Source organism: Delphinus delphis, chromosome 3 (genome assembly GCF_949987515.2).
Source record: "Delphinus delphis chromosome 3, mDelDel1.2, whole genome shotgun sequence".
Classification (NCBI taxonomy): Eukaryota; Metazoa; Chordata; class Mammalia; order Artiodactyla; family Delphinidae; genus Delphinus; species Delphinus delphis.
The window spans coordinates 6,848,314-7,118,335 of NC_082685.1; the positions used below are offsets into that span (position 1 = coordinate 6,848,314).

The 270,022-nt window shown below is 44.9% G+C and overlaps 4 protein-coding genes across 7 annotated transcripts; 2 read left to right on the forward strand and 2 right to left on the reverse strand.

Annotated features, from left to right (window-relative positions):
• The first annotated feature begins 1,216 nt into the window (after window positions 1–1,216).
• Window positions 1,217–50,153, forward strand: ADGRE1 (adhesion G protein-coupled receptor E1). The gene is made up of 22 exons (XM_060006566.1): window positions 1,217–1,247; window positions 6,237–6,299; window positions 13,446–13,592; window positions 17,022–17,177; window positions 17,301–17,420; window positions 19,076–19,222; window positions 21,324–21,473; window positions 22,370–22,510; window positions 22,596–22,742; window positions 23,453–23,541; window positions 24,816–24,899; window positions 28,205–28,382; window positions 29,027–29,146; window positions 31,124–31,323; window positions 31,783–31,953; window positions 34,989–35,183; window positions 37,363–37,598; window positions 40,700–40,766; window positions 43,064–43,155; window positions 46,767–46,935; window positions 47,049–47,153; window positions 49,910–50,153. The coding sequence occupies exons 1-22, from the start codon at window positions 1,217–1,219 to the stop codon at window positions 49,913–49,915; spliced, it is 2,814 nt and encodes a 937-aa protein (XP_059862549.1). The 3' UTR covers window positions 49,916–50,153.
• Window positions 50,154–55,474: 5,321 nt separating this feature from the next.
• On the reverse strand, window positions 55,475–58,822 carry LOC132421654 (methyl-CpG-binding domain protein 3-like 2B). The gene is made up of 2 exons (XM_060006455.1): window positions 58,778–58,822; window positions 55,475–56,059 (listed from the first exon to the last, which is right to left on the reverse strand). The coding sequence occupies exons 1-2, from the start codon at window positions 58,820–58,822 to the stop codon at window positions 55,475–55,477; spliced, it is 630 nt and encodes a 209-aa protein (XP_059862438.1).
• Window positions 58,823–71,675: 12,853 nt separating this feature from the next.
• Window positions 71,676–78,545, forward strand: ZNF557 (zinc finger protein 557). Its single transcript, XM_069540509.1, is given in 10 exon segments — window positions 71,676–71,706; window positions 72,243–72,331; window positions 72,957–73,080; window positions 76,758–76,856; window positions 77,216–77,298; window positions 77,779–78,007; window positions 78,010–78,042; window positions 78,045–78,155; window positions 78,158–78,211; window positions 78,214–78,545. Coding segments are annotated over 10 exon segments (1,185 nt in total).
• Window positions 78,546–92,600: 14,055 nt separating this feature from the next.
• INSR (insulin receptor) lies at window positions 92,601–219,230 on the reverse strand. 4 transcript variants are annotated; one of them, XM_060007587.2, is made up of 22 exons: window positions 218,691–219,230; window positions 201,413–201,964; window positions 141,393–141,714; window positions 134,783–134,931; window positions 133,995–134,139; window positions 132,618–132,832; window positions 131,526–131,652; window positions 130,137–130,387; window positions 127,962–128,129; window positions 122,444–122,645; window positions 120,263–120,298; window positions 115,360–115,634; window positions 113,614–113,753; window positions 108,868–109,027; window positions 105,289–105,388; window positions 103,804–103,871; window positions 101,017–101,261; window positions 99,884–99,994; window positions 99,636–99,795; window positions 97,040–97,169; window positions 96,577–96,711; window positions 92,601–93,895 (listed from the first exon to the last, which is right to left on the reverse strand). In XM_060007587.2, exons 1-22 carry the CDS (start codon window positions 218,788–218,790, stop codon window positions 93,541–93,543), a joined length of 4,146 nt encoding a protein of 1,381 aa, XP_059863570.1. In that variant the 5' UTR covers window positions 218,791–219,230; the 3' UTR covers window positions 92,601–93,540. The 4 variants fall into 4 exon arrangements, with proteins under 4 accessions (XP_059863570.1, XP_059863569.1, XP_059863572.1 ...); XM_060007586.2 differs by having other exon boundaries at window positions 105,289–105,391; XM_060007589.2 differs by lacking the exon at window positions 120,263–120,298.
• Between the last annotated feature and the right edge of the window lie 50,792 nt (window positions 219,231–270,022).

Below are 270,022 nucleotides of genomic sequence, written 5' to 3' on the forward strand. Positions count from 1 at the left end.
GCCCGTCCACACCTATGACCTTCAACCCTTAAGGCACACTAGACTGACATGTGCCGGCCACTGCATTTTGTTATCAACAGGGTTATGAACTGGAGCCCATTCTATCTGCTTGGAGGCCAGGTCTTGGGTTGACACAAGCCTCAATCAGTGACTGACAGTAGCTGGTGGATAAATACCCCAACTCCCTCCCCTGACAGTTGGGATAACTCTGAAGAGCGTGCTCTAGGTTACCTTCCAGAGGTCCCCAGCCACATTAAGTTTCAGTTTCTTATTGGGTAACTTGCCTGATAAAATTCACTGCAGGCTCTTTCCCTTCCCTCTCTCACTTCCCCCATCCCCAGCTGGAGTTTTTTGGGGTCACCTCCCTGAAGAACTACCTTCACGAGAATCCTTGTCTGAGCATCTGCGACTGGGGGACCCTAACTAAGACATTCCTAGATGAGATGGCACGTGTGTGTATGTGTGTGTGTGTGTGTGTGTGTGTGTTGGGTTGGTTTGGGGGCAGTGCTGGGAATGGGGTGTGTCACTGTCCAGTGATCAGTTCTTGTGCGGAGCTAAAGGCAAATGAAATGGTGAAAGCTCTAGACTTCGGAGTCAGAGGGTTCCGGATTCAAAGCTCGGGTCCGGGGAATCTTGGACAAGTTGCATCTCCTCTCTCAACCTTGGTTTCCATTTTAATTGTATTTTTTTGGTGAAATAGGTGGGGGTAGGAATCCCTAGTATATGATGTTGACATGACGGTGAAATCAACTTTTATTGGAAACGTGTTTAGCACAGTGCCTGGTAGCTGAGGGCTCTGATGATGGTTTGTATGGGGGCAGGCTGGGAGGAGACCGTTGAGTTTGGGGCTTGCTCATTGGGTGGTGGAAGCTTATTTATTATTGGGTGCAATAAAATAAGGTGCTGAGAGACAGGAGATAGATGTTGCTGGGGGAAGAAAAAAGTGAGCAGGAAGGAAGGAGCGAGAGAGAGGGAGATAGACCCACACAGGGACCCATCAGCCAGACAAACTTCTCTTCACTGTGGAGAAAGGAGAGGATTAGAGGTTTGTCAGACTCTCCTTTATGAGTGGAGGCAACTCAGCAAAAAGGGCCATGATGCCTTGGGTGCATTGAGCAATGCTGGCTCTGCCCTTCCCCTCTCCCCACACCCTCTGTTACTGAAAACCCTGGGAACAGCGAGAAAGTACTCTTCATTCAATGACAGAACCTGCACGATGTGGAGCTTCAGTTTTCTCCTCTTTTGGGGTGAGTACGAGCCTGAATAGGGGGTCTGGGGAGAGCCTGCACTGGAACTAGACTGTAAGGAAAAGGGAGGGCCTCGACTGTCCAGACAAGAGATCATAATTCTAGGCTGGACACTGCAAACATCTTCACTGGGGAACCTTTGACCAAAATCAGTCGGTTCAGGGAATTCATCTGTCAAGGAAGAGTTTCGTTATAGTCATTCAGTTGACATGTATTTCCTGAGCACCTACTGTATGCTGGGTGCTGTTTTAGGCACTGAGAATAGAGCAGTGAACAAACAGACAAGGTTTCTGCCCTTGTGAGGCTGACATACCGGTGGGAGGAGATAGGAAGAAAGAAAGCCACTAACGGTAATAGCAACCTCCGAAGTAGCACCGTTCTAAGTTCCTCAAATAGAGAATGTATTCAATCTTCACTAAATGCCTCTGATATTGGGTCAATAATAGTCCCATTTTCTCAGGGTAGCGGGATTGCTGGGTCATATGGTAGTTCCATTTTTAGTTTTTTAAGGAACCTCCATACTGTTCTCCATAGTGGCTGTACCCACTTACATTCCCACCAACAGCGCAAGAGGGTTCCCTTTCCTCCACACCCTCTCCAGTATTTATTGTTTGTAGATTTTTTGACGATGGCCATTCTGACCGGTGTGAGGTGATACCTCACTGTAGTTTTGATTTGCATTTCTCTAATGATTAGTGATGTTGAGCATCTTTTCATGTGCCTGTTGGCCATCTGTATGTCTTCTTTGGAGAAATGTCTATTTAGGTCTTCCACCCATGTTTTGATTGGGTTGTTTGCTTTTTTGATATTGAGCTGTATGAGCTGTTTGTATATTTTGGAGATGAATCCCTTGTCAGCTTCTTCATTTGCAAATATTTTCTCTGATTCTGAGGGTTGTCTTTTGGTCTTGTTTATGGTGTCCTTTGCTGTGCAAAAGCTTTTAAGTTTCATTAGGTCCCATTTGTTTATTTTTGTTTTTATTTTCAAAATTGGGTCATTTGTAGAGACGTGGATGGACCTAGAGACTGTCCTACAGAGTGAAGTAAGTCAGAAAGAGAAAAACAAATATTGTATATTAGCGCATGTATGTGGAATCTACCAAAGTGGTAGAGATGAACCTATTCGCAAAGCAGAAATAGAGACGCAGATGTAGAGAACAAACGTATGGACACCAAGGGGCGGAAAGGGCGGGGATGGGATGAATACTGAGATTGGGATTGACAGATATACACTACTATGTATAAAATAGATAACTAATGAGAACCCTCTGCATAGCACAGGGAGCTCTACTCAATGCTCTGTGGCGCCCTAAATGGGAAGGAAATCCAAAAGAGAGGGGGTCTATGTATACACATAGCTGATTCACTTCGCTGTACAGCAGAAACTAACACAACATTGTAAAGCAGCTATACCCCGATTCCAATAAAATAGTCCCATTTTACAAAGGAGAAAAATGAGGCCAAAGAGATTAAATAACTTGCCCAAGACCATTTAGCTAGTGAGGGGTAGAGCTAGGATTTAGAAACAGGCATCCTGGATCCAGAGTCTGTACGTCTCTAAGCTATGCCACTCCAAAGAACAAATAAACAAAGCATTTCAGGGAGCGACAAGCGCTCTGAAAGAAATTGTCATAGAGCGTGACTGGGGCTTACATAGAAGAGGGAAGTCAGGGGAAGGTATTTCTGCAGAAGTGATGTTCGTGCTGAGGCCTGAACAATGAGATGGAGCCGGGTTTTTTTCTTCAGCTGTCAGTTTTTCTGGGTCTTGCTTATCTTTCATGTCATGGTTTCCTTCACGGGTCTTGTGAGTTTTGGTTTCTGGTTCAAATCTAAGAATGGGAGACCTTATCTAAGCAACAAGTGTGGGTTTTCTCTGTGTTGTACATTGGATCCGTTTCCCTTATTTCACTGAGGAGAAAATTTGGTCACAAAGAGATTAGGTAACTTTCCCAAGGCCACGTAGTCTGTAATTGGTGAAGCCAGAGTTTTAAGCCCAAGCATTTTGACCCTAGCGCTGGTATGCTTAAACACGATGTTCTGTTGCCTTTAAAATAAGTAAAGAGCAAGAGAATTTCAGTTAGTGAAAATAAGAAAGTTGGGAGTTTGGGTCTGTGGGACTTGTCGACTGGCAGGTTTCATTAGAAGGAGCAGGTAATTTGTGGACCTCAAATGCTAAGATGCAGACTTGTTTCTTTGGGGTAGCAGCTATACCCCGATTCCAATAAAATAGTCCCATTTTACAAAGGAGAAAAATGAGGCCAAAGAGATTAAATAACTTGCCCAAGACCATTTAGCTAGTGAGGGGTAGAGCTAGGATTTAGAAACAGGCATCCTGGATCCAGAGTCTGTACGTCTCTAAGCTATGCCACTCCAAAGAACAAATAAACAAAGCATTTCAGGGAGCGACAAGCGCTCTGAAAGAAATTGTCATAGAGCGTGACTGGGGCTTACATAGAAGAGGGAAGTCAGGGGAAGGTATTTCTGCAGAAGTGATGTTCGTGCTGAGGCCTGAACAATGAGATGGAGCCGGGTTTTTTTCTTCAGCTGTCAGTTTTTCTGGGTCTTGCTTATCTTTCATGTCATGGTTTCCTTCACGGGTCTTGTGAGTTTTGGTCTCTGGTTCAAATCTAAGAATGGGAGACCTTATCTAAGCAACAAGTGTGGGTTTTCTCTGTGTTGTACATTGGATCCGTTTCCCTTATTTCACTGAGGAGAAAATTTGGTCACAAAGAGATTAGGTAACTTTCCCAAGGCCACGTAGTCTGTAATTGGTGAAGCCAGAGTTTTAAGCCCAAGCATTTTGACCCTAGCGCTGGTATGCTTAAACACGATGTTCTGTTGCCTTTAAAATAAGTAAAGAGCAAGAGAATTTCAGTTAGTGAAAATAAGAAAGTTGGGAGTTTGGGTCTGTGGGACTTGTCGACTGGCAGGTTTCATTAGAAGGAGCAGGTAATTTGTGGACCTCAAATGCTAAGATGCAGACTTGTTTCTTTGGGGTAGCAGCTATACCCCGATTCCAATAAAATAGTCCCATTTTACAAAGGAGAAAAATGAGGCCAAAGAGATTAAATAACTTGCCCAAGACCATTTAGCTAGTGAGGGGTAGAGCTAGGATTTAGAAACAGGCATCCTGGATCCAGAGTCTGTACGTCTCTAAGCTATGCCACTCCAAAGAACAAATAAACAAAGCATTTCAGGGAGCGAAAAGCGCTCTGAAAGAAATTGTCATAGAGCGTGACTGGGGCTTACGAAGAAGAGGGAAGTCAGGGGAAGGTATTTCTGCAGAAGTGATGTTCGTGCTGAGGCCTGAACAATGAGATGGAGCCGGGTTTTTTTCTTCAGCTGTCAGTTTTTCTGGGTCTTGCTTATCTTTCATGTCATGGTTTCCTTCACGGGTCTTGTGAGTTTTGGTCTCTGGTTCAAATCTAAGAATGGGAGACCTTATCTAAGCAACAAGTGTGGGTTTTCTCTGTGTTGTACATTGGATCCGTTTCCCTTATTTCACTGAGGAGAAAATTTGGTCACAAAGAGATTAGGTAACTTTCCCAAGGCCACGTAGTCTGTAATTGGTGAAGCCAGAGTTTTAAGCCCAAGCATTTTGACCCTAGCGCTGGTATGCTTAAACACGATGTTCTGTTGCCTTTAAAATAAGTAAAGAGCAAGAGAATTTCAGTTAGTGAAAATAAGAAAGTTGGGAGTTTGGGTCTGTGGGACTTGTCGACTGGCAGGTTTCATTAGAAGGAGCAGGTAATTTGTGGACCTCAAATGCTAAGATGCAGACTTGTTTCTTTGGGGTGTCAGCACTGGTGTTGGCCCTTAGCACTCTATTCTGCCCTTAATAAGCAAAGAGTGGTGATGTTGACATTGATGATGGTGGTGATGGTGTTGGTGATGCTGAAGATGATGATAATGATGATGATGGTGATGATGATATGATGTGATGATGGAGAGGAGCTAAATGTTGGGGGGCTGCGCTGCCTTTTAGATGTTAAAAAAATTGTCTTACCCTCCCATTAAAATTTAATACTACAGATATACTATATACTTATTTATATATTATATGTATATCTGTATGTGTCTTATACATGAAGAGTAAGATTTTTTTGTTTCTCCCCAAGAACCAAGTTTTGCTCTTGGGGGCAGATATCATTTCTTTTGAGAATGCATGTTTCAATGTATGGGGATTTTTTTTCTTCTAATTTTTATTGGGGTAGAGTTGATTTACAATGTAGTGTTAATTTCAGGTGTACAGCAAAGTGAATCTGTTATACATATACATATATCCACTCGTTTTTAGATTCTTTTCCAATATAGGTCATTACAAAATATTGAGTAGAGTTCCCTGGGCTATACAGTAGGTTCTTATTAGTTTTTTTTTTTTTTTTTTTTCTTTTTGGACGTGCTGCACGGCTTGTGGGATCTTAGCTCCCCAATGAGGGATCGAACCCATGTTACCTGCAGTGGAAGTGCGGAGTCCTAACCACCGGACCTCCAGGGAATTTCTTCAATGTATGTTTTTGAAAATCATCTGGAACTCTTTGTAAATGAAAAAAAAATGAAGATAATACAAACAAAATGAAAATGAAGTGCAGAAAAGCAGGAATGGTGGCTGTGAATGTTATATAAAATAATGTATGCTTGTCATTCACTTGGGGCTTTCGTCTAAGCTCATCAAACCCGTTTCTATGAGGCTACACCAAGAGCAGTTTTTCAGGTTGAGTCCGAAGAGCTTCTTTTTTTTTTTTTTTTTTTGCGGTACGCGGGCCTCTCACCGCTGTGGCCTCTCCCGTTGCGGAGCACAGGCTCCGGACGCACAGGCTCAGCGGCCATGGCTCACGGGCCCAGCCGCTCCACGGCATGTGGGATCTTCCCGGACCGGGGCACGAACCCGTGTCCCCTGCATCGGCAGGCGGACTCTCAACCACTGCGCCACCAGGGAAGCCCAAAGAGCTTCTTGATGGGTCATGGTGTTTTTCTTTTTTTTTCACAGGGTGTTGTGGTATATACACCTGGGGAATGTTCACATTACCCTCACTGGAATCAATGGCAAGACGTAAGTTGGGGAATCTATATGCCCAGTGTGGCGGGGAGGAGAATCTTCTGACCCAGGAGGCTGAGACACAGCTGGACACTTGCCACAAGCTAGTCCGTGGCTGAGAAGGGATAACATCCAGGTCTCCCGGTTCCCACCCAAGCTTTTTCTCTTGTGCCTTAAACTTGCTGTGTGACCTCAGGCCGGTCACTCGACCTCTTTGATCTTCAGTTTCCTCAGCTGCGAGACACAGGTAACGAGGGTTCTTGTGTCACAGGGATGTTGTGAAGCTTAAAACCAAAGAGGTAATGTTGTATACTACCTGGCATGTGTGAGAAGAGCTTCATGAATGATGGGGCAGTGGGGATGGGGATGGGATTTATTTAAACTACAACTCAACGTGGGGAAAAAAAGTGCATTTTTAGGTGTTTTGTTCAGTATTCTGATCTTCCACACAAGCTCCTGCTGGATCCAGGAGGAGAAACATGGCCAGTTCTGTGTTCTCAGTGTCTCAGTTTCCTGGCCCCGCCTTATTTGGGAAACTCAGCCTTTATGGTACGAAGAGTTAATCTTTCAAATCTCCTCACCCTCCTCTCGTTCCTCCCGAGATGGTGTGTGGGTGTTGGCATAGGGATAGCTTATGGCATCTTGCAGCAGTGAAGTGTGGACTCTGAATGGGGTGTTTTGTCCGCTGGGGAAAAAAACATGGTAACAACTTGGAATAAACTAAATGTATGCTTACACCAGGGGACTGGCTGGATAAATCGTTGCATTTGTGAGACCAGCTCAAGCTACTGTAACAAATAAACTCCAAACTGTCAGTGGCTTAAGAAGAAGAAATTTCATTCTTGTTTGTTTAAGAGTCCAATGAGGATATTTCTGGCTGGTGGGTGGTTTTCCTACATGTAGTGATTCGGGGACCCAGCTGCTTTCTGTTTTGTGGCTCAGCCATCCTAGTATCTCAGAGACTCTGCAGACAGTGGCGAAGCCACATTATCAAAACTCAGGCTCTGCAGTGACACACGTCAACGGCCGTTCATGGTCACGTGACCATACCTGGGTGCAAGGTGAGCTGGGAAATGTAGTCCATGGCAGGGTAGTTGCCTCCTACTGTCAATTCTACACCACGGAAAGGAGAGTGTGAAGTTTTTGTTTGATCTTGGGCTACCTAGCTATCTCTGGCACAGTTAGAGCCCATGGATATAATGGAATGCTGTACAGCTGATAAAAAGCTTAAGTTTGGTCGTGGGAACTGACTCGGAAAATTGCCCCAAACATTATTTTCTTAATTTTTTTAACTATAGAAATATTTAACCGTTCAAAGGTAGGAAAAATAGTATAACAAACTCCCATGTACCCATTGCTCAACTTCAACACTTGGCAAATTTTGCTGCTCTTGGTTACATGAAAAAGAAAGGAATAGTAGAATAGAGCTGTCCAAAAGAACTTTCTATGACAATGAACATGTTCTAGATCTACAGTAGTCACCAGTCAATGGAGCTACTGAGAACTTAAATGAGGCTGGTGCGACTGAAGAATCAATGCTTCATTTTATTTGATTTTAATAGATTTCAGTGTAAACAGCCATATATGATTAGTAGCTACTGTGTTGGACAGCACAGTGGACTGTATGTTGAGTGATACCATTTGTGTTCAAAAAATTGTGTGAATTTATAAATTCAATCATATTTAATGTTATATTTACATGACTGAGCTTGTGAATAGGACCTAGCCTTAAAGGATGCACTCTAAGCTTTTGACAGTGGTGACCCCTGAGAATAACGATGGGGCACAGGGAAATCTTCACTTTTAATTTTATATACTTCGGCATTGTTTGAATTTTTTTACTATAAGTAATTATTACCTTCTTTTTTTTTTTTTTTTTTTTTTTTTTTTTTTGCGGTATGCGGGCCTCTCACTGTTGTGGCCTCTCTCTTGAGGAGCACAGGCTCCGGACGCGCAGGCTCAGCGGCCATGGCTCACGGGCCCAGCTGCTCCGAGGCATGTGGGATCTTCCCGGACCGGGGCACGAACCCGCGTCCCCTGCATCGGCAGGCGGACTCTCAACCACTGCGCCACCAGGGAAGCCCAATTATTACCTTCTTAAAAAAAGATAAAGACAAATGAAACAACAGATACACAGCACTGTATATAAAATAGATAAGCAACAAGGTCCTACTGTATAGCATGGGGAACTGTATTCAATATCTTGGAATAACCTATAATGGAAAAGAATCTGAAAAAGAATATATATATATATGTATATGAACTGAAAGAATATATATATATAAAAGAATATATATATATATGTATATGAACTGAATCACTTTGCTGTACACCCGAAACTAATACAACATTGTAAATCAACTATACCTCAATAAAAAATTTTTTTTAAAAACCCAAAGAAACAAAAATAAGGATCACCACCTGCTTTTGGTTAATTTCTATAGAAGCAGAGTCTGAGGTGAGGATTCTTGTGTGAGTAATTTATTAAGGAAGGGCTCTCAGGAGACACTTGTAGGGGAGGGAGGGAAGCAGGATTGGATAGGGGAAGAACTAGCCACTCAGAAAGTGTTTCAGGAGCGTTTCAGCCACAGCCTGATCCCAGGAGGAGCTCTGGAGTGTGAATTACATCACAGAGGTTCACCTGCTCAGAGACCGTTACACTCCTGCATCTGTCAGGCAATACTTCTAGGCCAGCGAGACAGTGGCGGGGATGCGATGCCAATCAGGTAAATTGGATGGGGGTAGGGCCGAGAGCCGCTGCTATCCCCCCACCCATATTTTTAAAACTTTTTTTTTTTTGACCTCACCGCGCAGCATGCGGGATCTTAATTCCCCCACCAGGGATTAAACCCATGGCCCCTGCAGTGGAAGCACAGAGTCCTAACCACTGGACTGCCAGAGAATTCCCCCCACCTCCTTTTTTTAAACTGTTTTTAAAAATTGAAGTATAGTTAATATTCAATGTTGTGTTAGTTTCAGGTGTCCAGCAAAGTGATTCATTTTACACACACACACACACACACACACACACACGTGTATATATATTCCTTTTCAGATTCTTTTCCATTATAGGTTATTACAAGAAATTGAACGTAGTTCCCTGTGCTATACAGTAGGTCCTCGTTTACCTGTTTTATATATAGTAGTGTGTATCTGTTAATCCCAAACTCCTAATGTACCTCTCCCCACCGCCCGCTATCCCCTTTGGTAACCATAAGTCTGTTTTCTATGTCTGTGAGTCTATTTCTGTTTTGTAAGTAAGTTCATTTGTATCATTTTTTAAAAATTCCACATATAAGTGCTTACTTCACTTAATATGATAATCTCTAGGTCCATCCATGTTGCTGCAAATGACATTATTTCATTCTTTTTTATAACTGAGAAATAGTCCATTGTATGTGTATGTGTGTATATATATATCTCACATCTTCTTTATCCATTCATCTGTCCGTGGACATTAGGTTGCTTCCATGTCTTGGCTCTTATAAAAAGTGCTTCCATGAACATTGGAATCCCATCCTTTCTTACTTGGCAAGGTGTGAAGGACTCGTGAGCTGACGGTGGTAAATCCCCAGGAAGAGGCTGGGTTTTCCTCTTCACATCCTCACTCCCTCTTAACACCCGTCCACTCTGCTTGGCTCTTCTCTTGCATCCTGACTCGTGGTGTGACCTGGGAACGGTTTTACAAACTCTCTTGGGCCTCCCTTTCCACATCTGTAGAAAGGAGTTCTAACGTTTACCTTGAAGTAGGGTGACCCACTATCCTGGCTTGACCCAGACTGGAGGGAAGGGGTGTTTCCCAGGATGCTGGACTTTGAGTGCTAACACCGGGAAAGTCCTGGGAAAACCAGGATGGCTTGGTCATCTCTCCTCAAAGTATTATCGTGAGGACTGCAGAACATCTAAGGAAGGGGCTAGGCAGGTGGAAGACACCTAGGAAATGGTAGTTCTAGTTATATTTTTAAAAGTCTCTTTGCCTCCTTGAGTCTCATTTTCTATGTTCGTCAATTAAGTGACCATCTATTAAGTTGTTGTGCTCACGGTTGAGGATCATGTGCATGTCTCGGTTGGATTGTTGAAGTGGCTTCTGCCCCGGTCTCCTGTTTCCTTGCCCTTCTAAGAATGTCCAGAGGGCGCCTGTGAGCCCCTGAGTCAGGTCCTGCCCCACCTCTGCCCACAGCCCTCCAGGGTTCCCTCCTCCCTCAGGGCAAAAGTCTGAGTCCTCCCTGCTGCCCACAAAGTCCTGCACGACCTGCCCTGTCTCCTCCCTGCCCTCCCTTCCTCCCTCTCTCTCCCCCTCGCTCACTCTGCTCCAGCCACCTGGGTTTCTTTGCTCTTCCTGTAACACACCAGGCACTGTCCTGCCCCAGGGCCTTTGCATGTGCTGTTCCTTCTGCCCGGAATCTTTTGCTCCCTATATATACATGGCTCCCTCCCTCACCTTCTGTATGCTTCAGCTCATGAGTTATCTTCTCAGTGACTACCCTAGTTTTGACATTGTATGCCTCATCAGATTATCATCTCCGTGAAGGTGGGGAATTTTGTATGTCTTGTTCCTCTGCTGAATCCACAGGGCTTAGAATATTGCCTGGCATATAGTAGGTGTTTGTATTTGTCAGGGTTATCCAGCGAAACAGAATCAATAGAATGGATAGCTACATATAAGTATATGTTAATATTTATTGTAAGGAATTGGCTCACATGATTCTGGCACGTCTCAAGGTCTGCAGGCCAGAAAGAATTTGGAGAACTGAGCAGAGGTGAGTGTGGGTGGTGGGACCAGGTAGAAGATGAGCCAGAGAAGCTAGCAGGTGGCCGGTCACACAGGACCGTGTTGCTATTCTGGTTTGGGGTGGATTTGAGTCCTGAGAGATTGGGCTAGAGGAAGAAAGGAAGTAATGGGAAACTCAGAGTTGAGAGATCACAAGTGGTAATACACAGTAAATCTGCAAAAAGAAATGTTGCCTTTGCAGATGAAAGAGGAAGCTGGAAATGAGAAGAGAGATAAAACCGGAGGCATAGTGCAGGGAAGGGAAATAAACAAGGCAGTGTGCAGGCAGCAAAGAGTCTGGCTTTCAAGACCTTAGTAATGAAAATCTGTCCCTTTTGTTTTTGCAGCACTTTATAAATCTGACTAATTGTTGGGGTCACTTCTGTTGACTTCTCTCTTTCTATTACATCCCACATCCAATCCATCGGCAAATCCCATTAGCATTACCTTCTGAATAAACCCAGAATCTTATGTGCGCCCCTGTTCCCACCCGGGCTGTATCCACCATCATCGCTCACCTGGACAAGTGCAGTTGCCTCCTACCTGGTCATCCTACCTCTGCTCCGATACAGTTCATCCTCCAACCAGTGGCCAGAAGGATCATGTGAAAACCCAAGTGATGCTGTATTCCTCCTCTGCTCAAACTCTCCCATGGCTCCCATCCGTCTCTGATAAAAAGCTGAAACCTTACAATGGTCCAGCAGATCCTACGTGATTTTGTCATATCACCTCCTCCCATGGACCTGTCATCCACTCTGCTCCAACCACACCCATCTTGTAATTCCATGACATCACTAGGCATGGTCCTGCCACAGGACCTTTGCACTTGCTGTTTCCTCTGCCTTAAATAGTTTCATAGCTCACTCACTCAGCTCCCTTAGGTCTTTGCTCAAATGTTACCTTCTCAGTGAGGTCTTCATGACCGAGCACCCACTATGCACTCGGGACACAGCAGTAAATGAGACAGACACAACCCCCTGCCTTCTGGGAGCTTACAGTCCATCAAGACAAAAGACTTGAAACAACCAATTGAAAAAGTTTTTGCATAGAATTGTCTTAGAAATTGCCTGAAGATTTATTCCGTTTCCAGCCAGACCCACCTCTTCTTGCCTAGCAGTAGTGAAAACCACGCACTTTGGATTTTGACAGGCCTGCTGCCGCCTCTCACCAGCTGTGTGTCCTCGGGCAAGTCACTGAACGTCTCTGACCCTCAGTTTTCCACAGCTGTATAATGGGATCTGGATTTGTTTTCTGTGGGTGCTGTAACAAATTCCCATAGACTTGGTGGATTAAAATAACAAAAACCTTATCTTATGGCTCTGGAGGTCAGAAGTCCGAAATGGGTCCTACTGGGCTAAAATCAAGATGTCAGCAGGTGGGCTTCCCTGGTGGCGCAGGGGTTGAGAGTCCGCCTGCTGATGCAAGGGACACGGGTTCGTGCCCCAGTCCAGGAAGATCCCACATGCCACGGAGCGGCTGGGCCCGTGAGCCATGGCCGCTGAGCCTGCGCGTCCGGAGCCTGTGCTCTGCAGCGGGAGAGGACACGACAGTCAGAGGCCCGTGTACCGCAAAAAAAAAAAAAAAAAAAAAAAAGATGTCAGCAGGGGCTGCAATAAAATCAGTTGCAGGGCTGTAATGTTCGCTCATAACTCTTCTGTCTAGAGCTCTGATGCTCTTTCAGGGACTTGTTAACAATGCAGAATCTTAGGTCCATCCCGAGACCCGAATCAGCATCTGATTTCCCAAGATCTCTTGGGGATCCCAGATGAGGCAGATGCTACTGGTCTGTGGACCACACTTGGAGCAGCAAGGGTCTGGGGTCTATAAGGTCCTTCACTGAGCTCCCTTGGTGGCTGTATCAGTTTCCCAGGGCTGCTGAAATTACCACAAACCAGGTGGCTCAAAACAACAGAAATGTATCCTCGCACAGTTCTGGAGACCAGAAGTCTGAAATCGAGGTGCTTTCTCTCAAGGCTGTAGGGGAGAATCTGTTCCGAGCTCTCCTAGCTTCGGGCGTTGCTGGTCATGCTTGGTGGTCCTTAGCTTGTAGATGCGCCCTTCTGATCTCTGCCTCCATCATCACGTGCTGTTCTCCCTGTCTCTGTGCCTCGCCTCTTGTTCTTAGAAGGACACCAATCATATCAGGTTAAAGGACCACCCTGCTCCAGTATAATCTCATCTTAATTTAGGTCTTAATTACATTTACAAAGACTCTATTTCCAAATAAGGTCACATTCTCAGGGACCAGCGTTTAGGACTTCAATAACTTCAACATTTGGGGGAGGGGGGACCCAATTCAACTCATAACAGTCACCTTCCTTCTCTTGCGCTGGCTTCCCTTGCAGCCCACTCGGTGCTCTAACCCAAATCCTTTCTTCTCCATTGCCTAGATATGAATGGGTGTACAGACACCACCATGTGTCCGGCGTACGCAACCTGCACCAACACTTCAACAAGTTACTACTGTACTTGCAAAAAAGGCTTCCTGTCCAGCAATGGACAGACGAAGTTCAGGGACCCACAAGTGAAATGCAAAGGTGAGTTCATGCCCCCTCAAAATCCGCTAGCATTCAGTTGGAAAATCAGGTGGAAGCTGGTTGGGCCGCAGATGTAGGTACTTTTTCTTTTTTCCCAAGCGTTATTTCCTCCCTCCTTCCCTCCCTGTCTCTCCCTTTCTTCCTTCCTTCCTTCCTTCCTTCCTTCCTTCCTTCCTTCCTTCCTTCCTTCCTTCTTTCCTTTCTTTCTTTCTTTCTTTCTTTCCTTCTTTCTTTCTTTCTTTCTTTCTTTCTTTCTTTCTTTCTTTCTTTCTTTCTTTCTTTCTTTCTCTTTCTTTCTTTCTTAATCCCTTCCTTCCTTCCTTCCTCCCTCCCTCGCTCCCTCTCCCTCTCTCTCTCCCCCCTCTCTTTCTCTCTTTCCTTCCTCCCTCCCTCCCTCCCCCTCACCCCCTCTTTCTTTCTTTCTGTTCCTGGTCACAAAAACCTCCAATGATTAGAGACAAGTGTTAGAATAAAAAGAAACAAAATTATGCTGTTTGTCAATATCTGGAAATAACCACTGATTTCCTTCTGGTCGCCTCTCTATGCAAATCACAAGATTTTCCGCATGTATTGAGAGCCAGGCCCTGTGTGAGGGGCTTTACGTGCATTTTCACATTACGTCAAGGGTAGTCGTTGTGATGATCTCCACCGTACAGATGAGAAGACCGAGGCTTGGAGAACTGAAACGACTTCTTTAGGATCAGTCAAACTGGAATTCAAACCCAGGTCTTTTTGAGTGTAACAGCGATCTCTCAACCACTTACCTATTTGCCACAGTCCAGCTGTGAAGCGTTGGGAAATTGTATTTAATCTCTCTCAGCCTCACTATTTCCATCTGTAGAATGGGAGTATAAGAGTACCTACATTAAAGGATATTTGAGATTATATGCAGTAGTGTATGCAGTGTGTTAGACACGTGTACCGTCCCAAGAGCTACTATCAACATAAATAATAGAAACTAAAATAATTCCCAGAATAAGCTAAGTTTTTGGTTTGTAGCCCTTATATTTAGACCCAAACTCTCCTCTTGACTGTAAAGGTCCGACTATGCCTCTGACGTAGTTTGCAGGGGTCTGCAAACTTTTTCTGTAAGGGGCCGGATGGTAAATATTTTGGAGGTTGCTGGCTGAATGATCTCTCTTGACTACTTAGTACTCCAGGGGTACTGCAAAAGCAGCCACAGATGATACAGAAATAAATGAGTGGGGCTGTGTTCTAATAAAACTTTATTTACACAAACAGGGAGCAGGCTGGATTTGACTTATGGGCTGTAAATCACTTGCTGAGCTCTGAACAAGATAACTGATTTGTATTATTATAGTTCCCAGGGAACCCCAAACATACTTTCTTAAAACATTATTTTTTATTGAAGTATAGTTGATTTACAATGTTGTGTTAATTTCTGCTATACAGCAAAATGATTCAGCTATATATATATGTATATGTGTGTCTGTGTATGTGTGTGTGTGTGTATATATTTTCTTTTTCAGATTCCTTTCCATTATGGTTTATTACAGGATATTGAATATAGTTCCCTGTGCTGTACAGTAGGACCTTGTTGTTTATCCATTCTAAATGTAATACTTTGCATCTGCTAACCCCAAACTCACATTCCATCCTCCCCTCCACTCCCTTGGCAATGACAAGTCTGTTCTCTATGTCTGGGAGTCTATTTCTGGCTTGCAAATAGATTCATTTGTGTCATATTTTAGATTCCACATACAGGTGGTATCATACGGTATTTGTCTTTCTCTGTCTGACTTCACATAGTATGATAATCTCTAGGTACATCCACATTGCTGCAAATGGCATTATTTCATTCATTGTCATGACTGAGTAATATTCCATTGTACATATGGACCACATCTTCTTTATCCATTCAACTGTTTATGGACATTTTGGTTGCCTCCATGTCTTGGCTATTGTAAATAGTGCTGCTATGAATATTGTGGTGCATGTATCTTTTCAAATTATGGTTTTGTCCGGATATATGCCCAGGAGTGGGATTGCAGGATCATATGGTAGCTCTATTTTTAGTTGTTTAAGGAACCTCCATACTGTTCTCCATAGTGACTGCACCAATTTACATTCCCACCAACAGTGTTAGGAGGGTTCCCTTTTCTCCACACCCTCTCCAGCCTTTGTTATTTGTAGACTTTTTAATGATGGCCACTCTGACTGGTGTGAGGTGATACCTCATTGTAGTTTTGGTTTGCATTTCTCAAATAATTAGTGATCTTTTCATTGGTCATCTGTACAAACATACTTTTTAAAATCTTTAGGCTACAGTTCGTGGGTTATTCAGTAAGCACAGTAGTCTTGTTGGTCCCTTGTTTTTAAATAATGGGTGAGGGCAACATTCCCCATCTACAAAATGGTCTACAGCAAGGATCTTGTCCACTCTATGTCTTTGACCTGTGGTACCTAACACATTGTGAATATTTGATAGATATTTGTCAAATGAAGGACTATGCTACCTTATTCTTTATGTCAACTCCAGACCTAATCACCCTGCAATTGATGGACACTAGGTCTTTCTAATGTTTCATGACTTAAAGCTGGAATGAACATTCCTGTGATCTTATCTTGATATATAGTGGCAGGTACAGATTTCTCTCTAGGAGAGGCACAGTTTGCTGGGAGGGAGCTGTAGGGTACTTGCCTTTAAGTTCTATTTGCACGACAAGTGCATCGTAAGTGTTTATTCAGGGTGACTTGACAGAGTAGGGCTGAAGGAGATTAGGGGAGGACCACCCCATGGTACCATGACTGCACAATTCTATGGGTGCTTCAATGAGTAAATTCCTAGAGGTGGGTTTGGAAACTGTTCTGGTTATCTATTGCTGGGGAGCAGCCAACTTTGTGTATTAAAACACCAGCAATCATTTATTTTGCTCATGAATGAATCTTCCATTTGGACTGTTTTGCTGAGGATGACTTGACTTTGTTCTACACATTGTTAGTTGAGTCGGCTTAGCTTGGGGCTGGAGGATCCAGTTTGCAGGGGGCTCACTCAGAAGGCTGCAAGCTGGTGCTGGCTGTTGGCTGGCTGCTCTGCCAGGGCTGTGGGCTGGAGGTCTTAGTTCTTCTCCACGTGGGCTGCTTTCTCATGGCTGGTTGAGCTTCCTCACAGTGTGGCGGCTGAGTCAAGCACCAGCTTCTCAAGAGAGCAAGGTGGAAGTGTGTGACATTTTTATGACTTGCATGGTATATTTAGGACCTAGTGTCACCACCACCATAGTCACAAGCATGGTCAGATTCAAGGGGAGGAAATGTAGACCCCAGGGCTCGATGGAAGGAATACCAATGAAAGGGCGTTGAATTAAGGGCATATGGGATGGAAGACATTGTTTCAACCAACTTTGGAAAATGCAAACTGTTTCACAAGATGAAGAAAATTTGTAACACTCCGACTCTTTTTCTCTCCAGATATAGATGAATGTTCTCAAAGCCACCCACCATGTGGTCCTAACTCAATCTGCGGAAACCTGCGGGGGAGGTATAAGTGCAATTGTTTGCCTGGTTTCTCTTCTCCCACTGGAAATAACTGGAACCCAGGAAAGCCAGGTCATTTCACCTGTACAGGTAATGCGCTCAGGCTCTCAGGCATGGGTCTTCAGTGGACAGCTCCTACTGAGTTGGGTACCTGTGTTTCTAACCATAGACACCTAATCTTTTGTCTTCCCGATGTCCTCCACTGCTCCTCAGACATTAATGAATGCCTCGACAGTGGGATCTGCCCAGAGCACTCTGAGTGTACCAACTCTTTGGGAAGCTACAGGTGCAGCTGTCAAGTTGGGTACACCTCTAAAAACTCGAGCTGTGAAGGTATAGAGAACCTGATCTTCTTTACCTACTCGATTAATTAAGAACTTCATATAGTGATCCTATGTGGTGGGGATTATGATCCTCATTTTAGAAATAATCCAGTCGAGGCTCAGAGAGGTAAATTCATTTGTTTAAGAATACACAGCTATTAAGTAGAAGAACCTGAATGTGAACTCCCGTTGAGGGTCTACTATGAGTTAAGCAGTGGGTCAGGCAGTACTTGAGAGTAACGGTGGGGGGGGGGGAGCTCGATCCTTAGAGTGATTCAGTGACCACCCTGTGGGGGGGGGAGATATTGACAATGTCTGGAGACATTTTTGGTTGTCACAACTGGTGGCGGAGGCGGGTGGTTTGTGTTACTGTCAACTGGTGGGTAGAGACCAGAGACCCTGCTAAACATCCTCCAATGCACAGAACAGCCTCCCCACAGCCAAGAATGATCTGGTCTGAAGTGTCAGTAGCACTGAGATAAGCTCTGTCCTGGGGAGAGCTCAGACCCAAACTTCAAAACTTTTCCCTGAAAGGTATTTGAATGAAGACCTGAGAGTTATTCTTGATCCTCCCTCCCCTTCCATATTAAATCAGTCATCATGTCATTGGGCAAAATGCCTGCTAAATATGTCTTGAATCTCTTCACTCTTTTCCATCCTTGGTTTAGGTTTCATCAGTATTGCAACAGCCTCCTCACTAGTCTCTCCCTTTTTCTAGTGTTGATCCCTTGAATCTATCCTCTGCACTGCAGCCAGAATATTCTCACCAAGAGACAAGGGCTCCATCTTCCTGAGTCTGCTGCAGCACTATTATTTATTTAAAGGGAGGGTGACTCTATCAAGCAAGGCATGGAGTGATCAAGCCCTCAACATACCCCCTTGACTTGGATTTAGAGATATTTGAAGTCATCTCTGACTTTTCTGATCTATTTGTAGCAGTTAGCTATTGCTGAGTAACAAATCACCCCAGAAGTTGGTGGTTAAAACAACCACCATTTGTCTAGTTCTGGATTCCACATGTTGGCAGTTTAGGTTGGGCTCTGCTGGTCATTTCTTTGAGTCTCCACTGGGCTTGTTCATGTGTTTGTGGACAGCTGTGGGTCTCACATATCTGGGGCTCATCTGGGATGATCCAACTCTCTTGCACTTTGTCTTTTTTTTTTTAAAATTAACCTGGGGTTTGTTCATATGGCAGAGGCAAGGGGTCCAAAGTGTGAGCAGAAGCAAGTAAGTTTCTTGAGGTCTAAGTTTGGAACTGGCGCCACATTGCTTCTGCCATATTTATTGACCAACGCAAGTCATAGAGCCAGCTACAGTCAAGGGCTGGGGAAACAAACTCATCTTAAAGAGAGGAGTGGCAATGTCGCATGGTACGGCACAAACCTCATCCCAAGTTGTGGACACAGGGAGGAGTAAAGGATGACAGCCATTTCTGCAATCTATGATCATTGTGACTTGAAACTATTTGCCACCCTTTTGCTTGCATACGGTTGGCCAGCATTATTCTCAAGACCATGCTTAGATGCAAGGACGTTAGAGAGAAGGGGAAAGTCTGGGCATTGGGGAGCATCAGGTGGAGAACAGGTGGAGTGAATCTCCTGATTGCAGTCTCCTGTCCTCACTGCTTCCTCTGCCTTGACCGGGGTTTCCATTTCCACTCACCAGATGTGGATGAATGTGCCGATCCCAGAACTTGCCCAGAGCATTCAACTTGCCACAATAGTCTTGGAAGCTACTCTTGTGCCTGCAACCCAGGATTTGAATCCAGCAGGGGAAAGATGAGTTTCCAGGGCCTGGGAGAGACTTGTGAAGGTAGGTTCGTGGGTCTCTTGGGGAATCAAGTCCAATCTGTTTGCAAAGACAGCGGTGGTGGGGGAGGATTTGAGGTGGGTCTCAGCTGAATTCAAAGCCCTCATCTGCAAAGCTGAAGCCAATAATCATTCATGCATTCATTCAACAAACACTTCCTGAACACCTACTACATGCCAAGCACTATTCTAGGGATGGAGGATACAGCAGTGTGTAATGCAGGCAAAAATACTTGTTGTCATGGAACTTATCATCCAGTGTGGGGAGAGATAGGGAACAAACAAAATACGTTCAGGGACATATTGTGTGTCAGGGATAGTTAAAGGAGATGAAGACAAAGAAGGCAGGACAGGTGGGTAGGGAATACTCAAGGGTGAAGTTGTAGTTTTAATAGCGTGGTAGGGGAAGGCCATGCTGAGAAGTTGATAATCGAGAAAAGACCTGAAGGGAGTGAGATACGGGTTATCTGGGGAAGGGTGTTCCAGGAGGGGGAAACAGCAGGTACACAGTGCTAAAGGCAGGATCCCAGCCAAGGCACTAAGCTCTTCCATATATGTGCTCATTCAGTCGTCCCAACAACCTGATGCTATTAGTGGTACTTTATACCCATATTATAGATGAGGAAACTGAGCCTCCATTGTGGTGGAATCACCTCTTCCAAGGTCAAGTAGAAAGGAAATAAGAGAGTCATGGTAGAACTATGCCTAGCGTGACTTCATACCTCAGCCACCATGATCTGCTGCCTCTGAATGAGGCTACACCTGCTGGTAACTCAGGGTGGGCTTGTGCAGGACAGATATCAATTCAATCACCAAATTTCCAGTCTCTGAGACTCAAGACAGCCTGGAAAGCTGTCATGTAAAAATTCCAGAGCCAGACAGAACTTGAATTTAAATCCCGGTTGTGCCTTTCACAAGCTATGTGACTTTGCACAATTTTGAAGCCTCAGTTTCCTCCTCTGAAAAATGGAAATATTAGTTTGCACCTCACAGGGCTGCTGGGAGCGTTTGTTGAGTGGATGCATGTAAAGGATCTTCCTCATTGCCTGCCACAAAGAAAGCTCAACACGTCTGCCATTAACTTTTTATTTTAGTTAACGAATACTTAACCTAGTACTTGCTCTGTCCCAGGTTCTGTTCTGAGTGTTTAAAGATAATGTATCATCTTACGTAATCCTCTGAACAACACTATGGGGTGGGTTCTATGATTACTTCCATTTCACAGATGAGGAAAAGGAGACACATGGAGATGAATTCTCTTGTCCAGTGTATTAGTCAGCTCAGGCTGCCATAACAAAGTACCGGAGACTGGGGGGGCTTTAACAACAGAGATTTATTATCTCACAGTTTTGGAGGCTGGAAGTCCAAGATCAAGGTGTCAGCATGGTAGGGTTCTGGAAACAGCTCTCTTCCTGGCTTGTACACAGCTGTCTTCTTGCTGTGTTCTCCCATGGCAGAGAGAGCTCTTGTGTTTCTTCTCCTTCTCCCTCATGAGGATCCCACCTTCATGACCTCATCTAAACCTAATTATTTTCCACATCCAAATACCATCCCACTGAGGGGTAGGGCTTCAACATATGAATTTGGGGGGAGGTGACGTAATTCACTCCGTAGCACCCAGTAACACCCAGATTATAAGGGGGCAGAGCCAGGTTTTGAACTCAAGATGTCCATGCTCTTTACCCCTCCACTCTGATATAGTGATTTCTTGGAGAGGAATTGAGATTCATCAACGGGTTTGAGGCTGAGGGAACACAGGTGAGAGACAATGAGCCTTTGTGCACCTACAGGTAATCGATGAATCCAGGTCATGAATTATGAAGGGATTAGAAGGAAAGGATGAGCTCAGCTGGGAACAGACTCTTAGGGTCTTATATGTTCTAATGAGGAGTATGGATTCTATCCTGAGCTGTGGGGAGCCTCATCAGAAGATTTGCATGGGTCATACACACGCCTCTAAATGTTTCCTTTTCATAGTGATGCAAATGTGTTTAAGAAGGTGAGCCCGGAGGAGCTGGGGAAACCCATTGGCTTTAGGTCAGTGGTAGGGCTATGAACTGCTGCTGTAGCCTCAGCCTCCTTCATCCTTTTGATTTTCTGCTTAGATGTGGATGAATGTTCCAGGAACTCCACACTTTGTGGTCCCAGTTCCGTCTGCACCAACATCCTGGGAAAATACAGTTGCTCCTGCCTGCCAGGGTTCTTTTCACCTGGTTTGTGGAGCCCTGAGAAACCTGAGGCTTTCAAGTGTACAGGTAACTCTTCCAGCCATTTTGGGGACTTCTCAGCGGAGGTCAAACTACCCTGAAAGGTAGTGGCTTATATCAACAATCAATTGTTCTTGCCCGTGATTCTGTGGGTTGACCATATGGTGTTTCTGGGGCAGTAGGATGGTTAGCAGGTGCAAAGTGACCTTGCTTACATGGCTGGTAGTTGGTACTGGTCTCTGACTGGAAGCTCAGTTGGCCCTTCAGTTTTCCTTATGAACTTTTCCTCATGGCTGCTTGGGCTTCCTCAGAGCATGGCAGCTGGTTCAGAAACCCTCTGAGGGAGATTAGTTGGGTCAGGGTTCCTCAACGTTGGTACTATTGACTTTTGGAGCTGGATAGCTCTTTGTTCTGGGGGACAGTCCTGCGCATTATAGGATCTTTTGCCTCGATCCATTGGATCCCAGCGACCAACAAAAATGTCTCCAGACATTGCCCAAGGTCCCCAGAGGGGCAAATCTCCCTCAGTTGAGAACCACTAGTTCAACATAATAGAAATTTCTTACTCTCAAATGAATCCAATATGGATATACTTGGCCAAAGGGCAGCTTCCCTCCACAAGGTGATATAGGTGTCCAGTCTCCTTGTATCTCTTGGTTCTTCTATCCCTTAGGGCATTAGAATTCCTGGTTCCAGTCAGGGGTGGGGAAAGAGAGAAAAGGCACACCCACTTCTTAACCACCTTGGCCCAGAAGTGACATATGTCATGTTCCCATAAGTGAAAGCTAGTCACATGATCCCATCTAGATGCAGAGGGTTCTGGGAAATGTAGTTCCTGTTTGGGATGCCATGTTTTAGTGACCACTCTCTGCTTTGGAAGGCGAAGCATGATTTTTGTTGGCTTGGTGGCCCACTCTGCCTCATGCCCATTCTCTACTCCACAGATATTGATGAGTGCCTTGATAAGTGCCTTTTCAACGCGACATGCACCAACACCCCCGGGAGCTACTTTTGTACCTGCCACCTTGGCTTTGCACCAAGCAATGGACAGCTCAACTCCATAGACCCAAAAGGGGACTGCATAGGTGAGTGGAGGGTTTGCTGGACGTCCCTGGAAAGAAGTATCTTCTTACTCCTCTGCGTTGTTTGATATTCTTGAGTTCTTCGCAGATATTGACGAATGCCTCCAGGATCCATCACCCTGTGGCCCAAATTCTGTCTGCACTAATACCCTGGGCTCCTACAGCTGTGGCTGCATGGTGGGCTTTCATCCCAATCCAGAAGTCTCGTGGAAATATGGCAACTTCAGCTGCAAAAGTAATAATCTCCTTGCATGTCTTGGCAATGGAATCTGTGTCTTGCTTTGGTTGTAGAATCCTCACTTTTCCCAACCTCTGTACCCTCTTCTTTTTGTACCTCGTCCACCTATTCTCTCTTTTTCTGTTCGTTTACTCATTCATTAATCACTCATTTGATAAAGTATTTTTGAAGCATCAATCCATGGAGAAGTTTGAAAGGTTTACATTTTTTTAAATTATGGATTATTTGATATATGAAAAGTATAGATAACTTATATGGAGGCAATGAAGTATAATAATAAGATGAGTATATCTGAGGCCCTTGGCAACATAAGAACGAGAAGATCATCAATGCCACTGAGTTTCCTACATGCGTCTTCCCTACTCCGTACCCCTGACTCCTCCCCAGAGGGAACCACATGGAACTTTTTAATTCCCCTACTTAAAATATTCCCCCTCTAAACATTCCTTCCTTAGTTTGGTTTGCTTTGGAACTTTATAACGATGGTATCATATTATGTATAGTCTTTTCTGATTTGCTTTTTTCACCTACCGTCATGCTTCTCAGAGTTGCTGACGTAGCATGTAGCTGTAGCTTGTTCATTTCCACTGTTGTATAATATGACCATGGATGGATTTCAAGCAGGGGGTGAAGAAATCAGACTTGCCTTTTAATCATATCTTGCTGTGCTTAAGTTTGATTTGGTTGTTTTTGTTTATTCTTCTCAGGGGTTCCCTTCAAGTGTAAAGAAGATGTGATACCCAACAATGAGTGGGCCCAGTTATGCCAAGTGGGAGCAGCAGTGGAGCCTGGATATGTAAGTTTTTTTGAAGGTTCTTAGTTCTTGAAGTTTTCCCAGAAGGCACTTAGGTAGAATGTTGCTGTGCAGCTTTAACAAAGTCAAAAAATACGGTGGCCTAGACCAGATATAAATTTATTTCTCTCTTTGGAACAGTCTGAGTATAAGCTGCTGAGAGCTGACATGATGGCTTCATAATACTCTGCCATCAGCCACACGAGTCTCCCTCATTTTAGTCCAAAATGGCTGCTCCAGCTCCTGACATCAAGTCTGCATTCCAGCTGGTGGGCAGAAGAGAAGGGGAAGTGAAAGGCACAGTCCTTCCCTTTAAGAGTATGACCCAGTATCACTTTGCTTACACATAGCTTCAAGGACAGCTGGAAGGGAAGGACATTTGTCTATCTAAAACTTGGGGATTCAGTTACTAAAAGAAGAAATGGTATTGGAGTCTCACTATTAGTGAAGGTGTATGTGCTGCATCTGTGTGATATGAGATGGGTGATAACGCAGCCTCCAGGCCAGGCAGAGGAATTTGGATGTCTTGATTCTCTAATGAAGTCGTTCTAGTAAGTAAAGACTCCAGAAGCATCTTCAGGTATTGATGTCACTATATTAAATATGAGTTTGTAAATTAGCTTTGGAATTCCCATGCACTTTGGTTCACTGTTGTTTTTTTTTTAATTGTGAAACGCACATAAAATTCACCATTTAAAGTGTACAATTCAGAGACATTTAGTACACTCACCATGGTGTGCAACCACCACCTCTGTCTCCAAAACATTGTCATCACCCCCAGAAGACGTCCTATGTACCCATTGACAGTTACTCTGTATTCCCCCCTGGCATCAGCCCCCGATAAACAGTAATCTAATCTCTATCTCCAATGATTTACCTATTCCGGATATTTCCTATAAATGGAATCACACACTATGTATCGTTCCGCGTCTGGCTTCTCTCACTGAGCATCATGTTTTCCAGGTCCGTCAGTGTTGTAGCTGTGTCAGTCCTTCAGTCCTTTTCATGGCTGAATTATATTCCACTTGGACCACTGGTCTTTTCCACCCCACTCAATAGTTTTACTGTTGGTTGATGTTTTCTTTTCTTATTTATGGAAGAGAAAGATGCTATGATTCCAATTCTGATCACAAGGTGAGTTTTCATCTCCCTGAGAATTCTAGAGACTTGTGACACCTCAGGAATCCAGGACCATCCCACGTGGTGGGCTCAATGGCCCAGTTTGTGCATGGCACACTTGATCGACGCTCACAAATGCTCTTCCCTCTGGGATGCAGGTTTCCTTCTGTGCACTGATGAACGCTACCCTCGGCATTCTGGATGGCGTCTGTAAAAACAAAACCACCGTCGTCTCTCTGAAGGTAACAGTGAAGTCTTCATAATCACGTTTCGAGTTTCAAACATATTGGGGGCACACTTCGGGTGCACGAAATCCCCTTTATCATGAATGGGTTGTGAGTTAACGTTTAATCTACTCCAGTTGTCAGGTCTGAAAAATTAACATGCAGGAATATTGCCCTTTTCTGTACAGTTTTGTGAGTTGTATTACCCGAGTGGGTTTGTGTAACTATCACCACAGTCGGACAACAGAACAGTTCCATCCCTCTCCCCTGACCCTCCTCTCCTCCCCCAAGCCCCACCAACTCCACTGGGCTTCCTCTTCTTTTTTTAACTTAATTTTTTTTTAACTTTTTGGCTGTGTAGCGGGGCATGCGGGATCTTATTTCCTTGACCAGGGATCAAACCCATGCCCCCTGCAGTGGAAGTACAGAGTCTTAACCACTGGACTGCCAGGGAAGTCCTGGACTTCCTCTTTATAGTCAGATATTCACTCCCTCTACCATTAGCTCCTGTGAATCCCTGATCTGTTCTCTGTCGTTACAGTTTTGTCTTTTCAAGAGTGTTTTGTAAATGGAATCACACAATAAGTGGCCCTTTGAGTCTAGCTTCTTTCACTGAGCACCATGTTTTCAAGTTTCATCCACATTGTAGCCTGTGTCAGTGCTTCAGTCCTTTTTATGGCTGAGTAGTGTCCCATTTTCTGGATGGACCACAGTTTGTTTATCCACTCATCTTTGAAGGATATTGGAGTTGTTTCCACTTGACCGAGATCTCTTCATTCCTCCATCCCCACCCCAGCTTTTTTTTTTTTTTTTGCGGTACGCGGGCCTCTCACTGTCGTGGCCTCTCCCGTTGCGGAGCACAGGCTCCGGACGCACAGGCTCAGCGGCCATGGCTCACGGGCCCAGCCGCTCCGCGGCACGTGGGATCCCCCCAGACCGGGGCACGAACCCGTGTCCCCTGCATCGGCAGGCGGACTCTCAACCACTGCGCCACCAGGGAAGCCCCCCACCCCAGCTTTTGGCGATTATAAATAGACCTACTATAAACATTTATCTGTGTGTGTGTGTGTGTGTGTGTGTGTGTGTACTTGAATTTTCATTTTTCTAGGGTAAATACCTAGGAGTGGGTCATTACAATTGCAGATTTAAAAAAATAGTTTCTCTTAAGACTTTAAGTTGCAACTTACGGATGTTGCTATGTCATTTATAAATCTGTATGAAAATAAGAAGAACACTTTCATTTGTATTCTGGTGAATTTGAAATTAATTTATTAGTATAACGTATTTATTCATGAAGTGTACACTTATTCATAGGGTTTTCAGATGAAATTTGTATAAACAATGAACCCTTTCAACAAATTTATTTAAATTCCCTCCAACATTTTCTACCATGTTTACAAATATTCTCATTTCTCCCCAGATTTTAAGTACTTAATGAGGAAGATTTACAAACCTAAAAGGCAAGGTCACTATGCCCTTAAGGGATTCATAAATCCAGTCAGTCACATGCGTAAATATAATAATTCAGAGTTTTTAAAAAATGCGTAATACGGTGTATCAACAGCCGTGTTCTCTTAAATTGTTCATATTAAAATCACGTCTAATAGCTTTTTGCCATGAAATCATGTGGTTAATTGGTCTCCTTTAATGTGTCGAAGTTTTCCAGCCCTTTAAACAATAGATTTCCAAATTATGCCAAAGATTACAAAACCTTGTAAAATTAACACAAAAGTATTACTACTATGGAGTTTTAGCTTGCTTGCTATTTTTTTTTCTTTCCTGAGGATATAAAATAAACTTCCTAGCTAAACAGAAGAGATTTAATGTCAAAGGGGATTTTGATGAGATTTCATCAGCCACAGAATTGAGAACCACAGTTTTTCAGGATGATTCTAGCTGAGATTTTTTGCTCTGTCGGTGGGGAGGGACCCCAAACTCATGCCTTTCATTTGGGATATGGTTACAAAACTCAGTGCATCCTGTTTTTCCCAGACAAACATCTCTCAAGTTTCACTCTGATCCAGTTTTTATTGAAATTCTTTTCATCTTCTTATCATCAAATTTGGATACATAGAAATTGGTTTCCCTGCTAAGATTTTAGTTAATTTCCTTCACCATTGGATTGGATTCAACTAATTTCTTCCTTTCATTTATTAGGTTGTGACCTTGTGAATTCTCTTCATATATTTTTGTTGGGATTACATTTTTATAGTCAGTTTATTAGCAATAATCAAGGACACAGTATCAGCATTAATATCAATATTATTATTGCTAGTCTTTCCTCAACTCTATTCCGTAGGCATAACCAATGTTAACATTTAGATGCATAGTTTTCCATATCTTTTTTTACTTTGTGAATGCTTATATAACACACACACACACACACACACACACACACACACACACACGTTGAAGCACACGTTGAGAACCTACCATGAGTGGTTTAGAGCAGTGATTCAGGATTCCACCTCTGATACCAGACTGCCAAAGTTCAAATCTTGCTTCTGCTACCTACTAGATATGCATCTTTGTTTTCTCATCCAAAATGGAAATAATAATAGCTTCTATCTCATAAGTATCTTCATAAAATTAAATAAATTAGTATATATAAGGCACTTAATACTTGGCTCATAATAAGTATTGATTATATTTATTTTAAAATCTCCATTAGTGACAGAAACTTAAATACCATAAATATAAAATTTTAAATTAAAGTACTTGTTCTTTTTAAACGAAAGGAGGTAATGTAACATGTGATTCTGTAATTTGCTTTACTTGATCGTAGCTCATGGACCTTTCTGCTTGTTCATATACATAGATATAAAGTCATTCTTTTGTTAACAGCGGTATACTATCCCATGATTTGACTTATCATCTTTTATTTAACCAATCATTTGGACATTCAGGCTTTCCGAATTCTTGCTATCACAAACCACACTGAAATGCACATCATTAGCCAAGATCCTTGCACAATTTTTAAGTATTTCTTGCAGGAGGGATTCCTGGAAGGGAAGTCGCTGAGTCAAAGGGGTATGTGCAATGTATGCTGTGACAAGTGCTGACTTACTGCACGCCACGAAGGCTACATCAATTTGCATTCCCAGTGGGGCTTCTCGAATCAGGAAAAGGAGGCTGAGTGAATGTCCTTTTACATTCTTCATTATCCTAGACTGTCAACCCATTCTCTTGATGAGAGAGGGGACAGCTGCTGTTTCACTGATAAGAGAAAGCGAGAGAGCGAGAGAGCGAGAGCGAGAGAGAGAGAGAGAGAGAGAGAGAGAGAGAGAGAGAGAGAGAGAGAGCAAACACACCTTTCCTTGCAGAGTACGGCTGAGAGCTTTGCCTCTGTGATTGAACAAACATCCGTGTGGTCCAACTTCACCAAAGAGAAGACATCTACCCTGGCCACAGTCTTACTGGAGAGCGTGGAAAGCGCCACTTTAGCAGCTCTTCTGAAACCCTCGGCGAATGTCAGTCAGACGATTCAGACGGACCACTTAGGTAGGACATAGCCTTAGCGTCAAGGTCACACCTGGGGGCTGATTTAGACGGGTGACTTTGGCCATGTGATTCTGCATGGCTTTCCCATATACCAGTTCCCCAGCTGTTTCAAACCTCTGAACGTACAGCAAAGCAAGTCCAATGATCGTAACAACGTCTCCCATTTATCGAGTGCCTGGCATTGTGTTAAGTCACTGGTCAAGTTTACACAGCTGGTGAGTGGCGGAGCCAGGCCTCCTAGTTAGTGACTGTGGAACCTGAACCCTTCTTGTCTACTCTGCTGGGCATGCTCCAGACTCTTTCAATTTCCTTTGGCTTTGGAAAACCTGTCTAAATTTGGAGCAGTCAGAGGGCCATGACTCTGCTGCTCTCCATCATTGTTGACTTCAAGCCCATGTTTCCCTGACGCATCCCCTGAGGATGTGAGCGCTCACTCCTAGAGTTCCAATTGGGTTTCTCATTTATTTGGCGCTGCCATCCTCCTGCCATTCATTGAGGGCCTCAGGATCTTTCCCGTGATCAATCGTTCTGTCTGTCCTTTCCTTCTCTTGCAACCAGGGATGCGTCCCTTTCTTGGCCAGAAACCAAATTCAAGACCCACTTTCTGGGTGACCTCCTGTAAATTCTCCCTTTCTCCCCTTTAGACATTGAGAGCAAAATTATCAACAAAGGATGCACTGAAGAGAATGAGGTCTTTAGTTTGAAAGCGAAAGGGGATGAGATGAAGATTCGGTGCTCCACGATCGAAGAATCTGAATCCACAGGTACAGACCCACTCCTGAGAATCAGAGAGGGTGGTTATTGGGCATTCAAGCAGCAAATATTTATTTATTACCTTTTAAAACTTTTTTAAATTAAAAAATTTTTTTTCTAGCAGTCCCTCGTTGGTTATCTATTCTAAATATAGCAGTGTGTTCATGTCAATCCCAAACTCCCAATCTATCCCTCTCCACCCTTCCCCCTACCCCGGTAACCATAAATTCATTCTCTAAGTCTGTGAGTCTGTTTCTGTTTTGTAAATAAGTTCATTTGTATCATTGTTTTTTAGATTCTGCCTATAAGGCGTATCATATGATATTTGTCTTTCACTGTCTGACTTACTTCACTTAGTATGATAATCTCCAGGTCCATCCATGTTTCTGCAAATGGCATTATTTCATTCTTTTTTATGGCTGAGTAATATTCCATCATATATGTGCACCACATCTTCTTTATCCATTCATCTGTCGATGGACATTTAGGTTGCTTCCATGTCTTGGCTATTGGAGACAGTGCTGCAATGAACACTGGGGTGCATGTATTTATTTTGTTTTTAACTTTAATTTCTTTAGCAAATATTTACTGATCACCTCCTAGGTGCCAAGACCTGTGCCAAGAAGTGAGGGAATCGATGACGGTAGAGGGGGACTTCCCTGACGGTCCAGTGGTTAAGACTCCACACTCCCAATGCAGGGGGCATGGGTTCAATCCCTGGTCGGGGAACTAAGATCCCACATGCCGCAAGGCGTGGCCAAAAAAAAAAAAAGTGATGGGAGAGGCAGAAATAGCCCATGCCCTCAGGGAGTTTTCCATCTGCTAGGGAAGTCAGACATTAACTAAATTATCTCTGGGAATGGAGTCTAGAAGAGAGTGGATCTGTGTATATGTATGTTTGGTTCACTTTGCTGTACAGCAGAAATGAACACAATATTGTAAATCCACTATACTCCAATAAAATATTAATTAAAAAAAATAATCTCACAGTACAGGAGTGTCAAGCCATTTCCTGTCCAATCCAGCAGCCATTGGTCATGTTTTATTACTGAGCACTTCAAGTGTGGTTAGGCTGTGAAGGTGACATACGTACTGGATTTCAAAGTCTTGGTGCCAAAGATGAAGGATGTAAACTATCTTATTAATATTTTTTATATTGACTACATGTTGAAATGGTAATATTTTGTAGGTATTGATTTAATATATAATTAAAATGACCTTTTTTTTTTTTTTACTGTTCTGAAATGTGGCTACTGGAAAATGTAAAATTGCATATGTGGTTTATGCGATATTTCTGGCAGACAGTGCTAATCTGTACGAGGGATTGGCAAACCTTTCCCGTAGAGCATGGTTTGTAAATATTTTAGGCTTTGAGGACAATACAATCTGTCGCAATGATTCAGCTCTACCGTCATAGTGCAAAGGCATTCATAAGCAATATGTAAATGAATGGGTGAGGCTGTGTGGCGATGAAACTTTTATTTACAAAAAACAGGCAATGGCCAGATTAGCTTGTAGGTCATTGTTCATCACTCCCTGATCTATATGCTCTCTGGAGGGCACAAGGAACAGGCTAGGACACATCCCTGGAGACCACCAACATTGAAAGCGGAAGCCCACCAAAGAGACTGAACAAGAATAACCATAAATGTGGGAGGGGAACTTATTTCCCACTGCTGAGTTGAATTGTTCCTTAAAAACACAAATTCAAATTTACTTTTAAATGTAGCCAAGATGTTTTCCAGGTGATAGCACCTCGAGATTTTTTTTTTTTTAAAGGTTATGATACCTTTGGTACCAGAGCCTCTGGTAGGTGAGGCTCACCTACCTGGAAGTCCACTGGTGTTTCAATTCTCAGAGCGAGCCAGCGGTGCAGAGATGCATGGGATATGAAAGTGTGGATGTGTGTGGATGGGCTGGGTCATCTATAATAACTACTGAGCAAATGATTCCCCCCCCTTTTTTTTTGCTTTTGGGGGAAATTGCAGGGGTCAGCGGGGTGGCTTTTGTCTCCTTTGCGGGTATGGAGTCCGTTTTGGATGAGCGCTTCTTCCAAGACCCTCAGACCCACTTGGCCAACTCCAAGAGGAAGTTGAAGTTGAATTCTCGCATTGCTGGGGGCATCATAACAGGAGAGAAGAAAGACGGGTTCTCTAAACCAGTCACCTACACCCTGGAGAACATTGAGGTTTGTGAAGAGGTTTCCATTGGACCCCCATCTGCATTCTGAGAATTCCCCATTCTCAAGTGAGCTTACCTCTCATTTTTGATGGGGACCCATTAAAGCAGCAAGCGTCCACAATTCCTGATAACTCAAGCCACTTCCCAAAAGCCACCACGAGAAAAATGAGCTCTCTTATTTCTATGTGGCATTTCCCCATTCATCAATGGGCAAGGTTTAGGTTAGATTAAGTCATGCCGATGCAGGAACATTTACACGGATATTTACATTAGCTATGACCAAGTTAGTGGTAGAGACAGGTCTGGCACCCGAGACATTTCTTTTCATTACTGCAATTGAAATGTCAGCATTTTTCTCCCTTCCCTACAGAACATACCCATGTCTTCGTGAGGTTGATCAAGTTGAATCCTGAATGGATTCTTGAATAGAGGGATTCTCAGGTAACCAAAGCCTTTGAATTTTCAGCCAAAGCGGAATTTTGAGAGTCCCATCTGCGTTTCCTGGAGCACAGATGTTGAAGGAGGTAGATGGACACCGTCTGGCTGTGCAGTCCTTGAAGTTTCTGAGACGCACACTGGCTGCAGCTGTAATCGAATGGTGAACTTGGCCATCATCATGGCTGCTGGGGAGCTCACGGTCAGTACTGATGCTCTGTACTCTAGCTCCCCAGATCCAGTGGGAAAACATTGACTAAACATCCGTGGTATGCCTCTCATGGCATTGGGTGTTGTGGGAAGGGGTTATGGGGGATAGAAGGGGTGTACTTCTGCCCTTAGAGAATTCATGGTCTGGTTGGGAAGCCATGACACTCGTATATAAAACGATAAATGACCCTAAACAGGTGCAGGCACGATGACAACCACGGACCCCACTTACTGAGCACCTCCTATGGGCTGGACCCTTTATTTATTTTTTATTTTTTTATATTTTTAAATTTTTATTTATTTATTTTTGGCTGCGTTGGATCTTCGTTGTTGCATGCGGGCTTCCTCTAGTTGCGGCGAGCGGGGGCTACTCTTCGTTGTGGCGCGCGGGCTTCTCATTGTGGTGGCTTCTCTTGTGACGGAGCACGGGCTCTAGGCGCGCGGGCTCAGTAGTGGTGGTACACGGGCTTAGTTGCTCTGCAGCCTGTGGGACCTTCCCGGACCAGGGCTCAAACCCGTGTCCCCTGCATTGGCAGGCGGATTCTTAATCACTGTACCACCAGGGAAGCCCTGGACCCTTTGTTTTAAGTGTTTTTAGACCCATTTTGCAGGATGGGAGACTGGAGCTCAGCAGCCAGTCTAGTCATGAAGCCAGTAATTAGTGGAATTGTGATTTGAACCCAGGATGGTCTGAGTCCAGAAGTCTCTTTCTACAGAATCATCTACAGGCATACCTCGTTTTATTGCACTTTGCAGATACTTGTTTTTTTGTTTTTTTTTTTTAACAAACTGAAGGTTTTGGGTAACCCTGTGTGCATTGAGCAAGTCTATTGGCACCATTTTTCCAGCAGCATTTGCTCACTTCACGCTCTGCATCATATTTCGGTAATTCTCACAATATTTCAAACCTTCCACCAGCAAAAAGATTGCGACTCACCGAAGGCTCATACGATGGTAGCATTTTTTAGCAGTAAAATATTTTTTAATTAAGGTATGTACATTTTTTTGACATACGCTATTGTACACTTAGTAGAATATGGTGTAGTGTAAACATAACTTTTATAAGCACTGGGTATAATAATTCGTGTGACTCGCTTTATTGCCAATATTTGCTTTATTGTGGTGGTCTGGAATTGAACCTCCAATATCTCTGAGGTCTGCCTGTAAATGGTGTAAGAATTTGTGCTGTAGGAACTGAGTGTTGTGTCAGTGAGAACTGGGGATAGATCAGGGAGGAGATGGAACCTGAACTAAGCCTTGATGAGGGGTTAGATTCGATAGAGAGAATAGACATTAGTGCTGTGGTGAGTATCCTTGTCTATATTACCAGGTGGGAGGTTCTATTCCTTGTCAGGGAGGTCCTAAATGCTATTGAGAGGAATGTAAGGCTTAGAACTTAAGAGTATTTGATCCAGAGCAAGACTAGTCTAGTTTCAAGCCCCATCTCTGTCACGTCCTAGCTGTGTTTCCATGGACAAGTCACTCAACCTCTCTGAGCTGAGCCCAGTTCTTTCACCTTAAAACTGAGAACAAGAAGGACTTCCCTGGTGCCGGAGTGGTTAAGAATCTGCCTGCCAATGTAGGTGACACTGGTTTAAGCCCTGGTCCAGGAAGATCCCACATGCCACGGAGCAACTAAGCCCGTGTGCCACAACTACTGAGCCTGCGCTCTAGAGCCCGTGTGCCATAACTACTGAAACCCGCGTGCCTGGAGCCCATGCTCTGCAACAAGAGAAGCCACCGCAATGAGAAGCCTGCGCACTGCAACGAAGAGTAGCCCCCGCTCACTGCAACTAGAGAAAGCCCACGTGCAGCAACAAAGACCCAATGCAGCCTAAATAAATAAATAAATGAGAACAAGTGAAAAATCATGATGTGAGAGCTCCCAGGCAGTCCACTGGTTAGGACTTGGCATTTTCACTACCACGGCCCAGGTTCAATCTCTGGTCAGGGAACTAAGATCCCACAAGATGCAGCCAAAAACCAAAACTAAAAAGCATCAACATTTCATTAAAAAAAAAGAAAAAAGAATGATGAAAATTAACACTTATATCATACATGTTTCCTGCACTGTTGTGAGTACTTTAAGTATTTTCACTGAATCCTCCTAGAACAATTCCATAAGGTAGTTACTGTTAGTATCCTCTTTTTAACAGATGAGGAAACTGAGACACAGAGCAGTTAAGTATCTTGCCCAAGCTCAAACAGCTAAAACTGTAGTCAGTTCTCTTAACTGCTACATCACAATATCATAGAGAAGAGCTCATGAGATGGTGCCTGGCATATCTTTAACACACAGAAAGTACCCAAATAAACTTAAAATTAATTACAAATTATGGCATAGAGAAGGACTCAACTTGTCATTTCTACTCCCGGAAGTTGGGGCATCTCTGGACACCTATTATCAGTCCTGGTTCAGAGCAGGAAACAGGAACCACTCAAGGTATTTCAAGCAGAAAAGTATTTAATACAGGGACTTGGATGCTCACAGAATCACAGGAAGGGATGGAGGACTTGAAATCAGGGGGCTGCCATTTGGATTTTTGGCTTCAAGATCACCCCTCTGCAGCCATAACGCAGAGGTCAAAAACTGCAGCTGTCCTTTCACCCCACATCCAGGAAATTAAAGATTAAAGATCGGATAGTCGGAAAGTGGAGTCCAGCCACAGCTCACTCCTGTCTGCAGAAGGCTGGTGTCTGCCTCCATCCTGCCTTTGAAAACCTTCATGCATACATCTCACTGGAGAACCTAAATGACGTTCAGGATCTTAACCCCCAAGAGATCATGGGAAATGTCATTTGTAAACGTCCTGCCCTCGCAGAACAGGGCATAGGACAGGGGTGAGAATGGGTGCTGATGGATGCCAAAGGGTGATGATGAACAATATCTAGTTCACGCTGAGTGTCAGAGGGAGAAAAGGCCTCCAAGCTCTATATATCCAAGCCAGGAGACTGGATAATTCATTTTCCTGCCTGGGGGGTATGTTGATCCTTCTCTGAGACCAACAGTTATCTCTTTCCTGACAGATGGAGTTCACTTTGTACATCATTAGCCACGTGGGCATGATCATCTCTTTGGTGTGTCTCACCGTGGCCATCATCACCTTCCTGCTGTGTCGTACCATCCAAAACCACAACACCTACCTCCACCTGCACCTCTGCGTGTGCCTCTTCTTGGCCAAGATTCTCTTCCTCACCGGTGTAGACAAGACCGACAATCAGGTCTCATATCCTTCAGACTGTGTCCCCATCCAGCCCCATCATCTCCGAATCTGCCTCTGCTCATCCTTACCCAACTCCCTCTATGCTACTTCCCACCTCAGGACCTTTGCATGTGCTGTGCCCTCTTTCAATACTCGTTCCCCAGCTTCTCACCTAGTTGACTCCATCTTGTGATAGGTCTCAGTTTAAAATCATTTCCCTGATCATGTTATATATTGTAGTGGTCCCTCCTACTACTCCTTAAGCCATTAGTGCTCACCTGGGATGATTCCATCCTCACTCAGGGGACACTTGGCAATATCTGGAGACGTTGTTAGTTGTCACCCCTGGGAGGGGATGCTGCTGGCAGCTAATGGGTGGAGGCCAGGGATGCTGCTAAACACATTACAATGCACAGGACAGCCGCCCCCCTTCCCCCAGCAGAAAATAATCTGGCAGTAGTGTTACAAATATCATTAATGCTACAGCGGAGAAATTCTTTTCTTTTATTGAAATGTAGTTGATTTACAATGTTGTGCCCATCTCTGCTGTACTGCAAAGTGACTCAGTTATACACGTATAGACATTCTTTTTTATAGTCTTTTCCATTATGGTTTATCACAGGATATTCAATATAGTTCCCTATGCTATACAGTAGGACCTTGTTGTTTATCCATTCTATCTTTAATAGTTTGTATCTACCACCCCCGAACTCCCAGTCCATCCCTCTCCCTCCCCTCTTCCCCCTTGGCAACCACCAGTCTGTTCTCTATGTCTGTGATTCCGTTTCTGTTCTGTAGATATGTTCATTTGTGTCATATTTTAGATTCCACATATAAGTGGTATCATATGTTATTTGCCTTTCTCTTTCTGACTTACTTCACTCAGTATGATAATCTCTAGTTGCATCCACAGCTGAGAAATTCTACTCCTTATCACTCTATTTTGCTTCCTTTCTCAGCACCTATTTGAAACCATATTGATATTTTGGGTTATTTTACTGATTGTGTATCTACCTCCCCCACGAGACCGTGTGCCCCGTGAGAACAAGAACTTTAGCCAATTTACCCCCAGTAACTGTGCCAGAAACAGTAGGCTCTCAGGGTTTTTCCAAAGGGAGCGCTACTGACATTTCAGGTGGGGTGATCATTCTTTTTTTTTTTTTTTTTTTTTTGCGTTACGCGAGCCTCTCGCTGTTGTGGCCTCTCCCGTTGCGGAGCACAGGCTCTGGACGCACAGGCTCAGCGGCCATGGCTCACGGGCCCAGCCGCTCTGCGGCATGTGGGATCTTCCCGGACCAGGGCACGAACCCGCGTCCCCTGCATCGGCAGGCGGACTCTCAGCCACTGCGCCACCAGGGAAGCCCGGGGGTGATCATTCTTGATGCAGAACTACCCCTCTCACTGCGGGATGTTTCGCTTTCCAGACCCCTTGAGAACTAAAGACTAGTAATGCGCTTCACTCTCATCACGTGACCAGGGGTGGGCAAACTTTTCCTGTAAAGAGGCAGATATAAATATCTTTGGCTTTGCAGCTACTATGGTCTCTGCTGTGACTATTCAACTCTGCTGTTTTAGTGTGAAAACAGCCATAGAGAATACATAAATGGGGGTGGCTGTATGTCAATGAAACGTTCTTTACAAAACAGGCAGCCGACCCATGGCTGTAGTTTGTGGACCCCTTCCCCTCCCCCATATCTTCAACCATCCCCTAAAGAAGGGTGATCGGGCTTCCCTGGTGGCGCAGTGGTTGAGAGTCCGCCTGCCGATGCAGGGGACACGGGTTCGTGCCCCGGTCCGGGAAGATCCCACATGCCGCGGAGCGGCTGGGCCCGTGAGCCATGGCCGCTGAGCCTGCGCGTCCGGAGCCTGTGCTCCGCGACGGGAGAGGCCACAACAGTGAGAGGCCCGCGTACCGCAAAAAAAAAAAAAAAGAAGGGTGATCATATATCTGTTTCCCCCCAAACTCTCCCAGTTTTAGCACTGAGAGTTATACGTCCTGAGAAAACCAGGCAAAGCTGGATAATCGGTTACCCTACCAAAAGGATGGAGCCATCCTTGGTGAAGAATAAGTACTTGTGGAATGAACGAAGGGGCCGTGTTTGGGGATCTCCAATCAAAGTAGCTTCTCCTTTGCCCTCTTCCTCTGAACCTGCTCTCTGGAGTAGGGGATCCTGAACGTGCCCGATTCTTCCCTGCAGATGGGCTGCGCCATCATCGCGGGCTTTCTGCACTACCTTTTCCTCGCTTGCTTCTTCTGGATGCTGGTGGAGGCTGTGATGCTCTTCCTTATGGCCAGGAACCTGAAAGTGGTGAATTACTTCAGCTCTCGAAACATCAAGATGAGGTATCTCTGTGCCTTTGGCTACGGGCTCCCGGCGCTGGTGGTGGCTGTCTCTGCCGTCATACAACCACAAGGTTATGGGATGTACAATCGGTAAGTGACATCCTTCTCTCTCCCTGAAAATCATTAACTTTATGTACTGTTGGTCTCAGGGCTGCCATATACAGTAGCACAGGTTGTGCACTGCACAAATCCAGGAGTCATTGTTTGCACTACAGTATCAGGGATGGTGGTGATGTAAACAATGAACTTGATGGCACAAGGTTTCAATTCGTGGACTCTGGAGCCAACCTGCTTGGGTCTGAATCCTGGCTCCACCACCGTGTTACCTTGGGCAAGTTACTTAAACTCTGTATGCTTTCATTTCATTATTTATTAAATGCAAGCTAATGACAATGCCTGTATCATAGTGTTGTTGTGAGTGTTAAGTGAGTTATTATCTGCAAAACATTTAGACCGTGTTGGGCACGGTGTAAAGCATTATATATGTTATTTTTACCACCATCATTATTGCCATGGACTGTTTTAAACATGATTCCATTGTATAGACATGATTCCATTGATTCAACTTTTTACTTAAAAAGTTGAGTCAATTTTGAGGGAAAAATTAGGTAAGTGACAGGACAAGTAGTATGTGGATAGGGTAGAGACTGTAATTCAGTGAGTTACTTCATTTCATCCTAGGATGGACCCTTGTTATTGTAATTTACAGATGAGGAAAGTGAGCCTCAGAAGGGTGAAAAGACTTTCTCACTATCACACAGTGAAAAAGTGGCAGGGTGAGGACTTGAATCTGGGTCTTTCCAATCCCAGGGCCCCTGTTTATCACCCTGGTGCTATAGGCATGTTGCTGAGCTGTATTTGGGGGATTAAATATCTAGGTTTCCTCCCTGCCTGCTGATGGCTTATACTTCAGGTGAGGTCATGAGATAAAGGCTGAGGGAATGGAATTCATGTTAAAGGAGTGCCCTTCATAATCTAAACCCTGTAAGCTTTACAAATATATATTATCTCTGGTATTTCTCAACAAAATTCCTATGTTTCCACTGCATACAGCAACACCATTCAATGACACTACAGTCTTAATACTGCCCTCTAGATTTGTGCGGTGCACAACCTGTGCTACGGTACATGGCGGCCCCAAGACCAACAGTGACTAAAGTAACCGCTTAATAAATGGTAGCTACAGAGGAAACTGAGGCTCAGCACAGTTGCAGGATTTGCCCAGGGTCACATACCTAGTAAGTGTCCAAGTTGAGTTCAGGTCTGACTGCCTTTTAAAAAAATATTCATTTATTTTTTTGAAGTATAATTGATTTACAATGATTCAGGTGTACAGCAAAGTGATTCAGTTATACATAAGAATATATACATATATTCTTTTTCAGATTCTTTTCATTATAGGTTATTACAAGATATTGAATATAGTTCCCTGTGCTATGCAGTAGGTCCTTGTTGGTTACCTATTTTATATATAGTAGTGTGTATCTGTTAATCCCAAATTCCAAATTTATCCCTCCCCCCTTTTCCCCTTTGGAAACCATAAGTTTGTTTTTTATGTCTGTGAGGTCTATCTTGTCAGGAGATAGTGGTGACAATGCAAGGGCACCATGATGAAGTGCCTGATGTTGATGTGGGTAGTATAAGCCCTGACACAGACCAGAGAGGGATGAGGGCATATGGGAGTTGGAAAGTTCACGGAAGCCTTCCTGGAGGAGGTAGATTTTGAATGAGCCTTGAAAGCTCTACTGAAATGTACACCTAAGTGAGGACAAATCTTGCCTAAGGGAGAGCTCAAGCTGTATTTGGAGAATAGATGGATTGGATTGGAAGAAGAGGAAATTGCAGCGGGGCATGGAATTTGGTGAATACCTTCTAGGTAGTAGGAACTACAGAAAGTTTTGGAAGAGAGGAGTAGCACTGGCAAGGATTTGAAATGATCTCAGGAGGCACTAGGGAGTGGGGAAGTGAGACAGGGAAGAGAAGGAGGAAATACAGGGTGCATTCCTGAGCAGGTCCTGCTGTAGGTAACTGGGACTCAATCCCATTAGGTACCTCTGGGGGACTATGTAGGGCACATACCACAGTTATCCCACCCACGAAGTGAGGGAGCTGGACTATTTATCCAGCTACTGCCCATCAGCCATTGGTTGAGGGCTGCTCCCTGGGGGAACAAATTTTCTAAAGCTTTTAGTCTGATGCCCTCAGGCAGAGATGCAGATGCTAATGAGGAAATTGGCCCGTATTTACTGAAGTAGTTGTCCTTGAAAGGATATGGGCAGCATTTTCTCATGGCGTAAACATTTTCTTGCCTTTTGATCACTCTACTACTGGTGACTTACATTCCAGGGAGAGAACATCTGGTTGGCCAAACTTGATTATTTCCTTCTCTTTCTGGGGAAGGCGCACTTCTGCTAAAGGAATATTGGGGTGCTGTTATGAAACATGGCAGAATAGTTGTCAGGTTGTGAAAACAGCCAATATCTACTAGAGGCATGATGGGAAAAGGCAATTAATTCCCCCTCCCTCCTTCCTTTCCCTTCCTCCCTCCCGTCCTTCCTTCCTTCCTTCCTTCCCTCCCTCCCTCCCTTCTTCCTTTCTTCCTTCTTTTTCTCCCTTCCCTCCTTCCCTCCCTCCCTTTATTGCTTCATTCCTATTAACAAATAATTATGGAATGCCTCTTCCATACCAGGATTTGCACTGAGTGCTGGGTATTCAGAGATGAATAAAACGTTCAAAGTCCAAATTCTCATGCAGCTCATAGTCTAGTAGGGGAAGATGGACAATTTACAATATATAAACAACTGAACAAGATAATTTATGATAGGTGCTATAAAAAAAAAGCAGCAAGTTCTGTTAGGAAAGGACCAGGGTAGTGGCTTTTCAGAGGAGGTGACGTTCGAGCTGAGACTTGAATGACAAGGTATACTAGTGGAGAGGTCTGGATAAAGGGGTTACAGAGGTTATGGATTGAGAAATGAGCTCTACACAAGGCATTAAGTGAATATTTCAGGAACATTCACCCAGGAAGAAGGTCTGAAAGAGGAAAACTGCAATGTGACCTGGTCCATCATGAAAATTTTCACGTCGGTCTCATCTGCCAATATTCTCTCCCATTAGCACGTCTGGCGGGGTGTGAGTAATTTTAGGGTCAGGACTCTGAGACAATCACTGACTCCTGTTTTTCTCCATAGCTGCTGGCTGAATACAGAGACAGGGTTTATCTGGAGTTTCCTGGGGCCAGTGTGCACAATTATAGTGGTAAGCTGATTGCTTGTTGCAGTGTGTTTTGGAGGAGGATCAAGGAGACCCAAGGGATCAAGCAGTGCCAGTGGATGTTGCAAAGCTCTGGTCACTTATTCCTCAAAAGCGTGCACCATTCTGACCCTTGATTTCTGAGATTTCCAAGTTAGAGTGTCATTCCTTTGATTTGTAATATATTTTTTTAATGCCAGCGTGCAAATCCCCTGGAAGGGACCACAATCTTATCAATCCTTTGTGTTTCAGTAAGAATGGGTCTATTGCTCTCATCTGAGTACAGATGTTGAATAAGAGAAAAGGTAGGAAGAAATTAAGAGCAATTGGTTGGTGGCGGGGGGAGGGTTGGAGAGGGAAATGGTGGGAAAGAGGCAAAGGGAAATCTGGAGGGTTTTTTTTTGTTTGTTTGGTTGGTTTTTTGCTGTGTTGGGTCTTTGTTGCTGCACGCAGGCTTTCTTTAGTTGTGGCGAGCGGGGGCTACTCTTCGTTGCGGTGCACGGGCTTCTCATTGCGGTGGCTTCTCATGTTGCAGAGCACGGGCTCTAGGCACACCGGCTTCAGTAGTTGTGGCACGCGGGCTCAGTAGTTGTGGCTCGCGGGCTCTAGAGCACAGGCTCTGTAGTTGTGGAGCATGGGCTTAGTTGCTCCGCGGCATGTGGGATTTTCCCGGACCAGGGCTCCTGTGTCCCCTGCAGACGGATTCTTAACCACTGCACCACCAGGGAAGCCCCATGGAGATTTAAAAAAAGTTTTATGGAGGTTTAATCGACAAAAACTATATATATTTAAGGTGTACAACTTGATGTTTTGACGTAGGTATACACTGTGAAATGATCACCGCAATCAACCTAATTAACAAATCCATCACCTCACATACTTACCATTTTTCCCCTTTTCTTTCTTTGTTGTGAGAACCCTTAAGAGCTACCCTTCTAGCAAATTTCAAGTATATACTACAGTATTGTAACAGAAGTCACCATGTTGTACATTACATCTCTAGAACTTACCTTGCATAACTGAAACTTTGTACCCTTAGACCAACACCTTCCCATCCCCTGGGAGCCACCCTTCTACTCTCTGGGAAGCCTGGGGAGGTTGAGTACCATCTCCTTGCTTCCTTGCCTCCAATCTAGATTCTACAGTCCTGCAAGTCTTCTGACTCTCACTCATGGTGGCTTGTTTCCTTGAGTCATTTGTAATTGTTAACTGTGAGTTCATATTTGACTGAGCTAAATCTTGGGAATTCTTGAGGTTTTATTCCTCCAGAGGGGTTTTGCTTACTTCTATCAGGTTTTGGGGGTCCATGTGTGAGTTTCCTAGGGCTGCCATAACAAAGTATCACAAACTGGGTAGCTTAGAACAACAGAATTTTATTGACTCACAGTTCTGGAGGCTAGAAGTCTGAAATCAAGGAGTCAGCAGGCCATGCTCCATCTGAATCTGTTTCTCCATCTGAATCTGATTCTTCTATAGGGAAGAATCTGTTCCCGTCTACTCTCCAAATTCTGGTAGCCTCAGGCATTCCTTGGCTCGTAGATGTCAGTCTTCTCCCTGTATCTCTTCACATTGTCTTCCTTCTGTGCATGTCTGTCTCTATGTCCAAATTTCCCCTTTTTATAAGGGCACCAGTCATATTGGATTAGGGCCCACCCTAACGACTTCATTTTAATTTGATCATCTCTGTAAAGACCCTATATCCAGATAAGGTAGCATTCTGAGGTCTTGGGGGTTAGGGCTTCAACATATCTTATTTTTTGTGGTGGGGGGACATAATTCAACCCATGATGGGGCACTGGTCTTGATACTAACTTCCCAGATGCATCCAGTGGAAATAAACCCAGGTCTTCCAAGAGCAAGCAAAGGCTGTTTATTAGGAGATTGCTATGGTAAGGGAGTCAACCACTTGCATTGTCAAAGCGCTTGCATTGGTCAGAGACTAAAAAACAGGCAGATGAGTGGGAAAGCTTTATAGAGGAAAAAAGGGAAGGTTTCATGTGTGCCCTGCTTGGAGGCTGTAGGCATGGGGACCCTATGGGCAGGCTAACTGAAAGCAAGGCATTCTATGTGATTGGTTAGGACTACGTACTGGCTTTCTCCTTTTGGCCCTAAATTGGAAGCAGGGGCAGAAATGAGGGAGGCTGTCAATTATTAGTCAAGTCCTGGTCATTTGGGGTCAGTTATTGTGTGGCTTCCTGCAGTGGTTACTGTAGACTGTGGGTCAGAGTTCTATTTTTATAGATGGTCTGGCCATTATCCTTTTGTATATCCAATCTCTCCATCCCTTCTGCTTGACTCTGTAGATCAATTCCATCCTCCTGACTGGGACACTGTGGATCCTGAGGCAGCAGATTTCTAGCGTCAGTACTGAAGTCTCCAAGCTCAAAGACACCAGGTACCGTCCATCCTTCCTTTCCCCTCCTCTTCTAGGCTCCTTTCCTTCTTTCCCCAAATGTTCACTGAGTACCTTTTGTAAGCCTGGTCCTGTGCCCCAAATGGAATAGCACAGTGTCTAGATCAGGCTGTCTCAAACCTCAGCACTGCCACTTAAAAGCTGTGTGACCTTAGGCAAGTTACATAACCTCTCTGAAACTCAGTTTCCTCATCTGTAGAACAGAGATGCTAACACTGCCCATTTCATGTGGCTTACGAAGCATTTAGTACAGTTCCTAGGAGGAGTGAGTGTTTCCTGTATTAGAACTATTAATATATTCTCTAATTCTTCTACTGTGCATACTTATATGTACATATTTACAAAACCAGAATCATACTATTTTATTTTTATAACCATTTTTCTCTTAACAACATGTAATGAATATTTTTCTATTTTATTAGAAATTGGTGACAATATCTTTTTTTTATATATAGTGTTTCAGTGTAAAGACCTAGCACAATTTATTTAAATCGTCCCTTATTTATAGACATTTAAGTTGTTTCTTTTTTTTTCTTTCTTTCTTTTTTTTACTATTATAAACCATCCTATCTTGAAATACCCTTGTAGGCAAATCTTCTTACACATCTGTTGTTATTAAATACAATAATAGTATGGAGAACAGTATGGAGGTCCCTTAAAAAACTAAGAATAGAAGTACCATATGACCCAGCAATCCCACTACTGGGCATATACCCAGAGAAGACCATAATTCAAAAAGACACATGCACCCCAATGTTCATTGCAGCACTATATACAATAGCCAGGTCACAGAAGCAACCTAAATGTCCATCGACAGATGAATGGATAAAGAAGATGTGGTACATATATACAACGAAATATTACTCAGCCATAAAAAGGAATGAAACTGGGTAATTTGTAGAGATGTGGATGGACCTAGAGACTGTCAGAGTGAAGTAAGACAGAAAGAGAAAAACAAATATCGTATATTAACGCATATATGTGGAATCTAGAAAAATGGTACAGATGAACCAGTTTGCAAGGCAGAAATAGAGACACAGATGTAGAGAACAAACATATGGACACCAAGGGTGGAAAGTGGGAGGGGGGATGGTGGTGGGATGAATTGGGAGATTGGGATTGACATGTATACACTGATGTGTATAAAATAGATAACTAATAAGAATCTGCTGTATAAAAATATAAATTAAATAAAATTCAAAAAAAATACAATAATAGGCATGAAATTGCCTGAGTCAGAGTAGGTTGGATTGTAACACTGTTAGTATATATTGCAAATCGTTTTCCAGAAAATGTTTCCATTTACAATAGTGCTTGTTTACCTGCAGCTTTGCCAACACTAGTGTTTATCATTTTTATTGTTTTCCTGAATTAATATATGAAATTTACAATCTCATTATTTTAGTTTCATATATATATATTTTATCTTACAGATGTGGGACTTTTTCATATTCTTATAGGCCATTCGTTTTCTTAACTTCATCATTCAACTAAAGTTCATTTTAAGAACCTACTCAAACCAAACATTGTCTAGCTTTTATCAACAGTAAACTGATGACGTCCTTTACATATTTTCCTGTCAGTGTCCAATCCCTCACTCCTCTTGAATATTTTTTTAAAGTTATTTTTTAAAAGTTAGTGCAAAAAGTTAAAACAAAGTTAATACATACAATGGTAAGAAAAATTAAGTAGTGAAAAAGGGAACACATACAAAGTCATTCTCTATCTCTCCCCTGACCCCCTGGGTCCCCAGATCCCTCCTACCCTAAGCAGCCATTATTACTTAAGTTGACCTTCCTTCCAGAACATTCTATACTTATATATCCATTACATAAATGGTAGGATACTGTACGTATTATTCTGCACTTTGTGTTTTCCACATATTATGTAGCTTACATCATATCAATACTTAAGGTTAAAAACAACTAACAAGGGGCTTCACTGGTAGCGCAGTGGTTGAGAGTCCACCTGCTGATGCAGGGGACACGGGTTCGTGCCCCGGTCCAGGAAGATCCCACGTGCCGCGGAGCGGCTGGGCCCGTGAGCCATGGCCGCTGAGCCTGCGCATCCGGAGCCTGTGCTCCGCGACGGGAGAGGCCACAGCAGTGAGAGGCCCGCGTACCGCAAAAAAAAAAAAAAAAAAAAAGTTTTTATAATCTACTCTTTATCTCTGTAGATTTGTCTATTCTGGACATTTCTTATCAATTGAATCATACCCTATGTGGCCTTTTGTGTCTGGCTTCTCTCACTGAGCAGCATGTTTTCAACGTTCATCCACGTTGTAGCGAGCGTCAGTGCTTCATTACTTTTTATGACTGAATAATATTCCAGTATACGGATGGACCACATTGTGTGCATCCGTTCATCTGTTGGTGGACATTTGGGTTGTTTTAGTTGGGGGATAAGTAAATAGGGAATGGCTGCTTGATAGGTACATGGTTTATTTTTGGGGTGATAAAAATGTCTTGGAACTGGATGGTGATGATGTTTGTACGTTGTGAATGTGCTCAATGCCACTGAGTTGCACACTTTCAGTGGCCAAAATGGTTAATCTTATGGTATGTGAGTTTTGTCTCCAATAAAAAGGAAGGCTTCATAGTATTTCATATGATGGCTTCACAGTTCACTTAATGTGTCCCAAATTCTTGGACAGGTAGGTCCTTCTAGCCTTTAAAATTTTTTTTATTGATGTATGGTTGATTTACAATGTTGTGTTAATTTCTGCTGTACAGCAAAGTGACTTAGTTTTATATATAGATAGATATATATATTCTTTTTTCATATTCTTTTACATTGTGGTTTATCACAGGATATTGAATATAGTTCCCTGTGCTATACAGTAGGACCTCGCTGTTTATCCATTCTGTATATAATAGTTTGCATCTGCTAATCCCAAACCCCAAATCCATCCCTCCCCCTCCCCCCACTTTGGCAACCACATGTCTGTTCTCTATGTCTGTGACTCTGTTTCTGTTTTGTAGATAAGTTCATCTGTGTCGTATTTTAGATTCCACATGTAAATGATATCATATGGTATTTGTCTTTCTCTTTCTGACTTACATACTTTATCATACTTAGTATGATAAAAATGGCATTATTTCATTCTTTTTAATGGTTGAGTAAATATTCCATTGTGTGTGTGTGTGTGTGTGTGTGTGTATATATATATATACATAGAAATGTACACATATATACACACATATATACATATATTTACAACATATATGTGAGATATATATATATATATACACAAACCACATCTTCTTTATCTGTTGATGGACATTTAGGTTGTTTCCATGTCTCGTCTATTGTAAATAGTGCCTTCTAGCCTTTTATTACTACAGACAATATTGCATTAAATACGTGTGTCCACACATCTTTGTGTCCATGTGTATCTGTAGGCCAATTGCCTTTTCAACGTCTGTAGGATTTGATTTTCCTACCTCTAGGCTTGGAGCCTCTGTTCCACGTTTATTCTCACCCAGGTGATGGGTCACATGGTGGTAGCCTCAGGCTAAACCTGGGAGAGTGGTGGCCCATGAGGACAACAGCCACCTCCTAGAACCTTATCCTCTGCAAATCTTTCCCTCCAGGTTACTGACATTCAAAGCCTTTGCTCAGATCTTCATCTTGGGGTGTTCCTGGGTGTTGGGCATTTTCCAGTTTGGACCCATGGCCAATATCATGGCTTACTTGTTCACCATCATCAACAGCCTGCAAGGAGCCTTCATCTTCCTCATTCATTGTCTGCTCAACCGCCAGGTAGGTAGCTGCCGCCTTCCCAGTCCCCTTCCTTCCAGGGCTCATGCCTCTGCCCACACATGCCCCTGCATCTAAGAGTGATTCAACTCCCCGTGATGTGTCTCCACCTTCAGGTACGGGAAGAATACAGAAGATGCATGACCAGGAAGACCAAACCCAGCTCCCGGTCCGAGACCTCAGGGATCGTACTGTCATCCGTTCCCTCCACTTCCAAAACGGTGAGAGTCTGCAGGTTCTAGACAGCACTGTATGTTGAGTACCTACTGTGAGCTAAACACGTACACGGGTATTAACTTATTTGATAAAGTTTGGGCTTTAAGGGTGGGGGTTTGGGAGCCAGACTGCCTGGGTTTAAATGCCAGCTCTGCCCCTCAGTAGCTATGCAAACTAAAAGAGACAAAATCATGACTCACAGATATAAAATAAGCATCTGTCAAGGATTTTATTCTGCTCATTAATCAGTGAGGGAAGCAGCAGGTATTATAACTGGTTCACAAGAGAACGCAAAGAACAGACGTGTATGTGTAGTACATCTTACATATAATGTGTCCAATGTACATAATGTACACATAATACATAGCACACATATAATGTACACAGTGTTCACAATGTATACATAACACATAATATCACTACTTTATATATATGTATGTTCTTTGTGTTCTCTTTTGAACCAATTATAACATCTGCCTGGTTTCCTCATTGATAATTATATGTAATATATAGAACATATATATTATATAATTATACATATATTGTAAATATACAGACATTATATATAATTATTCACATTATAATATGTAAATTTTATATTATATAAATATATAATATATAAAAATTTCATATATAATATCTATAAATTATACATAATTGTATTTTATACATAATTATAAATATAAAGCCATTATATATAATTATTAATATATAATATAATCATACATATAATTATAATTATACAGACATATATAATTATTAGTATTATATAATATATTTAAAATTCATAGATGTGTATTACTTATGTATTAATATATGTGAATTAAATACATATATAATCTCAATAATATTGAAATGAGAGTGCAAGTAAAGGAAAAACAGATTTTTCCATGAAATTATTTTCCATCACTGTCATAAATATTTTCCAAAATTTTAATTTTATTTAAAATTTACAGAATTGTAAACTAGCTCCACCATAGATCAGATAATACCCAAAGGGGTATCCTCTAACAATGCATCAGTTTTGTTCGAAGCGCAGATTTTCCTCTACACAATGGATCTCATCCAATCTCATGGCTACAAACACCATCTATTAGCAATGACCCCCAAATTATAAATAATGTGCAGTTTAGCCCCCTCTCCTGAATTCTAGACTCACATAACCTGCCACCTTCCAAATGCCCCCACTTAGATGTCTGATAGATGTCACAGATGTAACACGTTCCAAATGAGCTTCTGATTCCCCTACCTCTCGTTTCCACATAGGATCCTCTATTTTTCTATTGCTCGGGAGTGAAGGTGTGAAGTTAACCTTGACTCTGCTTTTCTTCTCACTCTCTTCCATCTCTGATTCATCAGCAAATCCTGATGACTTTTTCTCAAAATGGATCCAGAGTCTGATCGCTTCTCTTTCCCTTCATTCCTTCCACTGTGGTCCAAGTCCAAGTCTCTAGCCAGGATGATGGAAATAGCCTCAAAAGGGTTCTTCCTGCTGCCTCTCTTGCCTTTTCCCTGCCCTACCTTTGGTCTATTCTCCATACAGCAGCCAGAGGGCACTCGTGAACCCCTGAGTCAGGTCACATTCCTTCTCTGCCTACAACACTCCATGGCTCCCCCCTTAGAGTAAAAGCCAAAGTCCTCCTGGTGGCCCACAAGGCCTTGTTTGATCTGACTCTCTTTTCCTTTTTGACCTTGTCTTCTATTAATTGACCTCTCACTTCACTCTGCTCCACCCTCACTGGCCTGCTCAAGATTCTTCAAACATGGCAGGCTCATTTCCTCCTTAGGAACCTTGAACTGAATGCTCTTGAATGCCTTGAGTGTTTTTGTCCTGATACCCGCATGGACAACTCCCTCACTTCCCTCACGTCCTTCAAATCTTTGTTCCAGTCATTTCTTATCAATGAAATTTCCTCTGACAACTGTATTTTGTGCAGCCTCCTATTCCCCTACCCTGGTGTTCATGCTTCCTCCACGCACCTTGTCTTGATTTTCTTTTCCATGCTTTCCACTTTCTAACACTATAATTTCCTTATTCATCTCATTTAATTTTTATGGTCTTCCATCCCCCACTAGAAGGTTTTATTTTTTTTCACTGATGTATTCCAAGCACAAGTAACTAAGATCCAGTGGCTTAAATAAATATGAAATTCTTTTTCTTGCAAGAATAGAAGTCCAGAGTTAGGTGTTGCTGGTATTGGTTCTGTTGCTTAGTGGTGTTGTTAAGGATCTAAGCTCTCCCTAGATTTCCTTTCCACTGACAGCATGTTGACTTTTCATCAATTATTTTCATGGTTGCAAGATGCCTGCCATAGCTCCAGACATTGTGACCACGTTCAAGGCAGGAAGGAGAGGGATGGGGCAGAGTGGTAAACTCTCCTTTCAACCTTCTCCCTTTAACAGGAAATAATAGCTTTTCCAGAAGCCCCTTAGCAGATTTCCCTTTCACCTAATTGGTCAGAACTGCATCACATGACTACTCATAGTTACAAAGGAATTTGAAAAAACAAGTATTCTGCTTTCTAGCTTCTAGAATGGGAATATCAATAGTAAAGAGGTTGAGAATAGCTTTTGGGTCTGCCAACAGTGCCTGCCACACTAGGCGTAATCACTGTTAACATTTCAATGTTTATCCTTCTAGTTTTTATTGCCATATTTACCTCTGTCTGTATTTATAAGACCCATGCCCACATAGATCTGATCCCTGGACCCACATGTGTACTAATCCTGCCACTGTTTCTGATTCTAATTTCTCTCACAGGGTTAAAGTCCTTTCTTGCTTTCAAATACACTATGAAACAACATTTCAGGAAAGCAGGTGCCTGCAGGAGCCTTCTCTGAAATCTTTTCTTCTCGGCTTAATATGGAAATGCAGGATCCTGCCAGCCCCAGAACCCTCTGGGAAATTCGGATCATGGACGGATATGTGGGATGGTCTTCCCATGGCTTCATGCCCTGCTGAGAAACAAGAGTTCCTGTTCCAGCTTACCATTTTATCTTCTGTGTTCTGCAACTCTTTGACTTTCCAGAGTTTTGCGGAGATAACAGATCGCAGTGCAATGGCGGGACCAAGAACTTCTGGCTACCATTTTGTTTTGTCCTAAGTCCATGGATGTGTGGCTTCAAGAGTGCCTCTCCAGCATCTATCACATGCTTGACACAGAGAGTAGCCCTCAATAAATGATGTGTCTTCTGACTGACTGCCTTACCTTTCAACAAAGAACCCTCCTGCTTTTATAGAAATGGTCAGTAAAATTGTAAGGAGAGCCTCAGGGGATAAATAAAGCACACACACTTATAGGCAGAAACACTTAAAAGAGTTATGTTGGTAAGTAGGAGCAGTCAAAGGGAATTAAGAGGTACAAACTTCTAGGTGTAAAATAAATAAGTGACAAAAATGTAAGGTTCAGCAGAGTGAATATAGTCAATATTTTATGATAACTTTATATGGAGTATAATCTATAAAAATATCAAATTACCATGCTGTACACCTGAAAGTAACATAATACTGTAAGTCAACTATACTTCAATTGAAAAAAAAAGAAGGAAGTGAAAATTCAACAGGTAGATCTCCCCTCTGTGGCCACTTTAATAGCTCCCTAATCAAAGTGTAGTCTGTGGACCAGAAGAATCAGCCTCACCTTGTTAGAAAAGTAGGACATCAGGTGCCACCCCAGATCTGCTGAACCAGAGCCTGCATTTTTTTTTTTACTTTTTGTTTTGTTTTATTTATGTACTTTTTGGCTGCGTTGGGTCTTCGTTGCTGTGCACGGCCTTTCTCTTGTTGCAGTGAACGGGGGCTACTTTTCGTTGTGGTGCACAGGCTTCTCTTTGTGGTGGCTTCTCTTGTGGAGCATGGGCTCTAGGCATGCGGGCTTCAGTAGTTGCAGCACATGGACTCAGTAGTTGCGGCACGTGGGCTCTAGGGCACGTGGGCTTCAGTAGTTGTGGCGTGTGGGCTCAGCAGTTGTGGCTCGCGGGCTTTAGAGCACAGAGAGCCTGCATTTTAATGAGATCCCCAGGGGATTTGTGTTGTACTCATGAATGTTCTAGAATATTCTTCTGTTTTCCATGCCGATAGCTCAGCTTGTCTTTAAAGCCAGAAAGGAAACATTTATTTTGGGACTTTACACCTGCCATTCCCTCTTCCTATGACATTTTTCCTCAAAATCTGATTCATTGTTATCCTCTCTTTGAGTCTCAGCTTAGTCATCACTTCCACTAGGAAATATTCTTTGAATCTCTCTTTTTTAAAAAAGTGAAGTATAGTTGATTTACTATATTATATTATTCTTTGAATCTCTTGAAGTAGGATTAGATATCATCTCTGTGTGTCTCCTAAGGCTTTGTTGAGCTGAAACAAATAGACTGTCAGATATTTCTCCAGCAAAAATGGGTTTATTTGGTATCAGTGGAGAATTGCAATTCAGGGTCTGCAATATGCAACGTGCGGTGAGCCACATGCAAGTTCCTGTACAGCAAGGGAAAGAGAACTCTTTTAAAGAGAGGAAAAGGAAGTTAAGAGGGCTATAGTAAACAAAGAGTCCAAGGCTTTTATTGGCTGAGTCCTTGCCAGGAAAGAAGAGAAGTCTTTCTTTTTCTTGGGCTCTGCTATCGACACAGGACTTGAGAACTCCCTTTTATAACCTCCCAAATCTATTTACTTTAGCTCTCTGTTTATTAATTCTTTTTGTACAACTTCATGCTTTCTAGCCCTGTACTATAATTTCCCTTTTTTTGGGGGGGTGTCTCCAACAAACTCTGAACTCCATCTGTACAGAGAATTGTATTTAGTAGGTTCTCCATAAATACGTTGAATGAATGAGGGAATGAATGAATTCTCTCCTTTTTAAGCTGAGACCCAGAGAGCTTAAGTACCTTTCTCAGCATTACACAGCTGTAGGTGGCTGAGCTGGGCTTTGAGCTCTTGATAACAGAGCTCCTCTTCCAGACCCCTGGCCCCTTGCCTTCTCTTCCTTTGACCTCAGGAATTCTTGGGGACACAGAGAAGAGACTAAATATTTACTTTGAATCAACTTACCACTTAGGATTCAATTGGCTCAGTAATAATCATGTGTTGGACAATTTGATAGCAACATTAAACTTGGTTGTCAGAGGCTTGGTTTTTGTCATTTGTGGCAGCCACAACTTGGGAGGGGGTTGATACATGTTTACAAACAAGGGTTCATTTATGATAGGTGGGTCTTCAATGCTTGGCTTATCCAGAGTGTTCAGTACAGCGGTGACAGTTCTAAGGGATATTGAAATGAGATTGCACAGCTCTTACATTTAGCCAATATAGGTAGATTGATTGCATCAGTGGCCTCAAGACGTGTCTCCATGTCTCCACACCCCTTCCCCTGCAACTTTGTAACTCCTTCCCACTCTGACTCAGACTTGGCTTTGAGACTCGCTTTGGCCAAAGGAATATTAGCAAGTGTGACTCAGAGGTTTCAAAAGTGAGTGTGCCATTCTTTTTTCCCTTTACATGGTTAATCTTGCTTGATTTTGCATACCTGCCTCTGCCATGAGAATATGCCCAGGATAAACTGCTGGACATATGTGAGAAACATATGGAAGACAGTTTAGTAATCCTATTATACCAGCTGAGGTTTTCCATAATCAGCCACCTAGCCAACTTGTAGCTGACTGTGGTCATATGAGTGAGCCCAGCCAAGATCAGCACACTGCCCCAGCCAACCCACAGACTCAGCAGCAACAATCAAGCCTCATTTTTTTCAGACACTTAGTTTCATGAGTGGTTTGCTATGAAACATTACTTGTGGCAATTGCCCCATCTGACACAGTAGCCAATGGGTTGTCAACATTTTGTATTTGATTGCAACAACTTGAAATAGACAAAGAGAAAGGTTGGATCTCCATTTCCTCGTAGTTATTAGGACCTATAAATCTATAATGGTTGAATTAAAGTTCTTTCTGAAGAAGATCTGTGCAAGGCTTTATCTGTTTCTGCAACAGTGTTACATGTTGGTCTAAAATACAGTCACCTTCAGGAATCCTATATTTCTAAAGTAAGTGGGTAAAGTTGTGATCTCCACAATAGGATTTTTTCTTACTATAAACATCAAGCTTGGTGTATTTATTCACCCCCATGTCTCATATGCCTCCACTAGAGAGAGAAAAGAGACTTAGGATAAAACCTGCATAGTTTTTAAATCCCATAAAGTGCAATAACATTGTCCTCTTACAATCCAAATAATTTATGGCGTCCTCCCACTGCAAAATACAAATCCATCCAGTCAAGTAATATTTATTGACCACTGACAATGTGCCTTCCCATCCCAGATCATTAAAGTAGTTGAAAAAAATTGAAAAGTTGAAATGTAAGGATATTAGGATGTAAAATATTATTTTAAATTTAAATATTTTATTTATAACAACCAGAATTTATGAAAATTTTACTTTCTTTGTTTTACTAGAAGCAAACTCATCAATAATATTTTCAAAATCAAGTTCTAGGGAAAAAAATGAACCTTTAAAAAGTACATTTAAAAAGAGTATGTAAAAATGTTTGCAAATGAAGCAACTGACAAAGGATTAATCTCCAAAATTTACAAGCAGCTCATGCAGCTTAATATCAAAAAACCAAACAATCCAATCTAAAAATGGGCAGAAGACCTAAATAGACATTTTTCCAAAGAATATATACAGGTTGCCAACAAACACATGAAAGAATGCTCAACATCATTAATCATTAGAGAAATGCAAATCAAAACTGCAATGAGATATCATCTCACGCTGGTCAGAATGGCCATAATCAAAAACTCTACAAACAATAAATGCTGGAGAGGGTGTGGAGAAAAGGGAACCCTTTGCACTGCTGGTGGGAATGTGAATTGATACAGCCACTATGGAGAATAGTATGGAGGTTCCTTAAAAAACTAAAAATAGAGCTACCATACGACCCAGCAATCCCACTACTGGCCATATACCCTGAGAAAACCATAATTCAAAAAGCGTCATGGGGCTTCCCTGGTGGTGCAGTGGTTGAGAGTCCGCCTGCCAATGCAGGGGACACGGGTTCGTGCCCCGGTCCGGGAGGATCCCACATGCCACGGAGCGGCTGGGCCCGTGAGCCATGGCCGCTGAGCCTGCGCATCCGGAGCCTGTGCTCCGCAACGGGAGAGGCCACAACAGTGAGAGGCCCGCATACCGGAAAAAAAAAAAAAAAAGGCGTCATGTACCAAAATGTTCATTGCAGCTCAATTTACAATAGCCAGGACATGGAAGCAACCTAAGTGTCCATCGACAGATGAATGGATAAAGAAGATGTGGCACATATATACAATGGAATATTACTCAGCCATAAAAAGAAACGAAATTAAGTTATTTGTAGTGAGGTGGATGGACCTAGAGACTGTCATACAGAGTGAAGTAAGTCAGAAAGAGAAAGACAAATACCGTATGCTAACACATATATATAGAATCTAAAACAAACAAACAAACAAAAAAGTTGTTCATGAAGAACCTAGGGGCAAGACATGAATAAAGACACAGACCTACTAGAGAATGGACTTGAGGATATGGGGAAGGGGAAGGGGAAGCTGGGACAAAGTGAGAGAGTGGCATGGACATATATACACTACCAAACGTAAAATAGATAGCCAGTGGGAAGCAGCCGCATAGCACAGGGAGATCAGCTCGGTGCTTTGTGTCCACCTAGAGGGGTGGGATAGGGAGGGTAGGAGGGAGATGCAAGAGGAAGGGGATATGGGGATATATGTATGTGTATGGCTGATTCACTTTATTGTACAGCAGAAACTAACACACCATTGTAAAGCAATTATACTCCAATAAAGATGTTAAAAAAAAAAGTCATGTCTGATTTAGCATTTGACCCAATGACAAAAAAAGATGTTAAATGAGAAGTAAAAAGCAAGCTTAATAAAATTTTATAGCATTAATATTAAAAAATAATCTCTAGAGTAGGTATCATTTCTTGCCTAAGTGTAAGCAATGTAAGAAAATATTATAACCAAAAACATTAAATAATCCCCCCAGACTACATTACCTCTGTAGAATTCAATAGAGAAATCCTGACAGAGATTGAAGTGTACAAAGATAAGGAAAAATCATTTTTCTTGTCACATGAAACCCAATCTCTCACTCACAAAAACGTTTACTCTTGTCGTTTTTGTCTACCAAGAGTTTAACAGAGTACAATGTTCATCTAACAAAACATCTCAGTCCAGAAACACGGTTGACACTTAAAGAGGCAAGTAGAACGGAGGGCTGTCCTGCAGTGAACCACTTCCCAGGGGCCGCAGCACTCGGCTTCTTCAGGACAGTCTCGTCCATTTTTCACCTAGTTCTCAGGGCTCCTGGCTCTCTCTGTCTCCCTGGCAAGCCTGTCTGCCCTCAAGGCCATACCCAGTCTCTCCCTTGCTCTTTTCACTTTCCGAGCCTGTTGGCGAATATCTGCATATGTTACTCGTTGCCTGTAGAGGGTCTGTGGGAGGAAGAGACCCAATCCTGGGATCATCTCTGCCCCGTCTGAACACTGGGTAGTGATGGCTTCAGGGCTGGTGTGCAGAGACCCGGCACCAGCACGGCCCAGGGATTCACCAGCACCACGCAGGGCAATTACTCCGAAAATAATTGCGCTGTCCAACGTGCTGAAAGGTTCTCCTTCAGGGCTGTAGACCTGGAGCCCCTGCAGTCTCCTGAATGCACAGGCTTGCTGGGGCTTCTCCAAGGTCCCCTCGCATCGACGGCGCCTGACTGCATTGTCAGGATGAGAAGTTATCTTCGTGACTTGCCTCTTGAAAATGCAGCTGGTCAGCCTCATAGGAAGTGCAGTTCCTTCACGATGTCTCTGCTTGGCCTTGGCTAAATGATCTTGTCTTTTCTTCTCCAACGTCTCAGGCATCATATTTCTTTTGAGCTTCCCCTGTGAAAACAAAACGAAATGTACCATTTGAATAAAGTGGGGGATGAAACCACTGCCGGTCATGGAGAATGTCCTCAGCTCGTTTGGATAACCGCTCTCCTGTCTCCCTAGAGAAATGAATCTCAATTTACTCTGCGTCACAGTCTTTCAGAGGGTTGTTAGAACTCAGATTTCCAGATCTCAATGCAAGTCAGTCTGGGGTGGGGACAAGAAATTGCGTTTCTAGGTGATTCCAACTGACGCTGATGCTGCTAGTACCGGCACCACACATTGAGAACTGAAGCCTGGGACATCAAACAGATAGGAGTCAGGGACAGGAAGCTCCAGGTCATTGCCCAGTACCAATTCCAGACTTTCCCCTCCACCATCCTCCTTTGAGGATGTTTTCCTCTTACCACCCCTGTCACTGTCAACTCCGCACATGCTGGTACCCCCTAATCCAACACTATCTGGACAAAGAGATCACAGGGTTCTTTGAATACCAAGACATTAAACTTTTTTATATCTCTTTTTTACTTTGCTTTAAGACATGCAATCACCTCGTTTTCATAGTTCTTTAGTGCTTCATCTTCAGTGAGATCATGTACCTCTCAACACTCCAATACTTTTCTTTCAAACCCAAGTCCCATCTTCACTCAAATATCCTCCTGCTCATAACATAACTTAGAAAGGCCACATTCTCATCATAAAGTTCCTTTTTTCCACTGTAAATAACTTTTTTTTTTTTTTTTTTTTTTTTTTTTTTTTGGCGGTACGCGGGCCTCTCACTGTTGTGGCCTCTCCCGTTGCGGAGCACAGGCTCCGGACGTGCAGGCTCAGCGGCCATGGCTCACGGGCCCAGCCGCTCCGCGGCATGTGGGATCTTCCCGGACCGGGGCACGAACCCGTGTCCCCTGCATCGGCAGGCGGACTCTCCTCCACTGCGCCACCAGAGAAGCCCTGTAAATAACAATGTTTACTCCCTGACTCCCATCCTCCCCTCCTCCTACTCCTCTCTCTACTATCTCAACACAACAATTGATGCTTCTTAGAAGTCGGTCCTGCTCTCACATCTGTTCTACATCCAAACCTTCTTCTAGGCAATCCCATCCGTTCCCCTGCCTTCAAATACCATTAATGAACTAGAAATGCTCACAGATTCACCGATCTGGCTTCAACTCTAAGACCCAAATATCCATCTGCCTACCCACCAGATCAGTGATAATATCCATGACCCAACTCACTGTGACCAGGTCCCAAGTTGAACCAGCCAATTCCCCAAATAGTTCATCCTTATCTCAATGTCTCCACAAACTCACTTGTTGGAAGTAATATCGCATTTGCCCCTGAATGGCATTCTGGACGCCCTACCACCCCACATTCTCATACCAATTAGCCATCCATTTGCCCTCCTGAATCCACCTGAAGATTCCCAACTTTTGAATAATTCTTGAGCACCTTTCATTTGACCTACAAAATGCCACAGAATTACCTTTCCTGTTGCCATATCAAAATTAATCTTACATTTTCTCTGTGTAAATTTTTTTAATTTTATGTGGCATATTATGTACTTATTTGAGATTGCTTTTCTCACTAAGTTGGGTACTCAATGAAGAGAGGATAATAAGAATTTTAATGTTTCCACTGATACAGTCATTTAGTGCTTTGGCTTTCCAAGGTGCTCAGATATCTTTTTTTAAGAGAAGTTATGTAAACTCCAAAAACTACTTTCCAAATTTTTCTAATAAATGCACACAACTACAATGATAAAATGAGTTAGTCTGTTTTGGGGTGGACTGCAATCAAAGATTTCAATCCTTTCTCTCTGTGATCCATTCTAAGTCTCTTCACAATAATCTGTTTAAACTGTGAACCTAATCAGTGCACCTTTCCTTTTAAATCTCACACTTCTGTCTTCGAAGATATTTTTTTAAAGGGAAAACATAAAACTCACTTTATTCCTGTTGTCCTGACATTATAATTAATACTACCCCTTTCATTACTCAAAATGTAATGAAATGTTTGATAGAGAAATGTTTGATAGAAAAATGTTTGATAGAAAAATGATCTGCCTATTTATAGAGCAGCTGTTATATGCCAAGTTGTGTACTAAAACACACTACTCGGAATTTAACTTAACAAAGTCATTGCCCTAGATTATTTTAATCTTGGTGAGAGAAAAGGGTTATAGACTAAGGAATGTCTAGTAATAGCGTTAGGTATAATTAGGTGCTATGATCTATAGCAAGGCCAACACAAAGACAGAGAGGGAAGGAGCGGAATAGGGAGGAATAGAAGTAAGAAGGGAGAGTAGGAAAAAGAAATTAACTACAATGATGGATGACAAAGAAACTGGAGAGCCCTATTTGAAGCAGAGAACAGAATTTTTTTAAAAAGAAGAAAAAAAGACCAAACACATTGTGGGCAAATAATTGTCCATAGAGGAGAACGATTTAAACACTCTAGGGCCAAATACTACTTCCACTACCTAGTGATTTTGGTTAAAACACACACACACACACACACACGCACCACACATGTCATGTATTATCCAAAAAAACTTCATATACAAAAATATACACAATCTTGACTATTTCTTAAGAAACATTAACACCTGGGAAATAACTTTCAATGAGATACCTTCTTGCTTTTGGAGCTAAATTCTGCTAAATTAGATTTTACAGAAGAAAACAGCATCCTAATGTACACTCTTGCCATCGGTATGGATTCCACACTCACCAGAAGAGGCTGGCTTGGAAAACTGGTCCATTCAGGTTCCCCCATCTTCCGAGAGCTGTCCTTGGGCCCACCCTTGAGATGCAGACAGCCTGTGTCTTGCTGGAAAGTGCAGTGATTCTGCCTCTGATTCCCCCTTTTATAGGGGAAGAGGGTGGACAACCCAATCAGGAGACAACCCAATCGAGAGGACACACTCTATCTCAGATCAGAGGCATTGGAGAGATTCCCAAATCTCTCCACACAAACACAAGAATTTGGGGCTATTGACAATATTAGCCACTATTGAATAATATGAAATACTATATGAAAAAATTTAATACATTTGTGAATGGGGGTGCTGTTTGTACTTTCTATCAAAAATTTAATGTTTCCTTTTTCACTCAGTATGGATACCTTCTACAAAAAAAGTTATGGACGTTCCTACATGCTAAAATTTCCACACAACTTATGTTTTCATAAAAAAAACTACAGATTGTATAAATGTTTATCAATAAAAGAATGTCCAAAATATTTGGTCACAAGTCTATGAAGTCTGTATCACAGAATCATTGAAAAGAACTCAATATTTTGTACATTTACATTTCACCTAATTACTGGTAAATTCGAGATTATTTCAACCATCTTACTCCTTCCCTACCCTCTGACATAAACAGTCTCTTTACTGTCTTTATTTCACTATAATTTAATTCTTTTATTTTTACATTTTCTCTCTATAAACTTGCTAGTTGCAGTCACATACAGAACTTGTGAAGTTACTTTAGTGATAAAATTCTGACTCCTTTAACTAATATAGACTAATCCAGTTAATTGCTCTTACCACATCTCCCAAATGCTAATACCTTAGAACACTTTTAATTCCATTCAACTTTCCTGACTTTTCTGTTACTGTTGTCATGCATCTTAATTCTTACATGTATTTTAATCTCCATGAGAGAGTTCCAGAATTGCTTTATGAAACAAACTTCACTTATATTTATTTCTAAATTATTCTTTTCTTTTCTTTTCATTTCCTCCTGCATTCCTGGCTTTTGATCTGAGATATTTTCCTTTGGACTTCATAACTCATTCTAGTATTTTGTCCAATTCAAGACTACTAACCATGAAATGCTTTACTTTAAGTTTTCAAAGAATCTTAATTTGGGGCAATATCGATGCTGGGTATAGAATTCTGATTTGATATGACTTTTGACCAATTTAAAAATGGTGCTCTGGGCTTCCCTGGTGGCGCAGGGGTTGAGAGTCCGCCTGCCGATGCAGGGGACACGGATTCGTGCCCCGTTCCGGGAAGATCCCACATGCCGCGGAGCGGCTGGGCCCGTGAGCCATGGCCGCTGAGCCTGTGCATCCGGAGCCTGTGCTCCGCAACAGGAGAGGCCACAACAGTGAGAGACCCGCGTACCGCAAAAAAAAAAAAAAAAGAAAAAAAGAAAAAAATAGTGCTCTGTTGATCTATATCTTATTTATGTTTAGACATCCCCAATTAGCATTTTCTTGCTTATTTGGCCTTTGCATTTTCTAAAATCTTTGATATTCACTCTGATTTTTAGACCATAGTGTAGCTCATTATTGTTTCCCATGTATTTTCTTTGCTTAAAGAATGTTGAGTTAATTACATGTGTGGGTTGATGTCTTTCATCCGTTTGGAACATGCTTGTGTATATTTTCATTGTGATATCAATTCCTCATCAAATTCCCTCTGCTCCCCCTTTTAATCACATCCCACTTCTCTTTTAACTCTGTCCTGAGTTTTTCAATATTGTTCACACTGTGCTTTTGTTGGGATATTTACTCTTGAACTGTCTTGCAGTTTTAATCCAGTCTTTTGCTGGAATCAACACCTTCATAATCACTTAAATGCTTAATTTCACTCTAACAAAAACAAAATATATAGCTTTTTTTTTTTTTTTTTATTGCGGTACCCGGGCCTCTCACTGTTGTGGCCTCTCCCGTTGCGGAGCACAGGCTCCGGACGCGCAGGCTCAGCGGTCATGGCTCACGGGCCCAGCCACTCCGCGGCATGTGGGATCTTCCCGGACCGGGGCACGAACCCGTGTCCCCTGCATTGGCAGGCGGACTCTCAACCACTGCGCCACCAGGGAAGTCCTATAGCTTTATTTTTAAAGAAAAGAGAGAGCAGTTTTACAATGAGGGCGGAAATTATTCCTTTTGATACAATTAAACGCAAATAGATTTTAAAAAATTGTAACTTCCATCACGTTAAGCTATATTCGGAGTCAAAGTTCACCAAAATTCACTAGGAAGACAGAAGGGATGGAAACTATGAGTGGAAAAAAATTTTGAGTTATATACATCTGGAGAGTCACATTCTTTTTTTTTTTGGCCGCACTGTACGGCATGTGGTATCTTAGTTCCCCAGCCAGGGACTGATCCCATGCCCCCTTCAGTGGAAGGCAGAGTCTTAAGCACTGGACCGCCAGGAAAGTCTCTGGGTTACCCTCATCTGGTAAAGTACATCAAGACATTATATAAATATAGTAATTCTGTCATGAAACAATGCTAAAACTGGTCTAGAAAAATGAGTCAAACTCTAGAATAGACATCCATAAAAGAGGATTAAAAAATACTTTGTGGGCTTCCCTGGTGGCACAGTGGTTGGGAGTCCGCCTGCCGATGCAGGGGACACGGGTTCGTGCCCCAGTCCGGGAAGATCCCACATGCCGTGGAGCGGCTGGGCCCGTGAGCCATGGCTGCTGGGCCTGCGCGTCCGGAGCCTGTGCGCCGCAGCGGGAAAGGCCACAACAGTGAGAGGCCCACGTACCACCAAAAAAAAAAAAAAAAAAAAAAAAAAACTTTGTGTGAATCTTTCTTACTACTGGAAATCTTATAAAATTTAGATACAGATCAAATTTAACTTTTGAACTAGATGGGCTGTAATGTTAAAATACTATTTCAAGGCTCAGAAACAAGAAAAGGATATAACATATCTTGCACTTCATTCTGATGGGGCTACATTTTGAAATGATAATATTAAATTTCTTCGGTTAAATAAAAGGGTTAAAAAACAGTTTCCTCTATTCGTGTTTACTTTCCTTAATGTGTGTTCCACCAAATTTAAAATTATGTAGGCCACGTTGTTCTAATTCTATTGCTGTTGGCTGGATAAAACCTTGCGGTTCATCACAGAAGTTATTTCTATATAGCGTGTTATAAATTCTGCGCGCTCTTTATAACTCTTTCCTCTCAGTAAGGTTAACTTCAACAGGGGCAGTGAGTCTCTTTAGTTTATTTCTGGATCACAGATTTTACCCCAGAGTTTGCACATAATGTGTGTGCTCTATAAAAGGGGAGATCAAATAATTGTCCCTCTCAACTGGGATATATTGGGGAATGAAAAGGGCAATGTTAATAATTATGATAGGAAAACAGGGTAAATATCTGCTGAAGACATAAATGAAAGATTAAAAGTACCCTGCTATATTTAAAATGAATAACCAAAAAGGACTTACTGTATAGCACAGGGAACTCTGCTCAAATATTAGGTAACAACCTAAATGGGAAAAGAATTTGAAAAAGAATAGAAACATGTATATGTATAACTGAATCACTTTGCTGAAAGTGACTGAAACTAACACATCATTGAAACTAACTAACACATCATTGTTAATCAACTATACTGAAACTAACTAACCTGAAACTAACACATCATTGTTAATCAACTATACTCCAATGTATAGCTAAAAGTTTTTTAAAAAGATATTTAAGACTTTTTAAAAATAAGGTAACTGATCAGGTTTGCATTTTAGATTGATGATGGTGTCTAGAATCTCATGATTGGATTACGGAGGGAAAGTTTGGAATCTTAAGCTATAATTGCTCATTTATCGCAGTGTATCACTTAAAAGATGATACCTTGGAGACCCTCAAGATGGCGGAGGAGTAAGACACGGAGATCACCTTCCTCCCCACAGATACATCAGAAATACATCTACATGTGGAACAACTCCTATAGAACACCCACTGAACGCTGGCAGGAGACCTCAGACCTCCCAAAAGGCAAGAAACTCCCCACGTACCTGGGTAGGGCAAAAGAAAAAAGAAAAAACAGAGACAAAAGGATAGGGACAGGACCTGCACCAGTGGGAGGGAGCTGTGAAGGAGGAAAGGTTTTCACACACTAGGAAGCCCCTTGGCGGGCGGAGACGGGGAGTGGCGGAGGCGGGGGAGCTTCGAAGCCGCGGAGGAGAGCACAGCAACAGGGGTGCGGAGGGCAAAGCGGAGAGATTCCCGCACAGAGGATCGGTGCCGACCGGCACTCACCAGGCCGAGAGGCTTGTCTGCTCTCCCGCCGGGGCGGGCGGGGCTGGGAGCTGAGGCTCGGGCTTCCATCGGAGCGCAGGGAGAGGACTGGGGTTGGCGGCATGAACACAGCCTGAAGGGGGTTAGTGCGCCACGGCTAGTCGGGAGGGAGTCCGGGGGAAAGTCTGGACCTGCCAAAGAGGCAAGAGACTATTGTTTCGAGGTGCGCAAGGAGAGGGGATTCAGAGCACCGCCTAAACGAGCTCCAGAGATGGGCGCGAGCTGCGGCTAACAGCGCGGACCCCAGAGACGGGCATGAGACGCTAAGGCTGCTGCTGCCGCCACCAAGAAGCCTGTGTGCGAGCACAGGTCACTCTCCACACCTCCCTTCCGGAGAGCCTGTGCAGCCCGCCACCGCCAGGGTCCTGGGATCCAGGGACAACTTCCCCGGGAGAACGCACGGCGCGCCTCAGGCTGGTGCAACGTCACGCCGGCCTCTGCCGCCGCAGGCTCGCCCCGCACTCCGTGCCCCTCCCTCCCCCCGGCCTGAGTGAGCCAGAGCCCCCGAATCAGCCGCTACTTTAACCCCGTCCTGTCTGAGCAAAGAACAGATGCCCTCAGGCGACCTACACACAGAGGCGGGGCCAAATCCAAAGCTGAACCCCAGGAGCTGTGCGAACAAAGAAGAGGAAGGGAAATCTCTCCCAGCAGCCTCAGGAGCAGTGGATTAAATCTCCACAGTCAACTTGATGTACCTGCATCTGTGGAAAACCTGCATAGACAACGAATCATCCCAAAATTGAGGCAGTGGACTTTGGGAACAAGGATATATATATATTTTTTCCTTTTGCTCTTTCTGTGAGTGTGTATGTATATGCTTCTGTATGTAATTTTGTCTGTATAGCTTTGCTTTTACCATTTGTCTTAGGGTTCTGTCTGTCCTTTGTTTTTTTTAGTATAGTTTTTATTGCTTCTTATCATTGGTGGATTTGTTTTTTGTTTTGGTTGCTCTCTTCTTTTTTTTAATTACTTCTTAATTTTTTAATAACTATTTTTTATTTTAATAAGTTTATTTTATTTCTTTTTTGCTCTTTCTTTCTTTCTTTTTTTTCTCCATTTTCTTCTGAGCTGTGTGGCTGACAGGATCTTGGTGCTCTGACCAGGTGTCAGGCCTGTGCCTCTGAGGTGGGAGAGCCAAGTTCAGGACATTGGTCCACCAGAGACCTCCTGGCCCCACGAAATATCAAATGGTGAAAGCTTACCCAAGCTCTCCATCTCAACGCTAGGACCCAGCTCCACTCAACGACCAGCAAGCTCCAGTGCTGGACACCCCATGCCAAACAACTAACAAGACAGGAACACAACCCCCACCCATTAGCAGAGAGGCTGCTTAAAATCATAAGGTCACAGACACCCCAAAACACACCACCAGATGCAGTCCTGCCCACCAGAAAGACAAGATCCGGCCTCATCCACCAGAACACAGGCACTAGTCCCCTCCACCAGGAAGCCTACACAAGCCACTGAACCAACCTTAGCCACTGGGGTCAGACACCAAAAACACTGGGAACTACAAACCTGCAGCCTGCAAAAAGGAGACCCCAAACACAGTAAGTTAAGCAAAATGAGAAGACAGAGAAACACAAAGGAGATGAAGGGGCAAGGTAAAAACGCACCAGACCAAACAAATGAAGAGGAAATAGGTAGCCTACCTAAAAAAGAATTCCAAGTAATGACAGTAAAGATGATCCAAAATCTTGGAAATAGAATGGAGAAAATACAAGGGACGTTTTAACAAGGACTTAGAAGAACAGTGAACAAACAATGATGAACACACAATAAATGAAATTAAAAATTCTCTAGAAGGAATCAATAGCAGAATAACTGAGGCAGAAGAATGGAAAAGTGACCTGGAAGATAAAATAGTGGAAATAACTACTGCAGAGCAGAATAAAGAAAAAAGAATGAAAAGAATTGAGGACAATCTCAGAGACCTCTGGGACAACATTAAACACACCAACATTTGAATTATAGGGGTCCCAGAAGACGAAGAGAAAAAGTAAGGGACTGAGAAAATATTTGAAAAGATTATAGTTTAAAACGTCCCTAATATGGGAAAGGAAATAGTTAATAAGTCCAGGAAGCACAGAGAGTCCCATGCAGGATAAATGCAAGGAAGAACATGTCAAGACACATATTAATCAAACTATCAAAAATTAAATACAAAGAAAAAATATTAAAAGCAGCAAGGGAAGAACAACAAATAACATATAGGGGAATCCCCATACGGTTAACAGCTGACCTTTCAGCAGAAACTCTACAAGCCAGAAGGGAGTGGCAGGACATATTTAAAGTGATGAAAGGGAAAAACCTACAACCAAGATTACTCTATCTAGCAAGGATCTCATTCAGATTCGACAGAGAAATTAAAACCTTTACGGAAAAGCAAAAGCTAAGGGATTTCAGCACCACCAAACGAGCTTTACAACAAATGCTAAAGGAACTTCTCTAGGCAGGAAACATAAGAGAAGGAAAAGACCTACAAAAACAAACCCAAAACAATTAAGAAAATGGTAATAGGAACATACATATTGATAATTACCTTAAATGTAAATGGATTAAATGCTCCAACCAAAACACATAGACTGGTTGAATGCATACAAAAACAAGACCCATATATGCTGCCTACAAGAGCCCACCTCAGACCTAGGGACACATACAGACTGAAAGTAAGGGGATGGAAAAAGATATTCCATGCAAATGGAAATCAAAAGAAAGCTGGAGTAGCAATTCTCATATCAGACAAAATAAACTTTAAAATAAAGACTATTACAAGAGACAAAGAAGGACACTACATAATGATCAAGGGATCAATCCAAGAAGAAGATATAACAATTATAAATATTTATGCACCCAATATAGGAGCACCTCAATACATAAGGACAATGCTAACAGCCATAAAAGGGGAAATCAACAGTAACACAATCATAGTAGGGGACTTTTAACACCCCACTTTCACCAATGGACAGATATCCAAAATGAAAATAAGGAAACACAAGCTTTAAAAGATACATTAAACAAAATGGATTTAATTGATATTTATAGGACATTCCATCCAAAAACAACAGAATACACTTTCTTCTCACGTGCTTATGGAACATTCTCCAGGATAGATCACATCTTGGGTCACAAATCAAGCCTTGATAAATTTAAGAAAATTGAAATCGTATCAAGTATCTTTTCCGACCAAAACACTATGAGACTAAACATCAATTACAGGAAAAAAATCTGTAAAAAATACAAACACATGGAAGCTAAACAATACACTACTTAATAACCAATACTGAAGAAATCAAAGAGGAAATCGAAAAATACCTAGAAACAAATGACAATGAAAACACGATGCCCCAAAACCTATGGGATGCAGCAAGAGCAGTTCTAAGAGGGAAGTTTATACCAATACAATCCTACCTCAAGAAACAAGAAACCACTCAAATAAACAACCTAACCTTACACCTGAAGCAATTAGAGAAAGAAGAACAAAAAAACACCAAAGTTAGCAGAAGGAAAGAAATCATAAATATCAGATCAGAAATAAATGAAAAATAAATGAAGGAAACTATAGCAAAGATCAATAAAACTAAAAGCTGGTTCTTTGAGAAGATAAACAAAATTGATAAACCATTAGCCAGACTCATCAAGAAAAAAAGGGAGAAGATTCAAATAAATAGAATTAGAAATGAAAAAGGAGAAGTAACAACTGACCCTGTAGAAATACAAAGGACCATGAGAGATTGCTACAAACACCTATATGCCCATAAAATGGACAGCCTGGAAGATATGGACAAATTCTTAGAAAAGTAAAACCTTCCGAGACTGAACCAGGAAGAAACAGAAACTATAAACAGATCAACACAAGCACTGAAATCGAAACTGTGATTTTAAATCTTCCAACAAACAAAAGGTCAGGACAATATGCTTGACAGGCAAATTCTATCAAACATTTAGAGAAGAGCTAACACCTATCCTTCTCAAACTCTTCCAAAATATAGCAGAGGGAGGAACACTCCCAAACTCATTCTACGAGGCCGCCATCACCCTGATACCAAAACCAGACAAGGATGTCACAAAGAAAGAAAACTACAGGCCAATATCACTGATGAACATAGATGCAAAAATCCTCAACAAAATACTAGCAAACAGAATCCAACAGCACATTCAAAGGATCCTACACCATGATCAAATGGGGTTTATCCCAGGAATGCAAGGATTCTTCAGTATACACAAATCAATCAATGTGATACACCATATTCACAAATTGAACAATAAAAACCATATGATCATCTCCATAGATGCAGAAAAATCTTTCGACAAAATTCAACACACATTCATGATAAAAACCCTCCAGAAAGTAGGTCGAGGGAACTTATCTCAACATAAAAAAGGCCATATATGACAAACCCACAGCCAACATCATTCTCAATGGTGAAAAACTGAAACCATTTCCACTAAGATCAGGAGCAAGACAAGGTTGCCCACTCTCACCACTATTATTCAACATAGTTTTGGAAGTTTTAGCCACAGCAATCAGAGAAGAAAAGGAAATAAAAGGAATCCAAATAGGAAAAGAAGTAAATCTGTCACTGTTTGCAGATGACATGATACTATACATAGAGAATCCTAAAGATGCTACCAGAAAACTACTAGAGCTAATCAATGAATTTGGTAAAGTCGCAGGATACAAAATTAATGCACAGAAATCTCTGGCATTCCTATACACTAATGATGAAAACTCTGAAAGTGAAATCAAGAAAACATTCTCATTCACCATTGCAACAAAAAGAATAAAATATCTAGGAATAAACCTACCTAAGGAGACAAAAGACCTGTATGCAGAAAATTATAAGACACTGATGAAAGAAATTAAAGATGATACAAATAGATGGAGAGATATACCATGTTCTTGGATTGGAAGAATCAACATTGTGAAAATGATTCTACTACCCAAAGCAATCCACAGGTTCAATGCAATCCCTATCAAACTGCCACTGGCATTTTTCACAGAACTAGAACAAAAAATTTCACAATTTGTATGGAAACACAAAAGACCCCGAATAGCCAAAGCAATCTTGAGAATGAAAAACGGTGCTGGAGGAATCAGGCTCCCTGACTTCAGACTATACTACAAAGCTACAGTAATCAAGACAGTATGGTACTGGCACAAAAACAGAAAGATAGATCAATGGAACAGGATAGAAAGCCCAGAGATAAACCCATGCACATATGGTCACCTTATCTTTGATAAAGGAGGCAGGAATGTACAGTGGAGAAAGGACAGCCTCTTCAAAATGTGGTGCTGGGAAAACTGGACAGCTGCATGTAAAAGTATGAGATTAGATCACTCCCTAACACCATACACAAAAATAAACTCAAAATGGATTAAAGACCTAAATGTAAGGCCAGAAACTATCAAACTCTTAGAGGAAAACATAGGCAGAACACTCTACGACATAAATCACAGCAAGATCCTTTTTGACCCACCTCCTAGAGAAATGGAAATAAAAATTTTAAAATGGGACCTAATGAAACTTCAAAGCTTTTGCACAGCAAAGGAAACCATAAACAAGACCAAAAGACAACCTCAGAATGGGAGAAAATATTTGCAAATGAGGCAACTGACAAAGGATTAATTTCCAAACTTTACAAGCAGCTCATGCAGCTCAATAACAAAAAACCAAACAACCCAATCCAAAAATGGGCAAAAGACCTAAATAGACATTTCTCCAAAGAAGATATACAGACTGCCAACAAACACATGAAAGAATGGTCAACATAATTAATCATTAGAGAAATGCAAATCAAAACTACAATGAGATATCATCTCACACCAGTCAGAATGGCCATCATCAAAAATTCTAGAAACAATAAATGCTGGAGAGGGTGTGGAGAAAAGGGAACACTCTTGCACTGCTGGTGGGAATGTGAATTGGTACAGCCACTATGGAGAACAGTATGGAGGTTCCTGAAAAAACTACAAATAGAACTACCATATGACCCAGCAATCCCACTACTGGGCATATACCCTGAGAAAACCATAATTCAAAAAGAGTCATGTACCAAAATGTTCATTGCAACTCTATTTACAATAGCCCGGAGATGGAAACAACCTAAGTGCCCATCATCGGATGAACGGATAAAGAAGATATGGTACATATATACAATGGAATATTACTCAGCCATAAAAAGAAACGAAATTGAGCTTTGTAATGAGGTGGATAGACCTAGAGTCTGTCATACAGAGTAAAGTAAGTCAGAAGGAGAAAGACAAATACTGTATGCTAACACGTATATATGGAATTTAAGAAAAAATGTCATGAAGAACCTAGGGTAAGACAGGAATAAAGACACAGACCTACTAGAGAACGGACTTGAGGATATGGGGAGGGGGAAGGGTGAGCTGTGACAAAGCGAGAGAGAGGCATGGACATATATACACTACCAAACGTAAGGTAAGATAGCTAGTGGGAAGCAGCCGCATAGCACAGGGAGATCAGCTTGGTGCTTTGTGACCGCCTGGAGGGGTGGGATAGGGAGGGTGGAGGGAGGGAGACGCAAGAGGGAAGAGATATGGGAACATATGTATATGTATAACTGATTCATTTTGTTATAAAGCAGAAACTAACACACCATTGTAAAGCAATTATACCCCAATAAAGATGTTTTAAAAAATAAATTAATAAAAATTTTTAAAATAAAATTAATTAATAAAAATAACCACTGTGCCAGGGAAGCCCCCATAGTGATTTTTAAGTACAGACGCCTTATTATGTTGTTTAGTTGTTATTTGTTTATTTATAGGTTTCTCTCAATCCAGTGTATTTCTAATGCCACATACCTTGAGTCTCATAATTTAATGCAATAATAGAACAATAATGATGATAATAATAATAAACACTTCCCTGGACTCATCCTCCTTGGGACCCCCTGCCAAAAAATAAAAAATAAAATAAAATCTGTCTTTCCTAAACCCAAAGTCTTTCTCCATAGCTGTTTCCCCATTTCTCTGCTAATCTTCAAGGCAAACATTTGCAAGGATTGTTACTGTCCAAATATTCCTCTCTCCCACGCCCCATTCTTTTCTCAACCCACTGAAATCAGGTCTGTTCCAACTACACCACCCAATCCGTGCTGTCAAGGATGTCGACAATTTCTATTAAGCCAAATTCAACAGTTTTTCTTTTTAATCCTCATTTTACTTCACTGTGCAGTGAAGTACCATTTACATACGTTTGTTTTATCCTCTCAGCATGTCTTTTGCATCTACCTGTATAAGCAGGTAGGGGTGTGTGTGTGTGTGTGTGAGAGAGAGATATCTCCTGGCCTTTCCCTTCTTATAAAAAGGAAACATTCCATACAGTGTTTTGTACCTTGATTTTCCCCCCTTATATTTACTGGGGAAAATTATCTCTATGAATACCTAGAGATATGCTTATATTTTAATGGTCACATGATTCTTTATTATGTGGATATCCCATAGTTTATTCCACCAGTTCCCTATTGATGGTCATTTGTGTCATTTCTAGTCATTTGCTGTTACAAATAATGCCACATTAAATAGTCTTACACGTGTCTTTTACTATCTCTGTGTCTTTGAGATAAAGTCCTAGAAGTGGTATTGATGGAGAAAAAAGTAAAAGGTTTTGCAGTTTTTCTTGATGGTGACAAATTTCCTTCTGTAGGAGTTGTACCCCAGCTGGGTATGAGCGTGCCTTTCCAGACAGACTTTTCAATAAAGGATTTTTCTTGATCTGATAGATAAGAAATAGTATCAGTATAGTTGCAGTCTGCATCTGTGTTACTAGAATAATATCACCAGGGAGTCTACCAAGGACATTGTCGTTGGATTGTTGTTGGTAGAAACCAGAAAACCAGAATGTACTGTGTGGAGTGAGCAATAGGGGAGAAAATGAGATAAAGTGAAAAAAAACTTTGGCTGATGAGGGAGAGAGACTGGGTGGTAACTGGAAAGAAAACTGCTCTTAGGATAGATTTATTTCACTACCAAAAATACTTCATTGAGGGACTTCCGTGGTGGCACAGTCATTAAGAACCCACCTGCCAATGCAGGGGACACAGGTTCAAGCCCTGGTTTGAGATGCAGGATCACCTACTAAAAGTGAGGCTGTATTCATTATCTATTGCTGCATGAAAAATTATCCCAAACCTTAGTCACTCAAAACAAACACATGAGGGAGTGTAGCTGGGAGTGTGTTTGTGACAACCACGTAGATGGGAAGAATGTGCCCTGAGACACAGCACAGGTGAGGTTTTAAGGTGGACGGAGAAGTAGCTACCATTGTGGGCAGAGGCAGACGCGTTTTGCCATCACGTGATCCTGAGCTCATCACCTGCTAAGCAAAATAAAGACCCAGTATTAAAATATAGTAGTTTGAAGGAGGACATGACAGACAGGCTAAGAAAGATTCATCCTCAGTAAACTGGAGAGGAAGAGAGGCTGTGAAGACTTCATATTTTCCCGTTTATTCCAGAGCCCTGTCTTGAGTGCACTGTGGGGATAAGAGGAGGATCGTCCTTGTTCTGCTCCCTGTTGTTCAGGAAAACGTACTGTCTGAATCACAGGATGGCGACCATGGTTGTATCCCCCACTTGTGGTGAGTTGTGGGATCCTCACAGCCCAGGCGTTTAAGGCCCCTGCACCACAGAGCACATGCAGGGCAGGGGGCTGAGCAGGTGAGGTAGGAGTGGAGACTCAGGAGCCCTGAGGTCTCTGGTACCTGATTATGTGGTTCAGGGCTTTGGGACTTTGTGGTGATTTGAGTGTCTGTGGAGATGTCACCTTGGTGGTGAATGTGCAGAAGCTTTTGAATTGTACCTCTGATTCTTTCTATAAACTTGATAAAATAACAATGATATCCCTCGAACTTCAGTTTCTTCATCTGTGAAATGGGAATGATAATCTCTTCCTTGAGTGCATTAAGATGCTTGGCCCTCTCTTCTGGCTGTGGGTGAGGCAGGGCTGTGCTCTGGTTTCTTATGAAAGCTCTGTGTGTGTGTGTGTGTGTGTGTGTGTGTGTGTGTGTGTGTGTTGGGGATACAGTCAGTCACAAGTAGGTGAGGGAGCCTCCAGATTTGTGAGTGTGAGAACAGGGGGCAATCCTGGATTCTTGGGACATTTCTTCTTCTCCAGCTCAGTCTTCCCTATACCCAGCCTCTCACCAGAAAGGATGCACAGAGGAGGAAGGGTTGGCTAATGGCTTCCTGACAAACTGGTTACAGGTGAGTCAGATATTCCTGTTTCCAAATCATTATTCCTTTGACCAGAAGTTGGACTTGTTATCCTTCAATGACCTGCAGGATCAGAGCCAAATCAGGTCTTTGGGCATCTGATGGAGGGTTTGGGGCAACCCAAACAGTGTTAGCATATGTCAGCATTTACTGCAATGTAGAGCTTCCTCCAGGGTCACTGTCTACACCGTGTTCTGCTGAGAGTTTTGAAGCAAAGACTTGACTGTGTCCTAAACTCAAGAAATTGATGATGACTATTGAGAAATCATTCATTCATTTACCAAGTGTTTCTCTGATTTTGACAGTATCCCAGGCCTATGCTCAAACTTGAAGATTGAGGGAAATAAGATTGCAGGAGCTCACACATTTTTTTTCTCAAAGGAAATGAAAATCACCTGCATGTTAGAGATGCATTGAACCTCGGGAGTGGGCACAAGTAGACAGGAGGTGAGCGTTGAGGGCTGAGCTGAGAAGCAAATGAGAGCAGAGCTTAGAACCCAGTCTACACAACTTGTGCTTTGGGTTTCTCATCCCTAGTTCTGTCATCCTCGGCCCTTTTCCTCTCAACTTTGGTGAAGGTGGTCCTTGGCTAGCCATGATGTTAGTGATGGTTTAGCACTTTGTGACCTTCAAGGATGTGGCCAGACAGTTTACCCAGGAAGAGTGGGCACTGTTGGACCCTTCTCACAGAACACTGTATAAAGATGTGGTGCTGGAGAACTGCAGGAACCTGGCATCACTCGGTAAGCCTAACATCATTCCTGCATTTATTTAATGACTCAGGTAACAAGACTTTAAAAAAAATTCATATAACATTAACAGATCAGAAAAATTCACCATTTTACTATTTTTAAATGTACAATTCAATGACTTTTAGTAATGTCACAGTGTTGGGCAACCATCACTACTATCTAATTCCAGAACATTTTTATCACACCAGAAATAAACCCCATGATCATCGTGTCTAGCCCCAGCCACTGGCCACCATTTATTTACTCTCTGTCCCTATGGATTTTCCTTTTCTAGTCATTGCATCTAAATGGAATCATATAATACATGGCCTTTGTGTGTGGCTTCTTTTGCTTAGCATAATGTTTTCAAGATTCAGCCATCCTGTAGCATGGATTCATTCTTTGTTTTATGGTTGAATGTTATTCTGTTGTATATATAAACCACTTTTTGAGTATCCACTTATCAGCTGATGGACATCTGAGTTGTCTCTACCTTTTGGCTATTGTGAATAGGGCTGCTGCAAACATTCACGTATAAATTTTTGCTTGAACACTTGTTTTCAGTTCTCTTGAGCGTATACCTAGGAATGGAATTGCTGAATCATATGGTCATTCTGTTAACTTTTTGAGGACCCTCCAAACTGTTCTCCATAGTAGCTGCACCATTTACATTCCCACAACAATATATGAAAGTTTCAGTTCTCCACATCCTCACCAACACTTGTTTATTTTTCTTTTCTCTTCTTTCTTTCTTTTTTTTTTTTATTACTATAGTCATCCTTGTATGTGCAAAGTAGTATCTATCTCATTGTTGGTTTTATTTTCATTTCTTTAGAGAACAATGAGATCAATCATCTTTTCATATACTTGTTTGTCATTTGTATATCTTCTTTGGAGAAATATTTATTCAAGTCCTTTGCCCATTTTGGGAGGGATGGACTGATTTGTCTTTTTGTTGCTGAGTTGTAAGAGTTCTTTATATATTCTGAATACTGGACCCTTGTCAAATATACGGTCCACAAATATTTTTTCAGTTCTATGGATTGTCTTTTCATTTTCTTGAAGGATAGTTTTGCCAGAGATAGAGTTCTTGTGTGACAGGTTTTTTTTGTTTTGCTGAAAAAACAAAGTACTTTGAATATGTCGCTCCACTGCCTTATGGCCTTCATGATTTCTGATGAGAAATCAGCTGTTAATCTTATTGATTATCCCTTATACATGAAGAGTTTCTTCTCTCTAGCTGCTTTCAGGATACTCTTTTTGTCTTTGGCTTTCAACAGTTTGATTATTATATGTCTCAGTGTGGATCTCTTTGAGTTTATCCTGTTTGGAGTTTCTTAAGTTTCTTAGATATGTAGATTCATGACTTTCATCAATTGGGGAATTTTGGGGGCCGTTATTTTCTTCAAATACTGTTTCTTCCCCTTTCTCTGTCTCCTCTGTCTCTCCTGCATAAAAGGAATCCCATTATGCATATATTGGATGTCTGATGGTATCCCAAAGGTTTCTTATGCTCTGTTGTTTTTTCTTTTTTCTTTTTTTTTTTTTTTTTTGTCATCTTCAGATTTGGCAGTATCAATTAATCTATCTTCAGGTTCATTGATTCTTTCTCCTGCCAGATCAAGTCTGCTAATGAACTACTCTACTGAATTTTCATTTCAGTTGTTGTACTTGTCAACTCCCAAATTTATATTTGGCTCCTTTTTATAAATTTCTCTCTCTTTGTGATGGTGTATATTTGGTGAGAATTCAGTTTCCTTTAGTTCTTTGAATGTGGTTTCCTTTAACTCTTTGAGCATACTAGAAATAGCTGATCTGAAGTCTTTGTCTACTAAGTTCCTTCCTAGGGGACAGTTTCTATTAATTTTCTTTTCCTGTAATGGGCCATGCTTTTTTTGTTTCTTTGCATGCCTCATAATTATTTTATTGAAAACTGTACATTTGGAATATTATAATATGGCAATTCCATAAATCAAAGATTCCCCCATCCCCAAGGCTTGTTGTTACTTGTTGCTGTTGGTGTTGTTTGGTGACATTTCTGAACTAATTTTGTAATGTCTGTGTTTGTTGTGTGTGGCCACTGAAATCTCTATTCTGTTAGCTTAATGGTCAGCTAGTGATTTGTCATAGATTCCCTTAAACACCTGGAATCCCCAAACTCTCAGTCTTTTTAGATGGTCTCTGTGTGTATGTAGGACCATGCCTTCAAAACAGGCAGTTTACAACTCTACTTTAGCCTTTACTTCTTGCTTGTGCAGAGCCCGAAGGTCAATCAGAGGTGAGGTCTTAGTGCCTTCTCAGGTCTTTCCTGAACATGTACCCAACTGTACCCAGCTGTGGCTATGTGCATGGCCTTCTATATTCCTAGGAATATGTGAGAGCTTTTCAAAGCCCTTTTTCTCCAAAGCATCTAATTCCCTACTTTTGCTCCCAGACCTTTTGGTTAGTCTTACATTTGCTTCAATGATTTTCCCTTGCCCCAGGCAGCAGTGGCTGATATATTTAAATGTGTTCAGCCCATGCTCTGGTCCTCCATTCCCTGTTGCCACCTCAGCCCTGGGAGAGTTTGAAGTCAGACAAAATAAAAGCAAACCCTTTGAGCCAATCCTTCAGGAGCCACCAGATAGGTCAAAACAAACAACCACAATTCTTTGAGCACAAGATCCATTCTGCTCCCACCAATACTAGGAACGCAGACTGTTGATTTCAGTGTGGCTGCCAAAGTGAGGAGCAGGTGATGAGGCCAGGGTTAGTGAAAATGTCACAAAGCTCTCTTACCAGATTCACCTTTTGGTCTTGATTAAGTATTTTCCTGATTGCTGTAAACTTACGATAACTTCCAAGACTTTCAATAAAGTTGATGCTGACAGTTTTTGCCAGTTTATTTGCTGTTTTTCTGTGGTGTATTGGACTCTGGGGGTTCCCTGCTCCACCATTTTTACTGACATCACTTCTCACAAGTCTTTTTTTATTGAAGTATAGCTGATTTACAATGTTATGTTAATTACTGCTGTTGAGCAAAGTGATTCAATTATACACATATATACATTCTTTATATATATATATCCTTTTCCATTATGATTTATCATAGGATATTGAATATAGTTCTCTCTGCTGTACAGTAGGACCTTGTTGTTTATCCATTCTATATATAAAAGCTTACATCTGCTAACCCCAACCTCCCACTCCATTCCTCCCCCATCCCCATCCCCCTTGGCAGCCACCAGTCTGTTCTCTATGTCCATGATTCTGTTTCTGTTTCATAGATAGGTTCATTTCACAAGTCTTTTCTTAAGCACCTCTGTGTACATAGGTCTGTGCTAGGAATTAGGAATACAGTGGAGAATGAGACACATATGGTCCCTACCCGCATGGGTAATCTAATCTCTTCCCTATGAACTGAAGATCTATTCCATGCCCTGACTATGGATAAAAGTTTTGGGGCTTTTAAGTCTGCATTTGAATTTGTGCATGAGCTTCTGGAACCAGTTATCCCCAAATCACCCTAGATATATTGACTGAGGACACTTACATTTTTTTTATGAAAGATAAGTGGTTACTATATTATTCAAATTTAGGGATAAATATTCCATTGCTCCTGCCTGCTCATCTTCAGAAGTGTTGGCTTCAGTTTCACTGTTTTCCCCTGCATAGTCTCCCTATATCATGTATGCTTTCTCCATATATTGGTAATCAAATTGATAAACCCAGTCAGATCTCCAAATTGGAGCAAGAAGATAAAGTGATGACAGAGGAGAGAGGAATTACCCCAGACACCTGTCCAGGTGAGTACAAGGTAGATATGACTCCTTGTGAGGAATATCTCCCGTGGCTTGGGAGTTTAGTATTACATTAGGAAATGTCCTGGGAAACACTGTAAAATGCCCTTTTTTTCTGACAAGTCCAAGACCATTTGGTATGAGCTTCCTTGTGTACTTTCTTTTCCTTTCTCTTTAACTTTCTGTTCATCATCTCACACCTTATTTTGGCTTCAGATGAATACCTAAAACTTCATACCCATGTCCCTCTTATTGCAAACCTCCTAAAAAACCCTAATCCCTTAGTGAAGGGTCTGCCTTCACTAATATATGCTTTATACCTTTTCTTTTCTCATCAACTTAAATTTATTTTCAATTTTTTTCAGATTTGGAGGTTCTACTTAAAGCCAAAGGGTTAACTTCTAAGCAGCATGTTTTTAGAAAAGAGCAATCTAAAGGTATCACAATAGTAAGAGTTCTGATTTTCCACAGTGGAAAGATGCCATAAATTAGAAAAGCCACAAAGTTACCAAGAGAGTCATTTTCCCAAGAGAAAATGTTACCTCTGGAGAGATACCATGAAACTGTTGTGAATTTGGAGTAAAGTATAAGTTATCTCCAAAATTATTTTTTCTTTGAGCATTCCTACAAGTAATTGTTTGCATAAATGTGACTCAGATATTGAGTGTTTCAAACATAAATCAGTCTTAAACTTATCAGAAAATGCTCTGTGAATAGGATAAAGGCTTTGATGTGGCAAAACATCTATCTTTTTTAGCTTCTAAGAACTCAGACTAGCAGAAACCATATACAAGCACTCAGTGTAGCAAACACACAAATTATAATAATTTTATATATAACAGAGTCCCTGGGAGGGAGAATTCCTATGATAGCATTGAATATTAAAAGTACTGTAAATTATAGTTGTCATTCATCTCATAATCAACAGGAGAAACGTCTTCTTGGAGTGAAGCTCAAGGAATGTAATCAGTGTTTTAAAGTCTTCAGCATAAAATTAAACCTTACTCAGCAGAAGACAATTCATACTGGAGAAGAACCCTATCATTGTAATCAATGTGGCAAATCCTTCAGCAGCAGATCATACCTCACTGTTCATAAGAGAATACATAATGGGGAAAAACCCTATGGATGCAACAACTGTGGGAAAACCTTCAATAATCCCTCAGACTGCATGTGAGAACTCACACTGGAGAAACCCCTATTCATGTAACCAGTGTTTTCATGTTTTCCGCACCAGATGTATCCTCAAAAGGCACAGGAGAATTCATACAAGGGAGAATCATTATGAATGTAATCAGTGTGGAAAGCCTTCAGCATGAGGTCCTTCCTTACTGGGTACAATAGAATCCATATGGGGGAGAAATTTATGAATGCAGTGATTGTGGGAAAACCTTTAGGAAGAGCTCACATCTGATGCAGCATGTGAGAACTCATACTGGAGAAAAACCCTGTGAATTTAATGATTGTGGAAAATCCTGCAGCAGTAGCTTTTCTCTTACAGTGCACAAGAGAACACATAATAGAGAGAAACCCTATAAATGTAGTGACTGTGGGAAAGCCTTTAATAATCTCTCATCTGTTAAGAAACACATGAGAACTCGCACTGGAGAAAAACCCTATGGATGTAATCATTGTGGGAAATCTTTCAGTAGTAACTCCTACCTTTCTGTGCACAAGAGAATCCATAATAGGTAGATATGAATGCAGTGGCTCTGGGAAAGCGTTTGCTGACCTCTCATCCCTCAGACATCTTGGGAACTCTCGCTGGATGTGTAAATTATCTGTTGTGTAACAAATGAGCCCCAAAACTTATTGGTTTAAAACAACAGACATAATCTCACAATTTATGTAGACCAGAAGTTCAGAAACAGATGAGCTATGTAGTTCTAGCTCAGGCTCCCTCATGAAGTTGCAGTCAAGATGCAGCCAGGGGACTTCCCTGGTGGCACAGTGGTTAAGAATCCTCCTGCCAATGCAGGGGACGTGGGTTTGATCCCTGGTCCGGGACAATCCCACATGCTGCGGAGCAACTAAGCCTGCGCGCCACAACTACTGAAGCCCACGCGCCTCGAGCCTGTGCTCCACAACAAGAGAAGCCACCACAATGAGAAGCCCGCACACCACAACAAAGAGTAGTCTCTGCTCGCCACAACTAGAGAAAGCCCGCACGTATCAATGAAGACCCAACACAGCCATAAATAAACAAACAAAAAGATACAGCCAGAACTAGAGAAAGCCCGCATGCATCAATGAAGACCCAACACAGCCATAAATAAATAAATAAAACAAATAAAAAGATGCAGCCAGATGGAGGTCAGCAGGAAGCATAAAACATGAGTAAATATTGACCATATAAAACACCCTGTGTGGTTTTATAACTTCTTTGGAAATCTAAAATTTTTTAAAAGAATGTTCTAAAATCTCATTGAACCGACCCCCCAAAACTAGGGGTGTTGGAGGAGACACAGCAAGTGACCCCCCAGCTCACCCTCTAAGACTAGAGCTTATAGGAAGCCCACAAGGTGATGCTCAAAGTCTGCATCCAACTCTGGAGCTTACAGAAGCCCTATGAAGTGACCACCCGTCCCCTCCCAACACTAGAGGCAACAGGATCTCAGGTAGCAATCCCCCAGTCACCCCAAGCATAAAAGACAGGGTCCTAACAAGCAACACCTCTATTCCTTCAAAATGAGAGATGTTGGGAATTCCAACAAGCACCCCATAGTCACTTCAAATTCTAGAAATGACAGCAGCCCCAGAAGGGACTCCTTCAGCTTCCCTGCATCACTAGAGAATGGGCAACTCACTCCAGTAACCCACCCAACCTATACCAACAATACAGACAAGGGGAGTCCCAGAGAGTGACCCTTTCAGCCCCCCAACCAGAGATAAGTGGAGCCCCATCTAATGCCCCCAAACTTGTCCCCAAACTAGAGACAAGAGAATCTCCAGCCAGTAACTGTGTCAAGTCCACCCAACACTAGAAAAGATAAGAGCGCCAAGCAATAACCACCCCCCCCCAGATCTCCAGACCAGAAATGGCAGGAGCCTCAGCCTATGACACCCCACCCCCACTTATCCCAACATTAGAGACAGAAGAACTTCATCAAACGATCCATATGCATCCAACGTAAATGATGATGGAAACCCCCGAAAGGAACAACCAATCCCCTACACGCCAAAGAAGAAAGGACACCCAGGAAACACCACACCATCCTCACCCAAACCACACCCCAGCCTGCTTCTCTTGTCTTCCCAAGACAAGATGTGAGTATCCCCAGCGATGATCAGAATCTCAACAAGTGTTCAAGAGGCAACCCACTAGGTTCTCCAACCTAAGTGACAAACAGAGTCCCAGAATACTTCCTCTCTTTGTCCCAAAATAAGAATTGGTAGAAACACCAGCAACCAACACCCTCAACCAAACAAGAAGCCACAAGTTAAAAAGTAATAAATTTGTGTTCATTAAAACAAACAAACCAAAAAGACCCCACATGGCAAAGACAAAAGACAGAGGGAAATGCAACTCATCACAAAGGCTAATTTATTAAAATTAAAGAACTCCTACCAAGCAATAAGAAAAAGACCAAGAATCCATGAGAGAAAAGGGCGAATTTTAAGAACACACCGTTCACCAAAAAATTCAAATGGCTCTCATAAAAAGAAAACTATAAAGTGAAACACCAAAATTCCTTTCATCATTTATCAATGAGAATTTTTTTTTAAGTTTAATAAGATCATGTAATGGCCAAGATGTGGGGAAAATGGCAATCACATACCATAATAAGGGGGAAGTGAATTAATCCAGTTCCCCTCCACATGGACCTTTCCCTGGGGCTGCTTGAGTATCTTCATGGCATGGTGGATGGCTTCTAGAAAGGCAGCAACTTAGACCAAAGAGTAAGCTTCAGTGTTGTAATAGGGAAGAACCTTTGTATTCTATTACAAAGGGATGTTGCCTATAAGCTTAAATTATACATAATGGCCCATCTCTGGGAACCCTGCTTCCCAGGTGAAGAGCACGAAGCTAAACTATTATACCTCTTTTTTTAGCTCACAGGAAACCTCCTGACCAGCCCACCTGTGAATGGCTGCAGGAAGGAAGAAATTAACACATCCCCTCAAGAATCTGGCCAGAACCAAGAAATATTGATATTTGCAACAACTTACTGCCTTTTTTACTTTACCTCCTCACCTCCCACTCTTTGTTCTATAAAAGAAACTAGCATCCAAACCTGGGCAAGATGGTTCTTTGGGACCTAGCCCACCATCTTCTCGGTCTGCTGGCTTTCTGAATAAAGTCGCTATTCCTTGACCCAACAACTCATCTCTCGATATTTTGGCCTGCCATGCAGCGAGCAGTACGAGCTTGGACTCGGTAACACAAGAAATCAGCCAGGGGAATAACTACCCCGCCCTCCCTCTCCCCACTCTCCACCCTTCCAGGTCTCCACCTTGACAATGAAGAGCAACGTTACTGTCAGAACCCACTGAAGCCAGAGGGCAAGGGTGCCTGTTGCAGTCCACATAGGTCGGCCTTTGTGGGCAGAGAACATGGTGAAATAGCATGGAGAGTGGTCCTGGGGAGGGACAAACAGAAGCCATCAGCTTAGCATTTGATCCAAATCCAAACTCCCTTCCTGATAAACAAACAGTGAATAAAATAGGAATTTGCACTACTTCCCCAATGTGATAGAAAAGCATATAAATTCACACTTCAATCACCAGGCATTGTGCTAAGGGCTTTCAGGTATTAACTCATTTAACCCTCTCACCATCCCTATAAGGAAGATATCATTATCCCTTTTTTCAGCCGTCATGCGCTGCTCAGATCTCCCTTTTTGAGAACCTGTCATGGGGATACAATAAATTGACCACCTCCAGCTGCTGCACCTTCAGACCTGCTTCAGGGTTCACACCAAAGCCACGTTGTCCCTGGGCTGCTCCCAACTAATACCTGAGCCTGATGGATGGGAGGACCAGAGCCAGGTCATTTCTGCCCAATGCAGGACCCCTCTGACAGGCACTCTTTGCCCTGGGGCACCCCATTGGCCTTACAGAGACTTTCTCAGCACTGCGCTGAGAGCTCCTTTTCCCATTTATCCACACATCTGAGTCTGTTTTGGTGTCTGCTTTTCAGAGAACCTGAGTTACGATGCGATTTTTCAGATGAGGAAACCGAGACAGGGAGGCACAGAGGGATTAAATGACTTGCCCAAGGTCACGCAGCTCCTAAGAGATTAAAAATCTGACAATCTCACTCCAGAATCAGTACTCTTAAGCATTCTGCTAGAGAGACAGAGAGAGAAAGAGAGAGAGAGAAACAGAAGAGAAGCAAAACATCTGAAAGGATCCTTATCATCATGATTTTGTAATCTCTCTAGCCCATTTGAATTAGGATTTTCTGCTACTTTGATCCATTTTTCCAAAGGCTAAAAACAAAAACACCTGTAGAACACCCTTCTTTTAAATTCCCAAATACGCTCTGAAGATGGCAGTGTTTCACCACTCTAAACCCACAAACCAAAATGTTTCTAGAAACAAGGGTAGTAACCAGTGAGGCAGTACTTTGTTTTGTAACCTGCAGGTACTGATTGTAGAGTACACATTGGTTAACTAATCCAGAAAGGAATTTCTTTTTCTTTCAGCATATGTATCAACTAACCAGAGGACCCAAACCCAAAATAACAACAAAGTAAAAGCAAGAAATGGGAATGCTCTCTATAGTCATCAGTATGAGAGACGTTAATTCACATTTGTTTTGGTAACAGGTGGTCCCCATGGACATGGGGTGACTAAAAAGAAACTGGGATCCTAGTATGGTGTCAAACAGCCTGGTTACAATATATGAGAAGCATCTACATTTCAGGCTCATTTCTTTGTTCACAACCCAGATAACAGAGCAAAAACAGTTAATGATTGCAGTGAACTGTCTGTTGGCGCTGGCCAGCAGAATCATCTTTTCATCTCTTTGTGGCTTCAAGCTCTTGTTAAAATGCCTCGCCTGATGACCATCCTCTGAAACCCACCATCACCAATTAGACATTTAAGTCAATTAGCGCTTGATTTCTTTCATCCTCCCATTAAGAACCATAAATCGATCTTCTAGAATCCAACTACAAAATGATTCACTCAGAACAAGGGAAATTTCTTAAACATGATAGCCATGACATTTGTGAAAATCATGATCACTTGCCCAACAGTCACTGTTTCTGTGGTCATCTTATTTAAAAATGCAACCCCTCAGCCCCCCTGTAACGGACTGAATGTGTCCCCCCAGAATTCATATGTTGAAGCCCTAACACCCAGTGTGGCTGTATTTGGAGATGGTGCTTCTAAGGAAGTAATTAAAGTTAAATGAAGTCAGCAGGGGCCAAATCCAGTAGGATTTGTTTCCTTATAAGAGGAGACACCAGATAGCTCACTCTCTTTCCCACTGAAAGGCCATGTGAGGATGCAACAAGAAAGCAGCCATCTGCAAGCCAGAAAGAAAGCTCTCCCCAGGATCTGAATCAGCCAGCATCTGGATCTGGGACCTTCAGCCTCCAACACTGTGAGAAAAAAGATTTCTGTGGTTTAAACCACCCAGTCTGTGGTATTTTGTTAAGGCAGCCCTAGGAAACTAATACACTCCATACCCACTTTCTCTGTATTTTCCTCCTAGAACAGATCACTTCTAACATACTGTATATAACTTTCTTATTTCTGTTTTCATAGTCAGAAATGTACAACCTGAGATGCCTACAATTGAAAAGAAAAAAAAAAGCTGAAAACAAATGAGACCAATATCCAGCTTAAGAAATTATAAACAGAACAACACAATAAACAAGTAGAATGAGGGCAATAATAAAGACGACAAAGCAAAAAATTTAAAACAAAGATACAGGGAGAGATAAATTAGGAGTTTGGGATTAACATATACACACCACTATATATAAAATAGGTAGACAACAAGGACCTACTGTATAGCACAGTGGACTATATATATATATTTTGTTTGTTTGTTTGTTTGTTTTGTTTTGTTTTTGCGGTTCGCGGGCCTCTCACTGTTGTGGCCTCTCCCGTTGCGGAGCACAGGCTCCGGACGTGCAGGCTCAGCGGCCATGGCTCACGGGCCCAGCCGCTCCGCAGCATATGGGATCTTCCCAGACCAGGGCACGAACCCGTGTCCCCTGCATCGGCAGGCGGACTCTCAACCACTGCGCCACCAGGGAAGCCCCTCAATATTTTTTAATAACCTATAAAGGGGTGGGGGTGGGTGAAATGAGTGAAGGGGGTCACAAGGTACAGACTTATAGCTATAAAATAAATAATTCCTGGGGATGTAATGTACAGCATGGTGATACAGTTAATGATACTCTTGTATATTTGAACGTTGCTAAGACAGGAGATCTTAAAAGTCCTCATCACAAGAAAAAAAAATGTAACTATGTATGGTGACAGATGTTAACTAAATTTATCGTGGTGATAATTTCATAGTATATATAAATATTGAACCATTATGTTGTGCATCTGAAACTAACATAATGTATGTCAGTTATACATCAATTTAAAAGAAAATGAGGCTTCACATTTAAAAACAAAGACTGGCACATGAGGATGCCTTCTGCCAGGAGCATCTTGACAATATCAACGCTGGTGATGAGTATTAGCTAACACGTAGCAAGGACCCTCTATGCCCCATACACAAAATAACTCTTAATCTACAAGATATCTCGAATCGGGTAACTCTGCTATTGTATTAGTTTTCTACTTTTTTTCTCATGAAAATTTTTATTGAAATAGAGTTGATTTACAATGTTGTGTCAGTTTCAGGTGCACAGCAAAGTAATTCAGATAGATAGATAATAGATAGATAGATAGATAGATTCTTTTTAGACTCTCTTTCATTATAGGTTATTAGAAGATATTGAGTATATTTCCCTGTGCTATACAGTAGGTCCTTGTTGGTTATCTATTTTATACAGAATAGTGTGTATCTATGTATACACACTAGGAGTTAATCCCAAACTCCTAATTTGTATTAGTTTTCTATTGCTGTGTAACAAATTTAACAACTTGAAACAACACACACATTTATTGTTACACAATTTCTGTGGACCAGGCAGGAGTCTGGGCACCCCTTAGCTAGGTCTCATTGTCTCTCAAAACTGCAATCAGGCTGCATCCTCATACGGAGGCTCGACTGGGGAAGAATAGGCTCCCAAGTGCATTCAGACTGTTGGTAGAGTTCATTACCTCCAGGTTTGGGGACAGATGACACCAGCTTTGTACCAGCTATTCGTTGGAGGCCACTCTAAGGTCCTGGGGCTGCCACAGTTCCTTACAAGTAGTCCTTTTCATAGCCTTTTCAAGGCCACCAGTAAAATCTCTCTCTCCGACTTGCTAAGATTGGACTCATACAATGTTCCATAAACATGAGAGAGACATCTCATCATTTTTCCCACAGTTAATTAGTCATATATCTTGCCCATCCTCAGTGGGAGGAGATTATACAAACTGTGGATACCAGAAAGTGGGAATTATTGATCAGAGGTCACCTTAAAGTGTGTCCATCACAGCTATAATCCCCAACGTGACAGGACACAGAAAAGGGGTGTCCTGGTGATGCTCCTTCAACTCTCTGAGGCTGGGGTTCCCCATCTGTGGAACACAGGGTTGTCCTGAGCATTCCACCATGGGCGGTTCATGCAATGACACCACACACCATGGTACTCGTTCCCTGAGGCTTGAAAGTGTGTATTTATCAATGATAAAAATGTTCTTAAGGCCTTTTCAGTCTTATACAATTTAATCTCACAACAACCCTACAGTGGAGGTTCTATGATGACCTCCTTTTAAAACATGAGGAAACTGGGGCTGAGAGAGGTATAATGAGTTGTCTAAGATCACCTGGTGAAAAAAACAGGCAATTCACAGATCTCTGAGTTTAAAGACTTGTGGTGAACCAGTTCATACCCCTGTGATACCCTTAACCACGGGAACCCTTCCTTTCCCTTCCTCTACGGGTTACTGTTCAGCATTCTGTAATTTCCAGGACCTCCAGGGAGGGGCTATGTCAGAAATCTCACAAGGGTATCTCTTTGTCTCTCCCAATGCTGGAATGCCACGTTTACCCATAGGTGTATCAAACAGCCTAGTGTGAGACAGAGTAACTTGCTCTGTGACCTTTGGGAGTTCACTCTCCCTCTCTGTTTCAATTCCTGAATCTGCCAATGAGAAGAAGCTCCTTGAGGTCCCAACATCTCTGGTTGTGGTAGACTGGGTTCTCTGAGAAAAAGACTCTGAGATCTTTCAGCCTGCCATCATCTGACAGATGGGTAAACCATCTCAAATCATTCACCCAGCCAAGCCATCAGCTGACCCAAGAGATCACACATGGCAGCCTGGACTAAAAGAACTGCTTGGCTGGCTCATGGAGTAGTGAGAAATAATCACTGTTGCTTGTTTTAAGTCACTAAGTATTGGAGTGTTTGTTACACAGCAATAAACAGAGGTTTACATGGAGGAGGTTTGTCTGGGATAACGGGATCAACATAAGTAAGGGAAGTAAGTCTGAACGAGGGAAAGATGAAACTTCAAGCAGCTGCAACCAGCACCTTATACCTGATCCCCTGCGGAGCGTTAAAATGGTGGTGATTCAGCACAGTTGTCCCACATTGTACTAGTTTACCAGAGCTGCTGTAACAAAGCTCCACAGACCGGGGGACTTAACAGACATTTATTCTCTCACAGTTCTGGAGGCTGGAAGTCTGAGATCAAGGTGTCTGCAGGGTTGGTCCCTTCTGAGGGCTGTGAGAGGGAATCTGTTCCTTGCTTCTCTCCTAGCTTGTGCCTTTTTGCTGGCAATTTTTAGCATTCCTTGGCTTGCAGACCCATTACCCCAATCTCTGCCTTCATCTTCACATGATGTTCTCCCCGTGTGCATGGCTGTGTCCAAATTTCCCCCTTTCGTAAGGATGCCACTAATATCAGATTAGGGGCCCAGCCCACTCCAGGTCCACCTCACCTTAACCAAATGAATTACATCTGCAATGTAATTTCCCAGTAAGGTCACATTCTTTTTTTAAATTAATTTTTATTGGAGTATAGTTGCTTTACAATGTTGTATTAGTTTCTACTGTACAGCAAAGTGAATCAGCTATACATATACATATACATGTATCCCCTCTTCTTTGGATTTCCTTCCCATTTAGGTCACACAGTGCATTAAGTATAGTTCCCTGTGCTATACAGTAGGTTACCATCAGTTGTCTATTTTATACATAGTATCAGTAGTGTATATGTGTCAATCCCAATCTCCCAGTTCCTCCCACCTCTTTTCCCCTTGGTATCCATACATTTGTTCTCTACGTCTGTGTCTCTATTTCTGCTTTGCAGATAAGATCATCATTCTGAGGTACTGGAGATTAGGACTTAAATGTATCTTTTTGTGGGGTGGGGGGAGCAATTAAACCCATAACATGCATTTAGGCACAGGGGTCAGGCATTTGTACCCCTGGCCAGTTGTCAAATGTGGCTGCCCCTATGGAGGGGACATAACCTTGGACCAAGCAGCTCCCTTAAGCTGAGGAAAGTTCTGGCAAAAAGGACTCAGTTGTGAGCCCCCAGCAGACAACCTCCCTGGTAGCTGGAAGAGTGAGCCCCTGGGTTCCAAAGAGACGGCATGGGTGGTACAACATGGCATCAACTCCTGTGAGTCTCTGATTATAACGAGGACTTCTATTGAAGATTCTGGGTGAGTCACCTTGAGGACCCAATCCCAGGCAGAACAGTCAGCTTCATGGGGCGGGGGGAGGGGTGAAACCATGCCCCAGGGGGTTGGGTCACCAGCAGTCAAGGAGGTTGGAGATCAACAGCTAGAAAACTTGGATCTCATCACATCTCAGAGTCTAGACCACCCGCCAACCCTGTTATCCCTGATAAGAGAGTAGCACTTCTCTCTTCTGTTGAGTACTTCAGAGATACCAGAGCTTCCGTGTGCTTCCTTTTGCTTGTATACTAAGCTGGTGACAACTGTCTCATCTGTCATGCTGCTCACACTTGAGTCGGAGCCAGGGCCAGGGCCCCAGTGACCCTAATCTGCATTGTCATCACCTGGCCACAAGTTTGAGGAGTCTGCATGGCCCACCTGGGCAAAGAGACCACCCACCCACCTGCACACCTGAGGCTGAAGCATCCTTGAGATTCTTTCCTGAGGAGGAAAGCATTTTCCCTTTTCCACAAGGCTTCTATTGAATTTCACAAGCCCAGGGAGGCACAATTCAGGCTACCACCTAGCAGTGGCATCCATTTTTTGGAGGATGGGGAACCTGGAGGGATATGGGGGTGTGGGAAGGACACCCTGGAGGGAGCATGGAGGATAAACGTTACCTCACTTTATCCTCACTATGGTCACATGACGGAAGGTCTCTCATCCTCAATCATAGCAGGGTAAAGTGAGACATGTGGGCAATTGTTGCAGGATTGACTCGGTTCATTCACGCTTCCCCCACCTCCCCGAATGTAAACCCTCGGGCAGTCCTCCCCTCCCCCCGTGCTGACTCTGGGGTCATCTACGTGATTTCCTTCGGGCAACGGGACAGTAGCAAACACTGCACTGACCACTCACCCTGGGGGGCAGGTCCATGTTCCCAGGATGACATTTACAACACCTTAGCATCTAAGTCTCCAGCATGGTGCAATGGAGCAGTGTCTTGGGGGTCCCCTTGTATTCTTGTAGTGAACTGCTTAGTATTTGGATCCTGGGGAGGTCTGGGGTCCTTGAGGTAGCAGTACCTTACCAAATAGTATAGAAATAGTTCCATATTTAAAGCATTGGTTCAGCTCTACAGGTATGTGTCAGTGGATCATCAGCCCTGCTGCTAACAATATTTAACCTCCTGCTTCACTGATATGAAGAACCTGGAGGTTTGTTCCCTCTCAAAACAGATACCCACAACATCCCGGGAGATTTCCCTTCACCCACCCCCTAGCCACAACCCCACCCAGTTCATAGGTCCTCGCTTGGACACCACACAGAAACAAGAGTATTCTCAGATAATTTATTCTGAATTTTCATATAAACAGGTAATTATCCCATAGTTTACATGCAGAGCAATTTTGATATTCCAAGAAACAAAACAAAAAAAAAGGCAAATTCTGTACATGGTGCCACTTGGCTCTTGTAGGAAAACATTGAAAAAGTAAGAATTGATCTCCTGGTGGGTTTTGCGTCTCCGAGTTGGTTTCTGCATATGCCGAGGCACATTTGATCCTGCGTGGCTGACGTTGGATGGGAGGTGTCTGCCGCTCACACGCAGGGCCTGGGACCCCCAGGCCCACAAGGTAGAGAGTAAATAAGCCATTCCTGAATGTGTGTGGGTTGGGGGAGACAGTTCCTTTCTTCTCAAATGGGACCAAGAGCCCCAGATCCCTGGTCTGAGTTTGAACAAGGATTTTTAGGGCCCGCATCCAGATTAAAACGTGGCTGGAGGCTGGTTCTGGACCTTGACTGGTATGAGAAGTTGACAGTGAGCTCAAAAAAATCATTGTTTCCCTCTGTTTCTGGGAGACCCCTAAGGAAACATTCACTTCCAGGCGCAGCCTCTGAATGTCCATTGCATTCTCTCATGTCTTTGAAAGAACAAATGCCCATCTGTTCTTTCTCTCCAACCTCAACTCTGGTATAAATCAATATTCTGAAGAACATTCCAGAAGATTTTCTGAAGGGACACCATTCTACAGGTATCATTTATATACAATCAGCATGTCCATGTTCCCCACTCCCAACAAAACCATCATTTCTGAATCGCCTACGGTGCCAAGTGGCATCCGAACCTCAAACTTCCACCCACCACAAAGTAGAAAAAGATTGTCGTTTGGGGGACTACAGCACATCCCATCATGTACCCAGATGGCGAGCATGGGTTCCTGCTCACTGACCAATGTTATGACGGCTACAAATAAACACCTCCCAACCCAACAAGCACCTTTCATGGCAGACCATCCACTCTGGTTGGAGAGAGTGGAAGATCTGTCCATCAGTTACAGGCAGTCTCCAATGGTCTCGGCGTTGTTGGTGCAGATCTTTGCACCAATTCCCACATCTTCTTTCAGTTGTGCTCAACGTCTATCCAGAGAACCAGCAGCATTTCTTGCTTCTTACTAGCTTAAAAGGACAGAAAATCACCCAGAACAGCTCCCAGAATACAAACATTTCCAGACGTGTGTTTGACATCACTGGTCCAGAGAGAAACAACTATGTGGGTTTTGCCACATAAATGAAAAGGGGTTTTAAAATACTGAGACACCTTTCAAAACAAACAACAAAAAGTGTCATCCAAAGCTGGCTTTGTTGCTTTTTTTGTAACCCATCGCTACAATCCTCCAGGACATCCATCTCTAGGACTAAAGTTCTGTTGTGACAGAGTCAACATTATCTGATGCAAAAGGAGGCTGTGACCCAAGCCTGCTTCCTCTTTCACTGCAGCAGCAGAGACAGCTAAATGAAGTTAGGGAACTCCAGTTTACCAAGGGCGGGCCCAGCACTCTACAGTACCTCTGCAGGGAAAGTGGAAGAAAGGAGACTCTGCAGGGGTGGTGCCTATAGGTATGGGAAGGGCAGCGAGGTTTGGTGAGTATGACACCACTGCTGCTGGCCCTGCCCAGACTTACACACGGGTTATCAAAGTGCCCCAAGGTCAAACAGTATCAGCTTGAGGTCAACTGAACCAAAATACAGGGGGTCCAAGGTTTTGTTGCTAAAAGATGTGTTCAGCATCTTGGTGGGTTTGGGGTTGAGATTTCTCAGCATGCTCCCTTCCCACTCAGAAAATAAAAAGAGACTCTGCATTGGGTGTTTGTGTGTGAGGTGCCCATGACAGTGATTTTTTCCACCCCCAACCCCCCAAAAAAGCATCTCAATCTGAAAGGAGTGGAAATAAACCATGGAGAGCCCAGGGCACCTAGGTGCTCACACCAGGGGGATGCCATGGGACAATGGGGATGCTGGCTCTGTACCAAAGCCTGTCTTTGCCCCAACAGGGGAACTTCCCTCACCAAAGAAGGGTAACTCAGGACTGGATGCCCCCATACATCAGATACATCGTGATGGCCTGAAACTTGGTTCATTTCAAGGGCCACGGTATCAATGGATGGAGGATCAAAAAAAAAAAAAAAAAAAAAAAAGGAAGATTAAATTCAGAGGAGCATATTATCAGCCAGAAAAAGAATCTATGCTCACATGAAAGCCATACTTCAGCCCAACTCCCTCCCTCAAAATTCTTACTGGTCCCCGGCATTCAGAATCAGCTGATACAAATTTTCCCTGATTCAGATCGGATCCAGGAAGAATTCTGAAGTCTCAAAGATGTCCATTATTGAATCACATCCTAACAATACACTGAGGTAGATTGTGCTGGGAAAAAAAAAAAATCATTACCCCACATTCACCTGTTTATTTTTCTTTGAAAAAAAAATTTACATGCACTCCATTTCTTATGAAAGTGATTTTTTACAGTGATTTTTATATATTAAAATAAATAATTTTCCCCTAATATAAGAAAACCTTTCTGAATTAGAAAAATGTGAAAATTGCTGCTAGTGTAGTATACGGCCACTACAAATTTACTACGAAAAGAACAAAATACCTAGATCTACGTGTTTTGTCTTTTTAATTTACGTACAGACCCTCTTTTATGTACAAAATAAATTTGGCGAAAATAATTTCTGTGCTCCTTGTACCCAATCACTGAGGCTCCCCAGAAATATTTTGACATGCTGTCATTTCTCAAATCATATAAATAAGATAGCCAGAGGCAACTAGGATGTGTGTCTACCTGTGTTCTTCATCAAGAATTGAGAAGGTTCGGAGGTCACCATGGCATCTCTATCCTGTTCTTAAGCCCACAACTCTTAAGAGGAGAAGAGAAGAAGGAAGCAATCAAAAACTTGTGAGAAAATGCACTCAAGGGATAACCCATGGGTGATGATTTGGATGAACCAAAGTGATGAGTTCACCGTGTTCTTTATTTGAGCAGCTGTAGTTCTTTCCCCAAAGGGAAGCAACTGTGGCATCACGCTCCTTCGCAAGTTCTTGGTAGTGTGAAGGTCCTTAGCGGTCTCTCCTCCGGACTGTACTCTCTTAGGGACTGCAAGATCGTGAAGTACCTGAGAATTCAGCTCAGGCCCCACACCTGGCCCAGCTGAGGTCACTGGGCGCAAAGCAGCTTCTGGGAAGTCAGCTCTGAGGACAGACGGATGCCCTGAGGGCGGAGGGGACCAACAGGCACGTCTTCATATGGCTAGTGTTCTCAAAGTCCACCTGTGCTGTCCCACTTTGGGATGTGATTGTACTGTGTTTGCACAGTCCTCGTACGAGGTGCGCACACAGCTGAGGAAGCTCCAGAGGTACGTACAGGGAACCAGAAGATCCAAGGGCCACAAGTGTGTTCAAAGGCAGGGCTCAGCTTACCAGAAACCAAACTATCCATCATACACCATCACCCACATGCTCAGCGTGGCCTGATCACGACGTCCAGAAGGGTTAGCAGCTAACGTGGCTTTAGTCCCAGAAAAATGGATGCCTTGAAGACCAAGGAGAGAGGCCATTGGTGCCTGGGTCCCCCTCCCCACACACAGGCAGACAAACCCCCATGCCCTACCCGCCCCCCGGGAAATGGTCAATAACTTATGAGGCTGATGCTGGAGATTTTTTTTTTTAAATTAAATATGTTACAAATATATTCTCCAAACTCTTCATCATCTCAGTTCTTCTTCTTTTTTTTTTTTTTTTTTTTTTTTTTTTTAATGTCCTGGCTTTGTTTGGTCTTGAAAAGATCCATTATCACTCCAAACGACTCCCATGGCTCCCGGGAAACATTTTTCACCAAAGTTAAGGGAGAGAAGACTCCTGAGGCTAGACTCGGGACTGAAGGAGACTCTTGAGGGCACAGTGTCCCAGTAGATTAGAAGGAAGGGAGGTGGAGGGAGCAGATCAGGGGCTCACACACTCCAGAAGGGCAGAACCTTCCTGGGCTGATCCCCAAAGCGGCCACTCAGCACGCATGATTTGCACACACACACACACACACACACACACACGCACGAGTACACACGTGAGCCACACCCCAGGACTGCAACACTATATCCAAAATACAAAAGCAGCAGCTATTGGTCAATTTGAGGAACTGATTCTGTGAAGGAAAAAAAAAAACATCCTTCTGGATGAAAAAAACTTTCCTGAAGCCCACTCTGCAAAGTCTGGAATTCTACTAGGACAGGATTTTGATTTTTGTTTTTTTCTTTCTTTCTAACTTTTGTTCCACAAACAAGATTTATGTTTTACACCGTAGCTCAGACACCAGCGAAAAAAAAAAAAAAAAACTTTGTAAAAACAGGTGCTTTCTTTCAATCTGCTAGGAAAAAAAAAAAAAAAGTAACACCCGGGCTTGAAACCTCGGTGGTCCAAAAGGACAGCAGCCGTGGAAACCCCTCTCCCATCTAGGTTCACAGTTAAGTTCTCAGATGACCAGTCAAATTGGCAATCAAACCAATGTGTTTGAAGTCAGAAGAGGAACAGAAATGGATAGTCATGATCTCTGAGCTCCATTTGACACTGTGGCTGAGTTGTGTGAAAATCCTGAGTTTTCTGAAGGCCTTCAAACCAGAGGAAAGCGAAGACAGGAACCATTCCCCAGAGCAGGGGCCGTTAGGAAGGATTAGACCGGGGCAGAGTCAGAATGCGTCCGTTTTTCTTGCCCCCGTTCATGTGGGTGTAGGGGATGTGTTCCTGATAGTTTCTCTTTAGCCCCAGTGCGGACCCTCCATCCCGGCCCCCGGCCTCCTCCCTCTGCACATGTGAGGACCGGTCCAGGGGGACACTCTCCATGTCCTCAAATTCCATCTCCAGCTCCTCGCTCTCGGGCACCTTGTTCTCCTCGCTGTGGAAGAAGGAAACTTCGGGAAAACTGGGGTGCAGCTCGTCCTTGAGCAGGTCGACAATTTCCAGGAAGGTCGGCCGCATCTTGGGGTTGAACTGCCAACACATGCGCATCAGGTCGGTGCTGCAGGACAGAGGGCACGTGGAGGGTGAGGCGCGCGCCGCCCCGCCAATCGGCCCCCTCCCCACCCCTCGCCGGTGGCCCACACCCACGGGGACAAGTGCCGACACCGGAAAGGCGACAGTCAAGCAGAAACAGCGATTCTAGGGGCGCTGAAAGGTGGTTTTATAAAGAGCGTCAAGGGGGCTGTCTCCTCCCCAAACCAGATCCAGAAGGGCCTCTCCTGATGTTGCTACAGGCTGAAGACCCCAAACCAGATCCAGAAGGGCCTCTCCTGATGTTGCTACAGGCTGAAGACCCCAAACCAGATCCAGAAGGGCCTCTCCTGATGTTGCTACAGGCTGAAGACCATGGTTCACCGTTTTTTTTTCTTTTAACTTTTTAATTTGTATAATTTATTTATTTTTATGTTTTTGGCCGCGCCACCCGGCTTGCGGGATCTTTGTTCCCCGACCGGGAATCGAACCCATGCCGCCTGCAGTGGAGGCGTGGAGTCCTAACCACTGGACCGCCAGGGAAGTCCCCATCGTTTTTTAAAATATTGAAGTATGGTTGATTTACAATGATGTGTTAGTTTCAGGTGTACAGCAAAGTGATTCCGTTATATATATATATATGTATATACACACACACACACATATATATATTCTTTTATATATAAAAGAATATATATATTCTTTTTAAGATTATTTTCCCTTATAGATTATTACAAAATATTGAGTATAGTTCCCTGTGCTATACAGTAGGTCCTTGTTGTTTATCTATTTTATATATGGTAGTGTGTGTCTATTAATCCCAACCTCCTAATTTATCCCTCCTCCCCCTTTCCCCTTTGGTAACTGTAAGTTTGTTTTCTATGTCTGTGGGTCTATTTTCTGTCGGTTCCTCTCTCTGTATGTACATCCCTGCACCTGATGAGGGCAGCTGGGTGGACTGACCCTAGGGGGCTCGTTCTGAGTGGTTGTCCTGCAGGTCCAGCCCCCGCTCTCTGGAGGGTGCGGGGTGGCGGGCGGGTGGAGACTATGACTTTACCTAGGACAGGCCCAGCGGGCTTGGGATTTCCATTTTACCTCGTCCTTTCCCCACTGTAACTTCTTCTAGGGCAGGGGTTGGCAAACTTCAGCCCTGCACCAAATATGGCCCCGAGTGTTTTTGTAAATAAAGTTTTATTGGCACGCAGCCACACCCATCCAATTACGCATCATCCACGGCTGCTTCCAGCTACAAGGCAGAGAGCCACCCAGCCCACAAAGCTGAATATATTTACACTACGGCCCTTTAGAGAAAAAGTTTGCAGGCCCCCACCCTAGGGTCTACATGTAATTTCCCTGGTCCTGGAACTACACCTAGCTGCTAAATGGCTTGGCAAGGAAAGGCCCTTCATGAGGAGATGTTTAAAAATATTTTACTCAGAGTTTCTAAGTAACTCTGCTTCATATTTTTTTTTTTTTGCATATGATGTTTCTTCAAACTACGTTTTCTAAACAGCTATCTTATTCTTTTGAGGATGAGGCATCAAAATGGCCTCCCTCCATGGATTTTTTTTCAGGAGGGCAAAGTTTTTTCTTAAGAAACACTGATAAAAAATAAATAAAAAAATAAAAAAAATTAAAAAAAAAGAAACACTGATAAGGGAATTTATATGTAGTAAATGCTTATTGTAGAAAGTTAGAAAACACCCCAAAATATGGAGAAAATACACCTTGCGCACAACTCTCCTTCAGATATAACCTCTTGTCTTTTCTATCTGGATACATCTGGAAATGTAATTTACATACATTTATTACACTTATTTTAACATAAGCTAATCCACTGAGTTATAAAATATATCACAAGCATCATCTGAGATGTCAATTTCTGTTTCCTATTATTTTATCAATGTACTTGGCAATTCTCATATTGCTGGGTGTTTTGATCATTTTCTTTTTTGAGATTTAAATAACGTTGCTGTGAGTAGCTATGACAACAGGGTGATAAGAAAGATTAGCTAACCATACCATTGACAGAATTGAGTATTAAAAGTCTCCCTTCTTTCCTCCCTCCCTCCCTCCTTCCCTTCCTTCCTTTCTTCCTTCCTTCTGTTGCTAGTTTAGGAAGATAGTACTTTCTTTATTTTACCTCACATTTATTGGGCTAGTATGACACTGGATCATTTGGTAAGTGTTTAATGATGTGCATTTGGTGTTTGTGTTGTACAGTTGTTTCTACAACAAAAATTTAAGACAAATATTGGGAGAGGAATATGTCGTACATACCCCTGACAATTTTTTTTTTTTTTAGTGTTTATGCTCAGCGATTTCTTTTTTCCACTTTTAATGAGATACAATTGACATATACCATTGTATTACTTTCCTGACAAAAATGTTCAGTGTATAAAGAATAGGTAGTTAAACCTAAGCCTCCACTCCAGCTCCCCAGTTTCCTTCCCAAAGTAACAACTGCCATGCAATTTCCTGTACAGCCTTCCAAAAATATGAAACGCAATAGAGCATACATCTAAAGATACAATACACAAACACAAGCATGTATGTAGACACAATACGCAAACACAAATGTGCATGCAAAGAAAAAATCCGCAAACACAAAGACGTGTAGACATACGATACACAAACGTGAGTATCCCGGCAAAGGGCATAGACGTTTGAATGAGCACCTCACACACTGTACCCCGTTTCTACACTTACACTCTCTCAGGACAGTTGTCGGGTTGATCCAGAAACCCTCCATCCATGACAAATTTTAACACCTGCTCGTTTGATAGGCCTTGGTAAGGCTGTTCCGCCAAGCTGGTAATTTCCCAAAGGACCACGCCAAAGGACCTGCCAATGACAGTCGGGGATAGTAACAAAGAAGCCGTTAAAATACACGCAACGCGCGCACACACACCCCTTCTTGGTTTGCTAGAACCTGGTTGGCCAGTTCACTAAACGATTCATGCTGCAGCTCAGAAATGCCTATAAGATTAGTGTCCGTTGGAATGTCACAGTGGCTGTGCTAGGGTCCCCAGACATGCCATCCCTTCTTTTTCTAGACGGAGAAGCCCTGAGGAAGGCAGTTTTCAAGTGACCCCTCTCACACTGGTCATACTAGCAGAGCAACCTGGAATCCAAGTGCAGTGTTCTGTTCACCAACCCACACATGACTCACCACATGTCCGAAGAAGTGGTAAAGACCCCGTCCTTCAGCGATTCAGGTGCCATCCACCGCACGGGGAGCAGACCCTTTCCCCCTTTCCGGTAGTAATCCGTTTCGTAGATGTCTCTGGTCATTCCAAAGTCTGACAACAAACAGTAGTTCACATGCTCTTAGCCTTCAGCCTGTGGCCAGCTGTCTGCCATCTTTCCTGCCCCACCCCTGCTAGAGCCCTCAGATGAAGGCACCTGCCCCAGGTGTGAGCTCACCTGCCCCAGGTGTGTGCTCACCTGGGTCACAGCCAAATCCAGTGAGAATGGATTCTGAGGGTACTCATGAGGATGTGGAGGGAGAGGATGGGCCACCATTTAAAGGGATAGAAAAAGAACCACCAAGTAGCAAAGAAGTGATGTTCTGACCTGGAGCTTGGGAATCTCACCCTCAGCAATGCTTCCTTCCAACCCACACCTCTCAGGCATCCCAAACTGAACTTTTCATGCTCTGCAACCAACCTACTATTTGCCACTGGATCTGGCCCCACCACCCACCCAGCTGCCCAGTCAGAAACCCAGTGCTGGGTCTTCCCTTGGCCACCCCCTTTCCTCACACCCCACAGAAAAGACAGTGGCGAGTCCTGCCCCCTCGACCTCCACATCCCTCTCTAGTTTGTTCCTCTCCACAGCCCTGGATGTCCCCAGGCCCGCCACCATCTCTCACCTGCAGGACCCTCCCTCCATCCTGACCCTGACAGCCCACTGCCCAAGAGAAGCTACATAAATCGGATCGTGTCAATTCCTGCTTCACACTGGCTACGTAGAATAACATCGAGATGACCCACCATGATCAACAAGGACCTTCCCAGCCTGGTTCCCGCTTCTCTCCTCAACCTCACATCTCACACTGCTCTGCTCCCCTCTACGTTCACCTTATTCACACCACATCAGTCATCCTTCCAACCTCACAGCCTCTGCACGTGCTGTAGCTTCCCCTGAGACGCCATCTCTCAGGTCAGCTTCTAACCCTGCAAGTCTTGGTGAAAACGTCGCCTCCTTATGGAGAGAGAGGCCTTTCCTCCCCATCATGGAACTGAACTCTTTTTTTTTTTTTTTTTTTTTTTTTTTTTTGCGGTGCGCGGCCTCTCACTGTTGTGGCCTCTCCCCTTGTGGAGCACAGGCTCCGGATGCACAGGCTCAGCGGCCATGGCTCACGGGCCCAGCTGCTCCGTGGCATGTGGGATCCTCCCGAGCCGGGGCACGAACCCGTGTCCCCTGCATCGGCAGGCGGACTCTCAACTGCTGCGCCACCAGGGAAGTCTGAAACTGAACTCTTTACTTCCTTCAGCGCTCTCTTCCCAGTCTCCATCATCTTATTTACATGTCAACTATTTTACTGTTCATCTAGAACAGCTCTGCCCAGTAGAACTTTCTGTGATGATGAACGTGGTCTATACCGCACTGTCTAATATTGTTCAAGGTTCCCAGTTCGACCGATGGACTTAATATTTTATTTTATTTTACTGAATTTATTTTATTTTATTTTACTGAATTTAAATTAATGTAAATTAGTTCACTGAATTTTAGTTATTTTATTTTACTTTACTGAATTTATTTATTTATTTTACTTCATTTCATTTTATTTTACTATGTATGGAATCTAAAAAAAAAATCGTTCTGAAGAAGCTAGGGGCAGGAAAGGAATAAAGATGCAGACGTAGAGAATGGACTTGAGGACATGGGGAGGGGGAAGGGTAAGCTGGGATGAAGTGAGAGAGTGGCATGGACATATATACACTACCAAACGTAAAATAGATAGCTAGTGGGAAGCAGCCGCATAGCACGGGGAGATCGCTCGGTGCTTTGTGACCACCTAGAGGGGTGGGATAGGGAGGGTGGGAGGGAGACTCGAGAGGGAGGAGATATGGGGATATATGTATAGCTGATTCACTTTGTTATACAGCAGAAACTAACACACCATTATAAAGCAATTATGCTCCAATAAAGATGTTAAAAAATTAATTTATTTTACTGAATTCAAATGAATCTAAATTAGTTTACTGAATTTAAATCATTTTATTTATTTTTACTTAATTTCATTTTATTTTACTGAATTTAAACTCATTTAAATTAGTTTACTACATTTTAATTATTTTATTTTACTGAATTTATTTTATTTTACTGAATATATTTTATTTTACTGAATTTAAATTAGTTGAAATCAGTTTACTGAATTTATTTTATTTTACTAAATTTTATGTTATTTTACTGAATTTACATTAAACGCAGTGGCCAGTGGCTGCTGCGCTGGGTGGTGCAGATACAAATTGCAATGTGCAAATAATAACCTCAAGCTACACAAGAGCAGAAGAATCACGGCGACGCATTCAACCTCGCCCCTGTAACACCTCCTGCAGCGGCCGGCACAAATGCTACTTAAAGAAGTGAATGAGTGAATTAATGAACAAATGCAATTAAACTACAGCACGAGGACTAGGTCCCCGTCCAAACCCTGCCCCTTCCCAATATTAGAAAAGACGGAAGCACTTGCTATAGACAACTCCTCCTGAAATCAGAAGGCCTGGCCCATCCATTTCAAAGCAGAAAGCCAGACGCACCTCCGATTTTGACGGTAAAGTCGTGGGCAACCATGCAGTTTCGAGCTGCGAGGTCCCGGTGTACAAACTTCTTGGCGTTCAGGTACGCCATCCCGTCGGCGATCTCCGCAGCCATCTGAATCATCTCTTGCAGGGTAGGGGGAGGGCGGCCGGGGTTATTCTAAAGTCGAAACATGGGGTTGTGTTCAGCGACACCAGTGCCGGAGGCCGGGAGCGGGCACCCCACCGGGTACCTGGAGGCAGCTCACCTCGGCCTCAGGCCGCAGGGAACGGAGGTAGCTCTTCAAGTCCCCATGAGCCATCAGCTCCATCACCACCAGCGTCGGCTGGCCTTTGGATACCACCCCCAGGAGGCGGACCTGTGGAACAAGCATGGGGGAGGGGGCAGGGGGGCAGTTCTTGGATGAGGGTCTGCGGGAAGATGTCCACTCACCCGGGTCTCCCTGTCTGGTACCTACGTCACACACAGCACCCTGCTCCTGACTGGACTGTGGAAAGCCCTGGTCTGCCTGGCTGAAACACCAAGGTCAAGGTCTTGTTGGGTTGGGGAGTGGGAGAATTCAGAACTCACAGTCTGGTGGGAGGGGGGAAGCAGACAGACCTGCCCCCACACAGCAACATGTCAAGGCAAACCCTCGTATCTCTGAACACAAAGGCCCACTTCCAGGCCTTTGCATAGCTGTTCTCACTGCCTGACCCTCTGTTCCCTCGCCTGAGCTGACTGTCCTCAGCTGAGCTGTCCACACAGCTCGGTCCCTACACTCTGAAGTCTTTGCTCAAACGTACCTTTGCCACTGCTGCATTCCCAGTCCCCCAACTCTGCCCTCCTCTCCCTGTTGCCATAGCATCATCTCCTTGTGGACAACATCATTAATCTACTGGGTTTAGGTTCTGTCTTCACCCGCGGGACTGAGAGCTCCAGGAGGACAGACATCTGCTGCATCCCAGAGAGGAGAATGGAGCTCAGTACAGAGCAGGTGCTCCTTGAATATGTGTGGGGCAAGGATGAAAGGACACAGGCTCAAGGAGAAATTAAGGGGCCATGGTGGGAACAGAAAGGCAGGGAGAGTCTGTGCTGACTTGGGGGAGCAGGGAAGGGGTGGACCACTGTGTTTAAAGGTTACAAAGGAGCCAGGAAGAGGGAAGAGATGGAAGATTCTGGAAAGCAATGATACAGCGAAAAGGGTATTGCTCTGAGTGAGGTGGGAGAGGATGGGATTTGAGAAATGAGAAGGGAAGGGCCACCTTTATTTGGACATTCAGCAGAGTCGGGGCTGGGCAGGAGGTCCACACCCAGCATCCTCACTGCTCTGTGCAATAGGAGGAAGGACGGGTATTACAGGAAGACTTTTTCTGCTCCTGGAGCCAACTCGGGACTCACCACGTGGTGGCAGGTGAAGCCCTTCATGACTGAGGCCTCGTTGAGAAATTCGATCCGCTCTCGCAGGCTGGCAGACTCGTTCACCGTCTTCACCGCCACTCGGGTCTCCGCCTCGCCCTTGACGATGTCCCTGGCGTTGCCCTCGTACACCATGCCGAAGGAGCCCTGCCCCAGTTCTCGCAGGAGCGTGATCTTCTCTCGAGGCACCTCCCACTCATCCGCCACGTACACAGAGCAGGGAAACACTACACCTCACTTATCTACACAGCACCCTTGGAGGATCCCTCAGGGGTCCCTGGCCATCTCCCACCTGAGCTCCCCCTCCCCAACGTTCACTGACTCCTGTGGTCCAGACCCTGTGCCGGGCAGTGGGCACAGAGCCAGGAACAGGACAGGCAGAGACTGGGGAAGGAGTCCAGGGTTCTGGCCAGTGAATGCTGAGCTGAGCCTGCATCCCCATCCTTTCTGTCTGATTTCAGAGCCCTGTTACCAAAGGATGCTAATTCCCAACTGAGCCTGTTATTTCTGCAAAGTACCAAGGGGATGGGGGATGACCCTGTCTGACAGGTGAGTGAGCTCACCCAAGGCCACCCAGCGCCAGCGGATCTGCAGATGGGATGCAGCCACATAAGTGAGAACAGAAGAACCCAGGTGGCGAACCCACCAAATGGTGTTTGTTTTAAGCCACTAAGTTTGGGGTGGTTTGTTACGCAGCAAATAATCTGCAGACAAATACACATAGTCCTCATAAGAAAAGCCAAGATGTTGTCTGCCCCCCTCTGCACCTGTTATGGGCTGAATTGTGTCCTTAGCAAATTTATATGTTGACATCCTAACCCTGGTATCTCAGAATGTGACTGTATTTGGAGATGGAGTCTTTACAGAGGTGATCAAGGTAAAATGAGGTCATTAGGGTGGCCCTAATCCAGTCTGACTGGTGTCCTTGAAGAGGAGATCAGGACACAGACACACACGGAGGGAAGACCATGTGAGGACACAGGGAGAAGATGGCCGTCTACACACCAAGGAGAGAGGCCTCAGGAGAAACCAACCCTGCTGACCCCTTGATCTCAGACTTCCAGCCTCCAGGACTGTGAAGAAATCAAATTGTTCACTAAGCCACCCAGTCTGATCACAGCAGTCTGAGCAACACGATACGGTCACCAATGGCTCTTACAAGGACATTGGATCAGACAAGCGTTCTGCACCCAAATGAACTCACAGATGCTCACTGGGGGGCCCCTCAGGGTTCTGAGCTTGGACCTTTCCCTGTGTGTATCCCTTGGCCCAGAACTTCCTGGCCTTAAAGACCCATGAGCCCCAATTTCTAGCTTTCACTTAGTACCCCTGTGCTCTCAGCCATTGCTTCATGCCCGGAAGGAAACAGGACAGTAGGGTGGAGAGGTGGTCCTGAGGTTCAGCTTCCCCATCTCTGATACGGTTAACAATGCCAGTCGCAAACAGGCAGAGAGGCTCTGGGTTAACATTCACCCGCTCCTGCTCCTGGGCTCTGTGTATATTCCCACTTGGAATAAACTCCTTGTCTAGCTTCTCTATTCTGATGCTTTGAGGTCTTGCTGAACCTGCCAGGACTGCCCACCCCAGGGGTGGCCAATTCCTACCGACAGTAAATGACGTGCCTGTGAGTCCGCTTTTCATATGCAGACCAACCAATCCACAGCCCACACCCCAACCCCCTCCGTGATCAGGCTCTCACACTCTGGGCCACTATCCCCCCGCCCTGATCACACCAGGGCCAGTTTGCAGACAACCAAGGACAGCCCCTATGCCCCAGACCCTGCTGAAACAGTTCAAACTAGCTCATCCTATGTCTCACCCTGCCTGACCTCTCCTTTCCCATGGAAAAGACAATAAAGCCTCTTGCCGACGTTTTTCCATCACTCCCTCTGCCTCTTGGCCGACCCTGGTGCTTCCCCATGTGGCCCTGCCTCCTGTTTCTCCGGACTCTGTGAGTCTAAACTTCTTCCTCATGATAGTCACTTGCAGGTCTGCACGTCTCACCAGACTTATTTAAAACAAATCCCGGGTACCCTTAGAAACACCATCCCTGTACCCCAAGGCAGCATCCTGTCAGGCAACGGTGTTCGTGCCTTGAAAGTCGCTTTCTGAATTTGCTGCACGAAGCATTTTAGAAGCTTGTAGTGCAACAGCTGCGTTCACATCTGAAGGAAGAGCCACGCCTTTTCTTCAGGGGTCACTCACTGCCTTTTGGGACAATCCAGGGGAATATGGCCACTGATCCTGCCATATCAGCATCAGCATCACACCCATGTCAGCTGACAGCAATAGCAGATGTGTCCCTGGTACACACCCAGCCTCCCATCTTCCCCATGTTGTCCCTGCTTCTTGTCTGCCCCATCCCTGATCCCCAGTCTCTCACCTTGGCTTCTGATTCCCACCTCCGAGCCTGGATGGCCAGTTTGGTCACCACTTTCTGGCTCTGACCCTCGGCACTCTCTCTGGCACAGGATCCAAGCTCTATACCCCCACAGCTGGGGCACCAAGTTCATGGCCTCTTAGCCAAGCCCACACATGGGTCCCAGACCAGCTAGATCAGCCCATTCCCACAGGCGCCAGACAGCAGGTGTCCGACTGCTCCCGGTAACAGGGTTTCTGCAGCAAGGGGCAGGTCCGCAGACTCAACTGAACGAAAGGACTCTTCTCAGCCCCCCAGGGTATCAACCCTTGACTGTCGCTTGACAGTGATGGCAAAGGAAACTGAACAGCGGGATTCTGGTCACCCACAAAGGAGGGGATCATACTCACCATCGCTGGCACTGAGGTACTCGGGGTTTGAAGAAGCATACAGTGGTCCCAGTGGCCCATCCGGCTGCCTGGATGAGAAAAATGGAGACATTCCATCTTGATATCCTCACAGAACTCTGTGGGTGATTAGCGGGAGGTTACAGCCTCCCCAGTGCAAACAGCCACCCTTATTAGCGGCACGCACGTAATCCTGGATACAGTTTGGGGTGAGGATGGGGGACCCTTATCTTTTTAGCAGAAGCCCATCAGATGGCCACTTAAGTGCATCACCACGGAACCGCTCGCTCATAAGCTACAATTTATGGTCGTCGATATAACACCTAAAAACTGCTCATCCACTGCTGCTCCGGAACCATCTCATTCCAGCTCATAAGAAACAACTGTTGAATTTTCAGGAAATTTGCAAGCCAGTTGTTAAATACAATCACCATTTAAAATTAAATTACACGGGCTCACAGCTAAATACATTCTATTCAAAGCCAAGGTAATGAATATTCAAAACCAATTATCATGCTACCTCTTACTTGGACGGACTGGACACTCTTCAGCCCTTCTGTATTACCTTATTTATTTATACGATTGCAACCATATGGCAGAAATACTGCATATCTGTGATTGACTGCATATCTCTTCCCAACTCTGCGTTCAGTGACGTCATGTCTGTAGCTTGAAATTGGCCACGGTGGGAATATTCACAGCGGGTGTAAATAGGCAAATGCTACGTACCAAGACCGATTTATTGTTCTGTTGCACATCCAGGCTTGAGAAAGCGATGGCAAAAATGTCAGTAATGCGGATTAAGCTTAAATGTGTGTCATCTCTGTAGCCATGACATTGCCAATGGCACAAAAATTGAGGAAATATGCTTTCGGTATTTAAAAATTATTATCTGATTCTGCAAAAGTCACTCCTATTGTCGATGAACATATATGCCTTATTTCATTTTTATCTTGCTCTTAAATGTAAACAAAATATCAATCAAGATTCATCTTGGAACTACAGCCGTTCTTCACTTGCACTCACACGTTGGTTATAGATACAAAGGTTCAGGGGAGAAAAAAATTGACAGAAACATTTGGTGAGGATCAACTGGCTGTAGGGAGTTTATGATAGCGAGTACTGTATATTGTATTATGATAATTATCTGTAAGTTGCATGCTATGCATCCTTTAGATCAGTAAGATTTACAGTAAATTTATTTATTTAAAAAATAGTTATTTATTTTGTTGCGCCGGGTCTTAGTTGAGGCAGGCAGGCTCCTTAGTTGTGGCATGTGAACTCTTAGTTGCGGCATGCATGTGGGATCTAGTTCCCCAACCAGGGATCGAACCGGGGCCCCCTGCATTGGGAGCATGGAGTCTCAGCCACTAGTGCCACCAGGGAAGTCCCTACAGGAAATTTAGATATAACTCTATCTACATGTAGGCATACTTTTCCCCGAGAGAGCTGGTTGTTAAGCATTTACCAGAACACCTCTGTGCTCACCTCTTTCTCAGGAACAGATAAATACTCCCGATCACGACACTGAAGAGAAAGACAAAGATGAGGGGCCCGATGATGATTTTTGCAATATTTGATGGCATGTCTACTGAAATAGAATAAGAAAATATAGGTTTCACATCAAAATGTGTTCACATCAGAGGTCACACCGGAAAACACATCTACATGTCCAACGGGCCACACACACTTGTCCCCCTTCTCTAGTCCCTGAACCTCTCCTGCGGTGACCCCAGACCACTGCCCATCACCAGCTTTTCTCCCTTCACCATCGAAGGCCACCTTCACGGGCACACAACCCAAGCCGTCAGGCAGGTCCGCACACTCAGAAGGTTCTGCTCTCTGTTTAATGCTCTATTGTCCCTGTCTGGAAAGTCTTAATAAGTTTTAAAGAAGGAGCCCTGCATTTTCACTCTGCACTGGACCCTGTAAATTAAATAGCTTATTTAAATCCCAACAGCACCTCTGGCAGATGAAAAATTCACCAGAAGTGCCCTGTGTTTGCTGGGGGTCGCGTCCCAAAAAACGAAACCGACGGAAGACATGCTATGTAGCCTTAATTCTTTTTAATTCCCACACAAGGCTGAGTTGTCCATAATTACAAATGCAGCCACGTATTCAGATTCTTCCAAGCCAAGGAAGAAAGTGAGTTCTGGGAAGCCAGAGAAGGAACCTAGTCCTTCAGGTCTTTAATAATAGTAGTTTACTGAACACTTAGGAACACGCCAGGCACCGTTTGAAGTACTTTGCCTGGGAGATCTTAATTAATCATCCCAGAAGCCGAAGTGGGAGGTGCTATGATCAATGCCAGTTAACAGACTGGGAAACAGAGGCTCAGAGAGGTGAGGGGTCATGCCCAAGTCCAAGAGCTGATCCACGGTGGAGCAGGGATTTGAACTCGGGCCATCTGAGCAAGTTCTTGACCACCGTTCCATGGTGCCTTTGGTGGCCGTCTCTATCCAGAGACATCTCATCCTCCTGGACCTCCCTGAATTGACAGCAAACTTCCTCCTTCCACCTCTGGTGGCTCCTGGCATGGAGAAAGCCTCCCTAAATATTTGCTGATTGAATGGGACATGAAAAATGGAAACCGTCTGGTCACGTGCCGTGGTCGGCAATGTCTCTCTTCCCCATCCTTTGGCAGGGGAAGCTGGAGGCTACCGATTGCTCAGAACCCAACACATCTCACGGTAGAATCTGAGATCCATGCTGCCTGCCCCACCCCGTCTCTGTGTCCCAGAGCCCACAGTCCTCAGATTCCAGTGGCCACCAGAACTAGGGTGTGGGAAGGGAAGCACCCAGAGCGCAAAATTGGAGAGGAACTCGTGCGCGTGGCCACGCCAGGGCAGAGTCAGCCGCTGAGGGTGAGTGCCTCTTTAAATTTTGCACCCTAGGTGCCTTGCTTGCCTCCCTGTTATTTAAGAAAGAAGTTTTTAAAGTAATCTAATGTGTCAAACATTTAATTCTCCAGTTGTTTTGCTATTGTGAGTAAGCAGTGCTGGATTTCCTTGAACATTTATCTTTTCTGGACATCTCTGGTCATTTCCTTAGGATGAATGTCTAGAGCCAGCACTGCTGGTTGAAATAGTAAAAGCCTTCGTAAGCTTTTTTTTTTTTTTTTGCTGTACACGGACCTCTCACTGTTGTGGCCTCTCCCGTTGCGGAGCACAGGCTCCGGACGCGCAGGCTCAGCGGCCATGGCTCACGGGCCCAGCCACTCCGCGGCATGTGGGATCTTCCCGGACCGGGGCACGAACCCGTGTCCCCTGCATCGGCAGGCGGACTCTCAACCACTGCGCCACCAGGGAAGCCCCGTAAGCTTTTTTGATACATACTATTAAAGGACTACATTTTAGGACTTGTCTACCATGAAACAGAATGTCCGTGTGTCTGCACCCTTGGACAACACTAAGTACATACTTCAAAAACAGAAACAAACAAAAAACTTGCAAATTTGATAAGTTAACAATTCTATCTCACTTTGACTTGCTTTTCTTTCTTTTGGTGTGGTTTTGAGTGAGGCTGGACCTTTTCTTCCTTACGTATTCTATTTTTTCTATTTCTTTTTAAATAGGTTATTTATATCCTTTGCTTATTTTGTGTGAGGACATATATCTTTAACTCATAGGAGACATATATACGTACTCACTTTGTATGAAAGATATTAACTCTTTGTCGACGATGTTACAAATGTTTTTCCCACTTTGATATTTTCCTTTGAATTTTATTCATGGTGTCCCTCCAAATCCTTGAAAAATCCTGAGTCTTAGGAGTGTCTTTGTTTTTGATGATCCCCTTGAAACATACCTGAGTTTATGCTAAGACATGAGATGGTTCGGGATGGGGGCTGGTCACCAGAAAACCAAGTGTGTGATTAGAGGGGTGGGGTGGCCTCCAGACAGGGGGAGGGGCTGGAGGTGGAGTTCAATCATGTGGGCAGTGCTTCAACCAATCACATCTGTGTAGTGAAACCCCAATAAAAACTCAGTTCACCAGAGCTCAGAGGAGCTTCCTGGCTGGTGAACACATCAGTATACCAGGAGGTGATGTGATGTGTCCTGATTCCATGGGGAGAAGACACAGGAGCCGTGTCCAGGACCCTCCTAGCCTCCACCCTATGTGTCTCTTCATTTGGGCGGTCCTGAAGTACATCCTTTGTAATAAAGCTGTCATTGTCATATAGCATTTTCCTGAGTTCTGTGAGCCATTCTAGCAAATGATCAAATCTGATGGGGCTGTGATCACATCCAAATTTGCAGCCAGCCATTCAGAAGTGCAGGTGGCCTGGAGAACCCCCAAAACTTGCATCTGGCATTGAGGTGAGGGCAGTCTTGGTGGGAACAATGCTCTTTTTAATTTGTAGCGTCTGTGCTAACCCCAGTGGAAAGCATCAGAATTGTAGTGCTATATGTCCGGTTGGTGTCAGAACACTGACACCACCCAAGTTCCCACTCCTCCTGGTCTAGAATCTCCGTTCCTTCCAAGTGTCTGGGTTCCTACCACATGTCGGGCTGAACATCTTCCCCCCCAACTCATACATTCTTCCAGTTTCCGCCAAGATATCACCACTTCCAGGAAGTACTCCCTAACCAGCTCAGCTCTCCCCACCTGTCCTCACCCTACTGTCCATAGTGTATCCAGCTCACCCCACGGCAGCACTTCCTGCCTGCAGGCCAAGAGCACACCCAAGGCCGAGCAGATGAGCGCCCACATCCTCCCTTGGAGGGCATGGCCTATCTAAAAACAAAGATGAAGACACAAGTAACTGGAGCTAATGTGTTTATCAGATATGCCCTGTGCCAGCCACTTGACATTCGTGATGTCACTGAAACGTCCCTTCACTTCCAGGGGTGGTCCTAGTATTATATCCATGATCAGGTGGGGAAGTGCAGGCTCAGAGAGGGCATGCCTCTTGCCCTGGTCACACAGCAGCAGCCGTTGGACCCAGGAGTCAAGACAGAGCCAGTACCCACAGCCTCCATGCTTCCCCAACCATCCTTTGAAATGTTCTGCTGTGTTCAGCGCCAAGCACAGACCCTACCAGTCGAAGTGGCCGTGCAGACTTACAATAGTCTGTGACGTAGAAATAGGTGGCTTCCGTCCAGGAGCCATTGCCCGCCAGGGAGGTGGCCCGAACTCGCACACTGTAATTCCCGGGTGGCAGACCACGCAGCCTGCAGCCCCGCTCCAGAGCAAAATGCCTGCGGGAGACACAGAGGTGCAGCTCCTAGAAAACAAGGATCCCACTCAGAAATGACACGGACGGAGTTAGGCACAAACACTGCAACGGGCAAGCGACTTTGAGACTCGAGGAATTACAGAACCTTAGCTCTATGGATAAGGCACAGACAGAGAGGTTATCATTGATACACGATAACAGCCAATCTTCCTAAACCACAGCCAAGCCTGTGGCTCAGATCATGTCATTTAATTCTTATAACCACCTCATGCTTAGCCTCATGTTAGAAACAGGAAAACTGAGGCTTGGGGTGGAGGTCTGGCAAACGTTTGCTGTAAAGGGCCAGAGAGCAAATATTTTTGGCTTCAAGGGGGCCAGACGGTCACCGTCACCGACTCAACCCGGCCATCATAGCTGAAAAGCAGGCAGAGATGGATCCTGAATCCTGAATCTATAACATCCATAAACAACTGAACGTGGCTGTGTGCCCACAAAACACGGTGGACGCTGAAAGCTGAACTGCATAGAAATGTACACACGTCAAGAGATGCTATTCTCCTTTGGATTCTTTTCAACCATTTGAAGACGTGGAAGTGATTCTTAGCTCACGAGCTGCACAAAAACAGGTTTTACATAAATAGCTTGCCCTCCCCTGATTGGGGAGCTGAAATGATTTGTCCCAGATCTCATAGCTGGTAAGTGGCAAGGAAGCCCTTGAACCCAGAACCGTCTGTCTCCAAACCTCTCCTTGAAACCACCATGGGGTATTTTCACCAGGACTCCAGAAGGTCAGGAAAACAGGGACCCAGATCACCTAAATCACCTAAGAACCAACCGGTTACATGGGCTTAAGGACAAATTTTAAAACACCTTCCTTGCCTTTTGATTTCTTTTACCACCATTAAAAGAGTTGGGATCTACTTAAATGTCTGGCAAGAAGAGAGGAGTTAAGTAAAACATCCATGCCCCAGCAATAAACATGTAAAAAGAAAGAAACCCAGAGCTTATTAGGGAAGGCGTGAGGCTTACTGGGAAATACACCACGAAACCTGCAAACGTTGGCCAAATTTTGAAAACTTTCCAAAACAGCTCCAGGCTAATAGTGCATGCAGAGAACCGGACTGGAAAATTTCAGGAAGGAGTGGAGAGAGAGAGAGAAACATAAAAACTCCCCGGCTTATCATGTGACAATAACAGCAAGAAAACAGATCGGGCTGGCGGCAGGGGTGGGGAAGTCTAGTCCAAAGGTTCTTCCAAGTAAAATGAGTCACCAAGTGGAAAGGGACAAATAAGCAAATATAGAAACGAAAGGTAGCTGCTATCCGGGAAAAAGGGGAAATACATCCTACAGTGCTGGCCATGTACCTCGAGGGGTGGGCATGGAGAAGGGAGCATGTTGGAAGGAACTAGAGGCAGCTCTCTCCATAGACACCAAAAAAGCAAAACAAAAAAGAAGCAAATCTGATGAAGAGTGACAAAGCCAATTACAGAAGTTTGTGCAAACAAGAGAAAAAAAAAACAGCTAAAACTGCAAAAACGTACTGAAGCAAAGGATATAAGGGCACAAAAACTGAAAATCGATGCTCTTTCCAGGATGGGGGTGGTCCCTGGTACCAGGATCCCCCGAGGTGGGAAGGGAAGTGGTGAGGGGAAAAATGACTCTAATGCAAGGTTCAAGGAGAGGCAGAATCAAAAACAATGCAGCTAGAGGTGATTTTGGCTGTTAAACTAGCAAATAAGGGGGAAAAATGACCTCCCACCAAATGCTGGAGAGAATTTTGTAAAACTAGCAAAATCATATCCCAACAGCACAAACGGTATAAAAATAGTTTTTTTATATTACTTTTTACTTTACCAAAGCGATGCTAGACAATTATGGAAAATGGAGATAATCGCCCAGTTTTGCTTATAAGTTTTTTTTTTTCTTTTAACGTATTGTAACCTCTCACTCCTAATTTTCCCTCTATCCCCCTGTTCCCCTAAAGAGCAAATAGGGCTCGTCTGTCTAGGATCAGGGTCCACGCAGGTCCCAGGGCTATGCAGGGCAGAGGTTATGGTGGAGATTGGTGGTGAGAATTCCTACTGGCAACACCTGGGCTCCAGGAACGAGAGAGGCAGGCCAGTGAAGGCGGCTGCGAGAAGTTAGGGTTGGGTCCAATGCCAGTAGGGTAACAACTGTCCCAGTTTACCCAGATTATCTCGGGATGCAGGACTTCAATGCTCAAACCTGGGAAATTCCAGGCAAATGGGGATGAGTTGGCCTCAGGAGCAGAGACCTGTCTCCATGGAGACAGAAGGCAGATTAGTGATTGCCAGGGGCTGGAGGAGGAGGGAGCAGGGAAGATTGGGGGTTGATGGTTAAGGAGGTGGGCTTTCTTCGCTGGGTGACGAAAATATTCTGAAATTGTGGTGATGGTTGCGGAACTGTGACTGTATTAAAAATCATTGAATTGTATGTGTTAAATGGGTATATTTTATGGTACGTGAAGGTACCTCAATTAAGCTGTTATTTTAAAACCCTCATGCCTGAGCCAATCAGCACACAGCACTGTCATGGTCATACGATTGGGTGTCACGTGACCTCAGCATGGCTGGAAATGCTGGGACACAGACTCTCTCTCCCTCTAGGCTTGGCACTGAGAGGATATGAAGATTGGAACCACTAAAATCACAGGACGATCAGGAGCTGCTGGGATCACTGCAAGGACCCCTTGAGGTGCAACAGATTCAAAGGAATTCTGGATCCAGCTGTGCCTGATCTCCTTCGACTGTTCAGTTATGGGAGCTAATAAGCTTCCCTTTTGTCATAAGCTACTTTGGATGGGGTCGGGGGGTGTTTCTTGGCTGCTGGTGGAAGATGAAGAATAACAGCTTGGAAGATCTGAAATCCAGAGCCTGTCATCTCAACGTCTACATTATACTGGACAACGGTCACCCCCAACCTCATTGTAAAGGGCTGTACATCCGCGAGTTTTGTGGATATACCATCCTCTATGTATCCATTCTCCAATGGACAGACATCTAGTGGCTTGTACTTTTTGCTACTGGTGAAAATCCTATGCAGAAAGCTTTACCACCACCCCAAATTTGAATTCTTTCCTTAGAACAGGGATTGGGATAAGATATTAAATCAAATCTGCAATAACGGCTCCCTATGAATCATGCCTCTCTTTATACACCCCTGAGGGATCCCCTCCTATACTGATGCTGGGCTTGGCCACTGGACTCACACTGGTGCACAGTTTTCCTTGTTTCTTTTGACAACGCTCTGCAGGACATATAAAAACAGGCCGAGGGTCAGATTTGGTCCACAGATGATAGTTTGCAGATTTCAGTTCTAAATCATCATCAAAGCTGAATATTTGGACATCAAGAGATGTGGTCCCAGGAAGGATCAACAGAGAGAGGTCCATCTGTCCTCTCTGGCTTGCGGAAGCCAAGCTCTGCCCACCTGGTTACAGGATGACTCTCCCTCAAAGTTCCAAGAAGTCGGACAGTTTTGCTACAATTTCTGTTAGGGGTTGGCAAACTAGGGCCCGCAGGCTGAATCCGGTCCACTGCTTGATTTTGTAAATAAAGTTTTATTAGCACACAACTACTCCCATTCATTGTTGTATTGTCTGTGTCTGCTTTGGAGCTCTAACAGCGGAGTTGAGCAATTGATCCAAGACTGTATGGTTCCCAAAGCTGAAAGTATTAACTCCCTGGCCCTTTACAGAAAATGACCTCTGATCCACCTAATCACCCTTAATTACCGACGTCAGGCACCAGAGCCCAAGGATCTGCGTTTGAGTGTTGGGTGTATGACCTTGAGAAAGTCTCTTCAGCTCCCCAAATTTCCATTCTCTCAGCCATAAATGGAGACACTAGCAGATTTTCCCTTAGAGGGTCATTGTGAGGTATAAATGGATCATTGCAAAGGGCTCAACTGATGGCAGGGTACACCCTCCGGGTCAAACTCAGGTAGGTAACTTGACATCTGCCTGAAGTCACCCAGTAAAGGGGAGAAATATCCTTAATCAGGTCCACGCCCCAGCAGTGCCTCTCTTGACAGGTGTAGACCCCAAGCCCTTTCTGGGGATAGAGATCCGCCCCACAGTGGTTACAGGCTTAAGAGTAGGGACCAGCGAATCCCAGCCTGCTTGCTGCCTGTTTTTGCAAATAAAGTTTTATTGGCACACAACCACACCCCTTCATTTACGTATTGTCTACACGGCAGCTTACACAATGCACAGGCAGAGTTGAGTATTTGCATCAGACACCATCGCACCGCAAAGCCAAACGTGTTTCCTATCTGGCCCTTTACAGAAAAGAATTGCCGACCCCTGGATTAGAACATCAGAGAGTCTTGGGTTTGAATCCTGACTCTATTCTTATAAACCTTGGATGCCTCATGTTTAAATTCTGGGTGCTTCAGTCAGTACCAAGCTCATCTGGGTTATTCTGAGGATGTATTGCCCTTCATTGGTCCCGAGAGACATATTATTTTCACATTTTGACATTTCTGACCCATCTCCCTGGAAAGTCACATATCAAGGCTTTGGTCCTCATGACAAAGCACCTAATGAGAGAAGCACTAGAGCCAGCATTTAAGAAGAAGAAGGAGGTACATCCCCAGGCGTCAAGGATCTTACCTCTTCGCCGTATCGTCGATAACTCACTTCGTACAGCACGATCAGACCGTTGGGTTCCTTGGGCTCCTGCCACATCAAGTGAACGACGTTGTTCTCGAAGATTTCGTGGGTCACGGGGCCAACAATATCATCTGCCTTGGCTGTAAGGGGCAGTGGTTAGAGGCAGGGACCCGATCCCTGGATCAAATCCCACCTCCACCACTTAGCAGCTGAGTGACCTTAAACTGGGTACGTAACTTTCTTGTGTTCCATTTCCCATATTGGAGAATGGACATATAGAGCTCGTCTCATGGGATTCTCTACATATTTATGTCTGTCTGTCTATCAATCGATTGATCTATGTCACATCCTGTTGAAATGGAGCAGGGGCCCTATGGTCTGTGTCCCCCATGTCCTCCGCCTGCCTTTTGTCTGTGGAAAAACTGTAGCCAAAGAATAAGTTCAATCAGAGAAGGGAGAAAATGCAGAAACAAAGGAAAACAGTCAAAGGAGACCAAATAATAATAATTTAGTCATTAAGCAAAGTCAGGGACCTTGAGTTCCTTCTCAAGGGCTATAGATAATATTCTGAGCCCTATCCTGTGAGCTGTCTTATAGATACTGAAACCCTCGCCAGGTGGACACGTTAACTACATGATGACCAGACTGTACCCATGACATAAGCTGCCACAATTCCAAGAATTGGCCTCAAAATAATGGAAACAAACCAACCCTGGAACTAAAGACTAACCAGACTTAAAACAATCAAGATGACGCTGGTCAGACCACTGATGACCAATTTCAAGATGACTGTCAGAGCTGACTGTGCTGTTTCTGCATGTAGCCCCCTCCTTCCGTCTAGAAAAGCTCTTGCCTACTGACTGTCGTTGGGAGGGAGTTGGCCTTTGGACAAGTGTCCGCCCTCCCCTCACCCCCCAGTTGCCACCATCCAAAATAAAGCAAATTTTCCTTTCCACCCACCTTGCCCCTTTATTGGCTTTTGAACAGCAAGCAGCCGGACCCCACTTTCAGTTACACTGTTGGTTCTGTTTCTCTGGAGAACCCTAATACACTGTATAAGTATTCCTTAATTTTACTTTATTTTTCTTATGGCCCGTGTGTACTTTCTAAAGTTTATATAATGGCTATGATGACTCATATAATTACAAAATAATATAGGTTAACATGGATGGACCTTGAGGGCATTATGTTAAGGGAAAAAGCCAGACAGAGAAAGACACATAGTGTATGATCTAACTTATATGTGGATGATAAAAAAGCTGAACTCGTAGAAACAGAGAGTAGAATGGTGGTTCCCAGGGGCGGGGGGGCGGGTGGTGAGGGAAATGGGGGGATGTTGGTCAAAGGGTACAAACTTCCATTGATAAGCTGAATAAGTTCTGAGGATCTAATGTACAGCATGGTGGTTATAGTTAACAATATTCTGTTGTATACTTGAAAGCTGCTAAGAGAGTAGATCTTAAATGTTCTCACCACAGAAAAGAAATGGTACTTATGTGCCCTGACGGAGATGTTAGCTAACGCTACTGCGAGAATGCTTTTGCAATATGTAAGTGCATCAAACCGACACATTGTACACCTTAAATTTACACAATGTTATACATCAATTACATCTCAATAAAGCTGGGGGAAAATGAAAAATGATTGAGGCGAATAAGTTAAAATCACGTATACGCTGCCTAGAGGGCGGAAGGCTTTTCCTTGGTCAGCCTGGGGCTCTTGGCCCCACGATGCGAGCTGACCCACCTTCGGGCATGGTCCTGGCACTGACATAGGCAGCCACGCTGCACCTCTCCTCGGGGGAATCCTGGTTGCAAGCCTGCAGCTCAATGCGGTAGCCAGTAAAGTGACGCAGGCCAGAGATGACCAGAGACTCCTTGTTCACCACTTTCTCGAATGGTCTGTGCTCCTCTGAGCTCGTAGGTGCGCTGGTTGAGGATGTATTGGGGAATCCCGGAATGGTGGGCACGGCCGCTGTCACATTCCCCACATCACCAAGGGCCCTGCGTTTCCTCGACGGCCTGTCACGACAGTAGGACACACCCGGTCAGGCAATCACCATCTTTTAAAAAACGTTGCCGGAGAATAAAAGGCTTAAAACCAAAGACTGCGGGTGCAGTGAGATTCCAGGGGGAGTGTGGATTACAATGTTAATTTCCAGGAATTACAACCCAGAGCAGTTTTCAGGATGCCCTCATAGGCATCATGTCGGGCAGGTGCACCCCAAGAGGGAAGTAGGGGGGGAAAGGGCTCCAGGACCATCCGTAGGAGACACACCAATATTCCCCTCAACATGCTTGATTTCATATTCTCATTTTGCAGGTTAATAGCCCAGCCAGGGTCAGTGTTAAGATGCCGAAAGCGTGTAAGAGTCTAGCTTTTCAGGAAGCCCTGGCAAATGGTCCAAGCTGCTTGACAACATCACCAGTTTCATCAGGAGAAATGCTTCTGGTCCTATGACCCTTTAGGACACCTGCATAATCTAAGTGATTATACTTCAGTTCTTGGGAAGAGAATCTTATCACTCAGGTTGCTAACGGTAACTCAAAAAATGTCTGCGATTGGCACATTTTCCTCCTTAAAAAGATAGATGAAGAAAAACGTTAATAGCCTAAAAAATATATAAATCCAAAAAAACGGTATCAAGAAAGTTTGAATTTACTCATTATTCTGCTGGCCACTGTGTCCTTTGGGCAATTTTTTTATTATGTATGGGTATGATGGGGACCAAGCTAGTTTTATAATACACTTTGTTCACTTGTATTAGAAGCATTCTCAGATATTTCCCTGAAAACATAATGTTTGAAGTAGGACAGAATTTACATTTTTTCTTTTTCAATGTAAAGGTTCTCCCTCCTCGTTATGAAAGTACCACGTGCTCATTGCAGAAAACCTGGAAAACTGTAGAATATTCCATTTCATACGTGAGCCATAATTTACTCAGTCATCTTCTTATTTTTTAATGTAAGCATATTCTTAATTTTTTGTTATTATAAATATTAATTTGATCATCATCTGATTGTCTTATTAGTTCCTAGAAGTAGATTCTGAGAAGAGCAATCACTAGGTTATGCCTCTTTGCACGTATGGCTAAACTTCTATCCTCCAGACCCTTTGTACTGACTGTGGTCTCACCAGTAACGCATGAAAACTACACATCAGGATAATCTCGGCAACGTTGAGGGTTAAAAGGAATTTTTGTTTTGTTTTGATTTTTCTTTTTCAGATTTTCAACCTCAGGAAAGAAATTTTTTAAGCATTACTCTACTGCTTTGTATGCACCTCTGTGTCCTGCTGAATGTAAAGTGTTCTGTCCTTCATTGATTCTTTTGTGTTTCACTAAGGATTTGTCCACCCTTTGCCCATCCTTTCTATGAAGTTCTAGGGCCTTCCTCATTCCTATTCCTGAGCTGTTCATTCACAAAGGACATTAATCTTTTATCGATTCACCCTGGTTTGCTGTGTGCCAGTGAGTTTTCTTGAAATGATTTGAAAGAATCTTTCACATTTATCTACGTAAGTTTATATCTCAGCAATTTAAATAATTTTTTTTCCTTTACAGCTAATTTTAGATGGGATTACTAAGGTTTTAGGGCAATCATGCAAGGGACCTTTCGCCTGATTTATGTTTTAATTGTTGCTAGTATATCTACTGCATTTTTTTTCTTTCTATTGTACCTACTTTCCCAAACTCTCATTCTAAGAGTCTCAGGGTTGATTTTCTTAGGTTTTCAAGGAACATACTTGAAAAAGGGTCAGCAAACTTTTCCCATACGTGCTAGATAGTAAATATTTAGGGTTTTGCGGGACATGTGATTTTTGTCACAACTATTCAACTTCCAGTGGCTTTCAAGCCATGGCAGCTTGAAAACAGCCACTGACACAATGTAGACAAATGGGCGTGGCTACATTCCGATAAAACTCATTGACAAAACCAGGTAGTCTGCTTACCCTTGCACTAGAATACCTGAAAATATCAATGATTTTATTTCCCACAATCCATTCCTTACAATTCTAATTTCTGTATCACTGCATTGGCTAGATACCCAGAGAAATGTTCCTTAGTAATGATGAGATTGGCTTCCTTCCAAAGCTAACAGGAATAGTTTTAAGAAAGATGTTAGCTCAGCTGTTGGTTTCATCTAGGTAATATTTATCTTGTTGCAGAAGTTTTCTATTCCTAGTTTTATAAAAGGCCTCTCCCCCTCCCTTTCTCTAAATTAATAATTTTTAATAAATGTTATTGAATGAGATTATTGTGATTTTCCTCACTGCACCTCTTAATGAATTAGATTCTATTAGCAGAATGCCTGATCTTGAACCATCCTTGCATTGTGAGATAAATGATATTGCCAGCACAGTGTTTTATTTAGGACATGTGGATCTAAAATCCCATATTAGCTGGTTCTGGGTTTTCTTTCAACATAGCATCTTTGTCAGGTTCTGCTAAGGGGTTCTATGTTAGTTTTATCAAATGAACTGGGAAGATTTTCCATAGATTTCTATGCTCTGGAAAAGTTTCTGTATTACAGAAAATAGTTGCTCTTTGAGAGTGTGAAAGAACTCAACTAGAAAACTCTCCAAGCCTGAGGTCTTGTTTTTTTTTTTTTTTTTTGAAGAAATTAATTGACACTTTTTTTTAAAGTCTTTTCCCAAGGTTATTAGGATATCTTTCTGCTGCTTCTTGCATTAGCTTGGACAAGTTAAAATTTCTCAACTCTCTGAAAGTTTCAAATCTAATAGCTCATGATTATCCATAGACTGCAACACAGTAAAATCTTTGTCAGACTTCAGTTTTACATCACCTTCTTCTAGTTATTTGTGGGTATCTCCCTTTGATTACATTTACCACAAGTTAAGCTATATTGATTTTCCCCTCCCTTCCTAATACATTATATCTTACATTTTAAAGCTTTTTCTTAATTTACCATTTAAGTCTACTAATTTGCAACAAAGTCCAGCTTTGGCAATATTCTACAAGTGAAGGTATGTGACGTTCACGTCTCCGTTATTTTCCAAACGGTTTTTAATGAAAGTTTCCATTTCGACTTTCACCCAACAGAAGTCTAAGTGATCCACTTTTAATCACCAGGAAGTAGAGTTTTCTGTTCAATCTTTTGAAGTTTACCTTCAGTTTTTATTGCGCTGTAGTCAGAAATCAAACCCTACTTCGGGAGTACTCACTAAGATTTTCTTTGTGGTCTTTTTTGTGTGAAAAGACCAGTGACATTCTTGAATGGAAACCAAAGCTATTAAACCAAAGATGCACGCATATTAGCAAGGTTCAGAACATTTCTGTGCAAGCACAGATGGGTCTTCCAAATAGGACAGAGACACTGGGGCCTCGTGAATAACCACTGAGAAGTTGATATCTGAACAAAGGGAAACATAAATGGCCTCAAACAGGCTAACTATGCATACACCAGAAGGATTATACCCAAAAAGACCACGTGGTCATGAAAGACACCCCCATGACAAAGCATCAGCTGACTTCTCTCTCTCCCTACATACGCAGCACTTTATTATCCCACAGTCTCACAGTAGACCAGTGGTTCTCAACCAGGAGTGACTCTGCTCATGGTCCTACCACCAAGGGGACATTTGGCCTGTCTGGAGACAGTTTTGGTCGTCACTATTTGGGGTATGGTGTGACACTGGCTTCAAAGCGGTAGAGACCAAGGATACAGCGCATGATTCTACAATACACGGGGCAGTCCCCACAACTGAGAACGATCTGGCCCCAAATGTCAAAAGGTCTGACATTGATAAACTCTCGTCTGGATCAAGGCCTCAAATTTCTAGACCTTTCTTTACTACAGATTATATGCCTAATGACCACTAGAGGGCAGATCGGGACCGCACGCGGCCTAAAAATAAATAAATAAACCCTCTGCTGGAAGAATAAAGTCCCTCCGCATGGCCCCTACCCTGCCTTTCCAGTCTCTCCTGTTCTTCCCAAGAGTCCAGGATTCTTTCCACCGACTTGCCTTTCCCCAAGTTCTCTCTGCCTGTACTCTCCTCCAGGACACGCCCCCTGCTTAATTCTTTTTTTCTTTTCTTTTCTTTCTTTTTTCTTTCTTTTTTTTTTTTAATATTGAAGCATAGTTGATTCTTTAAGACACACGTCAAAGGCGAGCATCCTTGACTATCCTCAGTGGAATTGAGGGACTCGGCACACCTGTGCTCACTCACACCTGTCATCCCGCCCTTGTCACCCCCAATAAAAATGTTCCGCTCCCGGATCAGCCTTCCCCACTACCTGCCGCTAAGTGGTTTCGACTCTGGGCGCCGGGCACAGTTCTGCAGCTAGATAAATTAATGTGTAGTTAGTAAATGCATGGAGGAAAAAATGGGCGGCACCTAGGAGGTGCCCAGAAAGTACGCCCTCAATTCTATGTTTTAGTAAGAGTGTGTTAGTTAGGATTTTTCCCCCCACCTTCACGCCCAGATCCCATTTCAGGGTGAAGGCACTTAACGTGTGAATTTGTGAAGCGCCTGGTCGCGGCAGAGCAGAGCGGTGCATGCGTCAAACCACAGAAGCCCCCTGGGGTCTCAAAGGGGCCCAACATGCTTCCTGACCCGTTGGCCCACTGGCCCCGCGCTGTGCAGCCACCACGGGCCACGCCTACGTCCCACAGGTGAGTCGTACCTAGTGTCCTCGGCAACAGGGCCTGAAGAGGATTTTCTGTGAAAATAAAACCAGCCGCTTTGAGGACAGCCCTGGACCATGGACCACTTGTTCCCATCACTTGAACCACACCTTCCCCAGCAGATGCGGAGAACACAGCCAGGGGCTGGGGGGCAGGGGGGAAGCAGAGAAAACACCCCGCAGAGACCTGGTCATCTGGGGTTCCCATGGGATGTCAAACTTAACACCACTTTTAAACCTCACAACTGACTCAGCCATTATCCTAAAGTCAGTGTTTTAACAGGTAAAACAGTAACTACCTCCAGGCCTGGGCTGTGTCATTTAGTGGTCTTTTGGACTCAGGGTCAGATAAGAATGCAAGAAAGAGAAAAGAAGAAATGTTATATATTGATGGTTCTGGGGAAACCTCTCCCAGGAGCATTGCTGGGTCTTTGAAGAGACGCATTTTAGAATCTTGTTTTATCCTGATGTAAATGTGGGAGTGGGGGGGTGTCGATATACTTTGGAAATGACCAATTGTATTGGACATTTCTGAGTAGCCTGGTGAAGTCCATGGCGGGAGGGGGAGGTCAAGTGTGGAGAGGGAGGGGCAGCTGAAAGTCCTCAGCACACATTTGATTAAAAACCTGGGCAGGGCTTCCCTGGTGGCGCAGTGGTTGGGAGTCCGCCCGCCGATGCAGGGGGCGCGGGTTCGTGCCCCGGTCCGGGAAGATCCCACGTGCCGCGGAGCGGCTGGGCCCGTGAGCCATGGCTGCTGAGCCTGCGCGTCCGGAGCCTGTGCTCCGCGGCTGGAGAGTGGCCCGCGTACCACAAACAAACAAACAAACAAACAAAAAACCCTGGGCAGAGTCATTCATAAGCAAAAACAAACAAAACCACAGGCTTTGGACCCCTAAAAAGGAGATGGCAAGTGCTTCAGTGGGTTACTGTAAAAATTCATGAACTCATAAGATGCAGTGCTACTGGCATCTAGTGGGTGGAGGCCAGGGACGCTGCTCAACATCCTACAACGCACAGGACGGTCCCACCCCAGAGAATGGTCTGGCTCCAAATGTCAATAGCGCCAAGGTTGAGAATCCCCGTATCACTCGTATAATCCCACAATCCTAAAAAGCAGGAACCACTTTTCTCTCCACTCCTCAGATGAATAAACTGAGGAACCGAGAGAGGTAAACTAACCCGCGACCCACAGAAATTTGCATTCTACCTAAGTGTCTCTGCTTGCAGGAAAGGTAAAGCAGTATGAAAAAAACAGCATCATTTTTAAGGCAAGCCCTCTCTGTAGATCAGATGTGCATCAGCAAGCAAGCCCCTTCGCTCACTAAAGGAAAAATATTTAAATAGGAGAAGCTCCGGAGTTTTTAAGAGGTCATGGAAAGTTCTGGAAGGGTAAGAAGGTTACATAGATTTTAAAAAGAGAATGCACTGAGCTTGAGACTCATCCACAAACCAAGCATGGGGCCAGACAGGCACTTCTCGGTCATCTAATCTAATAATTGAATCTATTGATTCTTGATTATTATCTATAATCATCTATTAGATAATAATCAATTGTTGGGAATCTAATGGAGATCGTTTCAGAACTCAGAATGAGGCCAGAGGCTGGGGTAAAGAGTCCATGAGACATCAGAAAGAAATGTCTTCAGGGACTTCCCTGGCGGTCCAGTGGTAAAGAATCCGCTTTACAATGCAGGGGACACGGGTTCGATCCCTAGTCAGGGAACTAAGATCCCACATGCCGTGGCACAACTAAGCCCGTGCGCCACAACTACTGAGCTCACGCGCCTCAACTAGAGATCCCGCTTGCCACAAACTACAGAGCCCACGTGCTCTGGACCCCGTGCACCATAACTGCAGAGCCCACACGCCCTGGAGCCTGCATGCTACAACTACAGAGAAGCCCACATGCCTCAACAAAGATCCCATGTGCTGCAACTAAGACCCAACGCAGCCAAAAATAAATGAAAGAAAGCAAAGGTTGAGTTTTTTAAAAACACCCCCCACCACCACCTTTTTTGGCGATTATTCACTCTTCCTGGTACGGTAGTTGTTGAAATCGCAAGATCTCTCCCTCCCTCCAGGGAAGTGGCTCAGCGTGGACTCTGCCCACTCTCTGCGTCTGCACTTCATCTTGTTCCCTAAATAAGGACCCCAGACCCCAAGCCAATGACAAATGCTGACCTGGGGATGAAAACGACATTGTGCAGGTAATCTTCGAATGTTTTCCTGAATGAGGACTCCTCCAACTCCTTGAGGATCTGAGAGTCGGTCTTCGGGCAGGAACAGCATTCACCGGCAGACTCTTCGTACTCACTCTGATTGTGCTTCTGGGACCCCTCAGACTCGAACGGTGGAGACCAGGTCCGGGAGGGCAGCTTCAACCCTGGAGAAAGCCAGAGCGGGGCTCAAGTTCCACCCCACTGCACACATACATACACGCAGAGCAAAGGGGGCCTTCTCAGAGCTGCTGGGCACAGGGGACAGAGCTCGGGGCCAGGGTCTTTGTTCAAGGTCTACTGGGAAAAATAAGATCTCTCACTGGAGGGTCCTGACAACTGAGAAGGCACCTGTGGATGTGCAGCAGGAAAATGTCAGACACCACAACCCCATAGGGCTAGATGCTGAAGGTGACGAGGTACGTCCCTGCCATCACAGAACCTACATTCCAGGGGACAAGGTACGTGGGGGTGGGAGGAATACACAATAAACTAATAAATACATATGCCATGGGTCCGATGGTGGGGTGAAAGGACAGAGGGTGTCTGGGGGGGGGAATGTCTCTGAGAAAGTGACCACTAAGCAGTCCCCAAGGAAGTAAAAGAATGAGCCATGCACATATCTTGGTGTAAAGCAATTCAGACAGCAAAGAGTGAGTGCAAAGGCCCTGAGGTAGGAATTTCCTTGGCATGTCAGAAGATGCCAAGGACCCAGTGTAGCTGGAAGGGGATAAGGGAGAGAATGATGGGAGGTGGCATTAGAAAAGGACTGGGGACCAAGTCACAGTTGAATGAATGAATCATCAATCAACCAGGTAACTATAAAGGGATAAGAGGACAGAGCAGAATTCCAATGGAATTCTAAGGGGTCAGACTTACAGACCCAGAGTTTATACTGAGCAACCAAACTTTGCAGCACAAATGAAAGAATCTACAATCCGTTCAGGAAAACGGAAGTCAGAGCAGAGCAGTGGTTCTCACCAGGGCAGGGGTGATTCAGCACTGCCCCCCACCCCCCTCGGCAGGACAACGGGCTTGGTCTGGTGACATTTTGGTGTTCACCAGGGATGCCGCTCAACATCTTACCTGACACAAGACAGCCCCCACCTCAAAGAATTATCTGGCCCCCAATGTCAACAGTGATGGATGAAAGACATGAAAGGAAATCGGGGGAAGAACTTTTTCCAAGAAGCACAGAAAAGAGAATTTTTTATAAAGGGAAAAAAGAACAACTGCTCAAGGTCATGCTCTTAAAAATACCACACTGTTTTTTTAAGTAACACAGCTGGTGTGTCTTGACCCCTGAGGTCCAGTCCCGGGGATGCCCGCTGCCTGTCACTTCTGGTACAACCTGGAGGAGGTAGGTTACTCCTTAAGGGCAAAAAGCACGCCCCTGATCCTGGGTGCCTACTCGAATCTATTGAGCAAGGGAAATTCCATCTCTTCCTCTCCCTTTCAATGGCTCTGCTAGACAATGAGTTCAAAGTATCTTCCTGTGAATGGTGAGTACCCACTCGGAAGCTTTGCAAAATCCTTAAAAAATACTTCTTCTTAACGTTTATTAATAGACATGGAATCACCTGTGTGGGTTAGCTGTTAGAGGGGCTATTGATGGCATTATGGATAAAAAAAAAAAAAAAAAACCTTCAGATTTCCTTAGTAAAAGGTTGGGGTGGGGTCCTGATCTTTTTCTGGGGAGGAAGGGACTTTTGATCAGGCATGGACATAGCTCCTGACACCTGTCACCCCTTCTGCATGACACTTGGTGCCCCGTGGATTTTCTGTGACTATATAGTGAGGTATCTAGGACAGTCAAATGCATAGAGCCAAAGTAGAAAGGCGGGCACCAGGGGATGGGGGAGGGGGTGGGGAGTCAGTGTTTAATGGGGACAAAGTTTGCAGTTTGGGAAAACAAGAAAGTTCTGGAGATGGACGCTGGGGACGGTTGCACAAGAGTGTGAATATATTTAATGCCGCTGAACTGTATACTTAAAAGTAGTTCAAATGGTAAATTCTATGTTATATATATTCCACAATAAAAAGCCATATAGTTGATAAGACTGTACTGTATAAATGAAATAAACAATTCGATATCAGAGGAGAAGCTAAAAGTTCTCACCAAAGAAAGAGATAAATATATCAGGTGATAGATGTATTAATTAACTCGATGGGAAGGATCCTTTCAAAATCTGTATGTATATAAAATCATCACAATTTACACGTTAAATATCTTGCCATTTACTTATCAAGTACACCTCAATAAAGCTGGGAAAAAAACCACTTGTGATACTAAAGGAAGCTACTACTGGGCACGGTTAGTAAATTCTCGATCTTGCGTGTGTTAGAAAGCTTATTAATTTGTGTGTGTATTTGGGTTTTTTAATTGTGGCAAAATGTACATGACAAAAAAGTTACCACCCTAATCATTTTTAAGTGCACAGCTCAGTGGCATTAAGGACATTCGCATTATTGTGCAACCATCCCCACTCTCCCTTTCCAGAACTTTCTCATCTTCCCAAACTGAAACTCTGTCCCCATGAAACACTCACTCCCCAGCCCCTCCCCCAGCCCCTGGCACCCACCATCCGGCTTCCTGTCTCTGTGGATTTGACTCCTCTAGGGACCTCCTAAGAGTTGCATCATACGATATCCATCCTTGGTAAGTTTATTTTTTAATTACATAAACTTTGGCATCATTACAAATAAAACCATGTCAAATTGTCATATGGTAATGAGAGATTCAGACTTCCAGAATAAAAGTTGTTGCTCTAAAAAAGAAAGAAAGAAAGAGAAAAAGAAAACATGGCCTATCCTGATGCTGCTGGCAGTTCTAGCTGGCGGTTTCGGTTACTCACATGCAGGGCCGACAGCTGACAGCTGAGCCTATGACTTTGCTTGCTCTCAAGTTATATAAAGCATCCAAGGAGATAAATCACGTTTGCAACCCTCTGCTCAGGCGGGGGATGAGGTCACACGCATACATATAGCACATGATCTTAGAGCTGGGACAGCGTCCAGAGATTATCTGGCCTCCCGCCCCTTCTCCCCAAAAGGAGGCAGCCAGTGACAAGCTCAGTGACTTGCCCAAAGCCCTACAGCAGGTCAGAGAAGACCTCAGGCTCCCGACCTCAGCCACGTCTCATCAGCGGCCCCAAGGTCTGAGGATACCAGTAACTCAAAACCTCTAAAGAAAAAGAAATACAGGCCAACCAATCAACAACAACAAGACAACTAAGGGATAAATCAGGAGCTTGGGATGAACATACACACACTATTGTATATAAGATAGATAACCAACAAGGATCTACTGTATAGCGCACTGTACTCGGTATCCTGTGATAACCTCTATGAGAAAAGAATCTGAAAAAGAATGAATCTAGGTATATGTATAACTTAATCCCTTTGCTGTACACCTGAAACTAACACAACATTGTACATCAACTATACTCCAATCAAATTTTTACAAAATAAAAATAAAAAAGAGTCTAGGGATTGGGGGAAAAATACTTTATATAGACTCAAACAAAACAAAGCCACTAACGAAAAAACAAGACTTCTGTTTCTCCAGTTTGATGGGCTTTTTTAAAACCCACTTTTAAAATAATCTTAAACTAATTTATACACACTAGCTTGAGGCTTCAAATATTTTTCCCTTTTCCTGTAGATGGATGGAAGCCCATTAAGTAAATGAGATTAAAGACTGGAAAAAAATGTGTCATTAGTATAAATTTTGAATGGAAAGCCCAGGAGGGAAGAGATGACCACTCTTTGCTTTCTCTGGTCCTTACAACTTAAGGGTCTAAAATTAGGGGCGAAAATTCTTCCCTGACTTTGCCAATCACCACTCCACACATCGGCTGTGTTTCTAGCTTCGGAGGGAAGTCTTGCGTGGGTTAACACAGCTACACCCCTACCAGGGGAGGTGGATAAGGAAGGGAAGGAGGAGAAACTTCCAGAGGGAAATGATGCCAAGACATGGGGAGTGTCTGTTTTTGACAGGAGTCTTCAGAGCGTGTCCTCACGCTGTGATGTTTAGAAATGCGAACAGGCAGGCAGACCTCCTCCTCTTATTGTGTTTTTCTTACAAATCGAAAGTTTGCGGCAACCCTGCGCTGAACAAGTCTATTGGTGCCATTTTCCCAACAGCGTCTGCTCACTTCGTATGTCTGTGTCACGCTTTGGTAATTCTCACAATATTTCAAACTTCTTCATTTTTATTATATTTGTCATGGTGATCTGAGATCAGTGGTCTTGGATGTTACTATTGTAATTGGGCATTTTTTTTTAGCAATAAAGTATTCTTTAATTAAGGTATGTGCATTGTTTGGGTTGTTTTTTTTTTTTTAGTCTCGATTTCTTCTTTGTTAAATTTTTATTGAAATAGAGTTGATTTACAATGTTGTGTTAGTTTCAGGTGTACAGCAAACTGATTCAGTATTTTCTTTTCAGATTCTTTTCCATTATAGGTTATTACAAGATACTGAGTGTAGTTCCCTGTGCTATACACTAGGTCCTTGTTGGTTACGTTACCTATTTTATATACAGCAGTATGTATATTTTTAATCATTTTTTAATTGGTGTATAATTGCTTTACAATGTTGTGTTAGCTTCCGCTGTACAATTAAGTGAATCAGCTCTATGTATATCTATATCCCCTCCCTCTTGGACCTCCCTCCCACCCTCCCCGCCATCCCACCCACCTAGGTCATCACAGGGCATGAGCTTCCTATGAGCTTCCTATCCTTCACAGCATGTTCCCACTAGCTATCTATTTTATGCATGGTAGTGTATATATGTCAACCTTAATCTCCCAATTCGTCCCACTCCCCGCTTCCCCTCTGCGTCCTCATGTCTGTTCTCTACGTCTACATCTCTATTCCTGCCCCGCAAATAGGTTCATCTGCATCATTTTTCTAGATTCCACATATAGGCCAGAAAGAGAAATACAGTAATATGTAGATTTTAAGTATATTTTTTCTTAAACATAATGCTATCGCACACTTACAGTATAGTGTGGACATAACTTTTATAGGCACTGGAAACCAAAAAATTCACGTGACTCAATTTATTGCAATATTCACCTCCTTGCGGGAGTCTGGAACCGAACCCGCAGTATCTCTGAGGTCTGCCTGTATGCGTGTTTTTGTCAGAGATCAAATGGAGTGTGTGTACCCATATGCACATGCTGGGAAGTGGAAGGGGAGAGATGCTTCCCCAAAAGGAGAACAAAGTGGATCAGATGTTATACACACTACTATGTATAAAATAGATAACAAGAACCTACTGTATAGCACAGGGAATTCTACTCAACATTTTGTAATAGCCTATAAGGGAAAAGAATCTGAAAAAGAATATATATGTATAACGGAATCACTGCATTATACACCTGAAACTAACACAACAGTTTAAATCAACTATACTTCAATTTAAAAAAAAAAATTGAAAAAAACCCAGGCCCCTCCCCCGCCTCTGCCTGCACTCACCTTTGAGGCAATAATCCAATTCATACAGTTCACCGTCTTCCTCCTGTCTCTCCCAGAATACCAAGTAGTGTGTGATGTTGCCATTGGGGTCAGAGGGAGGCTTCCACTTCAGAATAATCTGAGACGAAGAATTAGACACCGAGATGGGATCCAGGGGGACAGAAGGATCTGCCAAGGAGAAAGGAGACAGGTCCACTGTGAGGAGGAGGAGGAGGGTGCAAGCCATCGGGTGGGCATGAGGGGGAAAACCCAAGTTCGAGAAATCATGAGGATGTCCTCTGCAGTGTTATTTAACATCAGAGAAAACTGGCAACATGTGGAATGCTTGCCCAGTGAAAGCATGGGTTACAAAATTACAATCCATGGGTACCACAGACTATGTAGATATCACGTTCCACCATTCTTGCAACAAACATTTACGGCAGCAGTCCCCCACCTTTTTGACACCAGGGATCAGTTTCGTTGGAGACAATTTTTCCACGGACTAGAGACGGGGATGCTTTCGGGATGATTCAAGCACATTACATTTATTGTGCACTTTATTTCTATTATTATTACATTGTAACATATCATGAAATAATTATACAACTCACCAGAATGCAGAAACAGTGGGAGCCCTGAGCTTGTTCTCCTGCAACTAGATGGTCCCATCTGGGGGTGATGGGAGACAGTGACACCGACGTGTGTTGCTTATGTCCAGTCTACTCTGTAAGATGCAGCTTAAGTGTCACTTGCCACTCACTGAGAGAGTTTTGATAGGAGTCTGCAAGCAGTTGATTTATTATGGCCTCTGTGCAGTCAGACCTCTCTGCTAATGATAATCTGTATTTGCAGCCGCTCCCCAGCTCTAGCATCACTGCCTCAGCTCCACCTCAGATCATGAGGCATTAGATTCTCATAAGGAGCGTGCAACCCAGATCCCCGAGTGCACAGTTCAGAGTAGGGCTCATGCTCCTATGAGAATCTAATGCCACCGCTGACCTGGCAGGAGGCGGAGCTCAGGTGGTAATGCGAGGGATGGGGAGCGGCTGTAAATATAGATGAAGCTTTGCTCGCTCGCCGCTCACCTCCTGCTGTGCGGCCTGGTTCCTAACAGGCGGCAGACTGGTACCGGTCTGCGGCCCAGAGGTCGGGGACCCCTGATTTACAGAGCTCCAACGACGTGCCGAGCTTTCTCTGTTCTGGGCACTGAAAAGGCGCTGGGGAAAAGGAGGATCGTGGGAATAGACAAAGCCACATCTTCTAGATAACATTAGCCCCAATTGAACCCAGTCCTGGGGCAAATTTCGGCAGTGGGATACCATTCAATCTTATCCCTGAGCTGGCAGCCCATCTAACATTCCCCCCAAAAGCACCACCTTTGGGCTCCACAAAAGCCTCCCCTCAAGAACGGAGGTGGCTGAGGGAGTCAGTGAGGGGTGGGAGTGGGGGGCTCAAGGCAGAGGACACAGTGTGTACAAAAGCCTGGAAGCTGGAAGTTTCCAGAAACTATAAGTCCTGCTGGAGGTATTGCTGGAGGATACAGGACGAGAGGGCGGTAGTCAATAAAGCTGGGGCTGGTTCATAAAGTTTGGACTCGATCCTACGGGACAGGATTTCTCAACTACTGACTTGCGGGGGCTAGATAATGCTTTGCCGGGGGGCGCTGTCCTGTGCATGTGATATGTTGAGCAGCATCCCAGGTCCCCAACCCCGCCTCCCCAGTCATGCCAACCAAAAATATCTCCAGGTATCACCAAATGTCTCCTAACCCAGTGGTTGGAGAGGGCTTATGATTTATGAAAATACAGCTAAATTGCTATGAAATACTCGTCAAAAAATGGAGATGGGGGAAAAGGCATAGTGATGAAACAAAAATGGCAAAATATTGATCATTGTTGAAGCTGAGAGATGGTTACAAGGTGGCGGTGGGGGGAATCTTTTTATTTTTTTTCCTACTTTTGTAAATATTTGAAAATTTTCCATAATGGGAAGAAGAAATGTATGTTCCCCTCTGAGGTCTTGTTGCTACTGCCTCATCTTCTGAAATGATAAACCTCAGTGCCCGGCTCTTTTAGAAGCCAATAACCATGCAAAAAAAAAAAAAATGGCATTTCATATGACATCACCAGGTCAGCCTGTTAAACGCAAGACGTCTGATTCACGCACAAATTCATATCCACAAGAAATGCTTACTAGTGGCATCTGTCTGGACATAGATGATGTCGCTCTTGGCCCCGTATGTGCGGCGTTCATCAGAAAAAGTGACCAAGGTCTTGACAAAGATGGCGTACTGGGTCCAGGGCTTGAGACCACGCATTAGCCACCCGGGGTGGTTCTGTGACTTGGGGTCGTTGGACCTCATAGGCGGGTCAATATCTACCACGGTCCAGCTGTTGGAACCACAGGCATCCTGCCCATCAAACTCCGTCACGTTCTGATAAGGGCTTTCAAGACGAAATAGGAAAAGTTGATTACCATTTCTCAACTATAGCTCTAAAGACCAAAGAGATGTGGCCGGGCGAAGTCACCTCCTATAGGCTTGCACCCTGTTCACCAACAATCTTCTACCACAAGGAAAAAAGACACAGGAATAGTCAAAGAGAAAGGGACCGCTTCCCTTATGCCTCAATTTCCCAACAACAATAATAACAGTGATCAGGATGATGATACTACCTACCAGAGTTACTGATAAGATTACACAAGAGGATGTGTGTTCACTTTGCCACACACAACCTGGCACATAGTAAATTTTGAGGGATGGGGACTTCCCTCGTGGTCCAGTGGTTAAGAATCCTCCTTCCAATGCAGAGGACACGGGTTCAATCCCTGGTTGGGGAACTAAGACCCCACGTGCCGCGGGGCAACTAAGCCCACGCACTCTACAGCCTGTGGGCCACAACTAGGGAGCCTGGGCACCGCAACTAGAGAGAATCCCACGTGCCACAACTAAGACCCTATGTAGGCAAATAAATAAATAAGTAAATAAATATTTTAAAAAATATGGAGGGATGGAACAATTATTCCTATTAACACAATCACCACTTCCATTGTCTTCCTTTAAAATTTCAGCACAGTCCTATACTCAAAACGACTAGGTGTTATTGAAAGGCGACAGAGTTTCAGCGTGAGATGATGAATAAACTGTGGAGAGCGATGCTGATGATGGTCACACGATGTCATGAATGTACTTAATGCCACGGAGCGGTACACTTACATGTCATTAAGATGGTCAATTTCATGTATGTTTTACCACGATGCTTCAAATGTTGGAAAAAATATAAAATAGATAAAAAATAAACTTTAAGGCACCTACTAAGTAGACTAAGTGACTTTTTGTGGAGGATGTCTGGTGAGATGTACATATAAGAAGTAAAATGGAATATTGCCCAATCTGGACCTCCAAAAGAAACCTGCCTGCTTCAGTTTCTGGCTTTTGACAATAGGGAATGTTATTGACGTCATACACCATCAACTGGTGAGATCTATGATATTTATTCCACAAGTAAGGAGATAGAAGGGAACCTCAGAGGGGAGCCTCTGAGAACACATGCAACAAACACACCTCTTTATCCTTCTACTTACGCCTCTTTGTAGAAGAGCATGAATCCCAGGAGGTCTCGGAAGTCGGGGGGCCAATACGGCTCCCATTTCAGCAAGATCTTGTCATAAGACGTCCGAATGTAAGAAAATTTAAGTAACTCATTTTCACCTAGAAAGGTTAAAAAAAAAACAAAACCAGTATCAGAATTAAATAATTTATTTCAACCCAAAGCAGATGATCCCATATTTTCAAGAGTATCCACGAGAAGGAAGATGGCAACATGCTGTTCCTCTGAGAAGTCTTATTTCCACATGCCTCTCCTGTGTTCAGAGTCAAGAACAGGTCATGCGAGTTGGCCCTGACCGCAAGTCAGGTACTTGGCCAGATGTGCTCAACCAAAGAACCACGGTCGGCACCAACAGGACAAGTGGCTAATCGCTACTGGAAAAAGGGACTTTCAAGAATAGCGTTGATTCTGACACAATTCTGTCTTGCGTGTGAATTTTCATGCCCGACATGTCAGAACACGTAACTCCAGTGCAAATGGACACATGCCAAGTGGGTTTAGGGAGCATGCAGACCATCATACCTTGGAGTGTCAATTCCTTGGAATGACAATGCCTTGGAGAGAGTAATTCCCTCTGCCTAGATTGCAAGCCCTCCCTTAAGCTCTACCCCTTAAGTTCCAACCTTACTCTCTCCCTCCCCTGAATTCTCACAGCTTCTGCCATAAGGAACCAACTTCGCATGAGGGCATGATGGAAGCCTTGGCACCTCAATGCTTCAAGAGAAAACCTGTCAGAGGAGGGCAGTCAGCTGACAGTCTCCAGCTGTAGCAACTGTAGACCCTGCTGTAGCATTCGAGCCAAGGCCATATGTAAGATAAGTGACATTCATTCATTCATTCATTCAATGTTTATGTGGCATCTTCCAGTATCAGGCACTGTGTTTAATATTTGGCAAAGAGATAACATGTATACATTCTTCCTCAGTATTTCAGAGAGCCTATCACACACATAGTTGTTTTAGCTCATTGGGGGGAAGTGACACTCCCCCGGGGGCCAGTGTGGTGGGGGAGGGGGAAGGCAGCCACGTTATCTGGTCCGTGGAAGGACAAGGGCATCACCACTTACAGGACGCCTGGTCCCCATTGGTCTTCAGGGCAATGTCGTTTCTCTCCTGGCGCCCCTTGGTTCCTGAAACTTCCTCCATCTTGTGAATTTCTGACAAGCAGAGTTTGGGATTATAGTGGAAGAAGAGTTTCCCCTGAGTGATGGTGAGGTTGTGTTTGCTCCAGTCCCACAGCTGCCTTAGGTTCTGGTTGTCCAAGGCATAGAAAGAGTAGTTCCTATGGAAACACACACATGCCTAATCATTCATCAGCTTGTCGTCTCCAACTCCAAGATGGCGGGGCCATGGCTGGAGTTGACCTTGTTCAGTGCTCCGTCCCCAGTCCTAACCACTTGCTTGACACATACTCATTACATGTTGAAAGGAGGGTTAGATGGACACGGGAAGTTGAGGAAGTCTTCAGGGCCAGGAAGGTATGTGAGATCAGTCTTGTGGGGGAGGAGGGTAAGACTGTGATGGATTGAGATATGGGTTTTGAAAAGGGGAAAGACTGAAGACACAGAGGCACGTGAACTGGGCCCAGGGAAGAGCAAAATAGCCTGTTCTGGCCAACAGGTGACAGGCAAGACCAAAGAGATGCCATGGGCCAAACCCTCTAGTATACTGCATGCCAGACCAAGACCAAGAATATGTGACCTTCCTTGGTAGGCAGAGGGGGACCACTGAAGGTTTTATAACAACTCAGTAACCCAATTAGACCTGTGCCTTAGAACTAGGAGTGGGCCACCAGTACATAATGAATGGGAAAAGGGCAGCACCTAGATCTGTGTTATCCAACACTGAAACCACCAGCCACATCTGGCTATTAAGTACCTGAAATTTGGCCATTCTGAACTGTACCAGAAGTAAAAAACCACAGATTTCAATGACTTTGCATTAAAAAAAAAAAAGGATATAAAAGATCTTCTTTATAATTTTTTGTATTGAGTCCATGTCAAAATAACAGCTTCAATGTAATGGGTTCAGTAAAATACATTATTAAAATTCATTTCACCTATGTCTTTTAAAGTGTTTTAAATGTGGCTACTAGCACATTTAAAGTCTCATATGTGACCTGTATTATATTTCTGTTGGATGGCCCTGGTAGTTCTAGAACCAGCAAGAAAGTCATTGGAACGATCCAAATGAAAGGTGTGAGCTTCGGCAAAAAGATAGTTTTATGGCGAAATAATATTCCACTGTATATATATATATGTACACACACACACACACACACACACACACACACACACACACACACACACCACATTTCCTTTATCCATGCAACCATCAGTGGACACTTAAGTTGTTTTCATGTCTCGGCAAAAAAACCTAAGTTTCTCTACAATAACTCACAAACTTCCTAATGAGCCCACAGATACAGCAGCAGGCCCACATACCCGATTTCCAAGGTCTCCCCTCGAATCAGACGTAACTTCCGGAAGAAGGAAAGTGACACGAGGGCATAAGATCGGCGGATCTTCAGATACCCTGAAATTTCTTCAATGAGTCCAAGGTTGGCCTCTAGCTCAGCTGCCAGGTTGTCTAAGGAAAGGAGAGAATGAATATCCAGTGGGCTTCTACCAAAATATTTTAACCTTTCCAGAATTCCCCATAGTGAAGAGTTAACCTACAGGCTGAAAATGATTTTCACAAGCCCTGCTCAACATACATCTGCAAGGCAGAGTAGTTATGACAGAGATTGTCCTGCCTGCAGATCTGAATATATTTATTATATTAAGATGCCAACCCTTGCTCCCTCCATCACCCTGCTTTGCTTGCCTTCATAGCATGAACCACTGCCTGGGTTTACATTATACGTTAATTTGTTTATTTGCAATATGCACGACGCACGGACTTTGCCTTGTTCACTGTGATATTCAATAAATGTTCGCTGAATAAATAAACAGAGAAATGCCTTTTTGCCTGTGACAGAATTTCTGGAGACATGGTCCCCAGACCTGCAAAAGAGGGCATATTGCCTGCTTGTTAAAAATGCAAATTCCTGATGTCCCAACTCCCAGCTTTGAAAATCAGAATCTCGGGGGGGGGAGTGAGGCCAGGACTGAGCTGTGAACTCCAGGTTTGGAAACAGATTCCCTGCTTGAGTCTCTGGACTGTTTTCCTTCTGTGCTCGCAGGGAGAGTGGATCCCCGCAGACAGCAACCCCTCCCCCTAGAGCACTCACTGCCCCCTCGAATGTTGATGATTAAGCTTCCGTTGATGATGGTGCAGCCTCGGAGCTCCTGGGCAGATGTCACTGAGTCAATGGTCTTCTCGCCTTCCAGGAGGTGGCACACCTTGGGACAGGGGCCCAGGCATGGAGTACACATCAAGCTGCAGAAAGAGTGGAGAGAGAGAGAGAGGTCAGGGCACACAGGACCACACACACACACACACACACACACACACACACACACGCACACACAGCAGTGTGTTGCACAGGGTCCCAAGTGACCATAAGGCAGGATGCTTTACCCACAGAGCTGGTGACGTTGGGGACCGGAGAATTCTCTGTTGTGGGAGGCTGTCCAAACATGGTCCCCTGGGGGATGGAAGGGCAAATCACCCCCAGGTAAGAACAACTGCCTAAAGTGATAGGTTTAGGGTGTCTCTCCAGGGGGGCAGGTCCTACAGCATTACCCCAAGGTCAGGAGACTCATGCTTTTACTCCAAAATGATGGGGCTCCTGCCTTACCCCAAAGCGAGAGGATTCACACTGTACCCCATGGAGAACCACCTTCTACCCTGTGGAGACCGGACTCATGCCATTACATGGAACTGATGGGACTCCCGGCATTACCATGGTGACGGCAATGATGCAGAGCTGATGGGCCTTACGTAGGACTCATTTTGCCGCTATTCGAAAGTGGCTGAGCTGCTACTGCTACCCCAACTGGTGGAACTTAGGCTGCTGCTGCAAGGTGATGGGATGTTTGCTGTTCTGTGTGGGGTCTGACGTGACCAAACAACTGTATAGGACGTGACTCCGCAACCTATGGGCTACAGCACAACCTCACATTTGATAGTGGGTAACTGGAGGCAGACTTTGGCTTTGCCTTCCTGCAGCCTGATGTCCTCAAATTTATAGCCCCCAGGAGTCCTCTGGGAATCAGCCCTCCCCTACGCAGTGCCTCTGAGGTCAGTTCTTGGCTGGTACAGCCCTCCTACGTCCAAGCAGGACACAGGACCCAGGGCAGCCTGAGCACAATCTTCCATCCCGCTGGGAATTCAGAGGTGGGCACACCCCCAAGCCAACCCAGTGAGGGTTTTGCTAGAACTTTCTGGAAGGAAAAATTGTCTTCCTTCTGCAGTATCTAAGAGGGTACGGCTATATTGCTAGCATGGAGCAAGGGACAAGGGAGAGGCTGCTGCCTGAGACCAAAACTAACAGAGACAGAAATAAAGCTGGGGGTGGAAAGAAACTGATCATATACATCCCTTGAGCTCCTGGATACAGCTGTACCTAAAGCGATTCCCTGAACTTTTTGGTTACAGTCATCAGTAAACTCCTTTCATCTTGCTTGAGCCAGTTTGAATTGGGGTTCTGTCGTATGAAACCTCAAGATTCCCAACTGTTACATTCTCAAGGTCTGTGTCCTCATCTGTGAAACGGAGGCAATCTTCACGGGGCAGGTAGTGATAAGGACTGAATGATATATACCACCTAAAGCACTCGGCACAGAGAAACTAAAAAGCGTTGGTCCATTGCTATGATGATCACTTTTTATTAGTGGTATCATTGTTGCTACTGTTGTAAATAACAACAGTAATTGTTGTTACCACACCCTTGCATATTCGATTCTTCAGAAAGATCTTGGTCACGGGTGACCACCTAGAGGGGTGGGATAGGGAGGGTGGGAGGGAGATGCAAGAGGGAGGAGATATGGGGATATATGTATAGCTGATTCACTTTGTTATACAGCAGAAACTAACACACCATTGTAAAGCAATTATATTCCAATAAAGATGTTTAAAAAAAAAAAGAAAGAAAATTGAAAGAACAGAAAAAAAAAAAAAAAGAACACATCTGGTCTTTGTCCCAGGTCCTGGTGCAGAGCTTCAAAAGCCCTTGGAATTTCCTGAGTTATAGGAAGATCTTTGTTGTGCTAATGAGGTGACTTGTAGGGGCTGGTCACCAGAAAGACCAAATATGTGATTTGGAGGGTTGCATCAACCACTTGACCTCCAGAGAGAGAAGGGGGGCTGGAGATGGAGTTCAAACCCACGGCCAATGATTCAACCCATCACACCTATGTAGTACAACCCAGAGGAAAACTCTGGACACCAACTCAGTCCATTTTTCTGGCTGGTGAACACACAGCTATGCTGGAAGGGTGATATCTCTGATTCCACGAGGGGATAGGAGCCCTGCGTCTGGAACTCTCCCAGCCTCAGTGCATCCATAATAAGGCTGTAATTGCAATTGTAAGCCTGACATGAAGCTTTCTGACTGCTGAGGCATCTGTTTCAAAAGACATCTGTCAGGCTTCACTGGTGGCGCAGTGGTTGAGAGTCCGCCTGCCGATGCAGGGGACACGGGTTCGTGCCCTGGTCCGGGAAGATCCCACGTGCCGCGGAGCGGCTGGGCCCGTGAGCCATGGCCGCTGAGCCTGCGCGTCTGGAGCCTGTGCTCCGCAACGGGAGAGGCCACAACAGTGAGAGGCCCACATACCACAAAAAAAAAAAGACATCTGTCTTGAGTAAATGTAACACCGGGTCTATGACCCAGCCACTAGCAAAACAACCAGATAAGGAATTAGGCTGCCCCCACCCATGAAGGGGGCTCTTTCAGAAAGCCGTGGGGAACCTAGATAACTGACCACTTGACTGACCCTGCTTCCCCCTTCCTGTGCCCTAATTCCTGCTCTTAAGCTTTAAATTCACCATAGAGTGAACCCATAAAACCCTAGACACCCCACCCTCAGACCCTAATAAAAGCAAACCCCCCCAAGGATTCCTCTCTCTCTCTCCCTTCCTCCCTCCCACTCTTTTTCTCCCCTCTCTCCCTCTCCCCACCCCTGCTCCCCACGACTCTACTGTGTGGCCCTCCAGGACCTGTGAGTAACAAATCTTGTTCTTCGAGGTTCCCTGATGGTTTCTCACTGAAGTGCATCCTGGGATCATAATAGGAACCTCAGAGCTGGCCCAGCCATAAATAGGGGCCCCAAAGGGAGAGTGTCTGTAGAGCTCGCTATGAGTGATGCAGGCCCAGGTAAGCACTGCAAGCATCCCTAACCCAAGGTGCTACCATCAATAGGCTTGGACCAACACAATAGTATAGACTTTTTTTTTTTTCAGCTCTGTGAGTTGTCCTAGCAAATTATGGAACCCAGGGGGTTTGTGGGAGCCTCAAAATTTATAGCCAGCCAATCAGAAGTGTGGGTGACCTGGGGACTCCCAAATTGTGGCTGGCATGTGAAGTAAAGTTGGTCTGATGGAGAACCAAGGCTTTAACCTGTGGGTCTGATGCCAAGCCAGGTGGTTGAGGTTGAGCTCTATTGCAGTACACCCAGTTGGTGTCAGAGCAGCTGGGGTGGAAACAGAATAATGACCAAATGTTTGGGTTCTTTTGTTGGTTCTACAAATATTCACTGAGCATTTATCATGGGATAGATGATGCTCTAAGCCAAAGGCAAGCAAACTACAGCCCACAGGCCAACTCCAGCTGGCCACTGCTTGTGGTAAATAGAGCTATATTGGAACACACCCACAACCACTGGTTTGACTATCATCAATGGCTGCTATCACTCTATGAGGCCAGAGTAGAGTAGCTGCAACCGTACAGACCTCAGAGCTGAAAATATTTACTCTCTGGCCCTTTGCCAATAGCAGTTATAAACCACAGGTGCACAGAAGTGAACAAACAACCTACTTTCCCTGTGGGAAATCCACACGTTCTTTCCAGCCCTTCCCACCAAGAAGTGGAGTCTGCCTTCTCATCCATGGAATCTGGGCTTGGCCATATGAATTGCTTTGGCCAATGGGAGGTTAGCAAATGTGATACAGCAGTGGCTTAAGAAGTACTTACCCAGTAAAGCATGCCCTTCCTGGCTACACACGGAGAGAGGTCCCAACTGCCCATGCAGGATATGAGAGGTTAGCTTGTACCATCTCATCAGAGCTCACCCAGCCCTCCAGTCAATGCACAGACTCCTTAGAAATCATACATGAGTGTTGTTTTAAGTCACTAAGTGCTGGGGTGGTTTGTTACACAGCATAAGCTAGCTGATACACTTGTGAAGCGTATGGTCTCGTTGGGGAAGATTAATCAATTGACAATTAAAATATCAGCTAGTGGTAAATAGCATGAAAAGTGTTAAAATGGAGTGTTGTGCCCAAGAGCAACCAGATGGCTAGTTCAGAAAGAAGGTCATACAGGGAAGGCGTCTCAAAAGAAGTGACGTTTAAGCCTGTGACCTGGATGACAAGGAGAAACCAGCCATGCGAAGATCAAGAGGCAGAGAATTCTCCACACCCTTAATATGCACCCCAAATATCTAATCCTCCTCATCTCACTAAAGAGCACCCCACCACGTATCTGGGAACGACCATAGATGGTGACGCCTCTTAATGAACCCACATGGGTTCCCAGACGTCTGCTCTAATAATATCAAGAACTACTTCCCAGGGACTTCCCTGGCGGTCCAGTGGTTGGGACTCCACGCTCCCAGTGCAGGGGGTCTGAGTTTGATCCCTCGTCAAGGAACTAGATCCCGCATGATGCAACTAAAAGAGCCGCATGCCACGGCGAAGATCCCGTGTGCCGCAACTGAAGGATCCCGCATGCCACAACTAAGACCCAGTGCAGCCAAATAAGTAAATAAATAAATACATATTAAAAGAAAAAAAAAAGAACTAGTTCCCAGAGAAGCCAAAAGAATGGAAGAAAACATATCTGGCCCTTTTTAATAACAAACCACATTAGAAAACACGACAGCACTGAAGTCTTTCACAAAATAAAATAAAAGCTTCAGAAGGAAAAGAAAATTTTTTTTAACCTACAAAGTAAAATACTGCCATGATGGGTCATAATTAACATCCCTCACTATCCCCTCTTTCACTCAGTAAACGTCCCAAGCATCACAGGACAAGCTGTCAATTTCCTGGGGCTTCAATCCTGGGGTCACCGGCATCAGCAAAACATCAAAGGAAGCTGTTCTATTTTTCAGATCTTTGTTATGATCAAAAAAAAAAAAAAAAAAAAAACTTTAAAGCCAACGTCTTTTAGTGGAAGATGTTAATATCCATGCTTTATCTCAAACGTGAAAAAAAAAAAACAAATAAATCAAGAGGAATATGATAATTTTCCCAATCTTACTGATAAACTGGCCCCAAAGAAGGAAAAATAGCTCTGTCTGGCATGCAAAGGTGATTTATAGAAGCCTATTTTTGGTCAACAAAGCCACTTGATAGGTTTTATCAAAAATGAGTAAAACAAAACATACTGTACTTGCAGGTTTCACAAACACTCAAAGAGAGGCTCCTAGGAACCGGAATAAAGATTGTTTTCCTTCCCACCCTCCCCACTCAGGGAAATAAAATTTCCCACCAGAACCTGCTCACTTGGCTCATTTTCAAGTCTGAAGAGGAAGGTTTTTTACGTATGCAGGTCAGCTCAAGGCCCTTAGACGTACGTCTGTTTCTGATCTGTTTTTGGGTTGTTTTGTGGGTTGGTTTGTTTTTTTCAGACCCTCAACATAAAAATCAGGAAACAGATTTTTAAAACTCAGTTACAGCCCTGAGACACCAAAATAGCTCATCTGAGACGCTAACAGCATGAACAAAAAGTCTGAGATGTGGGTAGGAAATCTGACTCACCGTCGGGGAGAGAAAACCTTGCTTTTTCTCACCTAAATAGTAGGAAATGGTTTGATGGCATTGTCCTTCAAAAGACAACAAAGCCTTGAGAACAATCTAGAATTGAGTCCCTCTTCCTGGCACTCCAGGTTAATCTCAGGACACCACCCAGATCCAGCTTGGAGAAAACATTTAAAACATCTGAGTTCTGATCTTGATTGTGAGAGTCAGGCAGCTACATCAGTGGGAACAATCGGACCATCTCAAGGGCTGTATACAAAACCAAAGCTTCTATTTTCTTTCTTTTTTTTAAATTGTATTTATTTGTTGTTTCTGGCTGCGTTGGGTCTTTGTTGCTGCACACGGGCTTTTCTCTGGTTGCGGTGAGCGGGCGCTACTCTTCGTTGTGGTGCACGGGCTTCTCTTTGCGGTGGCTTCTCTTGCTGCGGAGCACGGGCTCTAGGCACACGGGCTTCAGTAACTGTGGCACGCGGGCTTCAGTAGTTGTGGCTCGCGGGCTCAGTAGTGGTGGCTCACGGGCTCTAGAGCGCAGGCTCAGTAGGTGTGGCGCACGGGCTTAGCTGCTCCGTGGCCTGTGGAATCTTCCCGGACCAGGGCTTGAACCCATGTCCCCTGCATTGGCAGGTGGATTCTCAACCACTGCGCCACCAGGGAAGCCCAAGACTTCTATTTTCAATGCTAAGCATAGAAAGCTTTACATTTTCGGTATGCAAGATGCAGAAAATATTTACCCTCTGGCCCTTTGCAAGAGAAAGTTTGTTGACTCCTGTTCCAAAGGCCAGCACCAAAACCAGGAAGCAGGGATGGCATCCGAGAGACCCACGCGTGTCACTAATCACCAGTAGCTTCCTCACTCACAGTCAATTAACTCTAGTTTTCCACACAGTTTTAATAGGCAGCATCACCAACACCAACCCCATGCCCCTTCCCCTCTTTACCACCTGCCCCCAACCCCGGAACCCGTACCCAGGACTCACTTGCTGGAATTCATCGTGTACCCGGAGGGGCACTCAGGGATGCACTTGTTATTGTGAATGACGTACTGGTGGCAGCCCTGCCTCCGAGAGTTCTTGCATTTGTTGTGCAGGTCCTGGCAGAAGCTGAAGTTCACACAGCGCCAGTCTTGGAAGTGGTAGTAGGGGGGCGGGCAGGTCTCCACGCACCTGCCATCCAGGTAGAAGTTGCGACAGGCCACACACTTGGTGGGGTCGTCAGGCTCAGAGCAGTTGCCCAAGCACTCACTGTGGCAACAGAGACCCTCAGCGGTGCAGCCGTGAGACTTACAGATGGTCGGACACACTGGAGAGAGAAAGAAAACAGCTGGTCAGTGGCTTTGCCCAATTCCTGTCTGCACGACAGCGAATCTGGATGAGGAAGTGCAAGCCAAACCAAATAGTAACAGTAACAGCTCACTTCTGCAGCACTTGCTACGTACCAGGCACAACTATTAACTCATTTCAGCCCCCAAGCCAGTGACGTGCTTGTAGACGCTTAACAGCTTCTTCAGGGAGCGGGGCAGAGATGCTCTGCTTTGTAGCGTTTGCCAATTTCCATGGTGTAAATACTCCCACTACGGTTCCTTTCAAGCTACCCCACCTAGAGTTACTGAACGTGGAGCCAGTAAGAGATACACAGTATCACAGCATTAAATAGCACATCTATGGTATAGATGCAATAGTAGCAAATAACCTCAAAAGCATAAATCGTAGGAAAATGTAGTGAGATGATTAGGAAGTGGTGAGTTTGGAGTATTTATTACCTTTGTTTTAAACATAATTTGTTTAATTGTAAGTTGATATCATTTAAATTTTAACAACAGCTTGTTGAAGAACCAGGTTTCCTGAAAATTACACAATTGGCTTTAGCAAGCCAGCTCCAGCACGCAGCTGCAGGACTGGTGTAAATAGATATATCTGGGGCTTCCCTGGTGGCGCAGTGGTTTAGAATCCGCCTGCCAATGCAGGGGACACGGGTTTGAGCCCTGGTCCGGGAAGATTCCACATGCCGCGGAGTAACTAAGCCCGTGCGCCACAATTACTGAGCCCACGTGCCTAGAGCCCGTGCTCCACAACAAGAGAAGCTGTGACAATGAGAAAACTGCGCACCGCAATGAAGAGTAGCCCTGGCTCACCGCAACTAGAGAAAGCCCACGCACAGCAATGAAGACCCGATGCAGCCAAAAATAAATTAATTAATTAAAAAAAAATTTTTTTAAGATAAGAACTCTTTAAAATAAATAAATAGATAATGATCTCCATTTTACAAATGGGGAAACTGAGGCACAAGGTGGTTAAGCAAATGGCCCAAAGGTCATTCATTGCTTCAACACACATTTGCTTGCACTGATCTAGATATTACAGCTGCTGCAGGAACATGGTGGCCACAGACCCTGCCTTTGGGACCACATGGTCCGATGGAGGAGACATATTCATTATTTAAAAGTATAACTGCATAAACAGCAGGCACCGTGCTGGAAGTAAGGAGGTGGCATTTCTGCTGTGACCTGCGGGAGATCATGAATGGGAAAGGAGGGGGCCCTGCGGATGGCGGGCAGAGGCTGTGCGTGGATTTTGCGGCTGGAGTTTCTTATTTGATGCAACCGAACATGTCCACTGAAGGCTGGACTCTTCCCTGGCTTCCTGCAGCAGCTTGGAACACATCCCCTCTCTCCCGATGTCTCACTACTCATGACTTCCTGATTCCCCTTAATATGGGTCCCTCAGCATCTGACCTGGGCTTCCATGACCAGCCCTCCCTTTCCAGGCTGCCAGCAAATTTGTCCCTGGACCGATGGCTTCCCTGAGGCTGGAAAGACCTCGGCCACAGCAGAGCCTGTTCCCTGGATGCCTTCTTTGCTCACTCCGTGCACACCTTGGAACGTGGTTTGGAAGCTGGGGAGTGTTCTTCACTCCAAATCCTCAGGCCCTTTGATTGCTGCAATGAACATTCCGGCCCACGTGGACCCCACCAACCAGACCCAGGGAACTGACGAGGCTTCTGAAGCCATACTCCCCCATGAGCATCGCTGTTGGATGCAACTTTCTGTGATGATGGAAATGGTCTCCCTTGGCACTGTCCAACACGGTAGCCACTTCCCCGCGGCTGTGGAGTGTGGTTAGTGCAACAAGGAACCAATTACTTTTATAATTGCAGCAAAATAGGCGTAAAACTGACCATCTTAACCATTTTTAAGCGCACAGCTCAGTGGCATTAAGGACATTCACATTGTTGTGCAACCATCCCCACGGTCCATCTCCAGAACTTTCTCATCTTCCCAAACTGAAATTCTGTCCCCGTGAAACACTGACTCCCCAGCCCCTCCCCCAGCCCCTGGCCCCCACCACCTACTTCCTGTCTCTATGGATTTGACTCTTCTAGGGACCTGCTGTGAGTGGAATCAGATCGTGTTTGTCCTTTCGTGTCTGGCTTATTTCACTGAGCATCATGTCCTCAAGGTTCATCCATGTTGTAGCATGTGTCAGAAGTTCCTTCCTTTTTAACAAAGGCAGAATTCTTGTTGACAACATCACCAGTGGGTGCTTGACTATATCTTGATAAGGAGGAAAACATCTATACACAGTAAGATGAGCTAGCTTGAATAACTGTAGCTGCTTACATTTATACAATGAAAATCAATCATGTATGTCAAAAAGGGGAGAATCCGGGGCTTCCCTGGTGGCGCAGTGGTTGAGAGCCCGCCTGCCGATGCAGGGAACACGGGTTCGTGCCCCGGTCCGGGAAGATCCCACATGCCGTGAAGCGGCTGGGCCCGTGAGCCATGGCCTCTGAGCCTGGGCGTCCGGAGCCTGCGCTCCGCAACGGGAGAGGCCACGACAGTGAGAGGCCCGTGTACCGCAAAAAAAAAAAAAAAAAAAAGGGGGGGGGGGAGGAGAATCCAAGCTTTGTATAGGTTCTTAGGCAAAATTTTCTGGAATTTTAATTCTCTCCAAGCTTGTCATGATCCAAAGGGGAAAAAAGAGTCATTGAATAAGAGATGTGGAATGTGCAAATCATGATTAATAAATAGAGCTGGTTTTGCCATAAAAAAAATAAAAGGTTCCTTCCTTTGTAAGGGTAATACTATTTCATTGTGTGTATATACCACATTTTGTTTATCCATTCATCTGTCAGTTGACTCTAGGGTTCCTTCGACCTTTTGCTCACTTCGAATCATGCTGCTGTGATAATGGGTGTACAAATATCTCTTCAAGACTCTACTTTCAGTTCTTTTATGTATATACCCAGAAGTGAATTGTTGAATCGTGTGGTACTTTTATTTTTAATGTTTTTATTGAAGTATAGTTGATTTACAATGTTGTGTTAGTTCCAGGTGTACAGCACAGTGATTCAGTTTTATATATATATACTTCTATTCTTTTTCAGATACTTTTCCTTTTAGGTTATTACAAAATATTGACGTAAACCACAGCAATATCTTTTTGGATCCGTCTCCTAGAGTCATGAAACAAAAATAAACAAATGGGACCTAATTACACTTAAAAGCTTTTGCACAGCAAAGGAAACCATAAACAAAATGAACACACAACCTACAAAATGGGAGAAAATATTTGCAAACAATGTGACTGACAAGGGATTAATTTCCAAAATACTTTTAATTTTTTGAGGAACCACCATACTACTTTGCACAGCGGCTGTACCATTTTACATTCCCACCAAGACTACACAGTAGAAGGTTCCAGCTTCTACTGAGGAACCAAACTTTTCATTGCATTTTAATTTTAAAATTTGGGGGGCTACTGGCTCTTGTATTGGACAGCAGAGTCTTAGCGAAAGAAACTCCTTGCCAAAGCCTACAGGTCTCATGTGGTCTAGTGCCTGCAGTCTCTCTGAGTCCTTCTCCCAAACCCAGGCAGTCGCCACTCCAGCATCCTTCCTGCCCCTCACACACCCAGGCTCAGCCCTACCACAGGACCTTTGCATCTGCTGCTCTGGCTGCAGCATCCTCCCCTTATCCTCCCATAACTAGCTCCTTCTCAACCTTCAGGTCTCAACCCCTTAGAAAGACCTTCCCTGACCTCCCCTCTGGAAGTCACTTTCTCCTTCTTGAACCACGTTCTAACACATGATCCTATGACATTTTTCTTACAGCACTTATCACTCTCGAAAATTATCTTGGGTGCTTGTTGACTGTCTGTCTGGAGGGGAGCTTAGGGGGCAGGGCCACTCCTGCTCCATTCACTGCACTGGATCCCACGACACCCACTCCTAGGACAGGGCCTTGCACCCAACAGGAGCTCAGTAGACCCAGGTCTGAAAAGACAGAAAGGAGGCAAAAGAAAGGCCTTTGGAGCAGTTCTAAGCCCCCAGTTTCTAGCCAGTGGCTCAGGAATTCATCCAAGAACTCCGAGTTGGAGGAGCGTCACAAAACACCATGAAAAATTACATGGAAAATCTGGAGCACCCATGCCTAGGCGCAGAGTCTGATTTTCTACGTGGATCAAGAAAGAATTAAGAAGCTGTACTAGGAGCAGGATGGAGTTAACCCCACCAATGTCTGTGTAGGATTTTCAGCGTTTACATACACGCCCCCATTGGATTCTTACTTAATTCTAACAAAGACCCCGGGAGGGAGGGGGGTAAGTAACATCGTCTCCATCTCACAGAGGAGAAAAGACTTGCTCAGCTGAGATGCAGCATGAACCCGACATTCCTGGGTCTCAAGAAGGACACGGCCACCCACAGGGTCCACCCAGTCCGGGGGAGGAGTGACACGCATACAGCTCTCCACCCACAGGCATGCCACAAAGCTTCCTCTAAAGAATCCATGACAGCCTCAGTTTTCTTGTCTGTCAAATGGGGATGATAAACCCTTAACTCCTTCTCACGCTTAAAAGAGGGGATGCGGGTAAGGAACTGGATTCTTTGATAGACACAGTGTAGGCTGGATATCAGTTAGCTACTCTGGGCATTATTATTATTTCCATTGTCATTAATAATCTGTCTACGAGGACCCAAGGAACTCCATGGCAGGAAGCAATATAGAAAGCAGACAACTATTTAGGACCCACAAAGACTCCACCCTCTGGGAAAGCACATGTGTGAGCAGGAAAGGGCCTGTTTCCTGGGCTGGGGCTGCATCTGAGGGTCAGCCCTTAAGTTCAAAAGAGGTGTCAGCAAAGACCTCACAAAAACTTCCCAAACACATAAGCTTTCCGGCCTAGACAATGCTAAGAAAAACGATCCAACACTCACAAACAAGGCCAGAGGTTAACCACAGGGCTATTCAATCTTCCTCTGGAGCCCTGCCTAAGAGGCCCATCTGAGAACAACTTCATTCTCCAGCAAAGGAGCTGGCAACGTTTTCCCATGGAGGGTCACAAAGCATATGTTCGGGGCTTATGTTCGGTGTCACAACTAGTCCACTCTGCCGCTGTGGCGTGAAAACAGCCCAGAGAAGGCTTATGGGGACAAACGCATTGTGTCCAATAAAACTTTATTTACAAAAGCAAGCAATGGGCTGGATCATTTGCCATCCCAGGCAAATGATCAGAGGTAAGTTTCAATACAGTGAAACTTACCTGTGATTGATTTATTTATTTTTTAATATTTATTTATTTATTTGGTTGTGCTGGGTCTTATTTGCAGCAGGCAGGCTCCTTACTTGAAGCTCGAGGGCTCCTTAGTTGCAGCATGCAAACTCTTGTTGCGGCACGCATGTGGGATCTAGTTCCCTGACCGGGGATTGAACCTGGGCCCCCTGCCTTGGGAGCACGGAGTCTTAACCACTGCGCTACCAGGGAAGTCCCTGATTCACTATTTCTATTAGCGCCTCAACTCCAGGAAGCCAGATGTCAACTTATAGATGGATACGTTGTAAATCATTTTTTATCCCATAGAAGAAATAACCTCCAAAAATGACAGGTTTATTGCCCCTGGGACATTAAGTGTCCCCATCTAACTTTGCAATCCTAGTTCAGTGACTATACATGTTTTGGCTTTACCGTCCAGCCGGTGCCCTCACTAAAGGGTTAAAAGTGTTGACAGGTGCTTTTTTTTGTGCTTTATTTTTTTCTTTGCATAAGAGTTGTGTATTTTAACTTTTGAAGACTATACTTTGATAATGATAAGTCTGCTCTGGGTGTCTCCCATTCCGTTTCCAAGTACTTTATCTTATTTAATAGAAATGCCACTGCGGGTGTCCCCCACCCAGGTTGAATTATGAAAACCACACATCTGGCAAGATGAAAATGGAGGAGGCGTCTGACTCTCCTCTCCCTGTGCACCTTGCCCTGCCCTTTTATAGACACCAAATGAGCCACAGCCACAGTCCCAGCAGCCCTGGCTCAGAGGGCCACCACACCCAGGCTGTTTCTGCCAGAGACGATGGCAGCCTTCTCAAGAAAATGCCCAGCAGTCCGGGAGCTATGGACCTTCCCAGGACAGGTACGTGATGTGTGTGTATGCAACGTCCACATGCCCAGACCTCCCTCCTCCAAACACACAAGTTCCTTGTTCATCCCTCTCCCATCCCCCACCCCCCACCCAAGCTGCCGTGGGCTGCTGGCCTCAATTTCCTCCCAATTCTCCCCTAAAGTTTCCAAAAGCCCCTGGTCTCCAGTTCCACTAGCAGAAGCAGCCACTACCCTCCTGAAACTCTCACCTCAAGTGGCTTTTTCACTACACCCCGCTGAGAAGATTGAAAACTGAACTCTAAGCAGACCGGCAGAGCGGGAAGGAGGGAGCAGAGTCAGCATCCTCTGGTTGGACCCTCTGAAATAAGTGGAAGGTTCTTCACCAAAGGACGCTTTCCCCAGAGAGAGATCTACAGAAATGCCAACTGGTTTAAGAGATGTGGTATAAAGCAAAGGAGACAGGTGCAATTTGACCTCGGTATTTCTACTGCTAGGAATTATCCTGCAGACAAGGACCATATGTGCACTTAGACACCTAGACAAGGATATTCTTTACCCTACAGGACATTAACCATTGGGGTTTATAACTGCAAAAGCCTGTAAACGATGTAAAAGTCCAAAGCAGGAGACTGTGTAAATAAATTAATGTGGATCAAGGAAGTAGAATAGTACGCAGCTGTGAAAATGGAAGTGGCTCTATGTATTTTGATGTTGGAGTCACTTCCAAGATAGCATTAAGGGGAAAAAAGTGTCTAAAGAACACAGCTTGTTCGTGGAAAAAGGAAAGAGATGTACATTGTGGGAATACAAAATGGACAGCTAGTGTGGGAGACAGTTTGGTCGTTTCTTATAACCTTAAACATATACTTCTGATCCTTACCACAGAACCTAGGGCTTTACCCGGGTGAAGTGAAGAACAAAACACTTATGTACACACAAAGACCTGTATTTGAATGTTTACAGTGGCTACATTTGTAATCACCCCAAACTGGAAACAAACTAAATATCCCTCAACTGGGGAATGGATAAACATTGTATCTGCATGCAACAAACTCTAGGGAGCCTTCAAGATAGAATGAAGGGCCGATTTCCACAACACAGGGATGAATTTCAAATGCAGGGTATTGAGTGTAAGAAGCCGGTCTCCAAAGCTACACATTCTAGGATCCCATTTTATATGACATCCTGGAAAAAGCAAAACTCTAGGGACAGTGAACACATTAGTGGTAACCAGGGGCTGGAACTGCAAATGACACACAGAAATTTGGAAGATGATGGAACGATTCCATATCTTGACTGTGGAAGTGGTTACATGACTATATAATCAGTGAAAACTCACAGAACATTACACCAAAACTGGTGAACTCTGCTGTACGGAAATTACATCTTAAAATGAGGGGGAAAGAAAAGGACAAATAGGACATATGTCCGTCTGGAAGGGACACAAGAAATGTGCCCCGTGACTGCCTGTGGGGAGGGGAATGTGGATGAAGTGGAGGGTGGGTAGCAACATCCTTGCATGTCAGCACAAGTTTTTAAATTTTTTCCTATGTATGTGTACGCCCTTCTAAAACTGACCTCTATTTAAAAATACATTTTTAATATAACTGAATCACTTTGCTGTACGCTTGAAACTAACACAACACTGTAAATAACTATACTTCAATAAAAATTTGAAAACTAAAAATACATTTTTAGAAACTCTGCTAGATGATTAAGAAATGTTTTTGATCCATTATACCATTCTACCCCCAAATATTCCTGTAGTGACTGTGTCAGAATAGCCACCAGGCATCAACGAGAGCTTTACAAAGTTTCTCTTAAGATCTTTTTTTGCCTTAGTACAAAATCAACAGTCAAAGCAACTAAACACCAAGTGTGCTCCGAGGTTGGAATCTGGACCAGGTAGAAATATTATTGATGATAGACAACACTGGGACAACAGATGAGATTTATATAACAGACTGTGGATTCAAATACTGCGTCGGTGTTAATGCCCTGTTTTTCAGCATCATACGGAGGTCGTGTAAGAGCATTTTCTTGTTCTTAGAAAATACCCCCGAAGAATTAAAGGCAAAGGAACACCAGATGCGCGCATCTGACTCTCCGATGATTCAGGGGGGAAAAAATTAATATGTATATAATGTGTACATAAATATATCAGAGAGATAATAAAACAAATGGGGTAAAACTAGTGAATTTAGATACAATTCTTGCAAGTTTTCTGTCAACTTGCAAACTACATCAAAATTAAACGTTACCAATTTATAACCAAGCAAGGTTAAAAGCTGCAATACTGGGAGAAAACAAAGGCCCTGCGGTAAATAACATGCTTATAAAAATACAGCCACTTTTGGTTTCTTTGCCTTTTTAAGTTCAAATCAATTTGGTTTTTCTCAGTTAAGTAGATATATGGTAAAAACAAAACAAAAACTTTTTTTTAAAAACCCCTTTTAAATGTTTCCATAGCACGACATATGTTAATAACATCTTGCTACATTCCTTTCCAAAGCCCGTGGTTAAAAAAAAAAGATTTATTATTCCAAAAATTACTGCTTTCCAGAAATTTCCAAACGGAACAGTTGCGTCATGGGCCTGCAGACACATTAACCACAGGGCCTCATGGCTCTCCCTGAAAGTGTGAATATTATAAACTCCATAAAGTAATTTACTTTGTTTCCATCCTAAGCCTTTCTCTGCCGCGCCCGCCCCAGACCCTGACAGACGAGGTTCGAATCCCCGGAGCCGCGGGGCGCGGGCAGCACTTAGTCGGGAAATTCCTCCCCTTGGAATCTAGTTGATTTAATGGTGGGATTGGGCGGGGGGAGCGCTAGGTGAACTTTTGACGGCTGGGTGGTCAACAAACGCCCTTTCGGGTATGCGCTCCCTGAGAAGCGGCGACCGCAGGAGGTCGCGTCCTTGAAGCTAGGAAGCTCCCCCTTTCCTCCCCAGACAATGCCACCCCCGCGGGCGCGAGTAGATTCGCTTCCCAGATGCGTTTGGAATCGAGTGGCGGAGCTCTTCGGAGAAATACGGCGTATGCAGGCCAGAAAGGAGGCGGAGCCCCGACGGGGTGGGGGCCTCCCCGCTAAGGCAGCCTCAGGATTGGTTGGTTCCAGGCATCTAAGAGTGTGTTCAGGAGGGGCGGACGCTGGGCAGGAGAAGCCCCGCCCCCGCGAGCTAGTGGCGGCCGCGAAGCACAAAGCCCGAGGCGCACTCCGCTCCTGGGAATCCAGGCCAGGCAGTGACGGCGGCCGCAGCACCGCCCTCGCGCTCAACCAATGGGCGGGCGTGCTGCCGGGGCGCTGGCCCCGCCCCCGGGCGCTCGGGGCTCCGCTCGTCCGACTGGCGCTCCGGCAGTGACCGCCGCCGGGCGGTCCGCGCTGGGGGCTCCGGGAGGGCCTCTCGAGGGTGCAGACCTTGAAGGGCGGGTCTGCGGAGGATGGAACTTTGGATAAAGTTAAAGAAAAGGTGAAACCGAGTGTGCGGGCCGCCTCAAGCAGCCACCGGGTGGCTTGGGCCGCGCGCGGAGCTGGGCTTGTGCCCGGGAGATCGGGCCACCGCGTGGCAGGCAGCGCCTGGGATGGCCGAGGGGGGCCCTGGCCCCAGGCCTCACTCGAGAGGGGCCCAGAGAGGGGCAGCGGCTCGCCAGGGGTCGCACAGCACAGTCTCCCAAATTGGGGGTGAGGGGGGCGTGGCAAGGGGAGAGTCCCACTCTGTCGGACCCTACCCACAAGGTTTCGACCCCTCACTCGCCCGGAATACCAAGGACCATACTCATAAATTACATTCTTAATAAAACTTACAAGGTTTCTTTTCGGGGTGCCCTCCGGCCACTGTTCCCCCAGCGTTTGAAGATGTCCACCTATACTTGCAATTCCAGGAGACCGAAGCAGCAAATGGGCATTCACTAACGCCCCCCACCCCATTCCACGTGAATACACTTTAAAATGTGTATTCCGTTTGCAGAATACAACATTCAGCCCATATCGGTTAATAAGCTTTTATTAACCCTATTATTCAAACAACCATCTCCATTACAGATGGAGAAACTTAAGCACAGAAGGCGGCTTTGCTGATGCCAGCTCAGCTAGCAAGCAGCAGGGCCAAACTGGAACCCAGCTCTCCCAGGGAGACTGGGACGGCGTGTGGCATCAGGGACTTGTGACACTGTGGGTTTCATTCACAGTGTTTCCCACTCTGACCCACCTGGATTTGGCACCTTCCTGGCATTGGGATTCAGAAAGGGATGGTGACCTTGACTCTACTCTCCCAGGATGCACAAAAGAGACAGACAGGTAGGGCCCATGAAGGGGAGGCTTATTACTGCATCTGTCTTCTTACTGCATCCCAGTGCCAGGCACACACAGCAGGAGCACAGTGAAGCTCATGGGGGGGGGGGGGGGAGTGGAGGAAATCAGGTGACTGGCTTTATCCCAGCAGGAGAGGGACAGTACATGCAAATGTGTGAATCATCAGGGCTGCCTTTAACTATAAACAGTTCAGAGTTGATGAAGGGCAAAGTACAGAGAAAAAGGTATGGGACATCAGGCCAGGCAGGACGGTTAGGGAGCCGAGGGGCTTGGACTTTGCATCACAGGAGGAGCCCAAGAAGGGCTTCAACCAGAAAAGACACCACCAGATCCACATTTGGGGCCAATTTTCTGGCTCTCTGGTGGGTGGCTGAAGAAGGCAAAAGGGAACAGGGAGGAATAGGCTGGCTTCTGAAGCCATCAGGGAGGTGGAGTCATCAGGACTTATCACATGGATGACTCCCAAGTTTCCACCTTGGGCAGGTGCACAAGACTCATAAGATGAACTAAGAAGAAAAACTAGGTGCTCAAACTTGGACCATCTGAGTTTGAGGTGTGGAGTCCAGGATGTCAGGGCTTCTGCAAATGATTGATTGTTTCCAGTTGCTAAGTCACACCTCAAACAACCCCAGCCTGCTCCTGAAAACCACTCTTGCTAAAGTGCCTGGGCCCTTGTTTGTTGTGGACATTTTAGAACTTCCCCCTCATTTATGTATGTAATACATACGCATTTTAGGCAATGAACTGTAGCAATGACTTCTTAAAAGCTGTTGCGTTTTAAGGGCTTCCTTGGTGGCACAGTGGTTGGGAATCTGCCTGCCAATACAGGGGACACGGGTTCGAGCCCTGGTCCGGGAAGATCCCACATGCCACAGAGCAACAAGCCCATGCACCACAACTACTGAGCCTGCGCTCTAGAGCCCACGAGCCACAACTACTGAGCCCACATGCCACAACTACTGAAGCCCACGTGCCTAGAGCTCATGCTCTGCAACAAAGAGAAGCCACCACAATGAGAAGCCTGCACACCGCAACAAAGAGTAGACCCCGCTCACCGCAACTAGAGAAAGCCCATGCGCAGCAATGAAGACCCAATGCAGCCAATAATTAATTAATTAATTATTTTAAAAATTGCTAATTTTTTTAAAAAAGTTGTTAAGTTTTAGCCTACTTGTGTTTTCTACTTCTTGAGCCAATGTAACTTTTACAGGATTTAGAAATTAATGGCAAGAGAGCACAACTTATGAGATGTGGGCATAGCTGTTCTCAGGGGCAAATTCAGAGCCTTAATTTCTTGCAAAAGGAAATGATTAACCTAAATAAAATAAGCACTTAAACCAGTAAATGAAGTTATTTTAATAATATTCCCCCAATTATTTATTACCAGAGCTGGCTTTATAATTTTTTCATGGATTTTAAGTTACATTTCCATTTTCCTTCTTTATTTTATGCACTTGTTCTTCCCACATCCTTTTTTTTTCTTAGTTACACTATATATATAGTGTAACTCTCTATATACAGAGTCTTCCTGCTAAAACAGCACTGTCCAATAAACAGTCTGCATTGACAGAAAAGTTCTGTATCTGTGCTGTGCAGATAGTAGTCACTAGCCACATGTAGACACTGGGTGTTGGAAATTGGCTAGTGTGACTGAGAAACTGAATTAATTTTCCTGTGGCTAATGGCTACCCTATTGCACATTGCAGCTGTAAAAGATCCAGCCCTTGAACTTGTCAGTTCTGTTTTTTTTCTAATCAGTTAGTCCCTGCTAATTTATTATTTCCTTCTTCCTGTGTAGATTTGTTTCATTATTCGTTGTCTCATTTTTGTGATTTCTCTATATAATTATTTAAGTCTGCATTCACATCTCCCCAGTCTTCTAAAGCATCTATCCTTGCAGTGCTGAGATCCACCTTTGACCAAAGTTAAGAGTTGTGTTTTGTTTTTAATTATCACATGGCGGGAGTTTGTCTTGCATGCTTGTTTGGTTAAGCTTTTAAAAATTAATTTCCAGTTACGTGTACTTGCAGCCAGAGATTAGGCAGTTCAACGTCTGCTTTTTGGAATGCGTTGGGTTTCATTTTTTTTGTTTTTGTTTTTATTTGAGATTTAACAGATGATTAGTTTTTCTAAATATTCCAAGAGCACTTTAAAATGTGTATTGTTTGCAGAATACAAAGTTCAGCCCATATCTTTTACCACGATCTTATTAACGGTATTATTCAAACTCCTTGTTGCCTAATTGAGGTTTATCTACGTAATCAAAGCTATGTTTGTGACTCCCCTGAGGTTTCTTTTTTTTTTTTAATTTATTTTTGGTTGCATTGGGTCTTCGTTGCTGTGTGCGGGCTTTCTCTAGTGCTGTGTGCGGGCTTTCTCTAGTCGTGGCGGGCAAGGTCTATTCTTCAGTGCGGTGCGCAGTCTTCTCATTGTGGTGGCTCCTCTTCATTGCGGTACGTGGGCTTCTCATTGTGGTGGCTTCTCTCTGGTGGAGCACAGGCTCAGTAGTTGTGGCACGTGGGCTCAGTAGTTGTGGCGCACAGGCTTAGTTGCTCCGCTGCACGTGGGATCTTCCCAGACCAGGGCTCGAACCTGTGTCCCCTGCATTGGCAGGCAGATTCTTAACCACTGCACCACCAGGGAAGTCCCTCCCCTGAGGTTTCTTAATTCTCCTTGTATTTCCTACAATTTGTTCTCTAAAGTTGGTTCTATGAATACTCTACCCTCATTAAAGACTGTCCCTTCACCAGTGGAAAACCTCTCTCCCCTTTCCTCCCGGATAATGCCTGCTGCCTTGAATTCTCTGCATATTTTCCTCGTTCATATTTGCCCACAGGTTTAAATTTTCCGTGTCATTTTTGGAATTAGGTATAACCATTTTCTTTTTTTCTTAATTGAAGTATAGTTGATTTACAATGTTGTGTTAATAGGTATAACCATATTCTAGTGGGGAGAGTTGAGAGAGAGAGAGAGAGAACCACAGCCTCCATGGGAACAAGGGAGTGGGAATGGGAAATGTCAGAGTCTGAAATCTGTCTCTGTGGAAGGTCTGCATTGCAAGAAGGGTTTCCCTGGGGACAATCTCAACCATAAAAAGGTCCACTCACATGACTGATGGCTTCTCATAACAAGTACACGGTGGTCTTGAATAGTGTACATGTCGACAGAAGCCAGTTTCCCTGAAGCTGCTACACCCACAGGCTGGCAGAGTTTAGGCACAGTGACAGGGAATGGAGAACATTTCCTCAACTCCTAAAGGACAAAAATAAACAGTACTGCCTCTCTGTGGAGACACCATGAGATGGAATCATCAGAATGAAAAAAACACCTATTTTAAATTCCATCGTGACCAAAAAGAGACAACGTTTGGCTTATTTCCTTATTGAGTTGGTTCCTAAAGCCAGTCTGGCTGCCTTCTTTTTCCATCTAGGAGAAATGAGAAGCTTGGTGTGGCGTGTCCATTCCAGGAGCCCCGTGGCTGTTCTTGGGACACTCCAGTGTGTACACTTCAGACACTGCTATTCTACTAGAAAAAGATGGAGTTCTCTGATGGGGGTGGGGGTACCCATTTGCTGCCCATGTTTATTTCGACTTAAGAAAAGAATGTGTTTGTCCCTTTGCCACTGGATCCTCAGACTTTTACTGGGTCTTTGGATCCACTTTGCAGCCCTCCATCTACCTGAGTAAACACCCTGTACACCTGGAACTTCCTGGCTCTGCTTCTATCTACGATGCCAAGCCCCAGCACACACTTGGGAGAAATGCATGAAGGAAATTAAAGCTGTGCGAATGCTTTCCCATCCGACTGAATGCAAGGTATCATCTAAGAAAGTTCTAAGAAAGATGGATAGCATTTCAACTCCCAAACCAAGTCACCTGATGGCGAGAAAGCTTACTGGTAAAAAACGCCTCTCTGGGCTTCCCTGGTGGCGCAGTGGTTGAGAGTCCGCCTGCCGATGCAGGGGACGCGGGTTCGTGCCCCGGTCCGGGAGGATCCCACATGTCGCGGAGCGGCTCGGCCCGTGAGCCATGGCCGCTGAGCCTGCGCGTCCGGAGCCTGTGCTCCGCAACGGGAGAGGCCACAACAGTGAGAGGCCCGCGTACCGCAAAAAAAAAAAAAAAAAAACAAATAAAACGCCTCTTTTACATGCATACTACGATCATGGAGGAATTTTCTTTCCCCACCCGAATCCACAATAGCCACTCCCTCACTCTCCCGCCAGTATTTATTCACAGGTGGATGTCTTCTGCACCATGGAGGTGCCCTAAAACCCTTTTGACCCCCTACAGACAGGTTCTCTGACTACTAACTTTTAGTTTCTTAATTAAAACGTTGACTAGGCAGCAAAACACACCCTGTTGCCAATCCCATCACCATCTTCCTTCTCGGTCCCTCAATCAACAGCTCTGAGCTCCTACTGAGTGGCAAGGCACCACCCTGGGCGCTGAACACAAACTGGTGAATAGAACAGACACAGTTCCACCGCCTCCTGGGGAGACAGAAATCGGTGCACCAGCACAAGAACATTTAGTTACAAATCAAGAACATTTTGTTACAAATCATACTCCAAGCAAGTTCACAGTGGGGCTGTAGCAGGCCTAACCTGTTCATTTCCTCAGATGGTTATTCTGTAAAAGCTAAAAGAGTTTCTTTCTTGCCTTGAACAGCCGGAGAGCCAAATGCCATCTACTGGCTGAACCCTCTGCCTTACCTTAGTCACGGAGTTGTTTTCCCCTCCATCTTTGCCATGTGATCAAGTTGATGGACAGACGGACAGTCAACCATGCTTCCCAGTCCCTCGGCCTCCAGGCCTGGGATGGGGAAGGTGTGACGGGCTCAGATCGTCCGAATGGGCTCTCTCGAGGCTCAGCCGTCACACCTGGGATCCACAGCTTCAAATCACTCACGGGTGGAGCGCAAAGAATTATGAAGCCCGGCAGACCTGGGCTTGGAGTGGATGCAGCCATTTCCTCATCACATGATGCCACTTTTTGTGCCTTGGTTTCCCCATGTGTACACGGGGACAGTAATAGTACCTTGGGCTGTCCTGAGCATCAGATGGGATAATGCCTGAAATGTGCCTGACACAGCATCTGGCCCCTTGCAGGGTTTGCAAAGGTGTCATCAGCAGCAGCAACAGTTTCAGACATCTCCTCTCTCAGTCTCCTCCATAAAATAGCTATAACAGTGTCCAACATCCTATGGGGGAGTTTGCGGTACGCGGGCCTCTCACTGTTGTGGCCTCTCCCGTTGCGGAGCACAGGCTCCGGACGCGCAGGCTCAGCGGCCATGGCTCACGGGCCCAGCCGCTCCGCGGCACGTGGGATCCTCCCGGACCGGGGCACGAACCCGTGTCCCCTGCATCGGCAGGCGGACCCTCAACCACCGCGCCACCATGGAAGCCCTAAATGACCAAATTTAAAGCGTGCCCCCAGAAACATTTGTTTCCTTCCCCTTGAGGTGTTCTTGGGGAAACTGTGTTCATCCTCACTTTTGCATGTCGCTCCACAAATCTGCCAGGTATGGGAGGAGGGACAGACTGAGACATGGTTTCGCTGGTGACCCTGGACTGACAGCTGATCCTGCAAATCCGGCTCGTTGCTGTGCTCCATCCAATTCAACAAATGTAAATATATACCTGTTCTGTGCCAGGCATGGGAGGCAGCAACGAATGGGCTGTCCCTGCCCTCCAGGACTCCCACGACTGAGCACAGAAAGGTCCCAGCTGGACACTTCTGTATGTCCGTCGGGACCTGAACCCACAGTCTCTGCACATTCCCATCAACCCCACACCGCCCTCTTCCTCAAAAGGAAATAGCCTAAAAGAAGTGCACAGGGGGACTTCTCTGGTGGCGCAGTGGTTGAGAATCCGCCTGCCAATGCAGGGGACAGGGGTTCAAGCCCTGGTCAGGGAAGATCCCACATACCGCGGAGCAGCTAAGCCCGTGCGCCACAGCTACTGAGCCTGTGCTCTAGACCTAGCGAGCCACAACTACTGAAGCCCACGTGCCACAACTGCTGAGGCCCTCGCGCCTAGAGCCCGTGCTCGGCAACGCGAGAAGCCACCGCAGTGAGAAGCCCGCACACCTCAACGAAGAGCAGCCCCCGCTCAGCACAACTAGAAGAAGCCCGCGCGCAGCAGCGAAGACCCAACACAGCCAAAAATAAATAAATAAATACATGTTTTAAAAAAAGAAGCGCCCAGGGCTCTAAATAAAACACACTGCATGCTCTTTCCAAAGCCCAGCTATGCCATAAAATAACTGCACTTCCCAGTGATATCACAGTGGCCTCTGAAACCACTTGGAAGTTTCTAGAAGGGCTCTCCCACAGTAGCAGAACACTGGGACTGAAAGGGAAAACACAAGATGCCCAATTTTCCTCTCAGAAATCAAGATTTAATAGCCTCCTAAGGAAACCATAATTGGAGGGCTACGGGGTGCATTCCTCCCCAAGGCCGGTGATTATGGAACGCCAGGAAAGGTTGGGAATTTGGACCGAGAGCAACTCTGGGCTCAGACTAAAATGAGTCTGACCCAAAGCAAGACGTGTAGCTAAGTCCCTTCACGCACACACACAGACACTGAAAGAGAGCTGGATGGGGGCACAAAGAGATTGGAAAGAAATTCTCATGCAGAGAAACAAAGCTACAGTCAATTAAAATATGGGTCCGGGGTGGGGGATGGCCAAGATAAGGACTGACCCACTGGTGCCAGAGTCAGCCACCCCTCCGAGAGAAAGCCAGGAGGCAGATGCTAAGCTGAGGGAGGGTGGTCTCATGGAGGGATGTGAGACAGGTGGTCCTTACACCCCACTTGGTATTTTATTTAGGGTAGGGTGTGCCAGTGGTTAGAAACGAAGGCCAGAGATTATAAGATCCAAGGTGGGCTCTGCCATTCCCTGATTCTGGGCTCTTGGGTAAGTGTCTTAGCTTCTCCAAACCTTGTTTGCAACCTCAGGGCCTTTGCACATGCTGTTCTGACCACCTAGAATTCGCTCTGCCCCCCACCCCACCCCATGCCGCCCATGGCAACTTCCCCTTCATCCTTCTGGTCTAAGCTCAAACCTTAGCCTCAGAGGGGCTCCCTCAACCTCTTTATCTAAAGGAGACCCCTCTCACCTCACCCCATCTTGTCACCCTGATGTAACTGCTTCCAGGATTTATTGCCACCTGAAATTATCTTGTCCATCTCTCTGTGAACATGTTTACTGCTGCCTGGCCCACTGGAACATGGGCTACAGGAGAGCAGACCCCCTGCATTTTTTAATTCACTGCCAGACCCCAGAGCCCAGCACAGATGGAGAGCCCCACAAACAGTAGGTGCTGCTTTTAATAATGTCCTCATGTGGGCTAAGGATTCTGCCAGCCCACGGTAAACAGGGGGGCCAGTCACAGACCTGAAGGCTGACAAAACTGAGGCTTCCCTAGCGATGGGTTGGGCCACAGGGCAATGCCACATCTCAGCTCCCTGTTACTATCTGAGAGGTGAATTACAGCCTTTTCTGCTCACCGTATTTATAGGGAAAACGGGGTTAGGTCCACAGCAGTCAAGCACATCGTCAGTGGCACATAATAAAACAAGAATCTAAGTTTAAAAAAAGAGTAACAGTTCTACACATGTTAAATGGTTAAGAAATACACAATCACGGCAAGATATAAGACACTTGATCTTGAAAGAGCCTGATGTTTGCTTGTACGGAAGTGGGTGTCAGAGGGTTGTAACCTGTGAGTGACGGTGAAAAGATGGAGAGGGAGGGCTGTCTGAAATCGGACGCAAAGTCAGAACCTCAGATGCAGACGGTGGTGGCTCGTAACCCACGAGGGGCGCTGAGGGGGCTGGTGGGTGTTTGAGGTGCGTGCCTGCGTTTTGTGTCACCTGGGTGGAGTTTTCAGAGTTCAGCTCCCCTGGTGTTTCTCGGAGATGAGATCGCACAGAAGCAAACTCAAGAAACAAAATTTTGTTTTAATGTCTTTAATGGAGTATAATTGCTTTACAATGGTGTGTTAGTTTCTGCTTTATAACAAAGTGAATCAGCTATACATATACATATGTCCTCATATCTCTTCCCTCTTGCGTCTCCCTCCCTCCCACCCTCCCTATCCCACCCCTCCAGGTGGTCACAAAGCACCGAGCTGATCTCCCTGTGCTATGCGGCTGCTTCCCACTAGCTATCTATTTTACGTTTGGTAGTGTATATATGTCCATGCCACTCTCTCACTTTGTCCCAGCTCACCCTTCCCCCTCCCCGTATCCTCAAGTCCATTCTCTAGTAGGTCTGTGTCTTTATTCCTGTCTTGCCCCTAGGTTCTTCATGACCTTTTTTTTTTTTTAGATTCCATATATATGTGTTAGCATACGGTATTTGTTTTTCTCTTTCTGACTTACTTCACTCTGTATGACAGACTCTAGGTCCATCCACCTCACTACAAATAGCTCAAGTTCGTTTCTTTTTATGGCTGAGTAATATTCCATTGTATATATATGCCACATCTTCTTTATCCATTCATCTGTTGATGGACACTTAGGTTGCTTCCTGTCCTGGCTATTGTAAATAGTGCTGCAATGAACATTGTGGTACATGACTCTTTTTGAATTACAGTTTTCTCAGGGTATATGCCCAGTAGTGGGATGGCTGGGTCGTATAGTTCTATTTTTAGTTTTTTAAGGAACCTCCATACTGTTCTCCATAGTGGCTGTATCAATTTACATTCCCACCAACAGTGCAAGAGGGTTCCCTTTTCTCCACGCCCTCTCCAGCATTTATTATTTGTAGATTTTTTGATGATGGCCATTCTGACCGGTGTGAGACGATATCTCATTGTAGTTTTGATTTGCATTTCTCTAATGATTAACGATGGCAAACTCAAAATTTGCATCGTGCTCAAATTGGTCCTGTATAGTGTTGGAATAAATTCAAGTCTTCAAATCGAGCCTTAGAGCAGGGCTGACCGTACAACCTTGGAAACAACACAGACCAGGTGGGAGCGTCCAGTGTAACGTCACCCACGCTGGAGCCTGGATGCATGACCCACCTGAGGCCAGTGTGGGTCTCAGCACAAGCCTGACATCGCCGTCATAATTAAGGCTTCATTCCTCCAAGCACGCCTTGCAGGGAGCAGTGAATGTACAACACACCTCCCGCCCCTGGGCAGCCTGCAGAGGCTAGACATTTATTTGGACTCTCCAGCTTACGCTCTTAAGTGTGTGCACACGTGGAGATCGACTCTGCAGAAGTCATGTATCTGACTGCATAAAAGAGCTGTGTGGGTTTGAGGATCAAAATCACACGTGAATAACTCGCAGGTTAAAATCCAGAATGTTCTGCATCACCCCCATCTTTGAATACGAATTCACCTGCACCTTCCAGTGCCAGAGCAAGGTCTGGGATGCCGCCAGCATCCCCCAAACAAAAAATGCTGTACCTTTCAAGGAGACGGATACGCAGCAGCTTCACCACTGATAATAACAAAGGGCTGGAAATGTCCACGGATTGTGGGTTGATTAAATACATCCCTAAGGACCGTGGTCACGGAAGACAAAGTTTCTGACAACTTCCAGGAACTGCTGTTAACGGAGGAAGCCGAGCCACAGAGCAACAGGGAAAAAAGGGTATTTGTGTAAAAGGGGGGCAGGCAGATGTGTGTAACAGCCACACACGTGTACACATAAAATTCCACGGGGTGAACAAGAAATGTCTGGGGAGAGAGTGGGCGAGGAAAGGCCTTACTTGCTTTTTCTTGTAAATCTCTTTAAAATGGGTTTGACCATTGCATTTTTAAAATTAGGTTGAATGGAGGGAAGGGAAGGGGCAATATAGGGGTAGGGGATTAAGAGGTACAAAGTCCTGTGTATAAACTAAGCTACAAGGATATATTGTACCACACGGGAAATATAGCCAATAGTTTATAATAACTATAAATGGAGTATGACCTTTAAAAATTGTGAATCACTGTACTGTACACCAGTAACTTATGGAATATTGTACATCAACTATACTTCAATAAAATTTTAAAAAAGAAAAAAAATAGTGCATTAATATACTGAGGGGGGAGCTTCCCTGGTGGCGCAGTGGTTAAGAATCCGCCTGCCAATGCAGGGGACACGGGTTCGAGCCCTGGCCCGGGAAGATCCCACATGCCGCGAAGGGGCTGGGCCCGTGAGCCACAACTACTGAGCCTGTGCTCTAGAGCCCGCGAGCCACAACTACTGAAGCCCACACGCCTACAGCCCGTGTTCTGCAACAAGAGAAGCCACCACCATGATAAGCCTGTACACCACAACAAAGAGTACCCCCACTCGCCACAACTAGAGAAAGCCCGCGCATAGCAACGAAGACCCAACGCAGCCAAAAATAAAAAATATTTTTTTAATTAAAAAAAAAATACTGAGGGGTTTGGTGTTTTTGTTTGTTTGTTTTGGCGTTGCTTTATGTTTTGTGCTCCACCGTCCCCATCCAGAGACTTCAGTCAAACTGCCCTTGAAACAACCAGGTAATTCTAGAAAAATTGACCCCTTTGGGGTCAAGGTGTTGCTTTATTTAGCAAGAAGCTAAATTCCATTTTCAGGAGCTGATGCTGCCAGCCCTTCCATTCCAGGGAAGGATTTTATTCCACCCTCTGATTTTTCCAAAGCCAGCCTTTAAGAAGGATGTACATGCCAAGCTTCCTCGATGAGTGACCTGGGGCATCAGGACCAGGTCAGTTCCGGGTTTTATTATTAGCAACAAATTAAATTAACTAACGACAAAAGCAAAGCACACAACCCAGTGACCCTCTGAACCAAAACATGCACAAGCACATTTACACGGGGGCCAGAGTTATAAGCGGAGCAGCTGTGTCCTCTCCCACGGATGGAGAGCTATGGGGTGGGCAGTCATGGGGTAGGACGCTGTGCCCATCGACACAAACTGGACCAATCCACAGAGCTTACTGAGGGAGGTGGCCTGGGCAAGAGGCAGCAAACACACCTTCTGCCCAACAGGACTTTGGAGGGGATATTGGGTAATGGAGGCAGGGCAGGACGCCGCTACCACCCCTTCCTTTATCCTTGCCAGTTTCACACCTGGTAACTCCAGGGTACTTTCCCAAGTCACCAACTTGGACCAAGAAAGATCTCAGGCTGAGAATGCCATCTCTGTGGTCTTAGAGTACGGTTTCTCAACTGTTGACATCTGGGGCCAGAGCGTTCTCTGTGATGGGGGACAGTCCTGGGCACTACGGGGTGTGGGGCAGCATCCCCGGTCCCCACCTACTAGATGCCAGGAAACGCCGCGTTGCCCCCAGGTGTCACAACCCCAGATGTCCCACAGATGCCAGAATCATCCTCGGGTGAGAACCACTGCCTTAGAGCGTCACCCGTGGCAAAGACAGAGGGTAATCATAAAAGCAGATGGGGCTGAAATGTCCACCTCGCCCTGACTTACAGCTTCAGAGGCTCCAGCACCCCTCCCCCAGGCCCCCCTGCAGGTCACTCCCCAGTTTCTGGTCATCCCCACACTCCACTTCTCGCAATGCCAGCTCAGCTCCCAACTTGCGCACATGCGCGGAAGCACCATCCACCTGTCGGAATTTTGCTGAGAGCCAGCCACACGCCGGGCCATGGGTGTCCTGTGGCCACGGCCCTCGTGATGGTTCCAGCCTAGCAGGCAGCGAGGCAGAGTTAGAGAGAAGTTCCTACTTGCTTCTGGGCCACCCATTGCCAGCCTCCAGCAGCCCCAGTCCCTCAGTGACTTCCTGCAGCAGAGGGGGACCCCAGGCCAGCAGTGAGGGTCCTTTCTCGGCTCCATTTAAAATACGAGCCTTGGAACTAAGGCTGGGGATTCCTCAAACCACTGTAGGGCACTGCAAGAACCCACCCTCGATGAAGTCTGCAAAGAATTATTATTAAAGACCCATTTTCCTTTTGTTTCTCTCACCCGGGAATACTCAGGCTAAATTCTCCTTTCTGGGTTTTTAATACCTGGAGACAAAGAGGGTCTCAGGACGATTTCAGAAGCAAAGGTTGCAAGTCATTTGCCCACCTTTGGAGTCAGATAATCTTTAGCCTGGGTGCGTGGGCTGCTAAAAGAACTCACGAAGAAAAGGACACCATCCGCAACCCAACTCCAGCGGGGAAAGGCTCCTAACAGAAAAAGTTAAATAGAACCGCTCGATGCGAGGAGGAAGTAGACCCTTGGGGGTCCACGTTGGTTGGACATTTCCGAGCAATTTCGAGTGTCTTGTTTCATTCCATTCCCCAAGGTCATCTTGTAAAATGGGTTGGGTGTTCTCATTTCTCCCAGAGACTTGACTGAGGGCGCACACAGCCAGGGGGTGGAAAAGCAGGGCTTCATCCTGTACTTACTTACATGTGGTGGAAAGTCCGCTAGCTGCCCACAGCCTGGGCACACGTGTGCGAGATGTCAGTGCAGAGTTGGTTTTAAAACCCAAGGAGCACCATTGACACGTGACTGGATAAACCCGGTGTGGTCCATCCATGCCATGGATTACTATTCAGCCTTAAAAAGGAGGGAGATTCTGACATCTGCTCCAACATGGATGAACCCTGAGGACATGAAACTCAGTGAAAGAAGCCAATCACGAAAGGACAAGTACTGTCTGATTCTACTTATACGAGGTCCCTAGAGGAGTCAGATCCATAAAGACATAAGGTAGGATGGCGGGTGCCAGGGGCCGGGGGAGGGGCTGGGGAGTCAGTGTTTCATGGGGACAGAGTTTCATTTTGGGGAGATGAGAAAGTTCTGGAGATGGAGGGTGGGGATGTTTGCAAAACTGTGTAAATGGACTTAATGACCGTGAACTGTACACTTAAAAATGGTTAACATGATAAATTCCACATTATGTATATATTACCATGAAAAAGTGGGGAAAAAAAAACAACTCAAGAAGCAATAATGGTAGCCAGCCCTATGCCAGGCATTGTAGTAGGGGGACTCTGCATTCTCCCATTCGCCACATCAGGTCCAAAATTATCCTCATTTTGTAAGTGAGGAACAGAAGGTTTGGTCATTTGCTCAAGGACACACATCAAGGTCACGGTGGATGGAGCCAGGATTTGAACCAGGCAGTCTGGCTCCAGAGCTGTAAATTTTTAATGTCCACATTGTACAGTCTTCAAACTCAGGCTTCCTGACTCTTCACATCCACCAATACCCCCTGCCTTCCAGTAAATTCCTTGCACTTCCTCGCATGAATCTCCAATAGCTGCCTTTTTTCCCATGACCATCTCAACAACACGTGAGAATTGTGACGATCACAGGACCCCCAGCCAGACCACACTTGCTCTTTCTCTAGTTTGACTGGCCTTGAGCTGGGCCCTGGTGACACACAGGGGGACCAGGGGCTCCCAGTCCAGTGGGGAGCAGGACAGAACTGATACCAGGTAGAGCTCAGAGCTCAGGCTCTGAGGTCAGGCAGATACGTGTTCAATAACCAACTCTACCTGCCCATATGTGAGGTCCTGCCGATTCTTGGGCCCCAGTTTCCCCATCTGTAAAACAGAGGTAATGAATAACCCTCCCTCCATAGCAACTGATTAGAAAATTAAACACATGTAACCATGGAAAGCAACTAGTCCAGGTCCTAGAAAAACCAGAAGCCCTTGATCAACAGAAGATGCTACTGTTGTATATCATATTACAGAATTTAAAATCTCTAACAATCCTAGTTATGGTCAAACAGGACCCAGAGTAAAGAGACGGAATTCTCTATGTCTGAGAAGGCGTCCTGGAGGAGATACGTGGGAATACGGGTTTTTTAAGGAAACGATGGCTAATACATAGGACAGAGGCACTTGCACTCCCTGAGACCCAGGCCAGTCGGCTATTAACATCCTCGCCAAACATTCTATGAATCAGCTCCTTTTAAGGATGGCAACTTGGTGAAAGGGTTTTCTCACTGTAATTAAACTACGTGCTCATCCGAAGGGGGAAATTCAGTCTAAGAAGCAAACCAGGTAGGAGAGGAAACATTTTCCCTGAAGGGAGGAGGTTACCTCCTTTCCTACCGCAGCCCCTAAACTCATTCCTTCCAAGGCCTTGTCATTTACATCCACCGCAGCGCCTGAGAAAGCAAGGCCTGGGTCAAATTTCCCCCTGTGCCCGCCTTCCATACACGTTTACTGAACAAATAAACAAATGGGTTGGAGGTGACAGAAACCTCAAGATGATGGGTCATCAGCTGCCTGACTGGAGGGAACCAGTTGTATGCACTCAAGTTAAAAGTTAAAAGACTCCCCAAGGTCACGGAGCTGGGACTCTAACCTGGCCTGAGGTCTTTGTTCCTCTCTGCTGGGCTTACCCGGGTTAGACCATGACTTTCTTTGCAGGTGGGCAAACGTTCGGAGGTTTTAAACCTACCATAGCTAAAGCCCAGGGAGACAGAACACAGGCCAGCTTCAAGCCGGGCACTGTGTTAGGGAATTTGCAAACACTGTCTCATGAAATCCACCCAACAACCATACACATCACATGATATTATTTATCCCAAATTTTTTTTTTTTTTTTTGCGGTACGCGGGCCTCTCACTGTTGCGGCCTCTCCCATTGCGGAGCACAGGCTCCGGACGCGCAGGCTCAGTGGCCATGGCTCACGGGCCCAGCCGCTCCACGGCATGTGGGATCTTCCCGGACCGGGGCACAAAGCCGTGTCCACTGCATCGGCAGGCAGACTCTCAACCACTGCGCCACCAGGGAAGCCCTATCCCAATTTTACAGATGCGGAAACAGAGCTGTTAAGGAAGTCCCAAGGCCACACAGCAAAGAAGTAGTCAAACCTGGATTTGAACCCGGGACTAGGGCTCCTGTCCACGTATGTTAATGTCATCACCAGTCAGCTCGGGCACCCTCTCTTCCAGAGTGTCGAAAGCTTCTAACCAGGATGCAAAGGAACCCGCTCCACGTCATCACACCTCCAAAGACAGAGAAAGACTCAAAGCGCGACACTTTGCACAAATGGCCAGCAAGCCAGAAAATACTGAGCCTCCTTTGCTGAGGACATTTCCCCTTTCTGCTTCCCCGCTCTTCCTCCAATGCCACGTTCACACCACGAGACACAGCTCCGTTGGGAATTAGGATGCAAACTGAAAGAGGTTTTCTGAGCCTCATCTTAGGGGAACATGGTGAAGAAGAAAACATAGACCTGTGCCGGCGCGTGGTAAACACCCAAGAAAGAGTCATGGTTCTTCTGCATGACACCATTTGCGAGAGGCTGCATCGGAGTCTGGGTGGGCTGAAGGAGGGAGGACACACAGAGACCACGTCCTCAATAAGCCAGCAGCGTGCCCGGTGGTCCACTGAACAGCACTGGGAAAGGAGGAAAGATGGCAGAGGCGCTAGGAAGGAGAAGGGACTCTTAACCAACATCTGACCCAGCTTGACCCTTTGGGCTGCAGCCTCCACGGAGATCCCTGGCCTCCGATGACCTTGAGCGGTCTTGGCCCTGAATCCTAGCCCTGAACCTGTTTCCTATTTACTCTGCTAAGTCCTGACACTTGACACAGGCAACTTCGCTAGTGGATGATGATTATGCCCTCCCCTCGCTCTTGCAGGCAGGCAGCTCCAATCCTTGGGGAGAGCCAGGCTGGAGGAACTGTGCTACAAGGAAACCTGACCACGCCAGGGACGTGGTACCAGCTCCCACACAGGGCAAAGAGGAAGGTCAGTGTACAACACTGACTAAAACCCCAGGGGTTACTGTGTGCCGGATGCTTTGCTTAGGTCATCATAAGCATTAATTACCTCATTTAATTCTCACCCAAACCAAGAGATGGAACCGTCTAGAGAAAGAAGCCCAGCATGAAGATACGAGGGGCCCTTTGGGGTGATGACCATTGTTGGGGATGAGTCAGAGAGAATTCAACAGGTCTCCGGGCTCTGGTGTAAGAGTCTGCTGCTGGGTGAAACCTAGGGTGACCACCTATTCCGGTTTGCCTGGGATTGATGGGTTTCCCAAGAAGCAGGGCTCTTAGTACTAAAACTAAGAAAGTCCTAGGCAAACCAGGACAATTTGGTCACTCTAGTGACCTAATTCTGGCTTCTAGGTATTGGCCTCTGGCCAGCTTTAAGAGGAACAGGAGGCTGAAGTCAGTACAGGATGTGCTTCTTCTTCATCAAACTCCTATTCACCCTTCAAAACCCAGTGCAGAAGGACCCTTCCTCTATAAGGCAGAGTATAGCAGGAAAAGCTGAGGTTCTGAAGCCATACCCTCGGTTCAAATCCCAGGTCCATGAAAAGATCGTTATGAGGTCCATGTACCTGGTAGATGGTGCTTAATAAATACTGGCTTGTGGATGTTCCCAGGCGCTTCAGAGCCCTTAATCCGCTGTATCTGTTTCCTGTCCTTGTCCTCCATTGGACCCAGAGTTCCCCATCTTCCCTTGCCTGAACCACCGGAACAAACTAGCACAGACACACACGCACACACACACACACACACACACACACACACACACACACAAAATAAAATCTCGTAACGTGCAAACCAGTTAATGCAAATCTCCACTGCAGTCTTTCCCCCTCACCCTCAAGCCCTGACACCAAGCAGGGCTGTTTTTCACTTGGTTTTTCCTCTCCCAGTGATTTCACAAGAGCCCACAGAGAGGCGTGCAGCGAAGTAAACAAGAGAAGCTCTGAAAACCCATTCATGGGCAGCTCAAAGGTGTCGGGCAGCCCAAGAGTGCCACCGCCGAGTCTTCAGCTGTGGGGACAGAGGCTCCGTGAAGCTGAGGAGACTTGCCAACGGTCCCACTCCGGGCAACCAAGCCACATCTGGACCAGAGGAACAAGAATGCACAAAGAAAGACACTGTCGCGGCCGGAGGATACGGGTCTTAGGCAGTACCCAGGGAGGGGCAGAGAAAGCAGAGAGACGTGCAGTCCCGAGGAAACGCACTGTGGCTCGACATAGCGGGGAGTGTTTTGATGAAGATCATGTATGAAAGTGGAGACGGTCCGGGCTAACCAATCACTGGTGGGCTTTTGCACAAATAAACCAGGGCCTTTGACACAGGGGCCTGGGGACTGTGCAGAAGATTCTAAACTCCGTGAAATAGCCAGGTGACACTTATCTCTAAGTTGGCTGGCTGAAAAAGGTCTTCGGCCAAACGGCACCAGAGGAGTGGGGAGAGAAGGAGAAACAGCAAGGTTAAGTGGCAAAAGGGGGTGGTGGGGAGGTCACAGCTGACTGAGGAGAGAAAAGAAGACCATGGAGAGACAGGTGACTGTCCCATCAGGGCAGCACGAGAAAGGAGAGTCTGTCCCCATGCACTGCCTAACGCTCGGACAGCGCTTCCTACCTGCCAAGCACTGTTCCGATGGCTAACCATTTATTCCTCCCAACAACCTTAGGCGCTACTGTTATCTCCATTTAACAGATGAGAAGAGAGGCACAGAGAGGTTAAGTCACTGCCCATGGTCACAAAGCTAGTGAGTGGCCGGGCCTGAGTCGGACAACCCAGCGTTGCCGTGAGCCAGTTGCCATCGTGGGTATGAGATGATTCTTTTGTGTTCCGCCCTCCTGTGTGTGATGTACTCAGGGGAAAATGCTGAAAGTCCCCTTCCCTGACTCTTCCTCCAGATCAGTTTAGGGATGCTAAGTTCCCAGCACCCACCCTGAACCAAATAAACTTAACTGGCATCCTGGACTTTTCTAGTCTCCGATGTCACTGATCAGGTGTTTAACAGATGGCTTCCAAGGCGGGGGGGGGGGGGGGGCATCTGCCTGTTTGCTCCCCGCTTCTGTGTCCTCCTGTCACCTCGTACAGCACCTGGGAAATCCATAAACCCACCCGCACTGGATCGTAATCACATTTCCTCAGATTCCTTGGTCCCCGAAGGGTGGAGATGTGGTTTTTGTCAGCAGGCAGCGCTGCGATGCCAAACCACTGATTCTACACACACGTGGCTGACAACTGGGCCCTGGTTTCCATTTTGCCATGAAAAGGAATAGAAAACAACTGCAGAGCGCCCTCCCTTCCCCGCATTCCATCATCCTCGTCCAGTGGTCCTCAAACGGGGGTGAGTCTGCACCCCCCACAAGGGACATGGGTGATGTCTGGAGACGTTTGTGGTTTTCACAACTGGGGCGATGGGTGCTTCTGGCATCGAGAGGGTGGAAACAACCCACACGCAGGGCACAGGACAGTCTCCGACATGGAGAATTATCCCTCCTTGAACGTCGTTAAGCGCCAAGGCAGAGAAATTCTGTCCCAGAGTGAGAAGATGCCCTCTCAGTGGCATGAAAGCCAAGGTCTCGATGTTTCCAATTCCGAAACAAGCTAAGGGGAAAAGTATGTCTTTCAAATGGTTGGCTGCAACACTTTTTTTAAAAACGCCCCAAAGCGGAGGTAAATCCCAGAAACCAGCCCAAATTTACCCCTGCTCCTAACAGGTTTCCAAATTGCAAAAACACTGATTAAAAAAAAAAAATCCCTTAAGCTGACAGGATGCCGCCCCCCACCCCGCCTTCTGCTACTCTTAAGCAACATCTCAGCAATTCCACTAGGACACTGGAAATATATGCCAGAGGAGACTTATTACGCTAATTTCCTTTAGTAAACAGTTCAAATCTTACCTTGGAAACCCATGAAACAAGGAAAGCCAGCCCCAGGGCCATGCAGAATCCTTTCCTCTCAACGCTAAGCATCAGACTTTCTGTAACTTTTGCTCTTGAGGTGGTAAATATGGATGTTTCAAGAATGGCATGAGTTTCCCAGCATATGTTTTTTTTTTTTCATTTATTTTCAAGAGGCTTTGGTGTGAAAGATTAGACGACCAGGAAATAAGTGACGGAGACGATTAGAAAATTAATACATTCACTGTTGGCTGCTGGAGAGCCCCTCTGGGACAAAGTGAGCTGCGTGTTAAATAACCACTTCAAAATCGAGGGAAAACTTGCATTCCTGCCTAAGAATCGCTTGTGCTTTCCAAAGCACTTCGAGTTTACTATCGATTCTAGCTGGCTCAGAACGATTCCTGACATCAGTCTCCCCTTTCACCAAGAGGACTGCTGTTCTTACACGTTCTCTTGCAAGTTACACAACAGTTTCTCCACTGAGCCACACAGGATTGTGGATTAGAAAAGCAGTCCACCTCCGTGATAACCGTACCAGCAGCATGACTGTTTCGGTTTTGTTGGGTTTTTTTTTTTCCTGAAAGCCATCATTTATCGCCAACTATTAACATCCTGAAAGGTGTTTTTCTGTTTCTTAATACACCTGGAACAAGGTAGTCTGACACCTGTACCTTCACACGAAGATCCTATTTCAACACAGGAATTAGGGTGGCATCACCTAGAAAAACCACTAGCAAATCTGGACCAGACTGTCCCAAAGCTGGGGCCTCTCTCAGGGCATAAGAAACAGCTACAGAAGGACCCAATAAGTCCTGCTCACAAAGGCAGTTTTGCTCTGGTCACCACTGCGTAGGGCAGCTCAGAAACTTACCCAGGGGGTCGCAAGAGTTCCCAGGTCTGGAGCCCACCAGGACCCCCACTCCATGGAAAGCTGCCTCAGAAATGATTTGGCCGTTTGGACTCTGCTTGAAAACCGGGCTTGGGTCTTAAAGGCTATTTTAACAGCTTAACACATTGAATCTGCTGTCCTCACAAATGGACAAATGCCATCTGTATCTCTCGGATATATGAGACAGTCAAGAGTTCCTGATTGCATCCCATTTACTAAGAGAGGCTCAAAACCCGAAGGTCAAGAGTCTTAACCATTATATAATTATCCTCTGAAGTAAAACAATTGAAGCATTCCACTCCAATTAGAAGCTAGCGGGGCTCACCACATTCAAATCTGTCATTTATCACTGTTCCGAAGGCTCCTGCCCTAAACGAGGTTAACATCCGTAACCGACATAATTATTGGTGAAGGGCAGCAAATCATTGCTATCTGCAGGTGCTATGATTATAGCGTTGGAAAATTGAAGGGAACTGACCGCACGGCTTTTAGAATTAGTAAGCACTTAATAAAGTAGCAGTGAAATGAGAAAACACAATCCCTGCCCCATATTCTGAAAAATTACCACTTTCAATGCTTTTTTGAGGGGATAGGGGGATGAAAACTGATTTTTTTTAAGTACAGTTGATTTACACTGCTGTGTTAGTTTCAGTACACAGCAAAGTGAATCCGTTATATATATTCTTTTTCAGATTCTTTTCCATTATAGGCTAGTCCAAGATATTGAGTAGAGTTCCCTGTGCTACACAGTAGGTCCTTGTTGTTTATCTACTTTATATAGAGTAGTGTGTATCTGTTAATCCCAAACTCCTAATTTATCCCTCCGCCCCCCATCCCCTTTTGTAACCATAAGTTCATTATCTATGTCTGTGAGTCTGTTTCTGTTTTGTAAATAAGTTCGTTTGTATCATTTTTATTAGATTCCACCTATTAGCGATACATGAGATTTGTCTGACTTCATTTAGTATGCTAATTTCTAGGTCCATCCATGTTGCTGCAAATAGCATTATTTCATTGAGTGTTTTTTTAAAAATCTCTGTCACATTAGATAGATAGAGAGAGAGAGAGAGAGAGAGAGATAATAGATGGATAGTTAGATAAATAGATGATAGATAGATAGATACATAGATAATAGATAAAGTAGGTAGATGGATGTCTAGATGAAAGAATGGGTGGGTAACGGCTGGATGAGTAGGTGAGTCAATAGACAGATGGATGGGTAGGCAGAAAGCCAGCCAACCTACAATTCTATTCTGTTCTAAGAATAGAATTATTTTATGATTTTTCTTCAGACAGAATCTAATTCTTACGTGCGTCATTTGTAGGTTGGCTGGCTTTCTACCTATCCATCCATCTGTCCATCGACACACCTACTCAACCACCAAAAGAACCCTTGGGAAACAGAGATACAAGAAAATATTATCAAGATGTCACTTCCCTCCAAATCAATTGACAGGTTTAACATCCCACAAGAAAACTCTCCAAGAGCCTCTGGGTTTTCTCTTTTTCTTTTACTTTCTCTCCTTTTTCTTTCTTGACGCTTGGCTACATTTTTTTACATTTTAAGAAGAATAAACAAAGCTAGGGTGCTTTCCAAAAATGGGAAGGAAGACTTACCTGGAAGATCCTTTTAGGATCATTTTACAATCATTTTCATTAGGACACGAAGGCCAAAAGGAGTGCGAAGATGGATGGTTTAGCATACATGGCTCTAAAAACAGATTTCTGCTATGTACATTCGCCACCCACCCCCAAAATAAATAAAGGAAATGTGAGTGACCTGCCCATGAGGTGGACCATAGCTGTACAAATTTATGTCACATTCTCACCTCTAAACAAAGGTGTAATAGACCCCAGATGCTTCGTATATATGGTACAAGGAAAACTTTTCAGAATAGAAGCAATGGTGGCATCGCAGATTGGGGGGTTGACAGGAGCCCAAGTCCAAATTTAAGAGACTTAAGAGATAGGAGTGTCATGGAATATTACTTGGCCATAAAAAGAAAAAATAATGCCATTTGCAGCAACATGGATGTACCTAGAGATGATCAGGCTGAGTGAAGTAAGTCAGACAGAGAAAGACAAATATCATATTGCTTATACGTGGAAATTTTTTTAAATGGTACAAATGAACTTAGTTACAAAATAGAAATAGAGTCACAGATGTAGAAAACAAACTTATGGTTATGGGTTGGAGGGGGGAGGGATAAATTAGGGACTGGGATTGACATATACACACTGCTATATATAAAATAGATAACCGGGGACTTCCCTGGCGGTCCGGCAGTAAAGACTCTGCCCTCCCAATGCAGGGGCACAGGTTCGATCCCTGGTCAGGGAACAAAGATCCCGCATGGCATGTGGCATGGCCAAAAAAATAATAAAAATAAAAAGGGAGGGACTTCACCTTCCAATGCAGGGGGTGCGGGTTTGATCCCTGGTCAGATCCCACATGCCTCGCGGCCAAAAAGATCCCACATGCCTCGCGGCCAAAAAGATCCCACATGCCTCGCAGCCAAAAAACCAAAACATAAAACAGAAGCAGTATTGTAACAAATTCAATAAAGACTTTCCAAATGGTCTACATCAAAAATAAATAAATAAATAAAAATTTAAAAAAATAAAAGAGTGGATATATGTACAACTGATTCACTTTGCTGTACAGCAGAAACTAATACAACATTGTGAACCAACTATACGCCAATAAAAATTAAACACACACACAAAAGAGACAGGAGTGTAAACCCCAGACCCTGATCGCGTGAACTGTACTGAGGTTTCCAACCCACTTCTTTTCAGAGATAGAATCTGTATCCATTTGCTAAGGCTACTGTAACAAAGTACCACAGACGAAGTGGGTCAAACATCATAAATTTACAATCTTATAGCTCTGGAGACCAGAAGTCCGAAATCAAGGGGTCAGCAGAGTTGGTTCCTATTGTGGGACTGAGGAAAGGATCTGTTCTAAGCCTCTGTCCTTCACTTAGAGATGACTGTCATTCCTCTATCCCTTGTCACATCATCTTCCTGTACACGTTCGTCTCTGTGTCCAAATTTTCTTTTCTTATAAGGACACCAGTCGTATTGGATTGGGACCCACCCTAATGACCGCATTTTGACTTGGTTGCCTCTCTAAAGAATCTATTTCCAAACAAGGTCACACTCTGAGCTCCTGGGGGTTAGGAATCCAACATATCTTTTTGGGGGGCACACAATCCAACCCTGAACAGAGCCCTTCTGGGCCACAGTGGTGGGTGGGATCCCAGGATGTGGTGCACGCCCCCTCCAGACCACAGCAAGCCCACCAGGGATGGAACACAGAACCCACCTCTCTCCTCCACTTTCCAGTCGCCCGTTGCCCTGAACACACTTAACAGTGCCTACTTCTTTCCCCAAACAGACCCAAATTCCTCATTCCTTCATCCACTGAGTGTCACTGCTGATTGCCGTGTTGCAGCCACCAAGGAAATGCCAGAGACGCAAAAGACAAAAAGGGCACAGAGCTCTCCAAGTGAGACAAGATATTTGCAAGCCTGCCACAGGCTTCCTGGGCTTCATGACCCACTGGAATGAAATCCCAGCTTTTCCCTGAGGCCTACGGCATTTTTTTCTTTCTTTCTTTCTTTCCTTTTTCTTTCTTTCTTTCTTTCTTCCTTCCTTTCTTTTCTTCCTTTCTTCCTTTCTTAATTTATTTTTTAAACTGTGATGAAATATACAGAATGTAACATTGACCAATTCAACCTTTTTTTTTTTTTTTTGCGGTACACGAGCCTCTCACTGTTGTGGCCTCTCCCGTTGCGGAGCACAGGCTCCGGACGCGCAGGCTCAGCGGCCATGGCTCACGGGCCCAGCCGCTCCGCGGCATGTGGGATCCTCCTGGACCGGGGCACGAACCCGTGTCCCCTGCATCGGCAGGCGGACTCTCAACCACTGCGCCACCAGGGAAGCCCTCAACCATTTTTAAGTGTACAGTTCCGTAGCATTAAGTACATTTATGAGGTTGGGCAACCATCACCACGTCCATTTCCAGAGCTTTTTCATCTTCCCAAACTGAAACTCTGTCCCCATTAAACACTCACTCCCCATCCCCTCCCCAAGCCCTTGGAACCCACCATCCTACTTTCTGTCTCTATCAATGTGACTACTCAAGGAACCTCCTATGAATGGAATCATACAGTATTTGTGTCTTTTTTGTGACGGGCTTATTAGCATGAAGTCCTCATTTGTAGCATCTGTCGCAATTTCCTTCCTTTTCAAGGCTAGATCATATTCTATTGTAAGGATATACCACATTTTCCTTATCCATTCATCCAACGATAGACACTTGGGTTGCCTCCACCTTTCAGCAATTGTGAATAATACTGCTATGAACATGAGTGTACAAATGTCTCTCCAAGTCTCAGCTTTCAAAGATTTGGGGTATACCCTCAGAAGTGAAATTGCTGGATCAGATGGTAAACCTATGTTTAATTTTTTGAGGGACCACCATATTGTTTTCCACTGAGGCTGCATCGTTTTACATTCACGCCAGCAGCACGCAAGGGTTCCAGTTTCTCCACACCCTCGCCAACACTTGTTATGTTCTGTGTTTTTGATAGTAGCCATCCTAGTGGCTGTGAAGTGATGGCTCATTGGCCTACAGCTAATCAAGGGCATCTATCGCTTCCCCAAGGGAACGTCAGCCTCGTGAGGGCAGAAACTCTGATCTCTACTGTTTCCAGCTACACCCTCAGGGCCTAAAACAGTAACTGGCACTTGGTAGGTAGATTGAAAGCCAAAGTCAACTAAAGAGCAACTTGGACAGGGAAGACGGATTTGAAGGATATTTAAGGAGTTAAAGAGACAGGCTTCCCTGACTGATCGGGTAAAAGGATAAGGAGAGAAGGGTTTCCAGCTCCAGGCCCAGGTCGGGCTGTGAAGGGGAGGGGCGGGGGGAGTGGGGTGGAGCTGTATCTTAGGGGCGGAGCTACCCATCTTGGTAACAGCTGGGTCTCCTTAAGCGTGGTCCTGATTTTTCTGTGAGCCTCAATTTCTTCCTCTATAAAAGGGGAATGATGATGGTGTCCACCTCACTGGGTCACCAAACAGTTGGTGAGATAATTCACCCAAAGGGTTCGGCTTACAGCACGGCACGCTGCCTTCCATCCACGTTAGCTCATGGTCTCCCCTAGGAGAGATTAAATCAGGCCCTTCCTCACACAGTGAGCCCTCCAGCACGCCCAAGAACCCCAGAGGTCTGTGCAGAAGAGAAACTATCTAGGGAATGTGTTTTCAACAAAGTGAACGCCAAAGGAACACGTGTCTATAGCCGGAGCTACGGCCTTTAAACGCCTCCAGCTTCCCTGCCTGGCTCGGGGCACTCACTCCCCTTAGCCGGTCCAAGACCTTGGGCGGCCTCAGGAACGAGAGCCAGGAGCCGCGAGGCGCACCAGCCTGCTGAATTGCAGAAACTCAGAATTGCCCACTTAATCTGCACAGCCTGCACCCGAGGAAACTGAAGAATCTCCGTGGAACATTCTAGCTGTTCAGCAAAGAGGGGAGAAAGTTCCTGATCCTGAAAGTGCTTCTGCCAGCACTGTTCTGGTTCAAACTCTTCCCATTGTCTTGATAAAGTTCAAAGTCTGGGTGTATATCTACCACCCAGCAACCTGCCACCTGTCCTTCCCCCTGCCACCAAATTCTTGGTCTTCGAATCCTAATGGCTCATGGCAGTGAATCTCATTGACCACGACCTGCCAACATCTCTCAGACTTTTCCAACAAAACTTTTCTTAGGCTGTGTCTCAGGCTCGGCCATGCACTTTTTGCATGAAAGGTATGAGAAGTCTGAATAACAAGGAATTAACTGGGAAGAGTGTGAGTGAACTCCTGGGGTGATGTCATCTTGTTTACGGTGGTGGTTACACTTGTTAAAATTCACTGAGCGCTTAAGATCTGTGCATTTTATTATATGTTACATGTCTTGGTTGTTAAAATCAACTAAAAGGGATTACAAAACAGCAACAATATGACTACAATTTATAAGTACAATATAAGTGAAATGATAGCAACAAGGTAACTGCAATTTATAATTACAACATATTACAATAATAACAATGTAACTATACTGTCTATCATTCCTGCATTATCTCATTTGGTCCTTACAACCACGTGATATATTTCTGCAACAGTCCCCCCCTTACCCATGGGGGACACCTTCCAAGACCCCCAATGGATGCCTGAAATCAAGGAGAGTACCAAACCGTATACATACTATATTTTTCCTACACATACATACCTACGATAATGTTCAACTTATTAATTAGGCACAGAAGAGAATATCCCAATGGCCAGCATCACTAATCTTATGCTTCGGACCCATTATTAAATAAAATAAGAGTCACCTGACACAAGCACTAGGATACCATGACAGTCAATCGGATAACTGAGATGGCTACTAGGTGACTCATGGGCAGGTAGTATATGTGGATATGCTGGACAAAGGGGTGATTTCTGTCCTGGGTGGGACAGAGTGGCAAGATCTCATCACGCCAACTCAGAACTGCATGCACTTTAAAACTTATGTCACAGCAAGATCCTTTTTGACCCACCTCCTAGAGAAATGGAAATAAAAACAAAAATAAACAAATGGGACCTAATGAAACTTAAAAGCTTTTGCACAGCAAAGGAAACCATAAACAGGACGAAAAGACAACCCTCAGGATGGGAGAAAATATTTGCAAATGAAGCAACTGATGAAGAATTCATCTCCAAAATTTACAAGCAGCTCATGCAGCTCAATATCAAAAAAACAAACAACCCAATCCAAAAACGGGCAGAAGACCTAAATAGACATTTCTCCAAAGAAGACACACAGATTGCCAGCAAACACATGAAAGAATGCTCAACATCATTAATCATTAGAGAAATGCAAATCAAAACTACAATGAGATATCATCTCACACCAGTCAGAATGGCCATCATCAAAATATCTACAAACAATAAATGCTGGAGAGGGTGTGGAGAAAAGGGAACCCTCCCGCACTGTTGGTGGGAATGTAAATTGATACAGCCACTATGGAGAACAGTCTGGAGGTTCCTTAAAAAGCTAAAAATAGAACTACCATACGACCCAGCAATCCCACTACTGGGCATATACCCTGAGAAAACCATAATTCAAAAAGAGTCATGTACCACAATGTTCACTGCAGCTCTATTTACAATAGCCAGGACATGGAAGCAACCTAAGTGTCCATCAACAGATAGATGGATAAAGAAGATGGGGCACATATATACAAAGGAATATTACTCAGCCAGAAAAAGAAACGAAATTGAGTTATTTGTAGTGAGGTGGATGGACCTAGAGTCTGTCATACAGAGTGAAGTAAGTCAGAAAGAGAAAAACAAATACCGTATGCTAACACATATATATGGAATTTGAAAAAAAAAAAAAGGTCACGAAGAACCTAGGGGCAGGACGGGAATAAAGTCTCAGACCTACTAGAGAATGGACTTGAGGACACAGGGAGGGGGAAGGGTAAGTTGTGACAAAGTGAGAGAGTGGCATGGACATATATACACTAGCAAATGTAAAATAGATAGCCAGTGGGAAGCAGCCTCAAAGCACAGGGAGATCAGCTCGGTGATTTGTGACCACCTAGAGGGGTAGGATAGAGAGAGTGGGAGGGAGGGAGATGCAAGAGGGAAGAGATATGGGGATATATGTATATGTATAACTGATTCACTTTGTTATAAAGCAGAAACTAACACACCATCATAAAGCAATTATACTCCAATAAAGATGTTTAAAAATAAATAAATAAAACATGAATTGTTTATTTCTGGAATTTTCCATTTACTATTTTCGGACCTTGGTTGACCACAGATAACCAAAACCATGAGCTGTGAAACCACGGATTGGGGGGGCGGGGAGGACTAGTGTATTCCCATTTTACAGATAAGAAAACTGAGGTACCCCCAAGAGAATTCCAGTAACTTGACTGGGATCCCACAGCTAGTAAGTGGCAGTCTCAGTTTACAAATCATAGTAGCTTCCTGTGTGCCCTGGCGTGTGCTAGGTAGGGGTATTCAAAAATTCAAACATGACTACAGGTTTCAAGAAACGTCCCCACTGAAGCCCTGAAGCCAAGTGCTCTGAGCCACTGCCAATGACAGAACATCACCAACAAAGATAGAAACTCCATCTCACGCACGCACACACACACACACACACACACAGCCCACCGAACTTCCCTATCATCCGTGACATTCAATACCTTCATACCAAGGCTGTCCAGTCCCTGCAGATTTGAACAGCCCAGGAAAGCTATCTTTTATTTATTTTCTCCCAACTATTAAAAGATCTATTTATTCTGACTCTTAGCAAAGTGCACCGTTGGAAGGAATGTAAATTGATGCAGCCACTACGGAGAACAGTATGGAGGTTCCGCAAAAAACTAAAAGTAGAGTGACCGTATGATCCAGCTATCCTACTCCTGGGCATATATCCAGACAAAACTCTAATTCAAAAAGATACGTGTACCCCAATGTTCACAGCAGCACTATTTACAATAGCCAGGACATGGAAGCAACCTAAGTGTCCATCGACAGAGGAATGGATAGAGTATACATTTCTGTATGTGTGTATGTGGTGTTTTGTTTTTAACAAAACGAATTAGACAAATATTTTTTAAAGCGTGGTTGATAGACGACTGCTTTCTCCTTCACACGCCTTAATCTGAACTGGGGTGTCATAAATGACGGCTTACTATGTGCTACATATTTTATTCGTGTTACCACGCAACTCCATGAGGAGTTTTATCTTTTACAGGTGGGAAAGCAAAGGCCCCAAAAGGATAAACAGAGTTGTTGTCAGTTAACAATGGGCTGAGATTTAAACTCATCTGAGCCCTTCATCGCGACGGCAAAGTGTTTCCTTGAACCTGACATCTGAGTTGTTTTATCTAGAACAAATTAAAATTGACAATTTGATGTTTGTGGACACAACCCTGTTGATGGAAACTTCTGAACAGCTTTAAAAATACAGCCTGGGGTGGGAGGTAAACTGGGAGATTGGGATTGACATATACGTACTGCTATAATATAAATAGATAACTATAATATACTATGATATAAAATAGATAACTAATAAGAACCTACTGTATAGCACACGTAACTCTACTCAATACTCTGTAATGACCTATATGGGAAAAGAATCTAAAAAAGAGTGGATATATGTATAATTGAATCACTTTGCTGTACACCTGAAACTAACACAACACTGTAAATCAACTATACTCCAATAAAAATTAATCTAAAAAAAATGCAGCCTTGGGCTTCCCTGGTGGCACAGTGGTTGAGAGTCCGCCTGCCGATGCAGGGGACACGGGTTCGTGCCCCGGTCCGGGAAGATCCCACACGCCGCGGAGTGGCTGGGCCAGTGAGCCATGGCCGCTGAGCCTGCGCGTCCGGAGCCTGTGCTCCGCAACGGGAGAGGCCACAACAGTGAGAGGCCCGCGTACCACAAAAAAAAAAAATGCAGCCTTGGATACATGAAAAGATGCTCAATATCACTAATCATCAGATAAATGTAAGTTAAAACCACAATCGGATATCACCTCACACCTGTCAGAATGGCTATTATCAAGCATAGCACAGGGAGATCAGCTCGGTGCTTTGTGACCACCTAGAGGGGTGGGATAGGGAGGCTGGGAGGGAGGGAGACACAAGAGGGAAGAGATATGGTGATATATGTGTATGTATAGCTGATTCACTTTGTTATAAAGCAGAAACACACCATGGTAAAGCAGTTATACTCCAATAAAGATGTTAAAAATAATAATAAACAGGAAAAAACAAAATGGTAGCTTCTTAAAAAAATTGGATTTTGAATGAGATATTAAAAAATCATGCATCATTAAACATATGAAAAAAAGAACACAAATAACAAATGTTGGCAAGGATGTGAAGACAAGGGAACCTTCGTGAACTGTTGGCAGGAATGTCAATTGGTGCAGCCACTGTGGAAAACAGCATGGAGGTTTCTCTAAAAATCAAAAATAGAGTTACCATATGATCCAGCAGTTCCACTCCCGGGCACTTACCCAAAGAAAATGAAAACACTAATTCAAAAAGATCCATGCACCCCAATGTTCATAGCAGCTCTATTTACAATAGCCAAGACATGGAAGCAACCTAAGTGTCCATTGACAGATGAATGGATAAAGAAGATGTGGTGTATAGACACAATGGAATACTACCAATGAAATAATGCCATTTGCAGAAACATGGATGGATGTAGAGCTTATCATACTAAGTGAAGCAAGTCGGACAGAGAAAGACAAGTACCATATCATATCACTTATTTGTGGAATCTAAAAAAAAAATTATACAAATGAACTTATTTACAAAACAGAAACAGACTCACAGACATAGAAAATGAACTTATGGTTACCAAAGGGGAAAGGGAGGGATAAATTGGGAGTTTGAGATTCACAGATACACACTGCTATATATAAAATAAACAACAAGGACCTACTGTATAGCACAGGGAACTACACTCAATATCTTGTAATAACCTCTAGTGGAAAAGAATCTGAAAAAGAATGAATATATGTATATGTATAACTGAATCTCTTTGTTGTACACCTGAAACTAACACAATATTGTAAATGAACTATACTTCAATAAAAATAAATTTTGTTAAGAGCATGAGGGAACTTTTGAGGGTGACGGAAACATGCTGTATCTTGATTGTGGTGGTGGTTACATGGTGTGCACTTTTGTCAAAACTCATCCATGAAAACCAACTAGTGTGTGTGTGCATGTGTGTGTGTGTACTAGTTAGCTAGGGCTGCAATAACAAACTACCACAGATTGGGTGGCTTGAACAACAGAAATGTGTTTTCTTATGATTCTGGAGCCTAAAAGTCCAAGATCAAGGTGTTGGCAGGGTTAGCCTCATTGCATGGCTTACAGATGGCCATCTTCTCCCTCTGTCTTCACATGGCTATCTCTCTGTGCACACGCAGGTCTGTGTCCAAATTTCCTTTTCTTAGAAGGACACCAGTCATACTGGAATCCAAATGACCTCATTTGAACTTAATTACTTCTTCAAAGGTCCCATCTCCAAATACGGTCATATTTTGAGATACTGGGTGGGGCTTGGGACTTCAACATATGAATTATGGGAGGACACAATTCATCCCATAAACAGAAAATATGTGTACTATTTTTCCCAATTAACTTTGAAAAACAAATATCCAAAATTTTAAAAACCAAGATCTAAATAAAGGTGAGCTTTATTTGCACCCTAAAAATCACAGGTCCCAGAGGACAGTCAACCCACCTTCCATGTGTGTATCCCCTACCTCTCAGCCTTGGACTGGACACAGGGCAGGGCTGGAATAAAGACACGTCTCTCAATTGTTCATCCTGATACCTTGGCATATGAGACTGTCACCTGCAACGTCCCATGCCAATGATAAACTGTAAACAACCTCAAAATGTCCACCAACGCAGGAATTAAAAGTGTGACATAGGGACTTCCCTGGTGGCGCTGTGGTTAAGAACCCGCCTGCCAATGCAGGGGACACGGGTTTGAGCCTCGGTCCGGGAAGATCCCACATGCCGCGGAGCAACAAAGCCCGTGCGCCACAACTACTGAGCCTGCGCTCTAGAGTCCGCGAGCCACAACTACTGAGCCCACGTGCCACAACTACTGAAGCCTGCGTGCCTAGAGCCCGTGCTCCGCAACAAGAAAAGCCGCCGCAATGAGAAGCCTGCACACCACAACGAAGAGTAGCCCCCACTCGCCACAACTAGAGAAAGCCCGCGCGCAGCAACGAAGACTCAATGCAGCCAAAAATAAATAAATTTATTTTTAAAACGTGTGGCATAGATTCATATTTACATGGAAAGAGCCTTAATAGATGTAAGAGGGGGAAAAAAACAGGCAACATTGGTATCATATGGCATCATATCATCTCATTTTCTTTAATGCATAATAGGATTCCAATTGACACATATATGTTTGCAGAGAAAATTATGGAAAATCTTTCATCAAAATTAAGAAGTCATAGCTCTTGGACAGTGGATATTAGGGCAACCTGATACCTTTATCTATATTTTTCTGAAATAAACATAGATAACTTACGAAATAAAGATCATGCATTTTTAAAAAGACATGATAAAAGGTTTTGAAATGGGCAAGAATAAACCATAGAATGTAGGGATGCCCTTTGGGTGGTAAACTATACAGAAATGCAAGGCAGTGCTTACTGTAAGTCAGGACACTTGTTGCTTTGGGAGACGTGAAAGGGACTGGGGTGGACATGGCCCATAGAGGGGATTAAGTGGGAACTGGCAAAAAGAAACAAGGTTCTTGAACTGGGTGAAAGAAACAAGGTTATTTGCTTGAGAGCAGTAGTTCTCAAGCAGGGGACATTTGGCAATGAGGTCTGGAGACATTTTGGATTGTCACCACTTGGTGGGGCGCTACTGGCATCTAGTGGGTGGAGGCCAGGGATGGTGTTCACCACCCTACAATACACAGGATGGTCCCACCATGACCAAGAATTATTCAGGTCAAGACGTCAGCAGTGTTGAGGTTGAGAAACCCTGCCTAAACTCATGACATTTAAAAAAGAAAAACTAGGGCTTCCCTGGTGGCGCGGTGGTCGAGAGTCCGCCTGCCGATGCAGGGGACGTGGGTTCACGCCCTGGTCTGGGAAGATCCCACATGCCGCAGAGCGGCTGGGCCCGTGAGCCATGGCCGCTGCGCTCGCGCGTCCGGAGCCTGTGCTCCGCAACGGGAGAGGCCACAACGGTGAGAGGCCCGCGTACCACCAAATAAATAAATAAATAAATAAAAGGTTTTGGTTGAAAAAGAAAAAGAAGATAAATACAAGGGAGGACTCCTTGAGGATCAGCAACCCACCCTCAGTCTCTGACCGCAGCCAAGACAGAGAAAATGAGGTTTTGGATAACAGACCTAATCCTCTGGGTGGATGTTCAGTCTATGGCCAAAGCCACCCTCCCCGACACCACTCTCAGTCATGAACAATAAAAACGTGTAAGAGACACAGATTCCAGATGGCAGATTAAAACCTCTATTAGATTTCAAATGAAAACTCCTACTGTACTATTTCGAATGTGACACACAGTCCCATAAAAATAAAGATGAATCACAAGCCATTTTCAAGGGAAGGTTGGACTGCATTACGTCACAGCAAGTCACACTGACTCTCGGCACGCTCACGCTGAGAGCAAGACCCAGAAATAGAAATGAGGGCCGAACGGCAGGTCAGCCCACGGGTCAGCTTCAGCCCTGGCCCAGCCCTCCCCCTTTAAGCCAGCATCACAAAACCCCAAGCCCATGATGAGGCAAGGAGAGAGAAAGTGTGTTTGGAAAAACTAGTTCCAGATGTCTTGAGAGGCAAGGCAGCTGGGATGACAGAGGGAGCAGGGAATGAGAACTCTGCAGAAACAATTCCTAACTCTCGTAGGGCAGAGACATTCTGCCAGTGAAGTTAAGTCTTTATTTTCACACTCCACATGCATGCGGGTCCCAGGGGAATGTTTCCTTGTGGCATTGTAGATTCTGAGCTTTGATTCTAAGTTCACTGACTCTTCCAGCTTGTGTACGACAATTACAGAAGCCAGAGTAAACAGACACTCAGCTACCAAGAAGCCACAAGCAATTATAAAGTGCAGAAACTCGACAGGTCACAGCAAGTTACATTTTTTTTAAAACCCTATCAACTGGAAATGGAGACAACCCATTAAAATGAACAGTTAATGGTTTTTAAAACCCTAACTCACTCAACGGGAGAGGCAGTGTAGCATAGTCAAAAAGGCCCGTGGTTTAGAAATAAGACCATGAACTAAATTCCAGTCCTACCCTACCCCCATCCCATTATCTGTATGACCCTGGGCAAGTCACTTTACCACTTCTAGGGCTAAGCCAGGCTGTAAAACAAGGACTATTCTTAGGGTGCCTATGAAGACAGAATGAGATAATTTATATAAAGTGATTAAAAGATAGTAAACAGGGGCTTCCCTGGTGGCGCAGTGGTTGGGAGTCCGCCTGCCGATGCAGGGGACACGGGTTCGTGCCCCAGTCCGGGAGGATCCCGCGTGCCACGGAGCGGCTGGGCCCGTGGGCCGTGGCTGCTGAGCCTGCGCGTCCGGAGCCTGTGCTCCGCGACGGGAGAGGCCACAACAGTGAGAGGCTCGCGTACCGCAAAAAAAAAAAAGATAGTAAGCAGCTTTCATGATAATGATTATCAAAAATAACAAATCAAAATTAACTTCACAAACTCTTTAGAAAACAAAAATGTTATATAGCCAAAATCTGTGAAGGCAGCCAAAGCCATGTTTATGGGTGAATTCATGGCCTTAAGAGCTTTAATTGTATTAAAAGTACTAGCTCTTTCCATATGAAAGAATTCTCCTTATTTAAATAAAAAAAAAAGTATGGTATTAAATTCTTCACTCATTCATTCCCCAATTTATTCCAAAAAGGATTTAGGTGCCTGCTGAGTCATCTAAACGTTTCACACCAGAGGGGAAAAAAGAAGCAAAATCATGACTCAGAATAATCTAAAAATGAAAAGAATTCAGATTATAACAGTAACTAATGAATGTGAGAAAAGAGAATTGATAAATAAATCCAAGATCTGCTTTGCTGAAGGAAAAAAAAAGAGCAAAACTGGCAAGTCTACATAGATGTAAAGGAGAATATGCCAACGAGATATTTAATAACATGCTATTAAATCTGAACATTTCAATGAAATGATCCCTAATAAAATACAAATCACAAAAGTTGACTCAAAAAGATCCCACCAGAGGTTAAAAAAAATTTTAGACTGAATTCTCTAACAAGCTGGTATACAAATTTTTTAAGTTACTAAAGAATTGTTTCCTCAACAGTTTATTGCACCCTGTGATTTCTCTAACACATAATCGGTTTTTCAAGGAAGTGTTAGTCCTGATGCCATAATTCTAAAACATTTAAACTGGAAATTTGTCTCGTTCATTTTATGTGGCTAGGATATCAGATAACAAAACCTGATGAAGAGATTGCAAAATAAAACGGACCAAAAACATAACACAGTTTATCTCATGATCACAGGTGGCAAAGATCCATAAAAACAAAACAAACAAACAAAAAACAAACAAACAAAAAAAAACAAAAAAAAAACAAAGCAAACCTAGCAAATCAAATTCAACATTATATTAAAAGCATAATTCATCACAACCAAGTAGCGTTTACCACACAGGAAAGCAGGGGTGATTTTATACTAGGAAATGATTGTCAGATAATACCATTGTTAAATATTTAATATTAGTCTTGAAGCCCTGGTTAGTAGAATAAGATTTAAAATGAAATGAGAGGTACGAGATTTTTTTTTAATTGTAGAGAATAAAATTGCACACAATGAATAAAAATATTTAAAACCTACGAATCAATTTCACTAAAGGATCTGTATTCAGGAGAAATATGCTTATTCACAGTAGCAACAACTAACAACCAAAACTCCGTGTTACAGAAATCAGGAATCATCACAGCAAGAAATATATGGGATAAATATTTTTTAAAGCACCATATGAAAAGATTTGAAAAAACAGAGACACTGATCACATACCTGCATGGAAAGGAAAAATATTAAGGTATCAATTTCTCAAGTTAATTTATAGATTTTACAGATTAATGCAATTTTTTAATCAAAATTTCGGTGGATTTCATGTGTACTGGAGGAGGTAGATTTGGAGATTCTTAAATTCAACAAGAAGAAGAAACACTTTGAAAAAGTGTAATAGGAAAGAAACCTGAATCTACCATCAATAAAACATGTTCTAAATCTATAGGAATAAAACCAGCATATGGTACTGAAGAGGCACAGATGAATGCAACAGAATTGATATCTCTGAAGCAGAGCCTGGTTTTTTTATTGCACTTAATAAAAGATAAAGAAAACATCAAAAGTCTTTAGGAAAGGAATTGATTATTCAACAACTGGAATCCGGGAAATGAAATAACTACTAGGGAAAATCACTTTAGATTCTCAGTTATGCCACACACAGTCTTGGGTGTTTCATCAAGCTCTAAGTCCTGGCTAAAATGTTTCATAAGTCCCATTGTTGTTTCCCACCCTGGGATTTTGTGGCAAAAAAAAAAAAAAAAAGGTCACAAATGCTTCCCCTCCAATCCACAGGTGGCATCTATATCCACCCTCTTCCTTCAAGCTTGTCTTAGCCATGTTACTTGCTTTGACCAACGGAACATTAGCATACGTGATGCAAAAAGAGATTTGAAAAGCACTTGAGGGCTGGGGATTGATCTCTTGCTGCTCTTGGAAGCTGGAGACCATCATAGGATCCAAACCCAAGCTAGGGAGGGAGAAAAAATTGATGTCTTTTCTGCAGGGAGAAAAAACAAAGCATCCCAGCTGACAGCCAGCACTGAATTTGGCGCTCAATGCTGAGCCAAGAAGACAAACTCAGGCTGAGGTTCCCTCCCTCATTCCCCTATCCATCCTGAGTCTACTTCCTCTCTACCCACACCCATTCTATTCTGCTTACACTGAAAGCGCTCTGTTCCCGGTTCCCCAGAGAAAGAGGAGAAGCCGAGAAGGAGCTGACACATTCCTCACTCTTGGTCACCCATAGACATGATGACACTCTCACCCCCAGTCGACACACCTACCCCTTCCTTGTTCCTCTTGCTCAGATGGCCCTATAATGGCCTCTTTGTTACGTTCAACTTTCCTAAGACACTCCTTCCTCTATTTCAGAGACTCTCAAGGGCTTACAAAGGTCGAAAAAAAATTCATTGTTATACCTTATCTTCAAGGGGGGAAAAAATCAAACTCAAAGTAGAGAAGAGGAATGGGATTTTAAAATTTTTATCAAAAGAAGAGGTATCAGAGCTTCCCTGGTGGTACAGTGGTTGAGAGTCCGCCTGCCGATGCAAGGGACACGGGTTCGTGCCCCGGTCCGGGAAGATCCCACATACCACGAGGTGGCTGGACCCGTGAGCCACGGCCGCTAAGCCTGCGCGTCCGGAGCCTGTGCTCCGCAACGGGAGAGGCCACAACAGTAGAGGCCCACGTACCGCAAAAAAAAAAAAAAAGAAGGGGTATCAGTTAAAAGTAAGGAAAAAACTTTGAGGCTGGTTCCCTTACCATTTCCTCATTACAGATGAGGAAACAGAGGCTAAGAAGAGCAAGTCCAAGGTCACACAATAGACTCAAGATTCAAAACCAGCTTTGTCCGACTCTAGAGCTATCTTTAACCATGAAATGAAATGCTTCAGAGCAGTGCTACCCAATAGAACTCTCTGTGGTGATGGAAATGTCCTACGTCTGTGTTGTCCAAATGTGGTGAGTATGACCAAGGGAGAAATGCTTCATTTTTATTTCATTTTAACTTAGTCCCTTGTGGCTATTGGGGCTACCTTATTGAACTGCACAGCTCTAGAATGCCACCAAGTTGGTTCCACACCACCATCAAAGGTGGGACCCTCAACATCCTTACCCTCCCTGAATCCCATTCACCCACCCAGGAGAAGTGGCAACTGAAAGATGATAAGACCTTAAGGGGAAAAGAGCATCAGGGAGGGTTATGGCCAAGCCTAGCAAAGCCCTCCATAAATACTCAAACGTCCTCTAAAATAAAACAAATAGACAATTTGTTACCCGAAAACTGGGTTCCCCTCTGGGTAGGTGTGGAACCAATGGACACAACCAAGCCAAAGATCGGGAGAAGAAAGGATTTATTATTACTTGCTCCAAATAAGGAGAACACCGGGGATCTTTCCCAAAGCAACGTCTCCCCAAACAGCAAAATTGGGGAAGTTTTAAGCTAAGGGTGCATGCATATCTATGAGGGGACTTGAGCAGAGGAGAATTCAGGATAGAATTGGGCCAAAGGTTGACAGAGTCCAAGCTTTAGTTGGCTGAAGTCGGGACATCATCCTTCCATCCTCTACCTGGGTGGGGGCTTTAGTTCCTGCAGAACTCTAAGGTATATTATTATGTATATAATACATCTGTATATTATGAGGAACCAGGACCCTGCCCTAAGGCTGCACTATTGTTTCTTGACTGTTCCTCCCTCGTTTCTGCATTCCCTCCCTTAAGATCATTAATTGCTGGGTGTTCCCTGGTGGTCTAGTGACTAGGATTCCAGGCTTTCACTGCTGTGGCCCAGGTTCAATCCCTGGTCAGGGGAACTGAGATACCGCAAGCTGAGCGGCCAAAAAAAAAAAATTATTCATTACTGAGACCTATTCAAGGTAAGCATTACAGCTGGGCTTAAATCACAAAAGGGCTTAGGCCAAAATGGGTTCTCTTATGTCAAGAAAGCCATCCCTGGCTCTCTTTGTCCAGGGACTCCCTACCCTATCTGCTTACAAAACAATGCCATGCTACACTTATTCAGCTAGCAAGAACAGGTTCTGAAGGACTGATTAACATTGTCCACTCCCGGCTGGCTAGACCCCTTCCTAGAGCTACTTCATGGAGTCAGGAAAAACTCAGACATTCGTTTACCTCTGTATAGGTAACATTTGCACTTTTCATCAAGGGGGAAAGAATTGATGTCATTTTCGGACTTCTTTGATTCTGAATTTGTAACTCTTATGAACTGGGTCTATGTTAGCTTCCTTCCTCCTTCCTCCCAAGACCTTGGGGCCAACATGCCAACATATCCTCACTTTAGGTCCCGCGTCTCCTATTTTTCATTCTACCAAATGCCCACCGCTGTTATTTGCATTCCCCAGTAGGAGACACTATCGCATAAATATAACCCTCCCAATGGCCAGGAGTCCTCAAATCAAGTCAGGCAGTGCACCAGGCTTGTGGGTCACAAAGACATCCTTTCGAAACTGAAAATCCGTGAAGAATTACGCCCTCATCTGAACCACATGGGCCTCTTTAAGACAATTCTCCAACTTTTTCTCCATCAAACTCATCCCACCGTGGGACATCTTTCCTTTCGCAGATTCACCTACTGCTTTACTTCTGACATGTCTCTCAAGGTCTTCTGACTATACTGTCTTCTGTACAACCACGAATCCTGAGGTCAACTTCTTGGTTTGTTTTTTTTTTTTTTCTCGCCCTTGTAAAATTCCTCTGCAAATAACCTTCATACCTCCCTCGCTTATAAAAATAATTTTCTTAGCAAAACTTGCCTTGGTAAAGAACACAGAGTTTTGTTACAAAGTTCAGTCTGTGCCTTGTTTATCACGAACTGAAAAAGGGAGGCCAGTGAGTACTATTCGACTACATAACAAGATTTTCAGATTTCTGAAAAAGAAAAAAAATAATGATTGAAGAGCACACCACCACCCATAGCCATGCTCCAGAGAAGAAGTGGCCGAAATGATCACCTCTCAAAATGGTCTGTCGCGGGCTTCCCTGGTGGCGCAGTGGTTGGTTGGGAGTCCGCCTGCCGATGCAGGGGACACGGGTTCGTGCCCCGGTCCGGGAGGATCCCACGTGCCGCGGAGCGGCTGGGCCCGTGAGCCATGGCCGCTGAGCCTGCGCGTCCGGAGCCTGTGCTTCGCAACGGGAGAGGCCACAACAATGAGAGGCCCGCATACAGCAAAAAAAAAAAAAAAGAAAACCCAAGTTTAAATAAAGTTAAATATGTTTCAAAAAAAAAAAAAAAAGGTCTGTCGCAAATAGTGCTGGGGTGGGGGTGGGGCAGGTGTTAAATAAAGTCCACTGAAGGAATAGAACCTGAGTCTGACCCTGGTTCTGGGTCCAGAGGACAGAGGACCATGCCGAACTGTGCCATGAGAGAGCAGTCAGCAACATTCACACTGGGGTACGTGCCCCAGATGGAACGCCCAGTTCTCCAACAGGAAGAAGGGAAAGAAAAGAAAGGGATGGAGGGGGAACCTGTAGACAAGGGTTTTCACCCTCAGCACTAAGACATTTGGCCCTGGATCATTCTAGGTGGTGAGGGCTTTCTCTGCATCGTAGGGTTTGAGTGGCATCCCTGGCCTCCACCCACTCGATGCCAGTAGTACCCACCCCCCAAAACTTGCGACATCCAAAAATATCTCTAGACATTGCAAATGTCCCCTGGGGTGGGGGTGGGGGGGACAAAATCACCAAGGGAATCACTGCTGTAGGGCCAAAGAGATATATCCGTTTTTTTTAATGGTCAAGACTAAACTATATTGTCTAGAGAGTCACATTCGAGTGATAAAACTATACAGAAAGAAAGAAATGACCAGTAGAAAAGACAGGACAGTGACCATTTTAGGGAGAGAGAGGGGGCTGTGTCTGGGATGGGAACCATGGTAGGGCCTCTGGAGACAGGATTGCTGGCAAAGTACTACTGCTCAACTGGGGGAGGTGAGTTATGAGGTTGTTTGCTTTAAAGAAATTCATTAGGCTGTACATTTGGTTTGTGCGGTTTTCTGAATCTGTGTGTTCTTGGATAATCAAATGTTTATTTATTTATTTAGTTGCACCGGGTCTTAGTTGCAGCACGTGGGATCTTGGTTGCCGAGTGCAGGATCTTCAGTTGCGGCATGCAAACTCTTAGTTGTGGCATGCAGGATCTAGTTCCCTGACCGGGGATTGAACCCGGCCCCCCTGCATTGGGAGCATGGAGTCTTAGCCACTGGACCACCAGGGAAGTCCCTAAAATGATTTTTTAAAAAAATAAAACCAAAAGGAAAAAAAAAAAAGGAAGAAAGGAAAAGAAAGAAACCTTGACTCTATACAAGGACATAGAACATACTTAAACATAGTACTACCAAATGACCCAGCAATTCTGCTCCTAGATATAGCCCCCCAAGAGAATTGAAAAGAAGTATTCAAACAAAAGCTTATACACAAATGTTCGTAGCAGCCCTATTCACAATAGACAAAAGGTGGAAATAACTCAAATGTCTGTCAGTCGGTAAATGGATAAACAAGATATGGTATATCCATACAATAGAGTTTTACTCAGCAAGAAAAAGGCATAAAGTCCTGGTATATGCTACACTGTGGCGAAAGGTCCAAACCACAGGTAGTGAAAGACACAAGATGTAAAAGGCCACATGTTGTATGATTCCATTTATATGAAACATGCAGAACAGGTAAATCCACAGAGACAGAAAGAAGGTTAACGGTTGCCAGGGGCTGATGGGAGGGGGAATGGGGGTGACTGCTAAAAGCACAGAGTTTCTTTGTGGGGGTGATGGAAAGATCTGGAACTAGATAGTGGTGATGACTGCACAGCACGGCTTAGTGCTAAATGTCACTAATACTAAATCTTACGTGTATTGTACTACAGTGAAAAAGATTGTTTTTAAAGAATAGAAATCTTGGGCTTCCCTGGTGGCGCAGTGGTTGAGAGTCCGCCTGCCGATGCAGGGGACACGGGTTCGTGCCCCGGTCCGGGAGGATCCCACATGCCGTGGAGCGGCTGGGCCCGTGAGCCACGGCCGCTGAGCCGGTGCGTCCGGAGCCTGTGCTCCACAATGGGAGAGGCCACAACAGTGAGAGGCCCGCTTACCGCAAAAAAAAAAAAAAAGAATAGAAATCTTGAATGCTTCAGGTCAAGCCTGCTTTGCATATCTCCTGCTATGATATCCGATTTCTCTGCACACATGAAAACCTTAACCTTGTCACCACTAATGAGATACCCGTGTCAAGAGTCCTGTTTGCTTGCGGACAAGCGTTGCAAGTAGTCGATAAACAATGCTGGCGCTTCACACGCTGGGTGCCAATGTGACTAGGTGCCAGGGCTTGAAACCCTGTCCTTATAAGATCTTCCAAAGAAAACAGTTTCTTCCATAGGCGAGCACTTGGAAACACTCCATAGGTATAGCCTGTCCATCCAACTCCCTTCCTAGACTGCAGCCATCATTCAAGACCCAAGACCCTCCTTGATGGGACAAAAAAGAAGCAAAAAAAATTGTATAATAAAAAGGTCAAATGATCCTTTACCCAAAACCCTCCAGGCGTTTGACAGCTGTGGGCTTTATCTACCAGCTGCCCCTCCAGAGCCAATTTGATGACCATACTTCATCGTGTGCCTCTGTGTCCTATGACTTGAGTCTGGGTTGGGAGACCTCAATCCACTTCCTAAACCTGGAATTGGAGGAAAGTGGCCCAATCTACTGCTACTCAGGTGGCCCCACCCATGACAGACAACAGGGTCCCAGAGGAAAGCAATTATTTTTGTTTGTTTGTTTCCCACTCTTGACATTATTTATCTCTAAGTGTAAGCAGACATTTAGCCTGAGCTAGCAAAGACTCTAAGTCCAAGACAAAGAGAGGGGAGAGGGGGAAGGGGAGGTGGGGAGATTGAGTGGAGAGGGGAGATGGAGAGAGGGGAGAGGAGATAAAGGATACAATTTTCAAACCCCACCACCCACATCAGTTCTCTTTTACTGGGAAAGGGAATGTTCTATCAGGCACAGGTGTGTGGAGAGAGAAGTACTGACCACAAAGAGCATCTGGGCTTCCAGCCTGACAGGAGCTGAGGTCCACAGGACCTCCCTGGGGCATTTCAGGTGTTCAGCCACAAAGAACAGATTTTAATTCTGACAAAGGGTCTGGTGTCACAGTGGGAAATAACTGGTCAATGAATTTCATCAAGTAGGAGGGAGAAAAAGAAAAACTCGTCAGACCAGTTACCAAGTTACCAGACAGCCACATTTCCATAATTATTTAACCCCACCCTACCTTCTTCCAAAGGATTGGGTTGATTTATTTCTCTAAGTGAAAAGGTAGCTAAATGGGTATCCCTATGTCTCCTCCAGGAAGCCAAGCACTTGTTAGAATTGTAAGTCTGTACCTTCACTAATAAATTGTTGGATAGTACTGTCCCCAAGATGCCAGGTGACGATGAGGCTAACTGGTCTACCATTCTTCAGTGCATTCATGAACCTACTGAAACACTTTCTGCCTACCTAGCTTATTTCCTTATAGTTATTTCTTTGACTTTGTCCCAGACTCAGCAAGGACTTTGGGGTCCCAGCAACATACCTGGCTCAGCACAACTGTCCACTCAATATCAGTGGAAACAACACATCCTGAATATAGCCCCAAATGTAACCTCTGTGATCACTCCATCACACCTGCAGGTAAACTTCCGGCACTCAGAACACACGAGGGCACAAGCCTCTCTTCACAGCATGAGGCAACCTCCTTACTCTTGCCCACAAGACCTCTGTGCTTTTGTCACCGCCTTTCCACCCATCTGGAACACCCTTCCCCCTTATCCTCTTTCTAAGCGTCATTTACCACCCAAATCAAACCACATCTCTTCAACCACTCCAATCTGAGACAATCTCTCTCCTTCTACAGATGCCCGTGACAACTTACCTTCAATCTCGGGGAAGGTAGGGGAGGCTCAGAAACATGGTCTCTAGAGCTCTTGTTCTTTCCTGCTATACAAAATCGAATCATCTCCAAAAATAAAGTTCATTTAAAAACTTCCAGGGACTTCCCTGGTGGCGCAGTGGTTGAGAATCCGCCTGCCAATGCAGGGGACACGGGTTCGAGCCCTGTTCCGGGAAGATCCCACGTGCCGCGGAGCAACTAAGCCCGTGTGCCACAACTACTGAGCCCACGTGCCGCAACTACTGAAGCCCGCGTGCCTAGAGCCTGTGCTCCGCAACAAGAGAAGCCACCACAATGAGAAGCCCGCGCACTGCAATGAAGAGCAGCCCCCGCTCACCGCAACTAGAGAAAGCCCATGTGCAGCAACGAAGACCCAATGCAGCCAAAAATAAATAAATAAATTTTAAAAATATATATTATATGATATTGCTTATATGTGGAATCTAAAAAAATACTACAAATGAACCTATTTACAAAACAGAAATAGAGTCACAAATGTAGAAAACTTAAGTTTACCAAGGGGTAAGGGTGGGAGGGATAAACTGGGAGATTAGGATTGACATATACACACTACTATATATAAAACAGATAACTAATAAGAACTACTGTATAGCCCAGGGAACTCCACTCAGTACTCTGTAATGACCTCTATGGGAATAGAATCTAGAAAAGAGTGGATATACGTGGATATCCTATCGTATAAGTGAATATATGTATAACTGATTCACTTTGCTGTACAGCAGAAACTAACACAACATGGCAAATCAACTAGACTCCAATAAAAATTAATTTTAAAAAAAGAAAAGAAAAAGAGGGGATGAGAAGGGCTATAGGAAAAAGCAACCAGAATGTCGGCAGGGGCAAATTCTAGGGCATCTCCCCACCCCAGCTTTTCTTTGTTCTCTGCAGTTCCCCAACTTTTCACAATGAGCTAGGAAAGCACAACAGTTAAGGGCTCAGATTCTGAGCCAGAATACCTGGGGTTTGGGTTCAAATCCCAGCTCTACTACTTACTAGCGATGTGACCCTGGGCAAGTGGCTTAATCTCCTGGGGCCTCCAGGACCTCATCTGTAAGGAGGAATTGCTGGGAGAACTTGCTGCAGTATGGTAAGCAAAGCGCTTAGAACAGTGTCTGCCACAAAGCAAGGCTTCACTGTCGAGATGATTCTGATTATTACAGTACCAAAGGCAAAGTTAAAAAAATGAAAAATGGATCAAGGCGAGAACAGTTGTAATCTGAAGCTCAAACCTCTGTCTAAAAGCAAACCCTTCGGGCTTCCCTGGTGGCGCAGTGGTTAAGAATCCGCCTGCCAAGGCAGGGTACACGGGTTCGAGCCCTGGTCCGGGAAGATCCCACGTGCCGCGGAGCAACTAAGCCCATGCGCCACAACTGCTGAGCCTGCGCTCTAGAGCCCGTGTGCCACAACTACTGAAGCCCACATACCTAGAACCCGTGCTCCGCAACAAGAGAAGCCACCGCAATGAGAAGCCGGTGCACCACAATGAAGAGTAGCCCCCGCTCGCCGCAACTAGAGAAAGCCCCGCACAGCAACGAAGACCCAACGCAGCCAAAAATAAATAATAAATAAAATTAATTTTAAAAATAAATAAATAAATCAAAGCAAACCCTTCAAGAGAGAATGTACATGCACTTAAATAGGTAGTGTTTAATATAAATGGAGCACCTCAGCTTTCAGAGACTCTGAAACATGGATGGAAACTCAAACTCAGGAAGGAGAGAATTGCCTCCCTTTGCCTCCTGCTCCTGCCGTATGTGGCATCAACGACCAGTTTCCTGGCACCCATCGTGCCCCAGACTCACCCACTCCTCTAGCTGGCAGCGAGCAGTTGGGGTGGCCTCCCAGGAAAAAAAAAAAAAGTGCCAGTGGGTTTTCCTGGGGCAGCTGGTCAAGCAAGTCCTGTGGTTTCTGTTCCCCGCCCCCCCACCGAAAGCCCAGAGCTTGGGGTCCCCAGAGCCTCAGAAGCTGAGGCACCAGGTAAGCACAGTGATCTTCCCTCTGGGGCCACAGGTCCGAGCACCCAGCTCTCATCAGCAGGTCACACGGTGGGCTCTCCTCTGCCTGCCCCAAGACCAAAGTCAGAAATGGAGCCAAGCTTTGGCAGACACTTACCCAGTGGCTGGTCTGCCCAGAAAGGGTAGTGGACTCATGGCGTCTAGGAGAAGCTTCCAGAAAATTCACAAAGTGTCAAGGGCTGGGATAAGTGTACCCCGTGCATCATTTCATTTAGCCCCCAAAACTGCAACCCTGACAAGCAGGTGCCGTAATGATCCTCACTCTTCAGATGGGGAAACACTGGTTTGGTCCAGCTCATGAGCCATGACCGGCAAAACAGGACTCCGAACAATTCTCGTAACCACTTGGAAACGGGTCCAGTGAGGCTGACCTTCGGGTCTTTATGACACACCTATGTGGGGGGAGGGGAGATATTTTCTGAAGACTAGTTTAAGGCTCCATCCCATGCTTTCACCCCCAGATCCCCCTCTTGTAACTCTTCCTACAAGTGCATTCAGTCACATATTCAATGTCTATATTTGCCATCAGAAGGTCCTCTCCAAGGATGCAGGGGCTTGTCCCTACTGTGGCCCTGAGGACCCCAATACCTGGCACATAGTAGGTTCACAATAAACCCATTTTGTGACCCAGCTCACAAAGACTCCATCTCCACTCTGCCCATCCAAGGCTCCTTGCATCTGGCCTCCGTTGGCATCTCCACCCCAAATATGTAGACAGAGTGATGGAGAAGAAGCATCTCAAGACATACACCACAGTGACTTTCCTTTTAAATACTTTCACCACTGAGAACCTTCTTTTCCTCTCTCTGCCAAAAGCAGCATTGTTTTGGGATCAGGTGGAAAAAGGGACATTTTAGAGAATGTTTAAACTGCGTTCAGAGGACAACCCAACACCTTCATCCCAAATGCTGACCAGACCTTAGATGTTTCCAGAACCTGGCAATCATGCAAGAAAACGGCTCAAGGAGGTGTTGGAGAGGATTCTAGGGGAATTGAGGGCTTGCCAGATAGTTTTCACAGGTCCGTGTCTGTTGCCTAAGACAGGGAGGTATCTTCTAAAGGCTCATTTCGGTCCGTTTAGCATTCAAAAATCCCATGAAATGGTGTGTAAGCCACAACAACAAAGAAACATAAGCATTTTAAAAGCCAGAAATGCACACCCAGGTTCACAGCAGCATTATTCACGATAACCAAAAGGGGGAAACAACCCAAGTGTCCGTCGATAGAAGAATGGATAAACAAAATGTGGTCCATCCATACAATGGCATATTATTCAGCCCTAAAAAGGAAGGAAATTCTGACACCTGCTACGACATGGATGAACCTTGAGAACATTATATTCAGTGAAATAAGCCAGACACAAAGGGACAAATACTACATGATTCCACTTATACGAGGTCCCTAGAGAAGTCAAATCCATAGAGACGGGAAGTAGATGGTGGGGGCCGGGGGCTGGGGGAGGAGATGGGGAGTCAGTGTTTCATGGGGACAGAGTTTCAGTTTGGGAAGATGAGAAAGTTCTGGAGATGATGGTGGGGGTGGTTGCACGACAGTATGAATGTACTTAATACCACTGAGCTGTGTATTTCAAATGGTTAAGATGGTAAACTTTATGTTACGTGTATTTTACCACAATTAAAAAACTGAAAGGGAAAAAAGCCTGAGCTGAGTTATTCTTGATAGACAAGAGTGTAGGTTCAAAAAACAATCATTTCTTGACATCTGTGACCAGGACAGGACAACGCTTCCCCTAGGGGACACCACCACTGATTACAAACCAGGAGCAAACATCGATGCCAGATGCCAGGAACAGGTATCTGGCAGGTCTCCGCCACAGCCGTACGTGCAGAACCACACCTTCTTCAGTGATGAAACCCCCAGTGCTGGCAAAACAAGTCCTGCTCTCAAAAGCACAAGATAAAAAATTTTAAAAATAAAAAAACCTGCTCAAAACATCAGGGACATTTTTGCAGATAATACCATCCTGGATATTTTGACTAAAATGAGTACAGAAATAAATCCACAGAGGAATGTCTTAAATTATATCTCAAGATATGTGAGCCTGGAGCATTTCAAACAAGAACCTGAATTTGGAAAACGGAGCATTGAGATAAAAGACTATTCACTGTTTTCCCTGGTACCCCAGCTAGAAGTAGCTCACCCGTCTTTAAACAGAGGGGGGCACCCACACACACAACACACCACACACACACACACACACACACAATTTTTGTGTCTCAGATGCGGTGCAAACCCCAGCCATCTTTTCTTAGCTGTGTGGCCTCAGGCAAGTTAAGTAACCTCTCTGGTCTCTAAAACAAAGATAACGGGGCTCCCCTTGCAGCTGTGTGTCCTTGTAACATGGTAGGTCCTACACAGCCTCTCCTCCCCTCACCATCAGAGAACGCCACCCCCTCACCTCCAAATTCATCTGAATGGTCTCTCCCACCCAACTTATTCACCCACACCCCGACCCCCACCCCCACCTCGAAGTCTCCCTGTTCTATGAAATTCCAAACCCACGGGTGGTCCTCTACTTCAGCCAAGACTCTGCCCCAGCTTTGATCCTTCTTCTTGGTCATAGCTTGGCTTCTCTGCGTCCCTGACCTACCGACGTTCTCAAGATTTTTCCACAATATAATAATCATCGTTCCCTCCTATATCTACAAACCACCAGATTCTCTTTTCCTTCACCAACTGCCCTCTCAAAAGGGAGGTCTCCACTCTCTCACCTCCTGTTTCCTCCCTTCCAGCATTCACAGAATGGAAGGACTCCCTGGGGCTCGAAGGAGTCCTCCCTGCTGAGTCTATAGAGTCTACTCAGGACTCACCCTGTGTGGCTTCCCCATAGCTTTGGGCTCAGGTGAGAAGACCCTCCTTTCTCCCTTCCCTTATCTTTCGTGATACAACCCTTAAGCCCTCCCCCCCCCCCACCCGCTCACTTTCTCCATCTCACATTTGCTAAGTCTTCCCAGGGGATTTCACAACGTGTGAAAAAAGTCAATAAAACAATAAACAAGTAACGAGTGTGTGTGTGGAACTAGACTTCCTGGATATCAAAACATTATAAAACTATACGTATTAGAAAAGTAACAGCCCCGGTGCAAGAAAGGGCAGACATATTTATGGATACCCAGAAATGACCCCAAATTGATGACGAACAGGTAAATTTCTGCAATACCTGGGGTTGAGACGCCAACTAGTTATTTGGGGGGAAATGGATACCCTTTTGAATCACAAACAGGTCCCAAATGCCCAGGACAAAAATTTTTTTAATGATAATAATTAAAGTTATAGAAAATTTGGAGGAAAGATACGTTCATTTTATGGATAGAAAGGGACTTTCTAAGCATAAAATAACGAGAGGCATATGCACAAACCCAGCTCTGAACTCCATAAACATTTTAAGCTTCTCTGGCAACGGACAGCCAGAGCATATTCGTCAAAAACACCTGAACAGAAACACCTGAAAACATAACTGGCAAAGAGTTAACAGTCTTCGCTATGAAAACAACATGCAGATTAATACTTCAAAAACCACTAAGGTACTAAAAGATAAATGGACAAAGGATATGAACAGGAAGAGAAAACCCAAATGATAAATAAACATGTTTTAAAAGGTTCAACCCTGATAGCAATCAAAGAAATGCAAATAGAAACAATGACAACACACCAGCTCCTCCTTCCAGTAAATTATGAAAGATTTTTCAAACAACACTCAGAGCTAGCCAAGGTGTTCCCTCTCAGCCACTGCTAGGAGGAGTGCCCGTTGGTACGTTTCCGGAAAGCCATTTGGCAATCGGTATCAAGAAACTTTGACCCAGAAATTTCACTTCTGGAAGAGCAAAACCCGAAGGAAAAAAAAAAAAATGTTCGATAAAGCTTCGACACCAAAACGTTCATCCCTCTTTGTGGAAACTAGAAATAATCTAAATGCCCAACGACAGAGAACGTTAACTAAATTCAGACACAACAGAGCCACTAGCAGGAAGTATCCCCCCAAAACTGTGAAATAAGGATGTTTTGCTTTTATCCTTTACACAGTTCTTTTTCCAAATGTCTACCCCAAGCAGTCATACTTCTGGAATCAGGTAAGAAATACATTTGCTTTTGTTTTGTGTTGTTTTTGACAGTAAAGCCCATTCTCATCTGGTCTCTCAAGCAAGAGGAACATTCAACCATCTAGCTCAGGAGTTGGCAAAATCCGGCCCGACACTTGGTTTTGTAAATAAAGTTTTATTGAAACACCGCCACGCCCACTTGTTTATTGTGCCTCCTTGCAGGGTGGCTGCTTTCCCGCTCCAATGGCAGGGCTGAGTAGTTGCAACAGAGACCATACAGACCTCAAAGTTTAAAGTATTTAACATCTGAGTCTTTGCAAAAACGGTTTGCCACCACCTGAGCTAGTGAATGTCTCCAGCTTCTTTCTAATGAACAAGCCACGAGAAATGGCTTAGAACCCCCCAAAACCTCAACGTACCTTTCTGGCAGTGGCTGTGCGTCCAACACCGCTCCACAAATTGCCCGTTGATGACGGTGGCAGGGCAGTTGGTCTTGCCCTTCGCAGCGCCTGGACAAATGTCCCCACACTCCTCATTGTCGTCTTTGTTCAGCACGATGTAATTATCCTCCACGGAATCCAGGATGCGAGACCAGTCGATAGTGGCCAGGTAGCAGAGTTCATTGTTCTTCTCGATGCGAACGGAGCCCCGGGTGATGTTCATCAAGTTGTAGAGGCCAAGCTCCTTCAGGTGAACCATCTCGAAGATGACCAGCGCGTAGTTAAAGAAGAGGCGGGAGCCCCGGATGACCGTGAGGTTGGGGAACAGGTCCTTCAGGCTCTCCAGCCCGTAGACCCGGAAGAGCAGCAAGTAATCAGTGATCATGATGAGCTTGGGGAAACTGAGGTCTCGGAAGTCCTCAGGTCTCGTTTTGAACATCAATAGGATCTGCAAATGTCCTTCGATGACCGAGCAGTTGGCCAGCTCGTGCAGCCGGGTGAGGTTATTCCGGATATCCATGCCGGGGCACACTAGAAGCGCAAACAAGCAGAGAGCAAGACAGGTGAACAAACACCCCACGGATGGTTTATAAGAATTAGTGGCAGGGCCAGCCACATGGGCATGTGACCTGGGTCCCACACCCGCTCAGAAGGGCCCTGCCCTTGGCTTCATGCTCTTCCGTCTTGAAATCCTTAATTATTTCTGAGTGAGGGGTCCCAAGGTTTCATTCTGAACTGCACCCTGTAAATTCTACAGCCAGCCCAGTTCAGTGGCTTTCTCTGTAAGGTGTCTGTGCCTAAGTAATTACTCCTGAAAGGCAAATCATCATCATCATCATTCCTTTGGCAGGACCCATTAGAAGCCTTAAAAGCATCGCATCAAATATGATGCAGTGAAGACATTGGGATTACAGGGGATTGAGTAATGCAGCAGGTGTGGAAGAGGAAAGGGGAGCCGTCCCCAGTGAGTTGGTGTGGAAGATCTTCAGGAAATGGATTTATGGGGATAAAGGTGCCCACATCAGAAATGGGGCAAGGAGGGCTTCCCTGGTGGCGCAGTGGTTGAGAGTCCGCCTGCCGATGCAGGGGACACGGGTTCGTGCCCCAGTGCGGGAAGATCCCACATGCCGCGGAGCGGCTGGGCGCGTGAGCCATGGCCGCTGAGCCTGCGCGTCCGGAGCCTGTGCTCCACAGCGGGAGAGGCCACAACAGTGAGAGACCCGCGTACCGCAAAAAAAAAAAAAAAAAAAACAGAAATGGGGCAAGGAGAGCTGACTTTGTTTTGTCAATTCTCCCACTTTCCTAACACTCCTTCCCAACCCGCCCTCCTGGCAGGCAGCCAAGGTCTAATTACCTTTTACCTGGGTGTGGCAAGGGCTTCCCAGAGACTCTGATCTCCCCTGCACAAACACCCTGCACACCCATTCTCCTGCAGGTGGTCCCTCCCTTGCTCGGACACCCTCTATGTCTCCCCATGACCCTGCACTTTCCTCTCGCGGCCCTCAAGGTTCTGCCCCACCACCCCCTGCACCATGTGAAACAGGCCTGCCCACTACTCTCCAATTCCAAGGAGGCCTTCTCAAGCCTTCCCTATAACATGACCTATGAAGAGGAATAAGTGAAATAATGCAGGCACCCAAGCAGTGGCTGGCACACAGTACGTGCTCAATTAATGTCAGCTATTTCGTTGCTGTTCATTTCTCCCAAACATATCACGGTGTCACCTCAAGGCTCCGTGCCTTCATTCCCCTAGACCAGGGTGGGAAAATATTTTCTATAAGGGCTCAGATAGTGAATATGTTCAGCTTTGCAGTCAGTCTCTGTTTAGACTACTCCACTCCGCCATTATAGCTCAAAAGCAGCCAGAGACAGTGAGTGGATATGGCTGTGTTCCAATAAAACTTTATTATAAAAGCAGGCTGTGGGTTGGTGTTTCCCCCTGGGGTGGTAGTTTGGTGACCCTTGCCTTAGTCCAACAAAGTCCAACAGAACTTCTGCAATGATAGAGATGTTCTATATATGCACTGGCCATTATGGAAGCCACCAGCCATTTGTGGCTGTCTAGCCCTTGAAATGCGACTGATATAAGACTGAGGAACTGAATATTTGATTTTACTTTAGATAGTGTAAACAGAAATAGACACATGTAGCTAGTGGCTACTGGACTAAACAGGGTAGCCCTAGCCCCTCTGACTGTCAAAGTCCTTTATACCTTAGCTCCCTATTTTGAAATCCAGCTCATCATCCTTCAAGATCCAGTTCAAATGTCACCTCCTCCAGGAAGCCTTCTCTGATTTCCTTTCCTCCATATACTTATTTGGATCTTTCCCTCCTCCTGTGTTCCTTATATTGGAGTTAACATTCAGTAGAACTGAATTCTTCAGACAGCCTCTCCTTACCAAAACGCAAACACACACACATACGCTCACTCACTCAGAAATTGGGAGGCAGCTTCAAGGGGACCAGGATGGCAGTTCCAGCCCCACACACTCATGCCACCCAAGGCTGAGGCTCCCAGCTTCAGTCACATCAACAGCATCTACATACAGAGGTCTGGACAGGTACCACGCCACTGACACCTCCCAACAAGCTTCATCCGCACCCCACAGAAGGGAAAACTGGATCTCTAGGAGGCAAAGCCAGTCAGTCAAGGACAGACGACCCACCAGTAACATTCAGGGTTGCCAGACTTAGCAAATAAAAATGCAGGACGCCCAGTTAACTATGAATTTCAGATGAGCAGCAAGTACGTTTTAGGATAAGTATATCCCATGCAATGTTTGAGACATACTTATCCTTAAAAATTACTCATCGTTTATGTTAAATTCAAATTTAACTTGGTGTCCTGTATTATATCTGGCAGTATACAGCTTAGATTCAGCCACAGGTCCGGGCTTCTCAAGCCTGAGCCTCACACTCTATGTTTTACACACGCACACACACGAAATTGTGAAATTGATACAAGTACAAAGAACACCAGCCCACCATCCTCCCCAAGTTGTGTCAGAACCAAAATCAGACACGAATATGCATTCAAAGATTAACCGGCTGTTGGACATCCAGGAGATGTAAATCCAAACCACAATGATACCACTTCACTCCTACCAGGATGGCTAAAATTAAAAAGACAGACAATAACAAGTGTTGACGAGGATGTGGAGAAATCAGAACCCTCCTACATTACTGGTGGGAATGGAAAATGGTACAGCTGCTGTTGTGGAAAATAGACTAGCAGTCCCTCAAAAGGTTAAGCAAAGAGTTACCATATAACCCAGCAACTTCACTCCCAGGTAGATATCCAAGAGGAATGAAAACATAGGTCCACACAGAAATGTGTGTACAAATGCCCAGAGCATCATTATTCATGATAGCCAAAAAGTGGAAACAAGCCAAATGTCCATGAACTGACAAATGAATAAACAAAATGTGGCATGTCCATACAAAGGAAGATAATTCAGCAATAACAGGGGAGAAGCGCTGACACCTGCTACAACAGGGATGAACCTTGAAAACATCAGGCTCAGTGAAGGAAGCCAGTCACAAAAGACCAAATGTGGCATGATTCCATTTACATGAAATGTCCAGAATAGGCAAATCCCTAGAAAGTAGATTAGTGGTTTCAAGGGGCTTTGAGAGGGGAAAATGAGGAGTGACAGCTCAGGAGTATGTGATTTCTCTGGGGGGTGATGAAAATGTTCTAAAATTGATCGTAGTGATGGTGGCCCAACTCTGTGAATGTACTAAGAACCACTACATTTAAACTTTAAATGGGTGAATTGTATGGTATTGAATTCGATCTCAATAAAGTTGTTATTAAAAAATTAAACAACTATAACTGTAGTGGACAACAAAGAACTGCTTTTTTCTTTTAAATCTCCAATGACTCTAACTCAACTCATTAAAGCTGTACGTGTCCCTATTAGTCTAAGACAATAGAGCAATTCACTGCGTGAACAGAAAATACCCAGAGGATGTTAGAGATGGTGCCAGCAGTAGATGTCAGACCTCGTACTGGCTTTTAATACCTCTGGGTGGGAACTGAAAGATGCTTCAGGTCCTCAGTAAGTGACACCTGGTTAATCAGCACTCTACACACAGGAAGGGAAGGACCATGAGGACCGGGGGAGGATGGGGGGTCCTGGTGACAGCTAATAACAATTCCCACGTAAAGCACTTGGCCATGTTCTGGCAGGTACGTTCTCCTGATGAATTCTCAGAATAATCCCAGAGGAGGCGGATAAACGAAATGTGGTCCATGCCCATTTTTGTGATGAGCGAATCAAACTCACACAGGCTGAGTTTTAAGGGGTAATGCTAGGATTTCAACCCAGCAATGAAATGCAAAGTTTATGCCTGAACTATGTTACAGTTTCTCCGTCTTTGTTCTTTAAAAACATACCAAATTAAGAAGCAGGTGAATCTGACTTAAATAAGGAAACAATGAAATAATGTTCATGCAGTGACAACCTGGAGGAAGCTTGTTAAAGACAGTTTCTTTCGTTCACTCCTTCAGCAACTATCTGCTGAGGACCTGTTTCTGCTGTTCCAAGGACTGGAAGTGCTTCAAGGAATAGGACGAGAGGGATAGGACAACAGGATAGGGAGATACGTGTATACATATAGCTGATTCACTTTGTTATACGGCAGAAACTAACACAACATTGTAAAGCAATTATACTCCAATAAAGATGTTAAAAAAAGTAAATAAAAGGAATAAGACAGAGTCTGCCCTGGATCTCACAGACTACTAGTTGCTATTAACTACCCAAATCAACTGAAAGTATAACTGAGGAGGAGATCTCAGTTATTCAAGGACAGCTTCAGGGGCTAGAAGAGATAATGAAAATGAGCTATTTGACTAAGTCCAGGACAATCAAGGAGGGCTTCCCGGAGGAGGTAACACCAGAACTAAAACCTACACAAACAGTGCAATAAGTTCTGCCTACTTCACTGGAAGGTCAAGAGCTGTAGCCTGTCGCTGTAGGTCACAAGGGTGTGTAGGGCCTAGAGCAGCCTTATCCAATAGAAACATGATGCGAGCCACACAGAATTTAAAATTTTCTCTATAAAGGTAAAAAAGAAACAGTGAAATTAAATATTCTTAATTTAACCCAATGTATCCCCAAACTTCACTTCAGCATGTAAGCAATACAAAAAAAAAGAATCTATGGGATTTTTTTCACACTATGCCTCCCCAACGCCACAGGTTTTATACACTTGCACCGGGTCTCAATTCAGGTGCTACATTTTTATCAGAAATACTCAATCTGTATATACAGATTTCAAAAAATGAATCACTGAAAAGGTAGGTTCTTGGTATCCCCAAGTTGTTGCAAGCAAAAGAGTTGTTCAATAACAGAATCAAGCATTGATTTTTCTTGACATTTCAATCAACTAATGTTAAATAAGACTTTACATTCACATTTTTTACATTTAAATGAATTAAAGTTAAATAAAAGTAAAAATTTAGCTGCCCTGGCCATAATTTCAAGAGCACCATGTAGATAGTGGCCGCCATATTGGATGGCATAGCTATAGACCATTTCCATCAAAGCAGACCGTTCTGTTGGACAGTGCTGGTCTAGAAGTTGCCCCTCGGCCAGAAGAATCTAAAAATTTTCCAGAAGGAGAGAAGACTGACAGGAGAGCCATCTTGGAAAGTGTCCCCTCTCCCCTGGTTTTCTCTCTATCATGGAAACAGCAAAGAGGTACTAAGGATCTGGGAGAGAGGTATCTAGAAGATTCTGAAACTCCTTTACAATGCTAGAGTCATACTTTCTGCTTTCAAGCCTGAATGTACTCATTCCTTAGTCTCGACGTTCTTCAAATGCTCCCTGGTGACGTATCTGGGGCCACACGTTCCTCCCTGCATTACTTCCAGTCTTAACAGGGCTTCTTCCAAAATTCAGGCATGCCAGCCAACAAGCCTTGGGTTCAGGTGTCAGGCCACCACCCACACCCGTTTCAGGGCATGCCAGAAACCCAACAGATCTGGCTTCCCATTCCAGCACGGGCACCTGCCAGCTGTATAATCCTGAGCCATAAACTCAATTTCTGTGTGCCTCAGTTTCCTCACCTGCAAATGATGACGATCGCATGAAGAACAGATGAGAACTGGGGTCTGGCCACGTGTATATATTAGTTCTCCACTCTAAGATACGTGGAACCAATTCCCAGATTTATTCCCTTCATAAATTAGAACTTGGGCACACCGAGGTACCAGATACCCTTAAGATTCTCCACCTGCCTGAAAGACTGGCTCTTTAAAATTGACTTCAGCCAAGAAATCCCCTGGTGGTTCAGTGGTTAAGACTCTGCGCTCCCAATGCAGGGGGCACAGGTTCGATCCTTGGTCGGGGAACTAAGATCCCACATGCCATGGGTTACAGCCAAAACTAAAAAATAAAAATTGACTTCAGCCAGAGCGTGTGAGATGGATTCTGTTGCAAATTGCTGGAAACGGAAGGGCAGTAAATATCCCGAGGGTGCAGGCAACAGGCAAACTGTCGCCCAGATAGATTTTCTAGAAGAGGAAAGAAATTGAGGCTCAGAGAGGAACATGTCCTCCTCAAGGTCACAAAGCAAGGAGGAGACAGACCTGGGATTTAAACCCAGTATATGAGTCCACTGGGGCCACCCTAACAAAGGACCACAGACCAGGTGGCTTAAACAAGATAAATTTATTTTCTCCCAATTCTGGAGGCTAGAAGTCTAAGAACAAGGTGTCAACAGGATTGATTCCTTCTAAGGCCTCTCTCCTTGGCTTGTAGATGGCTGTCTTCTCCTTGTGTCCTCACACGGTCGTCCCTCTGTGTGTGTCTGTGTCCTAATCTCCTCTTATAAGGACATCAGTCTTATTAGAGGCCACCCTAATTATCTCATTTTTACCTTGATTACCTCTTTAAAGACCCTATCTCCAAAGATGGTCACATTCTGAGGTGTTAGGGTTAGGACTTCAACACATTAATTTGCGGGGGGGGGACACAATTCAGTCCATCACATAGGTCCCCAGGGCACCAGCACCTGTGCCTTTAGCCATCACACAGGGTTCCTCAAAGTGTGTTCTGTGGACCGACAGCATCAGAATCACCTGGGGCGGCAGGTGTATGTTAAAATGCAGATCCCTAGGCCCAGCTCTAGACCAAATGAATCAATATCTCTGGGAGCCAGGCCCAAGAATCTGCATTTTAAACAAGGTCCCCAAGGATATGATGGGGCCTCAAGTAGGACAGACGTACTGTCTACCCAACCTGGGCCACCTCTCCAGCAGGGGCTCTTTCCAGCTCCCATTCTTCTGCCCCACCCATTCCTCTGAGCACTTTGCCCCAGGATCAATGCCATCAGATGCCTTCTTTGGGGCTGTTGACTGTTGCTAGAGGGAACGGCATAAGCACGGTGGACTGGCCCCCACGAATTTCAAAGAAAGCTAGACCCACACCCATCTAGTCTACCTGAGTTCCTAGATGCTGTGTTTCAGAGCCACTTCTGACCTCAGTTCTTGTCTTGGTCAGCTTGGGCTCCAATAACCAGAGGCCATAGATGGGTGGGGTTAAACAGCAGACATTTATTTCTCACAGCTCTGAGGCTGGAAGTCCAAGATCAAGGTAGCTAGCATGGTCAATTTCTGGTGAGAGCTCTCTTCCTGGCTTGCAGACGGCCGACTTCTCACTGTGTCCTCACGTGCTCTTTCCTTGGTGAATGCGTGCAGAAAGGGAGAGATCTTTCTCTGTCTCCTTCTTCTTTTAACGTCACCAGTCCTATCAGTTTAGGGCCGTCCTCTTATGGCCTCGTTTAACCTTAATTACCTTCTAAAAGCTCTCTCTCCAAATACGGTCACGTTGGGGGTTAAGGTTGCAACCCATGAATGGGGAGGAGGGAGGTGGCCATTCAGACCATAGCAGTTCTTTTTCAGCCAAACCTTTTGCTCCTAACTTCAAGCCATCCTATCCTCTCCAGGACCTGCCCCCTCTGGGCTAGACTTTGCTTCCTGCTTTGGACAAACATGTATCAATTCCTCCTCCAACCCATACTTAGGAGTATGGTTTCATTTCCCATGCAGTCAGTGTTTCGCTAGAACGCACCTCCAATGTGCAATGTCTATGGGGACCCAGACAGATATACCCAGTCTGTACTGAAAGGGAAGGAGAATGGGGTGGGTGATGAAGCCAGAGAGGGGAGGAAGGAGGCCTCTGACCCGGTTCCATAAGGAGCAAGCAGGCATCCATGGGTGAAAAGGGGGAAGAAGGGTGCTTGGGCCACAGGAAGCAAATGCAAGCACATGGAAGAAGAGGGAGCCCCAAGGAACTGCAGTCATGAGCCTGGCGAAGTGAGATGGCGCACCACACAGCTGAGGCCAGGCTCCACTGCCAAGGGTATGGACCGAGCTGGCAGCTATAGAAGGACCAAAGCAGGAAGTAGAAAACTCTCTCTGGCAGCAGGGAAGAGAAGGTACTGGACGAGGCACTCTGGGACCACATCTACGGCATGGCCTGGGGGGCCTATTCTGGGGGTGGGTACAAGGGATTAGCATCAATGGGACTTGGTCCCCAGGGAGGTGGAAGAGAGGGGGAAGAAGTGAGGGCCCTCTCTTAGTGAACCTGGAGAGGACCGGATAGGACCAGTTTAGGGTGGCAAGGACAACAGGCTCAGGTTGGGGCATGTTGAGTCCGTAGGGGCTTTGAGATGCTCCCAGATGTGGGTCCAGTGGGCACTGGGAAGATGTGGATCTGGAGCTTGGGAAAAGGGGCGGATGCTGGCAGAAGGGATGAGAGTAGGTGATGAAACCAGGAGGAGAAAAGGATGGAAGGGGGGCGTGCCTCTGGCGAGCACAATATTTAAGGCCAGGGAACCAGAGAGGGGACCAAAGACGCATAGTCATACTGACACCAACACCTTCTACAAGCCTGTCTGAAAGCTCTGGAACATCTAGGCTAATTCCTCCAGTCAGTTCCATAGTTCTGTAATCCCAAGGACATCACACATCCAACCACAAGATGATAAGGGGCTTCCATGACATTTCAGGAGTCCTACCTCCTCGTGTGTACAAATAAGGATGGATACTGCCCACAGAAGACACCAGAAAGAAAACCAAGAGAAGTCTTGCAAGAACAAAAAAGTAGCAGATGTCTTCGATACAATGTAACTGGATATAATTAGGAAGGAACACCTCAGTGAGAACTCACCCCTTTTCTGATCTTCTGTAAGGAAACAGGATACGTCTTTGAAAACAGATTAGCCACAAGAAATCAAGAAAGGCCATCAGAAAACAGGTGGAGCCCTGCCCTCCATCCCTTTGTGTCCAACCACTACCTTTTTCCGCACCGTTAACAAACACAGTTTTTGGAAAGTACCTATGTTTTCCACATTACCACAAAGACATAGGAGAGAAGCGAGAACCTCCTGGTAACAGGCTGCTCTTCCTGAACACAAAACAGAAGCTAACCTATAAACCTGACGGGACACCACACCCTTAAGGAACTGAAAGAAAAACTCAGATTTGACATCAAATTTTAATCCTCATCCGTCTGCCATGAACTCCAACTGGCACTGATATCCAGTCTGCACTGGGCAACACAGAACAGCAAACCTCGCTCTGCCAGAAACGAAATATGTTTCTAAACCCCTGAAAGCCACGGGGGCGCTCCCTGGCACCAGGGTCAGCAGAACACGGGAGACCCCTCCTCAAGACACAGACCAGGGGTTCCGTGCCATCTCATGAACTTTCCGAGAGGTAACCAAGGATTTGTGCCCAGATGAAAATACGACAAAAAGGGCGGATGCGTTCAAAAAGAATTCTACACGGATGCTGACAAACGCAGTTTCACAAATTTTAAACCCCAGTGATAGGAAACCACCTACAGCAGATTCTCTTTGTTTATGGAACAAAGTGTTCTCAAGAACACTCATCTGCAACTCCATCAATACCATAACCTTGTTGTATGTGCGTTTCTGTTTAAAAACACCTTATTTAATATACATTGTTGATTCACTAAACACTATACAGTTCACGCCTGAGAAAAGCTTATCCAGCAGATGTATTTTCTCCGGAAGGTACATCACAGCCTTCTAGTACTTGGGACCCTAGACAGCACTTCAGAACTATGCATGCAGACCATGGTCAACCACAAAATCACCAACAAAAAGCACAAGAAAGTGTGAAAAACATGGCACTAAATACATCACAAAAAAGGACATTTTGGGGAACCTTCCTACACTGTTGGTGGGAATGTAAATTGGTGCAGCCACTATGGAAAACAGTGTGGAGGTTCCTTAAAAAACTAAAAATAGAGTTGCCATATGATCCAGCAATCCCACTCCTGGGCATATACCTGGAGAAAACTCTGATAAATGCACCCCAATGTTCATTGCAGCACTTTTTACAGTAGCCAAGACATGGAAACAACCTAAATGTACATAGACAGATGAATGGATAAAGAAGATGTGGTACGTATACACAATGGAATATATTACTCGGCCATAAAAAAAAGAATGAAATAATGCCATTTGCAGAAACATGGATGGACCTAGAGATTATCATACTCAGTGAAGTAAGTCAAAGACAAATATCATGTGATATCGCTTATATGTGGAATCTTAAAAAATGATACGAATGAACTTATATACAAAACAGAAACTGACTCACAGACATCAAAAACAAAGTTATGATTACCAAAGGGAAAGGGGTGGGATAAATTAAGAGTTTGGGATTAACAGATACACACTACTATATATAAAATACATAAACAACAGGGACCTACTGTATAGCTCAGGGAACTATATTCAATATCTTGCAATAATTTATAATGGGAAAGAATCTGAAAAAGAATATATACACATACGTATAACTGAATTACTTTGCTGTACACCAAAAACTAACACAAAATTGTAAACCAGCTATACTTCAATTAAAAAAAATTTTTTAAAGGACATTTGTTTTCATCCTTGGGAATTTATGAATTCACAAGGGGAGAGATGCAACAGGAAGGCAAGATGTCACCTTGTTTGATCTGAGCTGGAACATGCATGTCAGATGATGCCAATTTTTTGCCACTTGGTGCGTGTCCAGGAATAACCATTAAAGCGCTATTTATTTTGGAGTTACAAATAAACTTTAGTGAATAGGGGAATTCACAAATATGGAATCCAGGAATCATGAGAATCTTCTGAGTACTTAGGTTTTCAATTTTAAGAAGATTGATCCAATTATAAGATACTTTAAAAAATATTTTAAGTTAATTTTTACTGGGGTATAGTTGATTTACAGTATTGTGTTAATTTCTGCTCTACAGCAAAATGAATTGGTTATACATATACATATATCCGCTCTTTTTTAGATTCTGTTCCCATACAGGTCATTACAGAGTATTGAGTAGAGTTCCCTGCACTATACAGGAAGTTATTCTTAGCTATCTATTTTATATATAGTAGTGTGTATATGTCAATCCCAATTTATCCCTCCCCTACTTCCCCCTTGGTAACCATAAGTTTGTTTTCTGCATCTGGGACTCTATTTCTGTTTTGTAAATAGGTTCATTTGTACCATTTTTTTAGAGGTATCACCTCACACCACTTAGAACGGCCATCATCAAAAAATCTACAAACAATAAATGCTGGAGACGGTGTGGAGAAAAAGGAATCCTCCTACACTGTTGGTGGGAATGTAAATTGGTGCAGCCACTATGGAGAACAGTATGGAGGTTCCTCAGAAAACTAAAAATAGAGTTACCATATGATCCAGCAATGCCACTCCTGGGCACATATCCAGAGAAAACCATAATTTGAAAAGATACATGTACCCCAATGTTCATTGCAACACTATTTACAATAGCCAGGACATGGAAGCAACCTAAATGTCCATCGACAGAGGAATGAATAAAGAAGATGTTGTACATATATACAATGGAATATTATTCAGCCATGAAAAAGGACAAAATAATGCCATTTGCAGCAACATGGAGGGATCTGCAGATTGTCATACTTAGTGAAGTAAGTCAGAAAGAGAAAGACAAACATAATATACTTTTTAAAGTCTAGAGAAAACTATAGGGATGGAGAAGGATCAGTGTTGCCAGGGGTTTGAGGTAGGGATGGCATAACGATAAAGGGATGGCTGGAAGGAGTCTGGGTGGTGATGGATGGGACACTTCTGTATCCCGACTGTGGGGACAGCCACACAACTCTATGCGGGGGCTAAAATGCAAAAACTGTGCACCAAAAAAAAAAGTCAGTTTTACTGTATGACCATTTTAAAAATAAAAATGTTTAAAGATACGCACCGGGCTTCCCTGGTGGGCGCAGTGGTTAAGAATCCGCCTGCCAATACAGGGGACACGGGTTCGAGCCCTGGTCTGGGAAGATCCCACATCCCGTGGAGCAACTAAGCCTGTGCGCCACAACTACTGAGCCTGCGCTCTAGAGCCTGAGAGCCACAACTACTGAGCCCACGTGCCACAACTACTGAAGCTCGCGTGCCTGGAGCCCGTGTTCCACAACAAAAGAAGCCACCGCAATGAGAGGCCCGCACACTGCGACAAAGAGTAGCCCCCGCTGGCCGCAACTAGAGAAAGCCCACGCACAGCAACAAAGACCCAATACAGCCAAAAATAAATAAAATAAAAATAAACAAATTTATTTTTTTAAAAAGTCACACAAGAAAAAATAAACTTTAAAAAAATAGGAAAACAAATTCATTGGCCAGTACTTATGTTAAAAAAAATTTTTTTTAATAAATAAATAAAGATATACACCCAACTGATAGCATGGTCATTTCCCAGGACAGAAATGCAATGGTTTTATGGACAAAGGGGGACTCTGGTTTTTTCCTCTCTATACTTTCATAATTTTTTTGGCAATGAGAATGCACTACCTGTTATTATTTTAATTTGAAAATCATAAATACGGCTTTTTTACGATTTTTTTTGACGTGGACCATTTTTAAAGCCTTTACTGAACTTTTTACAATATTGCTTCTGTTTTATGTTTTGCTTTTTTGGCCGGGAGGCATGTGGGACCTTAGCTCCCCTACCAGGGATCGAACCCGCATGCCCTGCATTGGAAGGGGAAGTCTTAACCACTAGACCACCAGGGAAGTCCCATAAATATGGTTTTTAAGTTGCAAAACATAACCCAAGCCACCCCGATGTGTTCTTAATAGAAATTAACATAAGGGCGGGTCTCAAGAGAACATCTCATAGCAGATACCACTTTCTTTTGGTACTAGAGACAGGGCCAGGAGCACGGAATCCTCGTTCAATGCCAAGAAGACTGTTTAAACAAATAAATCCAAAGATCGTACACACACAAGGAGGGAACATCACTGTTATTTTCTCACCATCGGAACCCCTACATTCAGCACAGCACATGGTATAAATTTCTTTAATACAGCTTGCTCCGTAAAGGGGAAAACACAGCATCCCCGGGCGCTTCATTTAACTTGATTCATTCAAAGTTGTATCAGGGACCACACAAGCTATGAGGTATGTCATCATGATTCTCAAGGAGTTTGTTCTAAATCAGGAGTTGGCAAACTTTGGAAAAGGCCCAAGTGTAAATATTGTCGGGAGCCACGCGCTCACAGCTATTCAGCTCTGCCTGTGGAGCACAAAAGCGGCCACAGAGGGTGCATGAGCGAATGGGCATGGCTGCATGCCAGTAAAACTTTATTTACAACAAAACTGGCGTGGGTGGGCAGTATTTGGCCCCTGTTCTAGATAAAGGCTTTGACCATATATAAATTAAAAGCTGAGTGAGACAGAGAGAGTCAAGGGTAGAGAATGGCCCTCTAGGAAGAAGGGTCTAATAGCTTAGCCTAGGAAAGGAGCAGAGGAAAGGAAGAAAGAGGATGGGAGAAGTCAGACACAGGTGAAAACTCACCAGGAGACGGTGCCTTCCAGGGGGAGGCAAAACCCAGAGAAGTCAGCTGGGGTGAGGCTACAATTGGGAGGTGAGGGATGACCTTCTCTGGCGCCATGGGCAAAGCGATGGAGACACAAGCCAGATGCCGTGGGCAGAGCAGTGGGTGAAAGGTGAGAGAGCGAGGGCGGTGGGGACCCATTGGAGGGGAGGCTTGGCAGGGGAAGGCGAGAGGTAAGTGGTGAGTAATTGGGCCCAGGGGAGTATTGAGCGTTTATGGGCTGAAAAGAGAAAGGCTCCTGGGTAGATGGAGATCCCTGAACAAACAGAGGGGAGAGAGCAGGGGACCCAGGTGGGTAAGTGTCCTAGAGAAGGAAAAAGTTATCTCCCCAAATGCAGTGATTCTTAGGACAGTTGGCAATGTCTGGAGACACTTTTGGTGGTCATGACTTGGAGAGGGGAATTGCTACTGGCATCTAGAGATGAGGGATGGCGCTCAACATCTTAAAATACACAGGACAGCCCCCTGCAACCAAGAGCTATCCAACCCCATATGTCGAGAGCAGAGAATTCAAGAGGTTCTGCTCTAATCACAAAAGAAAGGAAGTCAACGATGGAGTGGAGTGAGGTGGGGACCCCAGGGGGCTCACCCCAATGACCTCTATGAGTAAGTGGGGCAAGGGCGAGGGGTGGGTCACCAGGAGGGAAGCAAAGCCTGGGAAGAACCCCAGGGAGGTGACCCGGTGAGCGGAAGTTCTGCTCTAAGGGTCCCGGAGCACACAAGAGAACACACAGGAGAAACATCCGGTGGGATCTGAAAGCAGCATCTCACACCTCAGCTATACAACTCACTGCCCACCCCTCCACCCCCGCCGAAACTCTGTGGGTTTTCACTGTAATTAATCCCACTTTGCCTTCATTCTCTGACTTTGCAATGCCCCGGGTCATCTCGGGCCGGAGCGGATCAACCCGAGGAGAAATGGAGGGGAAAGCCATTGCCCAGGTCAGCCAAGCCACAGAGACTCCATGGGGGGACGAAGTGGGACGGCACACACCATGTGACATCTCTGAGTCCTCAGTCCTTAAAAATCCCATTGATTTCCCTCTACCCCACCCTCACCCACCCCAGCCAAGATGCCATATTGGTTGCTGTTGGAGATAAGCCATCTGTAAAGTTTCACGCCCCTCCCTAAACCTCCAAAGGGCATCACATGTCATCTCTTCAGTAGTATTTTGTTAACCTTTACCACGGGGGTGGGGAGGTTCAGACTCCAAAGAAGAACCTTTTATTAAGAAACCTTTTATTCACAGACTGGGCTTCTAATCACAGCTCTGCCATCTCGCCAAAGTTCCTCACCTTCCAAAAGGACAGTAAGCCTTACCTCCCAGCACCGTGGTGAGGATTAACCGAGATTACCTATGCAAAGTGTATAGAACCGCGCCCGCTGAGTGTTTGCTTATATTCTCGTTAGTTAGGAGTTATTTGGAGAATAAAGCAGCTGTGACTTGGACTACTCCTGGGGAGGACAGGAAGGATAGGAGTTGAATCTAGAACAAATATTTATCAAATATCTACTAGGTGCCAGGGACTGCTCTAGGCTCTGGAAATGTAGCAGTGAACGAAAGAAACGTAAACCTCTGCCCCTGTGGAAACTGTACACAAGTAAGAAGCGGAAAAATCCATCTACGGACCCCTGAAAGCCCAGGCACAAATCCACCGTTAATTACCAAAGCTACCAGGAACAGAGAAGCAAGGAAACATACGGGGGTGAGCCCACGCACACATACGCAAAGCCTAACAACTGGTCTCGGACTTTTTTAACAAGACCCTAAACCACTTGCCACCCTCCTTCATGAAGCACCCACTGTATACCAGGGTGCTTGGAGACAGTGCCTAACTGGCAAAGGGGCTCAGCAAACCCGGTCTGTCAACTCCAGAGCCTGCGTGTGCTTTCTCACGCCCCTCGCTCACCGTCAGGGAGCTCAGGAACTTCAGTTTCTTCCCTCCTTGACCCCTTCCTCCTCATGACTGATCTCCTTTTATGGCGAAATCTGAAGAAGTAACCCAACAGATATTTTGAAAGCAGGGCCTGAGCCATCATGGTGGGAAACCCCAGCTACATTCTCTTAAACGATTCTTCCGTCCTTGACCTGCAGCCGGGAAGACCTGCTGCGAAGCCCAAGAAGGATGCTGGGATTTGCCCCTGGTGGCTGCCAGCACAGGGACACTCAGGAGGGAGGCTTTGGGGGCTGGAATGACCACAGGTTAGAGACCTCCCGGAGCTGACAGGTAAAAGGGCAGAGGAGGAAGGTTATTAGGGAGGACATGGGCCGTGGGCAGCAGTCCAGAGCCTTGGGCCCTGGCACCACTGGAGAGGTTCGTTTTTCCCTCTGGCACTGACTTTGGGGCAAGTGAGTTATGTGTCCTTCCTGAGCCTCAGTTTACTCCCTACGAAATGGACCAACAACGGTATCAGCCTCAAGAAGCCGCCGCAAAGGTCCAGAAAGAGGGACTTCCCTGGCGGTCCACTGGTTAAGACTACCCCTTCCAATGCAGTGGGTGAGGGTTCGATCCCTGGTCGGGGAGCTAATATCCCACATGCCTAGCGGCCAAAAAACCAAAACGTGAAACAGAAGCAACATTGTAACAAATTCAATACAGACTTCAAAATGGTGCACATCTCAAAAAAAAAAAAAAGGTCCAGAGAGATAAGACCGACCAGTCCGTGGCATTTGGTGACACTAACTACAATAATCATTAAAGCCGACACTACCTCTGCTACTACGACTGCGCTGTTGCCAAGGCGCTAGAGTTTGCCTCCCGATATCTGGAAACAGAACCCAAGAGTGTAAACATGGACCTGAAGTCGGGGTAGCCATGGGTCTAGATACGAGGAAGAGGCGGGTGGATTCTACAGTTCCCCGCCCCGGGCAGCGTCACCTACCAGCAGGGACCCTCGAGGGACCCCCTCCCCAGTCCGTCACCCTCGACTCTGGCTCCAAACCGTCTGTGCCCCAGGAACTTGGCTGTCCGAGAGTGTCCAATAACCCCACTTCTCGGAGGCGACTCAGGACGCGTGTCCCGTCTCCGGAGCCAGTTGGGCTCGGGGAGGTCCAGGCACGGCACAGGTCCGAGGAGCGCTCGGGGGAGGCGCCCGTGGAGGGGCGAGCACTAGGGCAAGGTTCCTCCAGCCCGGGGCCTGCACGCGGAGCGTGGAGCCGCGAGCCCAGGCGGGCAAAGGCCAAGGTCAGCGGCTTCCCGCCCCCCGCGAGGCTGGAGCTACAGTCCCGGCCACCCGCCCTCCCACGGAGGAGGGCTCTCAGTCCACAGCAGGGGTTCCATTTTGGCAAAGGGTCCCCTCCCCACCGCGCTGGTCCCCGCCCACTCCCGGAGCCCCAGACTCACCCTCTCCAGGGTACAGGTGGCCCGCGGCGCCCACCAGCAGCGCGGCAACGGCCACCAGCAGTGGCACGGCCGCCGCCCCCCGCCCGCCCCCGGCGCCCATGGCTACGGGAGCGCGGGGTCCGGATGGATCAGAGCGCGCGGCGCCGGCCCGAGGGGTGCATGCTCCAAAGCAGCCGCCCGAGAGGCGCTGGGGGCCGCGCGTCCTTCTCTTCCACGCGGGCGGCCCAGGGGCCGCAGCCTCCGCCCGGGAGGGTCCTTGAAACAGCCCCAGGAGGGGCGCGCGGCCTCCGCCGCTGCAAATCCGGCAACGCGGCCCGGTGGAGGCGGCCCCGACTCCGGGCCACCGCGGCCCGGGCCCCGTCCCGCGATCTCAGGGCCCCGAGCCCGGCGCTGCGCCCCTGCCTCCTGGCTCTCGGCCCCGAGCGCTCGGGGGCTCAGATCTTCGGACGCGCGGACAAACGGACGCGCGGACAGGCGGGCGGGCACCTGGGCAGGCGGGTGGCGAGCGGGCGGCGGGAGCGAGGGCTGCTCGGCCCGTAAACAACGCGGCCCGTCAGCTGGGCCCCGTGCGGGCCGCGGGAAAAGGCGGCGCGGATCCGGATTCGGAAGGGACTCGGCGCCCGGGAGAGGCCCGAGAGGGGTAGAGGGAGGACCGACAGGGGGGAGGCGCCGCCCCGCCCCACCCGCCAGCGTCCCTGTCCTGGGCCCCGCGCTGGAGGCCCCCGGCGCGCCCTAGCCGAGGGGGCGCCACAGATCCCTGCCCAGCCGGAGCGCCCCTTCCAGCCCCGTGACTCCCGTCTCAGAGCCTGGGGGCGCCCCAGATGCCCGACCCAGCGAGACGGATCCTGTGTTTAACGTTTTGCTATTTTGTTCATCATGGGACTTTGGAAAATTCATTTTGATTTTTTAAAAATATTGCATTAAAATATTGTTTATCTAGGTTACTCGGTTTTTTTGTTACTCCCTTAAATGTTGTGCTCGTCTCCCCCTCGTCCCAGTCCCGCCAGCAAGTCTGGTCCTCGCGGGCGCCCTGTCCTACCCCGAGTACTCCCCAGCCCAGCGCAGGCCCCTGGGGACAGCCACGTGCACGCGCGCCCCGTGCGCTCAATGTACTGGTGGCCTGGGCCCCTCCGCGCGGTCTGTGGTTCAAGTTGGAGAAATGACCCCTTGGAGAACGTGCAGAACCTCGCAAAAGTGCAAACCGGGCGGTGGAGATCTTGGATATGACACAAATGGACACACGCAGTTTTTCAACACTGCAGACCCAGAGTCCTCTCTCTGGATCAGCCTCACCTGTATGATGCATGTGAACAGTACCTGCGGGTCAGATTTGGGGAGTTGCAGGAGAAATAAAGTATGACAAAGCACCCAGCACAACTCTTGTCTGAGGGCGTTCGTTCTTTCTCTCATCTATTAAACAAATATTAATTTGCCAGGAGGTGGGCCCACTGTCCTTTTAACTCAAACCTATTCCTGCCTTCCTGTCCCTCCAGTGTCTGGCTTCACCTCTCTGTCCCAATGAGCCTTCCCTGACCACACTTTGCAAACGCTCCCCAGCCCTTCCTCCCTTTGTTCCCCTCCCTGTTCTTGACAGCACGCCAGTATCCCTACCTGTGTCTTCGCCCCACCCCAGGAAGGCAGAAATCTTGTCTGTCTTGTTCACAATTTTATACCCAGTGCCTGACATATCCATTGCTTAATAAATATTTGTTGAATGGAAGAATCAACATGCAGTAAGTAATGGGGATTTGCAGGGAGCAAAATACACACCATCCATTTCCTTGTAGACCTCACAATCCAGTGGGGGAGAAGGCCGTTAATTATACATCAGATGTGTTATAAGGTGGGGTGGGGAGACACTGAAGGATCCTCCGAAGAAGTGATTTTTGAACTGAAATCTGAGGTTGAGGAGAAACCAGCCCAGGGAAGCAGCAGGGAAGTGTTCCAGGTAGAGGGAACAGCATGTGCAAAGGCCCAGAGGAGGACAGGTTGGTGTTCTCATAACTGAACCAGGCATTGTAGCTGGAGCACAGGAAGAAAAGAGGGGAGACTGAGCTAGACAGCGTAGAATCTTGATATGCCATGTGAAGGGCTGTCCCCACCACCACCTTTATCCTGAAAGCAACGGGGATGCATCAGAGGGTTTACACCGAAAGGTTAACACAATCAGATTTTCTTTCCAATAATATCTCACTGTGGACAATGGGGCAAGAATGGACCCACGGAGAACAGACAAGAGGCAACTGCAGTCCCAGAGTACCAAGAATTGTGGGTCTGATCAATGTTGTTCCCCTTCCTTGAGGGGCTTCCCTCTGATCCACAGGGGCCCCCAAAAGCCACCAACAATTCCAGGCCAGTGGCATTTGCTGAAATTCCGGGGGACGTGATGCTCTCTGGAAATCTTTCAGGACGCAAGACTTCCATGTTGGGGATAAAGTCAAGAGAATCATTGTAGTTGTGACTTGCTGGATGGAAATGAAGACACACCCACTTCCCGAAAAAAACTCATTGTTTCTTTTGTAAACCACCGTGCCCCCCCCCAAAAAAATACAATCATCTAAAAGTTGAAAGTCAACCTCTGCCTTTTATTAAAATCAATAGAATGGAAGTAGAAAATCACCATTTGCTAATCTCCAAAATAATTGGTTCTGGTAAGAGCCATCCACGAATGCTAAGTGATGGTTGGAAGTCTGAAAAGTAACAGGGTATTTCCGCGGTCTGCAAGTGTCTCGCTGCAGGACGTTTGTCAATAATAAAAGAAAGGAAAAATAGAAGCTTCATGGAGGAGAGAGCTGGCTTAACTAAATGATCAAAGTTGCTCTTGGATTTTCTTCTGTAATAAAAGATATTACTGGAGCAATTGGGGAAGACTGAAAAGGGTGTGTCAATCTGACAATGGTATTGTATCAATATTAATTTTGATCATTGTACTGAAGTGACGTAACAGAATGTCCCCGGCTTTAGGAAATACACACTGAATGAAGTACGCAGGGGTTAAGGAGTATAATATCTGCAACTTACTCTCAAATGGTTCAGAAAACAAAAATGAGACAGAGACGGAACAAAGCAGATGTGATAGAAAGTGTGATAAAATTGGCAAATCTGGCTAAAAGTGTGCATATAAGGATTGATCGTACTATTCGTGCAGCTTTTCTGGAAGTCTGACATCATGTCAAAATTAAAAGTTGTAAAAGTTTTGAAAAACCATTTGGGACTTTTTGTTTGGCTTTGCGTTTCTCTTAGATTGGCTTTGGTCTGACATTTAAGCACACCATACTTTGAAGGCATCATGTAATGAGAGAGATCTTTTCATCGTTCATGAATATAAACACCAAATACTCTACTTTTGTTGTCCATCAAGGAGGGCTAAGGGAGGCCCACCACCACCCTACTGGGGTCTTCCTTTAGCCGGTCCCTCTGGGACAATCTCCCTCAATCTAGCAGTTTTCCGTTACATTAAAGCAGGAAACCAAATGTAAATCCTGACTCCTGTGTTGTCATGGAAACCTGCTTTAATACATTACATTTAGGAGTGGGGGGGGGACTGCAAACTGATTTCATTTGTGAACAACAGGGCAAAAACACAGCAGTGAGAATTTACCAACAGAATCAGGCTGAAGATTGAAAGAACACAACACCTATACCAGGATTAAGTGGACCGTGGGCCAGGAGGGCAAAGACGGTTCAATGTTAGGAAGTCTAGTCATCAAGATCACAGTATTCGCATGTCCGAGGAGAGGAGGTACAAGAACATCTCCATGCTACTAAAAATGTATTTGATGAATTCCATAGCCATTCAAAAATGAAACCATAAGACTGCAATTTGGAAATTTTGTTTTATAATTGCAAAGTAAGGAAAATCTCTTTAAGCAAGATGCAAATCCCAAATCTAAAAATAGGGACTTCCCTGGTGGCACAGTGGTTAAAAATCCACCTGCCAATGCAGGGGACACGGGTTCGAGCCCTGGTCCGGGAAGATCCCGTATGCCGCGGAGCAACTAAGCCTGTGCACCGCAACTACTGAGCTCGAGTGCCGCAACTACTGAGCTCGAGTGCTGCAACTACTGAAGCCTGCATACCTAAAGCCCGTGCTCTGCAACAAGAGAAGCCACTGCAATGAGAAGCCCGTGCACTGCAACAAAGAGTAGCCCCCGCTCCCCACAACTAGAGAAAGCCCACGCGCAGCAACGAAGACCCAACGCAGCCAAAAATAAAATTTAAATAAATAAAATAAAATAAAATCTAAACACAACAAATCTGGCTATGAAAAAATTAAGTTATTTGAATAGTAAAAAAAAAATCCATGCATAAAGTTGAACGTCAGATTTTTAAAAGTGAGAAAAATATATGCAACTTAAGTGACAGATAAAGGGCATGCATTATAACATTTTACATAATATATAATACATAATACTAATTTTTTCAGTGAGAAAAAAAGCGCAAACTCTTATTTGCCAAAATAAAAATGGCAAAAGACATGAATAGGCAGCTCACAGAAACAGACCCACTGAAAAGAAAAAAAGAAGGAATACTAAAGGTATTCAAATATATAAAAGGATGTTCAGCCTTCTTCATAGTTAGAGGTATGCCCATGTCATCTTCACTGAGTTTGCCAACTGTCAGGAAAATGGGCAACACAATGTGAAGATTTGTGAGAATCCGTTCTCATCAACACTGGTATAAATGAGTTCAACTAAGGGGTGTGGCAGGGGGGAGATTTGGCAAAGACTTTCAACATGTAAATTGCATTGAGACTTTTTCCCACTGGTCTCACTTCTAGGAAATTACATGCTGCACAAATATCCTCCCATGGGTGTCAAAAGAAGTATTCTCAAAGATAATCATTGCAGCACAACCTGGAATCACCCTAAATTAATTTTCCCCCAAGAAACAGGGAGACCTCTACTTTCTCCAAAAATGCCTCATCAATTCAAATATTTCAAAGTTTCCTTTTTCTCTCTCTCTCTTTTCTTTCTCCTCTGATACCACTCACATATGATTTGCATTGACAAGTTATAGTAATTCGTAATATTCTCATGTGTTTTCCTGGGTTTTATTTTTCCTCTGGGGGAACTTTGAGGATATAAAGGCAGGGTGTGAAATTGGTATAAGAAAACAGACATCCTGTACTTACACAGCTTGGTGTCTACCCATCCTGGTCTCATGGGGGTTTATTTCAACACTTCCACATAGCTCTGTTATTCGTCAAGTCTTCATTTCTGACCCTTATTCAAATACACTGGGCTCTCGTTTTTGGTTGCTTTTTCTTATGATGGTAAAATACACATAACATAGAATTTCCCATTGAAACCATCTTAAAGTGTACAATTCAGTGACATTCAGTACACTGTTGTGCAACTTTTGCCACTATCTTGTTCCAAATTTTTTTTCATCACCCCGAACAGAAACTCCATACCCATGAAGCTTTCCAGTCTCCCTCCCCTCAACCCCTGGCAACGGCTAATCTACTTTCTGTCTATATGGATTTGCCTATCCTGGACATTTCCTGTAAGTAGGATCATATATTATGTGACCTTGTGACTCTCACTACTTAGCATACTAGTTTTCAAGGTTCATCCGTCTTGTAGCATGAATTAGTGCTTCATCTTTTTTTATAGCTGAATGACATTCCATTATCAATAGATGTAGATATGGATTTTGAATCCTCAGACCCATTCCATGATCCCATGTTGCACCTACACTTGAAACCACACTTTCTGAAATGTGCGGCATGGCTGAGCTGCAACCCATGAGAATTCTGGAGTGTTGGGCTTCCCTGGTTTCTGATGCTACTGGGGTCATCGTCCAAACCGAGGCTTCATCTTAACCCGTTTCAGAGAGAATTTAGATTGTGACTGGACCTGACAAATAAAACGCTTAGGAGATGGATAAGCTTCCGAGACGAACTATTTGTACCCGAATAAGACAAAAATATTAAGGAAGTACTGCCAACTAAATCTAAAAGGATTAACACTGTGGTGTTTGCCTCTCCTTCTGCCTCCTTCCCTCCTCCCAATGTAGTTTTCAAGAGAGATGAAAGACGGGATGAAACTCATGTAAAATATTTTTATTTCTCAGAAACATTTCCTTTCATTGTTGCAATGTCCAGGACTCTTTTCTACTGGCTTAGAGGGACAGTTACCCAAATCTAGATGGAAAAATATAAAAATTATAATTGAGAGAAAACTGTTTCCCAGGCCCACAGACATAGAGAACAGACATGTGGTTGGCAAGGGGGAGGGATAGAGTGGGAGTTTGGGGTTAAGAGATGCAAGCTATTATATAGAGAATGGGTAGGCAACAAGGTCCTACTGTATAGCACAAGGAACAATATTCAATACCCTGTGATAAACCATAATGGAAAAGAATATGAAAAAGAATGTATACATATGTTTAACTGAATCACTGTGCCGTACAGCGGAAAGGAACACAACATTGTAAATCAACTATACTTCCATTAAAAATAAAATAAAATAACTGTTTCCTAACATAAATATAATAATGGAAAAATATTCAGTGGGGTTCTGTGACCTTTTTAGAAAACAATGAGTTAAATCCACAGGTACAGAGATGACAAAATGTCCAAGATACATATTATTACACAAAAAGAATTAAGTGAAGAATAGTGTAAATAGAGCGCTATCATTTGCATTTTAAAAGGGGAGTAGACTACAGCAACACAAATTAGCATATACACATTCACAGATGTGAATGATCTCTCAAGAAATATCCCTCAAAGAAGGCACAGGAGCTGGTAATCCTTTTTTATCTGTTTGGATTGTTTTAACCATGTACGTGCATTCCCTTTTCAAAAATCAGCATAAGACAGAGACTTTTTTCAGAATAGCATCATCATATCTACGAAGTGAAATAAAATAAAATACAGAGGAAAAACTTTAACAGCAATAGCTCTGACCCATATCTTTAAAAAAACTATAGTACTTTTTAAGGGGACATAAAATAGGATTTGAATAAATAAATAAATATGCCTCATTTCTGGATAAGAAAACGGAGTGTTGTCTAAGGGCCACCCCTCCCCCTCCAAGAAAATAATTTACAGATCCAATTTAAATCAAAATCTGTATCTAAAAGAATCTAGGGATATGGAATTTACCAACAGAATCAGGCTGAAGATTGAAAGAACACAACACCTATACCAGGATTAAGTGGACCGTGGGCCAGGAGGGCAAAGACGGTTCAATGTTAGGAAGTCTAGTCATCAAGATCACAGTATTCGCATGTCCGAGGAGAGGAGGTACAAGAACATCTCCATGCTACTAAAAATGTATTTGATGAATTCCATAGCCATTCAAAAATGAAACCATAAGACTGCAATTTGGAAATTTTGTTTTATAATTGCAAAGTAAGGAAAATCTCTTTAAGCAAGATGCAAATCCCAAATCTAAAAATAGGGACTTCCCTGGTGGCACAGTGGTTAAGAATCCACCTGCCGATGCAGGGGACACGGGTTCGAGCCCTGGTCTGGGAAGATCTCACATGCCGCGGAGCAACTAAGCCCATGCGCCACAACTACTGAGCCTCCGCTCTAGAGCCCGCAAGCCACAACTACTGAAGCCCACGCGCCTAAAGCCAGTGCTCAGCAAGAGAATCCACCGCAATGAGAGGCCCCCGCTCGCTGCAACTAGAGAAAACCCTTGGGCAGCAACAAAGATACAACGCGGCCAAAAAACAAATAAAATAAAATAAATCTACTTTAAAAAATGAAATAATGCCATTTGCAGCAACATGGATGGACCTAGAGATTATCATACTAAGTGAAGTAAGCCAGAAAGAGAAAGACAAATACCATACGATATCACTTACATGTGGAATCTAAAATATGACACAAATGAACGTACCTACAAAACAGAAACAGACTCCCAGACATAGAGAACAGACTTGTGGTTGCCAAGGTGGAGGGGGGTGGGGGAGGGATGGATTGGGAATTTGAAATGAGCAAATGTAAAGTATTATACATAGGATGGATAAACAGCAACGTCCCACTGTATAGCACAGAGAACTGTATTCAGTATCCTGTGATAAACCATAATGGAAAAGAATCAGAAAACGAATGAATATATGTTTATGTATAACTGAATCACTTAGCTGTACAGCAGAAATTAACACAACACTGTGGATCAACTATACTTCAATAAAATAAATTTTTAAAAATAAATAAAATAAAATGGAAAGCATGGGGGAGGGATGTTTGAGGGCACTGTTCAAGTCCACTGTGCCACTTATTTGAGTGCAATCTTGGCCAGGTCCTTCATGTCTCTGGACCTCAACAGTGCAATAGCCTCATCTTTAAAACGGCACCTGCCGTGTACCTTCATTCTGCAAATATTGAGCTCCTACCGTGGGCCGAGACTGGGGATCTAGAGGTGAAATTAGAGCCATTTAAACTCCCTTTTTCTCATACAGCAGTGCAGGGAGACACACAATAAGCAAAATATGTGACTGACATATACAGACTCAGTCGGACTGGGCTGTATGCTGTGGAGAAAAATGAAAATGGGATAGAAGTTACCAGTGGGTGAGAAAGAGGTGAAATTTTAAATAGGAGGCCTTCTCTGGCATGACAACATTTGAGCAAAGATCAGAAGGGAGTGGCGGCAGATCTCGTGTGGGTATGTGGAGGAAAGGCATACGAGGTAGAGGGCACAGCCTGTGCAATGGCCCTGAGGCAGGGTGATGACTCGCATGTTGGAGGAACAGAGGGAGGCTGGTGGGGCTGCAGCTGAGTGAGCAAGTGAGCAGAGATATCAGACAGGTAAGGAGGGGACACTCATATACCCCAGAGTCTCACAGCCCATCATGAGGTTTTCAGATCCAATTCCTAGGTCATCACGGGGATTAAAGGAGTTGGTACAGACCATGCACTTCACACAGAGCCTGGCATATAGCAAATATTCAGCCAACACCAGCCAAGGATTCTTTCTCGAGACTGCCAGCAAAAACCAAAACGGAGCCTTCTGTAAATTGCATTGGAAAATGGACCATCATAAACGGTCCCAGTAATAAAATAACCATCTCCCACCAGCGCGTATCAGATTACCAAGAGCCAAGAAAGCTCCTAGAACTCAGCCTCAGCTGTTCTCCAAGCGGCCCGACCTCTGAATCCAAGGAGTGGGTCCATCTGAGACCTCAAGGCATGTCCCCATCCCAGGAGAGCCCAAAGGTCAGTTTTGAAGTCACATCCTCCTTCTATCCAACAGGCAAAGCCCCAAACGAGCAGAGGCTGAAAACCCAACTCCATTCTGAGTAAGTTCCCACACACCCAGACTGCCCTGCCCTAAATGGAAAGACACTTCTCTCTCCTTGGCTGAGAAATGTGACTATATTCAAGGGCACAGGAAAAAAAAAAGAAATAAAATGATTCCAAGAGGGATGTTCATTCAGTTAGGAGAGGTTTTCTGTTGACATTTTGGGCAGGATAATTCCTTGCATTGGGGCTGTCCTGTGCACTGTAGGATGTTTAGCACCATCCCTGGCCTCCACCCACCAGAGGTCAGTAGCACTCTCCTTTCCAGTTGTCAAAATTGTCACCAGACATGGCCAAATGTTCCCTGGGAGGCAAAATGACCACCAGGTGAGAACCACTGTATTAGGGTAGCGCCAGCTGCTATAACAAATAAACCCCAATGTTTTCGTTCTTCCTTGCTCATGTATGTGACTGTTTATTTCTAGACCTCAGTTTCTGCATCTGTAAAATGGGTATTCTGGGTTGATGGATGATGATTCAGGGATGTAACCCCCTTCCATCTTGTGCCATCCCTAGGATCTCTGCACATGTTTGCAGTAGCATCCCTTGAAAGGCAGGGGGAGGGAAGGAACAACCCAACTGTCCCTCAGCAGGGGACTAGGTAAATAAACACTAAACAAGATTCAAGTCATAGAACAAGGGTTGGTTTTTGTACAAGGCTTTATGGGCACACAGTCATGCTCATTCATCTTTTATACTGTCTGTGACTGTTTTTGTGCTAAAGCAGAAGGGTTTTAATTGCAACAGAGACCATTTGGTCCATAAGGCCTTAATATTTACTCTCCTTCCCTTAGAGAAAAATTTGCAAAGTCCTGCTGTGGAATATACCCTCTTTAAAAGTAGTGGAATCTGGGACGAAGTGAGAGTGTGGCATTGACATATATACATTACTAAATGTAAAATAGATAGCTAGTGGGAAGCAGTCGCACAGCACAGGGAGATCAGCTCAGTGCTTTGTGACCACCTAGAGGGGTGGGATAGGGAGGGTGGGGGGGAGACACAAGAGGGAGGAGATATGGGGATATATGTATACATATAGCTGATTCACTTTGTTATACAGCAGAAACTAACACAACAATGTAAAGCAGTTATACTCCAATAAAGATGTTAAAGAAAAAAAAAAAAGTAGTGGGACTTCCCTGGTGGTCCAGTGGGTAAGACTCAGGGGGCCCGGGTTCGATCCATGGTCAGGGAAATAGATCCCACATGCATGCCGCAACTAAGACCCGTCGTAGCCTAAATAAATAAATAAATAAATAATAAAAGTAGCATGATAAATCTTGTTTTCCAGGTAATGACATGGAAAGACGAACGCTATCTATTACTATTTTTTTTTAAGTTGCAAAAATTATGCATCGTACAATTCCATTTTGGCAAAATGTATGGGTATTATTTATTCATTTGAGTCTATGTATGCTCATTATCTTCATTATGATGATGGCTGTATGTCAGAACTCATCAATTTTTTTACTTTAAATCTGTGCAGTTTATTGTTTGCCAGTTATACGTCAACAAAGCAACTAAAGGTAAAAACAATGAGATGCATTTAGTCCAAAGTAGTTCTCCTGCACACACAGCTGGCAAAGAGGGTCACTACTTTCCGTATCCTTTTATCTCCTTCCGGTACTACTAAGCGCCCCCTTCCTGAACTCCGAGCTTCCACTTCTGCCCCCTAGAGGCCTTTCTCAGCACTGCAGTCATGGGACTTTTCTTTATGTGGTGTCCCTCCCAGGGCTCCATAGGGCCGGCAAGGCCACTCGTGGGCCTCTCTGCTGACCTCCCATCACACTCACTCTGGCTCCCTATGTTCCAGCCATCGGAGGTCTTTCGGCACCATCCATCAGCTACAGATAGGCTGTGTTCACTGCTGTGTCCCCAACATCTGGACCGAGGTTTGGCACACAGCAGGCATCCTAGGAATTGTTTCCTCCATAAATATTTGTGGATGCCCACGTTGGACCAGTTCCTTAAGTTGGTACTAGAAAACAGTGGTCTCTGCCTTCGTGGAGCTTCCAGTTGAATCAAATAATCACACAAATAAATATATTAATATATTATAGTATATCATAAATATATTAATTCATTGTGTTATATGATAAACTTAACAAATAAATTATTGCAGATGCCATTTATTTGTCCATTCAACTGCACCTTGTCAATGATCAATTCTAGAACACAACTGGTCTTTCATTCCTCTGTGGCTGGTGTCTCAACTGGAAAGAACCTCTTCTCCTTCTAGAAAACTCCTATTCATCCATCAAAGCCCAACTTAAAGTATACTTTCCCTGACTCTCCTCTCTCCTCCACATCATGAGATGAATACCTCCCTCCACGGTGCTACTGTGGAAATAAATGAACTGCTGAAGAATTTAATTCAATAAGTCAGAAAGAGAGAAACAAAACAAGCAAGGAAGGAATTTGTAATGAGTGACAGAGTAGATCTTCATCACTGAGAACACATAAAAACACTAGAATAAAGAAAGGAATTCAGGAACTGAAGAGCTGTATCTCTAGCCCATTTATTCAAGAAACAGAAAAAGAAAACAAATACAATTATCTAAAACCAGATATAGAGGGGTTTTTTTTAGTAAAAGAATATGACATACAACTCTAAGCTGAGAAATTTGAAGATCTCAGTGAAACTGAGCTTTCTACAAATATATACATTACCAGCATTAACTCAAGAAGGACGAAAACACCTGAATGAATAAATAAAAAATGATAGGAATAAAACCTAAAGATATTATCAAAAATAAACCCTCCCCAAAAGGTCAAATCTCAAATGCTTTCACCATTCAACCTTGAAAAGTTCAATCTTCAAAAGGTCAAGAAATAGATAAAGATTTCTAAGCTAGATGGAAAATTTCCTCATCATTCTGTAAACAGCCCAACCCTGATACAAAACCTGACAACCTAGGAAAAAATGTTTAAAGACTGAGCTCATCAAAAAAATAAAATAAAAATAAGAGGAAAAGTACTAAATACGACCCAGGTTCACAGACTCTTATCCATAATTCTGAAAAACCAAAAAGTTCTGCAAAGTTCATTTTTTTTTGGTAAGTTTGGCATCAAAACTAAGTTGATAGCCAACTTGACCCAAAGAGATGTGAGCCTCTTTATAGTATTTATGACACAGAATGTGAATATTCATGCATCTTTGCTGCTGAAATATTAATGTGCTTGATTACAAGGTCTCCTACAACCCACTAGGGGTGTTAAGTGACAATTTAGTATATGCACTTTGTTGCATATGTATGAGTGTGTAAAAACAGTAATTTGCCGTGACCTTAGAGGCTTATGCAGGAATGCAAGGATGAATCTATGTTGGCAGTTGGGTCACAGGAAGCATCAGGGTGCATTTCCCCATCTCCTCATTCAGCGATATCACGTTGGTAGTTTGAAATCATCCGTAGCAAGAGTCTTTACACCACAGAAATTGGCAAGTGCTTCTGAAATTTTCCCCCCATTTACCAGCACTCTACCGAACATTGAAAAGTCTTTTAAATAAAATTCAGTATCGGTAAGTGAAGGAAACCATAGTAGATGTTCATTTCCAGAGAAGTCAGAAAGTTATTTGGTAAAATCTTGATCCATTCCTCATATAAAAGTTTACTAATGCAAGGACATTTTTATTGTCCAGGAAGGCATTTTACAATACAGTGAAACACACGGGCTCAGAAGTTCTATTCCCTGTTTTTCAACCTTGATTCTTCCATTAGCTGTTTTTTCTCGGGTTCTCTGAACCTAAGTTTCCTCCTGTGAAAATGGGAATAAGAATAGTACCTACCTCTGAGGACTGAAAGAATTAAATGAAACCATCCTATGAAACACATAGAAAAGTGATAAGCAAATAGTAAGAATAGTAAATGGTAGTTATTGTTATTGTGTTTTTGTGTGTGAAAGTTGTTTTTTTTTTCGTTGGAGTATAGTTGATTTACAATGTTGTGTTAGTTTCAGGGGTACAGCAAAATGAGTCAGTTATACTATTAGTTATACATATACCTATTCTTTTTCAGATTCTTTTCCCATTTAGGTTATTACAGAATATTGAGTAGAGTTCCCTGTGCTCTACAGTAGGTCCTTGTTGATTATCTATTTTATATATAATAGTGTGTATATGTCAATCCCAATCTCCTAATTTATCCTCCCCGCCCCCCAACCTTTCCCCTTTGGTAACCACAAGCTATTAATTGTTAAATATGAAAAAAATAACACTTTCCTAATAACAAATTATTTTATCTCAACCAGTCTATTATGTTTAACAGAGAAACACAAGCTCTCTTGTCACAATTAAGGAAAGACTATGTTGCTATTATTAGTTAACATTTGGATGTTCTAACCATCACAATAAAACAAGAAAAAATAAATATCAAGAGAAAAGGAGATCAAATCATCTTTATTGACAGGTAATAGCCTTATTTGCCCTAGAAAATCTAGCTGAAAAACTATTCGAGTTAACAGGAAGTCGGGAAGGCAACAGGGTAGAAAAAAATACACAAATACTAATTACTTTCCTATAGACCAGCAATTATCAAATAATATAATGGGGAAATGACTCATTTTATAATAGCAACCCAATATATGTATGAAATGTGAATGAAATCATTAAAAATTTAATGTGAATAAATGTGAGTGAAATATTAAAATCTTAAGGAATATAAAAAATGAATCAAATAAATATTCCTGAATGGGAAGAATATTTTGAAGAACTACTATGGTACAGAAAACAAAAAATACAGATTTATAGAAAAAAAACAGAAGATCCTTAAACAGACCCAAATATAGATAATTATTTCGTATTTATAAATGAGGAACTTCAAATCAGAAGGCAAACAGCTACTTATTCAATAAAATGGATCTGGGACAACTGACTAAACTTTTGGAAAAAAAAGTTACATTTGACCTTCATTTCAACCCTCACAACCAAATAAATTCCAGATGGATAGAGAAGTAAAATGTAAAAAAAAAAAAAAAAAAAAATTGCAGTAACACACCACTAGAAGAAAATACAAGATGGACTATTTACCAAAGTTATCAAGAATAAAGAAAAAGGCTGAGAAATTTGACTAGATACAATTTTTTTTAATTCTGGGGGCCAAAACCATCTTCAAAAAGTTAAAAAAGAAAGGAAAAACTAGAAAAGCCTATCTGAAACCTATTTGCCAGGGGATTATTTTATACGTAAGAAATCTTAGAAATCAATAAGGAAAAGATGAAAGACTCGTGGCCAAGAGACACATAAAAAATGCTCAACTTCGTTAGGTATCAAAATTTTACCAATTAAAATGAGATGCGGTATTTGCCAATCAGTTTGGCAAGACAAGAAAAAAACACCCTTATGTATTCTACTGTGTATACAGAGTATATACACTGTATACTATAGTAGCTTTATTTATAGTTGCCATAAACTGGAAACAACACAAATGTCCCCCCACAGGATAAACAAACAGTGGCATAAGTCATACACCAGACTACTTCTCAACAACAAAAAGGAACAAATGCCAAACACACGCGACTAGAGGAATGAATCTCAGATTCATTCTTCTGAGTGAAAGACTCCAGGCTCAAAAAGCTAAATATTGCATACTTCCATTTATACAACATTTTGGAAAAAGCACAACTGTAGCAACAGACATCAGAGCAGTGGTTTCCAGGGACGTGGGTAGAGGGAAGAAGTGGAATACAAAAGAGCCTGCAGGAATTTGGGCAGATGACAGAAAATTCTGCAGGTATTTGTCAAAACCTATAAAATTATAGACTGAACTGGGAGAATCTTACTGTCTGTAAACAATACCTCAATAAACCTAAAATTTTAAAAAGAATTATCTTAAGGAAGAGTATATGCAAAGAATTGTATATACGGTTGGTTGTCATAGCATAATACATAATACATAAAAATGAATCATTTAGAAAAATCTAACTGTATAATAACTGAGGACTGACACAGTAGACTGTGGAAGATCCATATGGGGTCCTGGATTGATTCCTGGAACAGAAAAGGGACATTAGTGGAAAAACTGATGAAATCCAAATAACGTTTGTAGTTTAGTTAATAGTAATGTACCAATGCCAATTTCTTGGTTTTGATAGAAGTACCATAGCTGTATAAGATGGTAACTTTAGGGGAAGCTGGGTACAGGACATATGGAAACTCTCTGTATTGCTTTTACCGTTTTTCTGTAAATCCAAAATGATTTTAAAAATGAGTTTTTTAAGACTGTTTAAACATTCGTTATGCAGACATAGATAAGAACTCTGGACATGTATGCCAAAATGTTAACATAAAATCACAACTGGCTTTTATATTATTCCTTCTATCTGCACTTGGATTTTTTCACAATAAATATACATGTATAATTTTTTTTACAGTGTTACAGTAAAAAACAAGAAGCCAGAGACTTGCCTGTGGTTTGCCATAGATTGAAAAACAAACAAACAAACAAACAAACAAACAAAAAACAAGAAGCCAGTATGACTTTCCATGAAGCTTGGTCTCGTAAGCTCACCTTGTGAGTTTTTTATTCATAAATCACCTACTGCGTGTCAGATACAGAGTCCACCTTTGGACAGATGTTGTCGTCACAAAAAATCCAAAGTGATAGATGGTATGTTTTCTGCCCCAAGTCATCAATTTCATGAGACAAGTCCATCTGAGCCCATGCTCTAAGAATTGCATTGGTGAGCTGTGAATAAACAATAATTTCCTTAAAAAACAAGTGGGCACAAGTTTTCGATAGTTTTCCTTCTCCCCCACCCTCACCATCTCCATGGACAATAGCCTCCAAGCCCCTAAAATTTGTTCAGATTGTTGGAATAATTGACTCCGTTTCTTGCTGGCTGTTGGACAGGGGACATTTTCAGTTTCGTGCCATATGTTCCTAGGGCAGCTCACAACTTGGCAACCTGTTTATTCAAAGCCATCAAGGTCGAGAGAGAGAGAGAGAGAGAGAGAGAGAGAGAGAGAGAGAGAGGGAGAGAGAGAGACTGCTAGCAGAAGACAGTATCATATCATCCTAACATCACAAAATCCTGAGCACATCATCACAAGCATTCCGTCACTTTTGCAATGTTCTATTGGTAAGAAGCAAGTCACAGACCCAGCTCCCACTCAGAGGAGAGGCTTACACAAAGATGCGAATCCCAGAAGGTAGTCACTTCGGTGGGGTGGAGGCGTGGCAATCTGAAATCCGCTTGCCTCTATAAATCAGATCACTGCTTCAACTCCATTTTAGCTCAGAATCTCAAACACAGCAGCCAAGAGATTCCATCAGGGATTAAGGCTGGGAACATCAGAACATTATGAGCTGCCTGAGAGCACACAGCTCACAAGTATAGTCAAAGCTGATATATACATAGGTATGATTCTGACACTTATCCCAAAGATGTTTCTGCGAGCAATTCTCACACAGCAGCTGGGTGTCCTAAATTCAGCTCAATTCTGTCTACCTGGAGATGGCGTCAAATTCCATAGGTTAAGGGCTCAGTCCCACAGAACTGGCCCCACCCCCAACTTCAGATGCCAATTGCAAGTCCAGGCTGTCACTTGTGCTTCTGACCCATCAGTGTATAAATAGGAGGTTCCCACGACCCCCTCCTTAGGTTCGATTAATTTGCTGGAGCCCCTCACAGAACTCAGAGAAACAGTTTACTTACTAGATTACTAGTTTATTATAAAAGGAGATAACTCGGGGGGGGGGCGGGTGATGAATTGGGAGATTGGAATTGACACATATACACTGTTGATACTATGTAAAAACTAGATAACTAATGAGAACCTACTGTATAGCACAGGGAACTCAATGCTCTGTGGTGATCTAAATGGGAAGGAAATCCAAAAAAGAGGGGATCTATGTATACGTATAGCTGATTCACTTTGCTGTATGGCAGAAACTAACACAACATTGTAAAGCAACTATACTCCAATAAAAATTAATTTAAAAAAGAAACAGAAAAAAAAAGAAAAGTTAGAACAGGATTAATATGGGGGTGTAAGTTTTCTTCTTGTGTCTTGCCTACCCAGTCAAAATGTGACATTTATATAATCACCTGCATACATTTTAGTTTTCTTTCTTTGGGAAAAAAAAAAAGATAATGAATTCTGGATAATTCTCTCTTAACCATTCTAAAACTTTCTTCATTGAACTTTAACCTACCAACATTCATAACAAAGGCAAGTTTTATGTCAACTCACGATATGTCTCAGAATAGGGCCAAAGTTATTTTTTATTTTTAAGATTTGAAACTGTGCACTGAGAAAATTTTTTTAAATATATCTATTACTGAATACAGAAAAAAAAAAGAAAAAAAAAAAAAGGAACTTAGGAGCAGCCGGATGGAAGAGACGCACAGGGCAAGCCATGGGGGAGGGGGCGGAAACTCCATGACCTCTCCAGGAGCACCACCCTCCCAGCACCTCCACGTGTTCACCGACTCGGAAGCTCTCTGAACCCCATCCTTTTCGGTGTCTATGGAGGCGTCATTACACAGGCATGGTTGATTACATTATTGTCCACTGGTGACTGACTCAACCTCCAGCCTGTCTTTCCTCCCCAGAGGTCAGGGGGTGAAAGTTCCAAACTTCTCATCACAGAATTGGTTCCCCTGGTGATCAGCCCCATCTTTAGGTAACCTGGGAGGCTTTCCAAAAAGCACTTCATTAACATAACAAAAGACACCTCTGTCACTCTCGGCGCTTGAGAAATTCCAGGCATTCTAGGAGCTCTGTGCCAGAACAAGGGATGAAGACCAAATATATATTTATTTTTTTGTTTTTTTTTTTTGGCTGCCCCACTCGGCTTGCGGGATCTTAGTTCCCCGACCAGGGGTTGAACCCGGGCCCTTGGCAGTGAGTGCGTGGAGTCCTAACCACTGGACTGCCAGGGAAGTCCCCCAAATATATATTTCTTATTATATCACAATATGCTACACCAAGCTGGTCCAGTTGTAGCTTCCTCCTCCAAGAAGACTTCCCTGATGTCCAATGCCCCTCCCAACCGTGGTGGGAAGAAGTGTCAATTAGCATTTTCTGAGCTGGTCTCAGACGCTCCTCAGAGGGGCTAAAAGCCTTTTCCTCTCTGCCCTTGCCCTGCCCCTACTCTGTCCACACAATGACCCTGTTGGGACCCTCCGTCAGAACCATCTTCCTAAGCTCAACCCCAGCTCCTAGACCTGGGAGTTTTGATGTGGCCTCCAGCCCTGGCCCAGCTGACTCACTCAGCCTCGCGGTGATGGGGGTCAATATGAAATTAGCTCTAACCTTACACATCAAGCAAAGCCCTGGGTATACAGCTCTGGACCACACCCCCAGACTCAAGTCACATCCCAGAATGAGATATCAAAGAAGCTTCCTGAAGGGGCAGACCCAGGAACGTGGGCCAGACTACCTCCCCATTTTGATTTGCTCTGTTTTTTAATTCTGGGAAAATAAATACACCTAACGTGAAATTTACCATTACAGCCATTTTTAAGTGCACAGCTCAGTGGCATTAAGTTACATTCACGTTGTTGAGTAACCATCCCCACCATCATCTCCAGAACTATCTCATCTCCCCAAACTGAAACTCTGTCCCCATGAAAAACTAACACCCCCCTCCCAGCCCTTGGTACCCACCAGGAAACCTTCTGTCTCTATGAATTTGGTTCTTCTCGGGACCTCATATAAGTGGAATCACACAGTATTTTTCTTTTTTGTTTTTGTTTGTTTGTTTGTTTTTGTTTTTGCGGTACGCGGGCCTCTCACTGTTGTGGCCTCTCCCGTTGCGGAGCACAGGCTCCGGACGCGCAGGCTCAGCGGCCGTGGCTCACGGGCCCAGCCGCTCCGCGGCATGTGGGATCTTCCCGGACCGGGCCACGAACCCGTGTCCCCTGCATCGGCAGGCGGACTCTCAACCACTGTGCCACCAGGGAAGCCCTATTTTTCTTGTTTGTGTCTGGCTTATTTCACTGAGCATGATGTCTTCAAGATTCATCCATGTTATAGCAGGTGTCAGAATTTCCCTCCTTTTTAATACAGAATAATATTCCATTGTATGTGTATCACATTTCGTTTATCCAGTCACCCATCATGGCCATTTGAGTTGCTTCCACTTTTTGGCTATGGGGAATATGTAAATCTACATATTTTTAATGATTATAATATAATATAGTTGTCTATATTCACTATACCACGCATTACGGTCCTAGGTCTTTTACTTACTACTTGTTGCAAGTTTTTACCCTTTAACAACATCTGTCCTATCCTCCCACACCCCCATCCCCTGGTAACCACCATTCTACTCTCTGTTTTTACAAATTTGGCTTTTTTATTTATGTTTTTTTTTTATCAAATTTTTTTTGGCTGCGCTGCACGGCATGTGGGATCTTGGTTCCCCAACCAGGGATCGAACCCATGGCCCCTACAGTGGAAGCATGGAGTCTTAACCACTGGACCACCAGGGAAGTTCCAGTTTGGCTTTTTTTTTTTTTAAGTTATTTATTTTAATTTATCTATTTTTGGCTGTGTTGGGTCTTCGTTTCTGTGCGAGGGCTTTCTCTAGTTGTGGCGAGCAGGGGCCATTCTTCATCGCGGTGCGCGGGGCTCTCACTGTCGTGGCCTCTCTTGTTGCGGAGCACAGGCTCCAGACGCTCAGGCTCGGTAGTTGTGGCTCACGGGCCCAGTTGCCCCGCGGCATGTGGGATCTTCCCGGACCAGGGCTCGAACCCGTGTCCCCTGCATCGGCAGATGGATTCTTAACCACTGCACCACCAGGGAAGCCCCAGTTTGGCTTTTTAAGATTCCACATATAAGGGATATCATATAGTACTTGTCTTTCTCTGATTTATCTCACTTAGCATAATGTGTTCAAGGTCCATACGTGTTGCGGTACATGAGAAGACGTCCTTCTTTCTCATGGGTGAATAGCGTATTTTTAGTCCACATCTTTTTTATCCATCCATCCATTGATGGGTACTCAGGTTTTCCATATCTTGACTATTGTGAATAGTGCTGCAATAAGCATGGGAGTGCAGATACCTCTTTTCTATTTTGTTTTTATTTCCTTTGGGTATATACCCAGGAGTGGAATTGCTGGATCATATGGTAGTTCTCCTCTGACTTTTTGAGGAATCTCCATACAGTTTTCCATAGTGGCTGCACCAATCTGATTTCCTACCAACAGTGCAGGAAGGTTCCCTTTTCTCCACATCCTGGGAAACACTTGCTATCTCTTATCTTTTTGATAACAGCCATTCTGACAGGTGTGAGATGATCTCACTGTGGTTTTGTTTTGCATTTCCCTGATGATTAACTCTGCTGAGAACATTTTCATGCACCTGCTGGCCATCTATATGTCTTCTTTGGAAAACTGTCTAGTTAGTTCCTCTACCCATTTTTTTTTATCAGATTGTCATATTGTTTTGATTCAGTTTTTGTTTTACAAACCTCAGTTTTGACAAGGGAAAACAACACGTTGAAAGGGAGTTAAATAGAGAGGGTCTGAGCCAGCTACAGACTGTATGATAGGGGGAAATACCTACCTTCTCTGAGCCTCGGCAAACTGACCTGGAAAATGAAAATACCTCCCAAAGAGGGAATGAAAGTTCAATGAGACAGGCATATAGTATGTGCTCAGCAAATATTCACTGGTATCATGATTACTATTATTTTTTAACTTCAGCCTCTATGGTGTGAGCTTACTGGTCTGTGCCTCTCTTTTATAGTTGACACATAGCAGGTTCTCAACTAACATTTGCTGAATGAATGAATCTTTGCATTAATGGAGCTGTATGCCCAGGGAATCTTCCTTCCTTCCCTCCTTCCTTCCTTCCTTCTAGTAAGATTTTCTTGAGCACTTGATAATAATAATGGATAACTTTTAAGCCCACATGTGCCAGACACCATATTCTAAGCACTTCCCATGGCTTTACTCTGAATTAAGAAATATTATCATACCCATTTTATAGACCAGAAAAATGAGGCACAGAGATGTTAAAGTGCTTGCCCACATGGATGGTAAGTAGTGGAGTATGAGATTCAGTTAGAAATAGACCAGATAGGACCCTGACCACACAAGTTTCCATTCTCTAATTGCAGAGAGGAAAAAATAAGCCCAGTAAAAAGAAAGAAACTCAAAGAGTGTCATAAACATAATAAAGAAAATAAAGTCAAGTGATGTGATAGTGAGTGATGGGGTGGTGGTGGGGGATTCACTTTGGAAGGGAGGGAGCATTTGACCTAAGACACAGAGAATGAGAAGGGACCAGCCATGAAGATCTAGGAGGGAAAAGAGTACCAGGGAGCAAAAACAGCAAGTGCAAAGGCCCTGAGGCTGGAGAAAGGTCAGTGCAAAGGACAAAAATGTAGCTGGTGTGTCTGGAGGGCTGTGAGCAAGAGGAGAGGGGTCCAAGTTATTGGGAGGAAAATAAAAAACAGCATTTATAGCATCTCAGCCCTGGGCCTGACACACAGCCCACACTCAATAAATGTCACGATTGTTCTGACTGAATTCAAAGAGGTAGGAGCTGCCTTTGTTGCCTCAGAGGCTGAACTTTGGGAAGTTCCCTGGCCTTTAGGTGTGGCTGAGGCCCAAGTGTCAGCCATGGGAACCTCTCCAAGGCCTAGCTCAGGAACACCCTGCCTGGGAAGCCCTGACCAGTCGGTGCACCATTCTTCCCAAGTCCTCAAACACTGCCCTGAGGTCACCCACACCCACCTGCCAGGAACAGGGCTGGAGAGTCAGCACCACCTTCCCACTCTCCCAAGACGCCTCCGTCAGAGGTCAGCGACTCTTTTTCACACAATAGTGAAACCGAGGAAAGGAACAACCAAAAAGAAGAAGATGGAGAAGAAGGAGGGGGAAGGGGAGAGGGTGGGAGAAGAAGAGGAAGAAAAAGGAAAGAAAGAGAGAGAGTGAAAGAAAAGAAAGAAAGAAAGAAAGAAAGAAAGAAAGAAAGAAAGAAAGAAAGAAAGAAAGAAAAGAAAGAAAGAAAGAAAAGAAGGAAGGAAGAAAGAAAAAAGGAAGGAAGGAGAGAAAGAAAGAAAAAGAAAGGAAGGAAGGGAGGAAGAAAGGAAAAAGGAAAGAAAGAAGGAAGGAAAGAAAGAGGGACTTCCCTGGCGATCCAGTGGTTGAGGCTCCATGCTCCCAATGCAGGGGGCGTGGGTTCAATGGGGTCGGACAGCTAAGACCCCACATGCTATGTGGTGTGGCCAAAATATTAAAAAATGAAACAAAGAAAGAAAGAGAGAAAGAGAGGAAGGAAGGAAGGAAGCAAGGAAGGAAGGAAGGAAGGGAGGGAAGGAGGGAGGGAGGGAGGGAGGGAGGGAGGGAGGAAGCTTTGTTCAAAATTCATCTTTACTCAAAATGCTTGTAGGTATTAACTATATTTAAAGCACCTGCGATGACTGATGATCAGGGCAGGGTTTTCATGGACGCTTGTGTCTACCAGGGACTTAAAATCCTGAAACATGGCCTTTGAGCTGGGTTCCTCCTTCCAGTGGGAAGCACCATGAACCCTAAGCCCCTGGTCTTGAGGCTGTACAGGGCTATCCTGCTTGATCAGAAAACATGACTGTAATTCTTCGCAAGTCTGTTAGGAAGCGGAATCCACTTCCCCAGACCTGGAATCTGGGCTGGTTGTGTGACATTATGACTTGGCCTGACCAATAGAATGTGGTTGTACCATCTAATGTTCCACTAGCAGAAGTACGGAGAGTTCCAGTTGCTCCACGATTTTGTCAACATTTGGTATCGTCGGAAATGTCCACTCTGGCCATTCTGGTGGGTGTGTTGTGGTACCTCATGGTGGTTCTAATCTGGGATGGCTGAGGACACTGCGCATCTTTTCATGGGCTCACTGGCTATTCACCTGTTCTTTTGTTTGTAAGCATCTGATCACTGAGGATGCTGGGCATATTTTCGTGGGCTCTTGGCTATTCACCTGTGCTTTTGCTCTGAAGCATCTGTCAAGTCTTTTGCACCTGAGATACCTTTTATGTCTCTAAATTCAGCCCACGCTTCAGGATCCTGTCTGTCCCCAAAAAGACTTACAGGAGAGTTTCTCAGCCTCAGCACTGCTGATATTAGGGGCTGGCTCGTCCTTTGCCATGGGGAAGGCAGTGTGCTGTCTTGTGCCTTGTAGGATGTTTAACAGCGTCTCTGGCCTCTACTCACTAGATGAGAGTAGCACCCCACTCCACGAGAGTGACAATCAAAAACACCCCTAGATATTGAACAATGTCCCCTGGGGGCGAAGTCACTCTGCAGTGAAGGACCACTGGCTCAGAGTGACCCATGCTTGAAATAAATCCCTCTGGGTCTCCCTAGCTCTGAAATTTGGACACGACTGACAGTGCCCCTCAGGGTGTGCTGAGGGTTTGGCACCATAGCCTCTCAGGTTCACCATCCAGGTACCCACTGGCTGTTCAGTAGATCACCTCTGATTTGTTAAGTATCATCTAGTTCCACATGTGAACTCAGCAGTGACTTCATGGAGCTGGATCCTGCCAGCAGAATCAGACCCTGAACATCCCAGAATTTTGGTCCCAGCTCTTGCCCCCTGGGAGCCGGGGCCCCCGTCCAAGAAGATTGTTCCCACTCCAGACAGCTCTGGATCCCTCCATGGGAACCACAGGGAGGCCCGGAAGCTGCAGGGAGGAATTTCCTCCACTGCATCCTTGTTCTCTGAAGGCGAGTTTGGCTTGGGGGGTAGCCAGAAGGTTCAGAGTCAAGGCTGGGGGACAGAGGAAGTCAGGGCCTGTCAAGCTCTTCTCTCAATCTGAGGGCGTCGGGAGAGCCCTTAGCTCAGGACACGCTAGCTCTGAAGGCGCGTGGGCACCACGCATGGACACACTCAGACCTGGGGACGCACGCAGGCGTGTTGGGGACACACGTGTGTTCGTGTGGGCACAGGCGCAGACGTGCTCAAGCACACATCTGTGCGTTAGTAAAGCACATAGGCGAGAACACCCTCCAAAACACGCGTGCAAACACACACACCCACGTGCTCAGGGGCATGTGGACACCCGTGTAATCACACACTCACAGATATGCTCCAACACACCGACATGGGCGCACACACAGGTGTCATCAGGTGTGTGCGTGTGCCTGTTGGGCAGATGTGCACAGCTTCCCATGTGCAAGGTACACCCGTGTGGGATGGCACACAGGGACTCGTGTGGGCATGCACCTTAGACAGCCTCGGGCACACATACAGATGTGCTCAGCACACGCAGGTACATGCGTGGCACATGCAAATACATGCGGGACACATGCAGAGGTGTGTTCAGACCCATGCACAGACCAGCACAGTGTCACCCACGTCCTGTTTGCTCATGCCACTACCCCCAGCGCCAACTGCATATACACTTGTCAGATTCAATCAACAAATGTCCACTGAGTACCTTGTGTATGTGAGGGGGGCGGGGCTGGTATGTGCTCTGCTCTTGGGATCCAGTGGGGACTTAAAAAAAACAAAAGTCAAAACTTACTATTTACAAAAGTCAAGACATGGAAGTAACCTAAAAGTCCATCAACAGATGAATGGATAAAGAAGATGTGGTACATATATACAATGGAATACTACTCAGCCATAAAAAAGAATGAAATAATGCCATTTGCAGCAACATGGATGGACCTAGAGATTATCATACTAAGTGAAGTAAGTCAGAAAGAGAAAGACAAATACCATATGATATCACTTATATGTGGAATCTAAAAAATAATACAAATAAACTTATATACAAAACAGAAACAGGGCTCCCCTGGTGGCACAATGGTTAAGAATCCGCCTGCCAACACAGGGAACATGGGTTCGAGCCCTGGTCCGGGAAGATCCCACATGCCATGGAGCAACTAAGGCCGTGCACAACTACTGAGCCTGGGCTCTAGAGCCCGCGAGCCGCAACTACTGAAGCCCGCACGCCTAGAGCCCGTGCCCCGCAACAAGAGAAGCCACCACAATGGGAAGCCCACGCACCGCAACAAAGAGCAGCCCCCGCTCGCCGCAACTAGAGAAAGCCTGCACGCAGCAACGGAGACCCAGTACAGCCAAAAATAAGTAAATTTATTTAAAAAAAACAAAAAAAAACCAGAAACAGACTCATAGACATAGAAAACAAACTTATGGTCACCAAAGGGGAAAAGGGGAAAGGATAAATTAGGAGTATGGGATTAACAGCTACACACTATTATATATAAAATAATTAAGCAACAAGGATTTACTAGATAGCACAGGGAACTAGACCCAATATCTTGGAATAACCCATAATGAAAAAGAATCAGAAAAAATATATATATATATCTGAATGTATATATGAATCGCTTTGCTCTACGCCTGAAACTAACACAATATTGTAAATCAACTACATGTCAGTAAAAAAGAAAGAAAAACAAACAAACAAGCGGGTCTTGCCCTGCAGGAGTAGAGAGACCAGAGGGGAGCCCAAAGCTCAAATCCAGCCACCTGCCAAAACAGACTTGAAGCGGGGAGAAATGTCTGGGGGACATGTGGGTTCCCAGAGTTCCACAGAGGTGGCAGGGTCGGGCCATGGCAGGAGACCCAAACACGATTTGGGAGTCAGGAAAGGTGATGTGGGAGCGAGACGCTGACAGATGGTGTGTTTCGCTGACACACTTACACATGCCACACCGGGGACACGTGCTTACACTGGAGGGCACACACAAGCTTGCATCCCCACCTCCCTCGCGCCCCTGCATTCCCCCAGGCCCACCCCACACGATATTTATCCCCAAAGTAGAGAAGCAGCCCGGAGGACTCACATGGGGCTGAGGGGGGGTACGACTCACAGGGAAGCAACTCCAGGCCTCTCCCCAGCCTCCATCTCGTGGGATCTCCCGCCTCCTCGGCGCCCCCAAGTCGGGGTCTCGGGACTGTCTGGCACCCAACATGCTCACACTCAGGATCTGACATTCCTCGCAGCCAAAACTCTCAGGTTCATCCTTGCCTCCACCAAACGTTCTTTTGCCCCCCAACTGTCTGCCCTCCATCTTGCACTGTAGCTGACCTCAAATCTTACCACCCGCTCAGTCTTCAAAATATACCCAGAATCCAGCCACTTCCTTTTCCCACGCTCCCTCACCTGGTCTGACCCCAGCATCACTCGCCTGGACCCGTGCAGTCCCTTCAGCCCTCGACCCCGGCTCCCACTCTCACCCTCACAGTCTGTCCTCCCCGCAGCCGCCACCAGAGGGCGCCTGTGAGCCCCTGACTCAGATCGCGTCCCTCCTCTGCCCACAGCCCACCAGGGTTCCCACCTCCCTGGGGTAAAAGCCCAAGTCCTCCCCGTGGCCCACAAGGTCCTGCACGGCTTGCTCCTGTCCCCTCCCTGACCTCACCTCCTTCCTCTCTCCGCCTCGCTCACTCTGCTCCAGCCACACAGGCCTCCTTGTTGTTCATCCGACAAGGTGGGCACAGCACTGCCCCAGGGCCTTTGCACGGGCTGTGCCGTCTGCCCAGACAGCTCTTCTCCCTGATATTCAGTCTCACTCCCTTAACCTCCTTCGGTCTTCATGTCTGTTCTCTGTCCCCTGCCGCTTGAAAGTTCACTCCAGACAAGGATGTCTGTGGGCTTCGTGCTCTGCTGGTGTCTCCGTTCCAAATGGTGCGGGTGCACAGTATGTATTCCATAAATATCCCTTAAAGCTGCGTAAACGTTAGACATCATTGTTGCTGTTATTAACCTATCTACTATCTGTCTTTCACTCCCCTGGGGATGAGGGCTTTCTCCTCCTTTCTTTTAACAAATGTTTATTGAGCACCTACTATGTGCCTAGCAGGCAAAGGAAATAGACGAAAATCCCTGCTCCCAAAAAAACTTGCATTCAAGAAGGCAGAAGGCAGGTCAATGTGTGCAGAGCAAGAAATGATTTCAGATACAGCAGAAACTAACACAACATTGTAAACCAACTATACTCCAAAATTTTTTTTAATTTATATATATATATATATATATATATATATAAAATAGATTACTAATAAGAACCTGCTGTATAGCACAGGGAACTCTACTCAATACTCTGTAATGGGAAAAGAATCTAAAAAACAAAAGAGTGGATATATGTATGTGTATAACTGATTCACTTTTGGGTTTTTTGTTTGTTTTGGTTTTGTTTTGTTAATGTTTTCCATTTATTTTTTGGATGAAGGAACTAAGTCATGCCGTCATAAAATGTAATAAAGCACCCAGTGAAGGTACAGAAGAGTACCTGCCAGCCTTAGAGCTGTGATCATCTGATTCGCTTTTTTGTACACCTGAACCTAACACAACATTGTAAATCAACTATATTCCAATAAAAAAATTTTTAATTAAAAAAAAATTAAGTCCAATCTAAAGAGTGCAAAAAATATGATTTCAGAAAGTGGCAAGAAAATGCAGACAATAGAGAAAATAAAACAGGGAGGGAGTCTGGAGAGTGGGAGGGGGAGAGGCAGAGTAGCGGAAAGATGGGGAGGCGACCACTTTAAGTCAGGCTGGCGTTGTCATTTCAATTCCAGCTGTGATGGGCAAATGAAGGAAGGAAGGAATGCACACAGCAGAAACACGTGCTCCAGCACGCAAGACACACCCCCAGGGCAACATGCACACACACGTGTCCAGATAACCAGCTCCCCAGCCCCTCACCGCAGACCTGGGCTTCTTTGACCCCTAAGTCCTTGAGGGCGTGGGAAGAGAGGTCCCCATGGCTGGGATGCCCCACCCTTCCTCCAGGTTCCAAGACGCCCTGCCAGTGGGCTCCCCAGGAAGGAAAAGGAAGAGCGTCAGCCCGGGGCAGCCTCTCCCTTGTCGGGTGGGCCAGCCACTGGGGTGGGGGAACTTCTTCCCAGCACTCTCCCTTCCAGGGTGGCCAGAGGGGTTGCTGGAAAATTCCAAGCATGGGAAATAGAGACGGGCAAATGGCGGGAAGCAGGCAGGGACGTTACACCCATAGACTGGTGGGAAGTGAAGCCATGCGTCCCAAGTGCGGAGCCCCGGAGCCTCTCCCAGGGCCTGTCTGCTAGGGAACCAGGCTGATATCCAGGAGGCATCCTCACTCCATACCCTCCCTCCATATCTACATCCAATCCAGCTCATTCTGCCTCCTGAATCCCCCTCAAAGCCACCCGTTTCGCTCCCTCCTGTGCCCTGACCAAGCAACCACCCTCTCCCCACCCCGCCACCGACCTGCTTTCCATCTTGCTGGTTGCACCCTCTCTCCATCCTGCCCCCACCCAGCCCCAGCCAAAGGGATTTCTTTCTAAAACAAACCACAGACCTTGCCACCTGCCCCCAGCATAAATCCCCCCATGGCTCCCCATCGTCCTTGGAGCCAAGCCTAAACTTTTTCCAAACCCACGACCTCCAACCCAGCACACCATGGCCTCTGTCTCTAGCATCCTTTGTTATAGCCTCTCCCCTTCATGGTTCTGCTTGCAGCAGACAGGTGGAATCACTTTGGATTCCCCTGCAGCTTTGTCACAGGGTCCCCCAGCCTCCCCCATCCTTCAAGGGTCTACTGAGCATCGCTTCCTGAGGATGGCTCCCTGGACTCCCAAGTCCAAGTCCAAATCCACCTGGGCTCCCGCTAGAGCACAGGCCATATTGCTTTGTTCTTACCTGTATCTCTGTCTCCCCAGCAGACTTGAGCTCTGCAGGGTCCTCCCACACCTGGCACGATGTCTGGTTCAAAATAAATGCCTAACAGATAACACAAGAGGTCCTGTACAGGGAGGTGGGTTTCAGAAGACTGGGCCAGGCAGGGGACAGCCTGCTACTGTCCTAACCACTGTTCCATGGTTGCGATGGATGAGTGGTTACCAGGCACTTACTAGTAATTCTTCATGGTTCACACGGAGGGTGGACATAGGTGATCATTTTCTCTGCTCTCTTAGCCAAGATGAGCTTCATGGGCCAAAAAAAGAAACTTTCTCAGTGGTGCCCAGGGCAGAATCAGCATCTAAAAGTTCAAAGCTTAACTTTCCCTAGCAGGGGGGGCTTGATTAACCCTGGTGTTGGGGTGCTCACTACCTCTCACCATTGATGACCCTAAACACGAGAAGGCAGGTTCTGGCACCATCTCTCCCGAGCCTCTGTGCACCCCACCCAGCAGTGGAGGATGCAGTGGAGGATGACCCCTGCCCCACCATAGACACACCTCAAGAGGGAGCTTGGGCTGGAAGAAGCCACAGGACTCATGTGTCCAGGTAACTAGCAGAGACAGGCAGGGCTATCCATTTCAGGACTCATCTTACAATTGGAAGTAGGTAAGGAAATGATGCTGTGCTTCTGTGGGCATCTCGTTGTGAGAACGTTGGGTTCTTGGGTTATATTAAGATGTGGTTTTCCTGTTGGAGCCTCTCATGTCCTCTGTGGTTTCTCCGGGGGTTCAACAGGAGGGGAAGGAGAAGGTCCTCAATAAGGAGTGGGCATGAGAAGGGGCCCAGCCTCCCCCTACCTCGTGTTGCTGTCTGAACTCAGAATCCAGCCCCCAGGGGACCCCAAATGGTCCCTGAATGGGTTGCCACAATTCACAAATAAAAATATAAGATGTCCGGGGACTTCCCTGGCCGTCCAGTGGTTAAGACTCCACGCTTCCAATGCAGGAGGCGGGGGTTCGATCCCTGGCCTGGGAGCTATTGTATAAGATCCCACATGCCATGCTGTGTGGCCAAAAATAAATAAATATTTTATATATATATATATAATGTCCAGTGGCCTCTACTTTATTTGGCAAGCCTGAGTATACAGGTATGCTAGGGAGCCTCTCCTGCCTGAATAAACTATGTGCCCTGCATAGAGGTAGGTCTCTTTTTGTAAAGGGGGCAGGTACTGTTTTGCTTTAAAAATACAAATGGATTAAAGGCATTAATGAAAGAATCATAGCTTTTTGCCTACACACACACACACACACACACACACACACACACACACACACACACACAGGGTTATGTAGTTAAAAGGGCACCAGAAGAGGACTATTCCAACAGACAGATCTGCAGGTGCAAAGGCCCTGAGGCTGGAAAGCTATTGGCAGAAATGGAGAGAAAACTTACCTGGTGCCTACGGTGTACGATATCCTGTTCTGAGTCCTTTACCTGCATCACCTCATCTAAACCTCTGTTACAGAGGCGGGATTGCAGCACAGACAGATGTAGGTGCTTGTTCACACAGCAAGTCATTGGCAGAATCAGGAATTGAATCCAGACCCCACACTCTTAGCCCCTGCAGATCCTGTCACCTCCACTTTCCATCCAGGGATAGTAAAAGCCCCAAGAGCAATCATCCAAATTTTCTGATGTCACAAATACAGACAACCAACTAGTGGTTACCAGTTGGGGAAGGGAAGGGGGAGGGGCAAGAGAGTGGTAAGGGATTAAGAGGTACAAACTACTATGTATAAAATAAATAACCTGGGGGTTCCCTGGTGGCTCATTGGTTAAGAATCCGCCTGCCAATGCAGGGAACATGGGTTTGAGTCCTGGTCCAGGAAGATCCCACATGCCATGGAGCAACTAAACCTGTGCACCACAACTACTGAGCCTGCGCTCTAGAGCCCGTGAGCCACAACTACTGAGCCCACATGCCACAACTACTGAAGCTAAGACCAAATGCAGCCAAAGATAAATAACTAAATAAATATTTTTTTAAAAAAATAAATAAAATAATCTACAAGGATACATTGTACAGCACAGGGAATATAGCCAATATTTTATAATGACTTTAAGTGGAGTATAATCTATAAAAATGTTGAATCCCTATGTTGTACACCTGAAACTAACATAATATTGTAAGTCAACTATACCTCAATAAAAAAAGGAAGGAAATCAACATTGGTAACAATGTAGCTATTAAAATTTTTTCTGATGTTATAAAGGGGCCCTAACACAATGAGAGACCACTACACACCAACTGGAATGGCTAAAATTAGTAAATGACAACACTAAGCGTTGACAAGGGCTTGGAGCAACCAGAACTCTCAAATGTTGCTGGTGGGAATGCAAAATGGTGTATTATTAACACTATTTTGTAAAACAGTTTACATCTTTCTTATGGAGGTAAATACACATTTACCATATGACTCCCAGCAATGCCATGTCTAGATATTGTCCCAAGAGAAACGAAAAGTTGTCTTCACACAGAAACTTTGACATAAATGTTTATTGTGGCATTATTCATAATTGCCAACAGCTAGATACAATTTAAATGACCTTCAGTGGGTGAATGGATAAACAAACAGTGGTATATATCATACAATGCAGTACTTCTCAGAGACCGAAAGGAATCACTGATACACACAACAACCTGGATGAATCTTGAATGCATGAGTGGAAAAGGTCAGACTCAAGGCTAAAAAGCTGAATGATTCCATTTATTTAATAGTCTGGAAAAGACAAAACTATAGGTACAGAGAAGAAATCAGTGATTTTCAGGGCTAGGGAAAGAGGATGCCTACCAAACTCCCAATCCGTCCCTCTCCCACACCCACCCCCCTTGGCAACCACACATCTGTTCTCTATCTGACTCCATTTTTAATGAGACTTCTGTTTATTAATTTTCAAACGGGCAGCCTCAGCTGTGATTGTTTATGGTCTATACATGTTAGAGGAAGAGTAACTAAACATATGATAGATGTCCCAGTACCCTTTTCTCTGCATCTCTGTCAGCAGTAGGTGTTATCACTTTTTAATGTTTTTTATCACTTTTAAAATATTTTAGGACAACTGCTTGAAAATTTTTTGTTCAGTTTTAGAAAATATTGGATTTTCCATATCATGGACAAGTTAAACCTGTAGAATTTCACAAATTTTCTGATTCCCACCACAATTGAACTATAATAAGATGATAATTAAATACATGTTTTTCCCTTTTGTTGGTTGTTGTTTTTGTGCCTCACTTGGGTGTGAAGTGATAGCTCATTGTTACTGAAATTTGCACTCTCTGGGCTCCCAGGGATTATATTTTCTCATACACTTTGGCTCTTGGGTCTGAGAAGTACCTGTTCACAACCTTTCTAAATTTTCTGTTTACGTTCTTTGTCTTTTTCTTATCAATGTGTAGAAACTCTTTATATATGAAAGTCTAACCCTTCTCAGACGACTAATTGATTTTTACTTATTGGTTTTGTTTATAATATCAATTCCCTAAAATTTTGTAGGTTTATATATCATCATATATTTCTTTCATTTATGCCTTCCAAGTTTCCTGTCTTAGTTTAAAAAACAAAACAAAACAAAAAAACAGTGTTTAACCCTAAGTTGTAAGAGTAGCTTTGAAATTCACTCTACCACGTGTGTTGGGTTTCTCGTTTTTGTTTTTTGTTTTTTTTTTAATATTTATTTATTTGGCTGTGCCAGGTCCTAGTTGTGGCTCAAAGGATCTTCTTTGCTGCCTGTGGGATCTTTAGTTTCGGCGTGCATGTAGGATCTAGTTCCCAGACCAGGGATCGAACCTGGGCCCCCTGCATTGGGAGCGTGGAGTCTTAACCACTGAACCACCAGGGAATTCCCTCGGTTTTGTTTTGTTTTTACATTTTATCTTTAGCCCTTCTGGATTTTTCTGCAGCACAGAAGTATTTCACTCAATCACATTTCTATGAACAGTGGGAGAAAGAAAGGTAAACCTAAGGTCCACGTGTGTTCCACACCCATGTCCCTCGCTAACTCAGCCATGGTCTGGCCCCTCGGCCTCGGGTGTTCTATCCCTGGTCTGGTTTTTCCTTTTTCATCGCTCTGTGGTCTTAGCTCAGCCAGAGAAGCCCCGGGGAAGCACTGCCTTCTATTGGCTATCAAAGTGATAGCACCCACATCCTGAAGAAAAAGCCATCTCTTAAAGCTACAAGCAGGATCTATTCACATGCCTGGGCTTAAAACTCTCCAGCAGCAGATATCAAAAGGATTGAAATTAAGGACTCAGACAGGTATTTGTACACCCATGTTCACAGCAGCATTATCACAGTAGCCAAAAGGTGGAAACAACTCAAGCGTCCATTGACAGACGAATGAATAAACAAAATGTTCTCCATACACACATGGAATATTATTCATCCTTTAAAAGGAAGGAAATCCTGACACATGCTACGACAGGATGAAACTTTTTCTTTTGGCTGAGTTGGGTCTTCATTGCTGTGCGCGGGCTTTCTCTAGTTGTGGCGAGCGGGGACTACTCTTCGTTGCAGTGCATGGGCTTCTCATTGTGGTGGCTTCTCTTGTTGCAGAACACGGGCTCTAGGCACGCGGGCTTCAGTAGTTGTGGCACGCGGGCTCAGTATTTGTGATACACGGGCTTAGTTGCTCCGTGGCATGTGGGATCTTCCCGGACCAGAGATCAAACCTGTGTCCCCTGCATTGGCAGGCAGATTCTCAACCACTGCACCACCAGGGAAGTCCCAACGTGATGATACTTGAGGACATGAAACTCAGTGAAATAAACCAGACACAAAAGGACGAATTCCACTTATATGAGGTCTCTAGAGGATTCAAATCCCATAGAGACAGAAAGTAGGATGGTGGGGGACTTCCCCTTCCAATGCAGGGGGTATGGGTTCGATCCCTGGTTGGGGAGCTAAGATCCCACATGCCTCATGGCCAAAAAACAAAACATAAAACAGAAGCAATATTGTAACAAATTCAATGAAGACTTTTTAAAAAAATGGTCCACATCAAAAAAAATCTTAAAAAAAAATAAGAGGGGCTTCCCTGGTGGCGCAGTGGTTGAGAGTCCGCCTGCCGATGCAGGGGACACGGGTTCGTGCCCCGGTCCGGGAAGATCCCACATGCCGCGGAGCGGCTGGGCCCGTGAGACATGGCCGCTGAGCCTGCGTGTCCGGAGCCTGTGCTCCGCAACGGGAGAGGCCACAACAGTGAGAGGCCGGCGTACCGCAAAAAAAAAAAAAGAAAAGAAAGAAAGAATGAAAGTAGAATGGTGGGTTCCAGGGCTGGGGGAGGGGATGGAGAGTCAGTGTTTCATGGGGACAGAGTTTCAGTTTGGGAAGATGAGAAAGTTCTGGAGGTTTCTGGTGGGGATGGTTGCCCAACAATGGGAAGGAACTTGATGCCACTGAGCTGTGCACTTAAAAATGGTTGGCATGGTAAATCCTACGTCATGTATATTTCACCACCAAGGAAAGCAGGAAAGGGTAGCACAGGCGGGGCGGCGGGGCGGGGGAAGTCTCATGGAGGTGAGACGGGGTAGTGGGTGGGGAGAGGAGCGCTAGGGGCACACGGCTGAGAGGTCAGCATCCAGGAGGTCAGTGGGGACCTCAGCAGGGAGGACATGGGGCCATGAGGATGGAGACTGAGAGTCTACAACCTTCTCAAGCACCTGGGCCATAAGAGGGGGCAGCAGGGCAGGGTGGCAGGGAGAGGGCAGTGGAGTCAGGGGACAAGCCTGAGAGAGTTTAAACTCTGGAGGAGGGGGAGCCCAGGAAGAGAAGAGTAAGAAGAGAGATGGAGAGAAAATCAAGGTACAGGAGAGAGAGACAGCAAGAGAACGAAAGAGGAGGGAATTCCTGCCACCCAGAATGCCCTTTCCCCAGACCTTCATTTATACGCCTGGCCCCTGGGCACTCAGGTCTCAGCTCCCATGGCCTTCCCTGACGCCCTTCCCCCTGTGCCCAGCTAAAGCAGCCACCACCCACCCCCACCCAATCTCTGTCACATCACGATGTTTACTTCCTGTCACAGCAGTTAACAACATCTGAAGTTACCTTGTGGGTCTGTTTCCTGGTTCACAGTTTGCTTTCCCCAATGAACCGTGAGCTTCCCCAGAACAGGGGGCTGCTTCTGTCTTTTTCACCACAATCCCACGCCTACAAAAGTGCCCGGCATACAGTAGGCGCTCAATCAATGCGTGCTGCATTAAACAAATACTCAACTGGTTGCAGGATGTGTCGTGCACGTGAATCTGTATGCCTTCGTGTCTCCTTGGTTCCAGGTGTATCTTGCATTTGCACGTTTCTGTGGACCGTGGTGTGTGGGTCCCAGAGGACAAGCACGGGGTTCTCAGTCAGCAAGGGTTTGTGTTGAAGGCCCCTGGGTCTGTGTACTTGTGGCTTTTGTGTGTGGGGGGGGGGGGTTGTGTCACAAGACAACCAGTGTGTCCGTGTCTCCCCGTGTGTTCTCACAGGTGCCCAGCATCTGCCCTTGTGTGCATGTATGTGTGTGTGAGTCATTATGTGGCCCCATGTACGTCCAGGGGTGTGCACTCTGTGTGTATGTCCTCATGTCCATCCTGAGTGTCCGCGTGATGGCACGTGCTCATGTGTGACCATGTGTGCATGAGCACAGCGGTCTATGTTAGTATCTCCTTGCCTGCCCCCCTCTGGCTGCATCTCTGCAGGTTCATGTTTCCAGGAGTCCAGGAGCCTGCTGTGCCTGTGTGTGTCTCTGGTGTCCTGTGGGGGGAGGGGGGGCTCCTGCGTTCATGTATGAGGTGTCACACGTGCAGGTGCAGTGGTGTGCTAGTAAATGGCGAACAGCTGGCTCTCAAGCGGAGGACGCTGATTTGCCCATTTGCATGGTGTAAATACCCTCACCACGATCAACTTCAAAGCACCAATGTGATGTCACCAAATACAGAATTGCAAAGATACAGTCCAGTATGCAAAGGTATATCTTGATAGATAGATGATAGATCTATATAGATATATAGATATGGAATATTATATAACGCCTTCATATACTATTTCCATCAAGCAGTTTCAGTAGATATAAATAACCTCAAGAGCATGAGTAAGACAACATAATAAAGGCCATATATAACGAACCCACAGCCAACATCGTTCTCGATGGTGAAAGACTGAAACCATTTCCTCTGAGACCAGGACCAAGACAAGGCTGTCTACTCTCACCACTATTGTTCAACATAGTTTTGGAAGTTTTAGCTACAACAGTCAGAGAGGAAAAAGAAATAAAAGGACTCCAAATCAGAAAAGAAGAAGTAAAGCTGTCACTGTTTGCAGATGACATGATGCTATACATAGAGAATCCTAAGGATGCTACCAGAAAACTACTAGAGCTAATCAGCGAATTTGGTAAAGTTGCAGGATACAAAATTAATGCACAGAAATCTCTTGCATTCCTATACACTAATGATGAAAAATCTGAAAGAGAAATTAAGGAAACACTCCCATTTACCATTGCAACAAAAAGAATAAAATACCTAGGAATAAACCTACCTAAGGAGACAAAAGACATGTATGCAGAAAACTACGACACTGATGAAAGAAATTAAAGATGATGCAAACAGATGGAAAGATATACCATGTTCTTGGACTGGAAGAATCAACATTGTGAAAATGACTATACTACCCAAAGCAATCTACAGATTCAATGCAATCCCTATCAAACTACCAAGGGCAATTTTCACAGAACTAGAACAAAAAATTTCACAATTTGTATGGAAACACAAAAGACCCCGAATAGCAAAAGCAATCCTGAAGAAGAAAAACAGAGCTGGAGGAATCAGGCTCCTGGACTTCAGACTATACTACAAAGCTACAGTAATTAAGACAGTACGATACTGGCACAAAAACAGAACTATAGATCAATGGAACAGGATAGAAAGCCCAGAGATAAACCCACACGCAAATGGTCACCTTATTTTTCATAAAGGAGACAAGAATATACAATGGAGAAAAGACAGCCTCTTCAATAAGTGGTGCTGGGAAAACTGGACAGCTGCATGTAAAAGAATGACATTAGAACACTCCCTAACACCGTACACAAAAGTAAACTCAAAATGGGTTAAAGACCTAAATGTAAGGCCAGACACTATAAAACTCTCAGAGGAAAACATAGGCAGAACACTCTATGACATCAATCACAGCAAGATCCTTTTTTGACCCACCTCCTAGAGAAATGGAAATAAAAACAAAAATAAACAAATGGGACCTAATGAAATTTAAAAGCTTTTGCACAGCAGAGGAAAACATAAACAAGACGAAAAGACAACACTCAGAATGGGAGAAAATATTTGCAAATGAAGCAACTGACAGAGGATTAATCTCCAAAATATACAAGCAGCTCATGAAGCTCAATATCAAGGAAACAAACAACCCAATCCAAAAACGGGCAGAAGACCTAAATAGACATTTCTCCAAAGAAGATATACAGACTGCCAACAAACACATGAAAGAATGCTCAACGTCACTAATCATTAAAGAAATGCAAATCAAAGCTACAATGCGGTATCATCTCACACTGGCCCGAATGGCCATCATCAAAAATTCTAGAAACAATAAATGCTGGAGAGGGTGTGGAGAAAAGGGAACATTCTTGCACTGTTGGTGGGAATGTAAATTGATACAGCCACTATGGAGAACAGTATGCAGGTTCCTTAAAAAACTAAAAATAGAACTACCATACGACCCAGTAACCCCACTACTGGGAATATACCCTGAGAAAACCGTAATTCAAAAAGAGTCATGTACCACAATGTTCATTGCAGCTCTATTTACAATAGCCCGGAGGTGGAAACAACCTAAGTGTCCATCGACAGATGAATGGATAAAGAAGATGTGGTACATATGTACAATGTAATATTACTCAGCCATAAAAAGAAACAAAATTGAGTTATTTGTAGTGAGGTGGATGGACCTAGAGTCTGTCATACAGAGTGAAGTAAGTCAGAAAGAGAAAAACAAATACCGTATGCTAACACATATATATGGAATCTAAGAAAAAATTTAAAAAAGGTCATGAAGAACCTAGGGGCGGGCTTCCCTGGTGGCGCAGTGGTTGAGAGTCCGCCTGCCGATGCAGGGGACACGGGTTCGTGCCGCGGTCTGGGAGGATCCCACATGCCACGGAGCGGCTGGGCTTGTAAGTCATGGCCGCGGAGCCTGCGCGTCTGGAGCCTGTGCTCCGCAATGGGAGAGGCCACAACAGTGAGAGGCCCGCGTACCAAAAAAAAAAAAGAAGAACCTAGGGACAAGACAGGAAAAAGACACAGACCTACTAGAGCATGGACTTGAGGATATGGGGAGGGAGAAGGGTAAGCTGTGACAAAGTGAGAGAGTGGCATGGACATATATACACCACCAAACGTAAAATAGATAGCTAGTGGGAAGTAGCCGCATAGCACAGGGAGATCAGCTAGGTGGTTTGTGACCACCTGGAGGGGTGGGATAGGGAGGGTGGGAGGGAGGGAGGAGACATGGGCACATATGTATATGTATAACTGATTCACTTTGTTATAGAGCAGAAACTAACACACCATTGTAAAGCAATTATTCTCCAATAAAGATGTTTAAAAAAAAGAAGATGTGGTACATATATACAATGGAATATTACTCAGCCATGAAAAGAAACAAAACTGAGTTATCTGTAGTGAGGTGGATGGACCTAGAGTCTGTCATACAGAGTGAAGTAAGTCAGAAAGAGAAAAACAAATACCGTATGCTAACACATATATATGGAATCTTAAAAAAAAAAAAGTTCTGAAGAACCTAGGGGCAGGACAGGAATAAAGATGCAGATGTAAAGAATGGACTTGAGGACACAGGGAGGGGGAAGGGTAAGCTGGGATGAAGTGAGAGAGTGGCATGGCCATATAAACACTACCAGATAGCTAGTGGGAAGCAGCCGCATAGCACAGGGAGATCAGCTCCATGCTTTGTGACCACCTAGAGGGGTGGGATAGGGAGGGTGGGAGGGAGACGCAAGAGGGAGGGGATATGGGGATATATGTGTACATATAGCTGATCACTTTGTTATACAGCAGAAACTAACACACCATTGTAAAGCGATTATACTCCAATATAGATGTTTAAAAAAAAAGAGAGAGCATAAGTAAGAGAAAAATGTAGCAAAATAATTAGGAAGTGATGAGTTTTTATTTTATTGCAGTAAAACGGCGTGACACAAAATGTACCACTTTAACCATTTTGAAGTGTGCAGTTCAGTGGCATTAAGTACGAGGTGATGGATTTAGTGGTTATTACTTTTGTTCTGAACAGAATTTATTTAACCATAAATTCATATCATTAAATTTTTATGATGCCTGTCTTTAACAACTTGCTGGCAAAATTCCTAAACATTTAAGAACAGGCTCCTGTGAGCCAGGACAGCTGGCCCCGCATGTCCCGTCACAGGCTCCTTCTAGCCTCAGCATTCAGGTGTGTGTCCCCAAGTGAGTGGTTCCCGGGCTCTCCATGACTATGTTGTGTGCGCCTATGCACCCACATGTCTCTGAGTGCAAAAGAGCCTAGGTGTGCCTTGCACGCACCCAGGTGTGTCTGCAGGCAGACCGCTCTGTCTGCACACCCCCATGTCTTCGAGACCCACGGTTATCTACGCACCTGCGAGTTTGGGGGCCCATGTCTCTCCAAGAGAATCCACTTGCCTGGGTACCCACTCCAGTGGCGTACGGGAGGCAAGTCTGAGCATCTCTTCGTAACCCCACACCAAACAACATCAGGTTGGCAGTTGAAATCAGCCACGATGGGAGTATTTACACCACAGGGATCTGCAAATGCTCACATCGTGGCTCTTTTTGTGCGTGTGGTCAAGAGAGGTGGTTGGTAACCCTTTACCAACACACCATGGGGACCCATGTGCCCCATGTAACCTCGTGTGTGCCCACACGCCAGTGCCTGTTCGTGGGTGTGCACGAGTGCCTGTGTCTCCGTGAATCCACGTGACTGGTGTGTCCCCATGCATCTCTGTGTGTGTACCCACGTGCTCGGGTGAGGCCCCAGCACCCCGTACCTCTTCGGCAGTTGGTTCCGCAGGAAGTTGTCTGGGTGGGGGGAGGGTTCTGAGGCTCCCCCCCCCCCCGCCCCGTCCCCTACCCCAGCTCCTCGAGACACCTGCATGCACAGGTCTGGGCGAAAGAGGAGGGCTCCTTCTTCTAAAACCAGTCCTGTGCTGTACGCAGACCCTGGCCTCAGCCCCCGGCTGCGAGTGGAGGCGTCAGCCAGCCAGGCAGGCGGCGATTGTGGAAGAGGAAGTTAGGGCAGAGTTGGGTCACCCTGTGGTTTACCCTGGGCTCTGGCCCACAGATGCTCCCCCCCAGGCTCAAAGCCCAAGCCATGGGTCCTGGAGGATGCAGGAGCTCGTAGCCAAGCTGGATACCCACAGCGGTGAGGGCAAGGCTCCATCTGGTGAGTGACCATCACTGGGGAGTGGGGGACAGGTGGACCAACGGGGACAGAGCGGCAGGGGGGTCTGCGGGGGAGGCCTGAGGGGCCGCAGACAGACCATCCAGGATTTCTGTCCACCTTCCGGTCAGCCCGCTTCCCGAGTGGGCGGGGGGAGGCTGCTTGCCCTTCTGCGAAAGTCTGTGGACGCAAGAACTTATACCTGGGACGGGGGGGGTCCATGATGGGCAACAAAGCCAGACAGAAAGATGGAGCCCCTTGTAACCAAAGTCTGCACAGGGAACAGGGGACAGGGGATGAATGGTGGGGGGGGGGGGGGGGTTGGTGGGTTAGGCTCCCCGTGGCAGAGTCGCCAGGGGCGCTTTGCTTCTTAAACGAGAGATTTGGCGCGAAGAGAGAGGTCCCAGACCTCCCTGAAACAGAATCCGAAGCGTGGCGCTGGGGAGTTTGACATTCAAAACAAATTCCCGCTTAAGACTGAGGTCTGAGAGCCAGTCCTGAGGAGAGCCTCACCCTGATCTTCCAAGGTCATCCAAGAAGGAGGACCCTCCCCCCGGGCAGCCCTCCTGGTTGGAGCCCTCCCGGTGGCCCACCGAGGGGAGTCTCACTCCCCCAGCTGCCAGGGGTGGGGCGAGGTGGAGTGGGGAAGGCTGTGGTTTCTGCAGGGCACACCCAGGCCTGCAGCTTCCTCCCTGCCCTGGGTGCCAACAAGGCCATCAGGCGGGTTTCAGGCACTCTGCGGTCAGGGAGGGTGGCCCGGGAACAGCCAGGAGAGGGTGAATTGGACTGGACGGCTGGGGCCAGGGACGATGGAGCTGGTAGGGTTAGCCTAGGGGGCACATCGGGGAAGGCCCTGAAGCCCGCACTCAGAGAGTGGACTGTCCACGGAGAATCCCACTGGCTTGGTCACCCGCGGTTCTAAGGAAAGGGTTTGACAACCAGTGACAGCCAAGGGAATGCCGTCCCTACTCCCAGCCACTTTTGAGCTCCCTGGCCACCACCGCAAGGGAGTCCCTGTGGGAAGGCTTCCCGACAGAGGCAGGCTTTTCACTGGACCTTGAAGCACCAGTGGAATGTCAACCGCAAACCCATCAGTGTATCTAGTATGGGACATTCCCCGCATGCGCCCTGGCCCCCCAGCCCCTGACACAGCACTCAATACTGACTTAAACGGCAGAGGAACTCCATCACAAAATCGAATCTTTCTTTGCCTTTAACAGTGAATTCAAATCCTCCCTGGAGCTCCACTTTTCCCATCAGCTATAGTCTGGGGCATGTCTCTGACATGTAAGTTTCACATTCCAGGGAGGGGTGTTGGTCAGGACACCATTGTCACCACTCTGGGCTTCCGTTTGTTCCTCTGTAAAAGGGTCGTTGTAGACCTTGCATGTGAAATCACGGCACAGTGCCTGGCATGCAGTAGGTGCTCTGAAACATTGTCAGCCTCGCCTGTTCTCTCTTATTCTGTCTCTGTCCCCAAACCTGGCTTCCCTGAGCAATCCCTGCCCATGCCACAAGTGTGTAACCTCAGGAACTTTCTGTGCCATACCTAGAAAGAGGGACTAATGGTGGGTCTCAATCTCTATGACGTATGTGGGGTAGACTTGTAAAAAACATGGCAACCACCTCCTTGGACTCTGCTTGAGGTGGGCTCTTCCTCAAGGGGGGTGGGGTTTTAGCATCCACAGAAGCATCGGAACACAGCAGTGAGGTTCATTTTAGAAGATCCCTTGGGACCACACCCCCCTGGAGAAGCAACTGGGTGGAAGGGAGACCCTCTCAGGAGATGAAGGTGGCTGGACCAGGTCAGGGCAAGAAGGATACAGAGGCAGGAGGAGGACCAGGGACAGGACTTGGGGACCATTCGGTGGCTCTAGATGGGGTTCAGGCTAAGAGGGAATCCAGGACAAGGTGCTGATTTCCACTCGAATGAGGGGATGGAGGTGATTTGAGAAGAGGCTGTGTTTAAGATGTTTGTTACTTACCCTCCTTGTGTCTCGGTTTCCTCATTTGGACAATGGGAGTGATGGAAGTGTCACTACTACCATCCCACCGTAGAGTGGCTGAGAAGACTAAACGAGCTATTGATGTAAAACTGTTGGACTGGAGCCTGGCACAACACAAGCTCTTGTTAAATGTTGGCTTGGGTTGCTGTTACTTCATCCCTGGCCTTTAGACTGGCATGACCCCCACAGCTGGCCCCCTAGTTGGCACCCCCTCCCCATACCCATCCTCTTAGCCTGTCCCTACACCTGCCCACACGGACTCCAGGCCCACACGCTCTTCCAGAATCTCTCCTCTCCACATCAAGAGGTGGAATCAAGGTGGAGTCCCTTGTGCCTGGACTTGGGCAGACCTTCATGGGTCCCTCAACTAATAAAGTCTAGCAGAAGCAATGTGAGATCATAAAGGACAAGGCCACTTATACCTGGCTATCTCTCTCTCTCTCTCTCTCTCTCTCTCTCTCTCTGTCTCTCTCTCCCCCCGCTTGGGAGCCCTGAGCCTCCAAGTGAGAAATCTGGCTTCCCTGAGGATGACATGCAGAAGAGACTATGAGAAAAGACCACATAGAGACGAAAAGAGATGCCCATGGAACCCCAGCTCTTTGAGTTTTCCCAACTGTGTGAACAAAGATGCCTTAGCCCCATACAAATACAAAGTTAAAGAAATAGAAAAATAAGGGGCTTCTCTGGTGGCGCAGTGGTTGGGAGTCTGCCTGCCGATGCAGGGGACACGGGTTTGTGCCCCGGTCCGGGAGGATCCCGCATGCCGCCGAGCGGCTGGGCCCGTGAGCCATGGCCGCTGAGCCTGCGCGTCTGGAGCCTGTTCTCCTCAACAGGAGAGGCCACAGTGGTGAGAGGCCCGCGTACCGCAAAAAAAAAAAAAAAAAAAAAAGAAATAGAAAAATAATTTTTTTGTGATGAGAATGCTTAGGATTTACTCTCTTGACAGCTTCCATGTATAACATACAACAGTGTTCATTATATTTATCATGTTGTACGTTACATCCCTAGTAGTACTGATTTATCTTACAGCTGAAGTTTGTATCTTTTGACTGCCTTCATCCAATTGTTTAGCTCATGACTTGTTGGGTCAGCTGGGTGGTTCTTCTTGCCTCAGCCAATCTCTGCTGGGTTCATTAATGGATTCATGGGACGCTGTCCTGGAGGCTTCCCTGGAATCTGCCCTTTCTAGGGGTCAGGACACCGTTGTGTCAAGAGAGTACCCTTACCAAGGGTACCCTTACCAAGATGGCAGTCCCTATCAACAAGATGGTAAAAGACCTCACTAAAATGGCAGAGACTCTCACCAAGATGACAGATGCCCTCACCAATATGGAGGCTATCCTTGCCAAGATGGCAAACACTTCTATAAAGATAGAACACATTCTGGGACTTCCCTGGTGGTCTAGTGGTTAAGACTTCGCCTTCCGATGCAGGGGGGGTATGGGTTCTATTCCCTGGTCAGGAGCTGAGATCCCACATACCTCGTGGCCAAAAAGCCAAAAACATAGAACAGAAGCAATATTGTAGCAAATCCAATAAAGACTTAAAAAAAAAAATGGTCCAGGGACTTCCCTGGTGGTGCAGTGGTTAACGGTCCACCTGCCAACGCAGAGGACACGGGTTTGATCCTTGGTCGAGGAAGATCCCACATGCCGCAGAGCAGCTAAGCCCGTGTGCCACAACTACTGAAGCCCACACACCTAGAGCCCGTGCTCCTCAACAAGAGAAGCCACTGCAATAAGAAGTCCGCGCACCACAACAAAGAGTAGCCCTCGCTCGCCGCAACTAGAGAAAGCCCGCACGCAGTAACGAAGACCCAAGGCGGCCAAAAATAAATAAAATAAATTTTAAAATAATAATAATAGGGCTTCCCTGGTGGCACAGTGGTTGAGAGTCCGCCTGCCGATGCAGGGGACACGGGTTCGTGCCCCAGTCCGGGAAGATCCCACATGCCGCGGAGCGGCTGGGCCCGTGAGCCATGGCCGCTGAGCCTGTGCATCTGGAGCCTGTGATCCGCAACAGGAGAGGCCACAACAGTGAGAGGCCCGCGTACCGCAAAAAAAAAAAGAAAGAAATAATAATAATAATAAAATTTTAAAAAATTAGAAAATTGTCCACATCAAAAAGAGAATCTTTAAGAAAAAAGATGGAACACATTCCATACCCTGCACCTCCATTCAAACTCTCCACCGGCTCTTTCTACTATTACCATCCAGGACCAGAAGACCACCCTTTGGCAGGCCAAGGGGCTATTTACAACTCACAGGAACTAGCGTCAGGTTAGAGGAGGCAATCCAAGCGGTAAATGCCATCAGAGCCTCCTTCTGGCACAGACACACAATAAAATCAGAACACTTTAACCTGAGACATTCGAGGTCACTTGGCCCTCTGCCTCTAATGACTCCCACATATGCAAATCCACCCAGCCTTCCTCCCCTCCCCACAACATCACAATCAGCTCGACAGCTCAAGGTGGGAACCACGGGTTCCTAACCTAGTACTCGAGCAACACCATGGTCCGCTCTGGCCCTGGTGAAATAAGAGACATTGGGGGGTTAACCACAGTAGAAGTCACCTCCCACATCTACTCACTACATAGTCAACCCTCCGTATCTACAGGTTCTGCACCTGTGGATTCAATTAACTGCGGATCACGTGCTGTGTTTATGATCTGCGGTTGGTTGAATCCGTAGATGCGGAGGGCCAGCGATGGGACTTGAAGATCTGAGGATTTGGGTATTCACCGCAGGTCCTGGAACCAATCCCATGCAGGTACTGAGGGATGGCTATATATCAGAACTTTCCACTAAGTGGGTACCCTTGATACTGCCCGTGGAGAGGATACCTGGAAATATCTCTTCCCCGTGATGTTTTACACCAGACCAACCCATCCCTGTGCCACATTCTGCTGTACTTTTCACTGCAGTATCTGTATCTTCTGTGGGTCTGTCGCTATTGTCGGTTTTTCTTCTGATTTTAGGTCACGAGATTCTATCTTCTGTTGTGCTTCAATCTTGATTGAATGCCTGATAATGTTTATGAAAGACTGTAGATATCGTTGGTGGTTCTTCATGGTGTTATTTCCCTCCAGAGAGGTTTTACTTTTTGCTTCTGGAAGGTAGTGAAAGTAAAGGCAGGTGACTTTAATCAGGGATGAAGCTGACTTGAACCTGGATTTTGGTCTGGGTGAAGGTTGGTCCATTTCTGGTCTCCCCTTGCTCCTAGGGTATAGTCTTTGGTGACCCCAGCTCTCTCCTCTTTGTGAGCCCTGACTTCCAATGTCTATTTCTCCAGCCCCAGATGATTGCCAGAAGCTACACCCAGTTTCTCAGCCCCTTTCTGGTCTGCTTCACACTTAAGAACTGCATTTATATCAACAATTCGCTTGGAAGGAAAAAAAAAAAACACCCAGCATTGCATTATGTCTACCTCACCCCTCTAGGATTCTGACATCTCAAACCTTGGCTGCCAACGCCTTCAAATTGAGGGTGTTTTTTTTTTCTTCTGCTTTTATCCAGATTTTTTAGCTGGATTTACCCTGGTGGAAAGGCAAATCTGCAGCAAGGTAGCCTGCCATCGTTAGAAACAGGCATCCCTGTTGTATTTTTAACACAAGATTTTTATCAAACCTCCATTGCTAACTGTGCTTGACTCACTGTGTTTCTCTGTTCCTGAGCTCCTCGGTCCCTGTCTTTGTTGCCATCAGTTTGATGGAGGTCCCTCCTGGCTTCTCACTGCTTTTAATTTCCCTGAAGTTCTCATATCTGCTCTCCACCCAAAGGTCTGGAAGATCCAAGAGGCATCTGTAGTCTGTCCAGGGAAAAGTATGTGGTGGGAGATGAGGAATTAAACCCTGGAGCACAGCAGAGGAGGTGAGTTTTTAAATCTCCCTGAGCTGGTATCTGGATTCCTATGTATGTATGTGGCTGTTTCTGTATAATTGTGTGTGTGTGTGTGAACATATGTCTGACTATTTGCGTGTGTACGTTTGCCATTGTCTACATGCACTGGGAAGTGTATTGGATGGTGTTGGTGTATAGAGTGTGTGTTTTTATATCTTTTTGTGAGTGAAAGATCTGGAGGCCACCTACTCATAATAGGATGGCGGAAGTGATGAGAGAGGTGCAGATGGGGTCACCAAGGCCAGTGGGGAGACCATGAAGTGGCTAAGGACAGAGCCCTGGGAACACAGAGTTTAAAGGTCAGGCAGAGAAAGGAAGAGGAGCCGAGTCAGGAAGGGATACTGAGAAGGAGCAGACAGAAGAAGAAAAGGCATGAGAGGAATGGATTTCAAGAAGAAAGTGGTCATACTTGTCCAGTAAAGGGGAAACTGAAAAGTGCCCATTAGATTTAGCCCCAGAGAGAGCTAGAAGACTGGAGGGGATGGAAATAAGACTTCAGCGGGGCTTCCCTGGTGGCGCAGTGGTTGGGAGTCCGCCTGCCGATGCAGGGGATACGGGTTCGTGCCCCGGTCCGGGAAGATCCCACATGCCGCGGAGCGGCTGGGCCCGTGAGCCATGGCCGCTGAGCCTGCGCGCCCGGAGCCTGTGCTCCGCAACGGGAGAGACCACAACAGTGAGAGGCCCGCGTACCGCAAAAAAAAAAAAAAAGACTTCAGTGGATGATGGAGTCGAGTAGGTATGTATAGGTAAAGACAGACTTGTGGCTAACCCTTTGAGAAGGGAGGGTGGAGGCTGAGAGGTCACTGAAGAGAGAAGGGACAGCCAGGAATTTTTCAGGCATTAGTGAAAATGCAAGTAAGGAGGCTTCCACCACCAGGCGGCAGCACTTGTACAGACAGGCGCTGGCTGGCACCCACACAGATGCACACAGAGATAAAGACACAAAAGTAGACACAAAGAAACCCAGGCAGATACAAAAACCCCCACAAATACCGGATTCAGATCTCCCCAAGTCCCAGATGAGTCATGTAGACCCAACCCCACAGATACTGATGGGCATTCAGATACACACACACACACACACACACACACACACACACACACACACGATCACAGAGATTTTTAAACTACGAGGATAATATTATTCAGCCATAAAAAAAGGAGGGGAATCTTGCCATCTGTAACAACATGGATAGACTTTGAGGGCATTATGCTAAGTGAAGTAAGTCAGACAGAGAAAGACAGATACTGTGTGATCTCATTTAGATGTGGAATCTAAAAGAAAACACCACCACCAGGGACTTCCCTGGTGGCACAGTGGTTAAGAATCCACCTGCCAATGCAGGGGACACGGGTTCGAGCCCTGATCTGGGAAGATCCCACATGCCACGGAGCAAGCAAGCCCGTGGGCCACAACTACTGAGCCTGCACTCTGGAGCCCGCGAGCCACAACTACTGAGCCCATGCGCCACAACTACTGAAGCCCACGCACCTACAGCCCATGCTCCGCAACAAGAGAAGCCACCGCAATGAGAAGCCCATGCACCACAATGAAGAGTAGCCCCCGCTCACCGCTAGAGAAAGCCCGCACACAGCAACGAAGACCCAACACAGCCAAAAATAAATAAATAAACTAATTAATTAATTAAATTTAAAAAAACCACCACCACCAAACTCATAGAAAAAGAGACCAGATTTGTGGTTATCAGAGGCAGGGGGTGGGGGTGGGGGAATTGGATAAAGAGGGTCAAAATGCATCAACTTCTAGTTATAAGATAAATAAGTCCTGGGGATGTAACGTACAGCATAGTGACTATAGTTAACACTGCTGCATGGTGTGTTTGAAAGTTGCTAAGACAGTAAATCCTGAGAGTTCTCCTCAGAACAACAACAAGAAAACATTATTTTCTCTTTTTTTTTTTTTTTTTTTTGGTATCTGTATGAGATGATGGAAGTTAACTCCACTTACTGTAGTAATCATTTCACCATATATGTAAGTCAAGTCATTACGCTGTACACCTTCATCTTATACGGTGCTGTATGTCAATTACATCGCAATGAAACCGGGGGAAAAAACCCTAAAATGCTCATATACACACCCCCCCCATAGACAAGTTGACACTCAAGACTTGAAAACACACACTCTGTGCTAACACACAAATACACCGTCAAAAGCACAGAGACAATGAAACACACACACACACACACACACACTCAGACATTCACGCATACCCAGGTCCACCTCAGGACCCAGTCTATACTTGTTTTCTGAGGAACCCTCACTGCACCCTTCAGCTCCTCCTGGGAATGTCTTGTCCAGCCAGGGTGAAAAGCCTATAAGGCAGGGGAGGTGGGGGTTAGTACTAAGGACTTGGCCTCCTCCAAGGCTGGAGTCCCTGGGGCCCCCCCTGCCCCAGCCCCAAGCTCCCATCAGCTGATGTATCTGGCAGCCCCTGCAGACAGGCTCCGCCCCTCTTGCTGGCAGCCCCGTCCTGGCAGATATTCCCAGCCGATCGCCTTCTTCATCCTGCTGTTCACTCACATGCTCGCACACACGGCCCCCATGGCTGGCTCAGCGCTCAACCACACCTGGCCGGCCCTCTCCAAGCTCTGGCTGAAGCGGTGGGCCTTCAAGAGAGGTAAGGGGGCAGGCAGTGAGCAGTGGGTACCGGCCACCCAGGCAGGGCTCCCTGGACAACCTGCCCAACCATCCCACCCCAAGCCTTTCCTCAGCCCAGGGGCACAGAGTCTGCCTGAACCAGCCCCAAATTTCATGATCTCTGGTTCCCTGGGACCCCAACAGAACATCACAGACTTGTGGGGTCCCTCTTGTCTCAGAGGAAACGTGTCCCCAGGCTCAGCCAGGATCTTGTCTTGGGAGGTAAATCTGTAGAAGGAGAATCCACCCTAGAACCGGGGTAGCCTGGTGGCTTCCTGGGGGCTCCTGACGCGAGTTGTTCCAGGATGGCTGCAGGACAGAGGTTCAGAGAGGCAGCAAAAGGAAGGAGGTTTGAGACTTCCAGAAATTCTGGTAGACACCTCCCTAGAACACACACACACACATACACACACACACACACACACATTGGCTGGTAGCCCCCGGGTCCCAGGACTTCAGTTTACTACGTGGCAGCTGGAGAGACCCTTGTATCATATCCCCCAAGGTCTGGGTGAATTGCTTTTGCAAAAAGGCATTTCTTAAATCTCGGCAGGAGTTTAGTCCTGGAAGATAGCCAGATGGTGTCCAAGGCCATGGGGCACGGGGGATAGTGTGATAGGAGCCCCCTGTACCCCCTGCATAAGCCGGGTACTTGTTCACGAATGAGTTTCCATGCAGGAGAGCAGTCAATAAGAAGATTCATTAGCTTGTTCATTACGTACGCTCTGGTTGAGGACTTGTCCGTGCGCCAGGCACTGTGCTGGAGGAGACTGGAATATCGAGAATCGAGAATCGGGGGACCTGGAGGCTGGGGCTGGGGAGGGAGACGGTGGCGTGCGGACTGAGATGCAACGGAAGAGCAGTCGTAATGGTGGGAATTGCTGCCAGTTACTGAGCCCTTGTGAGGTTCAGCTCAGAACGGAGGAGTGATGATCTCAGGGTCACACGGCAAGTACATGCTGAGGGAGCCAGGATTTGAAACCAGGTGTGTCTCAAGGCTACCTCTGTGGTGTGTTCTGACCAGTGAACAAAGCTACCAGTGTGGGCAGCTGGAGGGCTTGGGGAGGGTTTTTTAATCCACCAGTGGATAGTAATGTGAGAGAATTAGGGTATCAGCCTCGGATCCCACCTGGGACCCAGATCCTTACGAAGGTCTACCCACTCTTGGCCGCCCAGCACCCCCTGTCTCCCTGCCCGGGAAGGTTGAAGCTGTGACTTATAGGCCGACAGGTTGGGGATGAGCTGTGGGAACCAGTGGGAACTCTTAAACCCTTTTATGGCTGACGCTGCAGGGGCTGCTGTGGGAAGAGGCTGCCTAGAACTTGAATACAGGCTGGGAGGTGGCTCCTTAGCGAGCAGCATGGGGGTGGGGCGCAGAGAGGGGCTCCCTCACCGAGTCCTTCCATTCTCTCGCCTTTCTGTGCCCTTCTTAACCTCTGTAACTGGCTGTCTGGGCACCAGATGGGACCTCCTGGGAAAATAATGGAGTGGATTTGGAGAGGCAGACAAGACTATGGAAGGGGGGTTGGGACCTGCAGGAAGTTCCCTGGGGCAGAGCCCCACTGGCCCTTCCCCTCAGGTGCTCAATTACCCATTTCGGCCATACTTTTTCACTCATTCCCTGGCACATAATAAGTGTATATATAATGTGTGCGTTCTGTGTCTCAACTTGGTGTCCTTCTTGCCTGGCCTCTGTGCCACAATTCTGCCTCTTTCTATCTACGTTTCTCCCCTCTTCATCCCCTCAGAATACCAAGTAATGCATCACTGCCACTGGACACTGACACACCACTTATCCCAGCTATCCACCCATTCATCCATCCCTGCATGCACACATCCATCCATCCATTCGTCCATCTAACCATCTACTCGTCCATCCATCCAACCACCTACCTATTCATCCATCCCTGCATGCACACATCCATCCATCCATTCGTCCATCTAACCATCTACTCATCCATCCATCCAACCACCTACCCATTCATCCGTTCAACCAGACAGTCAACTATCCATCCATGCAACCACGTATCCACGCATCCATCCATCCGCCCACCCATCCATCCATCTAACCACCCATCCACCCATTTATTTAACCATCCATTCATCCAACCACCCAGCCAGACAACGTTCCCTTCAGCCAGGCAGCCAGCTAGCCAACTATCCACCCACTCGTCCATCTATTCAACAATTCATTCATTCATCCATACAACCGTCCACGCTTCCATCCAACCATATATTCACCCATCTATCTGTTCATCTGCTCACCACAGGATAGCTTTGTGGTTGTGAGCCCTTGCTCTGGAGCAAGAAATACTTGGGTTCACATCCCAACTCTGACTCTTGCCAGTCCAGTACGACCTTGGATGAGTCAGTACATCTCTCTGAGCCAGTTTCCCCTTCCATAATGTGGGGACTCAGAGGGTTGTTGTG

Coding starts and splice junctions, on each gene's coding strand:
- ADGRE1 (XM_060006566.1), top strand. CDS start 1,217: ATGTGGAGCTTCAGTTTTCTCCTCTTTTGGG. Junction 1,248..6,236: donor CAGTTTTCTCCTCTTTTGGG/GTGAGTACGAGC, acceptor TTTTTTTCACAG/GGTGTTGTGGTATATACACC. Junction 23,542..24,815: donor CAGCAGTGGAGCCTGGATAT/GTAAGTTTTTTT, acceptor TCTGGGATGCAG/GTTTCCTTCTGTGCACTGAT.
- LOC132421654 (XM_060006455.1), bottom strand. CDS start 58,822: ATGGGGGAACCTGAATGGACCAGTTTTCCAAGCCAGCCTCTTCTG. Junction 56,060..58,777: donor TTCCAAGCCAGCCTCTTCTG/GTGAGTGTGGAA, acceptor TTGTTTTCACAG/GGGAAGCTCAAAAGAAATAT.
- INSR (XM_060007586.2), bottom strand. CDS start 218,790: ATGGGCGCCGGGGGCGGGCGGGGGGCGGCGGCCGTGCCACTGCTGGTG. Junction 122,646..127,961: donor ATTGGATTATTGCCTCAAAG/GTGAGTGCAGGC, acceptor GGCTTTCTCCAG/GGTTGAAGCTGCCCTCCCGG. Junction 115,635..120,262: donor CCTGTTGCCGAGGACACTAG/GTACGACTCACC, acceptor CTGTCGTGACAG/GCCGTCGAGGAAACGCAGGG.